At 37.1% G+C, this 236,974-nt stretch overlaps 13 protein-coding genes and 2 long non-coding RNA genes across 21 annotated transcripts; 7 read left to right on the top strand and 8 right to left on the bottom strand.

Annotated features, from left to right (window-relative positions):
• Positions 1–5,967: 5,967 nt before the first annotated feature.
• Positions 5,968–7,936, bottom strand: LOC127975925 (uncharacterized). Its single transcript, XR_008157656.1, has 2 exons — positions 7,653–7,936; positions 5,968–7,383 (listed from the first exon to the last, which is right to left on the bottom strand). It is a non-coding gene; the product is annotated as an uncharacterized LOC127975925 (long non-coding RNA).
• Positions 7,937–16,812: 8,876 nt separating this feature from the next.
• LOC127975891 (RNA polymerase II-associated protein 1) lies at positions 16,813–38,453 on the bottom strand. 2 transcript variants are annotated; one of them, XM_052579921.1, is made up of 24 exons: positions 37,922–38,453; positions 37,648–37,796; positions 37,468–37,560; positions 37,222–37,387; positions 36,985–37,143; positions 35,388–35,612; positions 33,344–33,459; positions 32,063–32,161; positions 31,790–31,891; positions 31,307–31,474; positions 31,052–31,231; positions 30,833–30,967; positions 29,302–29,472; positions 28,796–28,953; positions 28,529–28,699; positions 27,343–27,538; positions 26,619–26,728; positions 25,535–25,730; positions 25,317–25,463; positions 23,207–23,349; positions 21,254–22,016; positions 18,840–19,016; positions 17,231–17,287; positions 16,813–17,084 (listed from the first exon to the last, which is right to left on the bottom strand). In XM_052579921.1, exons 1-24 carry the CDS (start codon positions 38,103–38,105, stop codon positions 16,941–16,943), a joined length of 4,209 nt encoding a protein of 1,402 aa, XP_052435881.1. In that variant the 5' UTR covers positions 38,106–38,453; the 3' UTR covers positions 16,813–16,940. The 2 variants fall into 2 exon arrangements, with proteins under 2 accessions (XP_052435881.1, XP_052435882.1); XM_052579922.1 differs by lacking the exons at positions 16,813–17,084; positions 17,231–17,287; positions 18,840–19,016 and adding an exon at positions 19,048–21,174 and having other exon boundaries at positions 37,922–38,396.
• Positions 38,454–39,318: 865 nt separating this feature from the next.
• On the top strand, positions 39,319–45,370 carry LOC127975901 (transmembrane protein 151B-like). Its single transcript, XM_052579945.1, has 2 exons — positions 39,319–39,525; positions 42,953–45,370. The coding sequence occupies exons 1-2, from the start codon at positions 39,421–39,423 to the stop codon at positions 44,504–44,506; spliced, it is 1,659 nt and encodes a 552-aa protein (XP_052435905.1). The 5' UTR covers positions 39,319–39,420; the 3' UTR covers positions 44,507–45,370.
• An 11,139-nt stretch (positions 45,371–56,509) lies between these two features.
• On the bottom strand, positions 56,510–62,229 carry LOC127975918 (HAUS augmin-like complex subunit 2). 2 transcript variants are annotated; one of them, XM_052579973.1, is made up of 7 exons: positions 62,003–62,229; positions 61,499–61,614; positions 61,328–61,399; positions 60,952–61,021; positions 60,735–60,867; positions 60,528–60,636; positions 56,510–56,719 (listed from the first exon to the last, which is right to left on the bottom strand). In XM_052579973.1, the coding sequence occupies exons 2-7, from the start codon at positions 61,583–61,585 to the stop codon at positions 56,606–56,608; spliced, it is 585 nt and encodes a 194-aa protein (XP_052435933.1). In that variant the 5' UTR covers positions 61,586–61,614; positions 62,003–62,229; the 3' UTR covers positions 56,510–56,605. The 2 variants fall into 2 exon arrangements, with proteins under 2 accessions (XP_052435933.1, XP_052435932.1); XM_052579972.1 differs by having other exon boundaries at positions 61,328–61,423; positions 62,003–62,227.
• Positions 62,230–62,308: 79 nt separating this feature from the next.
• On the top strand, positions 62,309–65,298 carry adprs (ADP-ribosylserine hydrolase). Of its 2 annotated transcripts, XM_052579964.1 has the most exons (7): positions 62,309–62,457; positions 62,728–62,925; positions 63,291–63,387; positions 63,457–63,664; positions 64,231–64,418; positions 64,577–64,677; positions 64,757–65,298. In XM_052579964.1, exons 2-7 carry the CDS (start codon positions 62,751–62,753, stop codon positions 65,104–65,106), a joined length of 1,119 nt encoding a protein of 372 aa, XP_052435924.1. In that variant the 5' UTR covers positions 62,309–62,457; positions 62,728–62,750; the 3' UTR covers positions 65,107–65,298. The 2 variants fall into 2 exon arrangements, with proteins under 2 accessions (XP_052435924.1, XP_052435923.1); XM_052579963.1 differs by having other exon boundaries at positions 62,417–62,925.
• Positions 65,299–66,150: 852 nt separating this feature from the next.
• Positions 66,151–67,880, top strand: cinp (cyclin-dependent kinase 2 interacting protein). Its single transcript, XM_052579971.1, has 4 exons — positions 66,151–66,646; positions 66,842–66,974; positions 67,052–67,178; positions 67,496–67,880. The coding sequence occupies exons 1-4, from the start codon at positions 66,480–66,482 to the stop codon at positions 67,696–67,698; spliced, it is 630 nt and encodes a 209-aa protein (XP_052435931.1). The 5' UTR covers positions 66,151–66,479; the 3' UTR covers positions 67,699–67,880.
• Positions 67,856–79,097, bottom strand: LOC127975892 (uncharacterized). The gene is made up of 7 exons (XM_052579924.1): positions 78,022–79,097; positions 75,848–76,735; positions 75,573–75,755; positions 71,599–71,691; positions 71,317–71,463; positions 71,125–71,238; positions 67,856–69,462 (listed from the first exon to the last, which is right to left on the bottom strand). The coding sequence occupies exons 1-7, from the start codon at positions 78,850–78,852 to the stop codon at positions 68,797–68,799; spliced, it is 2,922 nt and encodes a 973-aa protein (XP_052435884.1). The 5' UTR covers positions 78,853–79,097; the 3' UTR covers positions 67,856–68,796.
• Positions 79,098–81,173: 2,076 nt separating this feature from the next.
• Positions 81,174–96,386, bottom strand: LOC127975907 (visual system homeobox 2-like). Of its 2 annotated transcripts, none has more exons than XM_052579955.1 (5): positions 89,076–96,386; positions 88,624–88,708; positions 87,853–87,976; positions 84,588–84,768; positions 81,174–83,670 (listed from the first exon to the last, which is right to left on the bottom strand). In XM_052579955.1, the coding sequence occupies exons 1-5, from the start codon at positions 89,599–89,601 to the stop codon at positions 83,297–83,299; spliced, it is 1,290 nt and encodes a 429-aa protein (XP_052435915.1). In that variant the 5' UTR covers positions 89,602–96,386; the 3' UTR covers positions 81,174–83,296. The 2 variants fall into 2 exon arrangements, with proteins under 2 accessions (XP_052435915.1, XP_052435916.1); XM_052579956.1 differs by having other exon boundaries at positions 81,174–83,607.
• Positions 96,387–96,517: 131 nt separating this feature from the next.
• Positions 96,518–108,782, bottom strand: LOC127975920 (protein lin-52 homolog). Its single transcript, XM_052579979.1, has 6 exons — positions 108,712–108,782; positions 108,103–108,177; positions 107,861–107,898; positions 107,699–107,765; positions 107,361–107,444; positions 96,518–96,878 (listed from the first exon to the last, which is right to left on the bottom strand). The coding sequence occupies exons 1-6, from the start codon at positions 108,728–108,730 to the stop codon at positions 96,823–96,825; spliced, it is 339 nt and encodes a 112-aa protein (XP_052435939.1). The 5' UTR covers positions 108,731–108,782; the 3' UTR covers positions 96,518–96,822.
• Positions 108,783–109,666: 884 nt separating this feature from the next.
• Positions 109,667–116,875, bottom strand: pomt2 (protein-O-mannosyltransferase 2). 2 transcript variants are annotated; one of them, XM_052579938.1, is made up of 21 exons: positions 116,317–116,875; positions 116,153–116,237; positions 115,973–116,077; positions 114,706–114,814; positions 114,497–114,605; positions 114,249–114,408; positions 113,950–114,056; positions 113,764–113,846; positions 113,533–113,642; positions 113,254–113,320; positions 113,115–113,166; positions 112,937–113,015; positions 112,523–112,674; positions 112,340–112,431; positions 112,182–112,258; positions 111,992–112,063; positions 111,578–111,637; positions 111,394–111,499; positions 111,172–111,312; positions 110,358–110,469; positions 109,667–110,149 (listed from the first exon to the last, which is right to left on the bottom strand). In XM_052579938.1, the coding sequence occupies exons 1-21, from the start codon at positions 116,586–116,588 to the stop codon at positions 110,044–110,046; spliced, it is 2,256 nt and encodes a 751-aa protein (XP_052435898.1). In that variant the 5' UTR covers positions 116,589–116,875; the 3' UTR covers positions 109,667–110,043. The 2 variants fall into 2 exon arrangements, with proteins under 2 accessions (XP_052435898.1, XP_052435897.1); XM_052579937.1 differs by having other exon boundaries at positions 113,115–113,175; positions 116,317–116,872.
• Positions 116,876–122,546: 5,671 nt separating this feature from the next.
• LOC127975922 (uncharacterized) lies at positions 122,547–128,406 on the top strand. The gene is made up of 2 exons (XR_008157653.1): positions 122,547–122,930; positions 128,116–128,406. It is a non-coding gene; the product is annotated as an uncharacterized LOC127975922 (long non-coding RNA).
• Positions 128,407–129,505: 1,099 nt separating this feature from the next.
• On the top strand, positions 129,506–133,406 carry nubpl (nucleotide binding protein-like). The gene is made up of 11 exons (XM_052579967.1): positions 129,506–129,981; positions 130,098–130,245; positions 130,376–130,410; positions 130,526–130,616; positions 130,713–130,752; positions 131,110–131,200; positions 131,479–131,572; positions 131,858–131,943; positions 132,184–132,304; positions 132,492–132,574; positions 133,008–133,406. Exons 1-11 carry the CDS (start codon positions 129,850–129,852, stop codon positions 133,068–133,070), a joined length of 984 nt encoding a protein of 327 aa, XP_052435927.1. The 5' UTR covers positions 129,506–129,849; the 3' UTR covers positions 133,071–133,406.
• Positions 133,407–143,144: 9,738 nt separating this feature from the next.
• Positions 143,145–179,004, top strand: arhgap5 (Rho GTPase activating protein 5). The gene is made up of 7 exons (XM_052579920.1): positions 143,145–143,436; positions 145,415–149,304; positions 149,524–149,677; positions 173,508–173,585; positions 175,193–175,324; positions 177,054–177,159; positions 177,614–179,004. Exons 2-7 carry the CDS (start codon positions 145,588–145,590, stop codon positions 177,927–177,929), a joined length of 4,503 nt encoding a protein of 1,500 aa, XP_052435880.1. The 5' UTR covers positions 143,145–143,436; positions 145,415–145,587; the 3' UTR covers positions 177,930–179,004.
• Positions 179,005–181,352: 2,348 nt separating this feature from the next.
• On the bottom strand, positions 181,353–190,452 carry abraxas2 (abraxas 2, BRISC complex subunit). 2 transcript variants are annotated; one of them, XM_052579953.1, is made up of 9 exons: positions 190,316–190,452; positions 188,514–188,604; positions 187,687–187,723; positions 185,864–185,930; positions 185,551–185,741; positions 185,219–185,341; positions 184,633–184,717; positions 183,977–184,094; positions 181,353–183,887 (listed from the first exon to the last, which is right to left on the bottom strand). In XM_052579953.1, the coding sequence occupies exons 1-9, from the start codon at positions 190,448–190,450 to the stop codon at positions 183,442–183,444; spliced, it is 1,293 nt and encodes a 430-aa protein (XP_052435913.1). In that variant the 5' UTR covers positions 190,451–190,452; the 3' UTR covers positions 181,353–183,441. The 2 variants fall into 2 exon arrangements, with proteins under 2 accessions (XP_052435913.1, XP_052435914.1); XM_052579954.1 differs by having other exon boundaries at positions 185,219–185,338.
• Positions 190,453–191,033: 581 nt separating this feature from the next.
• eef1akmt2 (EEF1A lysine methyltransferase 2) lies at positions 191,034–195,531 on the top strand. Its single transcript, XM_052579969.1, has 6 exons — positions 191,034–191,158; positions 191,361–191,426; positions 191,638–191,752; positions 192,585–192,692; positions 192,805–193,021; positions 193,104–195,531. Exons 1-6 carry the CDS (start codon positions 191,049–191,051, stop codon positions 193,199–193,201), a joined length of 714 nt encoding a protein of 237 aa, XP_052435929.1. The 5' UTR covers positions 191,034–191,048; the 3' UTR covers positions 193,202–195,531.
• The last annotated feature ends 41,443 nt before the right edge of the window (positions 195,532–236,974 follow it).

Here is a 236,974-nt window from a genome sequence, read left to right as displayed (position 1 = left end):
TATACATTCGTATATGCAACATATGTTTGGATAAAAGCATCTGACAAATGCATAATGGTAATGTAAATGTCATTAGATAATTTCTTCAATGGACTATGTTTTCATGCTATTAATGATAAACAAAATTATTGACACTAAGAGTTTGATAAAGAATTGATACGAAAGCTGATTATTAAACAAAAAACGTAACATTTTAATATTCAGCATTCAGCGTATAAGCAGAAAGTTAAAGCACAGTTCTTCTTTCAGCACATTAAACAGCTCACTCATTACTCCTATAGTGTGTTTCAGATACATCTGTTGTGTTAGCAGTATAATATATGCTGAAAGCACTCAATCACTTGACCCTCTCCAAGCCATTTAGCTGCTTGTTATTTACTTCTCAAGGAGAGATTCTGCAAAGAAAGAAAGAAAGAAAAAACCATTTAGGCTTGTCTTTAAATCATAATGTATCGCTGCTCCAAAAGCATTTCCTAGAAAAAGCAAATCGGTTAAGCTGTATTTTACATATTTTGACCACAGTAAACCCTATAAGTAAGACTGATCTTGAGAATAATTTACCGTTATTGTGTGGTGGGCGAGTACATTTTGCCTTCAGATTTCACTGCTGTGTCATTTTTTACAGTATGCCACTGAATTTTTCCAGCAAGATTCAGAGGACAATGTAATATTGTTTCTTTGTTTGTAATAAGGCTGAATCATCCCTCTCAGGTCAGTTATTAAATTTTATCCTTTCCCAATAATTGTAAAGCCAGCCTTGGGCTGCCATATCACAAGCAAAAACTCTTCATGAGCATCAGTCAACTCAACACAGAGGCCTGAAACGCTTTCATGTCCATGCCATATTTGTTCTGGAGAGAAAAAAACTTATATTTTCTTACTTGAGAAAATAACTTAATGACCAGAATATATTTAACATGAAGAGTAAGTGCATGCGCTGACATGTGTCTGCTTATATATCTAAGTTTAGTCCTCTGCAATATATCTGCTCTCATAAAGAACAATTTCCTGTTCTTTCATGCTAAACGCTGTGAGGCTTCCTGAAGGCTAAAGAAAGAAAAAGAGTAAGAGGAATCTATATCCTGAAGCAGAATATCAGGAATTTTCCCACAGTTCTACAACATAAATGAAACAATAATTTGCACAATACTGATCCTAATGTAGCAACTTGCTAACAACATTTGTGAAGCACACAACAGTTTCCATTATTCCATTACAAAGATATGTGTGTGAGGTATGACTGTCTGTCAATGCAAAAGTTTCTTCAAGCAATCTTAACCATAGACCTTATTCATCATTTCTGTTTTATACAAATGGAGCAGCTCCATTGTAGATTAATCAGTCAGACACTCCTGTCACAGGTTTCAGAGACTGTCTTTGTCAGTTCAGCTCTTTATGTATAATTTAAAGTTGATCTCATGAGTAGCTGTCTGTAGGTGTGTGTTAACATCTCCTTCATTCACCTTACCAACATATGCTTATTCAGCACTTTATAAAGTCAGGTTTTACTCAGCACCTTACAAACTTCACCATATAATGTAGTCAGTGCCTTTTAGGCTCATGCGCACAGTATTTTATTTCTCATTTTATGTTCAGTTTACATGTTGAGATTCCTTGCATGCCAAATAACTTTTTGGCTGTACAACATATTTGACTTCACGTTCACTTATGTGAAATCAAGTTCTGTCCTGCGATTAGGGTGGTCGCATTAGTGACATTTCACATAGTTTGATGGCAAAAAATGGTCCATTGTGAATTATCAGTAATGCAGTGACCAAGCTTTTTGTTGGTCTATGTAGTGAAGTTGTGATCAACTTAAATCCTTTGTCAAATCTGAGCTTGAAAATCATGCAAAATTCCCAATCATATGGATTTCTGCTGAAATTATTGAATTTCACCCATGAAAATTTGCCAAGCAGTGGTAACTTGTGGCCACACATTTTTATGTACAAGAACCCTGGCCTATGCTAAAATCACTATATAATAAATATTATTTGTTAATTTCAGTTTGATTGAAAATGTTTAAATGTCATGATGAGACTCTTTATTCTCCATCGAGTAGCCTTAATTCCAGTCTCCATAGTCTCACTTCTTTCGAATTTGGAGATGCTTTTGTTGAATATTTAGAATGAGATAGATATGTTCATATGGTAGGAATGTGGCAATTGGATGCATATACAAGCTTCTAGAAATTATTATCTTGGATAATAATAAGATAATGTGTAATATATTAACCATATATAAACCGTACAAATGATTCCTCACAGTCTACTCATATACTGAGAGAAAAATGACTTTGGAGTTCAGTAGATCATCAAGAGAAGAATGGACAACATATTCCTTTAACAATCCAAAATATGATTAAAAGAAAACTGTTCCCAAACTTTAAATTCCGTTGAGCGAAATCATCCAGCAACTCACTCTCCACTTCCATTGGAATAGGCCGAAGCGCTGGCACAAACAATCAAGCACACATAGCAGGAGGCCGCACGTTACACTCCCTGAACTCAGCACTGAGCCACAGAGCAAATAACCTATTTCATAGCATTATCGCATTATCCATTCATATCTTATAGTGTCATCTGATCATAAAAAAACGGTAAAGGTTAACAAATTAGCCCATGCTGTGCTGAAAATCCTTTACCTAATTTGGTGTTTCCAGTCAAAAATAACCAGCTTCTTAAAACTTGCTTTAAGTCTCTCATTCCACTATATTATCACCAAATCTGGGTTTCAATCTCATACACCTCAGCGTATGTGAATAAAACATAATTTGTGGTTAATTTAAGATTAACAATGAGGATTTAAAAAAGTCAGTAAAGTGTGCATATGCACACAAACTACACTCAAAGGTACAGATTTAAAACTGTATGAATAAATATAATGCAATAACGATGAATTGCCTTATGAGACAAGTATCCTTTTCCAAGCAACACTGAGCAAAAATAGAACAGCGAGTGTTTTCAAGCAGTTTATAAAAAAAAATGAATTTTTTCATTGCTAAAATATTCAAGTGCCATACTTTATCAAGTGAACCGGTGTCAGAAATACTTTGTGTTTGAACAGGCGTTACAAGAGTCACACATTTAGCTATTCATTTGCATTAAGACAGCAGTGCCCTTTTGTTGTTGATACAGTATATGCATTTATTCCAATATTACAATTGATTTAAGCTTTGAAGAAACCATGCAGAAAAAGGTATATGATACAGATATCTTCCCATTTCATATGAATATCATAATTTAGAATGTTATCTCCTAGATAGCAATGAAAATGACTGGAGAGCAAATTTTGCAATATGATTTTCTCTTGAGTAAAAGACCTTGTAAAAGCAGTCCACACAGCATCACGTTTATGTTCAGATATGTCATGATATCAGTCAGTCTGCAATCAATAGAAACTCATTTCCCATCCCCAAACTCACCCGGACTATATAAACTTATTAAATATATAGCTCTATTCTCCAGCTGCATGTTAATAAATGTCACAGGAACACTTTCTCAGTGGAAAGGTTTTGCTGGTATAACTGCTGTCATCTGATCTCTTTGAACTCTAATAAAGAGTTTAGAGACAAACTATGACTGATTGAGGACATTATAAAGTGGTGTTTTGTAGAAACCCTTTGCACTGAAAATTCCATTGACCATTTTCCTCATAGAAGTGGTGATTAGTTAACGCATATTTGTTCAAGCTGGACATACACATCAATAATGGGGAAATAGTGGTTATAGGACCATGCTGTGCAGTGACCCGTTAAAATGAGTTAAATGGGAAAAACATCAATTGAGGGATATCCAGCGTGATGCTTCATTATTGTGACGTGCATTTATACAACCACTTAATTTGAAGTGTCTGTAGACCCAATAAGACTCAACAAGAAGTTATAATGATACGACTAAATGAGCTTCTCTAATTAGTCCTGTGAGGTCTAATGTATAGAAGACTTAAATAATTCATTAAATAAATTATTGCATAAGCAATGGCTTTGTCACACACTTTTTTTTCATCAGTATGAACCTTGTGTTTATCAGAAATGTATTTAATAAGATTACACAGACATACAGTGATGTTCAGTAGGCTCACATTGGAAACCTGATATTTAAATTTAAACCTAATTCAATCCATACTATTTGATTTAAGCAACTTTGTTTCAGAAATATGTGATATTCTCTGCTATTTCTGTGTTATTTATTTAAAAAAGTCTTCTTTTTTTTCTTTCTTTGTTTCAGCTTGTGCAAACTAAATTCATATGTGAGATGAACACAGACTTCCTCTTTGACAGGATCACATATTATCAAGCATTATCAACACAGTTAATTGATTCAGTGTGCCTTTAAGGGTATCAAACCAGAAAGTTAGTTATCAAACAGCCCTTAAATCACATTGCAAAGATTATGGAAATCCTTTCTTTCCTATATATATATATATATATATATATATATATATATATATATATATATAAGTTTATTTATTTTTACTTGTACTTAATTTCCCAGATGTCTGAAGTTAATTTGAAAACATTTGTTTATTCTTTATTTCATGGCTTTAGCCTCATGGCTAAGTATTCCAGATCTACTACAACAGAGGGTTCAGGTAAAGTTGATCTAGGAGGTTGAAAAAAATGGTTAAAAAATATTGCAGCTTTGAGTCCTGGAAGGATGAATTACTGAGATCTAGACATTTGCAGTAGAACCTGCTGTAAGATGCTCCTGCTAAATGAGAAGTAAAAACTTATTTTTCTGTAAATCTGTTTATATTTGAAAATGGTCATGCAGTGAAATTGCATAAATGAGAGCACAAAAATATCATTTCCATCTTTTGAGTAACTAAGTCTACACTTCAGTTTTGTTTATTAGACCAGTGCCAAGAAAACACTCATACTAACATTACTTAATCGACTCAACTTTTATATTTCTATTGCAATACTTCTTGCATTCCACAAAGCTTACGTTTACTCCGGTAGTTTATGAAATAATGAGAAATAACATTAAAAAGCCTAACAATATTCACAGTGAGGGATATTATCACAAGTACTCTGAGAATTTTCAAATCTCCCACACAGGAAGATCTATTCTCACTGCACATTATCATATATTTTTATTGGCAAAGTAAAAACTGGGACAGTCTCAGAGAGGAGATTATCGTTATCAACGTCTCAGACCTAAAGCTAATAAGTCTGCTGCACTCCAAGCTTGCCAATAACGTGCTGCTGCAAGTATGTAGGACTTTTACAGGCTGTGTGGGACTGCTCCAGGAAGTAGTTGGGAAGAGAAACAGGTGCATCTTGATATATAATTAGATAAGTGCATTATTTCAATGGCCTGGAAAGAATACTCAGTGGGTGTTAATGCTAGCAAGTGAGTTATTTGTTGTTCTCTGGTGTATCGCACACATTAAACAGGCTTTGTCTGGTATGTGGAGATGACTTTTAGTGTTGTATGACCTTCTCTTTTGACATGCTTCTTGCACAAGATCCTGGCATTTGTGGTGCAAGACATCTCGAACACAGCTTGGATGAGGTCTACAGCTTTAAACTTGTTTAGCTTTAGCCTGTCAACCTATATATTTTGGAATAAATATGGAACAATAAGAATTTTTAGTACATGATATAAATCAGACTCTCCCTGAGTCTGTTCCTTTCTGTATATCTTTAGTGGTTCAAACTGAATCACTAAAAGCAAACATGCACAAATATAAACAAAGATATTAGCTATGATTTTTTTGTGTTAAAAGTGAATTGTGTTATTGTTTCCTTTAAAATATTTTAGCCTATCCCAGCTTTCCCCAAAAACTGTAAACAGTGTGGCTCTGTGGTGCTATTAAAACATTGTTTTGTTTCTGTAAGCATTCTTACCAACCTAACAATAGCACAACCAATTTGGGGAATACAGACTCATTAGAAAAACCTGCCAAACATTAGAAAGGGAGATACAATTCACTACAGTTTCCAGCTGAAATGACCAATAGTGACGGTAAAACAATAACATTGTTTATTACTTTTCCACACAAATTATAATTACAGGCAGAATACACATATATAATTATTTTTGTGCAGGACTACATTATGACCTGTGAACTCTTTTAGCATAGTGCATGATTTGTAAATTAATATATTTTGACATTTCGTCCCCTTGGAATTATAAGGTTCTATCTGCATTCCGAGTAGTTTTGAGATATTGAGCTTCAAAGTTTTTGTGTTCCATTCGACTGTGTAGATAGAACCTTATTGTTTTTTAAATAAAAAGTCCCATGATATACACAACATAAAAAAATATATCACATAATGTAAATACGTTGACACAGAATAAGAATATGTGAATAACTCAATTTTGACAAAAATGTCAGATAGAACCTTATAATTCCAAGGGGACGATTTGCTTGAGATAACCAGCTCTATTGTTGGATCTTCTGACATGGTAAACTTGCTTGGTAGCACACCTGGTAGTGGAGTAATCTTCTATGATCCTAGTCACGATGATAAAACTTAAAGACTTGTAGAAGCACCTACAGTATTTTCTAATGCAATAAAGCATTAACAAGTAGAATAGATGATTTCAGGGAGGCTAGCAATAGCAAGCTAGCTTTGATAGCATAAGATCCCTCCTTGCAAATCACTCTCCAAAGCCACGCTTCCTCCAAAACACATTAGCGCATGATGAGAGACAGTGTGGTAGAGGATATTTCTCATTCTACATTGAGAAAAAATTACAGTACAAAGCAAATAATATTACAATAATAACGTCTTCCATTCTTGCTCGGTCTACAACAGTATAATGTAACTGCAATTTTCCAGTGGGCATGAGTTAAATGTGAAGTGGGTCTATTAGTTTATCTGACCAATCATGTGACCAAAGGCAGGAAACCTGTTTGATAACAGTTATTTTGCAATTATGTTTGGTGATAGTGGTTCAGAAATTTCACACTTCATCTATTAAAGAATAGCTCATCCTAAAAATGTAATTTTGTTGACATTGTTTTAATATATTTAAAATTGTAATATTGTTGATAATTACTAATGTACTCATGTACATTCACGTTTGGTTATTCTGAAGCCAAATCATAGCCTAGTATAACAAAACAGGTTATTGAAGGGGTCTGTATCCCATCAAGACTGAAAACTTTGCGATATGAGGTAAATAAAAAAGCAACACTGTTGTGTTCCATAGTCCTAGAACTCCATTCATATGATCCATTCATCATTTTTTCCCCGTGGTGCTTTGAAGTGATCACACAACAGTGGCTTTTCTTGGTTTCAAGTTTAGGCAAAGAACTCAATCATGCATTATGGAAAGAGGGATTTTGAGGCACCAAAGGATGCAGCACAGCTGGAATGTCCTTGCAGCTGACATAAATAACAGGAACTAGTGAGAACCCGGCCAGCATCTGGGAAAGAGAAATAGAGAGAGAGGACGATTGAGAGAGACAGGGGAAAAAAAAGGTCTTCCGTCACACCATGCTTCATTACTTGGCCCTGTCAAAACATACAATGTGCTGTGTGTTCAACTCGTGACCCTTTTCAGAGTAAGTTCACCAACTACGGCCCTGATGAGAGAGGACAGGTCCTCGGATTTCTCTTGGACTGGGTGAGCTCCCAGTAGAACCTGAGCAATCATAAAAAGTTACATTTTTACAGATATACTTCAGTATATTACCTGGATGGTTTCCTCAGACTAGTCAGCTCTGATTAGCCCAGAAACTTAGGGGGGCCGGTCAGAGACCAGCCAGGCGGAACCACTAATTGAAAACCTCGGTCCACTAATTCCAAAGGCATGATCTTCCCCTAAGCAACCCTGATAAACATGAGCTTACGTACAAGATCAATACTTGTTGCCTAGAGATGCATTGGCTGGCTGAGGGCCTTGATTGTTGTATCTACCCGATGCCATTTTTTCTTTTCATTAGCCCACATTAGCCTCCAGCCTGAGGCTTGATGTAACACACAAGAGGAGGTTAACAATTGGAAAGTGGTGCTAAACAATTATCCAATTAAAAGGCTTTTGCCCTAAAAGGTTGGCTGTGTACTTAATGGGTCACTGCATTGTTGCATTGCCAAAGCATTTTACCCAAATTTTGTGTATGCAGAGATATATATGTACAAAATAATCACACACAAAAATGTTTGAAAAAGCCTGGAGAGTAATGCGAATGAAGCACATTAAGTGATATTGCATAATAAACTGTAGGGTCAGCTACAAAAAAAAAAAAAAACATCCTGAAGCTTGGAGATGGAGAAGGAGAGCCATTGACGAAATATCCATTCGGCAGAGAGGTGCCGTGAAAGTAAATCTGAAAAAAGTATTTGAATAATTAATGTTGTTCAGGATCACAGTAAAGGATTTCTTGATTGGTTAACAATGACAGGTTGATACTGAAAATCAACAAGCTCAATCTCATCAAAAGAACTAGCCAGTTTGCATAAAGTCAATGCTGAGTGTGATGGTTGTGTCAAGTAAAACCTTCCATTTTTAGACTTGCCATTGGGATCCACATGTATATTAAGAGGTCAGCGTGAACTCCATTTTCTGCTATTATAATCAGTGGAAGAATAAATGGCAATCTATCCCACAGCATGCTTGTCTCTAGGCTTCTTTTGAGCTGAGCCAAAGGCCCTGAGCTGTCTTTGTAGTACAGACTTAAAAAGCGTCATACTCGTTAGCTACTTGATAAATAATGAAAACATCACAAACTACAGAGGGAGAGAGAAGATGTAGCACATTTGGATTCAAACTCACTCCATGCGCTGGCAAGGTCTCCAGATCATTATTGATGATTCAGTACATCAGTGATGTTCAAACGGTATGGGTGTGTGTCAGCTCGCATCAAGAGAACAAGCTGGTAGTCATTTAACAATTAATGCAAGATCTATTGAAGAGGCCAGAAGCTCCATGCAGGCTGCTGCTGACGTATGCTGAAAAGTTCACCTTATTGGCAGTGTTTTTTAAATGCTAATGACGCACATGACTATGATTGCTTGGTGGTCAAGTGCATTAGCAACGGTATGGCTCACGAGGGAGGACAACCTAAATAAGTCAAATGGAGTTTATGGGCAACCCTGTGAACAGGAAATCTGCTGTTAAAGAAAAAGTTTACCCAGTTTTTATTTATAACTCACCCTCATTCTGTTCCAAATAACTTCATCTGTGGAACACAAAAGGTGAATATTGAAAAATATCCTGACAGCTCAGTATAATAAAAGTAAAATGGAACGGGTGCTGTTAAGCTCTGAAAAAGCACCATAAAAAAGAACCATATGCTATGCTCTTTTATGATCTTTTGAAGCATATGATAGCTTTATGTGAGAAAAAAAGGAAAATTTAACACATTGTTTGCCAAACTTCATCCCCTAGGCATCAAAACAGCATTTTTGTAGTTTTGTAGGGCTTTTTGTTTTTGACATTAAAAGTCAATGCTGTTTTGGACACTATTTACCAGGAAATAAAGTAATAGAGGTTTGAAACTACAGTACATGGATGTGAGCAAATGAACAAAGAACGATCATGTTTGGGTGAACTATCCCTTTAAAGGGGATAAAGGGGTCATATAATGTTGCTAAAAAATATATTTTGTGTATTTGGTGTAATGAAATGGGTTAATGTGGTTTAAGTTTTAAAAAATTGACATGGTCCCTACACGGTGTTCATTGCTCCCTACTCCCTGAGCAGAGGAAATCTGTTGGAAGTTTAACTCACTTCAGAATATTCGTTCATGGATTTGCGCTGCTCAACATCTTCACATACGGAGAAGTGACATCACATACCTCTGTAAATTAAACTCATGTCTCGTACACTTCAATGCACTTTCAATCCACTTCACTTCTAACTGGAATCATGAAAATCTCTTTACAAAATAAATGTTTTTTCTCAAATTCATGTTGTCCACAATTATTAGCATCAAATTATTGCAATGTCCTTTTCCCAAGATAACAGCTCTGAGTTTTTCTCCTGTAATGACTGAAGAGTTTGGAGAAGATGTGAGGAGAGCAGATACCATTCCTTCATCCAGAATCTCTCCAGATCCTTCAGATTCCCAGCTCCATGTTGGTACACTCTTTTTCCTTTAGTGTTCAGGTCAGAGAGCTGTGACAGCCATGACAGAAGCTTCATTCTGTGCTCAGTGATACATTTTCGTGTTGGTTTTAATGTTTGTTTTGCACCATTGTCCGAATGGAAGCCCCTTATAAGATTTCTAACAGAGGCAGTCAGGTTTAGACATTTGTATCTGAAAGTATTTGAATAAATCCTTGATGCTTTGCATCTGAACAAGATATACAGGATCTCTGGCAGAAAAATAGGCCCACCACATTAAAGATCCAGCAGTATATTTCATTGTACACCTGGGGTACTTTTTATCCCTGCTTGCACCAAACCCATCTGCTGGGTTTGATGCCAAAATGCTTTTTTTTTTTTTTCATCTGACCATAGAAGCTTGTCTTATATGAAGCTTCAGTCGTGTTTGACAACTGAATATGCTGGAGTTATGCTTGGATGAGCAGAGAGGATTGTTCTTGAAACCCTCCCGAACAACATGTGTTTAATATATTTCTACATGGGATTTCTGACCCCAAGACTCTATTAACAAGACTCTAACTAATTCTCCAGCTGTGATCTTTGGAGAATCTTTGGCCACTCAAAATCTAATCCTCACCTTGCATTAGGAAAATAAGACAACATCGTCTTCCATGCAGATTGGTAACATCTTGATTGGAACTTCTTAATTATTGCCCTGATGGTAAAAATGGGGAATTTCAATGATTTAGCTCTTTTCTTACAGTCACTTTCTATTTTGTGACATTCAGCAATTTTATTCTACACATCAGAACTATATTCTTTGGTTTTACTTCATGTGATGGATGATTAAGGGAATCTGGCCTTTGCGTTCCTCATATTCACAGTCCTGTGGAACAGAAAGTCATGGCTGGACAATTTCATGTTTGTACATTTTTTTGAAAGAAAGATCAAAAAGGTAAACAATGCATATTTATTTTCACAGCCACCTTTCCTCGTGTTTACCAAGGGTGCAAATCATAATGGAGGTCACTGTAAACTTGTTTCCCATGTTTTTAGAAAGCTGTCATGATGTAAGATCGTCATTTAAAAAAATGGGTTGGCAAGTGTTTAAAAACAGTGCCAGCATACATTAGTGTAACATAGACAGAGACCTTTGCATCCATTGGGTTTCTCTGCTCGGTGATGTTTAAGAGTCAGTTCATAAACTGCTCCCAGCAGGCCTTTGCTTTATGTATCCCCTTTGAAATGTCACTTATCTGCTCTTACATAACATATGGCCTTTAGGAGGGCACTTTTAATCATGAGTGAAATGCAATCTTGCATCAGCATTTGTGTGCTGTGGCAATACATCTATAAGGCTGCTGTTATCCATATGAACTGCAGCACCAATGAACGTTCGCCAAAATATCTCAATGCACCATGCTGTGAGATTTATGGAAGCTAGAGTGAAATTGCGAGGAGGACGACAGGAAGATGGTTTTCACAGACATATTTCTCTTTTGACAGAGTGCATGAATCAATAAGTGCAGCAAAAAAAAACTGAAACTCCCAGTAACGGTTATCTAAAGTCAATAGCGAGACAAAGACAAACAATATGTCTTCACATTTGAGCAGGCATGCCACAAATCAACAACCATTCAAACAGAAGCTCTTCAAGTGATTGTGTACAGTATGTTACATTCTACTGCACATTTGAGCTCTTTATAAGATAACAAATATTATTCTGTGGCAGCACTATAGTAAAACTGACATATAGTGAGACATTTTCGCAATAAGAAGTTGTATGGATAAACAATTTAGACTCTTAAGTCCAGGCCTATTTTATCTTGCTAGAAGACAAATGCTTCTTTTAGACCCCTAATACTATAAAACCACTTTTGACTGTGTAAATTTGCAGAGAAAGAGCTGCAACGATTTGGAGCATCTTTTTCCACTGATGGCCAACTGTGGGATTTTAAAAGCATTTGTAAACTTCGATTTTTCCCTGTCTGCTCAGGATAGTCACTAGTGAAGGGTGTGGGACTGTGCACATTCTTGTGGTGGATGGGGAACTCAAGAATTTTTCTTTCACTTGTTAGCATTGCGTGATGTTTCACATTAGTTTACAGGTTCTGGTAGCTTATTAAACACTCTGTCCATCTGTTTTTCAGCTTCATTTGCTGGCAGGAGTGAACTGCTTCTTATTGCTGGAGACTTTTTATTCTCAGTCCGAAGCAAAAATGCAGACTAAAACAAATCTTATCAGCCTTTGATGACAACCCTAATTCTGAATATTTTTCGAGACGGCTTGACTTATAATAGAAAAAGTTAGTCTTTACTCACAGTCATCAGTCGTCATCGGTTTATTTTTCAGCTTACACATAAGCAGTTCTGCTCTGACAGCTGAACATTGGTTGAACAGGCAATTACAACAACAACTGCACTGCGAGAACATGCAAGAGCGTCCCCTTCGCTTGTTTTCTGCCTGCGGTCAACATGCTTCCAGCTCAATGTGGGTATTGTCAAGGCCTTGAGATATTGCCAGGGCACCATGTTCTATGTCTAATATAATCAGTCTCACTGAATTACTATCCCAGCTAATAACATTATGACTGGTGACACCAATTTAGCTCATTTAGGCTGGGGCTACGACTTCTTCATATTACACGGTCTGTTTTTCCTCAGCTGCTGTGTGTAGAGATTTGTAAGGTGTCTGTACAGCCCCTGAAAGAAGGGCACTATGCCGAATATTGAGAGATTAGTCTCAAGCCTCTTAAAAAATGGCTTGGATTTGGACTTTTTAGGCAGACCTTTGAGTCAATGAACAAATGTAGTCTGAAGAATGAAGTAGAAAATTTGTTACAGAGAAGGTCATCCAAGTGACAACCACGAACAGGAGAAAAGCTGTCATAAAAAGATTGAGTGGGGAAACTGTAAGCTTGTGTAAGTAGACACTAAAGGACGACTGTATACAGATGCCTACAGGCAAAACCTGAATATCAACCACTGCTATTAATACTGCACATCTGGACTCGGTTACCACTACACAGAAATTATTTTTTTTATTTTTTTATTTATTAGATTCACACACACACACACACACACACACACGTTTGTTTTTGTGAAAAGTGGGTTCATCCCATTGGCATAATGGTTTTTATACTGTACAAACTGTATATTCTATGGCCCTATACACCAACCCTAGCCCTCACAGGAAACTTTGTGCACTTTTACTTTCTCAAAAAAACTAATTCTGTATGATTTATAAGCGTTTTGAAAAATGGGGACATGGGTTATGTCTTCATTAGTCATCCTCTCCTTGTACTACCTGTGTCATACCAATGTCATTATACAGAGTTGTGTCCTGATATGTCACAAAAACAAGAGCACACACACACACACACACACAAAATCCATAAAATGTAAGTCAGAGGCACACAAAAGGGTCCTCAGTGTCTCCATTCACACATATGAGAAGGAATGAGTAATTAGATTAACTACCAAGTAGCAGAAAAACGCCAAAAACTCTATTAAAAATAAAAAAGACTCTGTCCTGGAAGGTTATTTCTGTTTTATATCCGGTCAAAAAAAAAATGATACCATGAATATCCACAGGCACACATTCCCTGAATTTTGTTTAATCGTGAAACACGGCCATCCATTTGAGCTAATTTAGTTTTTACATCAAAATTATAGCAAATTGAAGCAGGGAAAGTAATTCTGTGCTTTCACAAATGACTGACAAAGTCAAACAACTTTTTGATGGATTGAGAATTTTTAACTGCGTATAAATACCACCATCATTGTTTCCCTTGTCGTCTTGTTCTGTTTATTTATTGTTAACACGTTTCCGCAACTCTTGGCAAAATACTAGGAATTCGTGCTTTTAATTTGGTGCTGTTACTTTTGCTAACAGACAGAACTGGAAAAATATGCTACTTTCTCTTGAAATATCATTGGAAAGATGGCTCTTTTATTTATTTCTTTTTTACAATGCAAAGCATTCACGAAATGTCTAGAAAAACTCTTAAGAAAACAGATGCTAAAGAAGTGTACAGATGCAAAAAAATGTCTGTTGTTCATTGGTTAGAGCCACTCCGACTTAAATGCTTTGAAATCAAATGTCACACCCTTAAAATACACCACAGCATAAACAAGACTAATAGATCATCACTAGCATGTGTCATACATGCCCTGAAGACACATACATGTCATACAACACTGCAAGATTGATGTGATTTTCTATGTCTGTAATGTAAAACCGTGAGAAACAGCAGAGCTGTTCAGGCCTGTGCATTTCACCGCCTCAATAACTGCACATCTAGTCTGTCAGGAGAAAGTGTGCTTCTGTATTGAAATTGACTATACATTAGTGCCAAAAATAATAAAAGTAAGTTAATAAAAATCCTAAGATAAAAAATATGTCTCTGGCATTTTGCCTATTGCACATCGAGCAAATGGAGTCAGATTTCCATCAGCAATTTGTAGTCGCATCAACTTTAAAACGACACAAATGATTCTGGACAAAAACAAATTTGGATGAATAGGGTCTCACGGTGGGAGATACACTTTAAGCTGTTGTGTTGTCTACAGGAGCCGTAGTGAAACTCAGTGCCCCCTGCCTGTGATATAATGCAGACCAGATGTCAGCTGAACCGTGTGACTAGCATTAACAGCGCTCACAGGAGGCTTCATTGTCTTTCACTGGCAAGAAAAAGTCAGCATTCCTGAAGAAGCAAACAAGAGCCTAACCGGCAACTGCCGCCTTTCCCGTACTTTCGCATTTCGTTTTGGTTTTATTGAATTCGTAATGACATTTAAACACTAAGACGAGGGAGAAGCTGCAAGAACAGCAAAAACAAAAGTGCTTTGTGACACGGACAAGAAAAGAATTTTGAGGAAAAGAATTTAGAAGTTCCTGTTCCTTAACCACTCCAAATAAATATTTGGAAAACAGACATTAAAATTCTGTTTTCAAATGCTGGGATCATTAGCATTCTATGCTAAATGTTAAAAACCGAAATGTGGTTACATATTACATTCATTCCTTTATTTGAATAAACTACCACTGACAAAACTCATAATTGATGTAACTACATATTGTATTATGAACAATGAATCAGTAACTACACTGATTTAGGTCTCACAAGCCCTACAACATAACATAATAGGCTATCATTTCTCGGGTCACGAAGTTAAATATGATTAAATGAATGACTTGCGGTTGTTCGGTCATATTAACTAAGAAACTGCTCCAAATGATTCCTAAATATTTGTGATTCACCAAAACAAACCAGCTCACAAGAGTCATCAGCTTGGGATTCTGGGTATTAGTAATTTTCTGCCAGGAAAATTTTTACGTTTAGACATTTCCATCAACCCTAAAACCCAGCGTATAATTTAAATCAAAGGCAACACCTGTGAAAAATCAATACAGAAAATATAAAAGTTAATTTGGGTCTTGGAAAATTAAGGGAAAAATACATTTTGAATCCAATTCTGCCAAAAAGAAGGTATTTTGTGGTTCGAAACAGTTCACCAGTGTGAACGTTCTAGAAGAGTTGGAAAGATAAAACAACAACTTTGAAACGACCTACAAACTGCCATTGGTCCAAGATGATTGCATAACAGGTGTGTGTTCTGGGAATCCAATGTCTTTTATATGGAAGTCTTTTCAGGTTCATTTCTTGACTAAGTCTGTTGAAGTGAGACACAAATGAAAAAAATATCCTGAAGTGGAAGAACTACAAGCTCTAAAGAGAGAATGTAACTTTAAGACCAAACAGTAACCACAGCTCTCCATCATATTTTCACAGACGTTAAAGTCAAGTCAGAGTCGATGAAAAGAATAAACATTCCGTTGTCTTTATTTGCCCAAAGTAATCTTCCAAAGTTGATGTAGAAGTCATTTCTGTGGTACTTTAATTTCAGTATATTGAAGAGTGTGTGGTATTTGTTTCCCATTATGCAATATTTTGAACTGTAATGACATAAGTGGAGCATGTTGCTCATGCCTCTCTGACTCATCTCAGTATGAGATGAAAGAAGAATAAACAACCTTTGAAAGCTTCTTTGTAATTCCCTAAAACTATCAATGCAATAAAAAGAGGCTCAATGGTGATATTCATGTCAAGGAATTTGCTCATTTTTTCATCAGTTGTAATCATAACCAGAAAAGGTTATTCTGTAAAACAAAACTGATTAGTGATGAAACATGCTGGAATGAGAAAATATGTAATTCATGAGGGAATTCTGTTATCCTACAAACCTGGTCACACTGCATGTTAAATGATGACGATGAAAAACACACACACACACACACACTTTAAATGTTATTATCCACTGTTACTGCCTTGTGGACCATTTCAATAGTGTACGCCCTATTTTGGCTTTGCTTTATTATCTTAAGAGCTTCCACTAAATGTGGTATGGAGGGAGCTCAACTGTTAATGTGAATAATTTCAACCATTTCTGTGATAAAAGCCTCCATTGTAACAAAAGAGCAAGGCAACCGTAAAGTACTTAGCAGTGGTCAAGACGATTTCCAAAACGACTGTTGGTTTAACTCATGCTTTTAAACTTAAGAGTTTAAATTACCACACGACCCTGGTTTTTGTCCAGAAACAGTATAATTTGACTGGGGATTCTGTGGATAGAGGGAGAAAAAACCCTGACATTTTAGAATCGGGTGGAAATAAAATAACTGACTAACCCCTGTAAATTGGAATTATCTGAAGTCCCTATATCAAATAACTACCATCCAGATAGGGATATGAAAAAAAAAAAGAAAAGAAAGCTTTATGGACACAAGAAACCACACCACATCCACAAGAATCTAAATGTTTATTTTAAAGTCGATAGTTGCCACTTGTTCCTAACAGGCCAAAAACCACAGATATGAGGATGGTAGTTTACAAATCTCATACAAAACTGTGGGACAGGATTTTTCCTTTTTCACCTTTCTCCGCCCTTTATTTTTGTTCCCACAATGCTTTCCAACCTGCGGGCACGGATCGTGGGTAGCTGTTCATAAGTGATGAAGCCCAGCTCTGAATTCTGCTGGGGCAGCTGAAAAAGAAGCAGGTGGTTCTTTAACACCTGGAGAAACAAGAAACCAGACATGTCACTGAAAGAAACACACAACCGGGAAAGGTGAGAACATCAAGAGAGATGTATAGTGGAGCTAAAAGCAGATCCAGGAAATGGAATGTCTCTTTAAGGTAGAGGTGGATGCCTGATGGTACCTCATCTGTCAGGTAGCATGTCTTTCTCAGCAGGCTCCGACGTGCCGCCTCCACCTCCTACAGAGAGTGTAAGTCAAGTCAGTCATAACTCACAGCACGATGACAAAATAAGACAACTAAGAAAGCATCGATCACATTTGCTTCACCCTTCAGACATATTTCAAACCCAACCACTCCGTTTGGGATTGTGTGACAGAGTGAGAAGCGTCTGACTGCAGACTTGCACTTCCACTCTCAGACTTGCACTCTCAGACACTTGTTATTAGGCCGCTTAATGTGGCCTAATAACAGACTAAGATGATAAAGACAATTCAGTAGGCCTAGCCTATATGTCTTGTTGTTGACTCAACATATATACAGACCAGCAAATATGAACGTGCAATTATGAAATGCATTAAGTTATTTTAAAAGGATCAACTCCGTTCAGGCAAGCAGACGAGTACAGAACGCAGTGCGTTAAATTGTACATTAAACGTTTTCCTCCTATAGAAAATCATTATAAATAAAACACATAATGTAGCTTAATGTACAAAGTGATATAAGCGAGTTGTAGACAGTTTAATCTATATGGAAAAATGCTTAACGCGAGACTTTGAGTGTTGCGTTTATTCTGGGCTCACCTGCGTGCCTGTACATAAATTAGTTATGTATTTTAATAATGTAGAGAAGCATATTGAGTTTGGCCTTTATCATCAAAGTCCATTTTGCAGTATGTGAGGAAAATACTATATGCATATTCATTAAAATAATGAACTGTATATTTAATTTGATATTTTAATAGCATCTTAATACATTAAGCCATGTTAAGTGTTTATGTAGTTCTACGGAAAGACTTTGTGCATTGCGTTCATATTCTGGTGTTCTAGCCACGGATTTGCCGGTCTTGTCTTTTTTTTGCAGGACCCTGTACGTTACAGTACTAAATTAGGTTTAATCGTTTAATCAACACCACAGTTTTTGTCTCCATTGGCAACACGCACGATTTGTGTCGATTGCAAGTGTCGCAGGTAGCCGAGAGTGCAAGTGGCGATTGCAAGTTTCTTGTCTTCGCCACCTGGCTACTGTTATAAAATGTTGGGAAATTCAAACAAAAAGTAATAAAACATTCAACAAAATAAAAAATAAAGACTGCAAGTGATGTCACTAGCGGAAGTGAAAATGTCTGAAAGTGCAAGTCTGAGAGTGCAAGTGCAAGTCTGCAGCCAGTCCCTCTTGGACAGAGTGCTTGCATATATAAATTATAGTTTCCTCTGGACAAAAAATAAAAAGCCTCAAATGACACCCGGTCTATAGTATCGTATTCTGTATCAGGAGACCAATCACACTGGTCTGCGGATTTGCATAAAGTGCATTTGCTTTGTCACCTTAAATTGCATAAGAGCAGCTTTTACATTCTGCTAAATGCATATATATATATATATATATATATATATATATATATATATATATATATATATAAACAAACTGAGATGTGCAATTTTGTCTTGGCAAGTCACTGAAATTATTTAGAATACACAATAAGCGCTTAAAAAAAGGGAAAGTATATATATATATATATATATATATATATATATATATATATACACGGATTGTTGCACAGGTAATTTACCTCTGTCACTGCATCCTGGGAGAAGATAAAGGCATTCAGGTGGGCGACAGCCACCACATAAAGTACAGGACACCAGTTCCTCTTCAGAGCTCCAGTTACCAGTGCTCGAAAATACAGCCGCAGCAGAGGAAGGGAGCCTTCCATGGGGGACGTGAACTTCTCCAGTGGAATAGGCAGCTGTACAGGACAAGCAAATCAAATTTCAGATGGAGACCGCTTTAAGTGGTTTGATAACTTCCCCTCTGCCTCGTATCTACAACTGTTTTATAACGACATCTGTAATCATCCCTCCACTCCATCAACCTGTGATTGAGATTACGTTTACGATCTCTTGATGAACTTGAAGAATCAACGTTTTGGTGGAATGTACTATCAATGGAAAGATATAAAACAGGTTTCATTAAAAATATGCATTCCAAAAAAGATTAAAATGTGAGTAAAGGTTTGAAATGAGTGCATAAATGATAACAGAATTGTACATTTTGGGTTAACTATTCCCTTTATAAATCTAGATTGTGAATGATAAAGGGGTATTGAACTGCCTTTGTTTATTATTGTGTACTGTTTCCTGAGGTCCACTTATAATCAGTGGGGGAAATGTTCAAAATTCATTGTGGGGAATGTAGCTTGGGTGGGGGCTGGGGGGTTAATAATGGTAATTTTAGATGACCTTTCGGATGCATTTAATCATTCAAAACTGTATATTAAGACCAGCACCTGCAATTCTGGCCAAATTAAAGATACGCTGTTTGTGAATTTGTACATGTTATAATGTAAGGATCATTAATAACCCCCTGTGTTTAATAAAAGAAAAGATAGATTAGTTCCCTCAAAACACTTCTTATTTACTGGTAAAGTATTGAATGATTTGTAGATTATATTTAATGGTTAACACTTTGCAAAAACATTTGCAGTTTATTTTTAATGTGTGACCCTGGACCACAGAAACAGTCTTAAGTCACACAGTTATATTTGCAGCAATAGCAAGCAATGCATTGTATGGGTCAAAATGATCCACTTTTCTTTTATGCCAAAACCCATTAGGATATTAAATAAAGATTAAGTTTCATGAATATATTTTGTAAATTTCTTACCATAAACATATCAAAACTTATTTTTTTATTAGTAATATGCATTGCTAAGAACTTAATTCGAACAACTTTAAAGGTTATTTTATCAATATTTAGATTTTTTTTTCTGCAGATTTTCAAATAGTTGTATCTCAGCCAAATATTGTCCGATCCTAACAAACCATACATCAATGGAAAGCTTATTTATTCTTTGTCACTGAATCATTCATTCAATCGATTTGTTCAATGGGTTGATTCATTCAGGAACGAAGCAAGTGAATCTCTTTATGAATGGGTCATTGAATCATTGACTCACTAGATTTGTTCAAAAGCAAAGATTCTTAAACTAAACATTGCTGTGTCAAAGACTATAGATGCACAGAGCCTCAGCTGTGCCTTTGTTTTTGAACTATTTCTGTTGATGAAATAGAGCAAAATAGACAACAGTGTTCCTAAAATGTGCGTCAATTTATATTAACTTTTGAATAAAATCAAAAATGTATAAAACTGTTGTGTAAAATTCAATTTTACACTTGCAAACTCTCTTTATGATCATTTAAAAGCGGTTACCCTCTTTAATTCATCGCGATCTCACAAACCTCCATTTTAATGAACAAAGCTCTCTACAGTACACTGCACACTGAATCTATTATTTACATCGTCTCTCTACACTCTTACAATTTATGACAAAAACTGCAGTCTGCTTTCACAATCTGTGTTGTGAGGAGCAGGACGCGCTGCGATAGAGAAACATTTCTATTGGCTGCAGTCTGCAGGCAAAAGACGCATTTGTGGAGTGAAACAAACACTGAATCTGGGCTCGCTTTTGTAGTGTTTTGAATTAATAAAATATAGAAATCACTTTAATTTCCAAATAAACCTAACTAGCCGGAAGTGAAGTGACACCCCCACTCGAAATTCACTCCCCGGACTCCGTATCCACTATAGAGCAGAACATTCCATAAGCCTTCAATACAAGCTGCTTTAAGACTAACAACAATGTTTTGAGTTCTGAAACAATCAGGATGTTTTTACAGTACAATGACCCCTTATATGCCAAAAGATCAAGGGAATTCTGGTTTCTCAGTCTGTGACTTTAATGGCAAAAAAAGTACATAAAAAGCTCATTTCATGCATCCCTGCAACTCCCTAAACAAACCATTTTTACTAAATTACTTTCCCAACTCCCAATAATCAGATGTTGTGAACAGTATTTTCAGATGAAATATCAGTATGAATTGGCTCACAGCTCCAGATGCCCAGAACTACAAAGACAAAAGTACAGTCATGTTTCCATTACGCCTAATCTGTGCGTAGATCACCTGACAAAAAGACACCCCTTACCTGCTGTAGCGGGACCCCCAGCGATCGCAACATTCCCACATGTTCTCCGAACACAGCCAGCCTCATGGTGACACTGTAGCGCCGCTGTAGAGGCAAAAGCATGAAGCAACCAAAGAGTGGGTCACCGAATGACACAGCCTCATACTGCGCCAGCAGAGCTGAGTACAGGTCATGAAAGGAAGCCAAGCCTGGTGGAGGTGAGCCCAGATCCAGCGCCTCAAGCTGAGCTGGCTGTGTTAGCCTGCGAAACAACGCCCAAGTAAGCTCTTGCACAGGCCGCTCCAGGAAGAGGTCACTGGAGCACAGAAAGACACAGGCTAGCCGGGCTAACTTTGCCACTGGTGGCACCGGCGTGAGAGCCTGCTCTCTCCAACTCTCCAGAACAAGCAGCCATTGAAGGCAGTTAGTGACTGACTGCACTGACCCTGCTGGAAGACACTCAACCTGATGCCCACCACCAGCTGACAGCCCCATTCGCTCATAGAGACTAATGAGCGGTAAGAAGGGCCAATCAGAAGGCAGGGAGGGGCCAGTAAGTTCAGGTAGGAGATGAGAGCTGACAAAAGGCGTTCGGCCGAGGTACCGGTCACGGGATGAAAGAACAGAGGATTCCATGTGTGCAAGGTGGGTGAGGTAACAACCGCGGATGGAGGGCAAATGATGGAGAGCCTCACGCAGCAGAGCACCAACAGCAGGTGAAGTCCTGTCTTTAAGCTGCAGCTCAGCCAACGCAGCAATCTCTGGTTCACCAGAGACACCCTCCCTAACAATAAGAAAAAAAAAACATGTCATATTACAGCAGTTCATTTCCAAGACAACAATATATTTCTCATGAACATAAAGGTACATCCTTGAAGTGCTTAAACTGTAACATATACTACTAAGTTTAGGACTGGTAAGATTTTTTCCCTTCAGAAATCCTTCTAATATGCTGATTTGATACTTAAGAAACATTTCTTATTAATAATTGTGAAAATAGTCCTGCTTAATTTATTTTTTTTTAATCAATAGAAAGTTCAAAAGAGCAGTATTTGAAATGCAAATCTGTTGAAACAATTACGAGTTGCCTTTACTGAAAAAAACAGACATAATAAAATACCATAGATACATTTTTAAAAATGACAAACATTTACCAATAAATATATATATATAAAAGAAACATAAATCAGAATCAACTGTCCGTGCAAAGACCTGCTACATTCTGTCTGAAATGTGCAGCTTGCTGCTCTCTTGTGAGTATGATGTGAAACTACAGCTTGATACAGCTGGGATTTCAGAGTTCACTTTTTTGCTTTTTACACTGAATCTATTAAAAATGAATCATAAATGCATTTAAACATGTTTGATACTCTTATGTAAACTTAGAAAAACATCTGGAGGTAAACATCTGAACAGAAAGAGTATACAATCAGAATATGATAAACAATAATATGAGATCAAATCTAAATATCCAGCCAAGACCTGAGCAGATTTGAGACAGGAGACACTTTGTGTAATTAATCTCTCCCAATGAGTTTCAGCTTTTATCCCTGTGCAGTTCTCATAGCACATGTCTGAAGAGGTTCAGGAATATTAATACTTTTAACCATAGTACATCAAAGCAACATAATGAACATGAACAATCATATTAAAATGAGATCTATTAAATAAAATTGCCTCCTAGAAACTCTCTGATCTAAAGGCACTTAAACTCTTACTATTAGTTAAAGAATCAAATCAAAGAATCGAAAATCTAATATTTGTGACATTTGTAATGACAATAAACATAAGTTATTAAATTATGATAAAATATGAAAGTGGCTTTTCTTCATTTCTGTTTAAACAACTGATGTCAAGCTGATGTATGATGTCTAGCTTATGTGTCTGGAGCCACTATACAACAAAGTGTGAATACTTTGTGTGACTGAAGTCACTGCAATCATACAATATATGAGACAAACATCAGAGACTTACGGAAGGAGGCTGTGACTGAAGGTCATGACAGACATGAGTTCATGTGCCAGATATTCACTGCCAGGCAGCAGCCAGGACACTAGAGCCAGCGATACATGGTGGAACAAGACTGCGTGTTTGGCCACCTCTGGGTCAACTGGAACCTAAAAATAAAGAAATCACAATAAAAGTAAGGCAAGGCATTAAAATTCATTAACTAACCCAATGCTTTTAAAAAAAAGCCAGCATATTTAAAGGTACAATTTGTAAATTATTTGCAGTAACATATCCAAAAACCACTAGGCTAGTGTTATATATTTTGTCCAGCTGATTACTAACAATTTCTCTAAGGCAGTGGTTCCCAACCTTTTTCAACTCGCGGCCCACACAACCAAACACATATGTTTGCGCGGCCCACTTCAAAAAAATTAACTGCCCCCGCTATTGTTGGGTTAATAACTTAGTACTCAGAAGCTAGATTTTAAACTATATTTATTGAATAAACTAGGGCTGTGCGATATGGACAAAAAAAAATTTTTTGATCAATTTTGCAATTGTGCTTTTACAGTCATAAATGCATTCAGGATTAATTTGAAACATATTTCCAAAAGAAAACCAATCAGAGCTTTATCAAAAAGTTGTAACATCTCTAGAACAGACATAAGTCAAAATTATCACTATAGTGAAGATGTAAAAAAATGTATAGACTTGTGGCAAAAAAATAAAATAATAAAAAATCCTATACAGGGACTTTTTTTTCTTTTTTGCCATGCATTGTTCATAGAGCTCATTAATTGTAGCGGTGCCTCAGGTGTTTGCAGTGTGTATACAGTATGTGTATGCGGTCAGCAGTGAGAGCGCATAAATATAACGCGAAAGCACATTAAAATAATGCACGAGTGCGAATCTCTCTGTTCGCAGCAGATTTCCTTTGCTCTGTCACAAAACCGGTCGTGCTTGCTCAGATACACGCTGCTTTGCGAGGAGAGAGTGTGCACACTTAAAACGTGTCTCCTCTCACTTAAACTGCATCCTGTTCACTAACAAATTCACTCTATGCTCATGTGTTAGACATGAATTATTTTCGCACGTTTTTATTTCTAGCCTTTTACCGCAGTGAGAACGCTCTGATCCGTCAACATTGGCTCAGAAAAAAGGCGCATCACAGACAGTGTGTGAACCTGGAGTTAGGCATATGCGCACGCTCAAATCGTGATTTTAGGACGTTTTCTTTTAATCGCACAGCCCTAGAATGGACTGGAAATGAACAGAAAATAATTGGCGGCCCACGGCCGCGGACCACAGGTTGAAAACCACTGCTCTAAGGTTTTCAACTACTTGTAAATCATGAGAAAATTGTGACATGGGGCAGTGCAGTCGCCTGTCAATGACGTTAGTTACCCTTTGTTACCGCCTTTACTGACGTAGAAATCACATGACAACAGTGTCCTGGACAAATGCTGAAGTAGCTTCGCAAAAAATTCAACTAGAAAGAGATGCCGATCTCGCTTGTGTTTTACTCGACATGTGAGTTATTTTGATTCGTATCTTTACAGAAAACGTATGCTATTATAACGACCAACAAGATTAGTATTATGGGGCATACACGCCAAACGCGGGGCATCACGCGAGGACGAGTCTGATCCATAGTCTGATCGGGTCTTTGCATTGACCTTGTATGTAATCTACTCGCGCAAATCGTTGAACTTGCGTTAAATCCATGATTTATCTTTCCGTCTGATTGATGGCCGTCAGCGGTTGGGTAGAGACAACAAATCCCATCATTCCACGCTCCTTCTTAGTGTCATCAAACAACGCGATCGTTATTGTTTTGATAGTGCGCCCTCTAGTGGCAGGTCCTATAACCTGTAACTTTAAGAGCTTTTGAATAGCGCAAAATAGTGCAGTAATTCATCCCTGGAAAGATAGGATTACATTCTGTAGAGTCGATCCTGTCCTCTACCATGGAAGGGACAAACGGCAGAGTTTCAAGCATAGTTAATGTTAATTAATCACAATGTATTGCATTAAAACTACATTTTATTTTCTAATTAAAATATATTTATGTGTGCGTGCAAGTAAATACGCATACAATGAATGCAAATGTGTTAGATGCAGAGGTTGCAGTTACCAGCTTGTGAGCCAGTCTGAGCAGCAGATACAGCAGGTGGTGCTCATGGCGTAAAATCCAGGCACTCGAGTGAGAAACAGTGGGCATGGCTCCGATACAAGACCGCAGATAACTCAGTACAGAGTCCGAGAGGATGAGAGGACTGAACTGATGAGAGACACGAGAAAGATTTTATCTCACCTCTTTTTTTGAGAGATTTACCATCAAAATGACTTTACCTTCTTTATTAAGCCTTTGTGGATGGAGGTGATGGTGTTCAGCAGGTACAGGAGGGCAGTAGGGAGAGGCAGAGGGGAGTTGAGCCCTGCCATTGTGCTGGAGGTCTTCATCCTCGAGCAGCCCAGACCTGGCAGACTGGAGATGACCTCCCCACCAGCTGCACTCAGCCCGGGGTTACAGATAATAGAGCTGGACCTGCAGCAGGAGAACAGATTATGTTCCACTTACACAAGATCTGCTCTTTTTATATTGCTCAAAATGATCACTACAGACTTTAAATTACGATGAAAAAATCTAATGCTTAGATCTAACAATATAAGCATGGTCTTATCCTATATTTATTTAGTTAGTTATTTCCCGTATGTGCATCAATGACTATATTAATGGCAAAAATAATACAATTAAACTATTTTTAATTATAATAGAATTCAGGCAATATATTTTACTTGATTCTTTAAACAAACAAGTAAACAAAGTCATATATTAGTCATTTTATTGTGCATTTAAGTCATTATAATTGTAAAATTCTAACTAATTTCACTAATCTACCAAAAAAAAAAATCTTACAATTATTATTTTAATAATATTACATTTATTTTATTGTTATATAATATAATATTAGATTTAGTGCTGTCATAATATTAATCGCGAGTAATCGCATCCAAAATAAAAGTTTTTGTTTACACAATATATGTGTGTGTACTGTGCATATTTATTATGTATGTATAAATACCCATGCATATAGTATAGGTTTAGAAAATATTTACACGTATTTACATGTATATATTCATATAATTGATATTATATATACATATATTTCTTAAAAATATACATGTGTTCATATTTATATATACATAAAACATACACATTACACACTCATGTATTATGTAAACAAAATATTTTATTTTGGATGCAATTATTTTATTTTATATTATATTATATATTGTAGTGGATATGTTTAATTCTCATAATGCAGAAATTATCGGTCAATAGGTTTCTAAACTTCCCAAACCATTGGTTTAAAAAAGAAATATATTGTAACAGATGTAGTTAATCTCAGGAAGTCTCTGGAGTTCACTGTACCTAAAGCTGCTGGTTATATTTTGCATGGCCTGATGGGATATCAGTGGCAGAAGCACATCTGAAGTTAGTGACTCGAGTTCTTGCAGACACTGTACCGGCTGGAAAGAGCTCTAACAAAGGAATCAGATCATTCACATTACATATGCAAAAGATGCTAATTATTTAAAACATCTGAAATATTAGGCCCATCTGCACTAAGAGTTTAAGTTACCACAACTAAATGTTGATATAATCCAAATACCAAATAAAAAAGTATGCAAGGCTGTGAATGGCATTCAATTTCTACTAGCAGTGTAAAAAAAACAACAACAAAAAAACACATAAAAATGCTATTTTGTGAAGGTACATTATCAGCAGCTATTTTGTGCAGACAGCATTATTTTGCCTTAAGGGATCTGACTGAATGCGCTGAATAATGTGGTATAATCTTTCATATTTTGGCGTTTAGCACACCAGAATCTTTGATGAAAGGCAGTCTGGATTTAAAAGAAGCCAATGATTATCCACTTTGATTCTGAGAGTTGAGCTCCTAATGTCCTTACATATGCATTTATCAACTTTTCAAGGCATTTATAATGTATACTATGTACTTAAAAGTGGCTAAATATAAGCTTCAGGTAGATTTTACATGCCTCCAAAAGAACAGGCGTTTTTTAAATAACCTTGTTTAGGGGTCTGCTGTGACACTGGCTTTGACGCTTATTTCTTTCTTATTAATACCTACTTGTACACAGAGCTGTGAATAATACGCCTCGGTGTAGAGCAGGTAGGATGGAAGCAGAATCAGAGCACTTGACATTTGAGCCGGGCCATCGAGTGCTCTCACATAGCCCTTGAGAGAGCTGATGACAGTGGGCTGGAGACCGGTCACATGACTCCACACGACCGGAGGAGCTGGAGGACACTCTGTACCCTGAGCACTGTCAATACACAGAGAGAGTCAGCTCAAGGCCATATCCAAAATTTATAGCACAGAAATGAAACACCAATATTAATATAGCAAATTGGTCTCTTGGTTAAAATGAAAACACTCCAACAGCTGTCAATCAGTTCCTGACTAAACTGTAAAACTGAACCAAACAGAAAATAGTTCAAAATCTTTCTAGTTATTTTTAAATAATCCATGCAATTGCTTAATTGGTGCACTTTTCCTTTTCAATCCAGCAGGACATACTAAAATAGTTAAATATATACATACTTTATAATGTCAGTACATAATCTTTCATTAGTTTTTGTAATAAATATTTAAGTCGAATTGTAGTAAATGTGTTAAATAATGATGCAGGTTTTATTAGTATTAGCATCATGTATTTTGAAACAGAACAGACAATGAATATTCCACTAAAACTGATTAAATAATATTTATAAACATGATTTATAATTTAACAGTAAAGACAGTTATAATTTTACAAAATATTGATATTTCAAATACATGCTTTTAAACTTTCTATTAATTGAAAAATCACAAAAAAAAAAGCTAATTACCTAATAAAATAAATATTAAGCAGCAGAACAGTTTTCAACATGGATTATAATAAAAATGTTTCTTGAGCAGCAAACCAGCATGACCCCGTCATGTGACACTGAAGACTGGAGCAATGATCGCTGAAAAAGCGACTTTGCAAATCACAGGAATAAATTCAACATATTAAAATAGAAATTGGATATTTTAAATTGTACTGAACCGTACTGAATTTTAAATTAAATAAATAAATCCAGTGGAAATAAGAGGATTCTTTCAAAAACATAAAAAAATCCTACCAACCCAAACATTTGAACGGTAGTGTATATTATTAGTTTCTTAAATGATCAGAAGTAGCAATCAAATACATACACTCTATTAGCATTTAATGTTGATACATTTGGTCATTGTATGCCACAATGGTTACATTGTAAAAGTGTAGTCTCACCTGACTAGGTCTCTCTGCAGTTCTTCATGGCATCCTGCCGTCTGAGTGACCCGAGTCAGCAGCACGAGCAGAGCTCTGATTGGGTCCAGCTCCTGAAGCAGCACAGCCTCAGATGAAGCACACAGCCGGTTCCGAGCCTGCAACCTCTTCACCAGCACAGGATACAGGTCTCTGGAATGAAGCACACACTCACCGTCCATCACTACAATCGCATGCTTTAAATATCTACACTATGTTTTAAAGTGTAAAGTGGCTGGTCCTCCTCACGTGTACAGACTGCAAGCCTGTCCGTAGCCGGCAGCCACTGCGAACAGTCTCAGCGCCTCCGTACTGCAGCGAAGAGCTTCACCTGCTTCCAGCAACATCTCTGACGGTTCCACAACCACGAAACGTGACAAAACCTCCTTCCCTCCTAGAGAGTTCAGCTAAGACGCACAGACTAATTACAGCCAAGTTTGACTTTCAGATAGCAAGAACACTCTTAAAAGGAAGTTTTAATTTAAAAAATAACTACATTTTTACTTTAACCAGATTATTAATATTTGACATCAATAAAGCATAGTAGCCCACATCAAGACTATATATATAGAAATATTTTAGCAGAACGATATGGTTTGACATCTGAGTAGGAGACCTGTCACTTGTTTTAATAAACATCATACTCATTTGCTGAAGTGGGTGGGAGACCTGTCAGTTTTGTAATAAGTAATATAATTATTCAAAAGGAGTGGGTGCTTGAAGCTATTAACCTACACTATTTAGTGGATACTTACTATTCTAGCACAAGCATGCCTCCCAGCACTTGCTAAAACACGAAGCAGCTTCATCGCCAAGGCAACCGGGAGCCCATACAAAGAGGACGGAGCCTGTGAGGTGGCAGGAGCCCAGGAGCAGGGAAGAAACTCCGAAATCACAGTGTTCATCAGCCGCGGACAGTCCAGGATCTGACCGAGAAAAAGGATTCAGGGCAGTGTTATTATTGCTAACTAAAACTAAAACGATTAATAATCATTTTTAGTAATTAAAATAAAGCTGGAATAAAATAAAGCATGAATACAAGATTAAAAATTTTTGCATTGGCAACTAACTGAAATAGAGAAGCTTAAAGGAACACTCCACACTCCCCCAGAGTTAATCAATTTGAGTTTGACCATTTTTGAATCCATTGAGCCGATCGCTGGCGGTAGCACTTTTAGCATAGCTTAAGTGCATCATTGAATCCTATTAGACCAGTAGCATTACGAAAAGTTGTGATTTTCAGGTGCCTCGTGATATCACTACACCTGCTGAGGCCATGTTACAGCAGCACAGTTCCTTGATTATTACGCCAGAATGAGAGTATAGTTCCTAATCATATCGGCCTAGAAAATCACAACTTTCATTTTCCGCTGGTCTTAGTGCATGATATAACTACAGAAGAATCAAGTTTTAAACAGGAAAAATATCGAAACTCTTTGGTCATTTTTGAACGCCATGCTACTGGTCTAATAGGATTCAATGATGTATGCTAAGCTAAGCTAAAAGTGCTACGGCCAGACCCGGAGATCGGCTGAATGGATTCAAAACTGGCAAAACTCAATTTATTAACTCTGGGGGAGTTTGAGAAAGAGCCTCTTTCAAAGAAAAAAGTGGAGTGTTCCTTTAAGCTGAAGTACTAAACTTACTAAAACAGAAATTAAAATAAAATAAATAAATAAAAATGACATCAGCACATTATAATGTTACTAAAATTAAAATTTAAATAAAAGTGAATCAAAAATATTAATAAATACCATAGCAGAATAAATATACACACACACTGAAATATATTTTAAATGCATTTATTTCATGCTGAGTATACTACAAATACATTTACATATTTATTTATTTAATTAAAAATACCTCACAATTGTACTTTTAGTATACTAAACTGTTATACTTAACATCTGTTACTCTGTAACTAATTTTGTACTTAATGCACTTATTACTAATTGTGCAGATGTAGTGCTGAAGTCCAACTATAGACATACTGAAGTCTATTTGATTGTGCTAAAGTGGACTTATTGCAAGTACACTTAAATGTCCTGTATTCAAAGATCATACAATCCTCTTAAATGGTGACACTAAAACATATTTTAGGCTTAATATTAAGAAAATAAGTACTCAAAATAAAATAAAATTATAAGTTTTATATTAAGTCTAAAGAGACATGTCACTTAATATGTTCATAGACTTGAAATATACTTAGTATGAAATAAATATATTTTAAATATATTCTTTTCTCACTATAGGGTATATAATAACACTGGTTCAGAATTCATCTACCTGTGTTGCTGCAGCAGTCGAGTGGCGAGCGATTCGGATCAGAACCTCCAGAATATCAAGAACGACCCGGGGAGAGGGCCGCACCACCTCCACGATGTACCGCAGCCGAGGAAGACCCTGCATCTTCAGAAAGCCCTGATGCCAACACAGACATTTCAGTAACTCTGCAAAAGCAGCAACTAACTTTGCAGAAAGAGATCAATCTTAGACCCCAGTTACCTTGACAACATCCTGCCTAGCAACATCATGATCTGTTTTTCTTTCTTCTTTCTCTTTAGCAGTTTCTTTCATGGTCTCATCCAAGCCTTCATCATCCTCATCCTCATCCTCCTGAGCAGTGGGCAGTAAAGGAAAGGTTGCCATCCCGAGCAGCCATGAGAAGGCATTATCCAAGCACTCCTAGGATGAGACGAACCGGAAATGCTGTGGTTACTTGTAACTCCTTGTGGCAAAGACAATATGATTCTCTCTTACTTCATCGTCAGATGAGACCAGCAGAGCTCGCAAGGCATGCACTGCTGCTGACATCACACCCTCCACACTGTCATCCAGGGAGAACCGCAGAAGAAAGAGGACTCCAGAATCCAATAAAGAAGACAAGACGCTGCCCTTTAGAGAGGAAATGTACTCACCAGCCCGGGCCTGATGAAGAACACGTTTACAGTGTTTATAAGAGACAAATCTACAGAAATAGAAAGAAACGGCCACAAAGCTTCTCTTGGCATTAAAAATGAAAAGCAATGAAAAGGCTCTGATCTTTTTTTTTTACTGATTTTTTTTTCTTTTTATTTATATACGTGTCTTAACCCAGATAGACGAATAGATGTGCATCTTTTAAAGGATCCGGCATTTGCTCTCTCATAGTACCATCTTTGTGGTCTCAAATCTCCAAGAAATATAATAGCTCTTTACAATAACTCAGTGAACTTTTGTTTTAATTTTGAAATGTTTGTTTACTTTGGCCAGGATATTAGCGAGAGTGCTGACGGCCAGATTGCGCTGTTGGTTCAGCTGACTGCGAGAGAGGAGGAAAAGCTCTTGCAGTGAGTAGCCAGCCAGCTGGAACAGAGGAGAGAGAGAAAATTATAGTTAGTATTACACATATACAACAACTACACACGTCTGCATTTGACTGATTCAAACACCTTTTAAAAGAAGTACTGGCATCAGTTCTAGTTTGCTGCCGGTCTAAAAACAATCCAGCAGATGAATTTAGCTGAACCCACTCACCTCTGGCTCCTCTCCATGGTGATGCAGGCCTAAATGGGTGGGCACGTCTTCGGTGGGTGGGATGAGAGAGCCAGCAAAATCAAAACGTGCTTGCATAGCCTTTAATAAAGCATTCATGCAAACATGAACAGAGAATAACATTAAAGTCAGTATAAAATGAATGTTGTAGATCTTGCGTAACGCATTTTTCACTTTTTACATTTAGTTCTGACCTGTAATTTTTGTCCACTAATTACTGTTCTCCAATCATTTTGCATGCATGCAGCAATGTCAGTTGTAGGGCTGGGTTATTTTTGCTAGACACAATTAATCGGTAGAAATTTTTCGACCTGTAGAGATTTTGGACTATCGTTTCTATCATGGTTACACGCTCACGTGATTTTGCTGTGCTACATGGTCACGAAAACGTATTGGTTTGTACATGCTCATAGCACGTGGAAGTATTAAACTGCTTTAAATAGGCCTTGTTATATTTATAGGAAGTCTTATTTGCTGCTTTACAGGCCTTGAACAGTTAAATACACACACTTGTCAAAACGCCCGTCTTTTAAAAAAAAACGCATAAACAAGAGTAGGTCTTAAGTGAAAGCAAACAGCGGAGAAAGAAACTGTGTAAAACAGTATATTGGATCCGGGCAGCTCTTAAAGTGAAAGCAGTCTGTCATTCATGTTAATCAAACAACAAGAGAAAATCTCTCACTGCTTTTGATTAAATGACTTTTGTAACTTTAATAAGAAGACATACATATATATATATATATATATTTAATTGACTGAAGTATGTGCAGTGTTTTTATAAATTTAATTCATTTATACAATGCATGTACCAATTTTTGTTTGCTTGTTCTACTGTAGGTTTTTGTCCTTTTGCATGTAGTTAGTTTTTATTATTTAATCGCTGACTGCTGTCAGTGACCTTGAGTTTTTTTTTTTTTTTTAGGCTAGTATTAGTTTTTGTAATATTGACACTGGTGACAAGAATTATGAAATTTCCATAAAGACCTTATTTATTGCAAAAATAACTTTATTGTGATATATATCGTTAACGTGAAATAAAACAACTTGAATATATGATTTTGGTCATATCCCCCACCCTAAGTAAGTTGAATGGGATATCTTTACATAATTTGATATGATATGAGAAATAATTTGAAGTATAATTCAAGTCTGTAGCACAAACAATGCAGTATTACGTAGTTACAGTATGTGCCATATTTTGGGGTTTTGGGTTTAAAAAAAAGAGTTCTACTGATGCTTGCCTTACCAAGCAGTGGTTTGTACCTTTTTGGTGCTCTGCTTCCTGGGTGCAGGAAGGTCTCTTGTCCATTCCAGTTTTTCTGGCTCCACCTTGTCCATGTGAAGCCATTCCTTTTGAGGCTTGACTGGCAGCTCCTCGTCTGTAAATAATAAATAATACCAGTAATACATATGATTAATGGCAACACAGAGCAACAAAAAACACCAGACTTTCCATTAGTTTAACAGCCTATTCCCATTCCCATGTATATTGACATACACAGCATCACATGCTGACAGCATTGCAACTACGGAAGAACTGTTCTCTGAACAGTAACCCCTGATGTGCTTCATCCATAAACGTCAATGAGTTCCTCTTATCTCGATTACCTTAAAACAAATTGGTGCTTGCTCTAGCTAACTCTGCTCTCATCAGACTAATTGAAATTGATGCATCTGCCTTGCACGCAGGCCTCAAAGCTCAGCTGGACAGATCTGCAAAGTGCACAGTCCTGAATATATGTGTTGAGTTCCAAGCCGAGGGTGAATACAGAACTGGAAACCATCCAACTTGTGCTGACAAGATTGAGAAGACTAGATCTGGTACATTAGGTTTACATTCTAATGCTGTTTGCATGCAGACCAGTCCCAAGTCCCCATTCAGCTTTCTTAAAGAGCCACACAGATGTATTACAGTGTATGATGTAGCTGTCCATCTGTGTAAACAATGTGCAAATAATTAAACCAAAAAGTACACGATTTATAAAGTTATTGGCTTCTAAAGTAAGGAGTCGACTCTGAATCACTGAAACGAGTCGTTATAGATTTGAAATCTTTTGCCCATCTCTATGTACGTCACTAGGGACACTTTGCATAATAATCTCCGCCTACCGTGTTGGGAGAAACGGAACTCTGACCTGCCCCACCCCCCCACACACAGACGCTCTGTTTGGTGTGATAGCATCATGTCGAGGAGACAGTGTGTTTTATTTTCACTGCCAAAGAATGAAAATCAGAAGAACCAATGCCTAAAATTCATTTTCACCACAATACCAGAGCAGTACAACAAATCCCTTTTGTTGTGTTCACAACATTTCACTGATGACTGCTTTTCTAATCTTGGTGAGTACAGCGGGATTTTCAAAGCGTTTGGTCATAAAAGAGGGTTCATTACCAACTTTATTTAGACCAACGAGCATCTCCGAATCACAACGCGAAGTATGATTCTGAAGTTATGTGTCTGTTTTCTCCTGAGCGTCTTATCAGTATGTGTGCTGTCTGCAGCCTGTCTGCGCTGATCGTCATGTACAAACACGTCATTAATATGAAGTGTAACTCCGTGAATACTCAACGAAGAGACATGAGAGAGATATCTATAGAAAGCTTGACATGTCTACTTTAAAACGAAACAAGTGCTGCTGAAAACAGATATTCTGTGATAAAGTAATCCATATGAAAACAACGCGATGTCTGTTTTTCATGTCTCCCTTCATTATATGTGACCACGCCCCCGCGCTGAACGGCTATTCAGATTCAAACTGAAACGCGCAGCTTGAATACACACACACAGAAGAAAAAGCAGCCAGGCTGTTCAAGTTTTTTATTTTACTGTTTGCTTCGCGGTGAGAGGAATAAGACATAATTCACCCCAAACAGATGCTAACGCATAGTTTACAGTGGAGGTGTGTGCGAACAACCAATCCAATCTGCTTGTATGTTAGTTGACCAATCAGAACACAGTATGCTACCGAAAGGTGGGGTTTAAGGAAACTGAATCTTTTGAACAGCTTCGTGCGAACTGTTTGGGGATCTCTGAGAATTGAGGTAATTTTAAAATGATATTTTGACAAAATGACAATGTTTTTTAACCTTGGATGGATTTAAACCTAATGTACAGGACTTATAAACAGTGATAGGAGGCTTAGAATTTTCATCTTACTGGCTCTTTAATGAAACTAAAGCAATGCTGTATAACTGAGTGTCAAATAAATCTCAAAGACTGTGTAATAACATTTTTACAACATTTATTCACCATGTAGTGGTGCATGATGTGATCTGTCTCTGCCAAACAAGCTCTAAACTCGCTTACCTGTAATTGGAGGTTGAGCTAGAAGCTGATTCTCATCTTCCTCATCATCCTCCATGGTATTCCCCTGAGATTCCTGAGTTTTTATTGTGTGGTCTAACTGTGGAGACGTGCTGTCGGGCAGAGGTTCATTCAGGAAGTCTTCTCTTTGCACAGTCCCAGATGCTGACTCAGATCCCGGGGTTCTCTGTGCCCCTCGAGATCTCACGAAGTCTACTAATCTAGGGCCTGACATAATATAACAACACGAGGGCCAAGTGAATAAAACGTCACTGTTACAAAAGGCATGTTCCACAAATTAGGTCTAAAAATGAAGATATAAATAAAACAAATAAAATCAACTTAACAAAATGGTCAGTGAAGGCTGCTTAAACTTCAGAAAATGCCAATCAAGCTCAGGAGGTCAAATTATGGACACTTTTAATTAAATATTTATTTTATATGAGGTTGGCAACCCTGCTAAAATATGGGATAATTCCTAGCAACAAATATTAAATATGTCTACCGATCAAAAGTTTGGTGACACTAGAATTTTTTGCATGTTTTTTTTAAAGGGATAGTACACCCAAAAATGAAAATTATATTATTAATTACTCAGCCCCATGTCCTTCCAAACCCATAAGACCTCTGTCATCTTCGGAAGACAAATTAAGATATTTGTGGTCTTGCGGAATGATATGAGGGTGAGTAATTAATGACAGAATTTTCAGTTTTGAGTAAACTATCCCTTTAAAGTCTTATGTTCACCAATACTGCATTTATTTGATCAAAAATAAAATAAAACTGTAATAATGATGTTTCTGGTGACACATGACCCTTAAGAATTCTTTATAAAATGCTGCTTTGGTGCTCAAATATTTCTTATTATAATCAATGTTGAAAACTGCTTAATATTTTGATGGAAACTGAAATATTTTTTCAGGATTCTTGACAAATCGAAAGATCCTATTTTATTTAATATTAAAATCTATTTTAACATTTTAAATGTCTTCACTATCACTTTAGATCAATTTAATGCATCCTTGTTGAATAAAAATACTAATTTCTTTAAAGAAATCTTAATGACCCCAAACTTTTGAATAGTAGCGTGCATCAAAATTAAATATAATTTATACAATTACTATGCTAGAATGGGTTTGCAAATACAATGGTTGCACATTATAATAATTCAGAAGACTAGCTTGTTAAGGACCAAATATAAAACATAAATATATTTTCCAAAAACTAACAAAAAGATATTTGTATACAGTATTTGTTTACCCCTTACAATAACCTGAGTAGGGGAAAGTTGGCAGATCATATTTTTTTATATAAATTTGTCGTTTGCCATTAAAAGTTCAATTTTCACCATACAAATCATTGCAAAGCAGCTTAACAGAAAATTAAGTTTCTACAATATATTTAGTAGTAGCTCAGTGGTGACTATGTCAGTTAATATACATATGGCAGAAATGTATGGAAAAAAACTATTAAAGACATAATCGATCAGACAATGAACACTATTTACAGCAATTATGATCTACAATCAAACTGATAGCAAAATCTGGTAGTTCTGTATGTTGTTTGAGGGTTGTCATCGAGTGAAGAAGTGTCAGTTTACCAAGCTGTGCCAGCAGCTTCCTCTGTTCCTCCAGGATCTCACTCTGGGACATCGCCTGCAACTTTGCCTGATTCTCCTCATGGATTTTCATCGTCTCCATGGCACTATTTGCAATCCCTAGTCCTTGACCTGTAAGTAGCACAGGGCCACCAACACGGTCTGTAACAGAAGCCCAATCAGAAATGAACCATGCGTTAGTTTACCATGAAGAATTTTGTGGAATGTGACAGCACTTACCCATCACATCTGACTCAGGTCGCTCAGTCTCCATATTCCCCATCAGAGAGAAGCTCACATGTCTAGATGCAGAACACTGATTTCTAGTCTCTTCCTTCTTAGACCTTTGGGCCGCAATTTGACGTGCAAAAATACTTTTTCTTCCTTTAGGAGCTCTTTCCTGCCCCTAAGTGCAGAGACAAAAACAGAAACGTCAGAGAAACACACAAGCTGGGAGGGATTTGTGCATGTATAATATTTCCTCACCTCACTTTCCATTACAGATCTATGTAAGACTTTAGGGAAAGCAGCGCCTGTGATAGACGGGAGCGACACGGGTACCGTACTCGTGTCCCTCTCCTTTAGGAAGACATAAAACAATAAGCATGGCATTGACGTGTTGACATTCAGTCAAAAGACAGGCCCATTGTAATAACTGTGACTCACAATGATTCTAGACAGGACAGCACTGATGTGGGTATCATGTCTGTCCAGTCGCTCTCCTGGGTCCTCATCTTCAAAATGCACCCGCTCCTGTTTGAAGCGTGACTTCTTTAGAGGTGCAGGGGTCAAAGTGGGAAGGTCATCTGGAAGATCTGGGGGGGGGGGGATAATTTCAATACTCGGTTAATATAAATTTGTTTTATATCAGCCTGAACTTATTTAAGCAGGTAATGTGTTTAAAGATAACTAAGAGGACGCTCAGAAATGTCTAACCTACCTTCTATAGTCACAACATCTCTCTGGTTTCCCTGCTCCAGTGCATCAGCTGCAGCCGCGTCTCCTCGGCGTTTATCAGCGCGCTTCACCCCGGAGACAGAGGACCGAGCGCCCGCCGCCAGAAGCTCCTGCTGCTCCCGGAGCAGATCCGCCTCGCTGTCCGTGGGCTTGGGACGCCGCAGCATCCCGACTCCCGAATTAACACAAGGGTGTCTAATGGTTCTGAGGAGACTGTCGGAAATAATAATGATTCAAGATTTAGTTCTTAAATTGGCCATTTTATCTTGTAATTCGCTGACTGACAGTATAAAGTTTTTCTTGTTGGCTTGCAGAGGATAATAATTAGAGCAAATTTCTAATATTATTAGTAATCAGTCCGTGATCAGCAATGATGGAAATATTCCTTTATTGTAAATCCAGGAAGGTCATCAATCAGCTATATGACTGGATATGTACACAGCCACAACCAACACATGTAGAGTTTAGTTTACAGACGCGACTCCATTTCCGGGTTATGTGTAGCCATTACAAAATAAAAGCCTTTACGTTTACCCATAGACATATATGGGTTTAAGAGCTTTTTTGTTTGTTTGTTTGTTTGTTTGTTTACATAAAAGATTGCATCGTTACTAAATTATATAAATATATAATATAATACAGAATAATACATTCAGTTTTATTACATGTTCTTCATTTTCTTTTTATTTACATTACTAGAACCTTATTTCATTTACCTTTTCTATCGTGGAAATTATATTACATTAAAGTATACTATAATATTAATTTATTTTATATTAAGAATATTAAAAAATAAATATAATTTAATAAATATATAAACGACGAAGAGACTTGATATAAAGGATAACAGAAATAATATTTGAACAAGAATATCATAAGAGAAGCTTTATTATAGAGATATTGTCTGAATGTTTGGGTGGTATCTCTGGCTTTCCTCTGATGGCTTTGGCAGCTTATACATGTAGGTATAGGCCTATCTGTTTCTCATCACATAGGCTTATGTTTATCATTAGGCTATATAATAATTTCATATATTAGCAGGGAATTAACTTTTAAAACATTTATACCCTATAAAATCCTTAACATTTAATTAGTAAGTTAGAAATTAGTTAGTTAAATGTATGTGGAATATCTTCACAATATTTATGACAAACATGGCAAAACAAGCAACATCTTTATCTTATTATGCTGATTGCATCTGGCGCAGTTTAGTATAAACACAAATCAAAGAATCAGCTTCGGTCTCCATGAGACTTTGGAGAGCTTTTTTTTTTCCTCCTCCGTCCTCCGCAGTCTCCCCGCGGTCTCCGCCCCCCTGTCTGCCTGAATGGGAACACCCAGAGCGGGATCCCCGGCGCTCCTGGCATCCATCCCAAACACGGCACCGCCGGACAAAACAACGTCCCGCTGAAGCGTGTTTCGTTGAGAAAAGCGGCTTATTGCAGATAACATATTTGACTGCAATGTTACACCTGCCGCAGGATGTTGTCTCTAGATCTGGAAACTGATACTACTGCGGAGGACACCGCGCCGAGCTCCCCAGATGGAGGCGCGCAGACACCGGCCAGTCTCGATGTGCTGGAAGAGGTATGAGATGACTCTTATGAGTACTAGATGTACCATAGTCATCATGGAGGAGATGGGGTTTATGCATTATAACGCCTTGTAGAGGCTAAGTGTCTTAGTGTGGTTTGACTTGTTCCAATAAAAGGCTGGTCACAGTAAAGGTTTGTTTGAGATTGAGAAAATGTTCTTGTAAATTCACTTATATTTGTTTTGTCTAAAAGAAACTGTTAAATATAATAAGGTTTTTTTTTTTCAACAATTCCTCTGCTTCAAATTGATGCATAAACTTTATGCTGCAAGTTATTGATAATCATCCGTAATGAAACTCTGAGTTCTTTTCAGTAGCCTATAGTCAAAGGTCACTGACTGCAGATCCAGATTAATAAACCCACTATGCAATGCTTTAATCTAATTTAGGCTATATATGGTTTACGCTTATATTAAAATCATGCTACTGCTTGATGTACACATTTCCATAAGGACAGTAAATTTGACAAGACTCCAAGAAGGACAAACTGATTTAAATTGCATTTTATATCAGGTATAGCTCTAAATCTGTTGTCACATTCACTGCACTCAGACGGTTTGTGCATTGATCAACACCTCTGTATTACACTGCTGTAATTATGGAGTTGTCACTGTGGAAAAGATCATGTGCCTGTTAGCTTGAGAATCACCCTCATCACAGGGAGTTTGAGCAGATATGTTTAACTCAGTATTTTAGATAAAACCTTTCATATATCACTCTAAATAGCTTGCCACTGTTGCTGATTCCAACCCGCATTTCTGATATTAATTGTATTGGTGCATATGGTATGGCCTGCCAGTTCTGTGAATGTCCCTCATCTTCCACACAAATTCTGCTTGCTGGAACCCAGAACCGTGATATTTTTGAGATGGTACCACAGTAAACCAACCAACAAAATCAGTGCCCCACATTTGGTATTCCTTAAGTCATTATCAAGTTTCATATAATCTGCTTAAGCATCTTATATCACAACCACATTATGTCCAAAGTTTCACTTATCCAAGAGCAGCGAGGATAAGAGCAGTTTTTCTACAGTATGCTTTTGAATGGCTGACTGTTAGCTCTGTCAAAGTATTGTCTTTCATGTGGGATTTCCATTATTGATGTTGCACCTCCCCTCTTTAAAAGCCTTTCAACCCTTATAAATATCAGAAGCTGTGGCATTAGCTGCTGAAATGTACAGACACTTATGGCACAACAGCATACTTTCTCAAAACGTACAGATGCCAGTCCATTTTATATTCAAAACACAAACTTCTCAGATTTTGGATCAATTAAGCTAAATAAAAGTAGCCTCTTAGTATCTTTTATTCAGTGAACTTTCAGTAATGGCTGACATTTTCATCGTCATTTGTATTCAGTAGCTCAGCACCCTTGAGTGAGATTCAAATCCACCAACTCGGAATTAGGAGCAAAGATCCTTTTCCACTTACAAATAACTTCTGTGCATTGCCAAAGAGGTGTCCAAGTTCAGAGTTTGCAAATAAAAGCTTTGCCGAGCTACTCTCCTGCAGGTTTTAAATTTAAAAAAAAAATAAATAGATAAATTTGATAGATTTTGTCTGGCATTGATTAAAGATGCAAGACAAAGTTGCAATGACATCCACCAAATTTTGCTTCATCCATATCATTGCCTGGATTCAAAGTGCTCTATGATTTTCACGATGTGGAAGAGAAGCCAAAAATTGTGCAATAGTATCATAAAAATTGTATTACCTGTAAAATGTTCAAATGGTTAACCAGTTTAATACAGGTCAATTATCTGAAGCTAGTGAATAGGTTTAATAGATAATCTGAAGACTTTTTGTGCCAGGATGTACTGTAAGTGATTAAGTCTGAACTGAGGGATTGCAACAAATCCTTAGTCTTGTCAGGCCCCACTTTCTCACATTGATCTATATATCCCTCTAGTCATCTTAAGGGTTTACTGTCAGAGCGGTGTCTGCACTTTATTTGAATTAGACTCAAACGAATGTCCATTGCAGACTACATTTAGGAATGAAATGTATTTTATAAATTTTAAAGGGTTAGTACACCCCTAAATGACAATTCTGTCATTAATTACTCACCCTCATGTCGTTCCATACCCGTAAGACATCTTCTGAACACAAATGAGTATAGATTTTTATGAAATCCGAGAGCTTTCTGACCCTCCCATAGACAGCAACACAACTACCAAGTTCAAGGCCCAGAAAGGTATAAAGGACATCTTTAAAATACTCCATGTGACATCAGTGGTTCAACCGTAATTTTGTGTGCAAAGAAAACATGTATATACATGTATATACATATATACATGTATCTTGTGATATATATACACAAACATACATCATGCATATATTTATTTTACTAACTTCACAACTCTGTATACAGTGTATTTATTTTAATTATTTGAATGTACTCTAAGTGTGCACCAAACTAACATTAATGTAATATACATATATGGGATCAGGACCCAGTATCAGCAGATACTTAATATTCAATGACTCGGATAAGGGACACAAACCTGATCGGGACACCCCTAGTAATTAGTTTGTTTTTATTATTCTTTTTAGCTTTAATTCTTTTTTTAAGTTTTAGTCATTTCAACTTATTTCAGTTATTTGGTAAGGCAACATTTCTAGTTTTTAATTTTGAAAGTTCATATAATATTTATATTTATTATTTTATTGTTTTTCATCTTTATTTCAATGACTCGGATCAGGGACACAAACCTGATCGGGACATCCCTAGTAATTTAGTTTGTTTTTATTATTCTTTTTAGCTTTAATTCAGTTTTCCAAAAACATTGTTTAATAGTTTTAATTTTAGTTGACCACTCTGATCTAAAGTAGGGATTCACCAATATGAATATTCTTATTTTTTTTTTTTTTTTAATGCTGATAACCGAGATGTTGGCCAATAAATCTATATCCAAATTTTTATATACCTTTTGAAAACCTGATTACAAAAAAGGTCTCATCATTAAAAGCCACATCCCAAACATTTCAACATAAGCAGCCTAGTTTGAACAGTGTACATTTAAAAAATAGTTTTACTCTCCCATTAACAAATTTTTTAAATAAAAAGTCTTACAAATAAATAAAATAAAGCATAAATAATCCAAATAAGTAATCTCAAGTCAAGTTTTTCTGAAGGAAATAATAATGAAATTAATCTGCTTTTAAGATATCGGTCAAATTTTCTTATTGGCCGATACCGATATGATGGCCGATATATCGTGCATCCCTAATCTAAAGATATTGTATCCTTTTGTCCAATATCATTATCAATATATCATCCTCATATAAGTGACATTAAATCTCTGATGGTTTGTATTGTATTCATTACCTCTTGTTTTCATATTCACAGTATTCATAGCAAGCCTGTGTGCCTTACAATATGCTTATTACTATTTTTCTTTCTCATTATTCCTTGTAGCAATGGCCAATAAAACAGTCCCTAAGTGCCTCTATGTGCCGCGAGACGCACTGGCGATGCCTCCTCCTTTCGCTGCTCATGTACAGCTGCCTGGGTGCCGTGACCTGGTGTCAGCTCACCCAGGTCACCAAGCTGAGCTTCGATTCCTCCAGTACTTCCCTCACAACCTCAATGAACTCTCTCAAAGGAGGAGGTCGCGCCATGATATACCACGACAGCCCTTGCTCTGATGGCTATGTGTACATCCCCTTGGCCTTCCTGCTCATGCTCTACGCTGTTTACCTTATGGAGTGCTGGCACTGTCGCGCCCGCAGTGAGTTACAATGCAAGGCCAACATTGACAGCGTGTATGACAGGGTTCTACGGATGCGGCAAGCCCGACCATGTGTATGGTGGAAAGCCATCAGTTACCATTTTGTACGCAGGACTCGACAAGTAACGCGTTACCGGAATGGAGATGCCTACACAACCATGCAGGTTTATCACGAGCGGGTTAACACACATGTAGCCGAGGGTGAGTTCGACTACGGTCGCTACGGAATGAGAGACGTCTCCCGCAACTTGCGCGGACTGGAGGGTCACGTGGCGACACGGTTGCATTTCTCCAAGTGCTTTAGCTTCACAGGAGCAGGACCTGAAAATGCTTACCTCAACCAACGAGCCAGGTTCTTCTCGGAAATCGAAGGACTGGATGACTACATGGAAGCCCGTGAAGGAATGCTGCTGAAGAACGTCGACTTTAAGGAGCACCTCATCGCTTACGTTGATCCCGACCAAATGCCATGGTACACCTCTCGGGTCACCTTCTGGTTGGCGGCTCTACTCATGCTCTCCTGGCCTTTGCGAGTGCTGATAGAGTACCGTACAGCGTTTGTGCACTACCAAGTCGAGAAACTCTTCGGACTAGAGTATAGCAACAACAGCCCATCTCCAGAAGTCGACGCCACCACGAGGAACAATCGCTACGGCCTTCCAAGAGCAGAAACCGTTGATAGTACGGAGCTGGAATGGCACATTCGAACAAACCGCCAGCTTATACCAAGCTACTCAGAGGCCATGCTAATGAACCTGGGGACTTCTGGTTCAAACCAAAGAGACAGCATTTCCTCCAACCAACTGCTGTTGGACAGCTGCTCGACACAGAGCTACGGGACACTGGTGCAGAACTGTGAGCACTGTTGTGAACACGAAGGTGGGCAAAGACGCCCGACTATCAGCTCTAGCTGTTCCTCCATCTTCTCTCGCCACACCTTCCACTCCCGTTTGTCCCTGGACACCTCGCACTTCTCACTTTGCCGCATGTACGGCTCCAGGCGCACCGTGGGACTTTGGAGGAGCCGCAGTAGTACACTTACAGATCGCTGCTGCCCCGATGAACAGTGCTGCAGGTCTTACACCAGTCAGCTTGCGCTTAATGACAGCCCGCCGAACTACCAAGACGCCCGCTTCTTCCCAGTCCTCATTGTACATCGGCCTGAGGGCTGTGGGGACTCCTCTGAGGTGAGGAGATATTATGTTCGCAGAGGCTCCTGTTCTGTGGAGACTTCGGTTTAGAGTGGCTTGAACTGGTCAGGCTGACTAATTCAGCGATAGAAAACATTTGTTTAACATTATTATTTGCACTATGCAGAAAGTGGACTTGATGGCTGTAGCTTGATGCCGAACTGATGAAGTGTATTCTCTGAACTGTCTTGATCTATCAGCAAACATGTGTAAAATTAGAAATGTGGCTTATTCAGTGCAGCACTTTTTTTATACATTTTGATTTCAATTAAAGGGCTGGACTGGAATTATCAATAAATATAACAAGTTTTTCATACTCTTTATGAACAGCTGGCTTAAGGATATGCCAGCTTTAATAAAATCATATAAAAAAAGAAATCACATTACACATATTTTACGTCAAAAACATGCATTGCTTGTAATAAATGTTTGTGCTCACTGACGGAATGGGTTATGACTTCTGACTTGCAGAAGAGAGAAAGAGAGAAAATAAATTCACTAGCTGACATTTTGCCTTTGTTACTAATCTGAAATGTTTTTTAAAGAAATAAATAATTTTATAACGAGTTATATACATATATATGCATAATTAAAGACAAATATCATTATTGTTATAGTTGTTATTTTCATTATTGTATTATTATTATTTTTAATTTTTTTAATATTAATGAACATGAACACTGAATGAGTATGTTGGCATCAATAATTTTCTTTGATGTCTGGTTTATATAAGCAAAGGTTGCATGGCAATTTGCTTACATTGTTGAGAGAGACTCATCAATTTAATGACCCCCTTATGGCCTAACCTGTATGTTCGAGGTATGGATGTGAGAAAGTTAATAAATGCTGCTGAAATGGCAGTGACTGTTATAAAATAGTGCAGAATAAAATTTCTCCAATGCTAAAACTTGAAAATGTTTTCCAACTTTTTTATTCATCTGATTTTATCTTTCTGCCAAACCTTATCAGTGGGTATTGTAGACTGTGAACCCTACACCAGAAAGCGAATATTTAACTTGCTATTTAAAGAATATTTTTTGTGAACAACTTTCTCTCGTTAACTTTATGCACTGACCTATAGTCTATATTTAGTGCTGAATGAAGCATGTAAGTGATTGTTTTCCTACCTTCAAAGAATAGAGCTTGGCACTGCGCATTGCATTGTGGGTAGTCGCGGCCATGTTTGGGGACACGCTCGTCAGCTGCAGAAATAATAATGAATTTTATTTATAAAGCACTTTACTTTTTTCTTTTTAATCTCAAAGTGCTACAGTAAGGCATAATAAAACAAGGTAATTTAAAATAAACAATGATTTTTACATTAAAAGGTTTAAAAAAAATTACATTCAAAGACTTTTTATAAAGGTATGTTTAAGACCCTTTTAAAAAATATCAGTCCTTTGTGGGGCCCTCAGATGTTCAGGGAGGGCATTCCACAGGAGTGTTGGCACAGAAAGCTCTGTCACCAGTGGTGCGAGTCTTAGTCCTTGGGGGAAGGAGCCTATAAGTGTTTGTGGAGCAAAGGGAGCGTGCTGGGATCTGTGGTGTAAGTAGTTCTTGAAGGTAACTGGAGGCATTTACACAGTGTAGGAGGGAAACTTTGTCCTCAATTCTGGCTGGAATAGGAAGCCAATGTAGGGATTGAAGGATTGGTGTGATGTGTTCATATTTGCGAACTCTCATCAGGATCCGAGATACCGTGTTCTGAATGTGCTGAAGTTTCTGAATGCTCTTGGCAGGGATCCCGATGAGAAGAGCATTACAATAGTCCAATCTTGAGGAGACAAAGGCATAGACAAGCATCACGTAAAGTTAATGTGGGACGGAGTCTGGCAATGTTTCTGAGGTGATGAAATGATGTCTTCCAAAGTTGCTTTATGTGAGACTCAAAGGTTAAATGGGGATCACGCCTGACACCAAGATTTGTAACTGATGATGATAGTGGAATGACTTGGCCAGAAAAAGTAATGCAGGTTATGGAAGATGTTCTGATCTGATGTGGAGAACCAATGAGGATAGCTTCTGTTTTCGAACTGTTCAGCTAGAATTATGATTCATCCATATACTTATTTCCTCTAGACAGGCAGTGATTATGTGTTTGAGATGTTTAATCATTGTACCTATGGTATCTCTGGTGGAGACATCATCTTTTGAGCAAGCTCTTCCTTCAGTCTCCTGTTCTCCTCCAATAAGCAGTTAATTTCGGCACGCATGCAACTACAAAGATGGCATTCCTGCTGTTCTGCAGTGTTGTAACTTGAGTCTGTGTCATCCATTTGTGAAGCATCATTTGCTGTTGCAGCTTCATCCATCAGTCTGTGGCCAGCTACATCTTGTGGTGCAGGTGAAGCATGATCCCCCGTGACAGATTGCAGTCTCCTTGTACTCTGGTCAAACAGCTCAGGGAGCCTTGCTTTAACTTCCGAGATTCACTCTAGCATCTCATAGGCTGGTTTGCCTAAAAATAAAAGATCAAATTATTCAGTCTGTTACAAGTGTTTGTCAGGATTGAGGGTAAAGATAAGGCAAGGACTCAAATGCAGAAAGCAAAGCATTGAATAATAAAGCAAACGAAAAAAGAACAAACAAGCAAACACCTGGGGGAAAACTTAGACAAGGACACAACCACAGAAGACAAGAGACAAGAGCATATGGTGAGGAAATGAACACTCAACACACAGGCGAGAGCCCAAGCAAACTTGAACCACACGCTCACATAAAAACAAGATACATGAGTGTCAGGGCTCTGACACATAACCAAGAATAAACCAAAGTAACAGAACCCTAAAGATACCGGTGCAACAACACAGTTGTTCATAACTTAACTTGAGAAAATGCTGTGGGCAAACAAGCATGCTTCAGGAAATGTTCTTGAAGGTAATGGTTTTCCTCCTTACTGCTGCTACCCAAGCTATGCGATGCCGCTTTGTTAACTCAGAGACCTGAGATCCAAGGTGATGTTTTCAGGCAGGAAAGCTACAAAATCTCAATCCATTTGAGATTTGATTTCCACGCTGGTGCTACCCTGTTAGATTTTTTACCTCCTATTAAAACAGATGGTAGAATAATTTGATAGCAAAAAGTGCTACCAATCAGATTTTGCTTCCAGTGTGATATTAATAAGGTGTGTGGCTTTATTAACATGTACACCTACCCCAACTCTAAACCTACCCTTACAGTAGCATAAATACAGTGTTGGTAGCATGATCTGAGGTAGGATTATTTGTCAGAACACCGGTCATGAGTGCGATTGTGGCAGTTATTTACACAACAAGCTTTTACCAATCTTACAAGACCAGAAGCAGAGAGTAATACACAGGTGTCTTTATATAGCCACTGGTGCTCGTTGGATGTAATGGAGGTAAACATCAAATTATGTGGACAAAATACTAACGTTTTGCCAAAACACGTATATCTACTTTTAACTAGCTGTAATGATTTAAGCCCAGTTTATTAAAGGCTTTTTATCTTACCACGTGAGTGCCTTAGAAGTATTTCATCCACAAGCTTTCACCATTGTAACATATTTTAGCTGTACAAAGCAATCAAAAGCATTCCAATCCAACACAGTATAGACAGCAGCGTCCATGTCCCCAAGTCCCAAAATGTCACCTATTGGACACCTATTGGTTCGGGAGTGAATTATGAATACTGTATTAAGCTATTTTGTAATTTTTCAGTCAATCTCTTGAGGGGATTTATGTATGTAAGTAAATGAAGACACAAGTACAATGATGTAAGAACATCACTGCAAGTGGTAAAATTTATTAAAGGGTTACTCCACCCAAAAATACAATTTTTGTCATTAATCACTTACCCCCATCAGTGATGCGCAGGTCAATGTATAAAAAACCCGCACCTGACCGATGTTTTCAACTAACCAGCCCGCTACTCAGACCGCAAAAAAATAAAATAAAAATATTGTACCCTACCCACTTCCTGACCCGTATTTTTTACAAGTAGTAAATGCGTCGCCCATTTATATTAATTTAATTACTTAAAGGGGGGGTGAAATGCTCGTTTTCACTCAATATCCTGTTAATCTTGAGTACAGAGTAGTACTGCATCCTTCATAAATCCAAAAAGTCTTTAGTTTTATTATATTCATAAGAGAAAGATGTACTGTCTGTCTGTACCGATTTTTCCCGGAAAAAGACGACCGGCTGGAGGCGTGACGTGTGGGCGGAGCTAAAGAATCACGAGCGCGAGTAGGCTTTTGCGTTGAGAGCATGTGGAAGCTGTGACATTACCGTGAGGACAAAACCAACCAAAACAAACCATGGCTAACAGTCAGATTCAGCGTATATTTATGATCCAGAATCAGATCCAGAGGCTGAAATTTAACAAGAGCAGCATCAGCAACGACGTCTCTATGTGGTATGTACTGAAACTGTATATATTTGCTTGGCGGTTTTGGAAAATGACTAAGTTCCACTTTATGTCGTCTTTTTTTTTTTTTTTTTTTTTAAGCTGTACATGTGGAAAGTGCAGTTTGATGACAACATCGCATGTTGTTTACTTGATGTGCTTACGCGCTGATAGCTAAGTTAACAACACAGAGATATTTGAAGCAGTTTTCGTTGGAACTGCATTATCCTTAAGAAATAAATGATGTGCAAATCCGGCGTCAAACTGGGCCTTGTTGGTAAAACAAGCATCTTCGAAATGCAGGGAACAAACAAAAACACTTGCACAACTCCGTTGATGCTCTGTAAAAATAAACTCCATCCACTGGTCCCTTAATTTTTTTTTTGGTAATCTGTGCAGGGTTGTCTTGCCCTGGCAACCAAAAACACACTCCTTTTGTGACATTTCGCGACGCTCTCGCTCTGATCAGTGAATGTCTGTGCTGCTCAGCCTCGCTATAAAGGAGCGCGCGCTCTTCCGGCAGAAGTGCCCTAAGGACCCATATAAGGAAATTCCGCTCCATCTAACGTCACACAGAGCCATACTCGAAAAAAACTTTCCGAAACTTGTGACAAACCGGAAGGAGTATTTTTGGAACAGAAATACTCCTTCAAACATACAAATTAATTTTTGAAACTTTGTCCATGTTTAGCATGGGAATCCAACTCTTTAACAGTGTAAAAAAATCAGTATGCATGAAATAGCATTTCACCCTCCCTTTAAATAGGCTATAACCTACAGGATAATAAGCATTATGACAGACACATAAAGCTTGCCACAAAGAAATTGTTAAAGTAATGATTATGAATGTCTAAATTAGCAAGGAGACATTTAATTGTTTAGTAATAAACTGTTTTTTTTCTGTGTCGCTGCTAAGATGAAGTTGACGATGCGGACTCGCCATGAACGCCAGAGAGAAATTACATAATCAGATAGTAGCCTGTTTATTTTGGTTTTAATATTTTTGTTTAAAAGTAGACATTTAAAGCTTTCTGTAATATATTGCCTATATTTTTTTTTAAACCCACCGACTAGAAGATTAAGACACTACCTGACCCAAAATATCACCCAACGTTTCTACAGCTTTTTTCTTAGCTATTCCATAATCTGGAACAATGACTTGGGCTCACTTGTTACTGCAGTCGGTAAAGCAATATGAATGTGTGTGATGTACGGCATGATAAATACTCGTCACTTCTGCTGCCCAAACTTTGTCAGCCTGTGGGTCATTTGGCTTATTGAAAAACAATTGCACTGATTTGCATGTTTCTTGATGATGTGATTTTTTTCCTGTGGTAAAATACGTCGCTTCACGTCGTATTCTCCACCATGTCCCACAGAAAAACTGCAAAAAGCTCTCTCTGCTTCGCCATCTACAGGTCTTAACCAAGAGTATGTTGTGGTCGATTCGCTATTAAAAGTGCATCTTCTCTTTTTTGTGGCCATTAACCTGACCGAACAGCACATGCGTCAACAGTTTGATTCATGTACGACTGAGCCTATCGACTAACGCTTTTATTTCTCTCCTCTGAACTATTGGACATAAGTAAACACTACGCCTATGGATGTATCTGTGTATTTATTAGGCAGGGTCGAATGAAAAAGCGGGACAGAAGCTCAATTTGCGTGAGGCAGGACAAAGGGTAAAATTACTGTACAGTACAACGTAAAGCGGGTCAGGTGGTCACTCTATAATCGCGCCAGTTATTCAGCCAATAAAGTGTAGGCCTATGTATTTCGAAATTGTGTCTAGTACTATATAAATTACAAAGGTTTAATTGGCATCTTTAATTCAAACGACCCGACCGACTGCGACCCGAATATAATAAAAAATATTTTGGGATGACTCGTAACCGCGGGTGACCGCAGGCACCAGCTCATTTTGGATCAATTCGCGCATGACTGACCCCCATGTCATTCCAAACCCATAGAAGTTGCGTTCTTTACAATTTAAGATATTTTGGATGAAAAAAAATATCTTAAATTGTGTTCCGAAGACAAACAAAGCTTTTACAGGTTTGGAACGACATGGTAGTACATGATTAATGACAAAATTTTCATTTTGGGGTGGAGTAACCCTTTAAGTTGTTGTTTACAACAAATCGAGTACATCATGTATGATGATGCATTCATATGATGACACATACAAACCTAAAGACACCTAAAATGAGATAGTGGATGAATCGATTTGGGGAACTGATTAAAAATATTTGACTCACTGTCACTGGGATAAAGTCTCCACAGCAGTTGCTCTGCAGCCAAAACAAGCTTTTGTCTTTTTCTCTGATATAAACCGCTTTGAAAAATAAAAACTTTTCAGCGTGAGCTCTGATGTGATGTGCAGTGTGTCGGGAGGTGACTTCTCATAATAGCCGAAGTTGCACTTTTTTATTTACATTTTTGAATGATCTATTTTTTTCTATCTATTTTTTTCTATCTATCTATCTATCTAGTTGTTTATTTATTTATTTTTCAACTTTATCATTATCAATGGGTTCATTTTAGGTAGTGGTTTAAAACACAAGCCAGATTTCTTTTCTTTTAAAGCCAGCAGGCTTTAAGAATCAAATAATCAATTTCTATTTGATCATCATTTCCTTTTATATCCCATAAGGCCTGACTGGGAATCATGAATTTACAGCATGTAAAATGGAGACCAGAGCACCACAGCCAGCACAGAGAGGACCGTCTGTACAAACAGCTTCTGAATAATGCAAGCCAGATCTTTTCTTTCTCCAAAGAAGTTATGGACGAGATGGGGGCCATTTAATACAGAAAAGCTGACTTTAACTGGCTTTTTCATGCCACAGGCTCCTTAGCACCAGTTACCAGATTAAAGAAAATAAAGAGGCATGCGAACACTGACATAGCCTGCAACATCAATCGTTTAAACCAAGAAGGCGGCAGAATTTCAGTAAAGACTCCTGCAGTGAACAGTAAAGTTTACCAAAAACAAATTCACATTCTATCATCATTTAATCAATATCATGTCGTTCCAATCTTGCACTACTTTCTTTCTTCTGTGGAACATAGAAGAAAATGTTTTGAAGAATGTAGGTAACCAAACAGTTTCCGTTCATTTTCCCTTCCACTGTATGGACAAAAATACAGTGTAAGTCAATGGGAACCAAAACCGTTTGGTCACCAATATTCTTTTTTTATTTGTGTTCCGCAGAAGAAAAAAAAATGCATGCAGGTTTGTAACGAGATGTGGGTGAGTAAATGACGAGATAATTTTTGGGGGTGTACTATCCTTTCATGTATACACCTACTTAGTCCAAGACCTGAGCCACACTTGTATAGATTTTTGTGGTCTCTGACCCTATTTAACAGAATACCAGGTTATGTGCTCTCTCCAGTAAGCAAAGATGTGCAGAACCGCATAAATAAAACAGCAACCACTGTGACCACCAAGCACATTGAGATCCCACATGCCCCTCGGCTTCAGGACGTCTTGAATCCACGAGCTGTCACAAAGAACGTCTCTGACCGGGAGATCTTCTCAGGTATAACACATGCATCTTGAATGTAAATGTTTACTTGCAGTTAAAGTACAGTATTAGAGTTAAAAATGTCATTGTGAAATAGCCAACATTTTAATATTTACATTTCTGTCTTCCATTTGCTTTAGCAGGAACTGTAAGAGCAGAACAATAGTGGATGGATCAGCCCATCAAAATTGACTATGTCCTCAAGCAGGGTCTCAGACCTCCTGACTTCAGCGGACAGGACCCTGAGATGCCCAAACAGTCTGTGGCTGAACCTTCCATACTTCGCTATGCAACTGATAAATAGAGGAATGCCTGTAACATCAGTAGCTGTATCTTTTCAAAGCTCTGTGTGCGATACAGGAGCACTGCTATGGTTTCTGGTCCCCCTTGACAGCATACTCTCTGCAAATCACATTCCGGGGAAGTCCTCATCGGGAGAAATCACGATCACGTTCTTGTTTCCCCCTAGGGGCCCCCCCTCCATTATCGGGGCCTTATTAAGTAATACACTTATATTGGTTAGAGCTGAGATTTGTTAGCTATAGATAGATATCCAGTGTGTGCTATTTGCAGGAAAGCACCTTGGATACCTCCATACATTTGATTGTTTTTGCATGGATTGCTGACATGGAAACCCCTTTTGGAAAATCATTATTTGTTTCATCTAGAGTTTCCCTAGTAGAGAGTGACCATCGAGGGCCTAAAAAGTGCTCTTAGTGAACCTAATTATCCAGTGTGGCTGGAAGCCATCTTAACTTGTGCACTGGGAGCACTTAATGCACCACAAGAAGAGCTTGACCCTGGCAAAGCAGGTATTTCAAAGGCTTTTCTCAAGTTTGGGGTCAGTAGGAATTCATACTTTTATTCAACAATGAGACATTAAATGAATCAAAAGTAACTACTAAAAAAATACACATTCCAAATACTGTAAATGTTGTATTTTACTTTCTATTCATCACAGGTTTCCACAAAAATATTAGGCAGCACAACTGTTTTTAACATTTATAATAATAAGACATGTTTCTTGAGCAGCAAAATCCGCATATTAGAGTGATTTCTGAAGGATCGTGAGACACTAAAGACTGAAGTAATGGCTGCTGAAAATTCAGCACAGGAATTAATAACATTTTATAATATATTCAGATAGAATATATAGTCATATACTCAGATATGATGACCCAGTGAAGAGAGTTCAGATGGCTGCTGTAGTGTGCGGTATGCCATGAGGACACCTAACGCTTGCGCCAGAGATATACTACGAAACACTTTGCAGCAAGGTCTGTGGAAGGATGCCAATAACTTAAATTACTAACAAACATTAATGTCACAGGTAAAGCTGTCTGTTCTACTCAGATGTAGGCTCTAAATGACCATCATATGTTACGTCTCAGACTCTTCTGGCACAGGTGCAGACAGCTGGGAGCTCGGCGACAGACGGTGACGTGAGTCAAGCTGACATACAGAGACTCCTGTCACAGCACTTTCTCAGAGACGCTCCTTCAGATCATGAGGATCATGTCTATGATGCTCCTCTCCAACATTAGCAGCAAGACTGTGAGTGACTCTCGCAGTAGTTTTTGAGTAAAAGATTCTATCATTTGTGCATGCACGAGGAAAACTAGTTTATCTTGTTCACATAAAATCATTTTTCATGCACCACTGTTTAAAAGTTTGGGCTTTGTATGATTTTGTTTTTGAAAGAAGTATTTTGCTGAACCAAGGTCGCAGTTACTTGATCAAAAATATAGTGAAAACTACAATATTGAAATGTTATTACACTTTAAACTTACTTTTGAATATATTTTAATCAATTTTGAAATATAATTTATTTCTGTGATGGCAAGGCTGAATCTTCAGCAGCATTATTCCAGTCTTCAGTGTCACATGATCCTTCAGAAATCATTCTTATATGCTGATTTAGTGCTATCAGTGTTTCAAATTAATATTTTTGTGGAAACCATGATTTTTTGAGAATTCTTGGATGAATACAAAGTTAAAAATAACATTTATTTGAAATAAAATAAATATGTACCATTATAAATATCCAAACTGTTTGAACAATTGAATGTATCCTTGCTGAGCAAAATAATATATATATATATATATATATTTTTTTTTAAATGGTGTTTCGCATCCAGACACTAGTGCTAGTAGTTTTAGGATTGCACAACTCAGAAGTCCGATAAACAAGGTATCATTTAATTCCTTAGCGAATTTCTGACCACTATCTACATATCTAATATCTCTAATGGTTGTAGAAAATACTATTGCTTTCCATGCAGGATCTTTGAAACAAACTCAGCAGTGGCTCTGAGTAAAATGGATGCAGTCACAAAGATGCACAACATCTCTACCCAACAGACATATGGATTTAGTTCATTCTTTAAACACAATATCTCCACAATGTGAAGTTGGAGGAGGGTCCAGCTGCTTGGCAGAAGGAAGCACAATATAATGGCACCTAAGCTACTAATACCTACTTTTCTGCAGTGCTTTAATGATGACTTTGTGGCTGTGCTCAAACAAGCTTGCTTGACTGCAGAATGATGGATGACCAGTTGGGAGGAAGGTAATAAGATCTTTGATGGCATACGGACAATAAAAGACTGTGGTTCACTCAAATGAGCACATCAAACATGTTCACGGATCCTGGATCAGTTAATTAACCCGATGCAGAATGATCCATTGTGGGAGGTGAAAGTGGAAGCTATTAATGGTAAGTATGAAAATAAATTAAAGGAAGTTTTCACAAAAAATAGCTGAAAATGTATTTACTCTCAAGCCGTCCATGATGTAGATGAGTTTGTTTCTTTATCGTGACAGAGACATTTGGCATTATATCACTTGGCAGAAAGTTAGAAAGCTTCCGGATTTCATCAAACATATCTTAATTTGTGTTACGAAGATTAACGAAGGTCTGAAGGTTTAACAGTATGAGGGTAATTTTTAACAATTTTGGATGAACTATCCCTTTAAATTTAAAATGATGGATTTCCAATATACAAAAAATGAATTGTTCAACTGTAGTCGTGTGGATTACTTGTGGATTATTGTGGACCAATTACTTGTGGACTAATGTTCTGACATTTTGTGTCAAATAATTAAAGTTACTATTTTTATTATTGCATTAAGGAGTTATTATTATATCAATTAAGCTTTAGGGAAAACAGGTTGGATGAACCCAGCTCTCTGGGAGTTGCTGATGTGGGCTGTACATCATGAGGAGGAGCGTTGCACTGGAACCCAACACTGAGGTGCAGAGGTGTTAACTGGATTAGGTCACAATCATTATTAGTAAAATTATGAAAACTTGAAAGTAAAACTTTTTGAATGGTGCTTTGACCACATTTCTTACTAAAGCACATTGAAAGTCTTCTGAAAAAGTATGGATACAGTCTAAAGGGAAACAAAAGCAAGATTCATCAGATAAAGCTCCAGGTTATTTCCTGTTTATTTAGATTTTTTTCATGTATTAATAATAATTTCAACACTTTATAAGTTATCCTGTGGCCCCCTGGTTGAAAACCATTGCTCTAGAAATGAATGTGAACATCACACGAACTGCAAGTCACTCTTTCTCTCTTGTTCTGTTACTGTAGGTGGAGCTGTGGTGAACAAAACCCATCATTCCACAGAAAGTGCTCTTAATGGAAGAGAGGAGAAAGCAGCAGGAGCTCAATTTATGGTTTCATTTGTCATACTTGATCAAAAATGATAAAGCCAGAATCAAATCTTTCAAGATGTTCCACCTAAAATCATCCACTGACATCCAAAACTGTTTTGATGAATCAGGTATATAACTGTTCACTACATTTTTTACACTGATGGTATATTAAGGTATCAGCAAAAGGAAAGTATAACTAGTGCACAAATCATAAAATACATAATGTCGGTTACCAGCAATAAAAACTGATTTTGGTTTCAAAGGTGGAACATTTATTTATTATTATTTAACATAAAAATACAAACGATATCTCACATAAAATGAAACATTTACATATTGCTGCATTATTTACATATCTAATCCATGAATTAAAACAAACCAAATCAGTTTTCTCTAATGTGCCTGTCTCAGAAACCAGTAGGTTGTTATGTAATATGAAACAAAACACGAATGTTATATAGTTTGAAGATACAGAATACAGAACTGTACAAATGTATACTGAATCTAGTCAGTGATGTTTAGTTATTTTTATTCATTTAATATTCACTAGTATCCTGATCAAATGCTACAAGTTCTTTAAATTATTTATCAACTGGACATGTCTTTAATGTTGGTGTGCAGATGGCCTCGTTGCTTGAGAACTTGTCTGTACAAGTTTTCAACTTCAGTGACCTGAGCCAGCACTTGAGTTATGGCACTGTTCTGATGGGGAAATAACAGAAATAACTGTTAGAATATGCATTTATTAAAATATAAACATGACAGGTTTGCTAGAATAGCAAAGGTAAATCACACATAGACACTGGTTTCAAAGCATTACACATACTTATATGAACATTTAACCACCACAGGTCAATAGGTTTTCAGTTCTAACAAGCACATTTCTATATATATATATATATCAGTGGTGTCAAAAGTATTGGCATTCATTACTCAAGTAGAAGTATAGATACTAGGGTTTAAAAAGACTTTTGTAGAAGTTGAAGTATCAACTCAAGCTTTTTACTCAAGTAAAAGTGTAAAAGTACTGGTTTAAAAAACTACCTAAAGTATAAAAGTAAAAGTAATATAAGGAAATAAAATGCCATTAAGAACAAAAGCTTGGGCCGTGCCACAAGGGCCTATTGTGCACTACCCCACCTCCTCAAAAAAAAAATTTTCTAAAGGCCATAATGACTATAATGTTATATTAAAATGTTCATGTTGAAAAATTTGGGAGGCACTAGGCTACCTGTTTCAGCCGCATATATGCCCATTGAAAATGAACTCATTTTAGTACAATGCAAATACATTAAAGAGCTAGAGATATGATGACTAGTTGCCAATAAGTATTGTTATGGTGCAAAAAGTCAAACTTCAGAGGCATGTCATCAATAACCTTGAATGGAATGTAAATGTACATCCAAGCTTAGCTGCAGGACTCTGTGAGGCCAATGGACAAGAACATTGGTGCAGGCTAAGAAACAATTACTCTTGTGTGGTTGACTATTTACAATAAACATTATAGTGCTGTCAAAATGAAAGATTAATCTAAGTGATTATTCAAAAACTAAAAATGAAAAATAACTCATAATCCTGATACCTTCTTGATTGATAGCTTCTTGTATTCGTTACATACGTCTGCTATGTCCAGTGTTCGGGGGGTAACGAGTTACAAAGTTGATATAGAGCTTCACAGTCCCACCCACAGCCCGAGAGAGCTCTGGTGCCGGAAGTAAATTTCCCATTCATTTCTCCCATTCACTTTCGGAAAAATCCGTATCTAAAGAGTTTTAGAGCATGTGTGAGGATAACCAGCTACGGCTGAACTCATAAGCATATAACATATCATTTCAAGTGAAAAAATTAAGACAAAATCCAAAAAAAGTCAAAGGTACAAGACTGTATACATATTTTCATTTCGAGCGCAGGAACTACTCATCCCATAAACCACCGCGCCCCATTGAATTCGACTGAAGCCACAACTGCGAACGAGGCAACGAGCCTTTTGAGCGACATCCAAATCTGATGATGGCCGCTCCTCCAGTGAATTTTATTTTATATAGTGAATGTGCAGTAATAGCAGTTCTTTCAGTATTAATCGTGTAAATAAATAGTGTTTTATATATGTATTGTGTATTGATTTTTATTTTATCATCGTGTATTTTATATTGTGTGCGTGTGTGAAAGTGGTTAACGATAACGTCAGCAATGGTGCAGTGCTTTGTATCTGACTGCAATCACTGCTCAGTTGTCAACACATGTCGTTGCCATTACACAAATGTTCAGTAAATGCACAAAAAGGTATGTCTAGGCTAAATATTGTTTTGACAGTGGCATTATAAAATGCTTGATATGACTCATTTCATATGGAGGCTACAGTAGCCTAGCTAAAGTGGACGATAATGCTAACTAAAGTTACCAACCTCCCTGCAAAACTCTCAATGGCAGCCAAGGAGATCATGATTGCACTGATAAGTCTACCATGCAAAAACGCAATACAGGTTTTTATTTTATTTTATTTTTTTATTAATGATCTTCAGTCTTCACGGACCTTCGAGGGGTTTAACCAGACGGTTATACGAGCTCCACCAATCAAATGCATCACTGTGGGATTGTGGGATTGTTCAGGATTGTGGGTAATGAAGTACTTAGCCAAGACATAGCGAATAAAAGGCATTTAGATCAAAACAAGGTTAGTGCCCCCATGATCTTTTTACGTTTATATGAGCATATACTGTTGCTTAGTACAGCCTTAGCTGGTTTTAAGTCTACCATGTATGGTTACGTTTTAATGGCTTATACCCCAAATGTCAATGCAGAAATTGCATTGAATTTTTAGTTCCGGCACCAGCTGTGGGTGGGACTGTGATGCTCTATAGCCTAGATATCACAACATTGTCATTTGCGTCATTAATCGCAAACGATAATTTATTAAAACATCGCACTACCCAACTACCTACAGTAGCTTAATTTGTGGAGGATGAAGAGAAAGCACCCATTTGGCAAATGAGCCAGTAGTGAGAAATAAATAATAACTTAAGTAGGGTCCAGTGCCTTTTCGATACTTTTAAAATGTACTGGCGCCTCAACGTGCCTGAACCGATACTTAAAAAAAAAAAAAAAAGAACTACAAAAAAAACTATGGATAACATTAAAGAACATTACAAATATTTAAAATAAATCCATAGCTTTCACCTGGGATGCTCTCATTTCCCAAGTTGTGCTTCCCTTAATCTAAGGCTAATAAATGTATTTCACAATCTGGGTCATTATTTAATACAAAAGTACACATAATGTTTCTACTGTATCTCTGTCACTCACTCTGATATTTAGTTAAGATGAGTGCTGTCTGTCACTGTCTTAAATCAGTTCTGTGAATGACTGTATGCTCATTCTTTATAAAGTAGCAACAATCTCGTTTTTAAAATACAGTACTGTGCAAAAGTCTTATGGAAAAGAAAGAATAGTGTTTTCACCCCAAAAAAGGGTTTTAAGCCAGTTATTTATATCTTTTGCTGCAATGTGTCAGTAGGACAGTAGTTTGCCATTAATTTTAATAATAATCTAGTGCGATTTTGAATGCACAAGCAGTTTGACGATGGCAAAATGAATGTTTGGAATTGTAAACTGATATTTTATACTGACAGTGACACTCTACAGCAAAATATATAAATAACTGGCCGAACACCATTCTTTTAAGTGAAAATACTGCCTAAGACTTTTGCACAGTAGTGTATGTACGTATGATTAAATGAAGTATATTTAAATAAGTGTAAGGAAACAGCTGTTTCGTGATTAGCGGTGACAAGCGAAAACTTTACACTAGATGAGAAACCGACTGATCGTGACCTTTTGTAAACTGTATTTATGACAAAGAACTTCACAGATACAGATATTCTAACAATCTATCGGTAAACACACACCTTGTGTCCTCTGTCTCTGTTTGAGCTCGCGCTGCTCCACCGTGGTCGGCGGATTGAAGAGCGCGCTGAAAGACGGGAGGAGACCGGACTGACGCCGGTTTCATTTGAAATTTAAGCGGACTGACTCTGAGGCGATCGGATACTACTGGTTCCAACCTACTTTTAAGAAATATATTTTTTGATAAACGAACCCAAAACTGTCTATGCAGTGTGATGTGACTTGTGTCATGTGCAGGTGTGATGGATCGCGTATGGACCAATAGGGTGTCGGAATGTATGTGTATACTTCTCATCCAACCACAATCAAATTCACTCCATCCTGATGGCGCGATTTATCTGGATAGGGTTTTTTTCTTTCTCTCTCTGAACGATAACAATCCGGAATGAAATAGCAGTAACGAAGCTATTTTTTTAAATGTAAGGAGTAGAAAGTACAGATACTTGCGTGAAAATGTAAGGAGTAGAAGTAAAAAGTAAGAAGAAAAATAATTACTCAAGTAAAGTATAGATACCCCAAATTTCTACTTAAGTACAGTAACGAAGTATTTGTACTTCGTTACTTGACACCTCTGATATATATATATATATAATTTATACACACTTACCAAATTACTCCGATAACTGTCCGTTTTTGGAATAGCTTGAACCATCTTAATTTTCACTTCCAAGTTCTGAATGAACTCCACCACCATCCCCATGAGCTCTACCACATATCTGTGCATACAGTCATTTATACTGTTAGCAGTTCATTACAAAAATACAATTTAAATCAAAAACCACTTTCTGTGAGTGGCACATGAAATGCATCTGGCCTGTGAAGATCAGCATGAATGGGCAGGTTCTGCTGACAAAGTGGCTTTGTGAGTCTCTCTCGTAGGACTGTCTGTTCTCGCAACACTTCCTGAAGGTGGGATGTGAACTGTTGCAAGGAAACATACCTTTGACCTTACAACGAAATAGTAAAATTAGAGTCTTCTAGTATATCAGTTTTGTGAACCAAATGTGCATGATTCCATTTGCAACACTTACTGAGGTAATGAGTGTGAGTGACGTCTGCACTGTCTCTCTCCAGCTTCAGCAGCTCTAACTCTAGATTAGCCTTGAGAGAGTGGATGACAAACAAAATCACGCCAAGGCATAGTTCACTCAAAAATCTCAATTATTTCATTATTTACTCACCCCCAAGTTGATGGTAGCCATTGACTTTCATAATTTTTTTTTTCCTCCATACTATAGATGTCAATGGCTACCGTTCTTGTGTGCTCAACAGAAAAAAAAAGTAACTTTGGAACAACTCGAGGGGGAGTAAATGATGACAGAATTTTTGGATGAGTAATCCCTTAAAGGTTTGTAAATCAGAAAAATATTACTTAGTGAGATAAATATATATATGTTTGTTTCCAACCTGATCAAGATCACGTCTAATTCTGTTCAGCTGCTCAGCTTCAAGTAAAGATGTAGAAAAGACTTTTGAATCCTGTGGAAGAGCATTGAGCTCCTCCTATGAGATCCATAACACAAATGCTTGACATTATCCACCATAAAAGTTTAAAATATCCTTAGTTTCTAAGTTTACCTGTGTCATGGTGCCTGATGTGACACATCTGGCTAAAATCTTAGCAGCAGGTGTCACTGTATAGGTAATGGGGTCCCAGGGATTCATAACAAGCCTTGTTGTCGTTTTTTTCAGACCTGATGGTAATTAAACAAACAATGAGGCATAAAGATGAGTGTGTTTCTTCAGTAATAGGCATTTTAATGTTTAAGGGGCTTTTTTCATTATTAAAGAAAATAGATTACAACTTATTTTTATATAGAACGTTACGTCCTAGGAGCCCCTAAGAGCAAATAGTTATATAATATCATAGTTAAAAATATGGGAGTGGGATAAAAATATTATATTTCAATGGTGTAACTAAGCGTTAGCCCTCCAGACTTATGTTTCCCAAAGAAACCTTGCTAACTCTCAGTGTTTTATTTTTTGCTTTTTGCTCTTAGCTGCTCTGTAATATTAATATAAATGCTCCACCGCCTGTTGCTGCGTGAGTTGTGTTTTTCAAGGCGCCCAGTATTAACTTACTGAGATGTCCCCCGATCCGTCCGATTCCGATCAATAAAACTTCTGTTGTGTTTCGATTTCAATCTACCGCCTCTTTCTTTGTTGAACACGAGCACAGCTCACTTTACGCAAACGGATTAGAAGCGTTAGATGTCGTAAACACATGCATATATTCGCACAGTTCTTAATAATAAGCGTATGATATACAGATCGCCGAAAGCGTAGCGTGACGCCCAATGCTACTTCCTACTGTACGTCTAGCTAAATTCTCAGGTCCGCAGATTCAAAAATAACCACAAAGATCATTTCTGCACAAGAAAGCAGTTATAACCAAACAACAAAGTATAAGTCAATTGTTAATGACTGTTTTATATGCATTATTCAAGTTATCTCCGAATGCAGAATTTGTTGAATCAGCCAACGTTAAAACGTAGATCACTTTCTTCAACAGCTGCGCGCCATCGCTGTTTACAAAGGTCTGCGCGGAGAATCTCTAATTAAATAACAAAATAAATGCATTATATCAAAAGAAACAAACGTTTCGGCAAAGTAATTATCGGTCGAAATCATATCATATTCACGAAAGGTTTAATATATCGTGATGCGTATATATTTGACATGCTGGGGTAAATATCGGGTCACACAATGACAGCGGTCCTCCAGCGCAACAAAACCCGGATGTCACTGTGCTAGATTCATACTAGGTCCGTCTGAAACGATTTATTGAGTGTAGTTTGTGTTTACAGTAAGTTAAGATACAGCCAGAGAGATGTCGGCTGCGGCGCGTGTAGCAGCGCCCGTGATGCTGTCCCGGTTCCGCGGCGCACTGGTCGGCTCGGTCTTGGGCGACTGTATAGGCGGCGAGTTCGAAGGCGCCGTGGATGTGCCTTTAGATCGAGTCCTGCAGCATCTCAGCGCTCTGGAGGACGAAACACGGGGTGATGGTGAGGATTCACGTTTTTAAAGATTATACTATGAACATATTTACTTACGTTTGTATATAATCTTTGAGACTACTATGGTTTTCCCATATCAGAAGGCCATGTCAGTCGTACTGAAATGAAATCTCACACTTTTGCTTGTCTCAAAGTCTTTACTAACCCTCTGGTATTCCTCTTTTAGTGTCCACATTTGTGATCCTTCGCAGTAACATTTTTCATTATATTTATACTGTAATATTTTGAGATAATTTCATGGTACCAGGAAATATTCACCACTAAATCATATAAAGAATACCTTTTTGTACAAGCATTTTTTACTTTGAATCTAATTGTTTCTTAAATACACATCTCATTTACATTTTTCCCAGGAATTCTTCAGTACAGTGATGACACGGCCATGATGCGATGCGTTTCAGATTCACTCCTCACCAGGATGCCGTTTGATGAACGAGACATGGCTCGAAGGTTTGTTATCATTGGAAATGTTTAAAAAAGCAAGTATTGGATTCTCCTGATCATTTTACTTGATTCCAGATTTGCAAAGGAGTATAACCTTGCTCCGGGACGAGGTTATGGCTCGGGTGTCATACAGGTCCTGCGGAAGCTTGCATCGCCCCATCTGAAGGACGTCTTCCAGCCGGCACAGGCTCAGTTTGGCGGACGCGGTTCTTTCGGGAATGGAGGAGCCATGAGAGCAGCACCCTTTGCCCTGGCCTACAAAAGTCAAGCTGATGTCTGCAGGGTAAATAGTCATCAGATTGTTGAATATAAGCTAGTGGCATGCTGGAATTCAAAAAAGTGCAGCCAGCAATAGCTTTAGACTTTATATAATGAGGATTCATATAAATGGTTTCAACCTGGGTGCCTCAACATGGCTTAAGCATCTTTAAATTAATCAATTATTATTAATAAATTAAGTCAGTAATTGACTCAAATCTATTTAAGAATGCTAAAAACACATGAATCAACAGTTAAAGTGAATCATAATTCTTTCTTTAATCATTTTAACTAAAGAACATAGTTTTTAAATTTTGTATTTGTTATGCTGGTTGAAAGTCTCTTCACATCCCGAGAGCAATCAATAAGTTAAGAGGTATATTTGTATTTATATCATCTTTGGAAGGCATAGGACCATAAAATGTTCGGCCAATCAGATAATTCGGTCCGAACATTATGATAACAGTTAATGTATGTATTTGCATAGCTCCATGCACCCTGTTCACGCAGACTACCCTACCTTTTTTTATTTGAAAAGCTAATTTGAACTGTTCCAGGCTAACATTCAGTTCTTCCATTTGCTTTTGGCAGTACTCTCGGCTTGGTGCAATGTTAACACACTCATGCTCTTTGGGCTACAATGGGGCAGCGTTGCAGGCCCTTGCTGTCCATCTGTCTCTCCAAGGCGCTCTGGCTCTGCCAAAAGAATTCATCAACAAACTGATATCAGAAATGGAGGAGATGGAAAAAGATGAAACAGCCCAGCTTGATGCTAAAGCGTAAGTGAACTCATGGACAGAACACATTTCAGCTGTAAGTTTCTTAAAGGGATAGTTTACTCAAAAATGAAATGAATGTCATCATTTACTCACCCTTACATTGTTCCAATTTAATTGTTCCAATCCATTTGATTATTTCACCATGTTTTATTCCACAGACTCAATTTATCAGATTTCCCATATTGCTCACGATTGCACAGAGTGAAAGAACTTATGGACCGAAACAGTGTGAGCATTGAGGAGGTCATATCTGAACTGGGTTAGTATTGATTACTATTGATTAGCTTTGATTGGATCATTCATAAAGGCATTCTGTTTACACTCTGTCTTTATGTTAGGGAACGGCATCGCTGCCTTGCAGTCAGTGCCCACCGCTATCTTCTGCGTGCTGCATTGTTTGGAGCCCCGGGACGGGCTGCCAGAGCGATTCGGAGGACTGGAGAGGACAATAGCCTACAGCTTGGCTCTGGGTGGTGACACTGACACCATTGCTTGCATGGCAGGGGCAATCGCAGGGGCACATTATGGCATTGACTCCATTCCCCAGAGCTGGCAGAAGAGCTGCGAAGGGGTGGAGGAGGCAGATGATTTAGCCAGACGTTTGTATGATCTTTACTGCCTTCCACAGTTTGAAGAAGACAGGGGGACGTCAAGCTGTGAGAACAATCAACCGCATACACACCAGTGATCAACACACTGTAAAAACTGACTGACCCACTACATGGCTTTATGCAACATGCAGCCACACATAAGTGAAACTTTATCTGGCACTCAGTGTCAAATGCACTTGCTAATATACCATCATCTATGTTTATAAAAATGTGAAACTTGTGCAAAATGTTTACAATAAAAAGAACTGGCACCATTTTATTGGTAATGATCATGTGTTTTGTCCTTTCTTCACACTTAACCCTGTTTTGAAAACTACAAACAGTGGGGTTTTGAAGTTCACTAGTCAACATGTCTCTCTTTTTGGTGCATTTTAATTTAGTATTTAAATTAAAATAATTTTGAACCATAGAAACATTAAAACATACAGGTAAAAAATGTAATATGTTGCAAACATTTCATTATTAGATACTTTTCTCATTATTGTAGCTAAATTTTTTTGTAGAATTGTCTGCTCTTAGCTCAGAGTGACATCATAAAATAATTCTACAAAAAAGAGATTTAGAACGTTTTGTCCAGAGGCGAAAAAGGAGTAGTTTGTCTGAGAGAAAAGGTGGAGGAGGGAAGTGATGAGTGTGCATGTGAGGTCAGTCCCCGTACACCAGATACATCCACCGACCACAAGGAGGGGGTCCATCCTCGTCCTCCTGACAGGACACCTGTGGATATCATGAGGGAGGAGGTGGGCAGTCCAACAAAACCAAGTCAGACCAAGTTCGCTTTTCTATTCTGCTACAATAATGGTCTTTCTGCTACAATGCGGGATTCTGATCCCATAGTTGATGTCTCAGCTCTATTTAAATTTAAATCAAGTTTATTTTTACATAAATTAAGTCTGATTTTATTACGAAAACAAAATCTGTAGATGACAGAAATAGTCTGTCCAACCTTCAAACTACTATTTTTACAAAACTTTAATACTCCCTTTACAAAACAGTATGTGCCTTCAGAATAAAGTGGTTGATCTTTATCCAGCGCATTTATAAATCTATCAATCTAGATAAAAGAGAGAGAGAGACCGCAAGAAAACAAAACAGGCATCAGGCTTCTGTTGAAGTAGATGAACCTTCATCAGCAACAGTAGGGGGCAGTAAAAAGCTTTGCAAATGTCAAAGCACAACACGGCAGAAGTAGAGAGAGAGAGAGAGAGAGTAGAGAGGAACATGTGAGTGTAAAATGATGTCAAATGTGATAAACTAAAGTAGTTTGTGAAGGAATATAATAAATTACAACTATACGGCTTTTTTAGACGAAATATGTTAATTTGCACACAGGTAATTAGTTCATATTTAAGTTACTGGATGAGAAAACGCGCGGCAACCTAACAGTTATTTCAGCTGATGTTATTGTATTGTATACATTTACTTTAAAGCAAGCACTATTAATTGCGTCATGTCAGAGTCCACGACCCCAGGAAAAAAGGGCAATTTGACCGGAAGTGCCAGAAAACTAAAGGACGACGCCGCAGATTGGCATAATCTCATCCAGAAATGGGAACGATTAAATGACGAGGGATCCACGATTGCGACTAAAATTGTTAATCTGGGAATGAGCAAAAAGTAAGTCTTACATGTCAAACCTAAATACTATAAATATAAATTGTAATGTTTAGTGAAATTGTAATGCGTTTATATATATATGAATTAGTGTGTAAGCAACACGCCCGCTCGTTTATACCGGTAGCCACTGCTCTATATGTTCTATATTATAGATCAGTGCCTGTAACCCGTTTTCTCCATCCTGTGTGTTCACAGATCAGATACTGAGGCTGATGTTGTGATGGAAGGAGGCAGTGTGAAAGCTGGAGACATATCAGACAATCTGAAACGGAGCAACCAAGAGCTGGAGGAAGAATGTGTGAAGTTACAAGACGTTGTGGATAAAATGGTAACTTTTTGCAGAACGAGAATTAGCAATACTTAACGTTTGTACATTTTTATACAGTCTAAGTTGTTTCGCCAAAGGCAAACATACTGTCAAAGATGGAGAAGATGGTCCAAGCCGAGCGAGGGATCTGTGAGTTAGAAGCGTTTCAGTGGGGAGAGAAAAGAGCAGCTCCACTCTTCCACACGTGGTCCACACAACAGTTTGGTAAGAGCCAGAAATACTCATCCATCTTTATCAAAATGCCATTTCCATCCAAGATATACATTAGATTCTTCTTCACATCATATTTGAAGAAATTTGGGATTACTTGCTCACCAAATGAACAGGTGCCGTCAGAACGAGTCTAAACAGCTGATAAACACTTTTCTTTGTTCACTTCATAATACATTAATAGATTGCCTGGGAGTCATGTGGATTATTCTGACTCCAGAGGATCCATTGGTGAGCAACTAATGCTACATTTCTCTAAATCTGTTCTAATGAGGACAAAAATCATTTGACTTTTGTCCTCTTCATGACAGTTGAAGTATCTTCCAAGCTTTACGAGTCATACAAGCAGGAGTTGGCGCTGAAGAAGACTATACTACAAGAATTGGCCCACACTGCTAATGCTGATCTTTCCATGGTCTACCTGTCCTCGTGGCTGTATCAACCCTACATTGAGGACAGTGGGAAACTGCTACTAGAGAGTCTGCTATTGGAAACAGGTCACAGACCTTTGTGATGAGGACTGTGTAAACAAATGAAAGGCATATCATGACGTATACAGCTTTGATTGAATCCGTTTAACCTTCAAATTTATTTCTCAAAAATATCCTATTCTTATACTGTATTACTTCCCTGTAAGCAGTCTGTACCATACAAAGTCTTAACTCCATAAACTCACTCACAAAAGATTTAATGTCATATTTGAACATGTCCCTTTGTATTAAAAATGCTGAGATGTTTCAAAAACACAGTAAACCAGATATTTTATAAAAAGTAATAAAATAGTGCAATGACTTCTCAAATGACTTTTGCACTAGACAAACTACTAAAGAACAGAAACAATGGAACATCTGAGGCTGCGGTCTGAGATTATAAGCACCTCAAGTCTTCTCTGTTTGTTTTACAAATCTAGAGTGTCTTCAAACTGCTTGAAGAGGCAAGTTTTTAAAACCGAAATGTCCCCCCGTCTCAAAATACCATGTTTTTAGGTCAGACCTCTAGGGGTCGACTATTTTCAGCCTTAAGGTAAGGGGTAATTTTCAAACAAACGAACATCCAAAAGTATTTGAATAAATAAAATCTCATGGGGTACCGATTTAAACTGTATTGTAACTACAGCCTGGTTTTCTAACATGAAGGAACGGTTATGTAGATTTCTCTGGATGGCCTGTTGGATGGACACGGGATCACAAAAATCTTACCACAGCTTTTACTGAACCTCGCTGGAGTCCATAACTTAGTTTTGGCAGACAGTTTTTTCTTTTCTCCCAACTGTGCATGTTATGAAAGATTCAGTCTCCCGAATGAAAAGCCCTGGATTCCCTCCCAGGTTTAGTGTGTTGTCACAAATATTTCCCACCATCTCATCACGTGCAGCTACATAGTCATGGACTCCGAAACCAATAGTTAAGATATGCTAACGTAAGTCAACAATCTCTAAAATTGGAAATGAACGACAACCTTTTTTTGTATAAACAGAAAAAACACTAATACTGTTTTTATACAAATTTACAAAGAATGCAATAAAAGTTCATTGAAAAAACACCATCTCGCAGACAGAACGCATGTATGGTGTGAATAACGGACAAAAACAGGAAGTGAAGATGTGACTCCGTTAAGTCTTTCTTTCAGTTTCAATGCCCAGCAGGGCATGAACGGTCTCTAAAGGGACGCCTTCAGGAGCCTCGATGTGCATCATGGTGCCATCGGGCCCGTTGACAATGATGATGCCTTTGGCGGCTAACTCTTCTGCGCTCTGCATCACAAGCCCCTCTGCCGTCTGGATCATAACTGGAGAGTCTTGCTGCAACACCTGACTGGTCGCGGGATCTTCGAGAGCATCGGTCTGGCACTCTAGAACCTCTTGTTGAGCGGGTTCTTCTGAGTTCTTAATCTCGGAGTCTGTGCTCAGAGCTTGTTCCAGCTGTTTCATCTGATCCGCGATATCAACGATGACGCTACTGTTCAGAACCTTGGAGAGCTCTGGATCTTCTGTGGTTTTTGTGGCATCAGAATCTGAAGAAGGCATCTCCGTCTCCATTGGCTCTTCCTCGGTCCTCTCCGGGATGGCGTTTTCAGCGCTCTGTGTAGCATTGTCGGTGGTTAGATCTACAGAAGTCAAGTTCTCCAGTCTGGTTAGCACCACCTGAGGTTTACGCAGCATAGAGCCATCAATACTCTCGTCCTTCTGGATGCCATTCTGATGAACCTGATAGCCGTTGGTTTCTTCTTTGCAGTTTTCCATTTTAAACCTTTTTGCAGGAGGCAGCATTTTGGTATTCTAAGAAAAACGGAGAAAAAAAAGATATTACCATACAAATTGTAAATGTATTTTGTTCACATAAAATTATGACATGATGACCATAAGAGTGGAGTGGTGAATTAAATTAAGGCTGGTTCACACGGCAGGATAATCAGGCCGATTTTAGCCCCGATTCACCCCTTCCGACAATCTTAGGATGCTCCGATTATCGTAAAATAATCTGATCAAATATTCCTGCCGTGTGTGGTGTGTTAAGACCGCTCTCCTCTGCTCGGAAGAATGTCGGGACCGCTCCGATCTCAAATCGGGGATATCCAACATGTTGGATTTATTTGGCCCGATTTCTTCTCGTGTGTGGTGTCCCCCGAGGACAAACGATAACGCAGCCTGTGGACTGTGGCGTGTAGCCAATCAGAAAGCGAGGTGACGAGGCGGTGAGGAAGTGCCGGGAAACAGAAACAAAATCAAAACAACCGGCGGAATGGCGCACCAGAAAGTCCGGTGGACGTCGGAGATGGAGGACCAACTTGTCGACCTGTGGCAACACAGGGAATGTTTGTACAACGTTTCGTGTAAAGATTATCACAACCGAAATGACAAGGAGAGGAACTGGGCAGAAATTGCTGCTGCACTTGAAATACCAGGTAATGTTTATCTACAGTAACGTTACCCATCGCTAGCATGAAAGTCACGTTTGATCTCGAGGGATTTTGCGAGATTTCCCGTCTGACACGAGAATGCTCGGGAGTCAAATCGGTTCGTGTGTGATGTGTTGATATTGCCGTGTGGCTGCACACCACACACTGAACGATCAAAACTGTTAGACCCGTGATTTTTTATCGCCGTGTGTGGGGTCTCTCAGGTTTGGAAAATCGGCCGACAATTTTAAAATCGTCCCGTGTGAACCAGGCCTTAAAGGTTGTGGTTCAAAACCCTAAAGAAGCAAATCTAAGTAAAATAAGGGAAACATTCAAAATAATAATAATAATAATAAGCATGTCAAGGTTAACTTAAAATAACAAAAAGAAAAAAGAAATACTTTTATTCAACAAGGACATATGACATCAAAAGTAACTGTAAAGATGCAAAAGAGTTAATAATGTTACAAAAGACTTCTATTACAAATAAATGCAAAAAAATAATATTTAATCAAAGAATCTTGAAAAAAAAGAGAGAAAAAAAAATCTGTTTCCACAAAAATATCAAGCAGCACAACGGTTTTCTTGATCTGCATATAAAAATGAAAACACTGAAAGGTCTGCTTTGTCATCACATGAATAAATTGTACTAAAATACAAAAAAAAGAGACTTTTCCCACAACTTTCATCATGTTTTTGATATAATGCTTTCATTGTGTATCCATGAGATAAATCAAGATTACTTTGTTACTTATTAAGTAAATATTCTTTAAATAACATTTTAATAAATGACTTTAGTACAAAGTCAAAATGCAAGCTTTTGAGTTTTTTTTTTCAATTATTTAAAAAAAGACTATCAAACTTAGTCTTTGTACATCAGAATTTTACGAAGGGGTTTCTTCACAAGAGCATCCCATCTGGAGGTTCAGGCAGAGCGTCTAGTTACTAGACAGAATTAAATCATTTTGAAATTGCAGCTGAGCAATGTGTGATACTTGCATACAGGAGTCTACACTGGAATGATTTTTGCTCAGAACAATACCTCAATACTCCGTAGGCTCTTAGTGGTCTGATTTGTCTTTTGACTTTGTTGTCCTTCAGACGAAGTCAGGAGTTTTAGTGCATTGGGATCGGTTATACCCAGAGATTGTAAAACCTGGAATGACAGAAAATGTGTATGGTACTCAGGTTTGATTACAATGCTGCAGTGGCTAAATATCTTACGATTACTTACTTCCATGTTGTTGACCTCTATAGCTGGCCGGGAGGCTGGTGAAGTGTGCAAATATTCCAGGGCCATCTTCTTCACCTGGCTGTGTAGTTGTTCAAATTCATGGTAAACGCTCGGGAACTGCTGCTTTGACGGGTAACCCTTTTCCACCTGAAGGGACAAGAACACTGCACATGAAAGTGTGCATGAAATGCTTCCAACACTCATAAAAACATGGTATTTTACAGTGACAAATGGACATGACTAGAAAAATTATATCCCATGCTTCGGATTATCTAAACATACCTTCATCAGCACAAACTCCCATACAGTCATGACTCTGGCCAGACGTGGAAGAACGATCTCCATGAGATCTTCATCATCATACTGTTTAATAAACTAGAGATAGAGACGAAAGAAATTCAATAATTGCTGTTAGCATCAGTGATGTAATTAACTGCTCTGGTATTAACGCAATAATGAGAATATTTACCATAACATTACAATATTTGTTTGTAAAGATAGTAAAATAAAAGTTTTACTTTAATTGCTGAAACATAGCAATTAAAAAAAAAAATGTAATTTGGTTTTAAAAGGTTACACCACCCCAAAATGAAAATTTTGTCATTAATTACTCACCCTCATGTTGTTCCTGTTCTGCGTCAGCCGCACCACACAGATATGTTTTCTATGTTTATTTTATGATTTTATTTGAACAAAAACAACGTATCTGTGTGGTGCTGCTGATACAAAACAGCATACGCTCTTTGCGTTGAGTAGATACTCTCCAAATTGCCGCTACGGAGGAGACAAATTGTTGAATAAAGCATTTATTTTTGTTTTCTTTTTTGCGTACAAAAAGTATTCTCATAGCTTGGTAACATTACGGTTGAACCCCTGATGTGATACGGATTATTTGACCGATCTCCTTGCTATGTTTCTGGACGTTGATTCTGTTACTTACATTGCTGTCTATGGGAAGGTCAGGGAGCTCTCAGAATTGATCAAAAATATCTTAATTTGTGTTCCGAAGATGAACAGAGGAGTTACAAGTTCGGAACGACATTAGAGTGTCTAATTAATGACAGTCATTTCTGGGTGTAGTAACCCTTTAATCTATCAGTCTCATTACAATTTATATAAAAATTGATTGTAAAAATTATAAAAAAAAAACTCAAAAGTGTCAGTTCTACCCAGAAACACAGTGGGATTTTACATTTTCAATCTACACAGAAAATCTGAGATTTGAATTCAAATATTATCCTGAAAAAAAAAAAAAAAAAGCTAATCGGATTTTTTTATATATATATATATATATATATATATATATATATATATATATATATATATATATATATATATATATATATATTTATATTAGGGGTGTAACGATACGCGTATTCATCTGATACGCGTCTGTGCGCTATAAAACTAGAAAGTTTTACTACTCATTCTTACACTATGAGAATAGGGATGTCCACAGCAAGACTATCACGATAATGACAAAGATCACTTTAAGAAACATTTTTTCCAACTCGTGAACAAAATTTTTTGACAGCTTATCAGAATCACACTTATAATTAAGAGACGATAGGTGAGGACACGATCATATTTGGTGTGAAGGGTTAAGACATTCTGAAAAAAGATTTCTTTCATTCACATTGACCACATAATTTGTCAAAGGTAGGCCTGTCGCAATAATCAATATATCGACTTAATTTGCAATATACAGTATTGTTCAAAATAATAGCAGTACAATGTGACTAACCAGAATATTCAAGGTTTTTCGTATATTTTTTTATTGCTACGTGGCAAACAAGTTACCAGTAGGTTCAGTAGATTCTCTGAAAACAAATGAGACCCAGCATTCATGATATGCACGCTCTTAAGGCTGTGCAATTGGGCAATTAGTTGAAAGGGGTGTGTTCAAAAAAATAGCAGTGTGGCATTCAATCACTGAGGTCATCAATTTTGTGAAGAAACAGGTGTGAATCAGGTGGCGCCTATTTAAGGATGAAGCCAACACTTGTTGAACATGCATTTGAAAGCTGAGGAAAATTGGTCGTTCAAGACATTGTTCAGAAGAACAGCGTACTTTGATTAAAAAGTTGATTAGAGAGGGGAAAACCTATAAAGAGGTGCAAAAAATTATAGGCTGTTCAGCTAAAATGATCTCCAATGCCTTAAAATGGAGAGCAAAACCAGAGAGACGTGGAAGAAAACGGAAGACAACCATCAAAATGGATAGAAGAATAACCAGAATGGCAAAGGCTCAGCCAATGATCACCTCCAGGATGATCAAAGACAGTCTGGAGTTACCTGTAAGTACTGTGACAGTTAGAAGACGTCTGTGTGAAGCTAATCTATTTTCAAGAATCCCCCGCAAAGTCCCTCTGTTAAAAAAAAGGCATGTGCAGAAGAGGTTACAATTTGCCAAAGAACACATCAACTGGCCTAAAGAGAAATGGAGGAACATTTTGTGGACTGATGAGAGTAAAATTGTTCTTTTTGGGTCCAAGGGCCACAGGCAGTTTGTGAGACGACCCCCAAACTCTGAATTCAAGCCACAGTACACAGTGAAGACAGTGAAGCATGGAGGTGCAAGCATCATGATATGGGCATGTTTCTCCTACTATGGTGTTGGGCCTATTTATCGCATACCAGGGATCATGGATCAGTTTGCATATGTTAAAATACTTGAAGAGGTCATGTTGCCCTATGCTGAAGAGGACATGCCCTTGAAATGGTGGTTTCAACAAGAAAATTACCCAAAACACACTAGTAAACGGGCAAAGTCTTGGTTCCAAACCAACAAAATTAATGTTATGGAGTGGCCAGCCCAATCTCCAGACCTTAATCCAATTGAGAACTTGTGGGGTGATATCAAAAATGCTGTTTCTGAAGCAAAACCAAGAAATGTGAATGAATTGTGGAATGTTGTTAAAGAATCATGGAGTGGAATAACAGCTGAGAGGTGCCACAAGTTGGTTGACTCCATGCCACACAGATGTCAAGCAGTTTTAAAAAACTGTGGTCATACAACTAAATATTAGTTTAGTGATTCACAGGATTGCTAAATCCCAGAAAGAAAAATGTTTGTACAAAAATAGTTTTGAGTTTGTACAGTCAAAGGTAGACACTGCTATTTTTTTGAACACACCCCTTTCAACTAATTGCCCAATTGCACAGCCTTAAGAGCGTGCATATCATGAATGCTGGGTCTCGTTTGTTTTCTGAGAATCTACTGAACCTACTGGTAACTTGTTTGCCACGTAGCAATAAAAAATATACTAAAAACTTTGATTATTCTGGTTAGTCACATTGTACTGCTATTATTTTGAACAATACTGTATGTACATGACCTCAATAATTTTTGATGACGAAATATATCACCCATTATATTAACTTAAAAATGTATGTCACCATGTTTTGTACATTCCACTTGTCTTTTGCAGCTTTTCGTACATAACGTGGTGCAGGCGTGAGGAGCTTGTTCAAATTTAAAACGCTTCTACAAAAAAAGTTGAATCTGCAGATTCAGTCTTATTTAGGGATCTGTGCCTTTGTGCACACAGACATCTGACTGCTAAATACTGATTGTGTTTTTCAGTAATGGTGTGCACCGTTAATTTACAGAGAAAAGAAAGTCAGTGAGGAATCTGTAGATGGAAAAATCTCCATACAAGTTCTTCTTGCATTTTTATTATTTTCTACTCGTTACTTTGCTCTTTTTGTTAAAAAAAAAGAAAGAAAAGAAAAAAACAGTTTACTTACTATTTATTACGTTTTTAAGGTATCTTATATTTGGATACTTAATTTCCACAATCTAAATATTCTCAAAACTGTATAGTTTGTTGTCATTTGGAAGTATGTAGGCCTTTTTGCATTTTATGTTGTTACATTATGATTTTATATTCCATGGCATAAAAAGGTTTTTAAAATGACAATAATATCGATAATTAACCCAATTATTTCTGGGGCAGTATATCGCACAACAAATTAGTTGTTATCGTGAGAGGCCTACTCAAAGGAGAAACTATTAAATTCAAAATTCTAAACAGATGCTGTGAACTTTTGAATCAACCAATATTTTGAGAATACTTTTCTAACATTATGCATATATCACCCACCCCAGCATTGCACTCAGTAGTTACATGATGTAACGCAACATAAACCACAAATATAACAGTGAGAAGTCACTACATAAGAAACCAAAAAAGCATGCATAACTGATCTGAATGTCTGAAAAACACACATTTGTACAGCAAACCAGATCTTACTTCTCTCAGTCGATTCCTCTGTCTTTGAGCTTGCTCCTCCAAGCTCATTCCTCTGGGGTACTTGGGTGGCCGTCCTGGGCGTCCTCTTTTAGGTGGCCGCCCAGGCCTCCTAGGACGACCAGGCCGTCCTGGTCCTCTGGGCCGCCCAGGTCTCCTAGGTTCTACCCTCCCAATTTCTTGAACCTGAAGTATTTAATATGCAATTACCTGATCAATCTGATCCATTTTTAATGATCTGAGACCTAATATCAAACAAGCGAAACAAATCATCTTACTTTTTGATTACTGAGTGTTTTCACTTGACTAGCATTGGTGACTTCTGTTCCTGAAGGCTGTTCGTCTCTAGTTTTGGAGAGGTCTTCTGCTTGAGGTGGCGTCGGGTTCTTGTCATGTGTGGGATTTAGCTTATAGTGTCTGTTCAAACCGGCAACGCCGATGTACGACTTCTCACAGGTATCACATTTAAAAGCTTTGTCACGGAGGTTGACAGTTGCATCGGAGGACTTCTTCTTGCCTTCCTCTCCATCCTCATCCTCCACGCTTATCTCCGAGTAGTCATCTGAATCTGACTGGTGGCTTTCCGCCAAGTCCTCGTTCCTAATAAACTTGTAGTCTTTCGCCTTGTGCTTAGGTGGTCTGGACACCCGACCAGAGCGTGTCTGGATTTTCGGAGGCTTCTTCTGGCGATTTTTAACCTTCTGTGTGTCCTTTACAATGGCTGAAGTTGCGGTTTTTGTTTCTACAGTAATGACTTTGGGAGGAATCGTTACCTTGGCTGGAGGAGATGAAACTTTCGGAGATGGCACTAGGATCTTTGGGGTAGGAGCTACCGGTTTGGCTGGTGGACTCTTGACCGTGGCAGGTGCCGGGACGTGTACTTTACTAATGGGGACAGAAATGGTGCTAACAACAGGAGCTGGTTTCTGAAGGAGAAGCTGAATTGGAGGATCGCTTGGGTTTTGTAAGAAATATTGCTGCTGTCCAGGCACAGGGGTGATGTGGATGATCTGTGGGCTGCTCAATGTTCCTACGGTTGAAACCTTCACCAGCGGCTGACTGGCTGACAGATTCTGTGGCTGTAAAATTGTTATTGGAGTTGTCTGCCGTAGTTTATTGTCTTGCTTCAGAGGTACCTGAACTTGAATTTGGATGGGCTCAGCTGCCTGAATAATTCAAAATGTGAAAAAACTAAATTAAAAACACTTCAAATTTAGTCTGTGGACTAAATTCAGTTAATGCATATACAGAATATCTGATGCATGCAGGACACTGAAGAGCAGTTAGAAGGATGATACTACTGTAAAATAAAAGTACTGGTTTCTTTTACAAAACTTGTTTGTGACCATAGTTTCTGTTCATATAACATAATTACTACAAATATTGATTACCACAGTGAAATCTTAAATTAATATACGATTCATTTCTTTATGTAATGCACAGTTTTTAAGGAAGGAGAAAAGATATGGAAGTTAGTATGTGAAGAAAAAATGACTACAGGAAGAAAGTACAAAAAAAACTTGTAGGTAGTAAGGAAGCAAGTACAGAAGGAAGTATGTTCGGAAATAAGAATATAAGGAAAACATTGTGGAATGTACAGAAGAAGTGCTTTTGGAAATCTGCACAAAAGAAAGAAAAAGCAGCAAGACAGCAGAGGAGGAAAAACTTGTGGAAGAAAAAAGATACATTGAGGAAAATGTGTGTGGAAGAAAGGAAGCATGTTTGAAAGGAAGTACAGAAGAAAATGATTGTGTGTGAACAAATGTACAGAAGGATGAATGAAAGGTAATCTGTGCAGAAGTAAGTACAAAAGGAATGGAGGAGGTAAGTACAGAAGGATATAGCTGTAAGAGAAATTAGTATTTGTGGAAGGAAGGAAGGAAAGTAAATGCAGAAAAAATAAAAAGACACATACATGTGGTAAAAACTAAATACTTACAGAAGGAGGTATGTACGGAAGAATGGAAGTGTTTTATAGAAGCAAATACTTGAGGAAGAATGAATGCACCAACTTACAAAAGGAAATTTGTTCAGAACAGATGGAAAAACTTATGGAAGGAAATCTGTGCAGAGGAAATGAAGAGCAGAAGGAAATATTTGTGGAAGAAAGAATGTACAGAGGGACGCTCAGAAGGAAACATACAGAAGAAAAGGGTAGGAAAGGAAGAAGGTAAAAAAGGAAATACATGTGTGAAAAGGAAGTATCTGCAGAAGAAAGTGAATACGTGTGGAAGCAAGTAACGTTAAAGAAAATGCTGAAAAAAGGTACAAAAAGAAATTAAAGAGAGGCAAATGTTTCTAAAGAAGTTAGCCTAATATATACGCATGAAGTAAACAGAGAAAAAAAGAAGCGAATCAAAGTACTCCACAGATTTTCTGAGAAACCATTCACAAAAAAAAATGAATCGTCTCGAAATTCAATTACTTCATCTGATGAGACACGCAATGTTACCTTCTGCGCGGTCGCGTGCGCTCCGTTCTGCGCCTGCTGCAGCGCGACGTGTTTGGCGACGCTCTGCAGCTGCTGCGACGCGTTCTGCACGACGCTGGCGGGCTGCGGCTGGATCGCCGTCGCCAGCTGCAAGTTCACGTTACTGGACTCCAGCGCGATGTAGGAGGTCGGCTGCGTCGTGACAGGTCTCTGTAGTATTTTGGGGGTCGTTGCGTGGGTCGCAGCCGGCTCGGCCTGCGTAATCACCTGCGCTTTACTCACTATAATCTGCTGTACGTCCACTATGGGGGAGGTGGAGGGTTTCACAGCTGTCTCAGTACCTGCCACATGGACCAACTCTTGTTCCGTTAGCTGCTCGATTAACTGTTGCTGCTCCTCGGCCGATAAACCCGAGCTCTCCACGAAGCTGCCGTCGGGCTGCACGTAAATGATGGTGGTCGTCGGCGCGAGAGCGTTTAAGACGTCCCCGCTCACAGTGGTGCACTCAGCAGACACACCTGCCTCTGCAGTGGCATGGACATAAGACGTTATGAAACTCGGATCGGTTATGACCTCGCCGCTCACGATCTGCCCGATGACCTCCTGGGTAACGTTACCGTCCACGACTCTGACGTCCAGCGCCGACTCGCTGTGCATTAACTCGGCGAGGCCTTGATTAACGCCCCCTTCTGCGGCGGTTGGGGTCTTGCCTGCGTCCTCTTGATTATTTCCCGCTTCGGCTGTGGTTTGCATCGTTTCGGGCTGCGGCAGAGATCCGCTCGCGTCGAGGCTTTCTATTTTATCTGCTACAGATTTGGTCGCCGAATTATTATCGTCTTCATTGTCCGCCATTTTGTTTATAGGAGCAAAACTTGCTAGCTGACGTAGGAATCCTCTCAAGAGCGCGAGAAGTGGCCCTTTGTTTGCAGACGATTAACGCTCAAGATGTGAGTAATATTTGTGAGGTTGATTCAAAACCCGGTACAAAACATTTCAAAGGTGGGAAAATTTTATAATCCAGAGACGCTCGCGAAGGTAACGGTAGCCAGGCAATTGGTTTTCTCCGTCCATGCCACCAATGACGATAGCACGGAGGCTGGGTAACAACAAGATACGTCATTTCCGCTTTTGGCGCGCCGTTACCTCGTTTGTTTTTCTTTTACTGTCTATGGTTTTTCATAAAAGGCCTCTCTCTTTACCATATGCTCTTTAGGCCTCTCTCTTTAACATTTTCTTTACCCGCTTAAAGTTCCTGCCGCCTTCACACTAGAAACTATTTATAATAATTTAAGGAAAATAATCATTTATTTTATTTGTTTCATTAGTTTGTGATATATTATTATTATTTGAATATTGACTGATTAAGAAACACAATTTGAGTTAAGAAAGACTACATTTTGCGACACATTTTAGTCAACATTTTCCCTTATACTAGTTAATTCCTATGAATGGTGTGTATTTTACACATTTCACAAATAATATTACAATTATATGATTAATTCTAGGCCTATTTTATTCCAAATACCAGTGCTTATAGATATTAGGGTGAATACCTGCAAACTGAGGTTTTTGTTTGCATTGAGATGACTGAACCTCTGTGTCATAGAGAATACTCTTTTTGGACTAAACATCAGTGTAATATATATATATATATATTATTTTATATATATAAACATCAATGTAGTATTGGTGGGTTTATTGGATGATATTGCACTATTCATATTTTGCACAGACTGTACATTGTTCAAGCTATTACATTGTAAACTAACGTTGTTACTGTACAAATCACAGTAAACTATCTATTAAAATATTATTGCACTACTGATATTTTGCATAGACTATATATACATTGTTTAACAATAGTATTGTACACATAACTGTATTTAATACCACTGTTCTTACGTTGCTGCTGTTCATAATGTACATATAACCCTACAATGCATCCCTTTTTATATTATGTACATACTCTTCTTAATATTGTATAAGTTATAGATTATCTTACTCTGCACTTATCTGTATATAAAACACTATATTCTTGCACTTCTGATTAGATGCTAGATGCATTTCATTAGCTCTGTACTTGTACGCTGTATAATGACAATAAAGTTGAATCTAATCTAATCTAGTGTAGGTTATTCGGGTACATGACCTATTACAGTAAATGTCCAGCAGAGGGCAGGAAGGGACCATTTTTACATCCCTCAAGCTTTACTGTATATGCCATCAAGCCACATTTTACGGTCTCTCTTTTGTCGTAATGCTACATCAGTAAAACAAACTGAATCATTCTTATCACGTTATTGCCATTATTTTAATAAGCCAAAATACCCTAAAACAGAGCAACAACTAGCCAATAATATATTAATATCGGCCTAATAATGAACAAGTCCACTTTTAATTTAACAAATGTTTATGCCTAAAACATTTACCATAGGCTACATAAGAATTCCGGAATTGTTCTTTCAATCAAATTTTTTTTTTCAATCAATATTGAATGTCTAAAGAAACAGATTTAGATTGTAAAGCCTTAAGAGTTTAGTGTGTCTGCAATGTTCTATAAACAGAAAATAATTTTCAGTGTATTTAAAATGATCAAAGCGTTTTCAAATAATGTGAGTGAATAGCAATATTTAAATGATATTTTATGGCAGGTGTCATTCAAAATGGCCTTATTTATTTAGCATAATTATAGATCAGGACATATATCATTTAAAATGTATATTTAAATATAAAATTAGTCACAGGAGCCAGCTGGAAAGATTGCAGGTTACAGAATCAATTAATAATTCAAATCAGTTTGATTAATAAAATATGACTGGTGTATTTTACATGCATACTATCAAAGTGAATTTGTCAGATATTACCTAACGGCACAGCAGCTTGGTGATCATCACAATCTGATTAAGAAATCACAGCATGGATTTGCCACTAAGATCATCACAGATAAAGTCCAGTTCCTCTCATAGTCAGGCCTCTAATGGCCCCCATTAGTGACCTTGTGGGATTAGAAAGTACTTTAATTCAGGATTCCTCTTAGAGAGAGTCTCTGAAACTTGAGTTTTGGTGAAACAAAGAAACTGCTAATCGACACAAACAGCTTTACCAAGTCTTTCTAAAGATAAAAACAACTGTCTGAAGAATAAGTGTTGATTAAAACACGCTTTTGGAATCCGTTTGAGGTTCAAACAACATTTCGTTTATTAAACCATGTCTAGAGCAATACAGGGAAATGTAAAAGGCTAATATGCCTGACAGGATCACTGGGTGAAAGAGGATAGAGATACAGTATATTCTGTTGCCACGTAAGCCTAGCCTTATCACCCCAGATGTCGACTAATTAATTACGCAGCCACTAAGTAAATTAAATTAGGATTGAATTAACAGTGTGTATCAATAATCTGTTGACAGGCCTTGATAATAAGGGCATGGAAAGGATCAACAACCCAGATGAGGTAGAGAGAGAGCGTGCAACATCCCTTTGGACGCTTCTAATCAGCACAATCCTGATTGATTTCACAATTCACAGATTAGTCAGAGGGAGACCTATATATTTTTATTCATTAGGTTTAACATGGACATTTTAATGGCTAATATTTAATTATGCACAGTTGTTAGATAATTACCATGCTTTTCTCTATCCTGTTATGTGGGGATTTTTCAATTGTAAGGCATCCGAGACTGCTAATATGAGACAGAATGATTGTAATCCTGGGCCTTTTACATTTAAAATATAAAGATAGATAGATAGATAGATAGATAGATAGATAGATAGATAGATAGATAGATAGATAGATAGATAGATAGATAGATAGATAGATAGATAAATAGAAAGATAGATAGATAGATAGATAGATAGATAGATAGATAGATAGATAGATAGATAGATAGATAGATAGATAGATGATTGTATATGTGACAGCATGCATGAAGGATAAATGGTATTAATTCAGGAGAACTATAGTCTCAGTGAGAGCACCTTATCTAGGGCTGTTTCCCTGCTCTCTCCCATATGTCTGTTATGCATGGCTCCTGCTGTTTAATCTGCCCAGATTGAGGCCTCTCAACTGTGTGGGATTACGCTCAGTGACACACAACTCTTTTGGTGACATACAAACGATTGTTACTCAGGCTCCATAGCCCGAAAACACACTATAAAAAAAAATAAAAAAGCATTCACAAATTGTTCGTTGTAAATAAAACAAATATTACAGTACTTTTTACAAGAAAATACTTTTTCATATTTTTTGCTTTAGAATTTTAGTTGACTTCACTGTTATTTGCCATTTCTTTGTAATTGTTACTAAAATTTATTAGCAATTTTTATGTTTTTTTCAGTGCATTGCAAAAGATTTGAACGCAAGTTTGGATTTTAATTACTGTTTGTAAAGATTTATTTTTGGTGTACTGTATTTGAAGTGAAGTGGGAGAGAGGGGGGTGGGATTGGGAAAGGTCCTCGAGACGGGATTTGAACTCGGGACGCCTGTAGTGCAACAGCTCTATATGTCAATATGATATAAAATTATACCTAAAACAGTTCCGATGCTGTACATAAAATCTGCTTACGTAAATTGATGCATTTTATGTTCTCCATCACTTATGATTGAATTTAAACACACTTGATGAAAAACAGGTTTGTAATGTTCATCTTTTTTTTGTAATTTGATTACATTTGACATGTTACGAAAAAAGCACATAAGATACAGTACATTAATGTATAGTTCAAACAATACTGTAGCAGGCTATTTTCATTTACAATATATACAGCAATACATTCTATTACAACGTTTTAACAACAGAGTTTGAAGACGGGGCACTGTACAAAAGTAAAATGAAAAGCACTTCAATTCTGTTCTTTCAAGCGCAAGAGGAGCTCTTGACCAATCATTTTCTGATGTCAATATTACTTAATATTGAAATTATATCATAAATATCCACACTTCTATGGTTTTGTTCAATTGAGCAGTTTTGCAAACAGCACTGAGGAGGCTGCCAACATGATAAAGGGCCCTATACTTATTCATATTAGTTTTATGGCTGGAATCTTTGTAGGCTTATATTTGAAAGAGGAAGAAGAAAAAAAAAGCTATTAATCACTGGCATGATGGACTGATGCTGCTATCAAAATCCTGAATATTTCTAAATGGGTTTGACCTTGCTAATGTGAAATAAAAAGCAGAGGAACATTGAGAATCTATCAAAAGTCCAGTGCTGTCATGAGATCAGTGCAGGAATATGATATTTTCACACCAAGCCTATGTTTCTTGCGCTATGAAGGGATGAATAACAGTGCATAATCTAAGAACTCTTTTCTTCTTCTTTTGCGTCTAACTGTTCGCTGGACTTCTCCTCTGACACTGACGTCTCCATTTTGTGCTCTAGTCTCTCAGAGGAAACCGTTCCCAGCACTTTGGCACTGTGCTCCTGTGCTTTTGCCCTGAGAACAGCAATACTGTTCTCCCTCAGTTCCTCTTTGGACATGGGTGACTCTGTCCTCCTTTCCTCAGCCTCGGCGGCTTCATCCGGCTTGGGATTGGTCGGTTTCTGAGTGACATCTGCCTTCTCGTTTGATTGGACTGCAACGGTCTCCAGGGTCTTCTTGTGCATCCCTGCAAAGAATGGTGGGTATTGGTGTTTAGAAAAGCAGCTGGTGGTAGGAAAACCATCTTGAACTGGAAACAGCAAGAGACAGATTTTAGATTTAGTATCAAAATATGACTAATCTTAGCCATGAGAGTCATGAATTGCATCAAAAATAAATGGATAAATAAAAGATGGATACATTAAAAAATACAATAGGCCTATTCTTTTTAGATTTTGATATTATAATTAATCATTTAAGTAAATTCCTTATCTATTTATTTAGTTATTTTTTTATTTACAGGTAGCCAATGAGACGTGATAGTCAGCTGTAAAATATCATTTGCTGAATATTTATGTTAATTGTTTTTTAATATTCTATTTTAAATAACAAAAAAAATGCAGAGGAGTTGTAGCAAAACAAACAAACTGTATAAACTAACTAACATAAATAAAACAACATTAATTACATTTATTTATTAGCAATTTTATTATATGACTACACTGTTTATTTTCTGGATATGTTATTGAAATACAGAAAATTATTGCCCTAAAAAGTGGTAAAATTATATTTAAAACACTTCAGTAAATATCTGTTGAATAAAAATAGAACATTTAAATGATCAACCGAGAACATTATTGTAAATGTAATCAAATTGCTTAATTTACAGCATGTTTAAATTCTAAACAAGCTTGTAATGGTTAGGCAATTTTTCATCGTAGAGATATGATATAATGTAAGCCATGCAGTGTTGATTCATATAACTTGTTGAAACTGAGCAGTGCTGGGTGACAAATGAAACAGTATTTAGAATATAAGCAAGGCTGTAAATTATTATAAAAGACAAGATTTAGAGAAGAGTTTATATGAAAACATTCTTTCCACTTAATGAAAAATATATGATATTGATTTATTTATATGTATAGTTATGATGATGGTGAATAAAGATCAATTTGTTCTTTAAATAATAATACAAATAATAAAATAATAACCAATCTTCTGGCATACCTAGCAGCCAGGGAGCACAGGAGTCCATGACGCCATCTTTAGCAGACTTCAGTATGGACTCAGGAAGAGGGATGGAGTGACGCACCATGGCACCGTAGAGCCCGTATTCAGCCATCACGCTGCTACGACCCCAACACTTCTCCCGCTTTCTCCACTTGGCCCTCCGATTTTGGAACCACACCTGTCCACAATGAAGTGTGATTTGCATATTGGTAAAGGTGGTCAAACGGTCCTTCTGAGATGTCTTAGTGACAGACTCACTTTCATTAGGAAGAGATGAAGTGAGGAGGGTGAGACTGTCAATCTATGTGTGTGTTTCACTGAAGAAAGATAATCATACAGGTTTGGAACAACACGAAAGTGGGCAAATAATGGCAGAATTTTCAGTTTTGGATGAAGTAATGCTTTTAATTAGTCTGGAAAATGTAATTGAACAAATAGTTAGCAACTTGCAAATACAGAGCCCATAACAAATATGTGACCCTGGACCACAAAACCAGTCATATATAGTGTTGGTATATTTGTGGCAATTGCCAACAATACATTGTAGCCTATATGGGTCAGAATTGTTGATTTTTCTTAAATGCCAAAAATCATTGGGATATTAATTAAAAATCATGTTCCATTAAGATATTTTGCAAATTTCTTACTGCAAATATATCAAAACTCATTTTTGTTTAAAACTTCATTTGAACAACTTTAAGGCCGATTTTCTCAATAGGCTATTTAGATGTTTTTGCACCTTCAGATTCCAGATTTTCAAATAGTTGTATCTCAGCCAAATATATCCTAACAAACCACACATCAATGGAAAGCTAATTTGTTTCGACCCTTATGACTGGTCCAGGGTCACACAATCACATAGGCCTATGTAATTGACATATTTTTAATGTATTCCACTGAAAATATATGCTACTCTGTTTTTATTCTTAACCAATGATATCTCACAGCTGACTATCAACTCTCTGGCTCATCATATGTAGTACTGTCGTAAAATCGAGCGAACAGTTTAAGAAGGCAAGCGCCATAGTATTGATTTCCGCTGAACGACGCGACGCGTGCCGTCGAGTTCTATCATGACGCGACGCGACTCCTCTCCTCTCATCGCTTAAGCATCACTTGCCCTTCTCTAATTCCAGCTGCTAGCAGAGCTGACGGATGAGAGGAGGAGGGGCTCCCGGGTCCAGAGAGGCCAGACATTGGATAAGAAATTATCAAAACCATTTTCCAATCTCTTCTGGTAATGCCGATGATGATAGCCCTCGTTTCATGCAAGATACTCTTTGAGGAGAAATTGGTTATCGGGCGCTCAAAAGACAGCGGGTGAAGACAGCGACGAGAGACGACCCCAGGGGCACGCACAAGCTGATTGAAAAATAAGTAAATTTCGAGCCCAATCGATGGTGGACAGGCGGGCAAATATCACGGGAAATTAAACGAGCAGGACCCCCGAGAGCAGCGCCATTGACCCGTGCTAATACATTCAATGTAGTTATTTCATTTGAACTCCCCTCCTCTCGCCACATCCCTTCCCCTGGAACACGGCGAGCTTTTCTCATTTAACTAATTACACTCGATGAGAAAATTAGATGTTAATTTTACTTTGGATTGAAATAGAATTATTTATTTATTTCCGTATTATTTATTCACCGAGAGGCACCGTAATGAGAAGGAAATTAAAAGGCGTGCCAGCAGATGGATGGTTCAGGTCACACAGTAATCTTCTTCCGCCTTGATTGCTTGATTAGGTCGTTAGCGCCTCTCTCTCTCTCGCTCTCTCTCTCTCTCTCTCTCTCTCTCTCTCTCTCACTCCCTCTCACACACACATACACAAACTCAGAGAGCAAACTGTTTCACATCCAACTGAGGCTGATGAGATATTATCTGTCAGAGTTGCTGCACTTGATCGATATAGGCTCAGTGTGAATTGTACAATAACTTTTAGGGCTTTCAAAAAAGGAATTTTGGCTTTTTTATTTTAATTTTATTAAACGTCCTTTTAAAATTATTACATTAAATATTAAAGGTAATTTTTATGCGTTCTATATGTTCGTCTAGCAGCGCAAATGTGTAATTTGGCTCGATTATAGATCATAATCTACATCCGTTGCATAAGACAAAGTTATTTGGGATAGGGCCTATAGCTATATATAATAAAGCAGTACGTGATGTTATTCGTCAGAGCGTAGGCTACTTTATAAACTGAACTCAGGAAACTAATAGCAGAGAAAATCGCGAGCAGAGTGGTTGGCTTCCTCTGTGATCGTTACTCGCTTTGACAAAAATCGAAAATTTCTTGTTACTGAAACGTGTTTGTTGAAACATATTCATATATATATATATATATATATATATATATATATATATATATATAATTTTTTTTACATTTTTTTTACATAGGCCTATCTAAAAATCCATAATTAGTGAAATTGACTAATTAGAGAGCTCGAACTCCCATAATTCGCCCTCCTATAGCCTTAAATATTAAGTTACCCGATGTTCACCTTCTGCAGCGGACATCAAGAAAATAACGACTAACCATTACGCTACACCACAATCCATCCAGCGTATGCACAGGGAAAAGATACTTCAGCAGTTCCTTTATTTGCACCGTTTCCTCAGATAACACAGACACCTGAGAGTCCAGCTGATTCAACAATGCACGGGCCACGCGGAAGATCAAAGGTTTGAGGCAGTTCAGAGTTTCTTGAGAAGGCTTAGCATATCTGAGACACTGAGAAACCTCAACTGGTGCTTCATGTGGAATATTTTCGTCTGCCATAACCCAAAATGGATGTTTTATTGCATCCTTAAAAAATAATTTTAGTCCTGTTCGATTTCCCCCGTTTTTTTTCAACTGCCTATTCAATTCTAAATAATTAAGGCCTAAAACACACAATTAATTTAGGCCTAAAACAACATGCTGGTAACTACCTTAGTCATATTGTTATAAAAACAGGAAAGCATTTATCTTAAAAAAAAAAAAAAAAAAAAAGTCTTAATGTAAAAGCAAAATACTATAAAGACCAATACCCTTTTAACTTTATTTTGTAGGCCTACAACAATAACAACAAATAGCCATAGGTTACTCGTCAAATAAGATAGCCAGAAAAAAGCCTCACTGAATGCCGGGGCATAGCCTACAAGCAAAATTATTCGTGTAGGCTTTTTATTCAATAAATAAAAAATAGTGGTCGAAGATAGCACATTGTCGTTCTCTCATATTCTCATTTAATTCAGAAGGCGAGTGTAAATCGTTCTCTACCTGTATTCTGTCCTCGGGCAGCTCGGTTTTCATGGCCAGCATTTCTCTGGCGTACACATCCGGGTAATGAGCCTCGTTAAATGCCTTCTCCAGTTCTTCCAGCTGGTAAGATGTAAAGATTGTTCTACAAAAGAACAACATGCAATTTTCTTAGGAAATCAACATTAGAAACATCACATAAACTGCATTTCAAAAACTACTCAAATCACGAGGACCATCCGCAAATGTCGAGGCCAGTTTTCTTTTAGGTTTTAAAATATAAATGCAATTGTGTGTTTTATTTTATTATTTTCATTTTATTCTTATTATTTCATTTTATTTTTTTTATTTGTAGAACTGAACAAATGCAGAAACATTACACATTGATGTATTAATATAATGTATCAATATAATGTTTATTTCTAAATAGCCTAAACTGTTTTTCCCCTCTACCTGCAATATAATCTAAATGCCTCTTAAAATATAACGATGTAAAAATACAAATTAGTAATAACGACATTGCCATTATTATTATTATTAGTCTATTATTATTAAAACACCATAGGATTATATTTTGACTGCCTATAAAACCTACGAATCTTTAATTAACGAATTACGAAAAAAGAAATGTCATTTTCCAGTTGAGGTCAAACTGGCAATGATGACTGCCAAACCATGGAGGAAAACGTTTCAGAGGACTATAATCATTCTGGGCGTTCCTTTTGTTGTTTCGGATGTTTAATAAAATAATACTGTATCATTTCACATTAATTTGAGTGTTTTTAAGACTACCTGTGTCGTCTCTTTTTTCTCTTCTTGCTCTGGATCAGTGACGATTTCGATACTCTCCTTTCGCTTGAAGAGACATCCTCTGAATCTGTAACATCGGGGGAAATGTTATTCAAAATGTGAAATATTACCTATGTTTTGCAATAGCACTTTAATTTTAAAAGCATTTTTGACGATGATAACCACGTAGTGTTTGGTGTTAAATTATAGGCTAATTTCCTACTATCAAAAATAATACAATTTAAATAAAAAAAGATAAATTATTTTTATAAATCACATTGTTATCTTGATAGTATTTATAAGATTTGCAGCAAGAATGGTGGTTTAGGCTATAACATGTAGCCTAGATGTTTATAGGGCCTTCAGTTAACAAAAATGACTAGTGCACTAAAACAACGAGAAATTGAATTTCGATTTTGGAGAAACTGAAACATGAATTTCGCAGGCCTGTGTACCTGAGCTGGCGGACTGGTTGGTTTCCAGCGGTGCCACTGTCCTGTTGAGCGGCTGCAGATGCACGTTCTGCGCGTCTGACAGCACCTCGAGAAACGCAGGCTGGCTGTAGAACGATGGAATACCTCCAGGGCCAATTAATCCCATCCCGACCCCAACACCAACTCCAGCTGGACCGAGCATCGACCTGCTCGCTAGAAGGTGCGCCCCGGCAGGGAACGAGTCCAGTGTGCTCCGAGGAGCCGAGGACGGCTCTTTATTGAGTCCCAGGATCTCCTGGATGCCGAAGCCCGTGCATTTGGGCGGATGTGTGGTGCTGCTCTTTGACAGATGTGGATTGTTATTTCCCCTGTTCTCAGCGGCACACACCGATTTTGATTTGTTCAAACTTTCCGACAAAACAGCCCCATCCTTTCCTGTCATGGTGCCTCTGAGACTATTCCCTTCTTCACATACGAGTCGGTCCCTTGTGCACGGCGCAATACGCATGATCCCTCTAGAAATTCTCCTTTTATCCAACAGGTCCATCCCAACAAGGGTCAAAACTCAACAGCCAATCAGCGGCGAGTAAGTGATTTAGAATTCCAGAGGATACAGGATGCTGCTCTCGCTGTTTTTTTATGCATCACGTCATTTCATTCACATCACATTTTGCTTACAATTATGTGTTAATCAGACATTTATCCAAAATCAGCAAATAAAATGAGATCACTTCGAAATTACATTTCGAATTAAATGTAAGGCTACTCAATTTAAGTAATAATAGTAGCCTAACAACAATCGTTGATACTAAAATGGTTTTTTTTTTTTTTTTTTTTTTTTTTGCTTCAACGTGACAGGTGTATTATAAACCACTTTAGGAATCTATTATTATTTTATTTTATTTTAGCGTGCATATATTCATGGTAAGATGTAGATTGCCATGTGGCTTTTTTTGTAGACAATTAGGAAAATGTCTGAAATAGAAAAGGACATCTGAAAAAATTATTGTGAGGCAGCATCGCCTGATGCACCAAATCAAAATAAATAAATCAATTAAAATAAATAACAATAATTAAGAAATGTATAAAAGGGCAAACCTGACAAATTAGTCATTTTATAAGTAATCTGTTTTATAAAACGAATAAATAATTCAATCATATAAGGCCGAACGTTTGTCACTGAAATAGGTTGCTTAGCTCATTTCTGTTGGATGTTGAAGGATTGATAGGGAACCTGTAAGGATTTATAGTATAATTCTTATCGCTAGCCTATATATTTCTCTTTTGCAAAAGCTAAAACTCTTTTTGTGCTCTAAATAAAAAGCTTCGATCATAAGTGCAAGGCTTTAAATAATGAATATAAATGGGTCATGATGTCTGAAAGTAAGTTCTGAAAATATATATTTACAAATGACGATGATTTGACAACGTTTAGTGACATTCCGTTTTATCCTTTTATATAAAAAAGAAAAAGACAAATAAAAAGAAAAAAGGCACAATATTGAAGAAAAAATAATTTTCAAGAGTTTTAGCTTTTTAATTAGCTAATTAATTTTATTAAAATAAAAATGAAATAAAATAAATGAAAAAACAATATGCTAAATAAATCAGAAAACGAAAAACATTTGTCAATCATATCACTGTAAAATTCTTACAATAAATTATAGGAAATCAGCTTAATATAACGCGTAAAGCGTGCTTAAATTTGAATATTAGATTGATATTTAAATCTTGGTCAAATGGAAGCAGAGGGCAATCACCAAATGTGGGTGTCTAATTTTATTGGTTTACAATAATACAATTAGTTTTTATGTGTTTAATTTAAAAGGGTAAAGGTCATTTATAGGGGGGAAAGTCCATGGTTCATTATTATATTTTTCGCTGTTCTGCACTTTCAGAAGAACTGTTGCATATAAAACATAGTTGTACCTATCTGAACAGACTGCAAAATATAGCTTATTATAATTACATCCACGTTTCTTTAATACATGAGGTCTAATCAGCTATTACTAAATTACAGTGGGATTTTGATTCGTTTTGCAGATAATTTGTGGCACAATTTGGACATCTGGACAGATGAGAGATAATTTATGGAAATAAGCAGCCAGCCTCTGATGAAGACAGAGATAACACCAATCTTATCAAAGTAACATGTGCTGATTCATAAATAAACGTCCTGATTCATATGACACCAGCAGGGTTTTCTGGCTAATTAACAGCTAGACCCAACACTTGGAGAGGTTTTATCATGCTGAGTTTTACTAATAAAGGTGCACTGTGATCCTGTTTCAACAGATTAAAATACAGAAAACCTAGAGATTTGTGGCCTTATGGGACATTATTCAATTACCTATCCATGCTAATTCTTTGTTGGCCTGGCTCCATGGCAATTACATGAGATGATCATCAAAACCGGCAGCAACACAAAAGTAAAGTTTAACCACATATAGGAATACAGCAAACGACTGATCTGCAAATTTCAACAACAAATGCGTAAGCAGTGCGAGAGAATAAAACTTCACGCAAGAGTTTCCGGCCGCATCGCCTCAAAACATTAAACCCCGCACCACTGAGCAAAATATCACCGCTGCAATTACATAGGCACCAGTTGAAACTAATTAGAAGCCATTAAGTGGAAATTTCATTAAGGGTAATGAAGAAATCAATGTTATCAAGATATGCTAATGACACATCACCCGGTCTAGATAAACCCATCTATTCACAAGACTTGCTCTGTCAAAGCAGCCTGTCAATTACAAACTGCTTCCTGTTCTCTCCTAGCCACCGCTTCTGCTGTAATCTGTGCAGGGCTTTGTTGTTTATTGTGAAAGGGGAAAAAAACCCACTCTCCCTCCGTGGCTTTTAATAATCCATCTACATATGAAAATGACTGCATCCTGATTTACATGCATAAGAGGACGAACTAATAAGTAATAAAGATTTGGTTCAGTCATTCGTGTAGATTGGGTGGCCTATCAAAGTCTGGAAGATCTGATGGTGGCAGATTAAAAGGCAAACAGCTGTTGCTAAATTTGTCCCCCCAGCACCCTCCCTGAATATTCAGTCTCTTGTGGGCCTACTGCCTACTTATTTTAAGTGAAATCCACCATACAAACAAAAAGTGAGCAGTTGAAATACTAAAAAAGTGATTGCGTTAGTCAAACAGACGGATGGCAAATAACACCTCTGCCTTGACCTCTGCGAGAAATATGGGACGCAACCCTTGTGTATTTGTTCATAGCTGCTAAAAATGAGAGTTTGTCCAAACTTGTAACAATTACAGTATGATGTGATGAATACAGATAACGACCTCTCTTATATTGAAATGCTTGACTGCTATTTGTCTTTACGAATAACTTTCTTCTGCTGCTGGAAGGTCACTGTGAGGTAATGAGCTTTGGGATGTCGCTGTATTATAGGGACATTGTATTGCATTAGTCGGCCCCTACACAGATTGCTGGTGCTTGATCTTCTCATGCCAGGCAATCTAAATGAAGAATTGCTTGTGCTCTTCTGGTCATAATTCTGTATTTGCAATGTATTGGAAATGATGAATTGTTTTTAATGTTGCATTAAGTTTTTTTTTTTTACACCAAGCACACACAGTCTGGAGCAGCATAAAGGAGTGAGTCCTAACTAAACCCCCAAAGCTCCACTCATGATCCCCTTCATCCAGAACCTCTGATATTTTACTGGATATTGTTTACCATTAGTTGTGTTAATGTGACATTTATGACAATCATTCATTTTTTACATGAAAAAAAAAAATATTCCAAATAAACACTGTCCTTCTGAACTCTCTATTCATCAAAGAATCCTGAAAAAAAAATATCGGCTTCCATGAAAACGTTAAGCAGTACAACTATTTTCACCGTCCAAAATTTTTTTTCTTAAGCACCAAATCATAACAGAAGGATATCTGAAGGATTGTGACACTGGAGACGGAAAAGTCAGCTTTGACATACAGGAATAAATTACATCTTGAAATATATTAACATAGAAAACTTTATTTAAACTGTAAGAACATTTTACAACATACTACTGTATTTTTGATCAGCATAAGAGACTTCCTTTCATAAACATAGTTAGGTTTAAAGAAATATTCCAGGTTAGATACAAGTTAAGCTCAATCAAGGCCATCCCTCCTCTTCTTTAAAAATAACAAAACGTGTAATTAAATAACATTAAAAAAAAACACAGTTTAAAATGTAATTAGATGGCAACACAATGCCATAAATCCTAAAGCAACAGTAAAAACGCCTAAAGAATAACTGCAGGTGCTTTTATACAGTTATAGGCTTTACATTTCCATTTTTATATCCTCCAAATGTTGGCCTCATTCACTTCTTTTGCCTCAGCGTAACCTTTTTGCAGAAAAAAAGATTTTTTTGCCACAAGTGCTGTTGACTGAGCTTAACTTCTATTGAACCCAAAATGTTCTTTTAACAAAGCAAACTCAAATATCAACAAAAGTTAAGAAACTTGTTTTTAATTCAACTGAAATGCCTGAGTTTTTTTTTTTTTTTAAGTTACTTCTAAGGCTACTGGGAATCTCCTTTTCCTGAGACTAAGGATTTTCCGAGCGGATACTGAGGACAGTGGCTAACACCTTGTGCTGAGTAGGTGGAAAAAAAAGGAAACTAGAGTTCTCTTCCTCATGAACCACTAAGAGCCCGGTGACCCCCTGATGCAGAGAGAGTTTGCTAGCTCCAGTTTTCTCATGCAGCTCCCACAATAGCGTGTTTGGAAGCTGCCTGCCGGCATTGCTTAATTAGGCGAGGAGTTGATTCATTTGCACTAATTGACAGCTAATTAAAGGCCTGAGGGCACATTGGATTGACGTTTGTTAGGGCAGCAAGGCCCGTCGAGGTCAGAGCAACGGGTTGTTTATGGCTGTGCTGGTGTTTCTGGAGACAGACCCTCGGTGGGGAATGACCCTCATCTTAAGGAGGATGTCTGGACAGGACCTATGACAGGCCATGACTACTGGCGGGTGCCATTATGTGAACCGCAGCTTCGTGATGTCAGTTTACGGACCGGTCCACTCACAACACATCACTACTGTCACAATGTATGAGGGCAACAAAGTGTAACGGACGCAATTGTACAAAACCACCAAGTGCAAAGTTCTGTCAAACTTCATGAAGTCTGCGAATTAGACTATTACTAATAGATCAACAAGAGAACAGAGAACACGTACACTCATTCAGCTAGCATGCGAAACTGTTTACCAAACGAACAAGTTTAAAAATGTCTGCTAGAGAATAGTCAAGCTTACAATTATTACAGCCAAACCTGCACACAGAGAAAGAATATTGTTACTCAATGGTGTCCTTGTTTCGACGTTACATCTACAGTAAAATATGCATAATTGACCCTTTGCAAAGACCTGCCCCCTTAGTGACTGTTGCCAGGTCTGACAAGCCATGTCATGCTCTCACGCGGTGAAAAATACAACACGAAGCTAAGAGCACACAAATTGTAGTTAGTAGCGTAATCCATAATACACATTTTAGCTATACTTTTTGGATTACAAACTGGAGTTTGAATAAAAAACAAAATGAAAATGAAATCATTTTAGAACATCAATCAAAAAAAAAAAAAAACACTTACTAAAGAAATAAAATATTTAATTTGTTTACCTGCATGTCATGTGACCTTTAATGAACAGAGAAACGTGAACTTGCAAATGTGATAATTATTAAAATATTTATTTTAAAATCTCAGGGTAAATATATAAGGCGAAAGATGTTCAGATGACAAAAACATTTGGGAATCCATGCAGTACATGAACTGTAAATAAGAAATACTGTGAATATGTGTATTTTAAAATTGTGCTTTGTGTGAATGGCCACAAAATTGGAAAGAGTTCTGAATGTATACAAGCGGTAGGGTCCTATTTAAAAGATAAAAAAAGAGGAATTAGAGAGAATCAATAAATTATGACTAATTTATTGCTATTTTGTGAATAATATTTAATCATATAATTACTAAACAAGTAACTGTAGTCTGATTACAAATGTTTCAAAATGTAATTTATTCTAATTACAAGTACAAAGTTTTAGCTTTCACATTTTTGAGAAATTTAAACAATAAATATCATTTTATGGCTCTTTGTGTCATGACAGATCACCTACACACCTCACTACAAGTGGCACGTGTCTTCATATTTATTTAAAGCATGAAATAAAAATGAATGAACATCAAAAGGTATTTTATTTAAACTACGGAAAGACGTCAAATTGAAGTCCACTGAAGTTAATCTAATATTACTCCCCTGAGCAATTTGTTTGTCTGACAAAATGCCGCATTCTTCATTATGATTGGTCAGATCACCTGTCAGTCAAGCTCCGGCGAAGGGTCAGTTACATGCGACCTTAAACCTAACCCTAAGTAGGTTCATGTTTTTAATATTACTCACTGTTGTTTGCTTATAAGTTCATTGCTGTCCATTTATTTCCCAGCATTGTGACAGATTTGCAGATTCTCTGTATTTTCATATTTTTTTTCCCAACTATTTTGCCATTTCCAATCATGTCCAATTTTTGAGGTTTCACAGCCAATGGCACAAAAGTTTTGTACCATTCTGATTAAAGTCATCTTAAAAAGAAATCTAACTATCAACAGTTTGATCAAAAGTGACTGAAGAGCACCACAGGGTTAAACCTTCAACAAAAAAAAGCTTGTTTAGACAGTAAAAAAAAGAAAGAAAAGCGGGGCAAATCTGGGTCCTCCAGAGTGGGATCAGACAACAGCAGTAGCTTTGCAGGGTCTAACTGCAGTTTCCTCGTTCCATGTGAATCAGAAAGACAATTATGGGCTTATTAGGCACTGGGGGAGAGGCATACCTCTAAGAATTGGTGGGAGCAGGAGCGAACACTCGCCAACCGCAGCCGAAGCCTGTACGACATCTCCAGCCGAGAACAGTCCTGGCCACTGTCTCGCCTAATTATGCTCGCCAGAGCGTTCTTTGTTTGCCGTTCAGCATGCCTGTCTGATTCCCTTTTCTCCCGGACCGTTTGCGCCAATGTCCCTGGAAGTGTGCTAATTAGAGAAGAAATGGCCCTAGTAATTATGTCAACTCTTGTTAACAGGGATGACAATGAGCAATATTATTTTTACGCAATGTTTTGTGCTGGGGGCCTTCAAAACTTCCAATTCCCATTAAACAGCAAAAATGGCCTTGCACTGGTGTGGAAGCACTCTCATGTCAAAGCCTTTTACATGTCTGGTGCAAAAGAGGGAGGTTAATGGAGCAGTCGGTGGAGTGGCACAGGCATGAAGTTATTGCCCTAATTAAAAGTTTGAATGCTACTTCATGAACTCCCTCATTGTTTCATGGAAGCTACTTTTAGGAAACGTCACTGGATGGCCAAGAGGAAACAAAGCTGCGCTAAATGATGCCAAAAGCGTCTTTAAAATGTTGAAAACAAACAACAACAAAAAAATCTAGGAGGGGCATGTAGACAAGAGCACAACCAATTGTACTTTATTTAAACAACACTGTATTTTTTATTAAAACAACTCAAGTTGTATTCAACTGTAGAGCGAAAAATAAATACATTTATGAACATTTACTGAAAAGCACACCAATATCCTTTTATCCTTTCTACTCCGCACCTGTCGTTTAAAGAAATTAAACTTATATACAAAAAACAATGTGGTGTCATGATGTTTTGACCCCAAATTAGTTGAATATTAGGGAAAGCGTTTAGTGCATCATGCTACTGTTTTCTGCCTTACAAGCTCACAATCACCATCTGGGTCTTCACTTTTTGGGTCTCTCCAAGATGTTCAGGAATTTCCCTCTTGTCATTTCTCGAGCTGGAAAAGGAAAAATGTCAATAGGTTATTATAATATCAGACACAGATTAAAGTAACGTTCCATGGCATATTTTATCAGGGAGAGTAATTATAATGCAGATCATTAAGTTTATTCTAATTAACTCATTTTTTCATCTTCATTTTCAAAGCTCCATCTACATAATCTACAGGACATTGTCCTGGTGGTTTAGAAATGGAGGTGTAACGGCTATGACCCCATCTGTGGTCAGGCTAACACAGGCATTGATGAGCTGCTGAGTGTGTTTTTCAGCCGGCAAGGGATGGGTGTGAGGAACAGGGTCAGCCATGGTGTTGGGCGCCAGCTAATGAAATAATGTGGAGGATTGTAATTTAGATGAGCTGCCCTGTGTGGCATCTTAATGACAGGCACAAGTGTCAGCTGTCTATCGCTGGATTAAACTTGATGCTACCTGGATTCAGATTGTTTAATAACTTTCATATCGTCTCTTCAAATATCTTAATTAAATATTAAAAAGACTGGATTTGAAAAGTCAAAGAAATGAGCAACTCAAGAGGATATAAGGTGATAAAACTGAACAAATACAGGTCTGGGTTTGAAATAAGTCTCTTATGCTCACCAACGCTGCATTTAATTGGTCAAAAATACAGTAAAAGCTGTAATATTGCGAAAAATTCTTAACATTTATAAATAACTATTTTCTATGTTTATAGACTTGATTTTTTTGTATTTATTCCTGTGACAGCAAAGCTGAATTTTCAGCAGCCATTACTGCAGTCTAGAGTGTTTCACATGATGCTTCAGAAATCATTATTATGTGGATTTTTTGCTCAAGAAACATTTTTTTTTTTTTACTATTATCAGTGTGGATAACAATTGTGCTGCTAAATATTTTTATGGAAACCATAATACACTTTTTGAGGATTTTTTTCATATCAATAGACATTTCAGAAGAACAGCATTTGTTTGAAATGTAAGTCTTTTGTAGCACCTTCAGTGTCACTTTGTAATGTAAATTAATGCAAGCTTGCTGTACAAAAGTATGTTTCTTTCAATAAATAAAAAATCTTAATGACCCTACAACAGAAAACACATTTAAAATATAGTAAAATTTCAAATATACATGTGCATCTCATTAAATTAGAATGTCGAGGAAAAGTTAATTTATTTCAGTAATTCAACTCAAATTGTCAAACTCTTGTATTAAATAAATTAATTGCACACAGACTGAAGTAGTTTGAGTCTTTGGTTCTTTTAATTGTGATGATTTTGGCTCACAATTAACAAAAACCCACCAATTCACGATCTCCACAATTTAGAATATGGTGACATGCCAATCAGCTAGTCAACTCAAAACACCTGCAAAGTTTTCCTGAGCCCTGCTCCACAATCATGAGGAAGACTGCTGATATGACACCCTTCACAAGGAGGGTAAGCCACAAATATTCATTGTCAAAGAAGCTGGCTGTTCACAGAGTGCTGTATCCAAGCATGTTAACAAAGTTGATTGGAAGGAAAAAGTGTGGAAGAAAAAGATGCACAACCAACTCAGAGAACCACAGCCTTATGAGGATTGTCAAGCAAAATCGATTCAAAAATATGAGTGAACTTCACAAGGAATGAACTGAGGCTGGGGTTAAGGCATCAAGAGCCACCACACACAGACATAAGGAATTTGCTGAACCACAGGCAACATCAGAGGAGTCTTATCTGGGCTTAGGAGAAAGAAGAACTTGACTGTTGCCCAGTGGTCCAAAGTCATCTTTTCAGATTAGAGCAATTTTTGTATTTCACTTGGAAACCAAGGTCCTAGAGTCTGGAGGAAGGATGGAGAAGCTCATAGCCCAAGTTGCTTGAAGTCCAGTGTTAAATTTCCACAGTCTGATGATTTGAGGTGCAATGTCATCTGCTGGTTGTTGGTCCATTGTGTGTTCTGAAAACCAAAGTCACTGCACCTGTTTACCTAGAAATCTTGGAGCACTTCATGCTTCCTACTGCTGACCAGCTTTTTGAAGATGCTGATTTCATTTTCCAGCAGGATTTGGCACCTGCCCACACTGCCAAAAGCACCACAAGTTGGTTAAATGACCATGGTGTTGGTTTGTTTGAGTGGCCAGCAAACTCACCAGACCTGAACCCCAGAGAGAATCTATGGGCTACTGTCAAGAGGAAAATGAGAAACAAGAGACTAAACAATGCAGACGAGCTGAAGGCCACTGTCAAAGAAACCTGGGCTTCCATACCACCTCAGCAGTGCCACATCTGATCACTGATCACCTCCATGTCACGCCGAATTGAGGAGCCCCTACCAAGTATTGAGCACATGTACAGTAAATGAACATACTTTACAGAAAGCCAACAATTCACTAAAATATATATATATTTTTTTTATTTGTCTTATAAAGTATTCTAATCTGTTGAGATAATTGGTGGGTTTTTGTTAAATGTAAGCCATAATCATCACAATTAAAAGAACCAAAGACTTAAAATACTTCAGTCTGTGTGCACTGACAAACATGTTTCACAATTTGAGTTAAATTACTGAAATAAACTTCTCCACGACATTTTAATTTATTGAGATTCACCTGTATATCAGTACAATAAAAATATTATTAATATATTTTACTACACACCTTACTAATATTTTAATATTCTTTTTAATTGACTTTTTCATCACACACATACATTGAATGTAACGTTGTGTATCATAACCAGTGTTAAATCAAGCTCATTTAACAAGCACACAAAAAAAAAAAAAATTATTCAATACATAAAAAATGCATTGTACATGAATTAAAGGTTACGAAATACCCTCAATAATATTTCGAGGTAAATTCACAGGAATGAAGTGCAGTTGGATTATTGATATTTTCCGTGGCATATTCAAGACTCAAGAATCTCGTTTAAGATTCATACGCTCAAACAGTAGACACATGAACACTTGACTCGTGACTATTAGATTCCTGAGAAATCTAGGAGTAAAGCCTGAAATGCAACCTAATCTTCAGTGTATTAACAAAACGGATATTGTAAGTGAAACACTTAAGTAACGGAGGCATTATAAGAGAATACAGTCATTAAGCATTCACACTGTAAGAGATTAGTGCCTTAAGTGCTTCCATAAGTGAATGTGTGTCTTAATCCCAGGTTTAAAGGGCGGCTAATGATAGGGCGGCTAACGCTTTGTTAAATGGGCCGCTGGTTTCTGGAGGGGTCCACAAACCGGGGGAAAGAGCTTTGTCATAGCTGAACTAACAACCCCATTCTTACTCTTACTACCCCTCGCCCAATCTCAGTCACATTTTCTGTCCAAAACAATACAGGAGTCTGTCTGGCTAAGAATTCTCCCATGAGACCCCTTCACCAGAGTGCACCCCTCTGATCCACTCATTAATTAGATTTCCATTTATCCTCAATTCCCGTCAGAGCAGAAGGGAAATGATTTGCATTGAGTGAGTTAGATTAAAAAAGGGGAGTGTACAGGGTCCTGCCAGCTAGCCTCACACACACACACACACACAAAAGTATGAGCATTAACACACACGCACAAAGCTGGTGCTGTCACTGGACGGTGCAGATCAATACTGATTAGCAGGAGTTAGAGATTTGTTTAGTTGATTAGAAAGGTCAATTACTAATTCTGTACTTAGTTAATCAGCAGCTTGTTGCCGGTGACGTCCATACTAAATGGCATATTATGGATTCCAGAGGCCATATTATGTTGTATTTTCACTCATTAATATTTGAATGAAGCAAATATGCCTCGTGATGAGTTAATAGGCAAAACAACATTGAGACAGGTGAGCTGATACACGAGCAGATTATATATTCAAAGATAAATATACACATCTATACATGTTTTTGATATGTCCACATATGTATGTTAAACTGTACGTTACATACTGTAAAATAATAATATAATAGTATAGTTTATTATGTAATATACTATACAGGTACTTAATATTTGGAATATGATTACATAATCCAGATTTCATGTATTTTACATGCATTTTTAACTAAAATATAGTTAAAATATATAATAAAATGTAAAATACAGGTAATATATTACATGCATCAAAGCATGTGATATATTATACAATAATATATCATTAATACTCGTATAACTGAATGTATATGCATGTATATGGATTTATTTATTCATATATTAATAATAGATTCATAAATTAATATAGTGTTTGGATGAATAATTTAACATTATAGATGTACAATTACAGCTATAATTTTTAATTAAAATATAATGGAGTTCAAATGTAATGTACACAGAGAAAGAGAGAGAGCTCATGTATGTATATTAAATAATAAATGCAAAGTTTGCAAGCAACACATTAAGTGAAATATGATCAATTATATGTTAACATTAAACTTTTCTGTTTCAAAATCAATGCAGTATAACTGTAACAAATGCACTTTTATCTTGGGAGATGTAAGCATCTTTTAGAGGCCAATAAAGCACATCTAGAGACAAGATGGTTTGTTTTTAAGCCAAAGCAGAAAACGAATCCCAGGACCTTAAACTGAATTCTCTCCAAAAGCTGACTGCCCCAATTCACTTTCATTAGAAGTCAAACACACTAATCGTGCCCCTGTTGCGCATCCGAAACTGCCACTTGGCTATTACAGGGAGTAATCTTTATTTAATAGATTTAACATCCATTCTCGCTGCCTAAACCTCACGGGACGGGGGAGGACAGACACACGCTCGCACACAAACCCACCCTCTCGCCCCACGCGTTGGAACAAATACACCTGATGCTCATGTTTGTGTTCAAAATTCAATTACCTACTTATTGATACTTCACAGAGATATTTAAGATGCAGACATGGTGAGTGATTTCCCAAGGGAGCCACTGCTTCCTCTTAATGTCCCAGCCGAGAGCGCTCCTCTTCTCACCCCTCCCTCTAACCGCTTGACACCACGAATCATTACACACACGCGCGCTCAAGAACGCCAGCCATCCCTGTTCAAGAAGAGTCCTTATTAATAGGCAATCAGTCAAAATTCATTCATTAAAAACCCTAAAAGGTTTCACACAGGCGCTATGATTAGCTAGGAAAGAAAATCCAATGAATTCCTAATGTATTTATGGAAATAAGGTGTCATTTCCGATCTGTTGACAGAGGTGGAGGCTAAAACGGAGAAGGGAGAACAAGTTTGATGAATTTCCTCCACTCTCCCGCTGCGCTGGTCCAAATCTGAGCCGAGCTCGGATGTATCTGCGCGGTCGAAAGGTCTGACGAAATTAAGAAATTATCATAAGAAATGAAGGAAATGAATGTGATTCCACAAACATTCCCCTCTTAAGTCAGGTACTGTAATGGCCATAAAGCAGCAGGAGTAGCAGGAGTAGTGTGTGAGGGAGGGGAAGACGAGAGGACAGGAAGACAGAGGAGAGTAAAGTCGAGGAGAGCTTTCCCCCAGCTCAGCCTGTCATCTAGCAGCACTTCATAACTGCTTGCCCCCGCGGTCGGGTGTCTCTGATGGATTGATGGAAGCACATTACTAGGGTAGGGTAGCATCACTGCAATCATATTCAGCGACACACACTCCGCTTAATAGAGAAGAGATTGATCTAGGGGAGGAGGCGGTGAACATTGGGGCCATTAGCGCTGGACGGGTGTGACCTTCATACTGGGTGCAAGAACAGACTGAACAACACGAGGTTCTTGGATGTTGCGATCCAAAGTTTTGTTCCTAATTCTGAATCTTTAACTTTTAGCATGATGCATTTTCCTACTGTATGAAGCACCATGTATGGGTCAGTGAAATGACACCACATTTTTGTGAGGATCTATTAAATTGTTCAAAAATATAGTTAATTATACAACTACTTCAATATTTTTCCTATGTAATGTGCATTTTTTAAATTCAAATTCATTTATATTACTTTTTTTTTTTAATTTGAGATATTTTTGAGGTTTTAAAGTCATCAAAAATAACTCTCCTGACATTTTAATGCAGTAAATAGGATTAATAGACTGAACATCATTTAACAATCAAATAGTAAAAGAGTTTTGCATGATCTTTTAGTATTATTTCTTCTGGATAATATTTTAGCAAAGCTTTTGAACTGCTAAACTTCAAAATATTATCAATTATATTTAACTTTAGTCAAAAAAAAAAAAAAAAAAAAAAAGTGGTATGACCAAAATGCAGAAACGTAGAAAAAAGAAGAAACTGACATCATGGAAAGGACTTCTGCAGACCCTTATGACTGCATGTCTAGGTCGGATAAAATATCAAATAATCCGGCTCTTTTATTACGTGGCAAGGCTAGATCGGGTTGTAAAATGTCATGTGGTGCAACTCCCCAAAAACATGATTATAAATTAATTATTTATTATGTATACTGTATACACTTCACATCTGATCTTAATAAACCATACATCGACTGAATGTGTATTTTTTCAGCTTTCAGTTGATGTATAAATCTCAATTGCTACTTAACACTTAAGACTGGTTTTGTGGTCCCGGGTCAAATATGTATGTTTGTGTGTGTGTGATATATATATATATATATATATATATATATATATATATATATATATATATATATATAATATGCATATCTAGATATACACACACACACTATAACAATTTTATAACACTAAATAATGCATTCGAAAAACATGATTAAGATATGCACACTCACATGTATTTAAAGTGTAAAGAAATGTGCAAACTATATAAATATTACTTAATACTCAAACTATTATATTTGACTTGATAGTTACACTACATGACATGTCTAGAGACATTTCTTGAAAATGGTACACAAACCACATGAAACCACCATAAATACAAATAGTAACTTAAAAACAAAACAAAAAATAAAACATGGCACATTATTCGATTGTATGTACTGTTTTAGATTTCTAAAAGACTTTAGTTTTCTTATCGTGGACACTCTTACTTTTTCTTGTGCCATATGTGCTCCTATCGTCGCATCTGTAATAGACAACAATCAAGATATCGGTCCAGGGAAACATTAAACTAATTATATTTATTTGAGTGCTACTACAAAACTTGCCGGAATGATATTGGGATGATTGCCAGTGTTTTTCTATATAATTACAAAGAAGTTTGAAAGTTACATAGCTAAATCCCAAAAGTAACAGCACACCTCTTCTCAAACAGCTGCACAGTTTGAGATATTAATTAGGTTTAATCCTCAGGGTTAGGGAGTTTTGAAAACTCTTAGTAGGCACTATTAATAATAAATATAAAATGTCCTATGATCCTGCTGCTTATTTTTGCTACTAAACACACAAAATATAAATTTTGTTAGACCTACAAGATGTTTCCAGATTATCTGACGCCCCATTTAAAAAAACACCCCCACTATTCCTCAAGTAGAAACAAGTGTGTTACATCATCTGTGCAAGCCGCCGCAGTGGAATCGGAGATATCATCAGCATCGCCTGAGGCCTGGCTGTCCCAGAGGAACACTCTCCATTCAATTACCTTCAATAACAGTAGTTATCAGTGTAGTGACTGGTGCTGTGGGAGCGGAGGGGCCTGATGAGCATGCTCAGCAGCCCCCCGACAGCAGCATTCATCACGGCCCGCAGCAGATGGGTACTAGGCACGCGTCAGGCCCTCCCACAACGACCCTGATCAGCGTCACTCAGCTAGGAGAGGAGGGGTAAACGTCCCCAAGGAGACCGGTGTGGCACATGTCACGCTCACACACACAAATAAATACACACACATGCACATGATAGCCTTATCTGCCTACGGTCGCACCCCTCATGTAGCAGTTCCAAATGAAAATGTGCTGATTCTCTAAAGATCAAGCCATTAGGATACTTAATATACTCTTATTGATAAATTTTAAGCTTAACATAAGTACACGATTAATCAAAGCTTAATTTATGCTGCTGTTGATCATATTTTCATCCCAAACATACGCGTCTAATGCATCTAAAGGTTTGGCATCTGCATGTACCTGAAGGTCGAAATAAATATCTAAAACAAATGTGTGGCTGATAACCTTGCCTTTGGGGTGACTTTTCACTGCCTGATTACATTATCCCCATTAACCAGATCAGGACTTTAATGGCCGTCGTGTCAAAGGTGCGGTAAATCTTTTTCCTCCTCCTCACCCTCCCGTCTCCTAACACTAGCTCTCGTCAGCTCGTTTAAAGGCGCTGAAGAGAGAAAGAAACATGATGAAAAAGTAGCTCAGATTTACAAGGCTTCTCCTGACAGCTAGGAGAAGGAAGAAAATTAAACCACACCACATTAAAGGGCGCCGCGTTAAATGCTGCTCTGAGCCGAATGATAATCGTAATTTCATATCAGTCTCCTCCTCAGTGCAGAGGCTTTACATACCGGGAGGCTTATTTAAAATACCTTTACCGTATTTAATTATAGAATACTGAGAGGACGCAGAACGCAATTCTGTAATAGAACCAATTGATGTAAGCACAGCAAATTCTTCTACGTTCATGTTACAGGTCTTTAAATGATCTGCAAATGTGTAAAAGCCAGAGACCACATTTTGAATTTGAACCATGTACTACAAAAAAAAAAAACATTATGATGTACACTAAAGGTTTGTATGATTTTGTAATAATAACGTCTCTTAGGCTCTGCAAGACTGCATTAGTTTGATTAAAAACAGGTGACATATAACTGTAATTTAAAAGAACAGAATTTTCAGCATCACTACTGCAGTCTTCAGTGTCACATCATCCTACAGAAATTATTCTAATATGCCCATTTTCTGCCCAAGAAACAGAGTTTTGCTGCTATATATTTTTGGAAACTATGATAAAAAAAAATGTCAGGATGTTTTAATGTGTAAAAAAAAATAATAATAATATATATAATTTTTTTTTTCCAAATGTTATTATTTTAAAATAATATTTTTGTAAAATGTTGACCAGTTTAAATTGTCCCGAATAGAAGTATTCCCTCTTTCAAATTCTTAACAGCTTAATGAATATTATATTTCATATTTTGCACTTTCTAGGTTACTAATCTAACTATATCGATCATGTAAACACCAACTGATGGTCAGACGTTCTTGTTCCCAATAAAGCACAAAATGCTCGTTGGATCATTCTCAAATTATGCTTGAGAACATGATCATTCGGTTTTATGCTAAACTTGTGGAGCTCATGCAGCTGAGTATTATTTCGCTCAATGGCATAAAGCTGTGACAAATTTTGTTTGGCATAATCTTGGTTGAACGAGCCGACTTTAATCATTTTCTCTTGATGGAGATTTTACAAATCAGCAGTGAGCTCACAAGGCGACCTCTCATCACTTCACCACTATATTTTCCACATTACAGGACCAAGTCTAACCAGAGACTAAGGTAACCAGTGGGTGGGTATAGCCAAAGATATAGAAGAAACAAATGCGCAATCAAACTCACACTAAATCACAGTTTTGTGGTGCACAGATTATATATTAGATGGAAAAGACCTGCTTTCAACATGGGAAATTAATTTTCTTCCTGTTAAAATGAAGAAATGTCTTGGAGCGTTGCATTCCTACATCATGAACAAGCAGAGGACAAAATAACAGGAGGGTGGAGACATCTAGGTTGAATTATTACACTGCTAGAAAGCATACTGAGTGCAAAGTCAAAGATATTAAATACAGGCAGAACCGACTCAGGCCTTTCCATTTGTAGAAAAAGGTCATTTTTACATAGAAAAAGCAACATGGAAGCTGTATATAAAAGTGGCACCTTTACCCTAGAGAGTTGACACTGGACACAGATGTTTTCAATATTAAATGATGAACGTACTAGAAACATGAGATGTGATATTAAAAATATCAATTTGAAAAAATCTCTACTCAAATTTAAAAGAGTAATACAGGAAAGAATATTTCAGGTCAGTGAGAAATTTCATTTATACAAGTTCAGAATAAAGTTGTTCAACATAATATGGCAAATTCAAGCAGACTGCTTATAGTTTTGAGTGTGAGATTTAACTAGATTCACCCTAGTTTCTCATTGAAAGGAAGGCTGCTAAGGGATTATTCTGAACATGCCATGAAAAGATCAAAATGTCAGAACTCACTTACTTTACAAATTACACAATATTTGTACATTTGATGGCCATTTTCAGAACACTTCTCTTTTCTGTAATCCTGCCAGTCTGGATTAATACTACATCTAGCAATTCTGTGAAAAAACCTTTCAGAGCTACTGGGCGACAAGCCAGTTCTGTTTAAATGTAGAGTGGGGATTTATTTAGGACTTACCAACTAAAATAACTGAATAAATATAAATAAATAAATAAGTCACTTTTCTGGTACGTTACAGAGGATTTAGGTGCTAGATTGTTTATAATAATGTATATGTTTTAAAGAACCTCTATCATGAAGTTAACAGCAGGAGAAAATGGTTAATAGCAGCTCTTCTTGGCTAATATCGCCATCTAGTGGAGGATTTACAAAGTCTACAAGCCACTTCTTAGTGCACAAATGGTCTAAAGGTTTCAAAGAAACTAAGATTACTTACATTCTTCCAAACCCAACTGATAAGCCAGATTCTGCAGTCCCTTCACCTTCTCCATCAGATTAGCTGTGGTCAAACTTCCTAATTCTAATTGAAAACAACAACAAACATAAGAAGACTGATGTTTGTAGTGCCAATGCCAAAAATAAGAAAAGATCATAATAAACACACAAAAAATAATAATACCACTGATTTTCTAAATTCATATTGCAATTTCTCCAACCATATTAAGCTCTTTAATTTAAGAAAGCATGTATCAGACCGGTCCATAAAATAAACATGCTAAAATTATGCACCAATTAGTTTTTATTTGTTTTGGTTTTATGAAAGAGGCAACAGACCTTTCAACATTTCAATATCTTCCGACTCCAGTTCAGCCATCCACTTGGGCGGAGAATTCGTGATTGGCTGGAACAACAAACAGAAGTCTCAATTTCATGTCTGAATGCAAACTTTTTAAAAAAATATATATTTGCATTTGTATAATTTGGTATTTTGCTCACGTTTTTGAAGGATGCAGCAAATTCAGAAACACCCGGTACTGTTAAAATGTTAAACAAGTACATGGGACTTACAAAAATAAACAATTCAAGGGTACATTAGAAAAGAAAAAAATATTTTACAAATATTTAAACATGCTTGTTTTTCAACAAACATTAGGGTATTATTTGGAAACGTGTGAATGTTACATCTTATAATATGTTATTGGAATTAAAATCAGTAATTATTAGACACTCAAACTTACACTGCTCCGGCCAAAGGTCAGGTGAAGCTCGGTCAAGTTTTTCAAAACTTAGCAGAGATGATTCAAAGTCCCCATCTAAAAAATAAATAAATAAATATATTTATATATAAATAAATAAATGACACATGCCATTTTTTTTTTATTCAGACATTGGTTTAAGTTTAAATGCTGTAACTTTTGGAGAAATAATGTTATTCTTTGAGTCACATGATTAGAGGAGAGGTTAGGTTATGTTTGTATTGATGTGATCCAGCTGAGCTAGCTGCACTGGATAGCAATGCTTTGGTAAAATAAACAAACAAAATAATACATATTTAAAAATAGAAGCGAGATACAAAAGTACACTTTTTCCACATAACCCCTGCATCAATAACTTCGTATAATATTTAATATAGTAACCGATGTCGCTTGACACGTAAGTTAGCTTGTTATGACTGACTAAACAATTTTATGACGCTGTTCCAAGAGAAAAGCCTTTTTAGAAACTGAATTAATCAATTCATTAAGAGGGTATGCTGACTAGCATAACAGTTTATAAGGTTTAATCGGTTATGTGCACTAGTATGATTACAACTAATGTTACCAGAGAAAAGAGGAATTAAAATTTACCTCCATTCGGAGACGCCATCTTGACAACTACACACGTGATTCGAGGCAGCCAATTGCTGAAGGCCGTACATGCCTGTAGCCCCGCCTCTTGTGTTGTTGTTGTTTTTTCAATTGAACGTTCAAAATTACAGAATTCAACAGCAAGTTCTTCACGTTTCTCATATTTTCCACTTTTCTATATTATAGATCAGTGATATTTACACATTTTGTAAATATGTACATTTCGCCCTCTTGTGTTTTGTGAGATGTCGCAATCTTTTTTTCTTAGTCTAAGGTAGCAACAATAAGACTTTCAGCTGACTTGAGAAGCAACATTATTGCTTACCATGGTGTTAATTTTATAAAATTGATTAGAATTTTTAAATAGTCAATTATACTATATTTAAGAAGATGCATCAGGATAACTTGAGATGTTAGAGATAATAGCAACAAAAACATCGACAGGGAATTAAATAGATCATTTATGCATTATCAACATTTCAGTGTTAATATAAAGTGATATGTAGCATTACTTAAATATGACAGAATAAGAGACTGTCAGATAAAGGATCAGACATTGCAAAGCTGGTTGAGATAAAGGGAGAAATCACCCAGATAAAGTTTCTTGAAGACAGTGAAGATTATAAAACCTGTGAGCAAAGATTAGTTTTGCAAGAAAACGTTAAACTTCAGTGATAAGATACTAAAGTGGGGTACAAACATACAGTCCAACACAAAAATAAAATTTTCTTCTTAGCATTTCTTCTCATCTTAAGGTTATGCTAAGTATTTTCAGTAAACTGTAATTATTTTTTATTTTTTGTATTTTCCTGTAGCTCAACTGGTAGAGCACTGCGCTAGCAAGCAAGCGCAAGGTTGGGGGTTCAATTACAGTAACACAATGACAAAGGGACACAGCTAATTATTTTGAAAATAATTAAAAGCTGAGGAATATAATAGTGTGATACATCAAAGGTTGCTGTTTTTGAATACACTAATTATTTTTTTATTTTTCCTCAGAAGAACAAAATGTGTAACAAATGAAATGTACAAAACCCAACTGAAGGAGTGAATATTTTCTACATCATTGGAGTCTTTAAATCTGAAACTTGAAAGGCACTTCATTACTTGTAATTTAGTTCAGTCCAGCTACAGCCATTAAACACCATCAAGCTTTAATGTAAAATACATAAATGTAAAATAAAAAATAATATTTTAAAAAGTTTAAAATCACAGCCTAACAGCAGATTAAACACTGTACTTCCACAATGTAAAGAGCCACTCAACATTTAAAAACTGAAATGGTTAAAAAGATTATGAAGACCGGGACATTTCTGAATAGTCTAAAATGGTCTAAAACTCCCAGGAGTCCATCCACCTGAGGCCAGTCATGGACGAGGCAGGGTCTTGTGCCAGTGGCCCCCTCATACCATAGGAGAGAGGGTGGAAGAGATAAAAGCTGAAACAAGTAGAGATTCAAGTGTGAGATCAATATTAGAAATGGACTGAATTTGTGACCTAAAAAAATTTGTACAACACACACTATTTCAGCATTAGATAAAATTAATATACTTGGTTAATTTACAACAGCAAACGTTGTAAAAACAATCAAAGCTTAAAAGTGATATTAGCCCAAAAACAACTAAATTTTAATATTAGAGCCTTACCTGTAGATGAACCCTAACAGGAGTAGAAACTGACCTCCCCTCATAAGATGATGGGATATGGATGGACTAAAGAGAAGGTGTAAATTCTGGAGGAAGACGTCCAGAGTAATACCTTAAATAAAAGGTCATTAAATGTTAGAATTAAGTTTATTGAGGTAACATTGTGTCTAAACATGCCAATTAATGCTGCCAAATTTGAAATATGTAGGCTTTTTTTTTTTTTTTTACAGATTTAGACATTTAGCATTACGTCACTTGCTCCTCAATGGATCCTTTGTAGTGAATGGGTGCCGTCAGAATGAGAATCCAAATAACTGATAAAAACATCACAATAATCCACAGGTAATCGAAATGTTTTCAGTCTAGCAATTAATTTCTTGTGAAGCAAAAAGCTGCGTTTATAAGAAAAAAAATTCATAAAGATGTTTTTAACTTCAAACCATCGCTTTTGGCTAACATTCGAGTCCCCTATTTTATAACACCGCTTTCTCTACTGTACGGAAAACAACATCTTGCGAATATCAGGAGAGAAGTATGCACAGATCAAACAAGTGAAAACAGTCAAAAACTGTTCTCAACAAATATTGCGAGGTTTTTAACAGCTGTTTGGACTCATTCTGATGACACCCATTCGCTGAAAAGAATCCACTGGTGAGCAAATGATGGAACATCAGTGTAAATTTCTCCAAATATACATTATGGATGGCGTGAGGGTGAATAGATTTTCAGCAGATGTTTATTTTGTTGTAATTCAAAGGCGGCAGCTCTGACTGCAGCATAACTTATAGGACCAATGGCGTCCCCACTGGCGTACCTGTGAGCATACTGCTGAACAACATGGCAGGAAAGTAATGGTGGTAGTAGAGTATGCGGCCCATAATGTAGAACGGGAGGTAGTGTAATAGCCATCCCAAAAGCAGCATCCCACCACCCTCCATGAGAGTGTGACAGTGCACTGAAAGACAACATCAGCTGTTTTAGACTGGTTCTGCACGGCTCTTTTTTTAAGTACTGCACAATATGTAGTGCTGCTTACCTTTCCTCTTTCCCTCCATCTTCACTCCTCTCTGTTTTGCTAAAGATGCCACTGTCAGCATTAAAACAAACAGACCCAGACTCAAGAGATTCAGCCACCAGATGACCTGAGGGTAAAAGGTAAACTGAAGTAATGATACGGACAAGAGATCTTAGGAAACAGAGCGCAGAAAAAAAACACTTACAGGGTTCCCGAGAAGATAAACGCGGTACTCTGTCTCATTCACTCCAGAAAACCTCAATCCCTATTATGAATAATGAATTATAATGAGATAGGACTCCAGTAGATGTGGCTCCTCAAAACAGCTTTGTTCATTTTAAATAAACTTTTACTAAAGCGAATAAAAATCTATTAATAAAAAACATTTTCATTAGAAATTTTCAATATAAATAAAAACTGAAATGTTGAACTGTAATAAAACTGAAATAAAAATGAGACAGAAATATAAAAAAAGCATAAAAATGGCACACAAAATTACTAAAATAAAAATATAAAAAGTAAAGCTTATTAAAAAATGATTAATTAATTATAAATAATAATGAAATATCACTTTAAAAAATAAAAATAAATAACTAAAAAATCTTTTTAGATATTCTACCTGATAGTTGATTGGCCAGTGCCAGGGTTTAGAGTTCATCTCGTTGTCTTTGGGCTTTAAACCACTGTTTCCCTGAACAAAAATACAAGGTTCACTAAACTTAAACCCATATACTTGAATTCATGATCCATTCTGAAGCAAAATCAACATTTTAAAAGGCAGATTTTTCTTTAGGGTGAGCTTATCTTACCCTGATCATCACAATATGAGACTCCCAGAGGACCTCCAGGAAAGTTGGTTTGAGCACTGAAAGACTGATGTTGGGCACTGTAGACATAAAAAGATGTTACATGAAGAGCAAAGTCAAACCCATCCGATGGCACATTTCTGTCTATTTTATGAACATACGTTTAGGGTTGATGTGATCCTCAATGTTCCACTGTGTGTTGGGCGTCTCTTTGACATATGGGCTACACGTGACCTCCACTTGCTCCCATCCCCTGTAGAAGAGTAAAGTCTAGTTGAAATGGTTTTCTGTGTGTTATGCACTACAGACCCCATCTAAGGTTTCTGCTGAATGAACGCTCTCACCACTTGGGAAGAGTCTTTCCAGAGGAGCAAAGCACGCAGCCTGTAGAGCGATGGAGAAAACGCACTTTACTACGCAACACCTTCACCAGATCTCCTTTCTTCCCTCCACACACCTCCACCTGCCACAAGTCATTGACATCTCCGCTTCCATTCTGAAACGAAAAGCCATTCTGGTTTAAAATTTGTAATGCTTACTCTATTGGAACTTATGAAAATGATTAATATTCATTTGGAGATTTTGTTTGATGTCAACTAGAAGGTCATCTTTTTGCTTGCAATGATCCAATCAGAAAATAAAAACAAAGCTGAATCTATTAAGCCGATAGAACACAAACCCTCCTAATCAATTGATAATGAAACATGGTTTCGAAAGTAATGCTAAAACAATAAAATACAAGGAGTGGTAATACTCACAATGCCGTAACCTGTGACCTGCAGGTGTTTTTTGGTCAGTGGAGCTTCATGGAAATGACTATGAAGATTTCTTGTAGTTCTGATGAAGAAAATCAGGCGTGCACTGCTTTAAACTAACAGTTCATATCATTATTTTAGGCCATGACTATGTTACTTTACCCAAAGACCTTGTACGTACTCTTTGTGTTCCAGTCTAATGATGTCACCATGTCGGACCAGTTCTGGTGGCCCTGTGAGATCTCAGAAGGGAACAGGAGATATTGATTCTTGTGCAGTGTTTCTCGAGAAATATGATGCAAACATGTACAAGAACTCACCATCAGAGTTGTCAGGTCTCTTGACCAACCATAGGTTGTTATAATCTTTGTGCAAATAGGCTGTAACCTACATGAGGTAAGATGCAAAATAGATTTACACAGCAAGATGATTTCTCATTCATTTTCTTACTTACTCCAAACGTTTTAACAGTAGTGTTATTAGAAATTCTGAACCAAATTAAGAATTACTGATCGGTTTTTCATCTCGAAACCTTCCGGAAATGTTACTGCAGTGCTGCTGTCAAACTGTCTGTAAAGAGTAAACAAAGGTGAAGTGACCTGCTGCTGGGGAGCTCCAACACCTTCTGGGTAGAGATGCCAGTGTGAGTGCAGATACCCTCCTGCTATTCGCAGATTCTTCACAGTTATGACCGAGCCATAGGCCAGATCTGTGTGGAGGAAGGGGTACAAGCCAGGATAGAGTCAGAAAATAACATCTTTTCACCATTCAAGTTAAAAAAGAAACCGAAGCAGTAAAAATGTCAAAACTTGAGCTCAAGTTGTTCTTACACTCTGGCATGGAGGCGTTGTGCAGATTGTTTCCAATCAAGCGAGACTGAAAAGCAGAGCTGAAGAAACCATCCCCAGGACCGCTGTGTATCGAAAAGAACAAAGCTTTAGCATTATTTTATTGTATCAGTGACCGATGATCTGCTTTAATAACAGAACAGAATATTAATATCGGCTCAGACGTACCTTCTGTTTAAGATGATAAAGTGAACAGCAAATATTGTAGTGTACAGGAACAATGGGAGCATTATCAACCCGAAAACTCGAGCGAATAAGTGCTTCCCAAAATCCAGCTGGTGAAAACGGGAAAATAGTGTCAATCACAACATGCAATAAAGTTTAGAAGTTTGAAATCCGTAAAAAAAAATTTCTCAGCATGGATGAGTTAAACCGATCACTTTGAACTGTATTTCTGATCAAATAAAAGCAGCCTTGTTAAACAGAAGAGATAATGTTCAAAGTCTTTAACTGGTTCTTTTTCATACCAAAGACAAGCTGAGGTCCCCAAGCAGCCTCCACAGATCAAATACTGTGTTAATTCCCACCAAGAGGATGACAAACAGCCCAACAAACTTTACTCCCAGAGAGCCGGAGAGGCAGACCCCCGTCAGAAGCAGCCAGAACCACCAGGAGAAGCTGAAAGGCCTAGAGACAAGAAAGAAAATGTGCTCTACATTAGGTACATAAACTCGACCAGTAAAGCTTCATAGAGAACGGCTTCAGATAGCTCTACCTGAGTCTGTGTGTGTTGAATCGGACCATGCAGAGAACAGAGCCCATGATGAAAAACATGAGAATGGGATCCAGAAGAATGTACTGAGAGAGGGTGATACAGCCAGTGTCTGTCGTAAAATGGATCAGTGGATTTAGATTTCGATCATCATAGTAATGCCCCCACTCAATACAGGCCAGCTCTGTGTCGATGATCACTTCCACACTCACCAAAGATCAGCAGAGAGGCTGCGAGGAGCGCTGCTGGCGTAGATTGAGACAGCTCCAGGACAATGAGGAAGGAAAAAGGAGGAAGACAGGAACCGAGAGCTGCACAGAACTAAACACAAATTCATCACAGGGATTGAAGCGCACATTTGAAGAATAATACATCAGCAATGGAAGTAAAAGCTAACGGCAATTTCTTGGAAAGTACAATTCTTAATTTTACTCAAATAAATAAGTAAATAAATAAAACAAAGAGGTATCATACATATACATAATCAGAATAACTTTTGGACCTCCAAGCATATTTCAAATACAACTTCCAAAATATAGATTTGCATTTTTAATCTTGCATCTACGATTTTGCATGGATTAATAAAAAGGAAATTTACATTTTACATTTCATGATGTCCATGATAACGTAATATAATTTAACAATAATAAAAAATAATATATATATATATATATATATATATATATATATATATATATATATATATATATATATATAGTCTCGTATGCTGCATTTGATCGATCAAAATACAGTAAAACAGTCATATTTGGGTACATTATTGCAATTTAAAATAACTGTTTTCTAGCAGTTAACTTCCAGAACAAAAAATTTAAGATAATGTGCTCCTGTTTTTTTTATTTCTTCAGTCGTAAAGAAATTATGTTTTTTGAGGAAAACATTTTTCCAAAATTCAGTTTAAATGCAGTATCAAAGTGTTCTAAATAATCCCAGTCGAGGAAGAAGGGTCTTATCTAGCAAAACGAACTGATATTTTCCAAAAACATTTTTATTTTTTAACCTCAAACACTCATCTAGCTCTGCGTGAACTTTTTTCCTGGTTCATGGCAGTAAGGTTATGTCTAAAAACTCCCATCTCAATTTCTCCTCTAACTTCAAAATCATCCTACATCACGGTGTTACCTTTTTTCGTAAAATACCCCTTTTCCTCAGCTGGGATCATTTTGAAGCTGCATTTAAACTACATTTTGGAAGTTCATACACGGGGCACCATAGAAGTCCATTATACGGTGAGAAATCCTGAAACGTTTTCCTCAAAAAACTATTTCTTTACGACTGAAGAAAGAAAGACATAGGAGGTGTGTACATTATATGTACATTTCTGTTCCGGAAGTGAACTACCGCTTTAATAGGCAAAAGCTATATTTCAATCATAATATGAAATTTGATGTAAAACTAATTGAAAAATAAACATTTTGGGACAAAAACGTTAGGATATTCATAAACTTAATTGGGATTTACCGCTCTCATCCCCCAGTAGTTGTGGTGCTCATATTTGTCCCCTGGTTTTATGAAGGGAAAGGTCCCATCATAGCCTGTCAGGTATCCAGCGAGGCCAATCAGCATCTGAGTGAGGAGTGTAGAAGCATTAATAAAATAATTCACATTATCTTACAACTAGAAGGGGTCTGAAACCCATACCTTTCCAAGGGGTGGATGGACATCAAAGAAGAAGGTGCGGTTAATGTAATAGCTTCCCATTTTTCCGAAATGAGTCTCGTCCCAACTGCAAATGGTCCATAGTGTTCACTGATCGTGCATTGAAAGTAGATTTACAATCACAATTTTACACATCTAATACTCACCATACATGTGGAGGCTCAGTGATTTTGTAAAAGCGTGTACATACAGAGAGCACAAGCACCAGAACCAGAGTATAAACGGGCACATGGTCACCTCTGGAGGGAGAACTGAGCTGTCCTCCTCGTTTGGGGATCCTTTTACTCGCCCCATTAGAAGTCTCCCTAGAAGGCTGGGAAAAGCCCTCAATCCCCTCGTTTGTCGTGCATGTTTTTCGATGTCTTACAGCTGGGGTGTCTGGGCTTTGTGTGTAACAGTCCTTCTGTCTGCCGTCCATTAGCAGCTTTCTTGAAGACAATGAGTCATTATCAAAGTAACGTTGGCGAATCCACTATAAAGACAGTTTCTTCAGTCGCAGAGTTTAATTAATAAACAATTAATCATCACAGGATTTAACCTTGCTCATCAAGACAACCATCCTAATGCTTTCCAGCGCATGTTTGTTGTGCATGTCCATAAACTGTTGTGGATTGTTGGTTTGGGAGATATTGGAAATGTCTGCACTTTACTGTCACCTGCTGGACAGGAGAAGGACATGCGGCCACAGTGACTCCGGTGCGTGGCATTCCCAGATCAGCTCTGAAAGCTTAAAGGGATACTCCACCCCAAAATGAACATGTTGCCGTTTAATAATCACTTACCCCCTGTTGTTCCCAACCCGTAAAACTTTGTTCATCTTCGGAACACAATTTAAGATATTTTGGATGAAAACCGGGAGGCTTGAGACTGTCCCATTAAGTTAATTGCCAAGTAAAATACACTGCCAAGGTCCAGAAAAGTGAAAAGCATCGTCAGAATAGTCCATCCGTCATCAGTGGTTCAACCGTAACGTTATAAAGCGACGAGAATACGTGAATAAAACAAAAATAACTACTTAATTCAACAATTCCTTTGTCAACAGTCTCCTCTGTGTCTCTCCATATCACCGCATTCTGCATTTCCTCGTTATTTTTGTTTTATTCGCATACAAAAAGTATTGTCATGGCTTTATAATAACTGCGGTCAAGCCAGCCGCACTTCAGAAAAACACCGTCAAGCCAGCCGCGAGTGAAATTTATATGCGCGTGTATTACTATAATTACGGCAATAGCAGGAACAACAGAGAGGGAACGCGCTTTCAGAGCGCTTTTCATCTATACGTTCAGATTTGATCTATGACGACCTTTTTCGCCCATCTGCTCTAATATTCGTGTAACTTATTGTTTTCCTTGACTGCTCTGTATTACTATAATTTTCAGCCTTTCAAAGCATTACAATTATTAGTAGAAAACGAGATATGGGACATTCATTGATTTAGAAGACACTTTTTTATGATGAGAAAGAAGCAATTAAAGGTCAGTTCTTAAAGAAGACATCCCATACTATATCCATACCTCACATAAAACCATTTTACTGGAGCCTTTTAGAGATATAGGATAATATTACACTTTACAAGTCTTTTAAGATCCCATTTCTAACAAGTAGAAAAAAACAATGGTCAGTTCTTATAAGGGACTTCGCATACTATATGCAAACTTCATATCAAACCATTGTACAACAGCATTTTTGAGATATGGGACATTATTACACTTTAAAGGGTTATAAAGATCATATTTCTAATAAATAGAAAAAAACAATGGTCAGTTCTTATCAGGGACGTCCCATACTATATACACAAAAAATCATTTTGCTAAAGCATTTTTGAGATATGGGTCCATATGGCGATTAAGAGGGCTATAAAGACCCCTATAGCGGAGTACAAAACTTTTTATCCACAGGAAGAAGGAGGCGGAAACGGCCATCAATCAAATAAGGCTTTTAATAACAAAATAAACACAAAACACTGCGACAGCCCTTCACGGACGACTGTCGCTTACAAACAAAAACCAAGTACAAACTAAAATCATGGCCTGGCCTGGCCCTCTCTCGTTGTTCACTGTCGTCGCCCCCTCTTTTGTATCCTTCCATCTCCACCGTGGGACGCGAGACCGGTGAGTGGAGCAGGCGTCGCTCATTTCCAGTCACTCCACTGGCCTCATTCCGTTCTCATGGCTCGCGGCCCCGCCCCACTCATCACAACCCTATTTCTAATAAGTAGAAAAAAACAAAGGTCAGTTCATATAAGGGACATCCCAAACTGTATGCAAACCTCATATCAAGCCATTTTACTGCAGCATTTTTGAGATATGCGTCCATATCGCGATTTAGAGGGCTATGAAGTCAACATTTCTAATAAGTAGAAAAAAACAAAGGTCAGTTCTTATCAGGGACATCACATACTATTTGCACCCTTCATATGAAACCATTTTACTGCAGCATTTTTGAGATATGGGACAATACAATGATTTAGAGGGCGATAAAGACACCATTTCTAATAAGTAGAAAAAAACAATAGTCAGTTCTTATCAGGGACATCCCATACTATATGCACACTTCATATGAAACCATTTTACTGCAGCATTTTTAATATATGGGACAATACAATGATTTAAAGGGCTATAAAGACACCATTTCTAATAAGTAGAAAAAAACAATAGTCTGTTCCTATAAGGGATTTCCCATACTATATGCACACCTCATATCAAAACCTTTTACTGCAGCATTTTTGACATATGGGTCCAAATGGTGATTTCGATGGCTATAAAGACACCATTTATAATAAGTAGAAAAAAACAATGATCAGTTCTTATAAAGCACATGCCATACTATATGCACACCTCATATCAAAGCATTTTACTGCAGCATGTTTGAGATATGGGTCCATATGGCAATTTAGAGTGCTATAAAGACCCCATTTCTAATAAGTAGAAAAAAATAATAGTCAGTTCTCATCAGTGACGTCCCATACTATGAGCACATCTCATATCAAACCATTTTACTGCAGCTTTTTCCAGAAATGGGAAATTATTACACTTTGACGGGCTGTGAAGATCCCATTTCTAATAAGTAGAAAAAAACAATGGTCAGATCTTATAAAGGACATGCCATACTATATGCACAAATCATATCAAACCATTTTACTGCAGCATTTTTGAGATATGGGTCCATGTGGCAATTTAGAGGGCTATAAAGACAACATTTCTAATAAGTAGAAAAAAACAATAGTCAGTTCTTATCAGGGACGTCCCATACTATATGCACCCTTCATATGAAACCATTTTACTGCAGCATTTTTAAGATACGAGACATTTTTACACTTTAAAGGGCTGTAAAGATCCCATTTCTAATAAGTAAAAAAAAACAAAAGTCAGTTCTTATCAGGGACGTCCCATAGTATATGCACACATCATATCAAACCATTTTACTGCAGCATTTTCGAGATATGGGACATTATTACACTTTAAATGGCTATAAAGATCCCATTTCTAATAAGTAGAAGAAAACAATGGTCTGTTCCTATAAGGGACGTCCCATACTATTTGTACACCTCATATCAAACCATTTTACTGCAGCATTTTTAAGATTCGAGACATTATTACATTTTAAAGGGCTGTAAAGATCCCATTTCTAATAAGTAGAAAAAAACAATGGTCATTTCTTATAAAGGACATGCCATACTATATGCACACCTCATATCAAACCATTTTACTGCAGAATTTTCGAGATATGGGACATTATTATATTTTAAAGGGCTATAAAGATCCCATTTCTAATAAGTAGATAAAAACAATGGTATGTTCCTATAAGGGATGTCCCATACTATATGCACACCTCATATCAAACCCTTTTACTGCAGCATTTTTGAGATATGGGACATTATTACACTTTAAAGGGCGATAAAGACACCATTTCTAATAAGTAGAAAAAAACAATAGTCAGTTCTTATCAGGGACATCACATACTATATGCACACCTCATATCAAACCATTTTACTGCAGCATTTTCGAGATATGGGACATTATTACACTTTAAAGGGCTATAAAGATCCCATTTCTAATAAGTAGAAAAAAACAATGGTCAGTTCTTATAAAGGATATGCCATACTATATGCACACCTCATATCAAACCATTTTACTGCAGCATTTTTGAGATATGGGTCCAAATGGTGATTTGGAGGGCTATAAAGGCATCATTTCTAATAAGTAGAAAAAAACAATGGTCAGTTCTTATAAAGGACATCCCATACTATATGCACACCTCATATCAAACCCTTTTACTGCAGCATTTTTGAGATATGGGACATTATTACACTTTAAAGGGCTATAAAGACCCCATTTCTAGTAAGTAGAAAAAAACAACAGTCAGTTCTTATCAGGGACCTCCCACACTATATGCACACCTCATATCAAACCATTTTACTGCAGCATTTTTGAGATATGGGTCCAAATGGTGATTTAGAGTGCTACAAAGACCCCATTTCTAATAAGTAGAAAAAAACAATGGTCAGTTCTTATAAAGGACATGCCATACTATATGCACACCTCATATCAAACCATTTTACTGCAGCATTTTCGAGATATGGGACATTATTACACTTTAAAGGGCTATAAAGATCCCATTTCTAATAAGTAGAAAAAAACAACAGTCAGTTCTTATCAGGGACCTCCCACACTATATGCACACCTCATATCAAACCATTTTACTGCAGCATTTTTGAGATATGGGTCCAAATGGTGATTTGGAGGGCTATAAAGATCCAATTTCTAATAAGTAGAAAAAAGAATAGTCAGTTCTTATCAGGGACGTCCCATACTATATGCACACCTCATATCAAACCATTTTACTGCAGCATTTTTGAGATATGGGTCCAAATGGTAATTTAGAAGACCACATTTCTAATAAGTTGAAAAACAAATGTCAGCTCCTTTAAGGGATGTCCCATACTATATGCACACCTCATATCAAACCATTTTACAGCAGCATTTTCAGATATGGGACTATATGGTGATTCTTTGGGCTATAAATATCCCATGTCGCTCCCACATTATCTTAAGTGTTCTTAATACCTGTGTATATACAATGTAACTACATGTGTACGTAATATATAACACAGTGTAAGTATACATTGGTATATAGTATCCATGGCTATAATATTTTTGTAACAACCCTCAGAATGGTTTGTGCAAGTACAAATGTATAACAGGACATGTAAATCTACATTTTGTAACAACAATATGTATAAGAGTAATTTGAACCATTTGATCCAGGTGGTGGAGATGGGTGGGTTTAGGGTTCTGTAAAGTGGGAGGAGTTGGTGCACCACTTTAATACCCGTGTACTTACATGGTAACTCCTCAGGAACTGTCGACTTCATTTAAAGTGCAACATTGTGGACACCAACCACATTTTATATGTAAAGCCTAATTTACTTGCCACTGCAGTGTAACATAGGGGTAATTACATAATAAATTGAATATTGCTATTAGTCCTGTTAACACATTTGTACTTTCTTACCAATAAATTTTATCACCAATGTCCTGTTGCACATTTGTACTTACACATACCATTCAATGGGTTATTACAAATATGTAGTTACACAAACATTAGAGCTATAGATACTATGTACCAATGTGTACTTACACTGTGGTTACATACTACATACACATCTAATTACTAAGTACACAGGTATTAGGGACACAATATAAAGTGGAACCCCCATTTCTAATAAGTTTAAAAAAAAAAACAATATTTAGTTTGTATATTGGAGGTGCCATACTATATTCACACCTTATATAAAAAAGTTTTACTGCATTTCTAGCATTTTACAAAGATGTTTTTCTGTTTTTCTGAAATGTATTCTGTTTCAGAGGCCTAGAAAGACCCCATTTCTAATAAGTAGAAGAATACAATGATCAGTTAGTACATGGGACATCCCACAAGCACACCTTATATAAAACTATTTTACTGAAGTATTTGGTGTATAAAGATATTTTACGATAGCAATTTGGGGTTAAAAATCAAGAAAATCCTCAGAAACTCCAGTTTTGAGAACTATTTCAAATAAGTTTAAAAAAAGGCCAATCCTTCTAAAGTTCCTCCTACATTTTAAGCACACCTAATGTGAAGTCTGTGTACTGTGGCAGTTTGTAGAAGCATGCATTCATATAGAACAAAACACTCAAATACATTTTAATATTTCCTAATTTTTTGCAACCTATAGAAATGTTTTTTTCAAATAGTTAAAAGAAATAATGGCCTTTTCTTACAAAGTAGCTCATATTCTATCAGCACAGATAATCTGAAGTCTGTGTACTTTGGCAGTTTGTTGCATACATCCAAATGTATGCTGTGCTGTGCTGATAGAATATGAGCTACTTTATATATATATTATAGACTGGATATTTTTTCCCCAGTTTTGAGGTTTATATAAACATCAGGTTAAATACATACAGTAGATAAAAATAATGGCCTTTGCATGCAAGGCACTCCCTATTCTTTCAGCAAATATGAAGTCACACACACTTGTCTGTCACACTATACTTCACACACTTTCTAAACACCAAATATGGAGTCTTTGCTCTGTGAAAGTTTAGAGTAGCTTGCATTCAATGGATGAATGGATCATAGCGTATCCCCAGTCTTGTTTCTGGAAATCTCACTTAAAGTTCAGTTCCAACCCTAATCTAATTAAGAGTCAGGAACAATTCATAGTTACAGAAAGGTTTGCTGGAGCAGGATTGACACTGAACTCTGCACGAAGGTAGTATTATTGTGTGCCTTTTAAAAATAGTAAGTGTTCCTACTTATGTAGTTAAATAGCATTTTGTTGAATTAGAATACATGTAAGTCCAAACTGCCAAAGTACCCAGATTTTATTTTAGCTGTGCTAATAAAGTAGGAGGTGCCTTGCATGAAATGGGCATCGTTTTCCTCTACTTTTATAAGCTGACATTTCTACATGTCTCAAAGTTATGCAAAGTCTCAGAACTGACTCTGAATGCATGCAGTTCCAGATTGGTAAACTGAAATGTTTTTTATAATGGCTGCACATATTTGGTGATGTCCCTTATGACAATTGTTTATTATTATTATTATTATTATTGGAATAGATAAATGTAATGTTTTATAACTCTATATGTGAAATACTTGCTAGCTCTTAAAAAAACCATACAGTAAAATGTTTTCCATGGATTTACTCATAGATTTTAGAAAACATTACATTTCTCTATGAGCCTCTGAAGTGAATATACCCTTTATCTTTATAGCCCCCTAAAGCACAATATAGGTCCATATCTCATTAATGTTGCAGTAGACTGGGTTTTATATCAAACCATTATGTGTGCATATAGTATGGGATGTCCCTTATGAGAACTGACCATTGTTTTTTTCTACTTATTAGAAATGGGATCTTTAAAGCCCGTTAAAGTGTAATAATGTCCCATATCTCAAAAGTCCTGCAGTAAAATGGTTTGATATGAGGTGTGCATATAGTATGGGAGGTCCCTGATAAGAATTGACTATTCTTTTTTTCTACTTATTAGAAATGGGATCTTTATAGCCCTTTAAAGTGTAATAATGTCCCATATCTTGAAAATGCTGAAGTAAAATGGTTTGATATGAGGTGTGCATATAGTATGGGACATCCCTGATAAGAACTGACTATTGTTTTTTTCTACTTATTAGAAATGGTGTCTTTATAGCCCTCTAAATCATTGTATTGTCCCATATCTGAAAAATGCTGCAGTAAAATGGTTTGATATGAGGTGTACATATAGTATGGGACATCCCAGATAAGAACTGACTGTTGTTTTTTTCTACTTATTAGAAATGGGATCTTTACAGCCATTTAAAGTGTAATAATGTCCCATATCTCGAAAATGCTGCAGTAAAATGGTTTGATAAGAGGTGTGCATATAGTATGGGATGTCCATGATAAGAACTGACTTTTGTTTTTTTCTACTTATTAGAAATTGGATCTTTACAGCCCTTTATAATGTAATAATGTCCCGTATCTTAAAAATGCTGCAGTAAAATGGTTTGATATGAGGTGTGCAAATAGTATGGGACGTCCCTTATAGGAACAGACCATTGTTTTTTTCTACTTATTAGAAATGGGATCTTTACAGCCATTTAAAGTGTAATAATGTCCCATATCTCGAAAATGCTGCAGTAAAATGGTTTGATATGAGGTGTGCATATAGTATGGGATGTCCCTGATAAGAACTGACTTTTGTTTTTTTCTACTTATTAGAAATGGGATCTTTACAGCCCTTTAAAGTGTAAAAATGTTTCGTATCTTAAAAATGCTGCAGTAAAATGGTTTCATATGAAGGGTGCATATAGTATGGGACGTCCCTGATAAGAACTGACTATTGTTTTTTTCTACTTATTAGAAATGTTGTCTTTATAGCCCTCTAAATTGCCACATGGACCCATATCTCAAAAATGCTGCAGTAAAATGGTTTGATATGATTTGTGCATATAGTATGGAATGTCCTTTATAAGATCTGACCATTGTTTTTTTCTACTTATTAGAAATGGGATCTTCACAGCCCGTTAAAGTGTAATAATTTCCCATTTCTGGAAAAAGCTGCAGTAAAATGGTTTGATATGAGATGTGCTCATAGTATGGGACGTCACTGATGAGAACTGACTATTATTTTTTTCTACTTATTAGAAATGGGGTCTTTATAGCACTCTAAATTGCCATATGGACCCATATCTCAAACATGCTGCAGTAAAATGCTTTGATATGAGGTGTGCATATAGTATGGCATGTGCTTTATAAGAACTGACCATTGTTTTTTTCTACTTATTATAAATGGTGTCTTTATAGCCATCGAAATCACCATTTGGACCCATATGTCAAAAATGCTGCAGTAAAAGGTTTTGATATGAGGTGTGCATATAGTATGGGAAATCCCTTATAGGAACAGACCATTGTTTTTTTCTACTTATTAGAAATGGGATCTTTACAGCCATTTAAAGTGTAATAATGTCCCATATCTCGAAAATGCTGCAGTAAAATGGTTTGATATGAGGTGTGCATATAGTATGGGATGTCCCTGATAAGAACTGACTTTTGTTTTTTTCTACTTATTAGAAATGGGATCTTTACAGCCCTTTAAAGTGTAAAAATGTTTCGTATCTTAAAAATGCTGCAGTAAAATGGTTTCATATGAAGGGTGCATATAGTATGGGACGTCCCTGATAAGAACTGACTATTGTTTTTTTCTACTTATTAGAAATGTTGTCTTTATAGCCCTCTAAATTGCCACATGGACCCATATCTCAAAAATGCTGCAGTAAAATGGTTTGATATGATTTGTGCATATAGTATGGAATGTCCTTTATAAGATCTGACCATTGTTTTTTTCTACTTATTAGAAATGGGATCTTCACAGCCCGTTAAAGTGTAATAATTTCCCATTTCTGGAAAAAGCTGCAGTAAAATGGTTTGATATGAGATGTGCTCATAGTATGGGACGTCACTGATGAGAACTGACTATTATTTTTTTCTACTTATTAGAAATGGGGTATTTATAGCACTCTAAATTGCCATATGGACCCATATCTCAAACATGCTGCAGTAAAATGCTTTGATATGAGGTGTGCATATAGTATGGAATGTCCTTTATAAGATCTGACCATTGTTTTTTTCTACTTATTAGAAATGGGATCTTCACAGCCCGTTAAAGTGTAATAATTTCCCATTTCTGGAAAAAGCTGCAGTAAAATGGTTTGATATGAGATGTGCTCATAGTATGGGACGTCACTGATGAGAACTGACTATTATTTTTTTCTACTTATTAGAAATGGGGTCTTTATAGCACTCTAAATTGCCATATGGACCCATATCTCAAACATGCTGCAGTAAAATGCTTTGATATGAGGTGTGCATATAGTATGGCATGTGCTTTATAAGAACTGACCATTGTTTTTTTCTACTTATTATAAATGGTGTCTTTATAGCCATCGAAATCACCATTTGGACCCATATGTCAAAAATGCTGCAGTAAAAGGTTTTGATATGAGGTGTGCATATAGTATGGGAAATCCCTTATAGGAACAGACCATTGTTTTTTTCTACTTATTAGAAATGGTGTCTTTATAGCCCTTTAAATCATTGTATTGTCCCATATATTAAAAATGCTGCAGTAAAATGGTTTCATATGAAGTGTGCATATAGTATGGGATGTCCCTGATAAGAACTGACTATTGTTTTTTTCTACTTATTAGAAATGGTGTCTTTATCGCCCTTTAAAGTGTAATAATGTCCCATATCTCAAAAATGCTGCAGTAAAAGGGTTTGATATGAGGTGTGCATATAGTATGGGATGTCCTTTATAAGAACTGACCATTGTTTTTTTCTACTTATTAGAAATGATGTCTTTATAGCCCTACAAATCACCATTTGGACCCATATCTCAAAAATGCTGCAGTAAAATGGTTTGATATGAGGTGTGCATATAGTTTGGCATGTCCTTTATAAGAACTGACCATTGTTTTTTTCTACTTATTAGAAATGGGATCTTTATAGCCTTTTAAAGTGTAATAATGTCCCATATCTTGAAAATGCTGCAGTAAAATGGTTTGATATGAGGTGTGCATATAGTATGCCATGTCCTTTATAAGAACTGACCATTGTTTTTTTCTACTTATTAGAAATTATGTCTTTATAGCCCTCCAAATCACCATTTGGACCCATATCTCAAAAATGCTGCAGTAAAATTGTTTGATATGAGGTGTGCATATAGTATGGCATATCCTTTATAAGAACTGACCATTGTTTTTTTTCTACTTATTAGAAATGGGGTCTTTATAGCCCTTTAAAGTGTAATAATGTCCCATATCTCAAAAATGCTGCAGTAAAAGGGTTTGATATGAGGTGTGCATATAGTATGGGATGTCCTTTATAAGAACTGACCATTGTTTTTTTCTACTTATTAGAAATTATGTCTTTATAGCCCTCCAAATCACCATTTGGACCCATATCTCAAAAATGCTGCAGTAAAATGGTTTGATATGATGTGTGCATATAATATGGGACGTCCCTGATAAGAACTGACTATTCTATTTTTCTACTTATTACAAATGGGATCTTTATAGCCCTTTAAAGTGTAATAATGTCCCATATCTTGAAAATGCTGCAGTAAAATGGTTTGATATGAGGTGTGCAAATAGTATGGAATGTCCTTTATAAGATCTGACCATTGTTTTTTTCTACTTATTAGAAATGGGATCTTCACAGCCCGTTAAAGTGTAATAATTTCCCATTTCTGGAAAAAGCTGCAGTAAAATGGTTTGATATGAGATGTGCTCATAGTATGGGACGTCACTGATAAGAACTGACCATTGTTTTTTTCTACTTATTATAAATGGTGTCTTTATAGCCATCGAAATCACCATTTGGACCCATATGTCAAAAATGCTGCAGTAAAAGGTTTTGATATGAGGTGTGCATATAGTATGGGAAATCCCTTATAGGAACAGACTATTGTTTTTTTCTACTTATTAGAAATGGTGTCTTTATAGCCCTTTAAATCATTGTATTGTCCCATATATTAAAAATGCTGCAGTAAAATGGTTTCATATGAAGTGTGCATATAGTATGGGATGTCCCTGATAAGAACTGACTATTGTTTTTTTCTACTTATTAGAAATGGTGTCTTTATCGCCCTCTAAATCATTGTATTGTCCCATATCTCAAAAATGATGCAGTAAAATGGTTTCATATGAAGGGTGCAAATAGTATGTGATGTCCCTGATAAGAACTGACCTTTGTTTTTTTCTACTTATTAGAAATGTTGACTTCATAGCCCTCTAAATCGCGATATGGACGCATATCTCAAAAATGCTGCAGTAAAATGGCTTGATATGAGGTTTGCATATAGTTTGGGATGTCCCTTATATGAACTGACCTTTGTTTTTTTTCTACTTATTAGAAATAGGGTTGTGATGAGTGGGGCGGGGCCGCGAGCCATGAGAACGGAATGAGGCCAGTGGAGTGACTGGAAATGAGCGACGCCTGCTCCACTCACCGGTCTCGCGTCCCGCGGTGGAGATGGAAGGATACAAAAGAGGGGGCGACGACAGTGAACAACGAGAGAGGGCCAGGCCAGGCCATGATTTTAGTTTGTACTTGGTTTTTGTTTGTAAGCGACAGTCGTCCGTGAAGGGCTGTCGCAGTGTTTTGTGTTTATTTTGTTATTAAAAGCCTTATTTGATTGATGGCCGGTTTCCGCCTCCTTCTTCCTGTGGATAAAAAGTTTTGTACTCCGCTATAGGGGTCTTTATAGCCCTCTTAATCGCCATATGGACCCATATCTCAAAAATGCTTTAGCAAAATGATTTTTTGTGTATATAGTATGGGACGTCCCTGATAAGAACTGACCATTGTTTTTTTCTATTTATTAGAAATATGATCTTTATAACCCTTTAAAGTGTAATAATGTCCCATATCTCAAAAATGCTGTTGTACAATGGTTTGATATTAAGTTTGCATATAGTATGCGAAGTCCCTTATAAGAACTGACCATTGTTTTTTTTCTACTTGTTAGAAATGGGATCTTTAAAGACTTGTAAAGTGTAATATTATCCTATATCTCTAAAAGTCTCCAGTAAAATGGTTTTATGTGAGGTATGGATATAGAATGGGATGTCTTCTTTAAGAACTGACCTTTAATTGCTTCTTTCTCATCATAAAAAAGTGTCTTCTAAATCAATGAATGTGCCATATCTCGTTTTCTACTAATAATTGTAATGCTTTGAAAGGCTGAAAATTATAGTAATACAGAGCAGTCAAGGAAAACAATAAGTTACACGAATATTAGAGCAGATGGGCGAAAAAGGACGTCATAGATCAAATCTGAACGTATAGATGAAAAGCGCTCTGAAAGCGCGTTCCCTCTGTTGTTCCTGCTATTGCCGTAATTATAGTAATACACGCGCATATAAATTTCACTCGCGGCTGGCTTGACGGTGTTTTTCTGAAGTGCGGCTGGCTTGACCGCAGTTTATAATAGTATGGTTAAACCACTGATGGCAGATGGATTATACCCATTTTAAGGATTATATATTCAGTTGAACTTTTCAAAAAGCAGATGTAGATAAAAATTCCCCTATTAATCTGAACAATTAGAATAAAATTAGATAGGTCATTAATTCGACAAAAACTAGAATTGTGGTTAATTATTTAAATATTTTCCCGATTTCTCAACCCATTCAGCCTCACTCTCAGCATCTGGAGGTTTGACCTGCAGTCGAGCATGCAGACGCTGCTGCAGAATCACTCGCGCTTTAATTACAATTACAAATTGTCCGATTACAATGACAGTGATCAACTTAATTCCGAGGTAACATAAATAAAATAAGTTTATTTTGAATTGACCTCGCGAGTTTATTGGTTATGGATACGGGGGATCAGCTTCCGCGTGAGAATCCAAACAATATACGTCATCAACAGTCGACAGTCCGATGCGACTCACGCCAGCGCATGCCATCTGTATTTTTGTTTTAAAAACGCCCACTGTATTTGTGACATATTATATGATTTATTTAAAAACGTAACAAAGTACTAAACCGATAGAGACGAGTGTCACATGGAAACCACAGCGTCGTCTCTGTCTTTGTTTTGTTCGTGACATTGTCCGAAATCTCGTCTCTGGGAGCTTTATAAGATGGTTAAATTACACGACAGCTACAAAAGGCTTTTGCAAATATATACATTGTCCTCAAACATTATAGGCACACCACGTGTGGCTAGCAGATTTGTTTCTGCACCTCAAAATAGACATGAAATCCGCTTCAAGGTACGTAAAACTCAACTTTTGATTACAGATGCCCTAATTATTAATGGTGCAACGTTATAGATGCATAAACCCAACGACAGTACAGACACATATTCTCCCACTTTTTCTCTGTTTAGACTTCAGGAGTTGGCGAACGAGCTCTGCAGGAGAGACAGAGGCAGCACATGGCACGAGGTTTGCCAAAACAGAAGCCCATAGCTGGAGTCAAAGAGGTCCTTGTTGTTGCATCGGGGAAAGGAGGGGTGGGAAAGTCCACAACAGCAGGTCGGTTGTCTTTTGGGTTCAGTGACCTTTGTGTGTTTCATGCCACAATAATTTCCAATCTGTTTGTTTGACTCTTTAATCAGCTACCAGCATTTCTCTGAAAAGCTCATTTCGTTTAATGTCTTCACAGTGAATCTTGCTCTTGGACTTATGGCTAACGATCAGGTGACATTCAGATAACCCTATCTCAGACACTGTATTGAAACCACTGAATCATTTAACTTTTTATTAGATGATTTGCCTTCAGTAATATTTTTTTTCTTACCACTGTTGCATGTAGAGTAAATCAGTGGGTCTTCTAGATGCTGATGTATATGGCCCCTCCATTCCAAAGTTAATGAACCTAAAAGGAAACCCCGAATTAACAGACAGTGAGTTTTGTGTCCACGTTTGCTTTGTAAATAAAATATATTTTGTTTTATTTCAAAAATTAGTTTGTCATCTGATCCTATTTTCTTTATATTCAGAGAACTTAATGAGGCCACTTGTGAATTTTGGAATTCCTTGGTAAGTACATGACTGATTTATAGTTCTAGTGCAGAAGTGTTATTTATATCGACTGCTGTTCAAAAGGTTGTTTATTTGATCAAAATTACAGTAAAAATGTAATTTAAAGTGTAAATAATGTTCAGCATCATTACTCCCGTCTTCAGTGTCCTTCAGAAATCACTATAATATGCTGATTTTCTGCTCAAGAAACATTTCTTATTATTATGTTTGTTGAAAACGAGATTAAATAAATAGAAGTATTAAATTATTATTATTTTTTAATCTCACAGACCTCAAACTTTTGAATGTTTTTTTATTTTTTTATTTTTAATAAAATGTTTAAGGTTTTACTTCTTGCTTCTCCGTCTTCTGCAGTATGTCAATGGGCTTTCTGGTTGAAGAGGTTGCACCTATTGTGTGGAGGGGTCTGATGGTGATGTCAGCTATTGAGAAACTCATTAGACAGGTGTGCAATTTGGATTTGGAAATTGCTGTAGCTAGCTAATAGGATTTTGTCAAATAACTATTTTTTTCTCCGCTGTCCTCATCCAGCACAAGTTGATGTGATTTTCTTCAGTACAGTTCAATTTCCATCCATTGGCACATTTTGAATGATTGTGCAAGAATTATATCCTCTACCCTGGTTTCATGTTAAATTGTGTCATTTTCTGCAGTCTAAAAAAATCATCCAATTTACTCAACATTGTTGTTCCTTTCACTACTATAATGACTTTTTCCATGCAGGTAGATTGGGGGAATCTAGATTACCTTGTGATTGATATGCCTCCTGGAACCGGAGATGTCCAATTGTCTATTACCCAGAATATTCCTATATCAGGTAAACTAACAAATGTTACAGCTGATTTATGGTCTGTATGCCTCTTTTTGGCATCGTTTACAATCTGAAAGAAGCATTCTACCTAATGTCAGTCACAACACGGCGCAATGGATTTTTCCATTTCAGATTGTCAGTGCTTGTATCAGCTGGGAGAATTGGATGCATTAATGTTGTCTAGTATTCAGAACGTTCATTTTATTTACCTGCTCTTAAACATAATGCAAGTACATTTTGACTGGTTTATACACCAAACATCAAGCTTAGTTGTATAATTTCTGCTTTCAGGTGCTGTAATTGTGTCTACGCCTCAAGACATCGCCTTGCTAGATGCACGAAGAGGTGCTGAGATGTTCAGAAAGGTTAACGTTCCGGTAAAGGATTTGCTTTTGTATTTAAAAGCACTTCAGCTCCAACTTGTCATTAAATTATAGTGGAAAGTAATAGAGTTTAAGCAGGCTGGGTTCGTGCTGATAGAGACCTATATTGAAGCAATATAAATGGCATTTAGTTTATATTTTGTGTTAATTATATGACCGTTACTTCCGACAGAAAATACCAGATTTTTTTTTTTCAATTAAAATTATGTTTAAGGATGTGCTCTGTGCATTTAGGTTCTGGGTCTGGTTCAGAACATGAGTGTTTTCCAGTGTCCCAAGTGCAATCATCAAACACACATTTTTGGCTCAGATGGGGCTAAAGAGCTGGCTCAGACCCTTGGTGTTGAGATGCTTGGTAAAGCTATTCTGTATGAAGTATTACATGATGACTGACTCTTTTAGCATTTAAGCACATAAAAAAACAACAACTTGAAATTGATCAAATGTAATGCATATTATGAGGTCAAATCGCATGTAGCTAGATTTGATTCATGTGGATTGGCCAATCTATGAGGACACAAGGTTTTCTTCTCTCACTCCAGGAGACATTCCTCTTCATCTCAACATAAGAGAAACATCGGACAAGGGGCAGCCCGTGGTTGTGTCATCCCCTGATAGTCCAGAAGTAAGTGAATCATGTTAGATTCCTGTCTTCCTTTTATTGTTTTCCATTAGTTACTTACTGTAAGCCTTTCATGATCTTTGGGTGCAAAAAATTGGCACACTACATTTTGGTAACATGCATTGATAAATGACAAAATTGAAATGCAAAAATTGCATATTTATTGTATATAATATACAGTTGAAGTCAGAAGTTTACATACACCTTGCAGAATCTGCAAAATGTTAATTATTTTACCAAAACAAGAGGGAACATACAAAATGCATGTTTTTGTTTATTTAGTACTGACCTGAATAAGATGTTTCACATAAAGGATGTTTACAGATAATCCACTAAGAGACTAATCAATCAGAGTTTCTGATTTTTAACAAACATTTATAGAACTGATATGAAATAATTATATTAATTTTCTAATATATTCATGCATGTTTTGCAGGCCGAGGCGTACAGAAGAGTTGCAGCAGCAGTAGTACGCCGACTAGCAGAGCATCTGAGATAAATGATGTCCACATTTAATGTAGTTTTACTGACCTGAAAAAAACATCATTGTCTCCTACTTGTTTACCCTTTAAATTGATAACACATACCTATTATATTATTATAATTTATGTTCTTCATTCATTTACTGACATACAGTTCATGTTATTTATAGATGATTAAAAACAATCATTTTGGCAACAAGTAAGCTTTCATTATAATGAAAATAAGAACTCATTGCAATTATGAGCATATTATAATAATGTCCATTTCCATGTACAAATCTCAGATGTGGATATTTTCCCACCAGAACAGACTGACACGGTTTTTTAAATAAAAGGAAATGGCTAAAAGGAAAGGTTTTTGGCAGCTCCGGTTAATGTGATTGATTTCTCTTTTCACTTCCATGAAGATGTTCATTACAGATCTTGACCACTTGATGGCAGTGTATATGTTTTTCATACATCTGATTGTACTTTGTGTGATTTAATTAGGTCTTTCACTTAAACGATGACAAATTTTCCTCCTTTGACAGTAACATGATTGAAGTCTTCTGTTACTAGATTACATTTAATAAAGATAAACGTTCCAGGTCCAATAGGAAAAGTGGGATGAGAAAAACAGGGTCGCTTCCTGCATATTTTCACAGCTCCCTTGACTCAGCTGAAACAGCCGTATTCAGTCCAGCCCTGTGTAACACTGGCCAGACAGACCAGTCTGTGATTCATCACAGCAATGAAGCTTTTTTGCTTTCTTTTACTCTCAATTACTTAACTGTTCCCAGAAGACCGACCCAGGGGTTTCAGCTGTACACTGACCTCAGTTGAATTTGGACAGTTTCACATTTGGTGTTTTTTATTTTCTCTTTGTTTTCAAGATAAAGAAAGCGTTATCATGATAACGTGTCTTGACTGATGTCATTGAGCGCAATGCTGTGACTCACACTCCCATGAGTGTGTGATTGAGGTAGAAACAGCAAATAAACATCCATTCATTTACAGATGTAGATTTCACCAAAATTCTGCCTGGGATTTTTGTCCCAGATAGGGAATTTCACAACAAATGGGAGAATACCATTCATAAATCTGATCCTGGATCAGATGACCTCCACTCATGAAACCTTATCTGCTTGTGAGAGACTGCATATTCAGATTACTTGAGAAGAAACATGATTGAGCATGCTTCAGGTAATTCCCAGCTGGCAAGGAACAGATTTCTAAAACCGTGTCCTTGTGGCGTTCTCAGTGGCATTATAAATGCAGACTTTGCCCCATGTGGGAAATGTGGCTTATAGCTTCCACTTCCTAAGGCTATGGAAAAAAAATCAATAATTAAATGGGGTAGCTGTGCAGCCCAAGAGGACAGAGGGCAGTCTTATTTCGGTCATCTTTGATTCATGAGGAGATACCGGTAATAAGATAAGCTGAGGTGCAAACAAAAGAGATTTAAGAGGAAATCGTTATCTTTAAAATGAATATTGCTCAAGAATGGTCTCTTCACTGTAAATCATAGTTGTGTAATGTAAAACAGCACAGTTTTTCAACCAGATCCTGATCAAATGATCATTATTATTATTGCAAATGGCATAAATAATTATTTAACTAGACGTGGCAATCTCTGCATCCTTATGTTCAGAACACGATGAAGTCATCATGGCTTCAGTATTGGCGTTATGCCTGTAAATTGGCTGAAGTGGTGATCTGCACATGTATAATAGACGATATATATGTATAATTGATTAAAATTATGTAAGGTACGTGCCTTCTGGGGCCGAGGTTTTTCAAAGCAGCTAAAGTATACTTACTGTTGGCATGTATAATAAATCTTCATTAATACTATATCTTGAGATCTGATTCTGAGAAACATCCGAACACTTTCAGAAGAAAATTTGCAAAAACTGGACCTTTAGGGTCATCCGAGCTTGCTTCTGTGGCTGTGCCTTAACTTTATACCTTATACCTTAAGAGTATATTCCAGGGTTATTATAATTAAATTAAAATTATAGTTTAATTAAAGCCATAAAACGCAAGTAAACCTGACTGAAAAATAAAAATAAGTTTTTATTACTAAAGATGACTTATACTAGAAAACACAACAGATTCAAATTAATGTAAACAACAATAGAAGCTAAATTCTACACTGCATACTACACTGTAAAATATGTTTTTTGAAGATGTAAAAAAAAATGATTTTTTTTAATTATTATTATGAGCATGTTTTACAAGAAAATCATATTTCAGTATTTCTTCATCAAATTTCACATTTAATTGAATGCTATTTCCATTTCTTTGTAATTATTTGTGAAAATTCTCAGAAATTTCTAAGTGAAAATGGTTTCAAAATAATCCTACCACTTTTATCAGCACCCCTCTAAATAATATGCATCTTTTTTTTTTACACATCCCTCCATCACTCTAAAAACGGCTGGGTTATTTTTTAACCCAAAATGCTGGGTTGAGTCTGTTGGGTCATTTTGTTGGGTTATTTAATTTCTTTTTAAACACTTTTGGGTAGTTTCAATTTACAAGGTGTTGGGTTAAACCTGCTGGGTTGCGTCGCTGGGTTGTTTCAGGCCAGCGCTGGGTTATTTAACGCGCCTTGAAGATGTTAAAATCGCTTCCCAACTGTCACTTTGGAAGAACAACGGGGCAAAGCCACGGCTTTCAACTGTTTTAAGGTAAGTTTATTTAATGTTTTCAATAATAATTATTTTAAATTGGCAGAATTATAACTTTTTTTTGCAGCAACAATACTGTTAAACGTCTCCAGGCCAACATTATTTACGTTAAATGATGAACTGTTTACCTCAAACGGCCAACCTACGTTACGCGACTCGCATAATCGTGTTAAGCTAGGTATCTGAGACGACAGATTAATAAAGTTTTATTAAGTTTCAGACAGTGACTGATGTCTGAAATATGCGAATACCTGTGAAAATAGAGGAAAAAGTAGTTTCTGACACTGAAAAGCGAATTTAACATTTAAGTGAGTCAAATGAGTTCAAAAAGTGAATACGACTTTCTGCTCTAATGTAAACGCCTGCAGTTGTCCATATCGACATGTAAATCATACAAATTACGTACAATATAGTCGGACCGCAGGTCTAAAAGAACCGACGACCCAGTTCAAGTAACGTTAAACCGGTTCAGTAATTCTCGAACAAAGTGATTCCCGGAAAAGAATCGACGTCTCGGGGCATTTCAAAGTGCGCGCACGCACAGCGAGTGATGCCGGCCGCGTTAGTGAAGTGATTTGATGCTTTTGTGGTTTATAAAGTCTTTTTACATACAAATTATAATTCAAAATGTGTTTTTTTTTCCTGTCAGAAAAGCGCATGGATACATTTGTGAGAGAAAAACTCGTCGAGTGCAGTCTTATTGAGGCGTCTAACGGTAAGTTCGTGTTTATTATACATTTTACATAATTGTTTGACTGTGATAATCAACTAACGTTAACCCTCACGTAACTTAAACGCACATATATTTTTATTTCGTGCTATAGTTTATAGTTCGTGCACCAGAATTTACCTAATTTATGAGCGTAAACATCATATATTAATTTTCCAGATCGTGTTTTTGACTTGTCCTTATCACTTTGGTACATCTATAAGTTTTTATATATGGACTGTTTTACCTACGTGACTTGTCATAGAAATGTCTGTGTGCGCGCATGCAGTGTGATCTCCCTTATCTGTGCCAGTGACTGTGTGTGTTTGATATAGCCAGCATATTAACATAAAACTGTGATTTATAATGACTGGAACATCCCATTGATTAGACAGTTTGAAAGCACACCTTTCAGCCAATCACTATATCATATTCTGCTTCTGTAGACCAACTCATAGGTGAATTTAACTCATAATCATGATGGGTGAATTTCATGATTAACTTCACACAGTTAATTGAACTGAATCACTGTTATTAAAACAATTTGTATTTTTTCTTTTTTCTTTTTTACTTTATTTTAAAGGTTGCAACAAACATGGAATTCCTTAACTGAGCAGAGTCCACAAAACCCCATCCAATTGTCGTGGCGATTTAAAAATGACAGCAGATCTCTCAGGCATTGATCATAATCAATGGACAGGTTATATTTAATTGTATTTTTCCACATGTGGACATATACATTGTGAAATAGTCCAAACTCAATTGAAAAGCATTTGTATTTCAGATGCCTTACACAGAAAGCTGTCAATTTGTGTCAAGGGTGGGACTATACTATGGGGCGTGTTTGTATTGGGAGATATTTTGTAGTTTTTCCCCCAAATCTCTCACTGTTTGCACTCTGATGCACGTCAGCAAACAACATTGCAGTTCTACTCTTATTTACCTAGTTGCATCTTACCCTATATTTTATTCCTCCGGTGAAAAGCATTTGGTTAATGGTGAATATTGACCAATAGTACCATGTGGCTCTAACGGTTAGCAGGGGATAGTAGCTGCATTTGGGGTAAAAATGACAGAATTATTTATTGTGTGAGGTGCCAAGAATATAGGGAGATCCGGGTTGCACTGTCTGTTCTTTAACACGCATCTCTCGGAGTGGCAGCTGCCTTTAGTAGTGCCTTAACCTCCATTGTTCAAAGCATTTTGCACAGTTGTCTTTGAGTGACGTCACCTCCCAATACAAACACTCTCCATAGTATGGTCCCACCTCTGACAAAAATTGACAGTTTTCAATGTGAGGCATTGGAAATTCAGATGCGAAAGATTCCATTTGAGTTTTGGCAGGTAACATGTGCGACACAGTGAAAAAACAGACATAGTAATTCATAAAACCTCATGTTCTTGTTCTTATGTTGCATCTATGCTAATATTAGTCTGTTTCTCTCTTGTTCCGAGGTCACCGTAGCCACCAGATCCAGTCTGTGTCCCGATCAGAGGGTCACTGCAGTCGCCCGGATCCAGTATGTATCCAGACCAGATGGTGGGTCAGCACATAGAAAGGACCTCTACATCCCTGAAAGACAGCGGAGACCAGGATAACTAGAGCCCCAGATACAGATCCCCTGTAAAGACCTTGTCTCAGAGGAGCACCAGGACAAGACCACAGGAAACAGATGATTCTTCTGCACAATCTGACTTTGCTGCAGCCTGGAATTGAACTACTGGTTTCGTCTGGTCAGAGGAGAACTGGCCCCCCAACTGAGCCTGGTTTCTCCCAAGGATTTTTCTCCATTCTGTCACGGAGTTTTGGTTCCTTGTTTTTCTTTAGTTGGGGACAATTAATATCAAGCGATATCATCCACTTGATTGCACAGAGGGACGATACATCACTGAATCAATGACGAATTGACTTTAACTGAAAACTGAGTGTTTACTTTTGTCCCTTTGCATTATTACACACTATTTTCCTATTTAATACTGTAAAGCTGCTATGATGCAGTATTTGATCAATATGACAGGCTTATTACTCATAATACATGGAAAATACAGCTATAAACTGACTTTGTTTTTCCATTTGAAATTTGGCAGTCACTGTGCATTCATGAAAACTGAAACCGTAATTTTTGTTCAGTGTTTTTGAAACAGTGTTTTTGTTCAAGATTTGCAATTGTGTTTGGATTGTCACAATTTGTCACATGTGGAAAACGCAATTGAAAATATAATTAGCAATTCCTTTTGAAAATTGTCCTTCCATAGACAGGCTCTATAGCAGAGTACACTGCTCTCAGGTGTAGATCTTTGCTTCAGAGCTTAAGTGTTTGACAATAGTTCACCCAAAAATGAAAATTGTCACTAATTATTCACCCTGGTCTGAAAGCTCTCGAATATCAACGAAAATAACTTAACTTGTGTTCTGAAGATGAACAAAGGTCTTACGGGTTTGTAACGACATGAAGTTGAGTAATAAGTGACAGAATTTTCATTTTTGGGTGAACTATATGTTGAACTACCCTAAGCAGTGCACATCTACCTACGTAGGAGTCTTTATATACTTGATATAAATTTAAGGACATCTTTAAATTATTTTACATTTAAATTTAAAGAATGTTAATTGTCAATGTTATTTCACTGTGTGTTTAAATAGCTAAAAATCTCAAAATGTAATAGTTAAACAGCTAGACACAGGTCATTCAGAAATAATTGTCTTATTTATTGCAACTGTATTTCTGTGATTTTTATTTATTTATTTTGCATTTGCTGGAAACAAAAAAAGGGAAAATTCCATGTTGTTTGTCATTGGTACAAATTTTTGAATGTCAGATGGCATTAAAAATAATTTTTTAACAGTCTAAATAACCTGTATTCTTCATTATTTATTAATCCATGATTGCTTTGTTAAGCAAAAGTGAAATTATGAGAATAACCCAGCAAGAATAACCCAGAATCATAAAAATGCAAACCCACAAATGGTAAAAATGACTCTATCTTGGGTTTTCTCAATAACCCAGCATGCTGGGTTAAAATGTGTAAACCAGCATGCTGGGTTACTTTAACCCAGCATGTGTTCTGTCCAATATTTACCCAGTGCTGGGTTGCCAATTGGGTTATTTTTAACCCAGCCATTTTTAGAGTGATGAAATATATACTGTATCTTGCAAAGCTGTTAAAAATTAACATATTTTTTTTTGTCAGCTTAACAAAAGTAACAAACAACAACCCAATGAAGCTCTTTTCTAGACTCTCATAGGAAGCATGTATACTTGAATTCTGGAGATCTGCACTTATTCTTCAGCACTTTAAAACCTAGCTAAAAACAGCATTTTTAAGCTCCTGACTTTAAGATCAGTGAGATATTCTGACAATATTACGGATGTGGCTGTAGTTATTTGCATGATATCTCTCTCCTGAAACCTCGTCTGCAGACACCCGGAAACCCAGCCCTTCCCACAATCCCAAGCGTGGATCCATAACCATGGCAATGTAGCAGTGCTGCTGCTCAGGGTAAATAGCAGCAGCTGGTTCCAATTGCACTGCAGCGCAGGGGAACGAGAGGGGGGCGATGTCTATGTTGAGGTGCTTTAATGCTCTAGCATTGGCATTCTTTACAATAAACTTTGGGAGCATCTCTATAAGCAATATTAGCTTTATAAAAGTATATTTTAGATAGTTGAGCAAGTATTTATTTAAAAAACAATGTGAGGAATATCCTTTCTGTATCAAACATTTACCTAAGCGTTTGGCTATTTTAGATGACATTAAATGCATAGGGATGACTGGCCTTATTTTGCACAATCAGGCTCCACACAAAGGGTTTGGTTTGGACACCAGGGCTTCTCAGCAAGACTCCAAGCACAGCTGACAGTGAATCTGCAGATCTGAGGGGTGTTGGAAGGAGATTTGGGGGTGGGGGGAAGGTAAATAATTCATGATGTAAAAAGAAAAGGGAGGGCAAGATTTAAAGGAGGCACAGACAGACACATTATGAGGCCTGATGCTGAGTGTTTGATGTCCACACATGCGTTTTGTGGGCACAAGCTGCACTAATGAACATAAGAATATTAATTAGTGCTATACTTTGCACACAGTCTGTGTTGGGGAAGCTCGGTCATTATAGAACTTTTAAAATGTTTTAAATTTAAATAAACTAGAAATCAAATAAAAATATTATATGAAAACCATGTAAACCAAATGAAATAATTTTCTAAAATTACTAAAACTGAACTAAAAATCTTTCAAATTAAACCTAGAAATATTTGCAAAATTTACAAAAATATTAACAAAATGACAAAAACTATATTTAAATGTAAACTGAAATATAAAATAAATGATAATAAACATTATAATAGGAAATTAATTATACTACAATAACACTCTTTTGAATCCAGAATGACAAGATCAGAATGTTTTTTTTTAAGTTTCAATGGATGGTTTACAAATGAACATCCATTAGAGGAAGTGATGGCTGCACATGGCTGATGGCAGTAACATTTGAATGTCAAATTCAGACACAATCATGATACTGTGATGAAATTCACTTTCAGACCCACAGGCTTTTAGAGCCATTGTTCAACAAAACAGATCAGATCTGGATTTAAATAAAAAAAAATATATATATATATTGTAGTCAGACTATCTGATTTAGTTGTTAAGCGCAGCCTCAGAGAATCCTGAAAGTTTCATGGTTTTTACAGAAACATTAAGCAGCACAACTCTTTTTTTTTTAAACATTAATAATAGTACAAAATGTTTCTTGAACAGCAGATCAGCATATTAGGATGATTTCTGAGGGATCGTGTGACACTGAAGACTGGAGTTATGATGCTGAAGATTCAGCTTTACCATCACAGGAATAAATTATTATTTTAAATACATTCAAATAGAAAATATTCTTTAAATTGTAATATTATTTCACAACAGTTTAACAGTATTTTTGATCAAATAAATGCAGTGATGAACATAAAATACTTCTCTCAAAAACGTTAAAAATGCTATTGACCTTTCTTGAGCTTCTGAATGGTATTTGCGGTATGAAAATATGTGAAGTATGAAAAATAAACATGACCCATTTTTTGACCAACATGTAGGCTTCTTTGAGCACTTAGCCAATAACATTGTGAGTGAAAATTAACTGAACAAAAATCCAACCTTCTTAAAATGAAAACATATATTTTGTGTTTTTTTTCTTATTAATTATATAGTAGTGCCAAATCTACCTGCTGTGATATGTTTAATTCCATTTTTTTTTTTTTTTTTTTTTTTTTTACAATTGTTGTTCACCACATGATGATGGCAGTATTTTTATAGACAAAACAATGATCTCAGACCCTAAGTGGTTGAACTGACCATTTGCATTTACAAAAGAAGAAACCTGACATTTGTATTACGTCCCGGGACAGGGAGTGTCTGGCCACTGCCCACAGATAGGAGTTGCCTTGGGAACAGATGCTCTCTAGACAATAGATTTGGTGAATCATTATATCAAACACAAACATATCAAATACAAGAAGCAGCGTGGGCACACCTCTGTGTGTGTGTGATCCATATTCATACCTTAATTCTGCTGTTTAGTAGAAGGGGATTCTTCTGCCTAGCACAGATATTTATAAATACTGAAGGAGTATGTGTTCAAGAGCAATCATAAAAAAAGAAATTGTTGACAAATAAAGGAATCATAACTGAAGAATAGTAAAGCAAGGTGTGTGTCTGTTAAGAATAATCTAAATTTAAATAAACTAAGCTTGTAAGCACAAGAGAGGCTGTGCATATTCAAAAGGAAGGGGTCAGTTAATTTCAGTGCTAACTCAAACAGTAAACAGTGTACTATAAACATTTTCCTGGGTTCTCTGGGTACAAAAAAAAAAAAAAGTTTCATTGATGAAGTACAGGTATGATGAAATAGATTATGATAAAAGCTCTGGACTCAGAAAATATTTTAAATTTAACTTTAGACTTTTGCCAAATACATCCATAAGAGTAAATAATGTGCAAACAGGATAAGACCGGCCTTACTAATCTACGGTGTTTTCTCTGTCAGCTGAGCCTTCATACAAACAGACCAGAGGCCTGTTTCATAAAAAAGGTCACGAACTATGGTTTATTTCAGTTAGCCTGACTTATTGTCAGTTCATTTGGTTCAAAATGAGTCAGAGTAACTGAAATAAGCCCGGCTTATTTGGACTTGTTATTATTTAACTTTTTTTATGAAACAGTCCCCAGATCAACAGAGCTTTAACTTCCAGCTTCAAACGACTCATTTTAAATAAAGTCATATAACACATTTCACAATTCATATACAAATCATTTATTAAAAATATTACTTTTATATAATTATATATACATATATATATTTTATATAATAAGACAAAATATATAAATGTATATAAATTAATCTATAAAATCACTGAGAAATGTACAAATAAATAAAACATAAATAAAACCTTGGAGCAAAACTGCAAAAATGCTATTTCAATCAGTGAATCTCAATCCAAAAAGGCTACATAGATAGATAGATAGATAGATAGATAGATAGATAGAGAGTTATTGTTGATACAAATAGATGACTTTTTAATATATTATTCCTTGATCACCTACCTGCCATAGCAGCACAGATTAAATTAAGATATCAAAAATCAGAAAGTTCCGCGGTGAGCGAATTGGAAAAGTTAGTGAGGAGAGAGAGAGTGTGAGAGAGAGAGAGTGAGAGAGAATGAGTGAGAGAGAATGAGTGAGAGAGAGAGAGTGAGTGTGTTTCTCCGTCGCCATTACTGACTGGAATGAGAGGAGAGGGGAGGGATGCCTCTCCGATTACACGCATACCACTCTTACTGCTAGAAAACACTGAAAACAACCACTTTGTGGAAATTTCGCCGATTATTCCAACCGCTCACGGGAAACGCGGCAAAACCGGGATCTGTTTCGGTATCGCATTCGCACAAATTCAAGGAAATAGTTGGAATGCCTCCTCCTGTCTGTGGTGTCTGGAGCTGGGAGCGACCATGTTAGGTAGGGGAATGTACACGGACTGTGTGACTGTCCAGTATGCTTTTTGTCGTTTGCTTTACTGAATTTGGTTTAATGTGTGACTTATTTTCACGTCTAGGCGATAGTTGCGTATCTTTATATAAATGCACAGATTTGTCTGTCTCTCCTACAGCGCGTTTTGTCGGTGTCACACTTAACTAGCTCTGGCTAACTGGGAAGCTAGCAAGCAAAGGAATCATCTAATGCCTTGTTAGAAGCAAGGCCCTCGTCGATGCGAATACAAATAAGCATATTAACACAAATCTCCGTGGTATTTAATGCAAGAGTGTATGCGTATTGATTGTCATGTTTCTAAACTATTCTGATGTGAATTCAGTTCCTCGGATTCAAATGGAGTGGACGCTTGTGGGTTTATGTGAAGTAAATGATGCACATTCTTGTCAATTTGGAAGCCACGTTTAGCAGTAATTCTGTCGATTAACGTTAGTTGTGTGAACCGTCGCTTGTACATCTGATCGCAATGAGGCTCGTTTCAAAGCGCTTCTTCTCACCTTCAGCAGATGCTTTACATCCTCGCTCAGAAACATACAGCCCACCGTCGTTAAGAAACGCGTCTCGACACTGATGTCCTGTGTTTCCGTGATTTAACGCCCGTGAAGTCCAGTCGTTGATGTCCCATAACTGCGGTAGTTATTTGTGACATTCTCAGTACAAAATGACATTTCTGCCATCATTTACTCTAGGGTTTCAACGGTCATGGAATAACTGAAAAAAATCTGAGATTGAGAATGATATAAAGTGTTTTTTACTTCCTGAAATGGAAACATTTTTAAACTGAATATGAGTTTTTTTAGTTATGTTAAAATCTGCGATATTTCATCATATAGGCAAGGTATTGATTTTGTGTAGAGTGATTCGATTTGGTTGTTCTTTTGAGTCGGTTCTTTTCAATGAATCAGTCAAACTGGTTTACGAAATGTTTGAAAGATTCATTAGCAAGATGTGAATCTTAATGTCTTTATACAGTAATAATAAATGACTGAAAAAGACCTGGGAATGTATTGATCAAAAACGTATGCATTTTTTTATTCGGCTGAACAAAGAATGACAGCTTCATTTATCGTTAAGTTACTTTCATTATGTGGAAAACAGATACACTAAAAAAAGTGACTCAGGCTGTCATTCTGGCTTAGATCTCCTTTTGTGTTCCACCGAGAAAGAAAGTCATACAGGGTTGGACCGACACAAAGATGAGTAAATGATGACACAATTTTCACAAATGTGAATCTTTTAAAGACACATCAGGCTTTACACTGCCAAATTCAGAAGTGGTTCTAGTTATGCTGTCAGAGCCAGCACTGAATTAAATTGCATTTATATATATATATATATATATATATATATATATATAATATAAAAATGATTGTACTTGTTTTGTGTTTATCATGAACTTAATGCTCTTGAGTATAAATTAGCCAATTTGCTGCCTTATTTCTGTTGACAGATGCATTTATTTGTTAGTACAAAGCTTCATGACTGCAGATGAGAAGCATAGCTTGCATATTTTCTAAAAACACTGGAGTACATGCAGTAAACACATATTACAGTGAAAGAGCTTGTGCCACAGTGTCAGTGATGCATTGAAGATATTGTTAAGATCTTTTTGTACCCTGAGCAGTTGTGGTAGTGTTTCAGACTTACATAAATATAAAAAGGGCATTCAAAATGAAAATGCATTGGCAATAATATTTCATAATAGTATTGTTCGTGTCATGCTTGAATTTTTAGATATCAGTAATGATGCATACAATTATGTTGCGTATTGTGAGTCATAATTTTTTATTGCACTTGTTTGTTTTATATTGTGATTGTGCCTGTGTTGTCATCTGACTTATTAAATTCAGTATGATAAATGATAAGTGTTTGGCTATTGAAAACAAAATTTTACACTTCATCTTATTTCTGACTAATTCAATTTTTATTTATTTTTTTATTGCAGGAAGGGGATAGGAGAGGAAAGAGCAGTCATCCGGGACAGATGATCAAGATTAAAGCTACATCAGCTCATGCAAAGTGAGAAATGGAAATGTGCCTACACTAGCAAATGGAAGTACGTGCTTGCCTGGCTGGCATACTTTGCTTAGCTTAACAAGCAATGAGAGGGGCAATATAATGGCAAAGAATAAGGAGCCCCGTCCGACATACGCTATCAGTGTTGTCGGACTCTCAGGCACTGAGAAAGAGAAGGGCAACTGCGGTGTAGGGAAATCCTGCCTATGCAACAGATATGTGCACCCCAGTGCAGACTGCTACTACTCGGAGCACACTTCAGTGTTGAGCACAATTGATTTTGGAGGGCGTGTGGTAAATAATGACCATTTCTTATACTGGGGTGAAGTGTTAAATCGAGGGGATGATGGCCTCGAGTGTCGAATCCAGGTCATTGAGCAGACTGAGTTCATTGATGACCAAACCTTCTTGCCTCATCGGAGCACAAACCTGCAGCCTTACACGAAAAGGGCTGCAAATACGAAGCTTCAGTCTGCTGAGAAGCTGATGTACATTTGCACAGACCAGCTTGGGTTGGAACAGGATTTTGATCAGAAGCAGATGCCCGATGGCAAGCTGAACATCGATGGCTTTCTGTTGTGTATAGATGTAAGCAAAGGATGCAATAGGAAATTTGAGGACCAGATGAAATTTGTCCAGAGCCTTCATTCTCAGATATCCAAAACGAAAAAACCCATAATCATTGCTGCAACAAAATGTGACGAGTGTGTCGAGCAATATCTGAGGGAGGTGCAGACGTTTGTTACAGGTAAAAAGAATCTCATGTTGGTGGAAACATCAGCTCGCACGTCTGTGAATGTGGAACTCTGTTTCAATGCTCTGATACAGCAGATGGACAAAACCCGAGGAAAACCCAAAATCATTTCTTATTTGGAAGCGTACAAATCCCAGAGACAATTAGTAGCTTCAGTTTCAGACAAGTTCGAAAAGCTCATCATTCAAACTGTCCGAGATTATCACACAAGCTGGAAAATTGTGAGCAATAAGTTGAAAAGCCACCCAGACTATGAAGAGTACATCAACATAGAAGGCACCAAGAAGGCTAGAAACACCCTTTCAAAGCACATCGAACAGCTGAGACAAGAGCATATCAAGAGGCGGCGTGAGGAATACCTTACGAGTCTGCCAAAAATTCTTAATAAGTTGCTGAACAACCTGGAGGAAATTGAGACGCTGAGTTGGACTGAGGCTCAGAGCCTTATGAAGAGCAGGCCTGAGTTTCAGTACTATTTCATTGAGTTAGAACAAACGCCGTGGTATGAGACCGACCACCTTGATAAAACCGACGACAGAAGAGTGCCCTTCGATATCCTCAAAACCATGGAAGGAGAGAGGATTTATCAAAACCATGTACAGCATTTGATATCTGAGAAGAGGCGTTTGGAGATGAAGGAGAAATTCAAGAAGACCCTGGAGCGAGTGCATTTCATTAGCCCCGGCCAGCCATGGGAAGAGGTCATGTGCTTTGTGATGGAGGACGAGGCGTACAAGTACATCACTGAATCAGATTGCAGGGATGTTTATAGTCGGCATCAGCAGGAAATAGTTGAAAGGGCCAAAGAGGAGTTTCAGGAAATGCTTTTTGAGCATGCAGAGCTGTTCTATGACCTCGATTTGAACGCGACCCCGAGCTGTGACAAAATGAGTGAGATTCATGCCGTGCTTAACGAGGAACCTAGATACAGAGCTCTCCAGAAACTTGCCACTGACAGGGAGTCACTTTTACTGAAACACATTGGGTTTGTCTATCACCCCACGAAGGAAACATGCCTCAGTGGCACGGCCTGCATCGATCTCAAAGTTGAGCAAGTCCTTGCCAACCGGCTGGTTCAGCTGGATCACGGGCGCTCGAATATCTACTACAACAGTGCCAACATTGATAAGGTTAACTTGTGTCTCGTGGGCAGAGAAGGATTGGCGCAGGAGCTGGCCAATGAAATCCGAGCTCAGTCAACTGATGATGAATACACCCTTGATGGGAAAATCTATGAATTAGACCTTTTGCCTGTGGATGTCAATTCCGGCATGCTTTTGAACCATTCCTGGATATCGACTTTCAAGCCCCATGGGTTCTTTTGTATCTTCAGCTCTATAGAGTCGCTTAATTACATCGGTGACCGCGTAAGCCGGATCCGAGCTGAGATTGCCCAGAGCAAAAGGGATAGGTATAGCCAGCCAGTACCATTCATTCTCATTCTAGCAAATCAGCGTGACAGTGTTTGCAAAAACATGCCTATTCTGAGGCATCAAGGCCAACAGCTTGCAAATAAGCTACAGTGTACTTTTGTAGATATACCCTCTGGCACTTTCCCCAGAAAGTTTAATGAGTCTCAGATAAAGCAGGCCCTCAGAGCAGTGTTGGAGGGATTGAAGCACAATTTCGACATGATGTGCCCCATGCCCTCCATTAAGGATCTGTCGGAATCAGATTTGCGCATAGTCATGTGTGCCATGTGTGGAGATCCGTTCAGCGTGGATCTCATTCTCTCACCATTCTTGGACTCGCATTGCTGCAGCGCCGGGCAGCCTGGGCAGTGCAACACGTTGATCCTTGACAAAATCATCGGCGACAGCCGCAGACGCATACAGGTCACTGTGCTCTCCTACCACTCCTCCATTGGAATCAGAAAAGACGAATTGGTGCATGGGTACATTCTTGCTTACTCAGCAAAACGAAAGTCTTCCATGGCTATGCTGAGGGCATTCCTGGCCGAAGTCCAGGATGTCATTCCAGTTCAGCTGGTGGCCATTACAGACAGCCAAGCGGACTTCTTCGAGAACGATGCGATAAAAGAGCTGATGACTGAAGGCGAGCACATTGCCACTGAAATTACGGCCAAGTTTACCGCTCTCTACTCTTTGTCCCAGTATCACAGACAGACAGAAGTTTTCACACCATTTTTCAATGAGGTCCTTGAGAAGAAGAGCAACATTGAAAGCTCCTTTATGTTCGACAACAGCAGGGACGGAACAGGCACCGGTGAAGACGTCTTCACGCAGTCACCTCATAGGCATTCGCCTGCCTACCAATATTACCCTGACTCTGAGGACGATGGGGAGGGACCGCCACCTTACAGCCCTATAGGTGATGATGTGCAGCTCCTGCCTAATCCTAGTGAACGGAAGTACAGAATCGACCTGGAAGGAAATGAGTACCCAGTTCACAGCACACCTGTTGGTGATCATGAGCGTAACCACAAAGTGCCTCCTCCGGTAAAACCCAAGCCCAATGTGCCACCCAAGCCCAACGTTAAAAAGCTGGACCCCAACCTACTGAGGACCATTGAAGCTGGAATGAAGACCTCCAGGTGGACACGTGGGCCAATGATGGGTCATGGCGATGACCTTGAAGCATCTGATAACTATGCAGAGCCGGCCGACACACTTCTCAAATCAAAAGGCTTCAGTGATGACATCTACGCCGTGCCGGAAGATGCACACAGCAGATCTGGCAGGGTCCGCAACTCGTTCGGCGGACTCGCTTTGCACGGGGATGAGGAGAATGGCTTTGACTCCATGTCTAAGTCTCAGGGTGGCAGAAGGCCTTCTAAGTACAAACATCGTTCCAAGATCCTCTTCAGCAAGACAAAAGCTTATCATAGACGAGTGCACTCGGATGTCAGTGATGATGAGTCGGGGCCTGCGATGCAGAAGAAGAAGAAAGGAAGGGGCAACCGAGGAAGTGAAGAAGATCCACTTCTCTCACCAGTGGATGCTTGGAAAGGAGGGATAGACAATCCAGCCATCACATCAGACCCAGAGCAGGATGATAAGAAAACGAAGAAGAAGAAACAACCAAAGACCAAGGAACCCAAAAAGGTAAGCTACTACTTTTCAATTATTTGGGAAAATTAAAGTTACTTTAGTGGCTTAATACCACTGTTAAATCTTTAGCAAATCTCCAAATGTATATATGTACTTATATATGTCATTTTTAGCACCTAAATTCAGTTTAAAATGATAAATTTTAGTTTTTAGATTGTGTCCTCCATCATGCATTGTAGTGATCATGGGTTATTGTCATTTATTTCTTAACAGACAAAGTCAATAAAGACCACAAAGCCATTGTATCCACCAACTCGTAGAAATTGGGATAGCAACTATTTTGGGGTGCCTCTTCAGAACTTGGTCACACCTGATAGGCCCATACCTTTGTTCATTGAGAAGTGTGTCGACTACATTGAGCGCACAGGTACGTTTCCTGTTTTTGTAAAGCTGCTTCACTAAATAGCATCCGAAAATGTAATTTCTCTGGTTTGAAGGCTGTTTGAGAATTGAATCTTTCTTGTGTGAGTTTACTAGCATAAAGTGGTTTATGTTTGTAATTTTTGTCCAGGGCATTTTACATTTAGTAGGTCAAAGCTTTAGGAACATTTAGTAACAATTTGTCTTTCCTGGTCCTGAGATAACTTACTGATAATTGTCCATTTGTGTATTGCGTTTCACAGTCCATATTTTAAAGCACAGGAAATTCTGCACGCAGTTCAAATACCATCAATGAGTAAATGAATGAAATCCATTCCTCTGAAGTAATAAATTCTGACACAACAGGAAGTTGACAGGCAGGGGAGGAGGGAAGTCCATCTGGTAAATGATTGAATTGATTTTTAAGGCACGTGTTACGATGATCAAATTTTTCCCAGTGCACTCTCTTCAGTGAGATTGTGGTTTGTATTTTCATGGACTCTGCAAGTCTGTGTAAACACTGAGGCCCGTCACATATCGTAGCCATGGAGTTGGTTAACATCATTTCAGGACATGCTGACCATATTTGGACTCGGACAAAGTCTGCTTCATATGCTTAAAGTACTGATAGAAGCCCTTTAACTGTGCCTGTTTGTTTGGTTACAACATGCCCTTCAGTAGCTTGTTCAATGGAAACTCTGACTAACACGGCTGTCAATAAGCCCAGCCGACCCATAATATAGCTTGAGGTTTCACGAGCGTGTAGGTGACACCCACATACCGCCGTTCAGGTTGCTTGTGGCTATAGATCAGTGAAACTCATGCATGGATGACATTCACAGATGTGGTTTCTTGAAATTATTAAACTGCGGTTTGTGGTTTTTATCCTGTGTACTGGAAGTGGGCAAGTGTCTGTGGTGAGCGTAATACTAGGTCAGTTTGCTGGTTGAACTGGTTATGCTTTGTGTATGTGTGGCCGTACACACATGAAGCTTATATGTGATGATCCGAAACACTTTTTTGCTGATCTCATGTTTTGATCTCGCATAGTGCTGTGTCCACAGTTAATGTGCAGGACGATTGATTTTGTTGATAAGTGGCTTGATTCTGTGTGTGTGATTTTGCAGGTTTGTAGACCATGGGGAAACGTTTAGCTTGATAAATTTGGTATTTTTTCATGGAGAGAAAAGATGTAAAAATTCTAGGCTTTTTGCATAGTCTGCGGTTTGTTTTCATGTCCGCGGGTCGAAGCGACCCCAATCCCAATAACGAGATGTTAAGCCCCAAAAATGCTAATTTTACCATGGGAACCCCCCCCCCAAATGTGTATTTCCTTGCCCGGAACGAAATGCGATTGGGCTAGTTTTGAGAAGCAATTTTTGTTTTGAAAAGGTTTTGTTTTGAAAACCTGGCAATCCTGATCTGAACGCACAAGCTGGAGATATGCTAGGAGCGCCTTTACTAGATGCGCATGAAAATCGCCTTTGATTTTTTTTTTGCACAGCCCTACATCTGATAAATGTCAACTGTTGACCAGTACCACTATATTTAAGAAATATACAAATATTCAGTACATATTCAATATTAGTAGTCAACAATATTATATTGAAACTACCCTTTTAAAATAAAGCTGTTTTATTAACCGTGGCCGAATCTGGGCCTTTTTTTGGTTACTGTGGAATAGGACGAGATGGCACAATGTGCCCATGGCTGCGTCTGAGCATCGCAGGGCTCTGTTTAAGAGCTTTTTGAAAGCATCTTGCCTCAAAGAGCTGTGCAGATGAAAAGGTTCATCAAACACCCTGCCCCCCAAGCCAAACGCTCCCTCCCTCCCATTTATGCCCCTCTATCTCACTGTGTACTGCATTGTGAAACCTAGAGGAAATGATAATACTTGACTCTCTTTTTTTCTGTGGTCAAGAACAAGTAGTCCAACAAATCCACTCTTCCAAACATGGTATATGCACACACACAGTCCTTTATTTCTCGTGGCCCATCCGTTCTGAAAACCAAGACCCTGTGGCGATAAAAACTGTACAGAGAAAATTGACTTTCTGGATGTTTCCTAATTGACTTTCATGGCTCATTTAGGCCTGGATGCTTCATTTATCTATCAGAAGAGTACCCCCATTGTCATTTCCTCCTTGCAGGGCTTCGCAGTAATAACCCCTTCTGTATGAAACGTTATGGATGTTTAGATATTTTTATGAGACAATAACTATGAAATAAACCATGAACTTAACAGACACAGAGGAAGTACAATCAGGAAAAAAACTGTTGCAGCAGTTCCCAGAAAATGCATCAAAACCTTGAATAGGAGAATCACATCCTTGAGGCCTACATGAATGTTTAAATGAGCTGACCACAATGCGCAATCTTAGTTTTTTTTACTGTGACGTGCTTCTATCCAAATGAAGGAATTTTGTGCCAATTTTGGAAATGTTGCAACAAACAGGATGCAAATTAGGTGCATTTTAGTTGACTTGATGTGTTCCTTACGAGTGCAGCGGTGCGTTAAACAGCTCAGTGGAAAGGAGGTAATTTACAGACAGTCCTTTCTTGTCTAATTTAGCATGTTTGAATTGTTTAAAATGGTTGTGCAATACAGTTTGAACATTAGCTAATCATTCATACAACAAAGCATTTCCTGGCAATATTTGATGTTAATGTTACAACAATTCCAGTAAATGCTTTGGCGTCTAAATAGTCCCAATACAGTTAGTTGTTTGGTAATATTCCAAGTAGTTAATATTCCAAATTATGTCTTAATATCCAACTAATACAATTTGCAATATTAAGCTTATTAGCATTTGCAAGAAATATTTTAGTATCAGCTAATTTGAATATTAAATAATTACTTGTGCAACAAAGCATTTCCTGAAATAATATTGGGATATAAATGAATTGGAATTGGCATGGTAATACCCAACTAACTGGAGTTTGAATAATAACCATTTATATAACAAAATATTTACTTAAACTGACTTATCTGCTACTCATAGGTGTGCAAAAGATTTTTTGCTTATATTTTACTTTGTATGAAATACCACAACCAGTGTTTCAGTCCAGCTGACATTGCTTTGCCAGCATCATTTACTCAGCCGTCGTTGAAATCCAAAACATGGACTCCAGGCTAGTTGCAAAGCCAAACACAAAGTCTTCCCTGTGGGCACATTTTGGTTTTACTCAAATGGAAAATGAAAGCCCAATAACTCAGATGGGCCGCCTCTGTAGCAAAGCGGTAGCAGTTAAAGACACCAAGACCATAAAATGGCAGTTGCAGTTGCTCCCCAGCAGTAGGCTATTGCAGAGGCTTTTGGACCAAGTTTGAATGTGATCTGAATGTTGCAAAAGCTTGACAAGTAGTATGAATTGGCAGGAAAATCTCAGAAATTGCAGTTTCCGGCCTATGTGGCCAAACGAAAGATGTCAAGGTTTAAAGAACCTGCCTTGGCCAATCCACACGTGTGATCAAGCGCAGATGTTGCCCCATATGCAAGCTTAACAATACATTACCTCACCAATGACTGGATGCTACCAAGTGTGAAATAAGATCTGAACCAGAGAAGCTCATAGCTGAATGGCTTCAGTATGCTTTGGCAGACTGGGTATTAGATTAGTCGAAAATGTCCTGCGTAAGCACTGATAGCCAACAGTTCTCGGCCGGACGTGCGGAACTGTTTTGATGAATGAAGCGAAAGGCGTAGAGTTAAGAGTGAGTATTTGTACAACAATTAATCAGCTGACTTATATTTCATGATTGTGACAGCGCTAGGCTGAAAGGGTCATAAGTGTGTTTACTGACGATCTCTAAACCATCATTCTGCAACATTGGACTGTTTTCCAAGAACGCTTGATGGATTGTGACAGGCAGTGGGACAGGGTTGTTTACAGCTTGTTGATGTTTCCTCTCAAGGCCTATGTTTTAGTTTATTTACTTATTATAATACTATATATGGAAATTTATTTTTTACTGTATAACAAATCATCAGTGAGAAATTTTGTAAATACTGCAGTTTGAATGGCAGGCCAAAAAACGCCTTTCACACATGCATCACTTTGCATTTCTGGAGTCAGAAATAAATGCCTAGTAGATTGCAGCCTGTATGTGCCCGTGGCTGTGTCTCAAAACCAGTGAGCTGCCTAGGCAGACAGCAAACATGCAGTATGCAATTTTTAGGCTAGGTCTTTGGCTGCGATCTTTTTACATCTCACCTTTTCAGGGCATCTGCATTGCAAGATGCTGTGCATTTCCAAGGATGCTGTTGCAATGATGCACTTTTTTAAAGTGACTCTTTTGTGGTGAAAAAGCAGGAGTCAGACTTTTCACAAGTCTTTAGCCCTTAAGCCCTGCTTTTCAATATGGTGCAGTTACTTCTCAGCCATATGGATTACTTGACTCAGTAGGGAATAATTGTCATGGCCTATTTCTGCGGTTTGAGACCTAGTGCTGTGAAGTATCAGATCTCAACTTGATGCATTGTGTTTTAAATGAGAAAGTATCTCAATCTTATATTTAGCTACCATGATACTGCAGTATAGTTATTTTAGTTGTTGTTACTAAAAAACTCACCATGAATTTAATTTAATTTGTGATTTAATGCAATTCAGATTATTCGTTTTATTCATTTGAAACTTTGAGAAATGTTAAAAATTATTTTGGTCACTTTTGTTTACAATTTATCATTGGTGGCTAATACAAAGTATTTTTTGTAGTATTTTGGTGGAAACCAATGGTATATTTGTTACATGTGGTTATGGTATTTTTTTGTAATGGTATTGTTAATTGTTAGGCCAATGTCATGCTTTTGTTTGCATAGAATGTTTTGGCTGTTATTTCAGGCCTTACAGGGTTTAAGGGTCTAATTTTTTAATGGAGCAATATTTGAACCATTAAAGGAATAAAAAAAGTTACATATTATTTAATTTATCCTAATCAAATGAAAATGAAACCATTTTATTTTTTGGCAAACAAAGTGCTGCACAACAGAGGTTTACTGTTAAAATTAAAAGAAAACAAATGTGATTATTCCTTTAAAAATAAAGATGTATTAATATTTATTATTAGTAGTAGCATTGTTTTTACATTGAGTCTTAAGTCTCCTAATAGTAGGCCAGTATTCCTGACAGTTTCTTCATGTTAAAACAAACTTTTATTTTGACAGGTAGCTGTGAGGAACTTGTGAGCATTGTCCGGGCATTAGTAAGTGTGTGGTAAACAAAACCATTCTTTCATTCATTCATTGCGTAAATCATGGTGCCTTTACGCGTGATGTCAAATGCTTCAGATTTGTAGTATTACAATACAATTTTACCTGAGCATTGCAAATTACGCATATTGCTATGTTCTTGGTTCTTGTCAACAATATCTCTGCCATAAGCACTGAATTAATGACAGCCTTTACGTTGTAACATTGGAGAAGAGTAATGATAAGATTCATATTAATCAGCTCTTGTTTTTTTAAATGTTTGCTGAAATAAAGTTTCAAAAAATGTTTGATTTTGTGACTTTTGAAAATTGAAATCGAATCCCATCATTAAGAAAAAAAAAATATTGAATTTTTTTTTTTTTTTTTGCCCAGCCCTAATCAAATATAAAGGTTATTCTTTTGTTTGCTTTATGAAAATCAGTATTAAGATTTTAGAACAAAAACACATGAGTACTTGTGACCTTAAAAGGGAAATGTTTAGCAGTATCCCATACTAAAAGGCCTTTAGAAAAAAAGTATATTATTATAACTATTAATCCGATTACAGTAGGTGTCTACAACAGGTTTTTCAGCAATGTTTTATTAAATGTTGATAAAGCCTGAAATTACAATAGGGTTAGGTGTAATAAATCTGTACCGTGGGATTTTCAGGTGATTTGCAGTTTGCCCCATTTCATTGTAATGTAGGTTGCTTGATCCATTGCATTGTTTAGGTTAGTCTACAGAAACGAATGTTAATTTAAGGTGTGGTTGAAGTACATTGACTTTACCACCTTGCTCTGTTATTACAAGAACAGATTTTCATCAGTCTGAATAAAATCGCTGCTCATCCCGGATTTAATTGTTATATGTCCCCTGAACCTAATGATTTTATATGGGTCTTGAGATTGCTTTAATTTAATCAATGGATATATCTGCACTAGAAATGAGAACTATTATTCTAATCTTCTACTCTGTTGTTTTAATATTAGCTTATTAATCTATCATTGAGTATGTTTACATGCAAACCAGTAAGCTGATAACTCACAAATATCAGCTTATTAAAAGAACCGGTTTTTCCCGTTTCCATGCACATCAGTAACCTGACAATGCAAGTAAGCTTCGTTTACGTGACTTCATTAATAAATCAGGTTATTTCCCTGCAGGGACGTCAAAATATTATCATTTGCGTATCTGACTCAGAGTATTCCCTACGTTTGTCAGTTGTGATGTTAAATTAAGCTTGCAGCATGTCAACTTGAAAACATGTCGGGAAATTTACAGCTCGTATACTATCCTCTCATGCAGTTATAAATGCAGTATTGTGACTGAACCACTTCTACTTCTGCTGCACGAGATGAGAACACATTTTTATCATTTTCTGAGTCATAAAAAAGTCTGCTTTTGTGATATTTCCTTCTTCCGTTACTGCAAGACGTTTGCTCTGTTTAGATGCACTTAAATCTGTACTAACAATGCGTTCATGTCACGTATCACACACTTCAATATGCTGACAGAAAGTGGGATCTTGTATTTCATGGTAGCAATATATCGCAATTATAGGTATTTTTGTATTGTGTAAGGCGTTTATTATATAACATTTTTTTATACCGTAGAAATTCATATATGAATTCTAAATTGTCACCAGTGTCAATATCACAAAAAACGTATACTAGCAAAAATTACTAATAATAATAAAACCTCAAGCTCACTGAAGACAAGTAAGCGGTCAGTGATTAAATAAGAATAAGAAATGATTACAAGCAATTGGACAAAAAACGACAGTAGAACAAATAAATAAGATGCTACATTTGTATAAATAAATCAAATGTTTAAAAACACTGCATATCATTCACTGTGTAAATGAAATATAATTCTTCGTATTAAAGTTACACACGTGATTTAGCCAAGAGCAGTGCTATTTTCTCTCTATTGTAGTTTGAATAACATGAATGACAGACTTTAAGAGCTACCCAAATCCAATATGCTGTTAGAAATGTGTTTTCTTTCTCACATGTTTGCTTTCACTGAAGACATAAATTACAGTATTTACGAGGATATTTGCAAAGACGGGCATTTTGACACAAAAGAGTGTGTATTTAACTGTTCAAGGCCTATAAAGCAGCAAAAAATGACTCTATTTAACCAAGAAGGGGACAGATCTCTACCGGTTGACATTTATCCCGGTTAATATTTTTCCCACACCTAATACGGAGTATTTTTGAACCTTTTACAGACAGAAACTAGATCCATGTGAAGGGATGAGACTTAATTTGTGTGCCTCCACTTCCCACACTTCCCTTTATATGATCTGGCTGAATTAAGCAAATAAAGGATTGAATCTACTAGGCTGCTCGGCAAGTGGAGTTTCCCTCTTGATGACTGTTGCTTTGCCCAATGTAGACATGCACCTTGCTGGAGGCTTGTAAAATGTTTTGATGACTCTGGCTTTTTCCTCCTTTGACACATCAAGGTCTCTGGCGAATGCTTAGCAATAAGTGTCCGACAACGCAAAGTCCTGTTATTCCCCTCGGCCTGCTACTGCTTGTCGTGCTTGAGGGGAGAGGATGTCAGAAGCGCTTGGCTTTGACAGACTGTCGCCACACATCAGCCAGTGCATCTAGACTCAGAAAGTGGCTTAGAAAATGTAATGAAGGGGAGGGAGATGATGCCATAAGCTCTGGGAGTTTGTCAGAAAGCAAGAATGAAGCTTGTACTTGAAGAAATTCCAAGCAGAATTTTTAAGCTCCCAGTATGCCTGATGGTTGTGGTTTAGGGCTACTGTTCATGCTCACTTCACCATGCTGGTTTAAAACATCTAATTAGAAACTGCTAAAACATGAATTATGTTCAGAATAGGGATGACCCCGAATAGTCGAAGATTCGATATGAGGAGCCTGATTCGACAACCAATCTTACAGTTGAATTTTCGCATAGGTGTTATGATCATGCCATTTTCATTACCTCCCTCTTTGAATTAATCAGTGTTTCATTGATTTATTTAGCATCAGAGGGAGGCACGTTTATAAACCAAATAGCTTAAGTAATTTGTGGATTAGTGCATACTGGAGACGTGAACACTTTCAAATGTTTCAGTTCCATTTGGTGAACTGGTTCGACCGGTTAAATAGAAAGATTTGCTTGCGATCCGGACATCAGACGAGACAAAACCAATAAAGCCCATTACAATTAAGGCATTTGTTGCATCCAGTGACATAATTACTGATTATAATGACTTTACATTGTCTTTTTAAGTGTTGAGTTGCGTATTGCGCTGCATAAACATAAAACAATGTCTGCATTTGTGATCAGAGAAATGACAAACAAGTCTACTCTACTGCTCAAAACTCGCATTTGAATCATCATTGGCAAATTATTTAAATATAAAATATGTACTTACAGGCTATGAGTCAGAAGCGCCAGACTGTCCTCGCAAAGTTTGAACTGCCCAACTTTATAGAAACAGCCTTTGTGCCACATATGCATTGCAGGCTACTGGTTCAGGAAACAGTCAGCATCCTCCATAAAATGCACTGCACACATCTGAATATTTGGGTTGGACTGTTTTGGAACAGTGTTGAAATTCAATTCAACTGATTTCTAGTCTTGTCCTCTTTTGGAAGGCCCAACAAAGTAGTTTCACTTTCACATTTCCGATATTTTGATATACATTACCAGTTTTTCCCATACATTGATTATTTGTGGTGTTTTTTTGTTGAGTAAACTTGAGCACTGCACATTTTAAAATCATAATATGGCATGGATGTTTAATATGAATGGAAACTGACTGTCTTCAGAAAAGTTTCAATTACATTTTCATTTTATCTGATAAGGTAGTGTTCACGAGCGGGGATCATAGCTGTCAACATTGAAAATAAGGAAAATTTCCCGGAATCCATTTTTTTTTTTTACACTATTCTTACCCACAAAAAAAAAAAAAGCAGTAATCATTAACAGTCTAAAAAGTTTTTAACCACACAATATAAATTAAAGAATGACAGAAGAATATGTTAAAAGTGATTTATTTATCAAGGTAAACATTACTTACACATTTTTACGCGTGTTTTAGCTTAATGTCAGGCAGAGTGAGAAAAACCGAGAGAAAGAGGCAGACCGAGAGAAAGAATGTGTGTAAGAGGCAGTTGTTGATAAATTCGGTGATTTTGGCCGTCGGCGTCCTGATCCATCATCTCACATCATACTCATCTACTCCACTCTCGAAGTTCACTTCCCGCTACTTTTTCCCTCTTCCTCCCACCCTCCGGCGCCACTGCAACCATAGACAGTAAAAGACTGTAACTGTCGTCGTCTTCGATAGTAGCCTAAGCTACTGTATACTGACACCTGCTTTACAGCTGTTACTGGGGAAACTGCTAGTTTTATCACTCTGAAAGCCTCCTGCTGGCAGAGAATCAGTTTGCATTTTCAATAATAAGCCCGTCTCCAGCAACATGTTTTTGTTCAAATCTAGTTTTTTGTTTTTGTTTTCTGCAGCCACTTGGAGCACTTTTCATATTCTTTGTATTTTTATTTAGTTATTTATTTATTTTTTGTAAGAAATTAATTTGTGACAAGAGTGGACCTGGAGTAATGATGCTAAAAATTCAGCTTGGAAATCACAGGAATAAATCACATTTAAAATATTTTCAAAAAGTTATTTTAAATAATAAAAAAAAATCAAAATGTAACTGTTTTTGCTGTATATTGGATCAAATAAATGCAGGCTTAGTGAGCAGAAGACAATTCGTTTCAAACATAAAAAATCTTACGGTTCAAAAACTTTTGACTGGTAATGTCATCCTATAGTTTGATATAAGGTAAACATTATTATTTTTTTTTTGCTATTTTTTTTCTTAAATGTTATATAGATTTACAGGAGGAGGTTTCATATACTTAAAAAAAAAATACATTTTTAGAAGTTTTTCATCAGTTGTGAGGTTCTTGACAGTTTTTATGAGGCTTTTTTTATTTATAGTGTTCATATCGATATTGGAATTGTATCATATCGTCCGAAATTAAGAAATATATTGTGACATAAATTTTGGACATATCATCCAGCTCTATATTAGGCATAGCCTGCCTTATAGCACAGTGAATTTTAATTTGTTTTGTTAAGGCAAGGCAATATATATATATATAATATAATATAATATAATATAATATAATATAATATATATATGCTAAAGTGAGTTTCACATTGCATTTTGTTGGTGCATTCAGGCTATTAAAGCAGAACTGCCGCTAATTCAAACGTGAAAGTAAAATGCTCGTGCCGCATTTAAGATATTTAATAGGGTAGGAAGCTAGGAAAAGAGGGAAAATTCAAGAGGGAAAATTCTTCACTGCGACAGCCCTAGTAGTTGATATACTTTGCAAAGTTTGAATATTTTCTATATTCATAGAATATCCTGATGACCTCCCACTTTAGGTGGGGACTTTTTTATTTGAGTCAATATAAAGATGTATCAATCAGGACTGGGAATTGGAAGGTAATTCGTAAAAAAAAAATTGCAATCCTGTTTACTAAATTTGACAAAATGTGCAGAATACATTGTGAGCGCACTGGGCAAAATACAGTATCCTACAATTCACTGCACTTTTACTTCACCTTTTGTTTCCAGTTTGAAGTGTCAACTGGAAATAGTATTGGCTTTTTTTTCTCAAAATATCTGATTTGCTTTGTTTGGTGTTTTTTTTTTTTTTTTTTTTTTAAACAAAGTAACTTGATGGCACTTATAGGAGTAAACATGTAAGGAGATTGTGTGACTTTTATACCAGGCTACTGTTGAAAAGGTTCAATAGTTACATAATCTGTACTGTTTTACATACAAATTTTTTAAAACATAGGAAATAGTATACAGTGTTAGTAGGCTATTATTTGCCTGCTGATGTTAACTTGACAAACATGCATAGAAAAGCATTGTTTCTTGTTTAGTAAGAATGTAGCAGTAATGCAACTTTCAGTGAACACATAGAAAAAGAACCATCACTTTAGTTTTTGGGAAACACACCTACTCCCAAAGGACATGCTATCTTTCCTGATCTGATTACATAACTGCAGTAGTTTGCAGATTAAAAAAATGACTATTTTAAGCATATCCCATCTGTTCATGATGAATTAGGGATGAGCTGGAGAGACTGATGCCGTCACTGTTTGCTGAAGGACAGCTGTCCTGGGTCTGCCGGTCAGTCCATGGTCGAGTTGACCACAGCTCATCTGCCGACACATTACACATGCATTACTGCTTTAAGTACAGACTCAAAAACATCTAACTACAGTGACCCGCACAATGAGTCCTTGATGATAATTAACACTAAATAATTGAATGTTTTTTGTTTGTCTTTTTTGATGATGTTGTGTTTAGTCTGGCTTCTTGCATTTGTTCCACAAAAAGCTAGCTTATTTTCATCATATCAGAGTTAAGTCCATCAGACCTCTTCGCTGCGAGCAGATATTCTGCGTTAAATCAATGCCACATAGTTCTAAGGACTGTGCGAGGGGATGCCGTTTAGCTGCAGGCAGTAGATAAGGCCACTCGGCTTTTGCTAAATCCTCTCGACTGCCATGACTTTCTCATGGGGCTAAACACACGCAAACCACCCCTCTTTGATAACAGCCAACTTGCTGTGCTCACAACTTAGATTGGACTCGTTTTATTTTAAAAGCACTTATGCCACTCATGCAGCTGTCAACTCAGCATGAATAAATATGTCAGGGCTTAATTTTTAACCACTTTCAGACAGTTGTTTGACTCCGGAATCTAGATATCTAAGCTTTTATGTAAAAAAACACAGGCTTAGGCCCTTACATGCTACAGCTTGACCTAAAAGAATAGCAGAGCTTATAGGGATTTCTTTTGACATAATTTTCTTTCCCCATTTTGTGTTTTCTGCAGTTCCTTTAAAGGAGGAGTTCACCCAAAAATGGAAACATTTCATCATTTACTTGCTTTCATGTCGTTCCAAATCTATCTGACTTTAATACAAAAGTAGACATTTTTAAGAATGTGTGAATCTTTTTTTTTATGATATATGATAATGAAGAGGTGAGCTTTCAAGCTTCAACATGTTCACAAAGTTGCATACAAATAGAAAAAGAATCAGAATCAAAGAGTCTTCTAAAGCTTTACATTAGCTTTGTGTGATGAACAGGTGAAATTTAAGTCATTTCCTGAATTCTTCTCTTGCAGTGAGCTGTCAACTTCTGCAATCAGATGATTGAGTTGAACTCGTTTGGCTCGTGAATGCAACATTTAAACTTTTTGTGAGCATGATTGACCAATTAATTGACTAGATATGATTCAGTAGAAAGATTCATTGAATTAGACATCACTACTTATGAAAAGAACTAAGAAAGCTGGAACAAATATCAATGTTTTCAGTGGATAATAAATATTTTTGGTCTAACACATGACTTCAGAAAACGATGGTGCTCTCATGAACACTATTTTAAGACTGGCATGAAAAGAAGAATTGTTTTTAATATTATTTTTGTTTCTTTGCGCACAAAAAGTATTCTTGTAGCTTCATAACATTATGGTTGATCCACAAATTAAAAAATTTCCTTACTACCTTTCTGGGCCTTGAACATGGTACATCCCTTGCTGTCTATACAGGGTCAGAAAAGTCTCGGATTGAACAAAAATGAAGGTCTTATGGTTTTGGAATGGCATGAAGGTGAGTAATTAGTGTTCTCAACATTGTTTTTTCACTGATCTGCACTATGTTCCAAATGCAACTCGCACAGAAGCGTGACTTGAAGCACGACATTGCAGAAAATGCTTTCACGTGTAGCCTATTTGATCCAAATGTGGATAGCACTTTCCAATTTAATAATGCGAGGTTCACTCCAGAGAAGTTTTGCCACATTTCTGCTATTTAAGGATTGATTGCTGCATAGTTTCGCTGTTTCCTTTTACCTGAACATCTTCAGAGTGGCAGGGCAAACCGAAAGTTGATGCTGAAAGTCCAGCACTCTCCTACCTTCACTGATGATACTGCGACTATTGTTGTTTGCATGGGTTACTTCGCTGGCATTTAGTTTTTTCTCCCTTAATAACAGATTTGTCCATTCTGATGCTCAATTTTACCAAACTAATGGCTTCTTTTGTCAATTTGAATTGAAATCTGCCGAAGTATGGGCTTGTATGTGTTCATTAAATGCGTAACGTTTATTACGAGAGTAGGCTACAGGTATGCTCATGTGTGAAAATAATATATGAAAAACATAAAAACATTATAGCTTATATTTGTTTGGTAAATGTTTTAATGCATGTAAAAACTAAAATGAATTGTAAAAGTAATTTTTAAAAATGTGTTCAGCATGGTGGGCCACATTTGAATTTGTGACAGGCCACGGGTTGAGAACCACTGAATTAATGACACGATTTTCACTTTCAGATGGACTATCCCTTTAACAAAAGAGGCATTGTCAACACATTTTTTCTTTCATGGATTTGGAAATCAATAAAAAAGAGAGCTGATACGCTTTGATATTTTCTTTCACATCTGCCGCTTTGATTTATAGGTGCCAAGAGCTGCAGGGAAGGGCAATTATTATCATAGTAGTGTGGAAATTGATGACTTGGATTCTGCCTCTCTCTACATTCTGCAAGGTTCGATTTCCAGACCGCTTTTGTTTGCGGAGTGACTAAGTGACACTAATGTTGGCATTTGAAGCTTCACGTCGCTCATCGCAGGATCAACCCTGACCGGAGTTTATTTCCTAAACTTGTTAAGTATATTGAAAACCTGTGAGGAATAAGGTTAATAAGGGTTGGTATATTTTTAAACCGATTTCCTGTGGAATGAGCATGTGAGTCGACGCTTCCCCTCTGCTGATTTATCATGGTGTGTGCAATAGCCTCGAAACTCACGTTTGCCCCCCGCTTACACAATCATACTGTTTCTCATGGAGCATTTCTTCACCAGGCGTCTGTGCTGATGGATTGGAGGTTTGTTTAGAAAAGCACTTTCCCTCCATGTCTATTTGTGGATGCTGATATTTGGTCTTGAACTCCACCATGGGAGTGGGTGTTATGGCAGAATAATTAAGCAGATGGTGTCAAGTGATTTTGTATAATGGTTTAGCACCAGATGCACATGATCTTCCATGTAATAATTTCTCTTGATTTGAATGGTTAGGGGTTATGGGTGCTCTTTCATACAGGAAAGATGGATCGGAAATCACTCTTAATTCCTTGCCAACACAGTAGTTTTGTTCCTTAATGAGCCGCCTTTATAGGCAGCATCCTAAGTGGCATTGAAACTCATAGCTGACTGATTAAGAATACTCCACAAATGTTGCTTCTGATGTAAAGTGTACAATTATTTCCATAATAGTAATAATTATAATAATAATAATACGTTAGGGTTGGGCGAAGTGGAAAAAATATCATATCAGGTTTATTTTATTTTTTTATATCACGATTCACTATTTTATCACAATTCTTTGTCATGTTGGTTTTTCTAATTTGCAAGTTGTCTGAGCATTAAAGCCAAACTTATTTAATTATTCTAAAGACAAAGCCTTTCAAGGTAACTAAAAAAGAATGGCAGATATTTGGGCCAAAGAGGGTGTAGATAAAAATCTTTGTTCTTATTTTTTAATAACAAAGATAAACTTTACAACAAGGGTTGGGGACCAACCTAAAACAAGAACCGGAACTGAGCAATTTATACGTTTCAGTTCGAAAACGGTACTGGTGTGACATGTGACCAGTCGCTATGAGCAGCCTTGTGCCAGTGTTCTGATGATTCGGCTTTTCCCTTAAAGGATGTCACAAACCGAATAACAAACACTGCCCTGCCTCCTCCGCTGAGTTAACACTGCTGTGCATGTGTGTGGCGTTGTACAGTATACGACGAAGGCTCCAGAACTGCAGCTGATAGAATGTGTGCTGTAGCATGATACTATGATGTTTCTTCAAAAGCAGATCATGGAGACATTTTTATCTTGATCATGATCAGAAATCATCAGATCACACACCGCTATAATACGTTTTATATATTATCATATATATATATATATATAGCGCCTTTCAAACACCCAAGGACACTTTACGTAAAGTAAATAACATAGTATACAGCAGGGGTGCCCAACCCTGCTCCTGGCGATCGACTGTCCTGCAAAGTTTAGTTCCAAAACAAACACACCTGAAGCAACTAATTAAGGTCTTCAGGCTCATTTAAAAATTAAATGCAGGTGTGTTTGATTAGGGTTGGAGCCAAATTTTGCAGGACGGTCGATCGCCTGGAGCAGGGTTGGGCACCCCTGGTATACAGCATATAAACAGTCAAACAACAGACAGAGGTGAAATTATATGCAATATACAAGATAACCCAGCATCTTTGAATTTTAAATATAGTCGTAGATGGACAATATTACGAAGGTGAAAAAAAACTGGATTTGACAAATTGATTGATGTGGAATTCAAAACATACACTACAATCCAACATCATACCAAGATTGTGTGTAGTGGAAGAGGGATGGACTATAACAATGTAAATTAAACTGTAGTCAGGTTGGGAGGAGACAAGGGATTTAGAGCCAACTAACAGAAATGCATTTTTTCAGTATTTAACTTTAAGAAATGTTGTGCCATTAATACTTTGAGATCATGAAGGCAAGATGTAAAAGTAAAAGGAGGGAAAACATAATTGGGCTGTATGGTAAAATAGATTTGTGTATCATCAGCGTAACTGTGGAAGTTTAGACCATGGCGCCAAATTATCTGACCCAGAGGAATTATATAGATCAAGAAAAAAAGTGGACCAAGAACAGATTCTTGAGGCACTCCATGAGAAAATGTGACAGAATGAGATTTGTATTTATGAGTGCTAATGAACTGTTGCCTGTCTGAGAGGTATGAACCCATCCACTGTAAAATGGTATCAGTAATACCAATCTCCGACAAACAAGATAGCAGTACAGAATGGCAAACAGTATATAAAAAAAAGCTGCACTTAGGTCTGGGGGCACCCAAATCAGAAGCAAGGAGGAGGTAATTCACTACTTTTAGAAGGGCCGTTTCTGTACTATGGAGATGTCAAAATCCAGACTGAAATGATTCATACAGATTTTTTTTTTGTCCAAGTCAGTCTGTAATTGTTTGGCAACCACCTTTTGTAGGACCTTACATAAAAAATGAAGGCTAGAAATTGGTCTGAAACTACTTATAACGGTGTTGTCAAGGCCAGGTCTCTGTAAGTGATCATAGCTCATATTTTCAATCCAAGCGGTACATAACCAGTCAATAGGGAACAATTTATAATGGGGGTTATTGGTATAATGAGAGAGGGGAGAAAGTTTCTGAGTTTGTTTGTTGGAATAGACTCTAGCTGACAGGTAGAGAAGTTAAAGTTCATCAACAGTTGTTCAACCACAGATGTAGTAGTGAGTGAAAAGTTTGAGAGTGGGTGTAGTTTCTGGGAAGTAGCAGTTTTCTGGAAGAACAACAGAAGAATAGAAGTGATAAATATTTTCAATTTTGTGTGTAAAAAATGTCAGAAAATCATTATAAAGTTCAGAAAAGCCATTAAGAAGGTGGGATGGTGGTTTAACAAATTTGATAATCTCAGGGAATAGGGTCTTGGGCTTGCGCTTTGCTCGGTTAATAATAGTGGACAGGTAACTAGAGCATGCATGCGTTAAGTGCTTTTTTTATACTGTTATATGAATTCTGAGTGGAGGGTACCATGAATGAGAAGACGAATCAATGGGCCAACCCTTCGCTTTCATTAGTCAGAGTCCATTATCCGAGTCTTATTTTGTTATGTGGCTAAGAAAATTCTACACTAATTAATATTGTAATTTTTTTTTGTGTAATTTAGGGTATTTTGCATCCCTTGCAAACTTAATTTATTCATTATTGAATTTATGTAATTTAATATTATTTATAATCAACATTTCTCCATATTTGTCCACCATGGTGATTTTTATTTAATTATTCTTTCCATCGTTATTGCAGAGCATTTTGGAATCGCGTTCTCCAAGAGCTTTTATTCAGTGCTGCCTTAGATTTTGGCTTGAAGAATATGTCTTTAAAAGGGATAATTATGAATCCAGTCTTTTGAAACCATTTTCACGCTATGTTTTGGAATGGACCGAATGTGTTTTAACACTGTTTTAAAATTCTTTATTTATGTGAAGTCATTTTTCACACAAGCTGTGCTAGTCTGAGTACTGCAGTGCATGTGATTACCTAGGAGGAAGACACGTAAAATATTTGATTTTATAATCAAATACAATATTCCTTTTAATCTCCTCAGACGTTTCTGAATAAGCTAAGATAAATTACACAAGAAAAGCATGTAAAATGGATCAAAGCAGCGTACTGGGAATACACTTTGTTGGGTTTGCTCAGGCCTCTGTTGAAGGTATGAATCTTTTGATAGCAGCCCATCCCTGGTGCGTTCCTGTGCAGGCACGCCCTTTTCAGAAAGCATTTGATGACAGCATTATAAAGGAAGCTCAGTGAAAAGGTTGCAGTCCCGGTATAACGTTCAACCAAGCTTTGAAGCAAGAACATTGATTTTGCACAGACATGCGCTGTAGCATTTACAGAAGCTGTAACCCTGAGCTTTGCCCTTTTATTGTGTACAACCCCTTCTAGACATTTTTGTAACAGGGGAATACGATGCATGACATTTGCCAGTATGCTCGAGTCCAGCCTAAAGCGTTCACGTTGAGGTCACCAGGTCACTCTGCTGTTGCTGACTGTAATCACGAATGAGATGTAATACCAGTAGATATACGTTGTCATTGTGTATTGACAATGAATCTTTTTTTCTTGCTACTGAAAATTAAAATTATGCAGGAGATGGTGTTTAAATTGCATTAGTGAATCATATCATGAACAAGATGAATGATGATCAACTCACCCAGGCGGTGATTTCTGTTTTTCTATGTGTAATGTTTTTATTATATCTCTCTGAGTAGTTGGAGACAAATCGTAAAAGAAAAGTGGAATTACTCACAGTGGCATATTAACTTTCCATCTTTCCCACGCTCAACTACAGTATCTCTCAACAGATGGATGATGTGGGTTCCACTGCCTTCACTCCTATAGAACGCAACAGTTGGATGTATCTTTTATTCAGCAAGTATTAATTGATCAATATTTGGGGGACTTTAAAAAATATATAGTTCTTTTGAAGTTTTTCATAGCTGTACTTAGGGCTGTGCAAAAAAATCTAATGCGATTTTCATGCACATCTCATCAGTAAAGACGCTCCTGTAATTAGTAGTATATCTCCAGCACGTGTGTTCAGATCATGGTTGCCAGGTGTTCACAACAAATCCTGCCCAGTTGCTTCTCAAAACTAGTCCAAAACTAGCCCAATGGCGCTTCCAGAAGGTTCCCCGATAAAAAATTGCTTTCCGGGGTTAAAATTTTAGTTTTATGGCATGGTTGCCTTGGTAAAATTAGCATTTTAGGGGTTAAATATCACGTTATTCTAATAGGCTGATTCAGCTAAAGAAACATTTGTGTGTAGCATTGTACTTAGAGCTACCGAAGCGACCATGTTTTCCACACAAATATCAAGCAACATTGACGATAAATGTTTCTTTAGCTGAATCAGCCTATTAGAATGATTTCTGAAGGATCACTGAAGACCGCAGTGAAGGCTGCTGAATATTCAACTTTGTCACAGTATGAAAACTCTTACAGACCCCAAACTTAGTAAAAGGAAAATTAGGCCTTTATTTTTACCATTTTGTTATTGAACTTCAAATGTTGTATTTCATACTCATACACCGTTAAACTACTGTACAGATTTGTAGATATTTATTCTATTACTTCATGTGCAATGTATCATGATCTTGTACCTTTGTAACTTAGGCTTGTGGATTTGTTTATAAACTCCCATGGAGAAAATGAATGGGAAAAATACTTCCGTAACCAAGACTTTCACACTGGTTACTGTTGTGCTCTAGTGGTTGTCGTTGCATTGTGAAATTGTTCATTTGCATAAAATTTTCAACTGGCCCAACCTTATTAAGACTCCGGACATGTTTGCTTGTGTAACTAATGGTCACTCTGGCTTATGTCCATTTGAAACCAACATTCATTGACAATGAATGACTTCCTTCTGCTGTTATTATCAACAGGAATTAATGCTCGGTGTGAAAACAAATACTCAAGAAGAACGTGACATTCCTCTAATGAAGCATCGGACATGCAGAGTCTGTGTGCAGTGCACTTTTTGTGTGATATTGTCTGTGTAAACACTTAATCAAGAGCTAAAACAGCAGTGCTCATTCTTTATTTTTTTACTATGGTTTTCATTACAAAGCTGTCCTTTTGTGTACGTCGTCTGGCATCATTTCAAACCACATTCAAGATTACCTCTGCTAAAAGAGAACTGATAAATCTGTGTTATATTGTGATTTCTTCTGGGTTTTATATGAGTGCCTGATTTGATTTATGGTCTGTTTTTGCATATGGGCTCTATTTTGACATTTCCTGTGCTACGGTAATGCCTGTGATTTCCTGTATCATGGTGGCCTTTTGTTGCCTCTGAGGTTGAGCGCGATGGCAATCTGCTGATGAGGAGGTGCAGATAAAGTCCAGCGGTGAATGGGAAGGGCTTAGGGGGGACAATAGACTTGCATCCAAATTAAGATCACTTCCCTTATTACGGTTTCCTGTTACTGTTTTTACCACTCTTTTGACATTGACCTTCCTCACAGCATTTGACTAAAGATCATCACGTCTGAAATTATTGATACGGCACACAGGATTCGCACACAGACTGATTTTACTTTTATGGCTGCCAGCTGTTAGACACCATGATCATTGGTGGCTTAGAAATCCTCTTGGGAAGATTGTATTTATGTGTTGTGAAGTCGTGACTAACGATGTCAGGTGCGTTCAAATCACTTTGGTCAAAGCAAGATGGTGATGCACCTTTTCTACATAAACATACAGAATGTGCATTATTTGTTCTGCATTGTTTTAACGATTTTTCAAGAAATTGTACAATTCTGGTATTTTGTAAATGCAATTTCGAAAAAAATAAAACTATTTTTTTTTTAATTTTGACAAGCTTAAGGGATAGTTTACACAAAGTGAAACATCTGTTATCATTTACTCAATTTGAAGTTGTTCCAAATCGGTTTCTTTTTTTGTTAAACACAAGATTTAAAGAATGTAGGGAATTAATTTTTTCCGGTAGTCACTGACTTCTATAATCTAGAAAAAATACTGTGGAAGTCAACGGCTACTGGCAACTGTTTGGTAACCAACATTCTTCAAAATATCTTTTGTGCGTGTGTGTGTGTTCAGCAGAAGAAAATAAAATTATGTCTGTTTTCATTTTTGGATAAACTATCCCTTTAAAGAAAATCCTGAGTTTCCCACTCTTAATTACAATTTAGTGAAATTCATGCGCATTCAACTCGTAATGACTATCTTTCTGATTTGACTTGAATGCACCATATGTTTTAAATGTGTCTGCGCTGAATGATGAGTAACATTTTACGTTATTTGGACTGGTTGAAATGTGTTTATATTGTCCATCAAGTGATTTGTATAAACCTGAGTGGCTAAATCTCAGGGACGTGGAAATGTCTGTTTGTGTGTACTGTGTTTTATCAGCTATCTGAAATAGGAAGCAGACTCTTTCTTGAGCAAGCTGACAGTTCAGTACGTGTGAACTCCTTCAAGGCTTTGACTTTGGTTCAGTGTGGTTCATCTTGAAGTGTTCCTGCACTTGTAAGTGAGCTCACACTCTGTTTGCAGTGTCAGGCTGGGCATAACACCACCAGGCCAGAGCTCACGCTCACGCATGTGACAGGCCTGACAAAAAGGGTTGGATGCAAACCCACACCGTTGCGTGGGAACCTCACCAAACCATCACTTAATCTCCATGAGTCATCAGCAGGCCACAAATGACATCACAAAGCAACAATCAACCAGGGATGGGTCACGATGGTTGTCTAAGCAATAACTAAAGTTTGCTAATTCATCTAGGTTTATTTTATCTCCCTTATTTTTGTGTGTGTGTTTCCTTTTCACTTATTTCATGTACTAAAGTACGTTCTTCTTGCACATGCTTTTTCGACTTCTCAGGGGAATGAATTTGATAATATTTAGTTAGAATTAAAACATTTACATATTGTGGTGCTATTTTTATTTGGTCATAGTTTCACACTAGCTCCTTAAGTAACTTATGTCCCTCTGTAGTATGAGAGCATCAGAACATTAAAGATGTTTTCATTGTATATTTTTTACAAGTTTTAATAGTATATTTGCTGATAGATTTATTTAGTTTTATTTTAATTTTAAACTGTTTTGGGGGCAGAGAGAATTTAAAGGTGAGGATATAAATGCAAAATATTAACAGTTGAACAGTCTTTTTATTTTATTTTGTATTTATATTCTCGCCTTTAAATTCTCTCTGCCCCCAAAAAAAGTAACCCTAAACATCTGCCTTTTTTTTTTTTTTTTTTGCATTCCCAATTGCTCAAATAGCAAAATAAAATTGTCACAATAGTGTTTTCACTACTCCGCTGTTCCTTCTGTATACCTTGATTGACAGATGTCTCGTCCTGTCAGCGGTGATTTCTGACTTATTTTTTCCAAATTTTTGTTCAGTTTTCTGATTTGATTTTTCTTTTCTTTTCTTTTTTTTCTTTATTTTTTTTTTATTTGCATTTGTAATTTATTTTATTTTCAGAATTGTGATTTGTTCGGCACTTCTCGGCCACCGTACTGCTCACCGCACCGCACATTTATCCACAGTGGAGAGAGAGCGCGTACTAATGGTTGCCAGGTTGACAAACTAAGATATTCCCATATTACACAAGTGTGAAGCTCTGTTTCGTGCATTACATCTCTTTATATCAGGCAACCCCGGTTGTGTTCTTCTGCGGCCAGATTAAACAGTGTTGAAGCCTATATATTATAAGCTGTTCATTATTTTTTAGAAACCTTTGCACTTTTCCACTCCGTTTTAAATGCTGCTCTTGTTTTCAAATTAAGCGCGGTCCATGATATCGATATTTGTATTGTAAAATCTCTGTCGATACATTGTCGTATCTGTGTATCAAACACAGTCCTATATTTTCGATTTACATTACTTTGAATCCATTTGGCAACAGTGGCCAAAGTTAGTTGATATTAAAGTATCAGATATTCACTGCATGTTTATTTTATCCAAAAGAATTCACAATAACAGTGTTATCATTATATCGATGGAAATTCTAAAAAGAAACAGAATTCATCTTTAGATTTATGTTGTTTTCTCTTTTTCTATTGTTGCCAGTGAATCGCACTTAAATTACATGTGCACCCTGTCTGTTGTGCGTAATCCCAAAAAATGCCATTGATCGAACTTTTTCGAGGTGCACTTATATATGATTTTCTGCTGGGTTTCATCAAAAATAACTAAATTTGTGTTCCGAAGATGAACAGAGGTTTGATCTATCCCTTAAAGCTGGAATATGGCCACCTACTATGTCGGGGGTGTCAACCAGACACATTATTTTTCACAGTATTATAATAACTGTAGTATTAGCATGATAACAATATTTGTATCTAGCTAGATCTTTAGATTTCAAAAAGACTCGTTTCAATTATTTTGACCCGTTTCACCCAGGCAGTAATAAACAGCCCACATCCGTCACTACACACCTGCCCTTTCCATGAACACGGTGGCAAGTAAAGCAGGCGCCTCTGTGTATTCTCCCACCTCTCTGGAGGAGGGACCGGCTCTGACATGTGCGAGCATCTCAAGAATGCACAGCGGTTTTGACTTGTAGCAGTTAGCAGCCCACAAGGCTTTGGAAGCGACTGTGGGGGCCCTGTGTTTTGCATCAGCGCTCCGGAGCACTGCGGAGCTACACAAGGTCACGGCTTCACAGAGCTATCTTTAGCTTGATAAATGGGCTTCAGTAGATTAGACGTAATGAAAATAAAGAGATACACGCAATGTTATCTGTCAGGGAACGGGGAAGTGTGGGTTGAATTCTGCTGCATTATCTGCATTTCTGGCCTACTTTTTCTCGCTGTGAGATCAGCTCGTATGTCCACTCGTCCATCTGGAGTGGCCCAGTTTACTAGGTTGAGTGCATGATTTGAAATATATGAGCAAAGGATGTAGAAAAAGAGCTGTAGATCGAGGCGCTTTAGCTCTCAGTAATATTTGGTCTTCTGAGGAAGATTTGCACCTCGGTAATGACAGCATTTCCACGGATGTGAGACAGACACATACTGTTTTGGCAGATGCTTTCTTACCTGTGACTGTCAACAACATACTGTTACTTTAGAAGGTAATACGCACTCAGATGGAAAAACACAATGGCACAGATACAGCTCGTCATATTAAAAAGCCCAGTTTAAAAGATCATCTTGTCCTTGGAATAAAAAGAAAAAGGATCATCTCACTGTTCAGATGTTTTGTTTTCCCAAGCATAATTTTCTGTCAAAAATATGGACCTTAACTTGTGTTTTCTCCACCCTTTACTGTTTGTTCTGCAGTGTTTCTTCATTTGTACGAAACTGCGACTGACACCGATCGTTCATTTGTGCATCATTTTAAGCATTAGCTGTTTTTAGAGCACTAACTGCTTTGTTCCACTGAGGTTTTGTCACATAACCTTTGTGGGATTGATTTTAATGAAATGTCACTTTTAATTTGCAGGTCTCACCACAGAGGGCCTTTATCGAGTGAATGGAAACAAGACGGATCAAGACAACATTCAGAAACAATTCGACCAGGGTACGTACTGATTTTAACTGGGCTCTGTGGGAAATTAGGCTTCATTTGCAGGCGTTTGATGGCATGCCGCTGGGACACATGTTGGAAGATAGTTCACAAATTGGATAGAAGGAGACTGATAAACTCTAATTTGAAGGGTTAATTTGTATATTTGATTTTCATGTCACCTTTTCGATTCATTATAGTTCTGTTGAAGACAAGCACTGCTCAGCAGCATTCACCTCACGTGTCTTGTCTGCTTTAGTTATTTGCTTCATTTTAATGTGCAATATTTTTTATTTTATTTAAAAAATTATATAATTTTCCTTCGTTATATATATATTTTTTTCTGTTCATAGTACATTTATGTTAACAATTTACATAATACATTTTTCATATTTTCTTCTTACTATCAAAGGGTGAAATCTCCATTCAGCTGCATGAATGACAAGAAGCAGACCCTGAATTACGTGATTATGATCTCTCACACTGTAAATGGACCATTCCTGTAAAAACAAACTTGCCATTTGTGGCTACTGACTGGCGTGATGCCTGCAGGCCTCCACCAAGCTGTGATTTGCACTAGTTATTAGCTTATGCAGGAGCATTTTTAGCTTAAATCTCCTTGTGACACATAAAAGTGATCTGTTATATTCTCATTTTAAAGCTTAGAATCAAATTGTCACTACGCTGGCAATATATATTGAGGCAGTTACAGGCTAGCGGTGGGTGGTATGACCAAAATTTATTCCACGACACGAACAATTTTATTTCCCTGTAATGGTCTATATCACAGTGTAGTTATTTTGGCTGCAAATCCATTGAAAAATAGATTCTAGATTTGAAATAACTGAGTATTTTGGATAATGCAGTGTGTATAAATACTTTCTGTTTGTAACTTGATGGACAGGAAGCAAATGATAAGATTATTCGTAACAAATGAAGCCTGGCATGCATGCAAAAGTGGCTTGTAGCACGTTATGTAACGCTTGAGTGAAAAAACAACAGCTTCAAAACAATAAAACTGACAAAAACAAATGCTGTGCATAACAAAACCCTTGCTTATTTTGACAACTTATTAAGCAATATATTTCTCGTGTGTAAGACCATCGTACCGCTCGCTATTACAGAAGATAGACGTTTTTATTTTGTAGCTTAAGTGAATCCACTCTTGTTTTCATATATCTTTCAAATCAAACACTAGTCATATCTAGCTGGTGAGTTGTGGAGATGAATGGGTGGAAAATCTTCAGCCGAGTGACCAGATTATTCACTCAGTGAGCCATCGTTTGGCCAAAAGAGCTACTATAGGCATCAGTCTGCCCGCTGGCCCGGAGCCATTAGCCTCGCTCTCTTTTTCTCTTCTCTCTCCTCACAATACTGTGAATTGGGTGCTTTTTCCCCTTTTTGTGTTCATTCAGTGCCTTTGCGGCGAGATCTAGTCTGACAGCTGTCATTTCACCTTAAACCCGACTCTTACAGCCTCTCTTTCGCTTTATTTTCCTTTTCTCCATAGTTTTCCTTCTATTCTGCTCAGTGCCGTTAAATCTGTTTTAGTGGCTTTTCCAGCAGTGACAAAGGGAGTTGGATGCTTATGCAAGCTCACACTATTTTCATTCTTCTCTCAGACCACAGTATTGACCTGATCGTGATGGATGTAGCCGTGAACGCCGTGGCTGGGGCCCTGAAGGCCTTCTTTGCCGACCTCCCCGACCCCCTCATACCGTATTCACTCCACCCAGAGCTAGTGGAAGCAGCCAGTAAGTACCGCTTCATTCAGGTTATCAAGTACTGTGTTAACGGACTGCCTATTTTTTAATTGAAGATCGTATGCTGACGGTTTCTGCTAAGTTTTTTTTATTATTATTATTTTTAAAATACATACAGCTGTAACTTAAGCCAGTCATTTATAGGTTGATTCCTCTAAAAACTTGTCACTGTAGCACAAAAAATATTTCATTTCTTTGAGCATTATAATAACCGTAACCATTGACTTAACCGATGGTGTTTTTGTAAAATATCTGTTATCTGACTGCAGTGTTTAAAATTCATTTAGCCATGCCACAGACTGTAGTTATTACTGCCTTATTTTGTTTTGCGTTATTTCTTTAATGCATACTTGATAAATAGTATTATTATTATTAATTTTTTTTTTTTTTTATCAGACACAAATAAAAGAGATTTTTTTTTACAAGAATAAAATGTTTTTTTTTTTTTATAAATACAACTTAAAAAAAAATTATTTGTTGTTTATATAAGTGACCCTGAACCACAAAACCATAATCATAAGTATACCCATCATAAGTAGCACGGGTATACTGTATTTGTAGCATTAGCCAAAAATACATTGTATGGGTCAAAATTATAGATTTATTTTATCCCAGAAATAATTGGTATATTAAGTAAAGATCATGTTCCGTGAAGATATTTTGTAAACAAATATTTCATATAAGGATTGGAAGAATTGCAGCAATTGAAATGATTTCATTTCCATATTAGGTGTAAGCCAAACAAACTTCAGTTGACTCCATCTGTAGTCATGTCTGACTCCAGTCTCTTATCCAAACTTCAGTCTTCACAAACAGCAGGTGGGCGGCAGTGTGTCGAGGTAAAATGAGGCAGGTTTAGTGACACAGCGTTCATCCGTTGCATCAGCACAGCTACAAGAAAGACAGGAAGTGTGTCTGCTTCAGCTATGAGAACAAGTAGCAACCTGCCCATGTTACTTCACCACCGTTTCAACAGCCTCCAGTCGAGTTTTTTTTTTTTTTTTTTTTTTTTTTTATCTGTACCCGGTTTCTTCTTTCAACTACGTTCAATATTAATCCCATCACCACACCGTCTAATCCCAGCCCAAGGTAGCTGAGAAGTCATTTAAATGCATCTGCATTTCCGTTTGATGCTTCCGAGTGCTGAATCTAATCCAGGGCCCCCTGTGATTTACTCCTCATTATTTCTGATCCACACTGCTGTAGATAAATGACATTAAGTGCTGGGATGCTGTTCTTTTTGAACATATTGATATTTCAGCTTTATCTCTTCCTTCCCCTTGCAGTTTTTTTGGCCAGGCGGTTGTAGCTTGTTGTCCTTATACAGAAATCTCTTTTTGATAACGAGTGTGACATGAATGCAAATTTCTCATTGTCTTTCTGACGGAAAATGTAAAATATACATTTATTATGTGCTTGCTTATATGTTTAAAATATTCTGTTCTTGTTGAACTTAATTATGAACAGATTGCACATGTCTCTCGGAGTATTTGATTCTGATTGTTTAATTTTGGTTATCTGCAGTTAAATATATATATATATATATTTTTTATACTACGGGGGGTCATTGAATGCTTGAATCTGATTGGCTGACGAACGTATTAAGACGTGCAGTTATTTTCTGGGAAACGCAGGTATCAATCAAGGAGTATAAATATATAAAGTCTAAATATTTCCTCTCTTCTCTGTCTAACGAGTTTGTTAAATGTGTTTTCTCCAGAAATTGTAGATCATTATGAAAGACTGCAAGTGCTGAAGGAAATCGTGAGAAAATTTCCTCCTGTGAACTATGAAGTTTTCAAATATGTCACCACTCACCTCAACAGGTAAAGCTTCAGCTTCCACTTTCGATTTGTCTTCAGCTTTAGAAAATATTTATCTTTGTTAAAGTTCTGTTAATAATAATTTGTCCCATTCATCTTTATTTTTTACTTTATAGGGGTGTAACAATACACATTAATTTTGAACCGTTTGGTATGAGGCTTTCAGTTTGGTACGCATTACAAACAGAATGATTCGGTTTGTTGGACTAGTCCTATTATATTTGGAATATTAAACTGCTTGGTGTGTAAATAATGTTCTCAGTGCCTCTGCGCTCAACAAGGCAGCCCAAACAACAACGACAGTCCAAAGATGATGATCTTGTATCGATGATAGTCAGAGATATTGTCAGAAACATCAACTGTTGGCAATATGATATTTGACACGTGTGTGTGTGTGTGTGTGTGTGTGGTTTTTAAGAATGCTTTTAAAATAGATTTTATCTGCTTCTTCAACTAGGGTAAGTCAGCATAGTAAGACCACGTTGATGACGGCTGACAATCTGTCCATCTGTTTCTGGCCTACGCTCATGAGGCCTGATTTTGAGAACAAGGACACGCTGTCCACCACCAAACTCAACCAGTCCGTCATCGAGTCCTTCATCCAGCAGTGCCAGTATTTCTTCTATGGTGGTGAAATCACAGAGCCCTCCAGCGCCAAGGGGACGCCTCCTCCACACGGCCACGGCTTAGAGTCCCTGCTGGCCCTTCAGCTCCCTCCTCCCCTCCAGCCCCAGCAGATCCAGCACCCGCTGCCCCCCGAACCCCTCATATAGACCTCCTACTCACATTCGGCTTGTACGTGTGCGGATAAGCCGCTTAAAATAAGAAGTGAAAAAAAAAAAACACCTTTTTTTGTACAAAGGAATATGTGACTTGCCTGAGACCTCCCCTGTCCATTTTCTTTTATTTTTATAATTTCCCCCTTTTCTGTTCCTCAGCCAGTCTGAATGAGATGCTGAATAAAACTGTAAAAAAAAAAATTGTAAAGAAAATGTCAATGTTAATTTGACAGTAAATATGCACATCGACTAATTTCAAACATGGCAAACATAAGGAAGATATATTTATAAAGCTTTTGTTTTGTTTTGAAAGACAATGGAGCTGTCAATCACTCACTAAAACCAACACCACATGCACAGCTTGCCATAATGGCAAAATGTGCCTTTTTTTTTTTTTTTGCTTGTTTGTATTGTCCCCTTATTATTTTACAATGGACTAAAGATATATTTTTAGGATATTTTTATCTTAAAGACAGCAGTTGTTGTTGGGGTGGTGGTGACCCAAGGCATTTGGGATTGAACTAATATGAGTTCATGAAATCAGGGGCACCTGCCTAGGATGCACTTTGTCCTACAGACTTTAAACCGGGAGCCCCTCGTACTCTGGAAACCACAGAAAGGGAAACACTCCACTGCAACCGTTTGGCACATCTCAGAGATCCAGGCTTCAGAAGACGCCAGGTTATCTCCATCTCGTTTCATGTTCGTTCGTTTCTGTTTCCTCAGACCACTTTCACAATTTCTATGGTTCTGTTGATTCATTTCTTAAACTGTAGTTGCATGTTCTTTGCCACTTTTAATAACTGAAAGAGATGAAAAATGTTAATGCTTAACTGTTTTATGCAAGACTTTTTGTTTTTGTTTTCTAACTTGTTTGAGGGAACATTACAATGGGGTCAAATTGTTATATTAGTTTGTTTGTGTCATGCCATAGTTCGACTTATCATATTTTGACTTTAATCGTTTCCCTACAATAGGAAAATATAAATATATCTATATACACAGTGTATATATATATATATATATATATATATATATATATATATATATATATATATATATATATATATATATATATATATATATATATATATATATATATATATATATATATATATATATATATATATATATATATATATATATATATAAAATATGTGTTGGCCTTGTTTGATGGCTGGCAAAACAAAAATCCCGGGGTACTGGAGCTCTGTATAATCTTGTAAAACCTATAATCAGATTTTTTTTTTTGTTGTATGATAAATTTGGGGTTAGATCCATTGACTGTACTTAATTCTCTATATAAATACAACTTTTTTTTGTTTTTATTAGATGGTACTGAATTTTGTTCCACTGTAACAGATGCCGTTTAGAAAGCTTGCAGTCTTTGTGTGGAATACAGCACAACTCAGAGGTGTTTAGTTTTGATGCCGGAGCTTGTATGTGAATGGATGGGAACAAAAATGACAAGATTTATCTCAATTGACTCACTAAAACAGAGGAAAGGGCTCAATAGGGTAAGTGTGCAGCTGCTAGGATCCCATTTAGTGTAGTTTAAAAGAAAAGAGCAACATTATGTTCATATGACTGCATCATATGATGTACAAACTAAATATTTTAACATCATCTGCTATGTATTATAGTAAATAAATGATTTTGACAAATTATGTTTGCCTGATGTAATTTTTTCTGGTATGAGAGATGTCACACCTATGAAGAAACAACCAATTGTATGATGTATTTAAAATATGATTCTGTAATCGGGGTTGCCAGATCTGCGCAAAAGAACCAGTTTATGGGCAGTCAAAGCTTGCCAAAAAGTTTTATTTCAAATATAACAAAACTTAAAATACGCCATTTCCTACCTTTTTACGTTTTAAAATGCATATTGTAGTTATTATTTTGCATTACAGTTAACTTTAAAATCACAGTAGAAATCGTAAAAGGTCTGTTTTTCAAATAGGATTATCTTACACTAAAACTAATGAGTGTAATGTGTACACAGACTTCCGTGGGGATGCTACATTTTTTATTTTTGACTTCTTGGTCCTTTTTATACATTTCTGCAAACATGCTCCTCATCAGATTATGTGGAGATTAAATATTGAGCAGGTTAAATATTTAAATACAAACATTCCGATCAAATAGAATTTCTGCAATATGTCAAACATTTAACCCGCGGGAAAAAAAAGGATAACGTTATAAGTGCTAAGTTTAAAGTATCCAAGTTCTTTTTCAACCCTGTCTGCAGATCCCGTGAATGACTTGCGCCACCTACAGGATCAAGATATAAACTACACAACTCGATGTGTGCGGTACTTAGTTTTATTTGATTTGTTTACATTATTATTATTTTTTTGTAACGAATATGGTAACATAACTAGCTTCAATTACACAAAATTGAGCTTATATATATGATCGAAAATTCAACATTTCTGTAAGGAAGTCATTGTTCTACCTGAGGCTGAAATCTTTTACCATCATAGTTGAGGATTTAAAACGATCACATTCAGTGAAAGGGTTTTTGCTCTCAAACCTAATATATTTGATAGCTCAGCTTAATTTGTCTTGTGTGAAGAGTGTCAAATCATAGTTACTCCTCATGTAGAGATCTTGTGAAATCTGAGGCCAGCAAAAAACACGTTTAAATTTGGCTTTAGGTGTCTGTTAAGCTTTTGCAGACTGCTAAATAAACGGGTCTAATAATTTAACAGATAAGGATAATGTCTACGGGATTTTAGCCTTTTAGCCTAATATTATAGAGAAGTTGTTCAACCAAAAATTAAAAATCTGTCAGAATTGATTCAACCCCATGTTTTTTGGTACGTTTATGAGCTGCTTGAACATTCCCCACAACGAAAGTGAATGGTGACCACAACTTCAATTGCTTACATTAGGCTTATCATGTGGCTTCAGGATTGGAATATACTGCATAAGTCATATGGATCACTTTAATAATGTCTCCGCCTTTATGAAGCTCGACAGGACCTAATCCCCATCCACATTCATTGTATGGAAAAGAGAAGCTTACACATTCTCCAACTATCTTCCTTTTAAGAAAAAGGCCCTGAAAGCACATGAGGGTGAGCAAATGATGAGAGAATGGGCATATTAGCCACCAAAGGATACTAACAATACAAAATGTGTTTGCTGAAACACTGCTACTAGTTCATAACTGGGAATTTGCTTCATATTTGTAAACACGTTGACAGATTTATGACAGAAGTAGATGGAACGGTTAAAGCTTGCAGTAGTGCAACAGCCTTCCAAACACACTCTACGCTTGTAAAACATGAGAAACTTCAGGCCAATTCTGACGGGAACAATGTTGATCACTCACAGCTGCTCGATTGCAGGAAAACAGTCAAGTCAGACCTGCAGCTGACTAAACTGACAATAAAAATGACAATCACATCATTGCAATTTCCCCGTTAAAATGGCACAATGCCAAATTTGAATTTATTTTGTAATCAGATTTGAAAGCATCTGTAAGGAGAAAGCAAAATGCAATATGGCAGCAAGGACTTACACTGAATTAGATGCTGCAAATTTACTCCGATTAATCATGAATAGCATTTGTTGGGGAAAAAAAAAACCCCAGATCAGATCCTGTATATGCATATATATTTTATCATCTTAAGTGGCATTTATGTTCATCTGAACTTTCTAAAAAACATGTTAGTAATGATAAAATGGCATTTTTAAAGCTCAGAGGGACCGGCTGCCAGCTGTCCAAACAAGCCCACGTCAAGTTTAAATGTGGAATCTCTCCACTTTAGTGTCACTGTTCAGTTTAATGCTTACATATTCATGTTGAAAACCATGGGTGGTGGTGGTGGTTTTTGGCCGTACACTTGAAGACAGATGCCAAAGTCCGAATGAGGCAGAAACATTTAAAGCAGACGGTTAATGCAACACGATACAGCGGACTAAAACATCTCTGTCAGTGTACTCTCATTCACACTCATGCCAGGGAACAAACATTTGTTATTTTTCTGTCCTGCTGCGGAAATATCCTGAATGAAAAGTGAGACATTCTCGGGCTCTGCCAAAATAAACGTCAGAGCGTCAGACCCTGAGATAAAACTAAGAAACACGTTTTGGATTCTTTGGGAGAAAAGTCAGACAGCTCATCAATCTGATTCGAATTACTTGCTCAAAATTGTTCACAATATGCACAACATGAGTGAATCTCACAAGAATGCGTTAGTCACATTTCACTCCACATTTTTCAGGTTTATATATATATATATGTATAAAATTTGTAACTGGGTTCCACTAAATCTCCAAATGTTATTGCAAAACTTGTTTAAAGTAATATTAAATTGTGAAGTGTCTATACATCATGGCCATTTGAAATTCAGTGGCAAGTTATTATTATTTAATGGTTAATGGTAAAATGACCCAGTCATGTTTTTCTGAGATTCACACACACACACAAACTTTTGAGGGAAAACGTCATTTTGGTTTGATCAGATGTAGCAAAACATCCACTAACAGATGACAAAACTGCTTCTACCTTTAAAGATCTGCTGCATATGGCTGAAATCTTTATTTCACGTGATCACAGAACTCTAAACTGATTCACCGCTGCATTGCTTTGAGCAATCATGTCTTCTCAACTAAAGAACAAAGGCATGTGGACAAGATGATGTGAGAAAACCGCAGTCCTGGAACTGTAAAAGAATCCTGAGATCGATGATGCTGCATTCTGACCCTTCCAGTTTCTGATGGCTCCGTCAAACCGTACGACCGGAAGATTCGGTTAAAGCTCAATGGTGAAGGTTTGAGGTTCAGCATAAAGAAATATCAAATTTGATTCATTCATTAGGAAAAAATGTGTTCAAGCCAATAAAATTAGTAGTGATCTAGTATGTCATAGAAAATACAAGCACCCCTTATCAAAGTTACTTTTATAATCGTTGACCCAAACAATTTTTATGAATAGGCCATTATATTACTCAATCAAATCAAATATAACTGATAAAACCAAAAATAAAATACATTTTTCTACATTGTCAGCTGTAGTCCTAAGCACTTAATATAACTGATTTTTTTTCTGTCCATTCAGATTTATGAAGCAAGACAATGAAGATAGAATAAGCTCGCACAGAGATGTGTCTGAAGGCTGCAACAAAAAAGAAAGACATCATTCCCTTTGCTTTTACAAACGCAGATCAAAAGAAGGCAAAACAGTGCAAGAGGTAAATGGTGCAAGAACCGAACGACTCCAGTGAGTGGCAGACACCGAGATAAGCAGGATGCACCTCTCCACCCAAACCAAACCAGAGAGGAGAGCATGAAACGGAGAAAAGGGGGCGTGTGGATCCAGATGGGGATATCATTCCATTCCGCTGTCCTGCACAGAGCTGTTAAATGTGTGCAACAGGACAGCATTGTCAAAACTCACAAAAGGCAAGTGCTTGTTTGTGTTCCGAACACCATGACCTCACGATCACACCTAGTTCTGTTCGTTCATCCGTATCCCCGTTGGTTTGTTTGACTACTAGGAGCCTGGGGGGCTGTGGGCATCTCCGTCGGGCCACAGTGTAGCCGGTCGTCCTAATGTAACAGTTTCTGTTAAGGAGGGTGGTTGCAATTGCTCGCTAACTAAATTTTCGTACTCGCTACTGTCCTCGTCGTCGCCGTCCTCCTGGCCGGTGGCCTGGCGGTTCAGGGAATCTGAGCTCGAACCGTCTCCGTTTCCCAGGCCCAGACTGGGAGACGGGTGTCCGGGCGAACCTACGGCTTGGGGCCGCGGTAGCAGTATAGCGCTTGGTGAATCTGGAGGCAGTGTGGTGCTGTAGATTGGTGGAGATGAGGAGTTCACGGGTCTCTCTACACTGGGCTCCACCGAGGGACCTGAGAGCACGACTTGAGTCGGTGAAGACTGTGAGGAGTCAGGAAGGGCAGAGTTATCAGGAAGCGGGACAGCGGCTGCCTCTTGGAGTCCTGTAAGGAAAACAGAGAGGATAATAAAAATGAATCGTTTCCCTTTTTGGTTAAACAAGCCACAAATGCACAGAATCATCAGCACGTACTTCTCTCTTCCTCAGCGCGGTTCCGTTTCCTGAGAGCGATTTCCTCTTTGAGTTTGTTCACTTCTTCTTGGATTTTCTCCCTCACTCGTTCACTTTGATCTACTTCACAACACACCGCCTGCAGGATGACAGAAAATTCATTAGGGATGCATGATTTTATTGGAACGTCTTAATGTAAACATCAGCATCATCCCTGCTCAGGGAGTGCTAATGATTTTTAGAATTTATACAGCATTTTTGCTTAAGACCATCTACAAATGTTAAATCAAAAAAAAAAATGTTAAGCTTACAACTGAATCTGTCGAGAAAAAATAAAAAAAAATAAAAACAGCAGTGATTGATTTTATTATAGTTATTTTCAAAGCGTTCAGTGTACTTATAAATATAGCTTTTAATCATCTTTATTTAGTTCTAAGAAGCAAGTAAACAAGGAAGCAAATTATTTTTCCACATTAATCTGCACAGGACAGACTTGGTGTTGTTTCCAAACAAAGCAAATGTGTATATCAGTATCGGCTATCGTGCATCCCTAAAATTCATAGATAGCACATTCTGAGCATAACTTATTTCAAACATTTAAATGTTATTAGACATAGCAAATTGAGGTGTATTTTAACCAAAATCTCCTGATGTTATCTGACTGAACTGAAACTCACCTGCACTCTTTCTTGAAGGGCACTGTATACTTGAAAAATAGCTCGAATGTCCTTCATCACCCCATCCTTATCAAAAAACTCATTCCTATAATTAAATAAATGAATTGGATATCATAATTCAAGTATTTACTGCAGCAAAAGAAAGACTATGTTTCACATGCTGTTTAGGTTAAATTATGTAAATGCAGAAAAACTTTATCGTGGTTACTACAAAAATATTGAGCAGTGAAACTATTATCAACATAGATATCACTAAGAAATGTTTCTTGAGCACCAAATCAAAACAAAAAACAAAAAACGTGACACTGAAGAATAATGCTGAAAATTCAGCTTTACCATCACAGGAATTGATTACTTTTTAAAGTATATTCAAATAGACAGGTTTTTAATTGTAATAATATTTCACAATATTACTGTTTCACTGTATTTTTGATCAAATAAACGTGCCACTTGATTTACAAAAGAGACTTCTTTAAAATCCTACATTTTTGAATGGTAGGACAAAATCAAAATAACAGTTTGCTATAACAACATTTTGTGACATGGCTGAAGAGGAGTATTGAACAATGCAGTTATGTTGCCTCACCCATGTTCTTTAATGACCCCGGCGTAGTTCTTGGAGGTGTTCGGCACAGAGGAGACTTTATATTCCTGTTGACTGGTGTTGCCCAGGTTTGGGATGCTTAGAGATATCCTCTGATTATAGCTACTGAGATAAAGATCAAAATTGCAACAGAAATGCTCATAAACACAATATCAGCAACATCACACCATTTGCAAACATTATGCATGGTATTATGAAATACAAAAATGAGAGACAAGTCTCTAAACAGTTAAACAGAATCATGATTTTGTCATATTTTGTTCCTTTTTATCCCACAGTATTACATAATTATGTATTAACCAGCATGTACATACTTTCTGTTGGGCCTGAAGAGCACATACTCCAAAGCATGTGTGGAACTATTGGCTGTGGAGATGAAGCTGAACAGGAGGAAGACCAGATCTGGGATGCCAAGTATATTGGTCAACTGCTTGTGGATCACCTGCTCCCTGAATGACATCTGCTGTTGAGTGTTCCTTCTAAACCGGTACCAGCCGATAACATTCTGCACAAAAAAGAAGAGACATTGGGAAGTGTCAGACAAAGTTGAACACCAAAGGTAATCGTTAATCATTTATTCATTTTACTCTCTAAAATTTGTATGCATATTTCATGATAACTGCTTACTTTTCTTCTGTCCTTGAGGATTCTGTTGAGATTTTCTTCATTGACGTTACCCGCATAGTCATAAAAGCTGCAACAAACAAAAAAACTTGTAGTTAAAACTTTGATTTCAATAATTCCATTCAAAAAGTGAAACTTGTATATTATATTCATTCATTACACACAGACTGATATATTTCAGATGTTTATTTCTTTCAATTTTGATGATTATAACAGACAACTAAGGAAAATTCAAAATTCAGTATCTCAGAAAATTAGAATATTGTGAAAAGGTTCAATATTGAAGACACCTGGTACCACACTCTAATCAGCTAATTAATTCAAATCACCTGCAAAGCCTTTAAATGGTCTCTCAGTCTAGTTCTGTAGGCTACACAATCATGGGGAAGACTGCTGAATTGACAGTTGTCCAAAAGACGACCATTGACACCTTGCATAAGGAGGGCAAGACACAAAAGGTCATTGCAAAAGAGACTGGCTGTCCACAGAGCTCTGTGTCCAAGCACATTAATAGAGATGTGGTAGAAAAAAGTGTACAAGCATAAGGGATAACCGCACCCTGGAGAGGATTGTGAAATAAAACCCATTCAAAAATGTGGGGAAGATTCACAAAGAGTGGACTGCAGCTGGAGTCAGTGCTTCAAGAACCACTACACATAGACGTATGCAAGACATGGGTTTCAGCTGTCGCATTCCTTGTGTCAAGCCACTCTTGATTAACAGACAGCGTCAGAAGAGACTCGCTTTAAAAATGACTGGACTGCTGTTGAGTGGTCCAAAGTTATGTTCTCTGATGAAAGTAAATTTTGCATTATATCAGGGTCCCAGAGTCTGGAGGTAGAGAGGAGAGGCACACAGTCCACGTTGCTTGAGGTCCAGTGTAAAGTTTCCACAGTCAGTGATGGTTTGGGGTCCCATGTCATCTGCTGGTGTTGGTCCATTGTGTTTTCTGAGGTCTGAGTTTTAGATCACTTTATGCTTCCTGCTGCTGGCCATCTTTATGGAGATGCAGATTTCATTCCAATAGAACGTGGCCCCTCTACACAGTGCCAAAGTTACCAGTATCTGGTTTAAGGACCATGGTATCCCCGTTCTTAATTGGCCAGCAAACTCGCCTGACCTTAACCCCAGAGAAAATCTATGGGGTATTGTGAAGAGGAAGATGTGATATGCCAGACCCAAGAATGCAGAAGAGCTGAAGGCCACTATCAGAGCAACCTGGGCTCTCATCACACCTGAGCAGTGCCACAGACTGATCGACTCCATGCCACGCTGCATTGCTGCAGTAATTCAGGCAAAAGGAGCCCCAACTAAGTATTGAGTGCTGTACATGCTCATACTTTTCATGTTCATACTTTACAGTTGGCCAAAATTTCTAAAAATCCTTTCTTTGTATTGGTCTTAAGTAAAATTCAAATTTTCTGAGATACTGAATTTGGGATTTTCCTTAGTTGTCAGTTATAATCATCATAATTAAAATAAATAAACATTTGAAATATATCAGTCTGTGTGTAATGAATAAATATAGTATACAGGTTTCACTTTTTGAATGGAATTAGTGAAATCAACTTTTTGATGATATTTTAATTATATGACCAGCACCTGTATGTATATATATTCAAAGGTTTATGGTCATATATATATGATTTTTGTTGTGCAATAATATATATTATTATTTAATAATTATTTTAACCAAACCTTGGCGAACAAAAAAGGCTTATTTCAAAAATATTTCAGACACAAAACAATTAATTGATAGTGACAAACTGACAAACATTTATAAAATGCATCTACTAAATCCAATTGCCCATGCAGGACATTCTTACCTAAACAGTTGTGCACAAGGTTCATGATTATGGACCTCTGAAAAACAAGTGAATGCGAGTGATCAATTATATTCAAAATCTGAGTAAAGCAAGCATGCTATGACTGTCAAAAGGTCTAATTTAAATATTAATAATATGCATACAGATAACATTAACCTTGGAATAAACTAAGGAAAATATGTTAGCAGATTTGTTCTCTAAAAACTGTAACATGCAGCCATCGTGATCTGAAGGTTGTCTAGAGGACAACATGACCTTCATAATGACTCCTCTTGCTGCAAATATAAGGTACTATCTGGGCCCACTTTTGATGTTGAAGGTCTTTGTGAAATTATTTGTAAAGTGATCAGAGATGAAGGGTACCTGGGAGCAACGCCAAACTCAGAAACATGATCACTTAATGCTGGAGGAAGCTATTTCCAGCATTTCTGAGCCAAAAAGGTCTGCATTGATGTATGAAGCTTTATCTCTCAGGTCTTAATCAGAAATGCTGGCTGACACAAACTTAAGTGGTTTATCAAGTTATTGACAACCAGGGCAGCTTGCAACAGTTCTTTGAACGATTGAGACTAAACAGATTACATGAGCCATATCTTGAACTGATAATGTACCTCTGCTCACACACACGAAAGGTTGTCACGTCCTCAATGTGAAACGTATCATGTCTGTGATTAGAGCCTTCAAGGATTTCAGTATTTGTGCATCGTGTTTTGATAATGCATGATAAAATGGTCATTAAAAACTTTTTATTTTGCAACAGTATTTTTTTGTCTGTAGTTTTGGGACAGTAAATTTTTTTTTTTTTTTTAAATCCACCATGGTTTTACCTATTACACTGACGAATTCTGAACTACCGATGTGTGAGTCACTGATGCTTAAAGTCTCCTCCTGTCTCACTTCTCCCAACAGGAAGCCCTCCTAAAAGAGGCATAAAAGAGGCATAAAAATTACATTTCAAAGGCAAAGAAAGTGTAGTTAAGATTGAATGTTATTATTACCGAAGTTAATAGACGCTTTCAATAAAAGGTACAAAATAAGGCCAACAACTGTTTTAAAATTAAGTAATAATTACTATTATTATTAGGCCTATTATTACTCAAAATTTGGGATGTCTACATACAGTTTAATAATCTTGTATGATTTAGCAATTTCTTAGAAATAAACATGAAATACACATACCATTAAATATGCAAATGTTAAAAACAACTTAAAACTATCAACACATTTATATATATATATATATATATATATATATATATATATATATATATATATATATATATATATATATATATATATATATATATATAAAAACAGCATTCCAACTTTGTCATATGTTAAGCTGCTCTTTAGTCATTGCTTGCTAGTCTGTTACAAATGTTGGTTTTTAGTTACTTATCATAGTAATATAATTTTATTTTTCTTACTGTAACAGACCAAATGCCATTTAAAGGGACATTTCATGTGTTTAAGAGCAAACAAAACCTAACCTGTACCTCTAAAGGTCATGGTATACCAAAATGTACCATATTAGGTGAATATACCCAGAACCCATGCAACAAATATGTTACAAAATAGACAAGTTTATACAAAAAGGTCTAAAAAACTGAAATTTCCCAAACACTGCCTGCAATGAGAGAACAACAGAAACACTTTCTCCAGGCACACAACTCAACTTACCTTGCTATTTACTTCAGATCATACTAAAAATGCTGATTGTTCTTCCCAATTAAAATAAAATTAGGTTACCAAGACGGTTTAGTATCATAAATACCATGTAAATTAACAGTTTATCCCATAAACAAGCTCAAATAAAAATTAAAATGGTTGTCATTTATATATTGAATACGGAAAAACAGTAAAACCCGTCATAACTTTAACTGAATGAACACTTGACTAACCAGCCCAAAGGTCAATGGCAGATCACCTAGTTCCTAATGCCTCATTAACTACATTAGAGGGCATGACATAAGGAGTAAAATAGGGCTGGAAATGTTAAGCAATTCGTGAACAGTCCATTAAATATGTCTTTCGGATATTCAAGTTTGCATTTGACAGTTGTTGCTGACATGATACAGTTAAGCTAGCCAGCCAGCTAACGTTAAAGTGACTATTTTGACACCTCGACGTAGACGAGACTGAATTCACCGAGAGCTACTGGGCGATGTACACTGATGACAGCGAACAATCATACAGTGAATAAACGACAATGACACTTTCTGACAAGCTTGTAAAATCTTACGGCTTGTAGATTTGCTAGCTGTCACCCTGGCTGCGTCTCCAAACCCAGTGTGCTCCCTCTCTAGACCGCACTCGGTTTATCATCAAAGGCGTTTAACGTTACGGAGTCTGTTTTATTCGACTAAACATATCTAAAAATGCCATGAAAAAGCACAACATTCCCGATGAGTCAGGATTTTCATAATTCTAATACACCCTTGAATGTTAGAAAGGCTGTCTAGATAGGCGGCTGGCCGGGTTTTGATACACAGCCCCTATGAAGCCACACCAGGAAGATGACACCGGGAAATGAATTAACTGTGATTTGATGGAATAAACAGTTTGTTGTTTCGCTATGCGATCGTGTCCCTAAACATTTAACCTCAAAGTCATATGATTGAGTACTTACATGATCGGAATTGGTGTTGGCACTGTGATAACACACAGAACTAAAAGTGTATCCCGAAATTGACGCCGCCATGATGGAAACATACGCGCCGAGCCCACAATCCTTTGCGCACACACTGTACACCAGCCTTCCCATGAATAAACAAACGCTGAGATAAAATATTCTCACCCTATGTATATACTTGATTGATATATATTCTTGATTGGATTATTTTTTTTATTATATAAATAAAACGTTGTAAATAAATAATAATTACATCAATTTTAAAATGTTATAAATCACACGTTAAAACGATTTGCATACACGTTATATAAACCATCATATTAACATTGAAACAACAACAACAGTGTTTTTTTTTTAACTTTAATCTATCTCTGTTTATAGTATAAAAATAGAAATAAGTGCAATCATCGTCATCAGAACTGACGACACACATTACGTCATGGCGGAATGATGTAAAACATAAAGTAAGAACTGTTATAATTTTCTACAACAAAAAAGTGCAACATTTGTCAACTGTGTGATGTTTTAATTTATTAAAATATATATTTTGCATATTGTTTTTATTGATATCCGTCAATCCGTGTTTTATTATTATTATTATTATTTATTTATTATTTATTAATTTTTTATTTGTTTGTTCGATTTTTGCTTTCGATTTTGAATATGCAATACTAAAAACTTTTATTTTGAAGTGTCATGTCGCTGGTCATGTTGTGTATGACGTCAGCGGATGTTGACGAGTCGAGTCGTCATGAGCACACATGGGGCAGAAGACTGTCCGCTGCAGTGCAAACAATCAGAAGATGATTTTGCTCCTTCAAAACTCGGAACAAAGGACTTGTAAGAGATTTTACTTGATAAGTTAGCCCTTCTAGAAGACCGGCACATGGGTTACACTTGACTTATGTTTTCACTCCTAATATACCTCACATGATTACTGTATATTCTACCCAGCATGCGCTGTTTGAGTGATTATTTTAGATGTGACCAGACTTCTGACTTGAGCATAATTTTTCTGTCCATTCTAACGTTTTCCTTTAAGCTGGGATGATGCTTACAAGAGAGAGCTTCAGACTTTCAAGGATATTGGAGATGTTGGAGAAATATGGTAATTTTACTTCGTGTGTGTGTGAGTGGGTGTAGGTGGCACATACTTGTTTATGAATGCAGTTTTATACAGATGTTCTTCTTCAAATAAAGTGGACAGTGTTTCAGTGCTAGTCCTTTGAACCAGTCCCATCTTCTGCTGTATAATAGTTGTGTTCAGTTATTCAGGAGATTTTGAAGACTGTTATAGAATTCTTCTGGTCCACCTTTAGGTTTGGAGAGGAAAGCATGGGCAGAGTAATCAGATGGATGGAAGCACAAAATGTACCTGAAAATGCTGCCATACTTGACATTGGAACTGGAAACGGGATGTTTCTTGTGGAACTGGCAAGTCAAGTTAAATTTAGCTCAGCGTTTAGTTATTTACTTTATATTCAATCATTCTAATTAATTATTACTAATTAATAAGTCAATTATATCAATGAAGTGAGCAATATTAAGTAAGTTTATACATAAAACAAGATCAAACATCTGTCATTAAGGTATGACTCCCTTTGAATTAGGTTGATTTTTTAACTTGACTGATATTTGTTCATGTTTTAAACATTTATATATTTAGCCGTTATTTAACTAGACAAGTTAATTAAGAACAAGTAACGTTACTTATGTTCAATAACAGCCTGGCAGGAGAATGAATATCTCCTGAGAAACATACATTACAATACATAAAACACATAAAAGAAAGTATAAAATCTTTACAGGTCAAGGTCAGAGCACTTACTTGTAATTTTTTTAATATACTGGATTATTTGGCTCTAATTTCAATAACTTTTGTAGCACATTCCAGCAAATTCAATAGCGTAAACAAACATTAGTTTTTTATAAAACAAGAATTTTGATGTCAAATAATTTTAACGGTTATGTAAATGTATCTTGATTTAGGAATCTTTAGAGAAAACAGACAAAAATACCAATACTAAATTTACTAAAGATATTAAATTTCATGAAGTTGTATTTTTAGACTTTGTAGCATTGATTGTTCAAAACATTTACATTATGATTATTATCACATTGAAGTATTGTTACAATTTATTCAATATCATACTCAAAAGTATCTTTTCTTGATTAAAAATCGTAAAATGTTGTCAAGTCTTTACCTCACAGAAACCCTGATGATGTAAATGAGTATAAATAATAATGGCATGAATTATCCTTTAAGGCCAAGCATGGTTTTTCAAACCTCACTGGAATTGACTATTCAAAGGCTGCTGTGGAGCTCACCGTAAATATTTTGGAAGAGGAAGGCTTAAAACATGTTAAAATTCAGGTAATGGAGATGATTTGTTCTTAACATACATCAATTAATCAAATAAGTTCATTGCACATTTAAAAAGAGCACCGAATAAAAGGGAATGTTTATTTGTCTTCGTGTTTTTCAGGTGGAGGATTTCCTGAACCCCAGCACTGCATTGAAGGGTTTTGATGTATGTATAGATAAAGGCACATTTGATGCCATTAGTTTGAGCCCAGAGGACAGAGAGGAGGCAAAAAAGCTCTATGTGAACTCTTTAAAAACTGTAATGCAGCCAGGAGGCTTCTTCATCATCACCTCCTGCAACTGGACCAAAGAGCAGCTGCTCCAGATCTTCAGACCTGGTACCTTGACATATCGCATATTCCTTAAACTAATAATGTTTCACATACTGTATTGATTGAAGTATAATTGTGTTTCTTGCAGGGTTTGAGTTGGTCCGAGAGCTGCCCACCCCTCGTTTCCAGTTTGGTGGTGTGACGGGGAACAGCGTGACAGCTTTGGTATTTAAACGGATTGATTGATTCTAAAGTTGTGTTTTTTTTTTTTTGCATTATCAGTTATGTACTTTTAGAATAAATCGTTTTGGAAAGCAATGATCTTTTTTTTCTCAATATTTCGGTAATACAAATAAAATGAATGACCTATTACGTGGGGGGTGTACACATGAGGGCAGTATTGAGCTACACATCATTTGAACGTTACTGTATGTCCATTTTGACTCAGTTCTTATGTTGATGTGTAATGTTAGGCATAAACATGGAGTAGTTAATTGTTGCAAACACTCACTGTCAGGTAAAGTTGTTTCTCTATATAGGGTATTTTATTAAAATCTTAACAATATTTTTTTTTTTTATTGGTGATTTTAACATATTTCAAGTTTTTTTGGCTTTGTATGTAGGGTTTTCTCTGATTAGAGCAAGAGCAATTAGATATGATAAGATTAGAGCAATAATTTTTTTTTACATATTTAAAAAAATATATATTTAAAATGATCTTTTCTTTTCTTTTTTTTGAGGTCTGAGCAGTGCCTTTTTCTAATTTAATATTTTGACTGTATTTCATGTTATTTCTTTTTGTCTTTGCATGAGATTTGAGCAAGACATTTTTTTTAATATATATTTCTTAAACTTTTGAGGCCATACAATGGAATTGAATGTAATGAAAATGCCAGCTGCAGAAGTTAAGTGCGGTGGAATTTGTTAAATAACATTTTCATTGCCATTTGATTGCTTGTTTTTAATGCCAAGTTTTCAGGCAGCAACTTAAAAGCCAATTTAATACCAAATTATGAAATCAGTTAAACTATCAAAAAGCCCCTTTATTTGTGCTCCATAATTTGTTTATCAATTTACTAAGCATCCAGTAATTGAGCTTTTTCCCTAGCAGTGTTCACGCACCAGAGCTTCACCCCGAAGCTCTCAGGCACTCTTGAGAAGTTTCTGTGCTAGTGTAAATGTGCGTTCTCTGTGTCTCCCTCTGAAACGACTGAACATTCACAAATGTCTCACGCTTAATACTGACTCACACTATTGACCGCTCAGGAATAGCATCCATACGGTCTCTGTTACCTCTCTCTTTCTTGGGGATATTTCTTTTTCTCTTGGTCATTTTTAAGAAAAAGTCTGACAGCTGCACCTGATAAGAAAGTGATTGAGCTTCCAGGACACGACTGCTGCCACGGCAACAGCGAGAGAGCAATAAAAGCCTGGCTTTGGGCCATGATGCTGTGGTACTTTAAAGAGAGAGAAATCCCCCATACCTCGCTGGTTATTACCCCGTCCCCCAGCCGGAGAATGAAATGAAAAACAAAAACCTGAATTTAAATCTCTCTTGGCACCTTCCAGAGATGAAAACAGAAGTTTACATTAAATAAATGGATTGAGGGTGCGAAAACGTCACTTTTTTCCAGTGCATCAGCATTTCTTGTCAGTAAGAATCTGAGTGGACAGAGAATCCAGACAGCTCTTATTGAAGCGGAGATGCTGAAGAGTGAATTAATAGAGTGTGAGATCGATGGCTTGCCAGTGTACATAAATGTGGGAATCATGTGAAGTCCGCAGCGCTGGATCAGCTGTACCATGACCACTCGAACACACAGAGACTATGAGCTGGTTAGCAGCGGTTTTTGTTTTTGTTTGACAGATGGTCATTAATATATCTTAACTTGTTAACTTATGCCTTAATGCCTTATAGTCTTTTGTTTTCATGGACAAACATGTTTTAGGTAAACATGAATTTAAAAAAACAAAAATAGACAAGTCAAATTTTATAATTTTGAAATCTGTTTCACTTCATCAGAATGGTATGAAACTTGGCGACTCTTCTGACTCTTGCTATAAATGAATACACAAATTGTGGACGTGATTAGAAAAGGCTAATTGCTCTTAAAAATAGTCAGACCTGTGACCTTTATGGCCAAAGTTACTGTCATATAAATGGGCAGAGCAAATTTTTTCTGAAAATCCTCTTTTAAGCAGCTAGTGAATGCACGTGCTGCATCATGGTATTTTATGTGGTATGGCATTACATATGATTTTCCTTATTTCTCAGAGATGAGAATGATACAATCTGCCATCCATGAACTGGAATACCTTTTCTCTATGTTTTATAACTTTGCTCTATTTTTCTCTTCCATATTTTTTAATAATTTATATAGAAATATATGGTGCATAATTTAGAGTGGAATATTGTTTAGTACAATAAATTGTGTTTTATAATATATAACAAAGAAATTCTGCTTTAAACCTTTCAAAGCAGTCAAGACCATTATAAAAACAGAAAAATCTATTTCCATTGCCAGATGATGATCTTTCTTCAGGTTGCAATAATAAATGCTGATTTGAAAAGCCCACTCACTGTTTATGACTTTATTTATGACATTATCCTCTACTTGAAATTAAGGACAGGGCTTTATTTGTCTCACATTTATCTGCATAATTAGAGAGTTAAACCTTTAATTCAACATCCAAGCACAGGTCTCTCTAATGAAGAAAAATCGTTGTGTTTAACTGAATTAATTTACTAAGTCTGCCTTCTACCTAGTCTGCTAAATATAGGCTGATATATTTTATACTGGAAGTTTGCTCTTCTGTCACTAGTTTAGCACTCTTGGGTCTTCAAAGGATCTTCAGCAGATATAAATTCACAATGATGGTATAAAGGAGAAAGAAGTGGGCTGGAGGCTCTTCTGTAACATCTTTAACTCAATCCTGCTCTCGTCATGCAGGAATTGGCCCCAGCAGGTTGAGTGCAGACTGATGGTCAGACTAAAATACATCACCTTTGTTCAAAGAGTAGGTGGAGAGTTCTGGGGAAAGATGGAGCGGTCTAAGACAGAGCATGATGAGAGATGTACCTGATCTGTCTCCTCGTAGTGAATCTTTGAGATTAGGGCCTGTGTGGATGCTAAAAGGGCCAGGTCATTGTTCATATGGATGAACTGAAGTAAAATTGGGACACTAAAACTGTGAAAAAGAGCAAATAAATATGATTTGATCTTTCAGATATTTTTTTAAATACTTAACTAATGCCCTCTGAAGCTTTCTATTTTCTCATCCATCGTAAGAAAATTGTATGGGTTAAACTACATTTAAATGGGTTGATCCTGAAAAGGTGGACTGAAATGTTGGTGGCTCCTATAATAACTGCTAGGTCATTCTGCCGTAAGGGGCCTATAGCAGAATCCCTCTGGGATGTAAGCAATAGCTTTTGTCCCGTAGTGAAGATTAAATATGTTTGATATCCACAGACTAGATGGGATCAGTCTGTTCAACTTTGAAACTTCAAGGCAAGTGTGTTGGAGCTGGTAGGAACTAAACGCATTGTTTATGTTGGCCCTCCAGAAGCAGGATTGGACACCCCGATCTAATTTAACCAGTGGCGTGATTCTTACCACTTCTGAAATCACACCCGTTGTCCCCATCACAATTGGCAATTACTTTGCAAGCAGAGTTTATGCATGAAGGTACTGATTTTGGACAGAATTCTGAGGTAGCATAACGGTTTAATGATACACCAAAAGAGAGCTTTGGTGATTACTACAATACTAATTTCTCACTATAATGACATGAGAGAGCGAGAAAAAAAAACGGACTATTTGGACAGTTCATACACACACTGAATGACTTGGAGTTGTAAAGTAATGCAATATGAACACAAGAACAAAAAACTATTGATAAAGGGGAAAATTTGCCTACAATCCATCCATCAAAACTAGCATGAAATAAATAATTTTCATATTTTTAGTAAATGCTATATGTTAAATTTTTCCTGCCATAGTATTTGACAGAATCAAGTTGTGTATCCCATATTTTCTGTCAGCTGTTTAGAAAATTAAAGATGCTAAGTTTGTGAATTAATTACTGTCTAAATCATTATTCCTTCTTTAATGAATGTCTGTGGATCACTCTTTTGACTCGTTTTTTTTTTCAATGAACACATGGGTCACACGGGTTAGTAAAGCTGAATCTGTTAATGATTTGGAATCATTCAAACCATTCGCCCATTCACTGAACCGTTAAGAGAGGTATCTCACTCATTAAAATACAGTCAAAAAGAGAACAGGATGAAGTGGATAATTACCTGAAAAATTTGAAACAAAGCTGAAAATACATCCTATCATAATCTTTTGGTAGAGTTGAAGAAACACTTAGATCAACACATCCACCTGCAGCTTGTGGACACCTCTGTATGTAAAGACACACTCCCTTCATTACAAACACAGTGAGAAATGTAGTCTATACTATATATTTTTATAAATAATTACCTTTTTTATTTAAGTACCTTAACAATCTATTTTTATGAAGGGTGCTGTAGCTTCCAGCTTAGCATATCTAATATTAGTAGCTTGCCAACATACATGTAGTACAGTAGATGACATGACATGGTTAATGATAACCATCTGAAGGAGGAACTGGTCTGTTATCTACTTTACAAGCCAAGATCTTGGAAGGTGCCAAATGCAAAGAGGGAGTTGGGTAAGTTGTAATGAGCAGTCAAAAGTAGCACGTCTGACCCCTACTGAGTCCAAAAGAGATTTTAAAACCCAACTGTTCATTCAAATGCAACATATGGTATATCTCAATGGCTCTACAGTAACCCTATGCCACAAAATCGATAAAGCTGAAACAGAAGGTACTTGGCCAGTGCTGAAAGGTTTGAGTTATGCTTTTAGTTCTCGGCCAGATGAGTGTGAGTTATCTGCACAGAGTTTCTAGAGCCAATTTCCATATGATAACTAGAGGCTAAAGGAGCATCTGTAGCTCGCTGTGGTCTGCATCTGGGACTGTGCAGACAGATGTGCCATTACTGTTCTGGACAGGACAGTGCTTCAGACATGTCATCAGGAGACGTCCCGTTAGTTCTCTACACGGGTCCATGTTTTTCACCATTTGCCCTTTTGGCTGTGCCATGGACTGACAAAGTAAGCCAGTCACCCTTAAAAACATAGTTCACCCCCCCCCCCCATTTTAATTCTCATTTACTCAACCTTGTGTCACTGCAAACCTGTTTGACTTTCTTTCGTGTGTGGTAGACAAAAGATTTTAGAAGAATGTTGGGGTATGAAGAAGTTTGGAAACCTTTGATTTTTTTTTACCTCATAAGAAAGAAATAAGAAAGAGAATGTACTATTTTCTAACAACACATTGATGATTTATATTTCATTTTTGGGTGAGCAATCCAATACTCCTGAGTGAACTTACTGACTACATCTACTAAAAATCACCTTGTGATTAGTTGGATGGACAACTGTGAAAATGACTAAGGAGTGTAAAGTTAGAGCATTGTTTGTTTGCACTAATTATTTGATATTGTGTTATGTTGATACCTTTTCAAATTGTCCAAATATATGTTTATACCAGTTAAAACTTTGAATACAAATGAAGTCTAAGGATTTTTTTTTTAAGGTTTATGCTTAAATTAAAGTCAAAGTTTTAGATTAATTGTGCCTACTTGACAGAATAAAAATGACCTTATGTATTATAATTTTTTTTTTTTTTTTTTAGTGAATGGGATGGAACAGATGGAATAATAATGAAAAAGCAGCCAAGACTTGTTGGAACTCATTCAACACTGTTTAAAAAGCATCCAAGGATGCATAAAACTGGTTGAGAAGCCAGAATGTGCAGAGCTGTTATCTAGAGAATGGCAACTACTGAAGAACTGGCTACTGAGAAAGCTAAAATATATTTAATTGAAATATAACATAATTTAAATGTATGTCTGTATACCTTTTCTAATGAAAATAATAATTATAATAATAAAGAATGAGTATCTTTTGACTGTAGACATCTCCCTGATGACTTATTTAAATTCCTGGTATGACCCTTGTCTGCCAAGTTAAAGCAGTATTATAGTTCATCATTCCCTTCCTCAAACCCTGCACTGCCCCTCCATCATTCGGCCTCCTGCTGATTTATTGCTTCGCATTAAATTCTGTGACACAGTTTTTGTCTCAGCTGAGCAATTGGCCGCTTAAGCAGCTCTGCTAATTGATCCTGTAAGACTTGTAAATCATGCTGGCGTTCCTCTTTTCTGTCTCTCTCAGCCTGTGGATTAATCTCATTAAGAACCACACTACACTTGCCAAGGCGCATTACAATGCACTTTTGCAGCTTACAAGGGACCCTACCTCCATGGAATAACTCAACTGGACTTTGCAGATGGCCGGTCAGAGACAATGTAAAATGTTTTTCTATCAATCTGATAATCAATTTTGCAGGTCCCAGATTTGGCTACACTGCAGTGTCATATTTTGAATAATGTCGGGGTTGTCCAAACAACACTGGAGCCCATTGACTTGGTACAAAAACACTGAGACATTTGTCTTCTTTTGTGTTCAATGCAGTCATAGAGGTTTGGAATGACAGTAGGATGAGTACTTTTGTGTCAACTATGACTAAAAATAATTATATAAATAAACAACAGTTCTTTCTTGTCCTCGAATCTGATTGGCTGAGGGTTTAATTTTCACTCTGCTATTTCTCACACCCAGTGTCATGGCGGATGCCCAAATCCACTTTAATTTGATAAAAATACTGTTTTGTGTCAAAGAATGTAGTTAAACATTTTTTTAGGATGTAATGTACTTGTTTAGACTTCAAATATGTGGTTTGTTAATAAAGATAATGTCAATTAGAAAATTTGTTTAAACGTTTTTCGAAAGGATTGTACGACACAGATATCGCTTTCCTCAGTGGACATTAAAAACTAATGTTTTATTGTGAATATGATTTTGATATGAAGAATAAATGCTGTATCAGATGCAGGTAATCACACTCGCTCAGTCAATCTCTCTCTGTCTCACAATACAATTGTTATGTCCTTGGGGACAGTTAGTGTATCTGTGTGTTTTGTTTCTCTTTTCTGTGTCTTTTTGCCTCTCTTTTGCTGTCACTCTAACAGGCCGTTGCTGATTTGCTGTTTTGCCTGTCAATCATCTGTGACGACTTGATTGGGTGTGCCCTGTGAGGGCGCGATCCTCACCATCCATGGCCATATCACACTGCCATATTACACTGCACCTCATGTATATGAGAGAGTTGTTAAATGAAGCTAAAACTCGAAAAATCATTTTCGGTAATTGAAAAAATATAATTAATTGATGAAAACATTTAAACTTAAATGAAAATTAGAACTTTAAATTAAAAGTTTATGTTGAAGAACTAAAAGGCCTAAAAGTTTAATTACCAAAATGTAAATTAAAATGAATTTAAAAACTAAAAACTAATTCAAAATACTATAATAGTGTATAAATAGTACAAAAAAAAACAGTCATGTGGTTTTCCAAACTCTGAAAATAGCATAAAATATGTGTAAATATTAAATATTGTCGGGAAAACAGCTTTGTGTGATGTATTGAATGCAGTTTAGGCTTAATGTAGTCAGAAAAAGTCCATGATGTGCAACGTAAACAACAGAGAAAAAAAAAAAAATTACTAAGTGCACCATTAAGATTAGCATCATTAAATAAGGATAGTTGTAAAATAATCATCATACTTAATTGCTCATTAATTTCTACATAGTGATCATTCATATAATCGCTCAAATATGGTTTGACCCTTGCAATGGTAATTGGATAAGTGTCTCCTGAGCCTCAGATTTATTGGTTCTCTGTCTTTGTTGATGAAGTAAACTATCTGTATGCCCCTTCTGATCTAATGAGGAATCCATCACAAAGGCCGACTGAGACTTCTCTCTAGCTTATTAAATGAAGGAGTTCTTCTGTTCTTCGATCACCAGATTCAAGTCCTGAAACAAGCCCATTGATCAGCCTGGTGTTATGTTCTCTGTGATTCATCAGCCACAAGGGGTGCTTTCTACTAGTATTGCATTAGTAAGCAGAGTTCCTCTTATTTTTCTTTTTACACATTTGTGAGCCCCTCAATACACTTATTTCGTCTGAATAGTAAAACCCTCAATGAGGTTTATAGCTCATGTAGTGTCTGTATTATTCATCACAGCAGTGATAATGAACATGTCTGCCTTTATATCTCTGGGAAAGTGTAGTTTCAGCCATAACACAGCAAGATGTTTCAGTTGTGACTTAAAAGATCAATGTATCAGTCGTATGATATTGCTTTTTCTCCATACTGTGAGCTCAAAGATGTAAATCATGAAATCAAGATATATTTGATTATGATGAAATTTAGTTTTCTGTCACCAGTATCGTCTTTTCATTACATTGCATGTAGTTTAATAGAATATTCTCCTGTAAGACCCTCTAAAATCCATTATATGACTCATTTAAACCAATTCAGAGGAGATATGATTTGAAAATCGAATCCAGTTGTGTTTGTATGTGTATGATGAGGTGATTGTATTTAATAGTATGTTTCAGTACCGTTCAAATCAGAGCTGTTTGGCATGACTCTTTCCAAAATGCAGGCAACCAGCAAATTTAATACTCCAAACAGCTGAAGTGAGGGAGCCACAGTGCTTTGTAAGTAAAGTTCTTATTTAAACCATCAGCTCTTATTGAAATACTTGATGAAAGACAAGAAAAGGTTTTGCAATTGCTGTACAATGATTACTAGCCAGCATGACTATCCCAGCACACACTTCTGTGCACATCTATATGGAACACACAGTCTCTGCCTCACAGTCTCTTTCTCTCCTGTTTAACCATGCAAATAAATTAATCTTGAGAGTACACCTTGATTTATGACTTTAACATATCTAAATCTATCAGGGTGTTGAATATTATATATTCTGAATACAAAATCAACTGATCACTGAGTTTTGTCATGGCATAAGAAAAAACATTATTTAAATGATACAATTTCTTTAGAGACAGCTTTTTAAAACTGGTCACTTGAAAACAAGTGATTAATAAGTGACTACTATAAGAAGAGTTATTATATAATTAATGTAGTTTAACTATGATGTCTATATAAGCTTTAGAAATGAAACACAGGCAATATTTACCATACATTTATAATATACAATGCAAATGAAACAGGTTACAAATGTGTAGATGATTTCACATTGACTAACTGAAATGTGTCATCTGCAAACTTCAGGAGCTTGACAGAGGGGTCTTTGTATGTGCAGTCCTTGGTGTCGAGGGAGAAGAGCAGTGGGGAGAGAACAGAGCCCTGAGGAGCTCCAGTGCTGATCGTACGAGGATGTGAAATTTCCCAGCCTTACTAACTGCTGTCTGTCTGCCAGGAAGCTGTTGATCCACTGACAGACGGAGAGCTGCAGTTAGTTTGGGCAGGAGAAGGTTTGGAATGATAGTGTTAAAGGCCGAGCTGAAGTCCACAAACAGGATCCTCACATAAGTCCCTGGTTTGTCTAGATGTTGCAGAACATAATGCAGATGTTTACTGCATCATCCACAGACCTGTTTGTTCTGTAGGCAAACTGAAGAGGATCCAGCAAGGGTCCAGTGATGTCCTTCAGGGGGGCCAGCACCAGTTTATCAAATGACTTCATGACCACAGACGTTAAAGCTACAGGCCTGTAGACATTTAATCCTGTAATGTTGGATTTCTGTGATGGGGATGATGCAGTGATCTGCTGAAGATTTATGTGAAGATTGGGGCCAGCTGGTCAGCACATAATGACAATGTGGTAAAAAGATAGTGCCACAAAAATACTGCAGGGTACTTTTAATAAGGAAATAAAATTGCTGTCAATTGGTTATGAAATTAATGCAGTCGTCACTAGGGTCAGAGATTTAACATCATTAATATGTTCAGATATGAATCCTTTGTGTCTTAGTCAGAAAATAGTAAGACATATCTGAAACACTGGGAAAGAAAAACAATGATTCCTTTAATCAGAAGACCTTTAACAATCAAAATAAAACAAAAGCTTATCTTCAGTTTATCTGGCTTCAGAGCATCATGCAAATGATTCAGTTCTCTCAGTGTGCACTAAAAAGACATCAGTAGACTTCACTTAAACAAAAAAAAAAAAAAACTGAATTACGAAAAAAAAATATATATATTGAAAGAAAGTTGACACAGGGTGAATGTATTGCTTTCACAATGTTTGAGTATCGAAAAGCCCCCACTTAAAATTGAGTGCCTTCGGATGAACAAAATAATTTCTCTGAAATTAAATTAATAAAAAAATAATAATTTTACACAAAAATGTAACTTTACTAAAAATGATTCACTCTCAAGCCATCCAAGATGTAGGTGAGTTTGTTTAATTATCAGAACAGATTTGAAAAAAAAAGAAAAGAAAATAGCATTAAATCCCTTGCTCACCAATGGATCCTCTTGCAGTGAATGGGTCCTGTCAAAGTGAGTCCAAACAGCTGATAAAAAAAAAAAACATTGTGGTAACCCACAAATTGTCACACCCTCAGCTCGTTCCCTCAGCCCCAGTCACCATTGCCAGTCACCATCCACTCAATCTCCCATGCACCACCCACGTGAACCGTCACCTGAATACTAATTACCTGCACCTGCACCAGCAATCACCACACCTTTAAATACTCACCTCACTCACTCACTCACTGACTGGAATCAAGATTGCATGGACACTCTTTGTGGATCTTCTGCCTGCTCCTTGTGGACCGTAATTGTGACTCTGTGGAGATACAGACACAGCGATTAAGGGAAGTGACTCTTTGTTGTCTGGCTAAGCTTTGTGCTTGAACTCACCAGTTGATCAGTGCTTGAAGATTCACCGTCTGTGACCTCACTTACCTGCTCTGTTAAAATCCTATGTTAATAAAGCTTCACGAAAATACTTACCCGTCTTCTCCTCTCCTTGTGTGGATGTGACAGGATTCCAGCCCCAAAAAACAGAACTTCATATCTCCCATGGATGTTAACGCTGCAGCTCAGGGAGCGGCTCCGGACCCGTTCACCGAAATGGTGACTGCCCTCCGCCAAGTACTACAGTCAGTTTCACCACCCACCGAAACCGGTGCTTCCGCCACCAACAGCACGCCTATTGCACGTCCCACGTGCAATACGGGTGAACCGAGTGGCTGCAGTGGGTTTATTCTGCAGTGCTCACTGTTCGTCAACGCAAATACCTGTAAATTCCCCAATGAGGCCACCAAAGTCCCCTTTGTGATCTCTCTTCTCACCGGACGAGCGCTACAATGGGCAGAGGCTCTTTGGAGCTCCCAAAGTCCAGTTCTATCCTCATTCGACGCCTTCGTCACCCACCTCCAGGAAGTGTTCGGGGTGGCTCTAACTCCTCTCTCAACCCATGATGAACTCTTAAATCTCCGGCAGGGAGCCGCTGAAATACACGACTACACTCTCCGTTTCCGGACATTAGCCGCCACCAGTGGTTGGAACCAAACTGCCCTACTAGCTGCATACCGTAAAGGTTTAAAACCCCAGATCAGAAAGCAAATGGTCATTTACGACGATAATGTCAGTCTAGAGACATTCATTAGAAAGACTATAAATGTTGCTCAGCACCTCTCGGCTTGTGCCTCCCCGGCTTCATATGCCATCTCTCCATCGGCCAGAACGCCCTCGCCCCAACGAGACCAGGAGGAACCCATGATCACCGACTCCTACCGCCTAGATGCCTCTGAACGGAGGCGCCGCATCCAGGAGCGGCTGTGTTTATACTGTGGCGAGGCCACTCACCTGATCCACGCCTGCCCGGTCCGTCCGCCTCGCCCAATGGTGAGTACAGTCTCAATTACCCCATCTGTATCTCACATACCTCATATCAAAGCCCAGATAACAATTAACTCACGTAATCTTTCCATCCATGTCCTGGTGGATTCCGGAGCCGCCAGCAACTTCATCTCATCTCACTTCGTAACCAAGCACCGTATTCCCATCATCCAGAATGAGACCACTTACCGTATCACTACCATCCAGGGATCACCATTAGGCGGTGGCAAAATAACTAGAAGGACACACGAGCTACAACTCGTTCTGCCCCACGGACACCGGGAACAACTGGCCCTCCTTGTACTTCCTCGCGCTACCGTTGACGTCGTCCTGGGTAGGCCGTGGCTGGCCCAACATAACCCACAAATCAACTGGAGCACAGGGGAAATCCAGGCATGGGACCCGGAATGCCAGAGTCACATTCACCGTTCACCAGTCCAGAGTTCACAGTCTGCGCCACCGCACCTTCAATTGCACTCCACCTCCATAGGAAGACCTGCCCTTTACTCCTCCTACTCCGATGTGTTCAGCAAGGAACAAGCCACCCGATTACCGCCTCATCGGCCCTGGGACTGTTGTATCGACCTGCTGCCAGGTGCCAAGCTACCACATGGGAAAATATATCCACTCTCCCGTCCTGAGCAGGTGGCATGGAGGAATACATCCAGGAGGCTCTCGATCAGGGGTTCATCAGACCATCCACATCTCCAGCTGCATCCAGTTTCTTCTTCGTCCCCAAAAAGGATGGCGGACTTCGACCATGCATCGACTATCGGGTGCTAAATGACGCCACCGTCAAGTTCGCCTACCCGTTACCACTCGTTCCGGCGGCTCTGGAGGAACTGTGCGAAGCCAAGGTGTTCACCAAACTCGACCTCCGCAGTGCCTACAACCTGATCCGTATCCGAGAGGGAGACGAGTGGAAGACTGCCTTCATCACCCCTGCCGGGCACTACGAATATCAGGTTATGCCCTATGGGCTTGCTAACAGCCCATCCATCTTCCAGAGTTTCATGAACGAAATATTCCGTGATTATCTCCACCAATTCGTCATTGTCTACATAGACGATATCCTGATCTACTCCCGGAACATAGAAGAACACCAAACCCATGTCTGCCACGTTTTACAACGACTCCGAGACCATCACCTCTACCTAAAACCTGAGAAGTGCGAGTTTCACTGCACTACCGTCTCCTTCCTCGGATACGTGATCTCTGCGGAGGGAGTTCAGATGGAGTCTGCCAAGGTGGATGCTGTGGCCAACTGGGCGGAGCCCACAACGGTGAAAGAACTCCAGCGTTTCCTTGGCTTTGCCAATTTCTACCGACGCTTTATCAAGAACTACAGCCTGCACTCGGCTCCTCTAACATCCCTCCTAAAAGGAGATCAGCGCCAGCTGCGCTGGACACCCCAAGCTCGAGAGGCCTTCAGCCATCTTAAACACCTCTTCACCTCAGCACCCATTCTTCGACATCCTGACCCGTCCAAGCCTTTCGTCGTAGAGGTTGATGCGGCCAATCACGGCATTGGAGCCGTGTTATCCCAATGGTCTGGTGAACCTTGCTCACTCCATCCGTGTGCGTACTTCTCTAGGAAACTCTCTCCTGCCGAATGCAATTATGGTATCGGAGACCGTGAGTTGTTGGCCATTAAACTCGCCCTTGAGGAGTGGCGGCACTGGCTAGAGGGAGCCCAGTTTCCATTCACTGTTGTCACCGACCACAAAAATCTCCAATATCTGCAGAACGCCAAAAGACTCAATGCTCGTCAGGCTCGTTGGTCACTCTTCTTTGCTCGCTTTAATTTTCAGATCACGTATCAGCCCGGTCACAAGAACACTAAAGCAGATGCCCTGTCCCGTATGTACTCACCAGAACCAGACACCAACAAGCCTGATTCAATTCTACCACCCTCCGTTTTCCTCGCGCCCATCCTCTGGCAGATCGACGAGGAAATTCGAGCCACCACCCTCGAGGAGCCTGCACCTCCGGAGGTTCCCATGGGTCTTATGTACGTGCCCACAAACCAGCGACTCCCTCTACTGGAAAGTGCGCACACGTCACCTGGCTCAGGACACCCTGGCAGCAGGCGAACCCTCTCGCTCATCCAGCAGAAGTACTGGTGGCCAAACATTTTTCGTGACGTTACCCGGTACATCCTCGGATGCTCGGTCTGCGCCGTTACCACCACACCTCGTCAACTTCCCGTGGGTAAATTACAACCACTGCCCATTCCTCGCCGACCCTGGACCCATCTAGGGGTGGATTTCGCCACTGACCTTCCCCCCTCACGGGGGTACACTACCATTCTGGTTGTTGTAGATCGTTTTTCTAAATTCTGCAAACTAATCCCTTTAAAAGGTCTTCCCACAGCGTTCGAGACCGCCGAAGCCCTCTTCACCAACGTGTTCCGGAATTATGGCACTCCAGAGGACATTGTATCGGACAGAGGTCCTCAGTTTATCTCCAGGGTCTGGCGAGCGTTTTTCCAACTCCTCGGAACATCCGTCAGTTTATCATCTGGATATCATCCTCAGACCAACGGCCAGACCGAGCGGAAGATTCAAGAAATCTCACGGTACCTCCGTACTTACTGCTCCCAACACCAGGATACCTGGAGCCAGTATCTGCCGTGGGCTGAGTATGCCCAAAACTCCCTTCGCCAAACCACTACAGGCTTAACCCCTTTTCAATGTGTTTTAGGCTATCAACCACCGCTGTTTCCCTGGTCAGGAGAAGTCTCTGAGGTGCCCGCGGTAGATCACTGGTTCCAGGAGAGCGAGAGGGTGTGGGACTCAGCTCACATCCATCTCCAACGGGCAGTTCGGAGGCATACAGAGACCGCTAACCACCGCAGATCGCCTAATCCCGTCTATCTGCCTGGAGACAAGGTTTGGCTCTCCACTCGGGATATCCGCCTCCGACTGCCCTGCAAAAAGCTGAGTCCCCGCTACATAGGGCCGTTCACCATCCATTCCCAGATAAATCCCGTCACCTACCGCCTGGACCTACCACCACGCTACCGGATTTCACCCACGTTTCACGTCTCACTGCTAAAACGTCACACTGATCCAGTTTCTCCTTCCTCCACAGAACCGGAACCGCCTCCCCCTCCAAACCAACCCGAGATCCTCGGAGACAACATCTACCAGGTCCAAGAGATCCTCGACTCCCGGCGGCGGAACGGCCACTTGGAATACCTCATAGATTGGGAGGGGTTCGGTCCCGAAGAGAGGTCGTGGGTACCACGCAATGACATCCTGGATCCGGCTCTCCTCGAAGAGTTCCACCGACAACACCCGGACTGCCCGGCTCCCAGAGGTCGTGGTCGTCCCCGTCACCGCTCTAGGGTGCCAGGAGTCACCCGTGGGGGGGGGGGGGGGGGGTAGTGTCACACCCTCAGCTCGTTCCCTCAGCCCCAGTCACCATTGCCAGTCACCATCCACTCAATCTCCCATGCACCGCCCACGTGAACCGTCACCTGAATACTAATTACCTGCACCTGCAACAGCAATCACCACACCTTTAAATACTCACCTCACTCACTCACTCACCGGCTGGAATCAAGATTGCATGGACACTCTTTGTGGATCTTCTGCCTGCTCCTTGTGGACCGTAATTGTGACTCTGTGGAGATACAGACACAGCGATTAAGGGAAGTGACTCTTTGTTGTCTGGCTAAGCTTTGTGCTTGAACTCACCAGTTGATCAGTGCTTGAAGATTCACCGTCTGTGACCTCACTTACCTGCTCTGTTAAAATCCTATGTTAATAAAGCTTCACGAAAATACTTACCCGTCTTCTCCTCTCCTTGTGTGGATGTGACACAAATAGACTCCAGTCCATCAGTTAATGTCTTGTGAAGTGAAAAACTGTGTGTTTGTAAGAAACAAAACCATCACAAAACCATTTTAACTTTAAACTGTCACTTCAGGCCAAGATACTTGCATTGGTGAAAAAGTGACGTAATACTGAATTCCTCAAAATATGTTCAGATGAAGAAACAAACTCATCAACATCTTGGATGGCCTGAGTGCCAGTAAACTTTCAGCCAATTTTCAGAGCTATTCCTTTAACGGTTTTTTTAATGCCGACCTTATGTAGGTCTGATATACAGTACCTATATTTTGCTGCCCCTTAAGTAGATTAGTAGCTGCTTATTAAATCACAAAGAGTTTAACCTGACAGCTAATCTAAATGGATAAACTACCTCTGAACCATATTACCGGTAAACCAATTTCGTCCATTAAGATCCACTCTCGCAACAAGGGACATCTTCATCTTTAACCTTATGCAGTGCAACAACTGACCATGACTAAGCTTGAAAAATGGCCTTTGTGTATACACTGCTATGCTATACATTACAAATCTTTTGACAATTTTGCAGTTATGAATCAAGCTGATGGCATCTGCGGGAGTCGTTGCTCACGCAGGGGTGGGAGAGGGTTCTCATCGCCATGGAGATAAGAGTGCTTCATTTTTTGCGTGAGTGGAGTGGCTTGTCAAGGTCAGAACCGAAGTGTTCCTGTGCTGTCTCACAGCCCACACAAGAGAGGGAGGAACAGGGCACGCTGGTAATTGTTCAGCGGGGAGGAAACCTACTCTAAGAGTTTGATTGTAATGAGAGGGATGGACTGTAAATAGGGATGCTTTTCCACTGTATTTTCTCCCGTCTGTGCTTTGATGTCATAGCATTATAATTCACTTGAAATATTGAGCTGTTTGGGCATCAGAACAAAAGGTCTGTGTTATCTTAGTTAGAGGTTAAAAAATAAGCCATACCAAAGTACTTCATCTGGTTTTTTGTAATCGAATGTGAATGGTAGGAATATGAGTCTCCATATGTTTTGTATATCTTTTAAATATCCAAACATTTACTTTATTATTCAATAATGGCAATAGTTCAAGGCGTGATTTGGCTCAAAAATAATCATTACTATTGCAAACATGTGTTTTATGTGTCACGCTGTAGAGAGAAGCCTGCAGCTTTCGTTCCAATGGTGAGGGCAGATGGAAGAACAGCCACGTCTGTAATTATGTATGATTATGTGTCTCATCGAGTGGGAGGGAAGGCGAGCTTTGGTTATGTAATTATTAATCAACACTGTCCATAACAGTCTGAAGTTCACAGTTCCCCCACCAACAAGAACCCGTCACCGGCTCAAATTCGGCGACAAACCGGCACCATAAATAACACGCGGTTACAGAGAATGGTTGAATACACCTTTTCATTTTTATGTCTAAAATGCTTGTTAAACAAGTTTAAATGTATGTAATATTGTAAACTATCATGTATTCACTCAAATAAATGTAATTTGTCATGTTCTGTTCATATGATCTCGCTCATTAATAAATGTTCAACTTTTCATTATTGATGTTACCTTCTATTAATTGATGTTACAAAACATGCAACCAGCTGGCTCAAAATAATTTGTTCTGTCCAATATTTACCCAGCTCTGGGTTACCAAATAACCAAAGTTGGGTTGTTCTTTGCTGTGTTGTAAATTGTGTTATTCTATATAATGCAACATAAGGTTGAGATGTCAGTCAGCTGCATCAGCAGCGTTAGTTTCTCATGATGGAAACACCTTTTGCCTTGCATTACAGAAATTGATTTTATTTGATATAATACTGAGTTTAATTTAATTTGATGTTAAAATATGTTCTCTAATCTCAGTACTGTTTATGGGTAGGTTTTGGAGTCAGTCACAGCATCTTTCTGCAAAAAAGCAAAAAAAGCAAAATAAAAAGCAAAAAAAAAGAAGTAAAAAAAAAAAATATATATATATATATATATACTTTGTGGAACAAAGGTATTTTCTTCATTTACTTTATTTTGAATTATCATTCAATGATTTGTTGACTAGATTGTGCTGTTGACAACTTTGCAAAGAGAGATCAGCCTTATCCAGGCTGCACATATGTATTATTTACACAGCTGATTTTTAAGGCAGACACCGTTCAAATTTTTTAAAGAAAAAACTAATTCTTCTTAAGGATGTATATGTGCAAGACGTTTATTAGACTATATGTTACAAGGTCATTCTCAACCAGAGGCTACCAATATGATGGCATTTTTCTGTGTGTGGGTGTAATGTTAGACCTCTGCAGTCTCATATGGGAGTCTTTGATGGCCATAATAATATAAAAATGAAAGCCATTTCTTTCTAAATGACTGCCGTCTCCCTCTTGAGGTCTGTTTTTTATGATTCATGTCTGTAGAAGGACATTTAAAGGACTAGTTATTTAAGACAGTGATAGTTAGGAATACTATTGCCCAACAGAAGAATTTTTGGAGCGTGATCTCAAGCTTTTGTGTGCTTTGCCTACCCATACCCAACCATCCTGAAAACATTGTGTGTGTGTGTGTGTGTGTGTTTGAGTTTTTGGTGCTCTGGCTATCAGGCTGGGAAGCATCTCTGGGATCAATAGGCTTCATCTCCCTCTGCAAAGTGGAAACAGGTCCAGTTCACTGATTTAGAGGCTCACTGGTTGGCAAACACGCACACACACACACACGCATATGCACTCCGTGCTCTCTTGGCCCCCTGCTGTTTGGAGATAGCCCTGAAACAGCCTCTTGTTTGGCCTGCTGTGAAGGGTCTCGAGAAGGTGGGGTGCCACCCATTTCTACAGAAGAGCCTCTAATTACAGAAGCTGGGTGCCCTGCTATTGGTGCACAAGTGAATAATAGCCACAATTTGTCTCAATAAATGCCCCCTGTAAAGCGATGACACTGAGGAAAGACAGAAAAAGCAAGAGGAGTGATGAAGTGATGTTTAGCTTAAATTGAGAGACTGTGATTCTTCACTATTATCTCATTTGGTGGAGATCAATCAGAGACGCAAAAAGCATCACTGGGTCTTTTTTCTTCTGTCAGTCTGATTGACTTGTCAAATGCAAAAAATGGTGGATTAACAATCAGCGATATCAATGAGTGTAAACCTATACACACTCAAAATCACACACACACACAGTATACACACAGACACTTAATAGACATAGACAGTATTTATCATTAGTCTCTTATTACTCATTCTTTTTCTTTTAGCAATTAATCACATTTGGATTCAAAATGACCAACTGTCTCTTTATCTGCCGTTCAAAAGTGTAAGATCAGCAATTTTTTTGTAAATTTTTTATAATCATGATTTATAATCAATGTTGCGAACAGTTTTGATGCTTAAGATTTTTTGGGACTTATGATACTTTTTTCAGGAGTCTTTGATAAATAAGTTTAAGTTAAAAAGAACAGTGTTTGTTCAAAAATAAAAAAATTATGTTACACTACTACTATACACTACTATTTAAAAGTTTGGGGTCAGTACATTTTTTCTGTCTTTTTCTTTTTTTAAAGAAACATTTTTATACAGCAAGGATGTGTTACAGTTCTTTTTAGCTGCTTGCACACATTTTCAAAACTTTGCCTATTTTTTTCAAAACTTTACACAGAAATCCAAGAATCGCACACACAAAATACAAAATGCCTCACATCACTTGCAAAATGAAGCACTGCATTCAAAATATCACAAACACATCTCAAAAGCAAACATTTCTTACGTATCACATAGAGAATGGTGTGTTGTGTTTTGCAAAACGTGTTTTAGGAAGGCAGAAAATTAGTGTACGATTTTAAATCAGCATATTTTTATGATTTCTGAAGGATTATGTGATGCTGAAAATTCAGCACTGCATCAAAGAAATACATTTTAAAGTATATTAAAATATGAAACCGATACTAGAAGTTGCAATAATTTTATCAGTATTACAGTTTTTATTTCTGTATTGTTGATCGAATAAATACAGCTATAATGTAGGAGACTCTATTTAAACATTCAAAATCTAACTGATCCTACACTTTTGAATGGCAGTGTATGTGGTACAATATCTACTGTGCATTTACAATATTTTATATTGTATATGTATCTTTTATTATGTTTTATGATACACCACTGTTAAAAAGTTTTTTTAAAAATTTTTTTAAGTATCATATGTTCACCAAGGCTGCTCAAAAATACAGTAACAATTTTCTATTTTAATATATTTATAATGTAATTTATTCCTGTGATGGCACAGCTGTATTCTCAGCAGTCATTACTCCAGTCTTCAGAGCTGTGGTGGTTTGGTTTGCGACCAAACTATAGTCTCCCAGAGAATTGAGAAAATTGAGCAAGCTGTTAAATGTTAAGAAAACGAATAATGATTCTCTGGGTAAAATTTGTTCAGAAACATTAAAATTTATGATTTCTGAACACAATTCATGCTCTTCTTCCTAATCAGCAATAGTCACTGGAAGCTCAAAAATTCCCAGCATGCATCTTCGTCCTGCTGCACTTAAAATGTATATGAGTAATGATGTCAGAGTACATGAGATGTAGGAATCTTTGCCCACCTCTTGTGCTCGATGGGAATGGCTCAGTTTATATCTGTTGTGATGAAGGAGAAGAAGATGAATAATAAGTGACACCTCTTAATGAGGGCACTGATTACACACAAAGCGCATTATCAATCAACAGGAGCGTTTCTGCTTTAATAGAGCCAGACAAATGCAAAAGGGCTAAAATCCAGAGCTGCTTCACCAACGGGCTTCCTAGCTTATATTAGTCACTCTGCAATATTAATATGAGTTATTTGTGCCATTATACCGCCAAAGGAGTCTCGGCACAAGGAGAGAATGTTGATTAGCACCAAATCTGGAGACTTTCTTTGATATGGCTGTTGTCAAGAGAATCACACGATCACATTAAATATGCCGAGCTGCTTCTTAAAGTTGAGTCTAATCAATGACTGTAAACTAAGGCTATTGTTATGTGCAGCAATGATAAACAGTGTCATATTTTAACACACTTCAGCATGATATAAAATAATATGATCCAATATAACACAGTGCAGAACATTATAAAAAATAACAATGTGTTACAGCAAACTGTTTTATAGTCAAGAGTAAGCTGGTCCAAAATATATACTTGATATATCCACATAATATAAAATGAAAAATGTGTAAAAAAAATAAAAAATAAAAAATAAAAAAAAAGAAGAAAAAGCAAATAATAAAAAAATATGCATTTGTGGAAAATTTAAATTGTAAATATAAGTCCAAAGTCCATTCCATATTATTATTGTATTGTCACAATATGTCAGCAGTTACAATTTGAATATAGGCTTAATTTAATATTTTATGCAAGTCAAAGTAATAAATGCACAGGCATGCCTCTTCTGACCTACCAAAATAATAATGTAGAACACAATATCAACAATAATAAATGCAAAAAAAAAATTTAACCCATCGACAAAGGATCCTACAGTTATTTGCTTACTTGATAAAAAACTGGGATTCTTACAACAGATTTTTTTTTTTTTGTATTTTGAAGGTAACTCATAAGCTTCTTAGAGCTATGGCTAAGATTGTCTATTAAAAGTAGTCATGTTTTGGTTTAAGGCAAGTTTAACCGTTTGTGTGGATAACACCACCTGTTGGTAATAAACAAGAATGGAAAAACAGATTTGGATAAGTCTCACAGGATCCGTTTTATATGAGCCATTCGAAATCTAATCCTCCAGTACTATTATAGGATATCTGAAAGAGGTTGAAAACACTTCAGTATTGCTCTGGCAACCATCTCCAAGGAGAGTCAGGTCTTTAAGTAGCCATGCCTATTCAGTGGATTTGATTTCAATAAGTAGGGCTCCGGAAGGGAGGTTCTGTGGGCTTACATACACCGCATACAGGCCTCTGAATATAACACCATTAATTAATGTCCATTGTATGGGGGATTGTCTGTAACAGTTTGAATGTAATGATTTACCAATCTCAAGGTTGGGCTTTTTGTTTATAAAGCCATAGTTCCTTATGGTCAGACCAGCTGTGTATGTTCACACGCAGAACATTGAAATGGTCACTTGAAACAAAGATGTAGTGCAACCTATCAATGCGACTCAAACAACTTCTAATCTGTGCAAAAAAAGAAGTGGATCCTGTCAATTTAATACATAATGGAGTACACAGCTGATCTTCGGAAAAAGCAGATTAATCACAGGAAAAAAAATTCTTACATTTACTTTTAAAAATGAACATGACATTATCCATATTTTTATAAAATCTTTTTTTTTTTATTACACACACACACACACACACACACACACACATACAGACAGTGTTCTGGCTTGAAACTCTGGATGGCGCAGTCTGATAGGTCTAGCTCAGTCTGACCTAATGACATCATTATCACATGGCACAGCTGATTGGTTCTCTCCTGTATTAGTAGCCAATGAACTCGCTGCTCAGCATTCAAATATATGATTAGGGCTTACCGTAGGAGGTGCAGCTTGCTTCAGAAACCACACACATATACATACATATATACAATTATGTAATTATTTATATATTATACATATAACACTTTCTTATAAACACTCTATGTTTCAAGGAAAACATTGTGCAATTCTGAGTGTACTACACAGGTGAATCGGTTTGATTATGGAAAGGGGCATTACATTTCTGACGAGTGCTTGCGGTATTCGGCCAATCACAATACACTTGGTCGGTCAGTTGGCAAATCAGAACAGACTGTGCTTGTCGGGAGGAGGGACTTTCTAGAAAATTACGTGTTTGAGAGAGGCAGGGTATAAAGGACCTACAATAATATACAGTATTTGAAAAATAATGTGTTTTTTGAAGATTAAAGCATGTCAACATATTCTGTTACATCAAATACACAAAATAATGATCTTCAAAAAAAGCATCATATGACCCCTTTAAAACTGTGGTGAGAACTAACTAGGGCTGAAACAGGGGTTTCATGACCCTTTAAAGCAAAGGTTCTCATTGATCACAAGTGGTCTGATTCCCAGAAGTGAAACCTCCTATAGGGTATACAGCTTAACATAACTTTAGACTGAGACAGACTGACAGCACATCGATAGTAAGGTATGAGAAATGCCCTTGGCTACTAGTCAGTACATCACAGTATTGATCAATGTTCTTTTTATGAGGTTCAAGGTCTTAGTGAAGAAGAAGCCTAGTCAGCCAGAACAGATACATGACCTCCACTACTGATGAAACTGAAGTAGCGACAGATATTTTCTTCTCTATACTGATGTACAACTAAATGTAATGCATTATCAGAAATTAAAGGTAAGGTGGGGACTTGGTTCATTGCATCTGTTGAGGCATTACATTCAAAGGTTGAATTGACTAAATGATTGGAGAGATAATGACAGTTATTTTGATTTTAAACATTACAAGGTATGAACAACTTGAACATGTTTAATAATATAGATAAGGCAAATTTTCATTGAGTAGAGCAGTGATTTTCAAACCTGTTACTCTGTGTTACTCTGCACATTTTGAGTGTTTCCCTTATTTAACACGGCTGATTCAGATCATCAGCTTATTAGGAGAGAGCTCCATGAAGTGAACTGAGTGTGTCCGATAAGAGAGACATACAAAATGTGCAGAGCAGTGGGTCCCCAGGACCAGGATTGAAAACCACTGGAGTAGAGCACAAAGTGAGGAACAATTTAAAATGATCCCATTGGTGTTGAAAATATACAGTCATATACAGTGTCACATACAATATAATGTTACTGCACTCTAAAAAAATGCTGGTTTAAACACAACCAAACTTTGGTTATTTGGCAGCGCTGGTTAAATATTGGACAGAACATATGATGGGTTATTTGGACTAAGCTGGTTGGGTTAATGTTTTTTATCCAACATGTTGGATTCTCTGTAATCACTTTTTACAAAAATATTGCTAATTTACAAGCTGGCGTGTCGCTGAAATCTGAGCCAGTGTAGAACTGCTGTTCGCCGGGGAAATTGCGAACTTCAGACCACTGCCTCCCATTTCACTCGTAGTTGAAAGAGGCCGTGACTGGTTTTGGAACCTGCCCATGAACAAACAGTACTGAGATTAAAATACACATTTTAACATCAAATTAAATTAAACAGTATTACAACAAATAAAATCCAATTATGTTATGCAAGGCAAAATGGGTTTCCATGATGCAGCTGACTGACATGTCAACCTTGTATGTTGCATTGCGTAAAATAACAGTACAGTACAGTACTTTATAAATTATATAAAACATATACAAACCTTTATTTTGGTGGTGGCGGCACTAAGAACTGCTCTCTCCTGTAGGATGCAAAAAGCCTGAGCACTGACTGTAACCCTGCAGCTGGGTTGTTTCATCGGAGACAGGTTTAAATCAGTGGTTGGGTAGAAAAATAACCCAGCATTAAAAATGACCCAGCAACTTAGTTTACAGAAAAACTACCTAGTGCCTGGGTAAAAAAGGACAAAAAATAACCCCAATAAAATGACCCAACAAGCTGAACCCAGCATTTGGGATACAAAAATAACCCAGTAATTTTTTAGAGTGTAGGAAAATAAATCATTGACAAAAATATAAAAAAATAATTTTATATTTTAGATACAGCTTGTACAATCTCACAGACATCACTGGAAAGTTTGTACTTCGGTCGGATATTTCAAAAACAAGTAACCAAAATGTGCACAAGTTAATAAAGTTATTTGATGGTAAGGAGAGAGAGAGAGAGAGAGAGAGAGAGAGAGAGAGTCAGCATGCACTTGTTGCATGATTGTGATTGCTGTTTGCTCCATTAGCTCATGCATTCGGATTAAAACTAAATCGTAAATATAAAATAAATAAAAGTTATGGGACATTCAATATAACCTATAAATATAAATACTATAAATTTATGTTAAATATATAAATTAATCCAACTAACATGATTCTTATTGTTCTCATTATCTCTCTGTACCCAATATTTAAAAAACAAAAAACAAAAACAAAGACAAATGCTATGAAAATACAGGTATCAATATCGGTATCGTCCAAAAAGTAAAACGTACCAAAAATTAAAGTATCATTAGGAAACTCATTCTGAAAAAAAGGGATATCGGTGCATCCGTAAAATAAAATTTATATAATAGCAATTATATTTGCCTAAAATTACAAACATATTTTAAAGTGTAAAAGCAGAACACCAGGCCCTTTAGATAGATACAAAGTGAGGGTCTTTCAGAGAGTACTTTGCAAGTTGAATAGCAGAACCCCCAGACCCTCTGTACTAATATTAATCCTCATAGCCTAGTAGCCTATGTAAATTTCAATTTTCTTGCCAAATTGTCCTTGTTGCTTAATGTAGGATAAGAGTCTGCCACTAGAGGCATCAGCCCTGAGGGGCCTTCAGGGATGTGGTAGGAGCAGGTTTGAAGAGAAGAGAGAAGAGCGTGTGTTTGAAAGTCAAATGTTTAAGCGCCCATATTATGCTCATTTACATTTCATGATTTTATTTTTGGGGTCTGCTGGAATACATTTACATTATTTAAAGCTCAAAATCACATCTTTATTTGCCCGAAATGCTTTTACTAAAAAAGTATGTTCCATACTTGAGTGTAGTATGAATGAGTGCAGAATTAATGAGATTCTGATGTACAATATCTGCCATGCTATCACTGTCAGGTGCACATACAGGTGCATCTCAATAAATTAGAATTTAATGGAAAAGTGAATTTACTTCAGTAATTCAACTCAAATTGGGAAACTTGTGTATTAAATAAATTCAATGCACACAGACTGAAGTAGTTTGAGTTTTTGGTCCTTTTAATTGTAAAGATTTTGGCTCACATTTTACAAAATTAATCTCAACAAATTAGAATATGGTGACATGCCATTCAACTAATCAACTCAAAATGCCTGCAAAGGTTTCCTGAGCTTTCAAAATGGTCTTCACTAGGCTACAAAATCAGGGTGAAGACTGCTGATCTGACAGTTGTCCAGAAGACAATCATTGACACCCTTCAAAAGGAGGGTAAACCACAAACATTAATTGCCAAAGAAGCTGGCTGTTCACGGAGTGCTGTATCAAAGCATGTTAACAGAAAGTTGAGTGGAAGGAAAAAGCGTAGAAGAAAAAGATTTGAAACCAACTGAGAGAACCGCACAACTAACTGAGAGAACTGCAGACTTATGAGGATTGTCAAGCCAAATCGATTCAAGAATTTGAGTTAACTTCAAAAGGAATGAACTGAGGTCAAGGCATACAGACATGTAAAGGAATTTGGTTACAGTCGTAGTATTCCTCTTGTTAAGTCACTGCTGAACCACAGACAACGTCAGAGGCATCTTACCTGGGAGAAGAAGAACTGGACTGTTGCCCAGTGGTCCAAAGTCCTCTTTTCAGATTAAAGCAAGTTTTGTATTTCATTTGGAAACCAAGGTCCTAGAGTCTGGAGGAAGGGTGGAGAAGCTCATAGCCCAAGTTGTTTGAAGTCCAGCGTTAAGTTTCCACAGTCTGTGATGATTTGGGGTGCAATGTTTTTTGAAAACCAAAGTCACAAATCACCACAATTAAAAGAACCACAGACTTAAACTACTTCAGTCTGTGTGCACTGAATTTATTTAATACACAAGTTATTTGAGATGAATTACTAAAATGAACTTTTCCATGACATTCTAATTTATTGAGATGCACTTGTACAGTGTAAATTGCATGAATGAGTTCAGTGCCAGTCACAACTCCTCTCCCATGACCTCATGGAATAGTAAATTGTCCATTGGATGCACACTTCGGACTCTCGCCAGAAGTAGTACGACACCTGTATACTTTTTTCTGTAAACTAATTGGCTCACATACTGTTTTTCTACTATATGGAAGCAGACATATTTAGACAATGATTAGTTCCTGAATCTTCAAAGTCCACCCTTCCAAGAAAGCCCAATCTGTTCTGATTGGTCAGTAGTTAAGAACATGTTGGAAATGTAACACCGCTTACGATAATTGGGTTTCAGATCCTGAATATGGTAGTGTTGGTATTGGAAGTCCACACATTTCTTTTTTGACCCTGGCAGCTAAAAACATCTCCTTCACATAACAAAATTCCTTACCCATTTGTTCTTTAAGGGCAGGCATTATGCAAATATGAAGTCACAGAAATAATGGCAGGACTACAAACAAGTGCTTTCTGTTCTGCACTCACTGACCTGCAAAAATGCAGCTACGGTTAAACACAAAGTAGGAACATGATAACAAACGTCATCTCATTAATGATTTATGGTATCCAGAGAAAATGAAACTTTTTTTTTGTTTGCTCTTGGTTCATTTCAGAAAGCTTCATGATTGCTGCTGAAAATGATTGTTCTACTTTGCCCTCAATGTCATTACGCAGTGTTACATCTCTGCTGTCGTCCCTTTGAGTGCTCTGCACTTATAGTGAACCAGTGCCTGTTTGAGATGAAGGAAATGGAGCTATTAAAAATGAATAGAAGTTCCTGAAGAAGATCCTTAAAATATATTGTCAGTTCTGTAGCCAAGAGAACTCTGGGCATCATGTCACTTAGTGCTTCACAAAAAAGCTGCCACATCCAAATATTCTCTCGGTGTTCTTTGCGAAAAGGCTTCTGCAATTAAATTAAAGCCCAGTAATTATTTCAGAACACTGTGTACTGATGTCAGGAATAAGTTACCTATTAAAAATGTGCTAATGACTATACGCTTGTAAATGAAAAACCTTGCTAAGTCCTCCACAGATGGATTGATACGTGCATATGCAAATAAATCAAACCGCAGTAAAGCAATTCCCAGCAGTGACCAGAAAATCTCGTCATGTTTCTTACTGTGCCTTTATTTGTCACTGATGACATGAGCTCATTTTTACTTTACTGCACTACTGCAATGTAGCTGCAGCATAAGAACTTTTTTTTATTAACATGTGGCTCTATGCTTATCACTACCAGCCATTACTCTTTCTTCATATTTGCCTGACTGTCACCGCATGGTTAGACCAACCCTTCTTTTTCCTCCTGACAGGAAATGAAACTCAGGGAAGGCTGAACTTTACTTGACCTCACCATCTGTCTCCATAGTGATGAATTCATACTCTACCATGGTGACTGAGTTTTCTCAGAGTATGGTAGTCTTGGGCTGAACCAGAACCGAAATGTACAATTCTGTATATTTTCCGGTTTAGTGTCTCCTCTGGTGGAAAAACTCACACCTGCTTCTGATGTTCCTCCTTCTGCTAGCAGGGGCTAACTGCATCATGCTAACTACAGTAACTGAATCTAATGCTTATGTACTGAAGGGGATACTAAATGCTTAGTAAATGATACTAAAATGCTTCATTTCAGCTGTGGAAGCAAAGATTTTTAAAGACCCTTCTTGGAAAAATGCAACTAAACAGCACTGCCAGTCAACTGTTTAATTGGAAACTTTTGCAGAGAAGCCTAATTTATTGTGATGTTGGTGCATGACATCTCATGAACATAGAGGCACTGACGTAAATGTACACAGGAAATTATAAAACGGTTGCAATTATTATTTTTCCTTTACTATGATAGGACAGTATTTAGACAGAAGGTGAAGTGAGAGAGAGAGGGGTAATGGGATCAGGAAAGGTCCGCAAGCTGGGACTCAAACTCTGGACACCCATATATATATATATATATATTTATATATATATATATATATAATATAAATATAAATACATATATTCAATTACTATTGCAGAACTAATGCACTGTAAAATAAGAAGCTTAGTATTTACTGCGAATACTATTGTTATTCAATGTATATGTATTTTTTTATTATTATTTAAAGTCCAAAAATAAACAAATAAATAAATAAATATGCCAACCCCCCAGAGGACCTCAGATAATGCTAACCATGAAACAACATACAGAACTAACAAATATTGCTGCTTACTATGCAATCACATTATAATTGCTGTTAATAGTGTTCATCGTCTGGTTGACAATATCTTGTATACATTTTTCTGAAAATTCCTGTCATATGCACACAAACTGATCACCACTTATAATCAACTACTAAATATTGTAGAAACCTTTCTAAATATTGTAAAAAAAAATGGAATTGAATTAAATATGACTTTTTAAATAATACTATTGTACTGTTAAATAAAAAAGTTGATTTCAGTAACAATAATATTACTACTACTACTACTACTAATTAGTATTTTTATTATAAAGAAATATAATACTACTGTATACTGTAAAATAAGAAGCTGAGTATTTATTATTGTTATTGAATAATACTGTTTTACTGTAAAATGTATTACTCTTACAATAATACTATTGAACTGTAAAATAAAAAGCTGAGTATTTAGCAATAATAAATTTAATTATTATTCAATATTATTTTATTATTATTAGTTTTTTTTTCAATTAAACAAATCAATAAAGCAAACTATTATTATATTAAATAGTAGTGTTTACTAATAATAATAATTTGAAATTATAATGTAGAAATATCCCACACAAACGACTTTGAATGTAGAGAATGGGGAAGCATTAGACAAGGAAGACAGGTGTGTGGGCACATGGTGGACCAGGACCTGATTGTGTTAAGACCAGAGATGAAACTGGAGATTTGCGTAGGAGCCTGCCGAGAACAAAGCCAATATGCCAAGAAACAGAAAAGTCTGTTGACACACACACACACACACACACACACACATACACATAAACCGTATCACAGTACTTCTGTTGGCAACAACACTATGAGTTCTCACAGGCAGCCAGCCACCGTGGTGATCAAGGAGCCTATCAAAAGACAACGTCAGGCAGAACTGACTCCAGGATATTTAGACAAGACTAATCAAATTCAAGCACTCTGCAAATATTTCTAAGCTTCTACAGATTTGAGAATTGCTCCTCTGTTTGGTTAGATACAGTAAACCAATAGCCTACTGCTCTGTAAGGCTCTTGCATAATGCAGACTAGCGCTTTATCTTCATATCTCAAGGCTGCTTCACGCATCGGCAAACTTGGAGATAATCTCTCAATCATAACTCAGCCTTATGTTTCATAAACTATATTCTAACTATGATCAGGTCAGCATGAAATAAGGAACAGTCAGTCAGGCATTCAGTATGGAGATGTAGCTACTTGTGAGCATATGTGAGCAATGTCTTGTAGACATTACAATAAAAATATAATAATGAAGCAGTGACACATTGCTATTCAGAATTTAAGCATATCTAAACAACAATAAACAAAATATTTACAGTTATATGAAATGAAGTTTAATTGTAAACAATATTGCCACCAACATTTTCAATTATTACTCTGTTAACCTAATTATTTCAGATAAACTCAAAGCAAAATTGACCAATAGACACAAATCAGTATTTTGAACAGACTGGTTGGGTAAATGATTCAATGACTCACTCACAGTTGCAGTTACCAAAATGAATCACGTTTTTGAATGAATCAGGTTGATTGAATGATTCATGATTAAAGGCACTTGCGGTGTGACCTACAAGAATCACTGAAAATTGAATAACAGTCTGTCTGAATCATGCAAAAACAGAAAAGTGATACAAACAGTGAAAAGTTCCAGTGCTATTGGAACCTTGTCTAGCTTTGCACTGTTGATGTAAAGGCCTGGATTCAAAGTGAAAAGTTTTTTTTCTATTATCATTAAATTACAACAGAATTTAATAGAGGACTAAGCTTAATCAGAGTCTTGGAAAACAGCCCTAAGTATAATTTCAGAAGGTGAAATTTTAATTTCATGCTAGTGGCTGTTGAAATAATGCAATAAGAGGATTCTGATAAAAGCAGAATACAAGCTTGTGGCAGTGTTTGCACATGTGTTATAATTTTAATTGATATTAGTTTCATTCAAGCAACAGGAAATAATCATAAGGGAAGCCTTATTCTCAGAATGTCTGTAAGGCAGAAACCTGATATGATGAATGCAGTGAGGAAAGCAATAAACATAAAAGGAAAAAGTCATGGAAAGCCTTAATGAAGTTTCCAAAACATGATGGAAATGCATTCTTTTTCATGCGAGTGACTGAGAAAGAAAAAAAGAGAAGACCATGTTTAATATTCCAGGAATGAATCTATGACTTCACACCTCTCCTTCTGCTCTGCTGAGCACCCATTTCTTATTATGCATATCATTTTGCATCTGAATCCACTGCCTTTATTAGTATCCTGGGGATAGGACATGCACAGAAAACCCTCATACCCAACCTAACCCAACATCATTTCCAAAATAGATTTAAGAACTCACCGGGGCAATGATACCTATACACCTGCTATGAATATTTTCATAAGAAGCACTGCGATTAATTTACTCCTCCTTAGAAACAGGAGCTTAGTATAATCTACTGAAAAATGAATGCTTATGGTTGCTTTCATCGGTTAATAAAACTAATTATGAAAGCTATGATAATACCATGACAAAATTACAGCTTTAATGGTCCATTAGGTTGATTGGTCGCCCCCTAATATCACTGTTGGTTCAGGGTAATAACGCAGCCCTCTGCACTCATTAACATGCACTAAAATGAACTATAAAGCACCATCAAACAACATGCTCGTAAAATATTTCACATATGATACTTTTTTTTTTTTTTTTTTTGACAAGGTCTAAATCCCCCTAGCATCTGCTGCTATGACAAAGTAGTTGCAAAACATCAGATTTGGGCAGCTATGCAATCCATCTAGTCCTCTGGCGCTCAGTTCAGACCCTGAAGCCAGTGTAGCTGTTTGTCTTTGCCTCTGCCGCAGTATGCACGGTTCATTTACTGCCAGTAACCGTGCACATAATCTCACCTAGAATGTGCAGGGAGCATCTCCATCTTCTAACATAGTAATGTAATGATTTTAGCATGTGACAGTGATCAATACTGAGGTAAATTTATGGAACTACTCTTATTGTGTGCTGGGGAGATAATTGGCCATGGACTGTGCATATACCCTACGGAGTGTGCAAAGTAAATAGCAATGCTGGACTAAACAATGAGGTAAACTCACAAGTAACAGGCACATTCTGTTTTTATTATTGCTCATGCTCATGAATCTAACACTGAATCTAACAGGATTTTCTGGGTGTATATTACTATATTCATTTATTTTTATCTTATCCGTTTTCATTTCCGTTTTGTCATGTGCTCTTGTTTTTATTTATTTATTAATAGCTCTTAATAGTTTTATTTCAATTTCAGTTTTATTTTAGTTTCAGCCATTTTAGTACTTCAACTCAATTCTCAGTTCAGTTAGTTGAAAAGGCAGCATTTAACAGTTTACGTTTTTAATCTGATATTTATATTTTATTACAGATTTATTTCAAATGACTTTAATTGCTTTAATTATAGTTAATGATTACAACACTGCTAGACAGATCAATCTCTTATTGATATATTGGATTGGATATTATATATTGTTATGTCTACATTATGTCTATATATATATTAAGAAAACTTGGAACAGCTCATGATCCAAAGGATGCAACATCATCATCTGTAAAACGTGGTGGTGGCAATGTGATGGCATAGACATGCATGGCTTCCAGTGGCACTGGGTCACTGGTGTTTACGAAGTGAGAAGAATCCAGAAGACAGAAGGGTATATGGATATACTGTGTACTCACATTCAACCAAATGCAGAAGTTGTTTGGACAGTGCTTTACAGTACAGATACACAATGACCCAAAACATACAACAGAAGCAACCCAGGAGTTTTTGCAGGTATAAAAGTGGAATGTTCAGCAATGGCCAAGTCGATTGACTGATCTCAGATGTACTTCACTTGCTGAAGATAAAACTAAAGGCAGAAAGACCCACAAACAAACAACTGTTGAAGAAAAGCTTGTTTAGGTGTGTTTGATTAGCCCTGGAGCTAAACTCTACAGGAAAATGGACCTTTAGGGCCCACAATACTGAGCATTTTGCATTCACTTTAAGCAAACACACCTGATTCAGGTCATCAGCTCCTTAGTAGAGAATCCAATCCTTAAAATAGGTGTGTCAGACAAATGAGACATGTAACATGTACAATGTTTGGGTCTCCAGGAACATCGTTATGAAATGATATAAATGATCTATAGGCTTATAAATTAGTAGAGTAGGTAAAGACAGCCATGAATCACAGGACTTTTTGGATGCTGGGGTCTCGTGCAACCAAGCTGTTTCTAATAGACCCCTAATAACATTACTGACATTTCATGCTTTAGCCAATTAGACAAGATAATTGCTTTAGTAAATCTGTCTCTTGGATTTTTACTCCCAGTTCTGTTTGCTGTCACAAGCTCCTCATACATTATTCAACTGCAGAATTTGAGGCTTGCCTCTAAGCAGTATTCAGGAATGTTCAAAGTTATACATAGTAGATCTGAGGTCTTTATTTCACCTGGGAATCATTCAGATTAATAGTGAATTAAAATACTTAAAATTCCTTGAATGCCATGGACCCAAGTTTTAAATCCAGACCGCAGTGATTTAGCTGAGCTGAGCACATTCGTTCCATCTTAAGTGAAATTCAGTCATAAAAGTACAATATTCACCTTTTAAAAGACTGATTCCATACCAGCTGAAGCAGTTCTGAAGATTTATTTAGTATTGCTGCAGGCTTAAGTCAGACTCACTGAAAATGATCTGGGATTATGATTACATGTTTCTATCCTGCCTTTACTTCTTTCTCTATTCTTCATGCTCTCGCTGTCTCTCTCATGAAATCAATTTTACACACATCCTGCCCAACAATTAATCGAACTTCATGATATTTATGGTACAGCAGATTTATCCTGCATACAGTCTGTGTTTGCCTGATAAGAAGAATGGAGAGCATGTACTTTTACAACAGCTTAGCGATATGTCAAGAACAACCCCAATAACAATGGAAGACATGCAATAGACTTTTAATAACATTATCAAATATTAAGACACTGAATCATACTTAGCAGATGTATTTTTAAATTTAATTAATGTATTTTGTATGTAATATACAAAAATAAACTAGAGACAAGCATTAAAAAAAAACCAGAAGGCCATCTATAAATACTCTCTAAATACAAAAATGAAAAATAATGAATTATAATTATTAAATGGGTTTTTTCTGGAAGAAGTTTGAGACATTTGGATTCAAAGAAAAAAATGTAATTGGCATATATGAAGTTTATTAATGTTATATAAACAGAGAATTTGTAGTATGTAAAACTTCTAAAAGATGTCAGTAGGAAAGTCAAAAGTTTGCTTCATATATATGTGGTCATATTTAAATATACATGAACTACTGAACTGTTCAACATTTTATACTTGTTAATGACATATGCTCTAATTGTTTCCACATTACGCTGTTATAACACCAGTGATTAATTTTTGTCTGTGTTCACACAGCAGGACACCTTGGCTACATTCATTCACTATACATGGGTGTTTGAATCCATGCTATTAAACCTGTTCATCTTTGAATGCAAACACCATTTTGGATAAACCAACTGCTTTTTCACTTTACATTCAAAAGGTACTTTATACACCTTTATACCATAACAACACTAGTGGTGCTTCATGGGAAAAAAATATAACTAAACAAAAAACAAAGTTCAAGTGGATGAGTGCCAACTGTCAGTGAGGTTAATGTGGTATCTGTTCTCCTCTGTGCTCAGTGTGACAATGTGCTGATTGTAATTGCTGAGCACTAATAACAAGGAGGTGCGGCTGTGACTGTAGCACTAATTAACTCTCTTATGCAGATTACAGAAAGTGAGGAGAGATGAAAACCTGCGCCTTCCTCTCTTCCCCACAAGGCAACTTATAAAACATTTGTTACAGATAGTAACTCAGGTACACAGGTAGACCACATTATATCATGTCTTAATGGAATTCTCGATCGCAATCTGAGTTGGTCTCTCAACCAATTCTTTTAAAACACTAAAGCTGTGTCAGGAATCAAACTACATTTGGATAAAAACCTACTTTACAACCGATAAAACATAATGTTTTGAATGAATGAAATACGGACATATTACATCTGCCATGTTATAGCACCATTGGCTCTGCTTCATTGCCTCCTCTTCCATGCTCTCATGGCATGGTAAAGTGTCCAATGTGCACTTCAGAATCTAGTAGGCAAGTAGGCATATTCAGCCGCAGGGTAATGCTTTATGGGTGAGACATTGAATCATTCACTGAACCAGTTTGTTCAACATCACTGATTCATTCAGAAAAAGAAAAAGAAAACACTACCGTGTACTTGTGATCTCAGCATTACATACGCTTTTATTAATTTGTATACTATTGTGAACCCATGCTGGCATTTTGCTTTATTTTCTGGGGCACTTTGGATGAGCTTAAGTTTATTTAAAATAATAGAGCCATGATAACTATTCCCCAAGCTCAGATGATCTTTCACATGAATTAGGCATGTGGGCTGTAGCAGAATGAGCTTCTGCACAATTCAAATGTTAGCTTTGCATTCCACAGACTCCAGATCAACCATCAATGGAAATCATGTTTCGGAATGTGAAGCAAGTGAAGCTCCCATTACGTGCTAGTTTGAAACCACAATTCTCCCCCCTGATAGTAGACGAGCTCATTAAAAGATCATGTGTGCTTCTTTAATTTGTAATCCAAAGCTGAGAAAGGTTCCACAACACTGAGCCTCATGACATTTATGTGGGTGTGCGCTTGGTGTTGTAGACATCAAATTGTCCCTGGCGATGTCATTATGTGACAAGCCGAAGCTCTCAGTCCACAAGGGTCAGTTCTGTCCGTTGTCAGGGGAATACGCTCAATCTCACTCAATGAAGCTGTTCGTTCACTCGTTAAATCTAATTTAAGGACCCGTAATTACATTCTAACAGACCAGGCGGAAGAATAACTCCACAAAATTGCCTAAAATAAGCCATATTTTCCCAAGCCACATTTTACAAGAAATGAGATGACTAAGCTCTGTATAAACAGTATAGAGTCCCATTTGGTCTATGATGTCATTAAGGCCAATATTGACGTTGGTTCTTATTGAAAGTGTGTGTGTTGGTGTGTGTGTGTAATAATGGATGGTATGGCCTCCTTGTCAGGGGATTTCATTGTTTTTCGAAGGTGTTTGTATATTTGGATATTTACAACAGACTGACAGTGTTTCCTTTTACAACTTTAGAGATTCGTCATATGTAGCAAAAGCTACTCGGACACAATTTCACAGCAGGCCTCTTGTTTATTATTAAATGAAGGAAAAGTGTTGCCCCCAAAGGAAAAAGACATTTTTTTAATGGCAAATGTATTTTGAAATGAAATGTAGATTTGAGCAATGCAAAATAAAGTCATTTGTATTTGCTATGTGGAGGAATTTAATTATCATCAAAGCTCAACGAATATGGAAATTAGTCTGTGTGTGTTCTTGAGAAGCCACACAGAACAGAATGAGAGGTAAATGCATTTAGTGCATTGAATAAATGTGATGGTATGAATTAACCCTTAACTGCTATAAATACAATTAATTCCATACATTCAATATGATATGACTCTCAAGGGGATTCATAAACATTCTACTTCTCTGAAGTTGCACATGTACAAACGCATTTATGTACTGCCATTATGTTGATTTGGTACAATTTAGGGTCTATGCAAAAACGCATGTGTGAAAGAACCACACTTTACATATGAATACTAATGTGATCATGTTTTCCTTGCGGCTAAATGCTATCGCTTTGCATATTTTATGCATCTACCTAATTATGAAACAACAGATCCACTGTCATGTTTAATGAATATCTTGTTATATGTTTCATGATATTTTTGTGCAAATGTTAAGAAGGACTCTGTTTGCGCCTCAGGCTATATTCTGACTACAGGAAAGAAACAGAAACACTTCTCTCGAGCAATTACATGAAGAATGAAAGTGAAAATGGCTATGAACTATTTATCATAATTTACCACAAATGACTTAATCTACTCCACATCAAAACCAAAAAGTTAAACTGCACGGGCAATTTAAAACGACCAAGTAACCACTGGGAACAATCAATTACATCTATTGTCGTGCACTGTCAGAAAGGACAAACACTCCATCTCTGCATTACTAACAGCACGAGCATTTACATTTTCCTCTGATATGCTGTGTGTGGTGACAAAAGGACATTTGACAGCATTGAAACTCTCTCCAGGACTACTGCTTTTACAGCAAAGCCTCCTCATGTGGCGAGATCTGTTAGATGGCAAAGCTGTCATGTCTTGCCAACACGCCTCAGTGCTTTGTGTTTGTATCTGCTCCAAGCAGAGTTACAACCCACAGAACAGAGGGAGTTATGTTAAACAGATGTATAGCTGATACATAGTTTATGGCTAGTTTGACACAGTTCCCGTCGCTTCTGTTCTGTGGATGCTGTGACAGACTATTTACGGACAGTGTTGGAAAGCTGCTTTAAATGGTAAAATGCCAAGCTACAAGCTAGTTACAATTTAAGAAGTTAATGACTGTCAAGTTATGTTTTTTTTTTTCAAAAGACAGTTAGCTCCACTACAAACAAAAAGTAGCTACCTAAATTAAAACACTTAAAGGAGGTAATATTTGATTGCAAAACTTGATTATTTTTCTTGCGCAATAACAATGCAGTTTTTTAAAATTAATTAATCTTGATGGCGACAGAATAAAACTTTGTTAGATACATTTGCAGTAAGAAAGATACCGACTTTTTGAATCAAGGTGTTTTTAACTGTCAGATATAACTGTCAGACTCTCCAACTGGAAAGACAAAGTGACATTAATCATGATGATTTTGTTTGGCATTAAGACACATTGGAGAAGGTCCCTACTGTATTATTAAACGTGATTGTAATTGCTTTTGAAAGTAGAAGGTCAGTCCCTGCTTTTTAACATCAGCTTCGCTGTGTCAGAGTCAGTGGCTTTTGTCACTCTCACTGTATTAAAGATAGAGTTTTTACTGTTTAATGACTTTCTTGGTAAGTCACTCAGCTAAATCCAGACATACCCTCTAATCAGAGACTCAGCGCTGCACAGATAGGATACATTTTATGTCGACCCAAGTTCTTTCAATGGATTTTGCACAAAATAATTAAATCCATTATTTGTCATTTTAGAAAAAGCTGGATGATTGACAACTCAGGTTTGAAAGGAGGATTGTGAAGCTTAGCGGTTAAAGATCTGGTTTAGTCAAAGAGATTGTATAGGTTCAAATGCCTACTATCACCTCTCTGCCCTTGAACAAGGCACTTAACTCTGAGCTGCTGTGAATAATTCAGATAAAGAGCAAATTAGTTGGGACTGGGTATACGTGTCCTCAACTAATTGTATAAGTGATCTATAGCATAAGATAACCATGAAATAATGGGAAGAAAGCATGTCTTTTTATTTGGCCACAACCAGTGGTTTATGACCAAATTGATCCTTTAAACAGATTATTCCTAGTAAACAAAAATAATATTGCATAACCAGTTCAGAATAATTTATGAACAAATAGATTATTTTAAATAGCTTCTTTCAGGTCAGCCAAAACCATCCCAGCTTGACCAGTGCAGACCAGTCCGATTCACAAACAATCTGTACTTTTAAATGATTCAGTGAATCCAAAACATACAGCATGACAAGTGCAGACCAATTTACAATTTTTTTTTTTTTTTTTTAAACGATTCTTGTTAGTGGGTTAACAACAAACAACTATTTTAAATTATTATTTTTATTAAACGAAAAACAGACAGCGTGACCAGTGCAGTCCGATTCACAAACGAATTACTCAAATATTATGAATCGGTCTTAGAATTGAGTTTTTCAGAATGACTCCGTTACAAATGAGGTATGGTGCTAAACGAAAGACAAAGTGCTAGAGGAGGAACGGGATCAAATGATGAGTTTACTGACGACAGAGAATACAGACTATACACAACACATTAAGTTACATCCAGTATACATTCATTGACACATTTAATCAAGGACAAGGAGAAACTGAACAGAACAGGTATTTGAACACACAGAAGGTAATGAGGGAACTGGAGACAGGTGGGGAATAATCAATTAACCAAAACTAAAACAGGAAGACCAAATAAGGAAACAGAAAGTTCATAATCGTAACAGACTCAAACTTTTTGTACTTTTTCATAGGAGTTTATTACTGAAACATTTAGAAGTTTATATTTTATAAATGTTATAATTATATTACATAATTAGATTTTTACACATTGTTATATAAACTGCAACTTAAACATATGGTCAAGTAAAATTTTACTCCATTTAATATCCAGTTTTTAGTTGTGTTAATTATATTTGTTAAATGGTTAGCAGTTAAACTGCATAGTTCAGGCACTGTTGAGGAATAAGTTTTTTGAATCACATTGTTAGGATTAATATTTTCAGAATGCCACATGTTAGAAAGTTCCCTGTATAATTTAGACCATTAGCAAATGAATGCTCAAATGAATCAGAATCTAATAAAACTGAATCAAGGGATTGTCAATCAGAATCTAATCATAAAACCATTACTAGGCCTACAAATTAAAGAGAAATTAAAAGGAAAAAATGTATCCAAGAAGACTGACGAAAAACCCCATCAGAAAACAGGCTTGTAACTGCTCATACCATACAGTTTAGCTGCAAGCTTTTACCAAGTGTAAATGAGTCCCTAGAGTGTAAATATCTCAGCTCTGCCTCCATTACTGCTATTTTATGAGTACTTTTTAACCATACAGACAAAGGACAGTGAGGATCGAGTAATGCCTTGTTAACAATTAAATTTAGGACTTGAGAACATCTCAAAGAGACTTGCAATTATATGGTACATGCAGGCGAATTTAAGTAACGAGACTAGAAACATTTTACTAGCAAAACTACAGACCTGACAAGCAGATTTATGTTTTGCTTCTGAAACGTGTCTTTAGTTAAGGGCTCTTGGTCTGATTTGGTTAATGCAAATTAATGCTGGTTAATTGAGGACAGTGGATCTGCCCTCTACGTATGGATTCTTCCCTGGATGCCTCCAAGCAATAATGCATTCTGGTGATAACAAGAGAAGGTTAATGATTAAAGTGTGGTCAGTTATGCAGTCTAACTAGGCATGTAATCTCCGTTATCATTGTGAAAGATCAGGTGTGTGTGTTTAGACAGGCAAGGTAACAGGACATTACTGAAGGTAGGGGGCAGCAATGCTTCAGTAGATGCAAATAGTCTAAATCTGAGCAAGACACCTGCTTTGTTTTTATACTCACCACTGCAAATGCACACACAGATGCCCGCACACATGCTGCCAAGAGAGCTGTGCTGACACCATATAGCCTGAGAAAAGGTTTAAACAACCACCAGTGATGCTGTTAATCACAGTCAATCTCCTGTGCACCACGCTTCACAAAGCCTGAAGAACATCCAGCATCCTCAGTCCCTTGGCACTCGTAACATCTGCCTACACCACTCTACAGCGCTCATGAGATGAACACAGTGCATACTTCTCAGTCCTCACCCTACTGAATAATAGCAACCTTTGTTCTTTCTTCCTTAACATGTTGAATTACTAAACAATTTGTGGAAACATACTTTCAGCCGATTTTGATTCATCCTGACAGTGTGCTCTGGAGAAATCTCTTATTTCCATCATGTAGGTGTAGTCATACCAAGTATTGCATAAATAAAGAACCCTGAAGTGTGAAACCACATTGAATATATATATATATATATATATATATATATATATATATATATATATAGACAGAGAGAGAGAGAGAGAGAGAGAGAGAGAGAGAGAGAGAGAGAGAGAGAGAGAGGGCCGTGAAAAGGTTTTTGCTAACTTCCTGTTTTTTTTGGTATATTTGTCGTACTTAAAAGATTCAGATCATCAAACAAATTGTATTATTACACAGAGATAATACAAATAAATACAAAATGCAGTTTTTTTTAAAATGTTGATTTCATTTATTAAGGGAAAAAAGCTGTCCAGACCTTAAATAGAACCTGTCTGACAAAGTGAAGCATGCTTAAAGAGCAACACATTATACCACGATCTAAAGAAGTTCAAGAACAGATTGGAAACAAAAAAGTTGACGTATCAGAAAGGGTTATAAAGCTATTTCTAATGCCTGTTTCACACATACTCTGTCTGCTGTGTGTATGCAGTGTGTGTGTTACCTATGTGGTGCAGAAGCAGCACGGACTCATTGTGCTTTAAACAATGTATTATTCATGCAAATAAATTATTCTTTTAAATCAATTATTTTTAGTGAACCAAAACTTACAGCACGGTCAATGTAGTCTGATTCACAAACAAATGAATGAAATGACTCCATTAAAATGATTTAGTGCATACTCCTTAACTCTTTTTGAACAAAACGGATGGTTTACAATTTACAGTTGCATTTGACAAATACATTTACAATTAAATACAAAAAAAAAAAAAAAAGAAGAAGAAAGGAAATATAAGCATTTTCCCTTATAACACTTGTGGCTCCATCTGTAGATAATATAAAAGAAGAAAAATTCCAGGGTGTGATTTTAATTATATTCCTCGTTACTTTTCATACCTATTTGTACTAGAAGTTTGGAAATGAGGTGACCTATAGGATGGTGAGAAAGCTCTTAGAGATTGTTTGGTTATTATTCAGTTAGAATATATATATTATATATGCAGTGGCTCATACAGTATAAATAGTTGAAGTCTTGAGGGAATATGCATGAACATCATAAAATTAATGAGCAGAAGGTGATCTGTTCCAGTAAACATAAGAGGAAGCCCAGCGGCCTTCAGTGAGAGCTGGGCCAATGGTGATCAAGCAGCGGAAATAACTCTTAGCTGTGGCACGAGAAGAAAGCATGAGAATGTGCTCACAACATCAAGATGGGGGGCACAGAGAGAGGATTTTCTCCTCTTTCCTTTCACTCCTCTGATTAGCCCTGCTCAGTAATATAGGCTAGAGCTCAGTGGTGAATCTCAGCAAACATCTCAGCTGTCTCTCTCAAGGTTTCTTTTCTTCATATCCAGACTCACACCTCAGGGCATGTTCAGATCAGCGTTAAAACAACCAGAAGAGAAAATGATTTCCTTATGTTGTTCTATTGCCAGTTGTTGACACCTATGAATTTGAATTTGGCTTCTATGCAGAAATAAATCACTCTTGACAGACAAATCGAACCATAAAATATCTAGCTCATAGCACTATGAGGAAGGCCTCACATGGGATCTGCACCCCCCCCCCCCCAAACCATGAGGGTATCCAGTACGCCAGTAGGCCGACTCTGATTTCATTGTCACTTTAAAAGAGCTGATATCTAGCTCTCTGTGCTGGCGGCACCGGAAGACAATTTGAATTGCACGAGACAACCCTCAACAGTGCATCCTGAAAATGGCAGAAATTCCATTTAAAAGATTTGACCTCACTGAAAGTCACTGTATAATTTGCACACATTACCACTCAGGGCATTCTGGGAAATGTCAGCTCAACATACTTCCTGTTCTGAACATCTTGTGAAGGGAGCTTCCCCGAAAGTGTTTTACAAATCTTTTTTTTGTGTGTGTCTTCAAACTGTTTAAGCTGTGCTAGCAGATGGAGTCTGTATTCCTGCTAAATTATGAAGATTTTTCTCCTTCAGTAATTGGTGGAGGGAACAGTTTTATTTCACTTTCTGCGTAATGACAGCCGATGGCCTGAGGCACAGGGGAGAGAAGTTCCATTTCACAGACACCTGCAGAGACTAACAATTTGTGGCTAAGAGAGACACTGTGTATGAACTCCCTACTCACCCTCTAATGAGAACAGCCTTTTTTTGCTGTTTTAATTGCAGAATATGCATGCAGAATATTTTTTTCTGAAGTTCATGAATATGATATGAGCACATTTACTGATGTAGGAACACTTCTAGCTGCTGCGGAGTAAGCTGAATTTGTAAAGCAATCAAGCATTTTTTGGAGAAAAATACCGGTGCAAATGAAACGCCAAATGGTCTTGCAAGTACATCAGACTTTTAGTTAAATGCAAATTTAAAAGTAAATAAAACATCTAATTCCAACAAAACAACTAAATATAATTATTTGTTGCTATAATACTGTTTTAGTGTTTTTAAAAGATGTTTCTTATGCTCACCAAGGCTGCTTTATCTGATCAAAAATACAGTAAATGCAATAATTAAAGCAGTCATTACTTGTCACATGATCCTTCAGAAATCATTCTAAAATGCCGATCTGGTGCTCAAGAAACATTATTATTATCAATGTTAAAAACAATGTTTTGCTTTTTGTGGAAACCTTGAAGAATTTTAGTTTTACATGAAAATATATCATAATGTAGAATTCAAAATGAGTTTCAATCAGCTATTCACACTGATTTTGAGAATACTGACCGTCAAGGTCACATCCTTGACTGTGAGTTCATTTATTATGATCATCAGATGTTGTTGTATTCCAGGTGCAGGGACAGTAAAAGGGTTCTGACACTCAGTTAATGCATCTAAGAATTGTTCTGAGGTAGGTTTATGTTTTTTGTTTTTCATTCGCATCTCAGTGGCTGTGAGTGAATAAAGATTCAGTTTCACTTTTGGGTGAGGAGATGATCTTTATCCGTGGCATGAAATATTAAGGCTACCATTTTCATGGCCTTTTTTAAGAAAATGTCTTAACTGAACTTAAAATGTCAAGTTGCACTTAAAATCTGCCATAATTGTAGAAATGATTTAGGTTAAGCAATGTGTCATATTTTTATACAATTGCATAAATAAGTTCCCGTAATTTACATACCAGTAGTTCTAAATTTAATTGAATATTTGCTTTATGCATGTATACTATGTATACTATGGAAAGCAAAGTGCTTGTTTTCCTAAACTACTGACAACATCATATGAACAGGTGGAACACTAATGACTAAAAACACTCATGAAATAATGAAAAAACTGATCATTTTGAGTAGAAGAACAACACGTGCTGACATCACAGTTTACTAAACATGATAAAACAGCACTGTAAGCCCTGGGTCAAACAATACAACCATATTAATTATTCATGCCCCAGTGCATGCTGGATACAGCGGATGGGACTGAGCCACAAGTCATTCCTTCAGTGTATTGAACTAACAAAAATGCATTCATCCAAATCATATGCTATGCTTTTTGGTTTGACTTATCCTAATGGCAAAGCAAGATGCATTTCTTGTGTTCCTGAAAGCTGCAGGCCTGCTTTGTTAGAACACCAAGTAAACAAAACCCTAAATCAATCAAATAAACATTTGCCGTTCTTTCAACATGACTTACGTGATCTAAGATTCATTTTTGACAGCGTAGAATTATTAGTGAGCATGGATAATCAGGAGAGTGGTGTGTCTTTGAAGCAGCAACTTATCCCCAGAGGAATTCTGGTAATTATAAAACACAGAGATGTCTCGCGTTAATTAACAATCCAATTACGCTTCCTTTTTTTTTTTCTCACCC

This window comes from Carassius gibelio, chromosome B17, assembly GCF_023724105.1.
Source record: "Carassius gibelio isolate Cgi1373 ecotype wild population from Czech Republic chromosome B17, carGib1.2-hapl.c, whole genome shotgun sequence".
NCBI lineage: Eukaryota > Metazoa > Chordata > Actinopteri > Cypriniformes > Cyprinidae > Carassius > Carassius gibelio.
The sequence above is the reverse complement of the archived record's forward strand: the minus strand, read 5'-3'. Positions and strand labels throughout refer to the sequence as shown.

Coding starts and splice junctions, on each gene's coding strand:
- LOC127975891 (XM_052579921.1), bottom strand. CDS start 38,105: ATGCTGCGGCGTCCCAAGCCCACGGACAGCGAGGCGGATCTGCTCCGG. Junction 37,388..37,467: donor GATCTGTAATGGAAAGTGAG/GTGAGGAAATAT, acceptor CTCTGCACTTAG/GGGCAGGAAAGAGCTCCTAA. Junction 29,473..30,832: donor CGACTGCTGCAGCAACACAG/GTAGATGAATTC, acceptor TTTCTCGGTCAG/ATCCTGGACTGTCCGCGGCT.
- LOC127975901 (XM_052579945.1), top strand. CDS start 39,421: ATGTTGTCTCTAGATCTGGAAACTGATACTACTGCGGAGGACACCGCG. Junction 39,526..42,952: donor GTCTCGATGTGCTGGAAGAG/GTATGAGATGAC, acceptor TATTCCTTGTAG/CAATGGCCAATAAAACAGTC.
- LOC127975918 (XM_052579972.1), bottom strand. CDS start 61,585: ATGAATCCCTGGGACCCCATTACCTATACAGTGACACCTGCTGCTAAG. Junction 61,424..61,498: donor CATCAGGCACCATGACACAG/GTAAACTTAGAA, acceptor TGGATCTCATAG/GAGGAGCTCAATGCTCTTCC. Junction 61,022..61,327: donor TTAGACGTGATCTTGATCAG/GTTGGAAACAAA, acceptor CACTCTCTCAAG/GCTAATCTAGAGTTAGAGCT.
- adprs (XM_052579964.1), top strand. CDS start 62,751: ATGTCGGCTGCGGCGCGTGTAGCAGCGCCCGTGATGCTGTCCCGGTTC. Junction 63,388..63,456: donor GAACGAGACATGGCTCGAAG/GTTTGTTATCAT, acceptor ACTTGATTCCAG/ATTTGCAAAGGAGTATAACC. Junction 63,665..64,230: donor GTCAAGCTGATGTCTGCAGG/GTAAATAGTCAT, acceptor TGCTTTTGGCAG/TACTCTCGGCTTGGTGCAAT.
- cinp (XM_052579971.1), top strand. CDS start 66,480: ATGTCAGAGTCCACGACCCCAGGAAAAAAGGGCAATTTGACCGGAAGT. Junction 66,975..67,051: donor AAGACGTTGTGGATAAAATG/GTAACTTTTTGC, acceptor GTTTCGCCAAAG/GCAAACATACTGTCAAAGAT. Junction 67,179..67,495: donor GTGGTCCACACAACAGTTTG/GTAAGAGCCAGA, acceptor TCTTCATGACAG/TTGAAGTATCTTCCAAGCTT.
- LOC127975892 (XM_052579924.1), bottom strand. CDS start 78,852: ATGGCGGACAATGAAGACGATAATAATTCGGCGACCAAATCTGTAGCA. Junction 71,464..71,598: donor GGGAGTTTGTGCTGATGAAG/GTATGTTTAGAT, acceptor TTGTCCCTTCAG/GTGGAAAAGGGTTACCCGTC. Junction 69,463..71,124: donor AGAGCCTACGGAGTATTGAG/GTATTGTTCTGA, acceptor CGTTTTTCTTAG/AATACCAAAATGCTGCCTCC.
- LOC127975907 (XM_052579955.1), bottom strand. CDS start 89,601: ATGGACCTGTTGGATAAAAGGAGAATTTCTAGAGGGATCATGCGTATT. Junction 88,709..89,075: donor CAACCAGTCCGCCAGCTCAG/GTACACAGGCCT, acceptor CCGATGTTACAG/ATTCAGAGGATGTCTCTTCA. Junction 87,977..88,623: donor AGAAAAAAGAGACGACACAG/GTAGTCTTAAAA, acceptor GTTCTTTTGTAG/AACAATCTTTACATCTTACC.
- LOC127975920 (XM_052579979.1), bottom strand. Junction 107,766..107,860: donor TTGCTGCATCCTTCAAAAAC/GTGAGCAAAATA, acceptor TTGTTGTTCCAG/CCAATCACGAATTCTCCGCC. Junction 96,879..107,360: donor TCAGTTGGGTTTGGAAGAAT/GTAAGTAATCTT, acceptor TTCCTTTTCCAG/CTCGAGAAATGACAAGAGGG.
- pomt2 (XM_052579937.1), bottom strand. CDS start 116,588: ATGGACGGCAGACAGAAGGACTGTTACACACAAAGCCCAGACACCCCA. Junction 114,606..114,705: donor AGCCTCTCTGCTGATCTTTG/GTGAGTGTGGAA, acceptor ATTTTACGACAG/ACACTGGCTGTATCACCCTC. Junction 113,016..113,114: donor ATTAGACTGGAACACAAAGA/GTACGTACAAGG, acceptor TTTCTTCATCAG/AACTACAAGAAATCTTCATA.
- nubpl (XM_052579967.1), top strand. CDS start 129,850: ATGGTTAAATTACACGACAGCTACAAAAGGCTTTTGCAAATATATACA. Junction 129,982..130,097: donor GACATGAAATCCGCTTCAAG/GTACGTAAAACT, acceptor TTCTCTGTTTAG/ACTTCAGGAGTTGGCGAACG. Junction 130,753..131,109: donor GTGAATTTTGGAATTCCTTG/GTAAGTACATGA, acceptor CGTCTTCTGCAG/TATGTCAATGGGCTTTCTGG.
- arhgap5 (XM_052579920.1), top strand. CDS start 145,588: ATGGCAAAGAATAAGGAGCCCCGTCCGACATACGCTATCAGTGTTGTC. Junction 149,305..149,523: donor AGACCAAGGAACCCAAAAAG/GTAAGCTACTAC, acceptor ATTTCTTAACAG/ACAAAGTCAATAAAGACCAC. Junction 177,160..177,613: donor GTCACCACTCACCTCAACAG/GTAAAGCTTCAG, acceptor TTCTTCAACTAG/GGTAAGTCAGCATAGTAAGA.
- abraxas2 (XM_052579953.1), bottom strand. CDS start 190,450: ATGGGAAGGCTGGTGTACAGTGTGTGCGCAAAGGATTGTGGGCTCGGC. Junction 185,342..185,550: donor CTCTTCAGGCCCAACAGAAA/GTATGTACATGC, acceptor TCTTTATCTCAG/TAGCTATAATCAGAGGATAT. Junction 183,888..183,976: donor CCGCGCTGAGGAAGAGAGAA/GTACGTGCTGAT, acceptor TTTTCCTTACAG/GACTCCAAGAGGCAGCCGCT.
- eef1akmt2 (XM_052579969.1), top strand. CDS start 191,049: ATGTTGACGAGTCGAGTCGTCATGAGCACACATGGGGCAGAAGACTGT. Junction 191,753..192,584: donor GGATGTTTCTTGTGGAACTG/GCAAGTCAAGTT, acceptor TTATCCTTTAAG/GCCAAGCATGGTTTTTCAAA. Junction 193,022..193,103: donor GCTCCAGATCTTCAGACCTG/GTACCTTGACAT, acceptor TGTTTCTTGCAG/GGTTTGAGTTGGTCCGAGAG.